The following is a 288,358-nucleotide window of genomic DNA, read 5'->3' as shown; positions in this document are numbered from 1 at the left end:
TTTCCTCCCTGTCATTTTTCTCCACTGTATTTAATTAAGTTCAGCCTCATTTTATAGCTTTATTTTGTAGTTTTTCAAAGCCAGTTCTTAACTTTCCATGCGGGTTGTTGTACATTCTCATGGTGCTAGCTGTGGGCCTGATCCTGAACCCAATGAAGTCAATGAGAGTTTGATCTTGGCTTTGGAAACAGCGGCTTTACATCCAGAAGCTGAACAAATGGTTTGATTTAAACCACAAAAATACTTCAGATCAGTCTTGAATTGATTTTGAGCCATATCCATGATCCAGCAAGGATTCTGCATGATTTTTTACAGTGGTTGCAAACCTCTGGAGATGTTTTTTTTCTCCGAGTATCAACAAATTTTATCTAGCTGCTGTTCCTAGTGTATTTCAGGTATGACCCTGATTCAGTTTTGGGATAGGTCATATAAAATGAGTGAAATGGTATTTTACCATTGCTTCTGATTGGCTGAATGATCTAGGCCACGTGATCAGAAAGGTCAGGATTAACCATTTTCACTTGGCTTTTTAGTGACAGCGGCTGCAGTTTAGTTAGAGCCAACTGGAAAAAATCAGCATTTGGTTCCTTCCAGCCCCAGCATCTTCTATTTCTAATTCTTTTCTGGGAGCAAGACAGAAGCACCTGTTAGGAAATGAGGAAAAACAAAGTGCCTGCTGCTGCCTGTGGTCCAGCTGAGATTGGCTCCAGATGAGTGCAAAATCTCTCTACAAGCATGAGGGAAATGGGGAGTGTAAGGATGATCGTGCCATTAAGACACTGGACTGGAGATCTGGGTTCACTGTTTAGCTCTGCTGCGGAGTGCCTGGGTGACCTTGGCATGCCACCAAATGGTAATAGGGAAGATGTGCTGCAGGGATATGCGTTGCATGCAGAGGAACTCTTAGCTATGGCAAACAGCACGGGTGCCTCTGGCTTGACTTGCTGGCGGTGTTCACTTACTGACCAGTTCAAGGATAAGCTGCAGGAATGTATTGTGTAGGTGCACAATGGGCCAAATACATCCCTGGTGGAGCTGCACTGAAGACAACAAAGCGGCAATAGACATTGATTTGGTCTAATGAGTCCAGCACCAGAGAAAGGGATCCAGTAAAGGGTTAATCTGCTCTAGAAGTTGGATCCTTGTGGCAGACACAACAGAGGACTCTGGGGGTGAATATCCCTTGACCTTGAACGTGTATTTTAAGCCTTCTTTTTGGAGGAGACTGAGGAGGCATAGCCCACCAGCTAAAGCCTATAATGGGAATTCTATTCCCTGCTCTCCCACTGGCTCGATGTTCGGCAGGCCACTCAAAGGTCTTCATTCCTCAGTTTCCCAATCTGAAAACTGCGATGATAATATTCTCCTACCTGCCAGGGATGCTTAATTAGTAGTTGGAAAATGCTTTGAGATTCATGGATAGAAATTACTAGAAATGGGCAAAATAGTTTTAATAACTGATATGCAAATGGGGAAACATTTGGATAGGACAATGAGACATTAGTGGCAAAACCACCACAAGACAACTGGAATGTGGCTGTAGTATATAAAAATGTGCCATGCGTAGAAGTGGGACTAATTCAGTCACTCTCTTCTTGCCACTCTAAAGGCCTAGAATAGAGTTGTTACTACTACAGCTCATTTGAATAATTCCCACATATATTCCAGATGCTGACCACCTGGCTGCCTTTTTAGAGCTAAAAAAAGAGGGGGTGGAGCAGGTCTCTCCTAAATATCCATATTTAATTTCTATGCAGACGTTTGTCGTTGCACAGAATAAATAAGCATAAATCAACCCTCCCCTCCCCAATACGTTATTTGATTCACATCCATGGAGCCTGCACAGAATGCAGTGGAGACAACTCAGCCACAGACTGATCTATATAATAAATGGCGGTGCACCCTTTCAAGAGGACAAGGAATTTTAAAATAACCCAACACTGTATTACTGATCAAAAATGCATACTTGTCTGCAGCTTATCTTTTCATTGCCACCCCTTTGACACACTGGATGTGACCCATGGCCATCCTATGCAATACAATCCTTTCCTTACTGCGCTGACAACAAAGACTGGCCATCTCAGATCAGGTTGAGAAAGTAGGTTTTTTTCACCATCCCCTTCATTGTGAGTTACCCATTTCACTGTATATTTCCATCTCTGCTTGATTCAAACACACAGCGCATGAAAGTGGCTTTCCTCCAAAGCTGCAGTACTGCTCCACAACCAGTAGAGGGTATGAAAGAATATGATAAAAGGAGCTTGACAGTGTTACCTCAAAAATTTTACTATTACTATTAAATATTTATATCAGGGTAACGCCCAAAGGACCTGTTGACTGAGGCTATTTTGTATCCCTCTTCTACATGCTATGAAGAGATATTTACAGATGGGAATCAAATTAGGTTCACTTCTGGAGAATGGAATTTAAGTTTTGTAGCGTGACTAATACATGGATTTCTCTTAGGCATAGACCAGACTCTTCATTTTTCCAGTATTATTAGCTGGGACTAGACAGTTTGGCCAAGGAAACCCCTCTATACTTACTAAAAGTACCAAGTGTTCTGTTTAGACAAGAGATTGATTTTTAAGGTCACAGCCACTCCTCCAGAAAACTCCATGATACTTGAGTCATCTACCTTGGAAAGACCAAGGTGATAATGCTGAAATCTGAATATGTCTTTCCAAGAAGCCTTGACTGGGCAAAACCTGAAGTGTCACTAAGCCACCCCTCTACTATCTTGCTACAGCTGGTAAATTATCTACACTAGTCCCTTAACTAAATGAAAACCTCATTCATCTTATCTGTGAGAGTTCATTTATTTCATATAGGATCAACCACAACTTCTCTAAAGAGATTCAAATAGGAGAAAACTTCAAAATATAACCAAGACCACAAATTTGTGTCATATCCTTTAAGAAATAAAGCTCACAAGTGCTGGTGATTTTTAAAGTATCTGAATCACACACCCGAGATCTTTCCATGAGTTACCATTGAAATGTGATGTGTGGTTGGGTAGATTAACTAAAACCAAACAGAACACTTTGGTAATTAGTGCACAAGTGTATGTTGGGTTTTTTTTAATGATAAGAAGGCTTTAAAAGGACATATTACAAGTCTTGAGTTAGAGTTCATATTTTGCAGCAAAAGGGGTCAAGAAAGGATTCCTCCTACACATGTAACGCTGCACATTTGGCTAGGTACATTATTATCAGGGATGGGGCGGGGAGACATGCCTTCCTCTGATTCTTCCGATATTGTCCTATGCTAGAGATAGGATATTGGACTTGATAGGCCAAAGTTTGATTCATTGTGGCAAATCCTGCACTACTACCACAGGGCAAGATACCACAGCGTTGGACCTTTTAGAAACGTTGATTTGATAGTGATGGATACTGTAATAGGGTGACTGTTCTTTTCAATGATGGTAGGGATTAAGGGTCTGTCAACCCCTGATCCATGGTGCATCCCTCTAAGTTTCTTAGGACTTTCTGAATGGACCCAGGCCTACAAAAGGGCAAAGACAGGTATTGGGAGAGAGGACAATGGTCCTGGAGGAATAGTTAATACTTGGGGAAGAATCAGGCTACTGTTTAAGGGCCAAGGACCAGGAATTTTGTGGTACAGGATGGGGCAAGGTTCCTCTCCTCCCAGCCAACTGGGATGAGCCCTGGGAAGGAGGGCAGCATATATGCTGCCTTCTCTTTCATAACAAGAGAGACACACTCAGAAGAAGGACCACTGCCTTCTGCCCTCTCCTCACCCAGGGAGCAAAAGGACTAAGAAAAGAGGGGCCAGCTAGGAGAAGCTGCATTAAAGACACTGCTGGCCTGAATTAGCAAGGTCCCAACAAGGAGGGCTGTGGGACTCCGGAGCCCAGGAGGAGAAGCGCTGGCCTTGGAGGGCTAAAGTCGTGTTGAGTACTCTGTAAAAGAGTCTGGGAGTCAATTATTGCAGAATACCCAGACAGAACTGATGGCAGAGTACCTCCATGGCCTCCCATAGGCCATGACGGGGAGCCTGGAGGTGGCAGCCATGTTCCTGCTACCACAGCATTGGCCATGAAGAAGAGCTCCATAGTGACTTCAATGGGGAATTCTGCTTAAAAAAAAAATCAGTGGTACATAGATTCTATCTTCTTGAGACTTTCCAGTTAGGTGCTGAAACCTCGTCACTAGTCTGAAATGCAGACTGGTCGGGATGAAAAAGAAAGTCAAACATCTTCCACCAAGAGGTTTTGGTACTTCTGTTTATCAGGAAGGTTCTTTACTACGGGCTCAGTATGTTGTTCACTTTCTGCACCCCAGCCCGCCTTGGGATTAGTGTTTATCTTTCCTAATACAGCAGCAGCAGTTCTGGATAAGATGACTCACAATGTATGGATCACTCTCGCTTGTGAATTTAGGCACAGCCTGGAGCAAAGTGTAAACTGCATTGTCGCAAGAGTACCTCCCAAAGCACTGGGCAACAGATCCACACCAGGAGGTCAGCCTAGACGATCATAATGGTCCCTTCTGACCTTAAAGTCTATGATTCTACCTCTGAGTCATAGTTCTTCCAGTTATTCCTTCTTGCTCCTGTGGGGTAGAAATTGATTGCTGAGCTGTACCCAACCACAAATGACAACATCCCCTCCCCATGCTGACTAGTGACCAGGATTGCAGACAGCGTGACACCCATTCTTTACCCTACGCACCCACCTACTCTGTGGAGGAATTAAAGAGTGATCCTTGACTCCCTCGTGCACAGAACCAAATGTGGAACGGGGGAGGGAGGGTGTTCTGAGAAGCTGCACTCATTTTAATGGGATTACTTGCAGAGTAAGGATGTTTTCAACCTGAGTAAGGGTGGCAAAACATGGGGTATAGTTTGTGATTGTGGAAAGGAATGACGTTGAAGATGCTCAGATACTATGGGGATGCGTGGCAGTATAAACCCATAATACAGAAAAAGTCTTAAAATAACTAGCATTATAACATTAAATCTCTCTGGATTCTATGCAAAGGTGCTCTAAACTGCCACTGGACATGACAAGACTTTCCCAATCAAAACAGAAGCCATGAAATCAACCAGGTCTTGGAGAAACGAAAGTTCTTGCTCTCACTTTTACTAGTTAAAATCCAGAGTCGCTCAATGAAAAATAAAGTGAACAGCTTCAATGGGACTAAGATCAGAATGTGGTCTTTTCGTCTCTACTGCCTACAAGTGCCTTGGGACTCAATTCAAGGGTTATTTATCTGGGGCTGAGTAGGAAAAGCTATCTTTCTGTGTCACTAAGGTGTCAATACACGAGCAGATGGCACAGACTCCACTTCTTTCAAAGTAATGAAGTGAGATTGTTTATGTGAATGTTTTCAAAGAGCTGAACCTGCAAGGTTCTGCTCGCAGATCAGGAAATAGCAGAACATAAATCTGTCCGAATCAGCCAAACTCACACAAAATTCAATGTTGGAACGCTGTGGCACCAGCAACTCTTCGTTCTTTCGGTGTAATGACTGTTGATGCTAGGATTTAGCAGGATTATGCCGATTTAGGAAAAAGAGGGGAATATTAATATACAAAATTGTTAAATGTCAAATAAAATCCCTTAATAACGTGTGTGTCTGGCTGAGCACGGGAGCGCTTCAAAAACTAGCTACAAACATTTCAGAAATCCATTTGGCAAGTTCAAACAAATAGCCCCATATCAATTATACAGACAGTATTCTTAAGGGGGTCCGTTTTCAGCATAGCATGCAGAGAATTAAGCCCGCAGCTCCCATTATTGTTAATGGGATTGGCACACCTAATTCCTCATACCCATGGCTGCAAGTTTAAAGCCAACAGATAAGAATATGTCCTCAAATTAAGAGGAATTTTTAATATTTTCTTAACATAATGACGCTACCTGCATAAGGTTGTTTTTTCTCTTGAGGAATATTTCAGTCTAACAGTTTGGGGCTCCATAGACTCACATATGCTTAGAGAAGAAAGCAGAACAGAAGAATGCAGAAACTATTTGAGAGTTATGCAAGGGCTTAAGTGGAGAGACTGGCTACTAGTCATATCTAGGGTTGGCCAGAAAAGAAGGATTCCGTTTTGCAAAAAATGTTGATTTTTTGTTTCTATTCTGATGCAGAAGGAAACAAGACCCTTTTTTTTTGGGGGGGGGGAGGGAGAACGGGGAGAAGAGAGAGAGAATTTACAACTGTGTGGTGCAGTAGACAGGGTTGTGGAGTGGGAGGCAGCAGACCTGAGTTCTAGTCCCAGCTCTGTCACTGTATGACCTTGAGAAAGGGCTTGCCTACCTACATAGGAAGTATAGACTAACCTAACTAAGCTCAACTGCACAAAGGCGCTTTTAGTGCGGAATAAGAGGGCGACGAAGGAGTGACAAGATTATGGTGATCAACAGATGGCTCAGGCATTGGTGTTATAAGGAGGACTTTGGGATGTACGGTCATTGGGAAGCGTTTACGGATAGACAACTGTTCACTCAGGATGGACTTCATCTAAGTAAAGAGGGAAATAGAATTCTAGGATGGAGGCTCGCCGACCTCATCAAGAGAGCTTTAAACTAGGAAGTTGGGGGAGATGGTTGGGAGATGTTCAGGAGATCTCCACGCCGGAATATAACCTGGAGAGGGAAGTAAACAAAGTGAGAGGGGATACCCTTGCGGACCAAAGAATTGATCCAAGGAGGAATAGTGGAGTAGAAACCAGAGTAACGGGTGATGCTGGTGGTAGAAGGTCTGTGCACGACGGGGGAAAGAATGTCACTGACGCCAAACGCCAAAAATTAAAATGTCTGTACACTAATGCGAGGAGCCTAGGTAACAAGATGGAGGAATTGGAGCTACTGGTGCAGGAAGTGAAACCGGATATTATAGGGATAACAGAAACCTGGTGGAATAGTACTCATGACTGGAGTACAGGTATTGAAGGCTATGTGCTGTTTAGAAAAGACAGGAAGAAAGGCAAAGGTGGTGGAGTAGCCTTGTACATCAATGATGAGATTAACTGTAATGAAATAAGAAGCGATGGAATGGATAAGACAGAGTCTGTCTGGGCAAAAATCACACTGGGTAAAAAAGCAGCTAGAGCTTCCCCTGAGATAGTGCTTGGGGTGTGCTATAGACCACCGGGATCTGATTTGGATATGGATAGAGACCTCTTTAATGTCTTTAATGAAGTAAACACAAAGGGGAAATGTGTGATTATGGGAGACTTCAACTTCCCGGATATAGACTGGAGGACGAGTGCTTGCAAGAATAATAGGGGTCAGATTTTTCTGGATGTGATAGTGGATGGATTTCTTCATCAAGTAGTTGAAGTACCTACGAGAGGGGATGCCATTTTAGATTTGGTTTTGGTGAGCAGTGAGGACCTCGTAGAAGAAATGGTGGTAGGGGACAACCTTGGTTCGAGTGATCATGAGTTGATTCAGTTCAAACTAGATGGAAGGATAAACAAATGTAGATCTGGGATTAGGGTTTTCGACTTCTCGAGGGCTAATTTTAAAGAGTTAAGGAAATTAGTTAGGGAAGTGGATTGGACGGAGGAACTTGTGGATTTAAATGCGAAGGAGCCCTGGAATTACTTTAAGTCGCAGCTGCGGAAATTGTCGGAAGCCTGCATCCCAAGAAAGGGGAAAAAAACCATGGGCAGGAGTTGTAGGCCAAGCTGGATGAGCAAGCAACTCAGAGAGGGGATTAGAAAAAAGCAGAAAGCTTACAGGGAGTGGAAGAAAGGCGGGATTAGCAAGGGAAGCTACCTTGGTGAGGTCAGAACATGTAGGGATAAAGTGAGGAAGGCTAAAAGCCGCATTGAACTGGACCTTGCAAAGGGAATCAAAACCAATAGTAAAAGGTTCTACAGCCACATAAATAAGAAGAAAACAAAGAAAGAAGTGGGGCTGCTAAACACTGAGGATGGAATGGAGGTTAAGGATAACCTAGGCATGGCCCAATATCTAAATAAGTACTTTGCCTCAGTTTTTAATAAGACTAGTGAGGAGTTTAGCGATGATGGAGGGATGATAAACGGGAATGTGGATATGGAGGTGGATATTACCGCAACTGAGGTAGAGGCCAAACTTGAACAGCTTAATGGGACAAAATCAGAGGGCCCGGACAATCTCCATCTGAGGATATTAAAGGAACTGGTGCATGAAATTGCGAGCCCGTTAGCAAGAATTTTTAAGCAATCGATAAACTCGGGGGTTGTGCCGTACGACTGGAGGATTGCTAACGTAGTTCCTATTTTTAAGAAAGGGAATAAAAGTGATCCGAGTAATTATAGGCCTGTTAGCTTGACGTCTGTAGTATGTAAGGTCTTGGAAAAAATTTTAAGGGAGAGAGTAGTTAAGGACATAGAGGTCAATGGTAATTGGGACGAATTGCAACATGGATTTACTAAAGGTAGATCGTGCCAAACCAATCTAATCTCCTTCTTTGAGAAGGTGACGGATTACTTAGATAAAGGAAATGTGGTAGATATAATTTACCTCGATTTCAGTAAGGCGTTTGACACGGTTCCACATGGGGAACTGTTAGTTAAATTGGAAAAGATGGGGATGAATATGAAAGTTGTAAGGTGGATAAGGAACTGGTTAAAGGGGAGACTCCAGCGGGTCGTATTGAAGGGTGAACTGTCAGGCTGGAAGGAGGTCACTAGTGGAGTCCCTCAAGGATTGGTTTTGGGACCGATCTTATTTAACCTTTTTATTACTGACCTTGGCACAAAGAGCGGGAATGTGCTAATAAAGTTTGCGGATGACACAACGCTGGGGGGTATTGCTAACACGGAGAAGGACAGGGATACTATTCAGGAAGATCTGGACCACCTTGTAAACTGGAGTAATAGTAATAGGATGAAATACAATAGTGAAAAGTGCAAGGTCATGCACTTAGGGATTAATAATAAGAATTTTAGATATACGTTGGGGACGCATCAGTTGGAAGCGACAGAGGAGGAGAAGGACCTTGGGGTATTGGTTGATAGCAGGATGACTATGAGCCGCCAATGCGATACAGCTGTTAAAAAAGCAAATGCGATTTTAGGATGCATCAGGCGAGGTATTTCCAGCAAGGATAAGGAGGTGTTAGTACCATTATATAAGGCGCTGGTGAGACCCCATCTGGAATATTGTGTGCAGTTCTGGTGTCCCATGTTCAAGAAGGATGAATTCAAACTGGAACAGGTCCAGAGACGGGCTACTAGGATGATCCAAGGAATGGAAAACCTGCCTTATGAAAGGAGACTCAAAGAGCTTGGCTTGTTTAGCCTGGCCAAAAGAAGGCTGCGGGGGGATATGCTTGCTCTATATAAATATATCAGGGGGGTTAACGTTAGGGAGGGAGAGGAATTTTTTAAGTTTAGTACTAATGTAAGCACGAGGACGAATGGGTACAAACTGGATATAAGGAAGTTTAGACTTGAAATTAGACGAAGGTTTCTAACCATTAGGGGAGTGAAGTTCTGGAACAGCCTTCCGAGGGAAGTAGTGGGGGCAAAAGACTTTTCTGGCTTTAAGACTAAGCTTGATAAGTATATGGAGGGGATGTTATGATAGGATAGTTTAATTTGGGCAATTGATCTTGGATTATCACCAGATAAGTCTGCTCAGTGGTCTGCGGGGAGATGTTGGATGGGATGGGAACTGAGCTACTGCAGAGAATTCCTTCTTGGGTGCTGGCTGGTGAGTCTTGCCTACATGCTCAGGGTTTAGCTGATCGCTATATTTGGGGTCGGGAGGGAATTTTCCTCCAGGGCGGATTGGCAGGGGCCCTGGAGGTTTTTTGCCTTCCCCTGCAGCATGGGGCATGGGTCGCTTGCTGGTGGATTCTCTGCAGCTTGAGGTCTTCAAACCAATTTTGAGGATTTCAATAACTCAGTCCTGGGTTAGGGGTTGTTATAGAAGTGGATGGGTAGGGTTCTGTGGCCTGCCTTGTGCAGGAGGTCAGACTAGATGATCATATTGGTCCCTTCTGACCTATGAGTCTATGAGTCTATATGAGGAATTAGTGTGTCATAGTTACTGCACTTGAAAATTCACACTCTAGCTTATTCTACACTAACTTCCCATGTAGACAAGCCCTTGGTCCCTTCTGTTTCGCTTCCCCTCCTTTCACAGGCTTGTCTATTTGAATTGTAATTTAAGACAGGTGCTCTCTCTTACTATGTGTTTGTTCATTGCATTGCACAAGGGGGCCTGGATCTCAGTTGGGCCCTTAGATACTAAAGCAGAGGTTGGCAAACTATAGTCCATGGGCCACAGCTGGCCCACAGGACTGTCCTGCCAAGCCCCTGAGCTCCCGGCCAGGGAGCCTAGTCCCCAGCCCCTCCCCCGCTGTCCTGCTTCCCCCACAGCCACACTGCGCTGGCCGTGCTCTGGCCTGCCGTTCCCACTGGTCAGCGTGGGGAGCGGAGCTGGCTCTGACCAAGTGTCGTGGCTGTGAGCTCCTGCTGCTGGTAAGGGGGCGGGCAGTGGGGGGGTTGGGTAAGGGAGCAGGGGTTCTGGGGGGTAGTCAGGGAGGAGGGGGAAGTTGGATGAGGCGGAGGTTCTGGGGGGGGCGGTCAAGGGATGGGGAACAGGGAGGGTTGGGAGTGGGAGTCCCGGGGGGCCAGTCAGGGGGCTGGGATGTGGTTAGGGGTTGGAAGGAAAGTCAGAAGACAGGGACCGGGGGGGTTGGCTAAGGGGGTGGGGTCCCAGAAGGGGGAGGTCAGGGGACAAGGAACGGGGAGGTTGGATGGGTTGAGGGCTTGGAGGGGGGCAGTCAGGGAGTGTGAAGTGGGAGGGGGCAGATAGGGGGCAGGGGCCAGGCTGTTTGGGGAGGCACAGCCTTCCCCACCTGGCCCTCCGTACAGTTGTGCAACTCCGATGTGGCCCTTGGGCCAAAAAGTTTGCCCACCCCTGCTCTAAAGTAATACTACAGCTACTACTAAGTGTAACTCCACAACTTCAGTGGAGTGTCAGCGAGTGGAGAATCAGGCCTCTCTGGGTATATCTACACTGAATTGGGAACCTGGGCTTGTGAACTTGAGATTTCTGAGCCCATGCCTGAGCATCGACATTGCATTGTAAAGCTGGGCTTACAGTTGCTGGAGCTGGGTCTCTCAGCCATACTAGCGCATCCATACTGTACTACACAGGCCCTCTGACTTGGGTCTGTGGCTTGACCTGTGTCCAACTTCAAAATGAGCTTGGACACGAGTCACAGCAGGAATTGGGCCCTGACCCCCACATCCGCAGTAGGATGGAAAATGGGCTTGGCCTCCAACCTGAGTCAGAGCTTTGCCTTGGTGTGCAGTGTAGACACACTGCATGATTTCTTTTATAAGAAGGAAATAGCTAAATTGTGACAGCATTGTTACTTTGATGGCACAAACCACTTCTCTTGAGGGTGATGTCTGACCCTCAAGTAATAAAATAAATTCATCAGAAAAGACAACATGACCTTGAGCTGAGAAGTTTGAGTTTGGATCCACTTCCAAACTCGCTCAGTGTCCCGGAGTGCTGGCCTCTTGGGCTTGGAGTTATTCAGGTTGTTCTGCATCCAGGGGTTTAGCTTAAGTCCAGATCCTCAGCTGGTGTAAATGAGCACTGATCCCTTGCCTTCAGTCTTGAGGATCTGGCCCATAAAGTTCTTATTTAGATGTAATCTTCACTAAATTGTAGGAAGTTGGCTGCGGATCTCAAAAGAATACCTGGAGAGTGGAGATAATGAAGTCTGCAGTCCACAAACACTGCCAACAAGATAAACTGTTTAGGCCACTTGAGTTTCAGCCAAACATTGACTAGTCATTGGAAAATGCTATACACGATTAACAAGAAGTTCAGTGCCTGTACAGGTAAATATTTGTTCTGCCAAGTCCTATGCGATGGTCACTCTATACATTTCCCTAAGGAGAGACATGTTAAAAGCTTTGGGCTAGATTCTCCTCTCACTGGGACTTAAAGAGAACTAGTTTACATCAGTGCGAGAGGAAAAAAAGGCACTTTAATGATGGCGTTCTAGGCAGAATTATCCCAATTTCCTCATAGAATTCTGCATAGACAACACAAAACTCACCAGGAAACAAAATATCCGACATGATCAGTGCAGTTTTTTACATAACAGTTTGACTGTAGCTTCAAGTGAAGATAACGAAGCTATTTAATCTGCATTACATTTACTTAGTGCTATATTCCGTACTAGCCATTTCCATAACGACTCTCTTGCAGATCATGTTCTGAATACATTAAAGATAACGAAGAATAGAATAGGTTCTATCTTAATCATTCTGAGGTAGCTTCACTGAATTCCAAGCAGCTTATTATATGGGCTTCATACAATTTTATGGAACCCTAGAAAATAGAGATCTTGTCTACTCTGAGACATTAAGGGCCAGATTTTCAAAAAGGGAAGAAAATGTGTAATTGTGCCCAAAATTTATATGCACAGTTAGCACAATGGTGCATACAAAAGGCTGAACCAGTGCCACTTACAGTAGATACCTATCTGGGTATACTCATATGCAAAGTCAAATGTACATATGCAGCTGTCAAGGTATTATTCCCACTTTGAACTTTAGCGTCCAGAAAGTGGGGACCTGCATGTACCCTTCTAAGCTTAATTCCTAGCTTAGATCTGATAACGCTGCCACCAACCAAAAATATAGTGTTTTGGTACACTTTCTGTCCCCCAAAACCTTCCCTGGGGAACCCAAGACCCAAATCCCTTGGGTCTTAAAACAGAGAGAAATAAACCATTCCCCCTCCTTTCCCCCTCCCAGACTTTCCCTGAGAGATCACTGATCCAAACTCCTTGGATCCTTAAACAGAGAGGAATTAACATTTACCCCCCTTCTCTCCCCCCACCACTCTCTGGTGAGTTCAGACTCAATTCCCTTGTCTTACACAAGGAAAAAATCAATCAGATTCTTAAAAAAGAAAGCTTTTAATTAAAGAAAGAAAAAAGTAAAAATTATCTCTGTAAAATCAAGATGGAAAATGTTTACAGGGTCTAAGCTTTACATAGACTAGAGGGACTCCCTCCCCCCTAGCTTAAGATACAAGTTACAGCAAACAGAGGTAAAATATCCTTCCAGCAAAATACACATTTGCAAATAAAGAAAACAAACATAAAGACTAATCCGCCTTCTATCTAGTACTTACTATTTTTGAACATGAGAGACTGTTTCAGAAAGATTGGAGAAATCTGATTGCATGTCTGGCCCCTCTTAACTCCAAGAGAGAACAAAGAACAACCCAAAAAGCACAAACAAAGACTTCCCTCCACCAAGATCTGAAAGTATCTTGTCCCCTGATTAGTCCTTTGGTCAAGTGTCAGCCAAGTTCACTGATCTTGTTAACCCTTTACAGGTAAAAGAGACATTAACCCTTAACTATCTGTTTATGACAGCAGCTGTGATAATATGGATGCACATTAGGCACAATTTCATACACCTCTTGGGCCATGTCATGAAGAAGCATAATCTGTGGATATTCTCTAGTTAGTTTAACAGGTTCACAAGGGGTATAGCTACACTGCAACAACACACCCACGGCTGGCTCTCGCATCAGCTGACTCAGGCTCAGGCTGCAGGGCTATAAAATTGCAGTGTAGATGTTGGCGCCAGAGCCCAGGTTCCAGCCTGAATCCAAATGTCCACATTGCCCCACAGCCCGAGCCTGTGAGAGCTGACATGAGTCAGACTCAAGTGTTTTATTGCAGTGTGGACATACACCCAGCATCTTTACAGTCAAGATGCTACGTATGGGGTCTCTGATTCAGGTTTAAGAATTCAGCTGTATTCCATACGGCTAACTCATACCACATGCATAGGTTTCAGGAATAGGTTATGCATGCATCAACCATTGCTGAACATGTATACCCTATTGCTGAATCAGCATTGACACCCATAGGACACCTATAAGTTATATCTGAGATGTTCTGAGATTGATTTTTTGTTGATCTTTAAAGATATGGTTGTTCTCCAAAAATTGCTTTGATAACCAAATCCTACAAGACATAAATTTCATAAGAAAATGCTTTTGATCTCCACTGACATTCATTAGACTTTCCATTCTAGACAATAAGTAGAACTGCTCTTTGGGGGAAAAAAGCAAATAGGTGTAATTAGACTAGTTGTTCCAGGCTTGCCCAGTTCTGCTAAAACAATTCAGTTTTCTAATTTTAAATATCATTTATAAATTGGTAGTACCTTTTCTTCTTAACAAGGAGCTTAACAAAATCTTTCCCTCTCCCATATAAAACTGGATGTGTTTAATGTAGCGTTGCCAATACCAAATGTTCAAAAATCATGAATCAGGCCTCAAAAATAATGAGATTTAAAAACCAAACCAATCAACCAATAAAAATCTTGAGGTGCTTTTCTTATGACTTCTGTATTTTGAGCCTTTAGGGTTTCCATTTTCAAGCTTTTCTCCTCAGCCATGAAGGAAAGAAACTGTTTTTTTTTAAAGGAAAGCTGTGATGCTAATTTATTCACAGGACTCCAGGACCTGGATCTTTAAAAATAAACACCAAGTATCATGAGAACTGGCAATATGGCAAATGGAAAAAAGGAGGGGATGAAAATGCATATGTATATACTAATGGCTGTCCTACTAAGAAGCATTTTTGGAAAACAAGACCAGATCCTGCAGCAGAGAGCAGAGGAGCCTTCTGAGTATGTATGCAGTGTTTCCAGGAGATGGCATGGCAAAGGGTAATGTTGTCTGGAAAGTGGAGGAGTGTCACATGTGAGGGGGATGGTGGTGACTTGGAAGGAAGCAGCATAGGCACTTACATGGGAAGGGAAGCTACAGAGGTGTGCAAGTGGAAAGCTGCAACAGCCCCAGAAACATTACAAAGACTTTCTTTCCCGTAGGTGGCCTGGTCCTAGATTCCTTGGGAATCCAAAACTGTGCCAGGAGACAAGGGAAGTTTTGGCTGCACAAGGAAAACAGAGTCAGGACCAACAAGGAAGTCGGATTTATTAATGCCATTTCTAATGTGGATTTTGGTGCATTAGTGGGCACGGGGTTTTAACCTCTGGTGATCCAAGTCCAAATCATTGTCATGCTCTAGTGTCTCTACACCTGGTGCTTCCGCTACCTCTTGACTTTAATAGTCCCCAAAGCAGGTGTGTGACTTTTTTGCATGGGAGTATCCCATTAAAGTCAATGGGATTATTCACATGCTTAAAGTTACAAATGTGATTAAGTGCTTTGCTGAAGCGGGGCCTGTCTAATGGGGAGGCATGATCCTTGCTTGCACTGAGGCCAGCTAAAAATCTCCCACTGACTTCTCAGGGAGTAGGATCAGCAAGGGTGACCAGAGAGCAAGTGTGAAAAATTGGGACGGGGTTAGGGATAAGAAAATATATAAGAAAAAGCCCCCAAAATCGGGACTGTCCCTATAAAATTGGGACATCTGGTCACCCTAGGATCGGGCCTTCACCTTTTAGAACTCTGGGATTATATTCTTACTCATCTGCACAGCACAATGCATGCCAGCAATGCTCCATAAATAATACTCAGAAAATCCCATTGAGATTCCAAGGGAAAATTCTTCCTGGCTTGCTCAGTGGCACGTGACCAAAAAACTCGCCACACAATGTGCCACAGTTTTTCACACGACTGCCAGTCTGTGTTTCAAGGAGCTGGGGTAAAAGAGGTCAAGGCTGAGATGCGCTGGCAGAGCCACGCCAGGAAGTTTGCATAAGACTTAGCCACACTGCGTCTGACTCTAGCCAGAGTTATTAATCACTCACTTTCATGAGTAGTAAATGCACTCATAAAATTTAATTTAAAAAATTCTGTAAATGCATTTTTAAATACGAGCGCCCATTAAAGGAGGGACATAAACACCCAGTCAGAGGTTTACTGGGCAGGAGAGGAGGGTTTTGTTGTTGTTCTATATCAAGCTTAAAATATCATGAAAAGAAATAAGCACCCAGTTGTATTGTTTGGAAGGAGTGAATTACACACCCTCTGAAAGACATCGCTGTCAGCCGTCTCAGTTTGTGAAACTGCATGTTCTATTGGACAGACTAAATACTGGGCACAACATAACTTTGTATCACCAGAGACCTCCCATATATTTGCCTCTGGGCTAACATTCTGAGGTGAATAATTAAGCCTTTTTCCTCTGCGTGTTAAATAATAATAATAATAACAACAACAGTCTAAAGAACAACTCAGCCTCAGATATTAAAACATCCCCTTTACCCTTTCCAAAGCCTAGGGTAGCAGTTTATAAACATCACCACACTCAGAAAAGGAGAACATTCCAGGGACTTAGTCACATTTTACACTGAGGCCTCTTTACACTGCTCTGATGGGGTAAAGGGCCTTATTTCCACCTGCTGCCAAAGCAGGGCAAAGGGCCCATGATGTAAACGAGAGACAGGCTCTAAAGGTAGGAGAGGCTCTTAACATTTTGGCTCACTTGCCTTCCCCCAAAAGAAAAAAAAATTGAACTTTGTATTGCTTGTTTGCACTGCTCCAGACATGTGCAAAATAAACTTTTTCATAGATGATTTATATGCAGGGCAGTTAAAAACAAATGGACTTGTCTCACCCATCAAATAGTCCAAGTTTGTGCTTGTCTCCCAGATTGCCCACTGCTGGGTTCTGAGTTTGCTCTATGTTATTCAGGAATATGCTTCTGTGTCTTTGGTCCTGCATTTAGAAAGAAATTTGAGGGAAATGGCAATGAGGGGGTTTTGCAAGATGTTAGGCCACTTAGCTGTTGGAGCCTCTGAGAAAAACCACCACCTAGTTTTCCCTTAAAAACAATGTTACATAAGTGCTTCTGTAACTTTTTCTGTTTCATAAGTAACCTGGCAAGTTGAGTAATTCACATTCTGGGTATCATTCTAAAGAAATATTTCTAATAATCCTCTCTGTGTACAAAGCGGTATTGCCTCATCCTGGCCTGGCATTTAATCTACTAGTTACTATTTTCAGAAAGGCTATTTCCTAATCCGAATAATAACAATCTTGCATTTATATAGCGCCTTTCATCTTGGAGGATTCCAAAGTGCTTTGCAGAATTAAAACAAAGAGAGACATGCTGGACACAGGGGTCATTCATCACAGAAATGCAGCCAGCTCTGGGGTGGTCAGTGTTTAACAGCACAGGCAAGAAGTGCAGAATATCAGCCTGATTCTCCTCTTCCTTACCCTAGTGTAATTCCATTGACTTCAGTGGAGTTACTCCTGATTTACACTGGTTTAAGTGAAAGAAAAACTAGACCCCTCCTGTCCAATTGAAAGTGCAGAGCACATGTAGGCAGGCAGAATGTAATTAACCTAGGCTCCAGCTCATCAACAAATAGCAGGTGCACACAGCTGTCTCAGTGGCACCCCCTGGATCACATGGAGGCCTCTCCAAGAGGTTCTGTCCTGGGGAGGGTGTGGAGATTAGACAGGCTGTTGAGTGGGCCAGAGGTGGATGCACATCATCTCCTTCTGCCCCACAGAAATTAGACAGAAAGAACAAGGCAGCCCCAGGCTGCCCTCTCTTCCCAGTGGAGTCTTTCCCTACCAGGGACAGATCCTGGTCAGAGGGATGCCCTGACAGAGAGCTGGGGCTGGTCTGATAATGCTCCCCCCACAGCTGCTGGGGAAGTAGAAGGCCTGCCACTTTGTCAATCTGTGAAGTTTGAGGTACTCCTCATAGCCACCCCTGTGGTACCCAATAGAGAGGCACTATGTGAGGAGATTCTCCCCAGTTCTCCATCCACAAGAGGGTAAAATCCAGACAGAGTTTGGGGAGGGTAAATACAGGTCTGATACATTCTAGTAGTTACTGGAGGGAGCCAGGCACCCCAGTTCTAGTGGCAACCACTGATAAGCAGAAGGGTAGTAGGCATTTCTCCCTCCCCGCCACCCGCAGCTTTATAAGGAGATCTTTTATGGACTTGTATTTTTCTGCTGCCACTCAGTGTCCCGGCATAACTCAGTCAGGCTGTACCAGGATCTTGAGCTAGCCATATTATAATCTCATTTAAAGATAGGAAGCATTGATCAGTGAACTCTGAATAGCCATTCTGTGTTCCGATGTATAATACACTCCTAGGTTAAAACAAATGCAGGGAAAAGGGTATAATCTTGGTGTCAGTGAAATGACTATATGTCTCTATCAACACCCTGCAGTATTTTTTTGCCTGCACAGTCCCAGCTGGTGGCAACAAAACTGCATATTAACCGCTTGCACTAAGTTGTGCCTTGATTATTATTATAAAAAAGAAAGCACAACCTTGTTAACCCTCTTACTGGGCTAATACCTTATTGCAAATCCTCTTGGTGGTAATGGATTTTTCTTTTTTTATATACTTTATGCAACAATGTATTAAAGTGGCTTTTTATAAAAATGGCAGATGAGGTTAATAGCCAGAGCCACAACTAGGGTTTTCTGTGCCCTAAATCTCCACAAAGACTCTTGTGTAAACACTTCTGTTCCAAAAATAAAAACAAAAAACAAAACAGGGAAATGTTGCATTACCCCTGAAAATATTAGGTTACTACTCATGGTAAACGAGGGCATGCTGTTAATAGGTGAACCTGAACTCCCTGTGAGCTGGAATCTACCTACCATTTGACAGAACTACAATACTACAGTTTATGGTCCCCGTTCAGGAAATCACTTGAGCACGTTTAAGTACATCACTATTCAAGACAATGGCATAAACAGGCGCTTAGAGTAAAGCACATGCTTAAGTTTCATTGACTTGGGAACCGAAGCACATGCTTAAGTGCTCTCCTGAAATGGGATGAGCTATGTCAGCCATTTGCTCGCACAAATACCATACACATTTATACACTGACACAGATACAGCTGTAAAAAAATACAGTGTTCACAGCAAATCTTTTATCCCCTAAATCTCCTACTACATGCAACTTTGACCACAGTTAAAACACTATCGATGTTAATCAGTGTGCCAGCAAATAAAATAAATAAAAATGACATCCTAATTGTTCTGCGTTACCATTTGTAATCAAAGACAGCATTTTGATAAAAACGTTCCTTGAAAAAATCAGGAAAAATTTGATATTCTGGTGGTAGATAGTATCTTCTCTTTCTAGAGCACTGTTCATCCTAGAGCAGTGACTCTCAGCCTTTCCAGACTACTGTACCCCTTTCTGGGGTCTGATTTGTCTTCTTACCCCAAGTTGTGCCTGACTTAAAAATGACTTGCTTATAAAATCAGACATAAAAATACAAGAAGTGTCACAGCCACACTGTTACTCAAAAATTGCTTCCTTGCTCATTTTTACCATATAGTTATAAAATAAGTTGATTGCAACATAAATACTGTACTTCCATTTCAGTGTATAGTATATAGAGCAGTATAAACAAGTCATTGTCTGTATGAAATTTTAGTTTGTACTGACTTTGCTAGCGCTTTTTATGTAGCCAGTTGTAAACCTAGGCAAATATCTAGATGAGTTGAGGTACCCCCTGGAAGATTTAGGCATACCCCTGGTTGAGAACCACTGTCCTAAAGGATCCCAAACAAGTGCATTCAACCCCACTAAAATGCAGCCACCTCTGGGATGGAGATCAGTGATCAAAGGGCACACAGTATTCCGCACTCTGGTAGTATGGAGAGGAACTTAGGGTAAGGACATGGGGAGACTCTTACAAAGAGTGCCATATAATGGCCACACAGAGATTTGTTGTTGAAAGTCTCATAGTTAACCCAGCCAGGATTTGCACCTGAGGCTGCAGTGAGCCTAACTATATAAAAGTGGATGCTTACACCATTAAGTTCACCTTAGATTTCGGATGCAGGAGGCATATTAAAAAGCAAAAAGCTGCTATGATTTCTTTGTGAGCGCTTCACCTACTAAACGTAGAGCACATACATTGCTTCTTTGCTCTCCCTCTCTAACACATTATATAAAGCCAACCCTAGATATTGGTAGCACAAGACTGAAAAACTCTTAAGTCACAATTCGACCTTTAGTACTACTGCCTAGTAACAGCTATAAGTAGTAGTTGAAAGAATAGCAGTGTGAGCAAGAAATAATTCTAGCAGTAGTAATACAATAAAGCCCTTATCTGGAGAGGTAGCAGACCAGTGGACTGGTAAACCTGGCTCTATCACTATTTCTGCCTCTGCCACTGACCTGCATGACCTTGGACAAGTTACTTCATCTTCCTGTGCCTGTTTTCCCTCTCACACTTTGTCTGCCTTGTCTTTTTGGACTGTAAGCTCTTCAGGGCAGGACTGTCTCTGAGCTAGACTCTGTATAAATATATAGTTAAAGGGGCCTCAATTTCAGTTGAGTTTTTCAGTTGCTACCAAATAAACACATGATGTGTCAAAAGGTGCCCTGCTTCAAACTTAAACCTCAATCTGATTTGCCTTACTCAGGACAATAGGTCCAGTGAATTCAGTGGGGTTGCTTGCATAAGGTGTCAGGAATCCTTCTTCCACTGATGTAGCTCTACCATTTACTTTGATGAGAACAGTATCAGGCCCTTACTGGGGTGGAAGAAACAAGTATGTTATGTTTGGGGGATGTTCTTATGACTCGGTGAGCCAGGGGCGCTTAACTGAGCAAAACTGTCATTGAAGTCAATTGTAATTGACAAGCAATTGAATTGTCAATACAACTATATAATCGTGGAGCTAACACTTGAAATATGGGGGAGCTTTCCTGAGGAAATACCTTCAGGCTTTGTTCTGCTAATGTTTAGTTTTTATAGATAGCAAAGATTTCATAGAGGTTAAGGCCAGAAAGGATAATCAGAATCTACTCGGACCACCTGCATAACACATGCCAAAGAATGGAATGCAGTGATTAGAAAGTCATCCTCTATAGTTGTAGAAACTTCCAGGATGTTTCACTATAGGCAATGTGAGACCTCTAACATATACCCCCAGGTTGATGTCCCCCTACAAAATATTCAGTTTATGGAAATTCGCTTGGGCAGTGTGTGCTCAGCTGCTCGCAGTAGTTGGAAAAACCTCTAATTAATGTAGTACTGTAAAGCCAGCTGCTGTAAACCAGTTGATCAGATACATCTCCTAATTTCTCATCCAACTAAGTTTACGCCAGATGCTCTTTGCTCTTGGCCTCCAGAAACTGTCTATTTTACTCAAAGATTGCACTGGAGCAGCTATTGTTCTCTATTTCCGAAATAGTTTCCTTGGATGAACTCTCTTTAGTTTGGATAATTTATGGGGTGGGGTGAGTTTTGCCTCTATTGCTTGTGAATCAGCTCAGAGTTATGCTATTTGTGCTGTAGTTTTAAACCTATGCAGATTGGAACCCTAGCCAAACACTTGTAAATAAAGACCATTGTTGTATTCCTCGAGTTCAATCAAGTGTTGAAGTTTTGTGAAGAATTCTGGCTAGGATCACTGGGTTTTTTCGCATTTGTCAAATGATGCGTTATCTCAGTTCAGTGCAATGAATGTATACATGTTCAATATATTTTGACTCACGGAAGGAGTGTGATCTAGCAGTAAGAGCGGGGGACTGGATTCTATACTTGGCTCAGCCACTGATGAACCGTGTGACCTTGGGAAAGTCATTTAATCTGTTGATGCCTCCATTGATTTATCTGTAAAATGTGACTAAAAATATTTATCTACTTGACAATGGAACTGTGGAAAATTAATTTGTAAAGTACCTGAAGATCCTCACGTGACAAGTGTGGTTGAAGAACAAAGATGACAAATTCTCTGGGGGTGTAAGGTCTCCCAGCAACCCGTTTTCATGTCTCTGCAACAAAATAAAAAAGGAACCGTGTGTCTCACACATTGATAATTGCTTTGCTTAGCATTTTATTATTTGTATTCCAGCAGCACTGGGAAGCCCCACATAAGATTAGGGGGCGCCCTACATAGTAAATTGCAGATTGCCATGAAGATTTTGTAATCTAAATAGACAAAAGGTAGGACTAGACAAAAGTGATTTCCCAAAACTCATGTCGAAAGTCTGTAGCAGAGTCAGGAACTGAATTTAGATCTCTTGGAGGTCCAAGCAGTGCTTTAACCGCAAGACCATCCGCCCTCCCAAACAGTAGCACATCTGAGGGCAGAGACCCAGCTGTAGCAAGAATGATTCTCATCACCCAATTGTTATTTTCAGTGAAAAAGACCATCTGGTCCTTCTCTCAGGTACCACGGGAAATAGGAAATCTTTTCACGGTGCTCATGGAACTTTCCACACACTGGAGTACAATATTCAATCTAGCTAGCTTTTATTCTATAATAAAAACTTTATGCATTTTCATAACAAGTTTAGCATTGCTCACTCATTCTTCCTGTTTTTTCGTTCATTTCTTTCTGTCAAGAAAATGAAAAGCAAAATAAAAAAAAATTTCCATTCAAAATGGAACATTTTATTTAATCCCATAAAGAACTAGCATAATTGATTCATCTATGCAACATATGGGAATGGAATCAATGCTTATTATAGTCAATACATACCAGGTCACTTCTTTGTGGTTGGTTTAAAACTGTTATGTTAAGCATAATGTGAAATGAAAATGCTTTAGTCTAAACATGAAAAAGTGATATTGTATTACATCGCCATGGTCCAGCATGACTTTGTTAGTATCTGATTTCAGGGCTCCAGATCGAAGACCCTCTATTGTTTTCTTTTTACCTTCCCTCTCGGGCAGGACAGAGAGTAAATAGCTGTTTTAATGTAAATATTCATTTAATCTGGAGTTGTGTTACTCTTTAAATATTTAAATGTCTGTATTTTTGTGTTCCGTTGAGTGGGAAAACTGAAAAATTGAATGTTAATAGGGCTTAATTATGGTAATAATGGGAGCTCTTTTCAGTCTCTCAATTTTTCTGTCTTTATACTTTTGCCTTTGGGGCTAATTGAAAAGCTGTAAGTGTTCTGCAGACATAGTCACTCCTTATATAACCACAGTTGTGTTCTTCTGACGGCACCAAACATTTCGACATGCCTAAAGTTTACAATTAAGCTACTAAACTTTTCAGCAGACATTGTTTCTAAGCTGCATAGTGTTTTATAGCTATTCTGTTGGCTTAAAACAAATCACATAAATCTCACTGTGGAACATTTAGCAGGTATATTTATTAGGAGCTGGATTCAATCAGCCAGACTTGAGAACCTTGAATTGAGCAGATTCCCATTTTGTTACTGCCGCTGTTTTGTCTTCATGTTGTGCCTTGCACTGCCATTGTTGAAACATACTGATCATGGCAAATAACCAATGCAAGCAGTGACAGTGTTCTGATGCACTTCATGGGGTATATAACTTAAAATTAATGGTGTCCTCTGCACTGGTAGGTTACATTCACTGGGCCAATTTTGCCCTCAGTTGAACAGGTGCAACTACAGCTGAAACAGGTGGGAATTGCACCATTGTAAGTGAACCAGAATTTGGGCCAGTATCTATGTCTGTGCATATACATATTATGGAGAGGGGACAAGATTTCAAAACTGACCAGCACTAGATTCCCTCAATAGTTGGTATCCCAGTTTGACACACCTTAAGGAGGCCAGATCTTCAGAAACTGCTGAGGACACGCCCTCTGAACATGTGTCCCATGTTGCGAACTCAAAAATTGAGGCTCTCAAAATCATTACTTTTAAAAATCATAGAATGATGCCAATGTTCATTGCCAGAATGCTGGACATCAATTCTCAAGTCATAAATAGCCTCAGACTGCTTTCTAAGTAATTTGAATGTGTTTCTCTTTAGAACTTGGAAACCTCATCACCTCTGGTCATGGCATACTCTGCATTTTGACATAAATTGAGCTTAATGAAGGGGGGAAAAGAAGAATCAAATTTTCAAAAGCTCATAAAATAGCTTGTATGAAAATCAATGGCTATGGATGGAAAAATATGCAACTGAACTGAGCCCGTAACTGGTTATTTAACTAAAACAAGGCCCTCTTAATAATAAACACTCCCATCATCAACTGCATTACAGATGCTAATGGAAAATCTTGGCATCTCTCATTGTATGGGAATATGAGGCACAACTGGTGAGGATGCATTCCCTACCATTCTCTTGCCAATTGTACATTCCATCTGACTGAGGATTACTGATAATTTTTGGCAACTTCATGGCTACAGAGGACTCTTCTGTACAACTGTTTATTTTCCAAGACTCCTGGAATTTATTTTTAACAGAACTTTTAAAAAAATGCTGTAAATATGAAATATGCTAATTGTACTAACAAAAGGGTTCCTAAACCAGCCTTCCTTGCTTGCTGTTAAAAACACAGTGCTGGACCAAAAGTCTCAGCCGGTGTAAATCAGCATAACTACACTGAATTCAGTGGATTGATGTCAATTTATACTAGCTAAAGAGCTGGCCTAGTGTGTCAAAATGCTCAATTGTAGGATCTCAAACCCCAAGAATCTCAGAGCAAGGACTATTTAGTTATACCTATATTCATTCATTAGTAGTAGCACTGGGAAATTCCCAGCTGAAATAGTGGCCCCATTTGTTTAGGCAGCATTCACACTTATAGTAAGAGAGCCACTATCACAAAGACCTTAAAATCTAAGCAGAAAAGACCATGACAGGAAGTATTATGCCCATTTTGAAGATGGGAAATTGAGGCACAAAGTGTAAATGACTTGTCACATGGAGTCTGTGACAAAGCCAAGAACTGAAGCCAATTCCAGTCCAGAATATTGATCACAAACCATCCTTCCTCCCATTCGGACATTTCCCTGAAGGTCTCAGCACTACAGCAAGTTGGCAAATTATGCTTTCTCCAACAAAAAATATTCAGTGACAACTTTTCTGATTTCAGCAGCTGAAAGCTTATTCCCCGCTCCCCCTGTTTTAAACTGTTTTGTTTTCCTTTCAGTTTTCGGAAGCTGAAAACCAACCACTGTTTGCTTTGGGGAATTTTCAACAAAAACCGGAACAAATTCAAAGAACATTTTTGACAAAAATGAAATAAAAAGCAAAACAAATCAAGTTTCTCTGCTGGGAAGCCAAAAATGGAAAATATTTGGTTTAAAACTGAAAAATTTTCCACAAAAAATGTTTTTGTCCCCACAAAATTATTTTCCTCATTTGTCTAAATTTTTTCAGTAGCTTTTATCTGAAAACTTTTTTTTTATGAAACAAAAAGTCATCTTCTTTTGAGGAAAAGTCAAAACTTTCCTTTAAAAATCTTGAGAAAAATGAAAAAGTGATTCTTTTTCATCAAACTCTTCACCACGCCCACAGCTGCACCGTTCCAGGAATACCTGAGGGAGGCGCCTTTACTCAGCTTTATCTTTCCGAGTATAATTGTTTCCTTCTTACTCTGATGAAGTGATGGTTTGTTGCTGGCCTACACCAGCAGATCACTTCTTACCCTGGGCTGACTCAGTTACCCTGGCCAGCAACTGAGGGGTTAGAATCACAGAATCATAGAAAAGTAGGGCTGGAAGGGACCTTGTAAGAACATAACATAAGAACGGTCATACTGAGTTAGACCAATAGTCCATCTAGCCCAGTATCCTGTCTTCCGACAGTGGTCAGTGCCAGGTACTTCAGAGGGAATGAATAGAGTAGGACAATTATCGAGTAGCCCATCCCCTCAAATGGTCATTTAGTCTGCCCTCTATTCTGAGGCTAACACTTACTCTTGCTACCCTTAAATAATGTGACCACCTTCTTCCAAGCATTGTAATTTTATGAGAAGGACTAAAAATGATGATGGATCAGATTCTTGCACCTTTACTGCTGTTGACAAGTACCTTAAGCCTGGAATAGCCCCACTGACTGGGAATAGGAGTAGCAGAATCAGTCCCTGCGCCAGGCTCACAATCAGTGTAAACTGGCATTGCTTCACTGCAGTTGATGGAATTGTACCGACTGACACTAGCTGAGGATTGGACCCACTGCAGGTAATGTTATGCCATCTGATTTGGGGCCTGTTTCATCAAGTTAAAAATCAACCAATCACCACGTTCCTAGACAGACTAGAGAAAAATAGATAAAGGATATACACTGAAGGCTATTTGTCCACAATTTCCATCAAATGTCTTATTTGCTTCTTTCTCTTTACTGCTTCTAGATTATTCTTGACCTGCAGAGCTGAGCTGTCTGGATCCATGGGGAGATGTAAGTTTCATACTTCAAAGTTAAATTGTTGCTGTAGTCTCTGACCCCACTTTTCAGCCAAGAGGGAACCTTGGGAATAATTGCAACTGAGTCACAATGCCTCGCTGGGGCTACCCCTGCAGTGGTGCACTTGTGGACTACCCCATACTCTCCTCTTTGTACAGAAAGCACAATCTAGTCCTATGTAGGTTAAGTGTGACCACATGACCTCACAGTATTTGTAGCTTTGGGTCCATTTTCTATCACGTGCCAAAGTGCTGCAACGGTGTGAATGAAACATATCAGAAGTGATGCAACATGCTAGATCACATTGCAAGCACAACCAAAGTGACATATGCTTGTCGGCTTCAGTAATTGCTCAAGTCTGTGGGACAGGACATTATTCCCTCTTCCCAATTCCCCCCTCAACATTCCTGAGTCAGATAGTTCAGGCATTTCTAGTTCTTTCAGACATAAATAATTTAAAACTGTCATCTGTTCGTAAAAATAACTATGCTATGGTTTTCATTTCTGAGAAAGGACTCACTTATGCCTACAACTATAAGTTGCTAGTGATTAAGAAACTCATATTTTCACACTCATTAAACGAAACACAGTGTGTCCACCTTTTTAAGAAAAGGCATCTTGTTTGTAATACTGTAATACATTGGGAACAGCTTCTAATTAGCTTCTACTGCTCCTTGCCAAAATTCAGACACGAGTTTGTTTATTTCCACAAGGGAAAAAAATAAAACATTGTATAATTAGTCAGCCTAAATTCAGCAACTCCAAGGTATGTGAAACTGACAAAACTTTTTAAGATTCCATTTTGGTTTATGAAATATCTCAATAGGTAACCCAGACTGCATCATAGCTATTGTAGCAATGTGCTGCTCAATGTGCTGCTTGTGTTGAGATGGAAAACTTTGACATGTTTGATTTTTATGCAAGTCAATTAACTTGTTTTTTAAAACTGTAAGGGCATGCTTTGTAAATAAGATTACTTACTATAAATTATGGGAACATAGGGCTCCATTCAGACAAAAATGTTACACGCCCCTTACACATGCATAAGTCTGTAGAATATAGTTCTGCACCCTGACAACCTATTCAGCGAGGGGTAGAAACTTATTTTGGTCTATTCCATAGGGGCTTCCTAAAAAGATACAAACAAAAGGGGATAGAGACTTAATTAGAATCTCTCTCTCTACCCTGCCTCCTGTTGCACCACCCAGTCAATTCCACCAGGCCAAAACCTCTCCTTATGTGGTGAGGGAAGTATTTCTTTTTTAAGTTAAGGCAGCCCACAGCAGAATTAGAAATGATAGGTCCCCTTAACCACAGTACAGACAGACATTTGACCATTCCCACCTGCGAGTTCTACTCTCAACACCCTCACTTAAATGTGCTTTCTTGACTGGCTTCAATCCTCCCCATCTGTTACCATCACATTTATTACGTTTGACCACAGCTCAGATCAGACTTGTGCACCCAGGCAGAGGTGTGAAGCCGTGTCTGGAAAACATGCCATTGGGAAGCAAAACTCAAGCAGTAACAGTGCAAATGAGGGTACTGGGAGTATTAAAGTCAACAAGAGTCTTTTGATTGACTTCAGTGGGCACCGGATCAAAACTTCAGTTTGTATACATTTCAGGATCCCAAGAAGTCAGGTTATTGGGAGCATTAGAGACCCAAGATGTCTAACTGGAGATTTAAAATGCATTGAAAGAAAGAAATACCCACATGTTGTGGGGGCGTGGAGGCAGCACCAAGAAATAAATGACGCAAATCGAGAGAGGCAAAGGATGTCAGGCACAAAAGCTCAAGATTGGTTCCAAGCCCCTTCAATTTTTGCACGTGCAGGAAGTCCTAACCTACACATGTAGTTCCATTGACTATGTATGTGAAGAAAGACTCATAAGTACAGATCAGAAAACCAGGCCCCTTATTTCAGAGCATGAAACAACATTCTTAGATGCCAATTCTTAGAGACAAAGTCCAAGACAATTTGTATTTGTTCATGTTGGTTCTAGCTGTTAGTTCAAGGCACAGGAGACCACAAGGGAGAGCCCTGTGGCATCCCAGCCAAATTCAGCCTGTGTAAAGAACTCACGCTTACTTGAGTTGATCTTAGGTTGTTGGTTCCAATTCAGAATCTGCAAAGGCAAATTAACACAACATAGATAGTCCATAAGGCACAGCTGTATGCATTTCCTTGGAACCAGTACTGTGGCTGTTTATGCATCTATCTATCCAGGTTCTTATATTGGCTTCCATCACCATAGTATCTGAGCAACATTCACTCCACTGGGGGCTCAGGACACTAAACACCTCTCAGGGGTTGCTTAGCACCCTGCAGAATCAGTCTTTTAGTATGGCTCAACATCTGCACTTAGGCACTGAGCAAAAACTTCAGGAGCTCCTACTCCACAGAAGCAGGAGGTCTCCAGAGCTTGGTAAGCAAGTGGACAATGCACCTGCAAGAAATGAATCAACAATTTATCTATTAAAAAACCTTCTGGCCCACCGTGCTGTGCACTTTCCTTTTCTGAAAGATCCCATAATCTAATTCAGGGGCCGGCAACCTTTCAGAAGTGCTGTGCCGAGCTTCATTTATTCACTCTCATTTAAGGTTTCGCGTGCCAGGAATACAATTTAACGTTTTTAGAAGGTCTCTTTCTATAAGTCTATAATATATAACTAAACTATTGTATATAAAATAAATAAGGTTTTAAAAATGTTTAAGAGGCTTCATTTAAAATTAAATAAAATGCAGAGCCCCCCGGACCGGTGGCCAGGACCCCGGCAGTGTGTGTCACTGAACATCAGCTCGTGTGCCACGTTCGGCACGCGTGTCATATGTTGCCTACCCCTGATCTAATTGCTGTAATTCCTGTCTGCTTCTCTGCCCACCTCTCCCTACTGCTTTATACCCATCTGATCCAAGGGTGGAATTAGATTGTAAGTGTCTTGAGGCAGATACCTTGTCTTTGGTATCTTTACGTTAAGGTGCCTAGCACGCTTTTGGATGTTCCTTTAGCACTTTGATTGTCCAGTGCCCCACTGATGTTTGGCAGGCTTCTTGCTTCTAATGTACTTAAAACAATTTGCTGTTAGTTTTTGTGTCTTTTGTTAGTTGCTCTTCAAAATCTTTTTTTCTCCCTGTCTAATTATGCTTTTACACTTGACTGGACAGAGTCTATGTTCCTTTCCATTTTCCTCAGTGGGATTTGACTTCCAATTTTTAAAAGAGGTCTTTTGGTCTCTAACCACCTCTTTTACTCTGTTGTTTAGCCAGGGTGGCATTTTTTCGGTCCTCTTACTGTTTGTTTATTGAATTTGGGGTATACATATAGTTTGAGCCTCTATTATAATGTTTTTTAAAAGTTTGCATGCAGTCTGTACGAATTTCGCTCTTGTGACTTTTTAATTTCCATTGGATTAGCCTCCTCCGTTTGCTGAAGTATTCTTTTCTGAAGTTAAATGCTACTGTGGTGGGTTTCTTTGAGGTTTCCCCTGTTACAAGGATGTTAAATTTAATTACATTACGGTCACTAGTACTTAGTGGCTCACTAAATTCACCTCTGGGACCAGATCCTGTGCACCACTTAGGACTAAATCAAGAATTGCCTCTCCCCTTGTGGGTTGTGGACAAGCTGCCCCAAGAAGCAGTCATTATTGGGGTCTAGAAATTATATTGCTGCATCTCATCCTGATGTGACATATTCCCAATCAATGTAGGGATAGTTGAAATCCCCCATTATTACTGAGTTTTCAGTTTGTATAGCCTCTCTAATCTCTCTGAGAATTTCACAGTCACCATGACCATCCTGGTCAGGGGGTTGGTAGTATATGCCTACGGCTATACTCGTATTATTCAAGCATGGAACTTCTATCCATAGAGATTCTATGGTATTGTTTGATTCATTTAAGATTTTTACTATATTTGACTCTATGCTTTCTTTCATGTATAGTGCCACTCCCCCACCAGGGTGGCCTACTCTGTCATTCCTATATAATTTGTACCCTGTTCGTGGGCGCCGACTCCGAGGGTGCTCTGAGGCTGGAGCACCCACAGGGAAAAATTAATGGGTGCTCCGCACCCACCAGCAGCCAAGCTCCCCCCACCCCTGCCCCCCTCCTCCCCCTCCTCAGCATGCTGTTTCCCTGCTACTCCCCCCCCGCCCAGCGACCTAACAGCTGTTTGGCGGCACTTAGGACTTTCCGGGAGGGAGGGGGAGGAGTGGGGATGCAGCACGCTCAGGGGAGGAGGCAGAGAAGAGGCTGGGCAGGGGCGGGGACTTGGGGGAAGGGGGTGGGGACTTTGGGGAAGGGGTGAAATGGGGGCGGGGTGAGGGTGGAGCGGGGGCAGGGCCAGGGGTTGGGAGGGATCGAGGACCCACTAGGCAGAGGGGAAGTTGGCACCTATGATCCTGTTATTAATTTGTCCCATTGATTATCATTGTTCCACCAAGTTTCTGTGATGCCTATTATATCAATCCCCTTATTTAATACCCAAGTTCACTCAACTTAGTATTTAGATTTCTTGCATTTGAATACAAGCACTTATAAAATTTGTCAATATTTAATTGTCCACTTTCACGTGAAGTAATTGAATGGGACTCTCTTTTGTTTGACTATTTCTCTTCAGTTCTTATTTCAGTTCCTGTTTCAAATTAGCTGCATATTGTTCGAGGTTATATTAACATCTGTCACCAACTGGAAAGTGGGAGGTTAGCATAACACACTTGCACAGTGTATATCATGTCCCTTTCTAACAGTTGGTGCAACCAGAAGATAGGAGCCTGCTACTGCTGCCAGCTAATGAAGTCATTTAGATCAGTGATCTCCAAACTTTTTTGATCAAGCACCCCTATCAGGAAACATTTTTTGAGCACACACCCTCAGCCGCACTGGCTCTACCATTTTTGCTCAAGTGAAAAAAAAAGTGCTCCTGCCGTGCACCCCCAAGGATCCTCTTCTGCACCCCACTTTGGAGACCACTGATTTAGATTAACAAGTAGTCTGTGGTAATGAAGATCCTGGATTCAAAACCTGCTTATGGTCAGTGGATAGGGTAGTCAAACTACCTAATGAAAATTTCTGGTCTGTCCATGAAAGCTGGCACAAAACCTTTTTCAATGGAGGCTGCAATAGGCCCAGTTTCAAAGCTTTAACTCAGATGAAGATCTGATGATTACAACAGGAGCATCACATGAGAGTCACATAGGGTCAGACCCTATTGTGTTTCATAGGGAAAAACTGGGCCGGTTAAAAAATGCCTGTTTTCCAGAGGAAATGTCCAAGGCAAATTTTTATATTTTTGGTTTTTGAAAGTAAGCTGGAAAATTTCAACCAAGAAAAATATTTTCAGAGAATTTTTTATCTGCCTCAAAATGCTATTTTTGTTCAAAATACTTCTATTAAAATATGTGAACCAGCCCTAGAAAATTTTTTTTAACAAAAATAGATAAAAATAATGTAACAACTGCTCATTCTTGTACCATCACTAACATCCCTTGCAGAAAGAAATAAAAGTACAGCTATACAGTTGGCATAAATTGGTGTATTGAAGCTTTATTGAAGTCAAGAAGTGTTGTACCCAACATGGGGGAATTCTGTGTTAGACATCTTTCTGGCAGATAAGGAGGAACTGCTCACAGGACTAAAAATTAATGATAGCTTAGGTACAAGTAATCATGACTTGAGCTGTATCCTCTGAAAGGAGGACTTTAATCAGAAAAATGTGAATGATAATTGGGAATTGTTTAAGAACACTTTACTAGATGTCCAAAAAGGCCACAATTAAGACAGGTGGGCATATTGGTTAAAAAACTGACTTGGTTTAGAGGGGAAGTGAAGGCATATTTTATGTGTGTGTGATAATATACATACATATATACACACACACACACACACACATATACACACACACACAACAAATGGAAGAAAGGAAAAGTTGACATTAATGAATTTAAATCAGAAGTAAGGAATTATAGAAAATTGATAAGGGAAGCAAAGGGGCACAAGGAGAAATCTATGGCCAGCAACATTAAGGACAATAAGGAGAAGTTTGTTAAGTATATTAGAAACAAAAAGAATCCTAAAAATGGTATTGGTCTATTACTAGATGGAATGGTGGAAATATCAATAAAAGTGAAGAAAAAGAAGTGTTCAATACATATTTCTGTTCTGTATTGTATGTGTGAGTGTGTGTGCGCGGAGACAGGGACAGATGATATAGTCATGTCATGAATGATAACACTATTTCCATTCCACTGGTATCTGAGGAGGATGTTAAGCAGCAACTACTAAAGTTAGATATTTTTAAAATCAATATGTCCAGATAACTCTGCATCCAAGAGTTTTAAAAGAGCTGGTTGAGGAGCTTGCTGTACTGTTAATGTTGATTTTGAATAAGTCTTGGAACACTGGGGAAGTTTCAGAAGTCTGGAAGAAAGTTAATGTTGTGCCAATATTTAAAAGGGGTAAATGTAAGTATAGGCTTGCCAGTCTGACATTGATCCCAGGAAAGATAATGGACCAGCTGATATGGGATTCAATTAAGAAAGAATTAAAGGAGGGTAATATAATGAATGCCAATCAACATGCGTTTATGGAAAATAGATCCTGTCAAACTAACTTGATATCTTTTTTGATGAGATTACAAGTTTGATTGCTAAAGTTAAGTATATATTTAGACATCTATAAGGCATTTGACTTGGTATTGCATGCCATTTTGATTAAAAAACTAGACATATGAAATGAACATGGCACATATTAAATGGATTAAAAATTGGCTAGCTGATAGATTCAAAATAGAATAATAAACAGGGAATCATTATTGAACAGATGTATTTCTAGTGAGGTCCCACAGGGATTGGTTCTTGTTCCTACTCTATTTAACATTTTTATCAATGACCTGGAAAAAAACAAAATCATCACTGATAAAGTTTGCAGATGACACAAAAATTGGAAGAGTGGTAAATAATGAAGACGACTGGCCACTGAAACAGAGCAACCTGGGTCACTTGGTAAGAAAAGCACAAGTAAACAATGTGGTTTTTAATATGGCTACATGTAAACATATACATCTAAAAACAAGGAATGTAGGCCATACTTACAGGTCAGATATGCTGTCCTGAGAAACAGTGACTCTGAAAAAGAATGGGGAGTCACGGTTGATAATCAGTTGAATATAGCTCCAAGTGTGACACTGTGGTGAAAAGGGCTAATATGATCATTGGGTGCATAAACAGAAGTATCTCGAGTAGGAATTGAGAGGATCTCTCTGCATTTGGCACTGGTGCAACTGCTGCTAGAAAACTGTGTCCCACAATTCAGGGAAGATATTGATCAACCAAAGAGATTCAGAGAAGAGCCATGAGAATGATTAAAGGATTAGAAACCATGCCTTACAGTGACAGATTCAAAGAACAAAATCTATTAACAAAGAGAAGTTAAGGGGTGACTTGATCACAGTTTATAAGTACCTACCCGGGAAACAAATATTTAATAGTGGGGTCTTCAGTCTAACAGGCGAAGGTATAAAATAACCCAATGGCTGGAAGTTGAAGTTTGACAATTTCAGACTGGAAATATAAGGCATACATTTTTAATGGGGAGGGCAATTAACCACTGGAACAATTTACCAAGAGCCATGATGCATTCCCACCACAGGCAATTCTTAAATCAAAATTGGACATTTTTCTAGGAAAATTTGCTCTAGGAATTATTTGGCGGGAAGATCTCTGGCCTGTATTATAGAGGAGGTCAGAGACTAGATCACAATGGTCCCATCTGACCTTGGAATCTATGAAAAAAAGTCAGCGGAGTTATGGCCATTTGCACTACCTGAAGATCTGGTGTAAAAAAAATTGAGATTACAAGTTTGATTGATAAAGTTAAGTATATATTTAGACATTTATAAGGCATTTGACTTGGTATTGCATGCCATTTTGATTAAAAAACTAGACATATGAAATGAACATGGCACATATTAAATGGATTAAAAATTGGCTAGCTGATAGATTCAAAATAGAATAATAAACAGGGAATCATTATTGAACAGATGTTCAACTAATTACGTTGATTTAGGTTTCATCTGTGAGAAAGTATGAGGCCCGAGAGGAAGTATGAGGTCTGCTCTTGATCTCATGACTTAGGTGAGGGCAGGATTGGGGGGCGCATTTTCTAATGCACCTAAGGGAGTTAGACTCCTAATCCCATTGGCTGTCAACAGGAAGTGGGCACCTATTTAGGTTCTGAACATCCTACCCTAGACTCTTAAGCCAAACTTTTTAAAATTTAGATTCCCACAGTTAGATGCCTACTCACATATTTAATCCCTGATACAGAAGTGGGCTGATTTTTAGAGGTGCTAAGCACCCACACTGATAACATGATCCCTTACTGGGAGCTGGGAACACTCAGTGTCTGAAATTCAGGCCTCTCTCCTGAACTCCCGTGGTACTTGAGAATGGAGTTAGATGACTAATTTTAGGCACCCCAGCTTGAAAACGTTGGCCTTAAAGTCTGCTGGCATCTCTCAAAAACTCAAAAGGTAAGAGGAACCAAGTCTGGCTGCTTGAAACTTGCATTTAGATTGTTTTAAATACATTGTGAATGATTACGGTCTGACCATTTGACTCCATGACACTTCATTAGACTGACGCTATTTTTTTGGTACCGTAGATGGAAAATTGAAATGATCTCTCTCAAATCTCTATATCTAATTTCCCATAAGGTATGAGCGAGATAACATGGCAAGTCTGGAGTAGCAAATTAGGATTGCTGCTTCTTTTGAAACAAAGCATAAAAGCCAACCTCGCAGTCATTTTTTTGCTGAAAGAACTTTGATAAGTTCTGAAGTAAGTGTTTCATTTACTGCCACATGCCATGCATACATGGCATATAGTTTTATATAAACCACAACACTCAGCTGTTCCGGCGTAGGTAAAACAGCCTTTTTCTGAGCACCCAAGCTGCTTTTGCTTCCCTCTGGAAAGGTCCTGCAAGATGCTGAGCACTGGCCTGATCCAAAGCACTGCTCATGTGCTTAAAGTGATTAGCTTCAATGGGACTATGCACATGGTGTAAGCTGTGGATGTGATTTAAATGATTGGCTGGATCAGGGCAAACTGCTCAGTGCCAGGAGCGCTGTCAGCTTTTTTGCTGCTCTAGGCGGCAGAAGGTCCCGCCCCCGAAATACCGCCCCTGACAGAGGCGGTGGAAGGTCACAGCCCTCCAAATGTTAGCGCCCTAGGCGACTGCCTAGGTCACCTAATGGGGTTGTGCCAGCTCTGCTCAGTGCCTTTCAACATCAAGCTCACAGGAAGCCTGGGCCGATGTCGAGCATCAATGCCCTCTTCTTGTGTTTCTAGTTTTTGTTTTGTTACTTTTCCACACTTGAATACTAATTATGAAACTGCTCTGATTTGTGGGTGCATGACAGAAAGTCGTGATCTCGCAGGCTGCTCCAGATAGATGGACTCCTTCCAACCCTGCCAAAGCCAACGGGGCTCTGTGCAGCTACCTGGAGATGCTCATGCCAAGTTTGCAGGATTCAGGCCTAAGAGCTCTGAAGGGCATGAAAGTAATTTCTTACGGTTTGAATGTAGGGCTTCATCTTACAGACCTCAGTCAGCTGAGTCTTACTCACATGAGCTGTTCAAATCAATGACCTAACTCTTGTGAGCAAGTATTATTCACATAAGCAAGACTTGCAGGATGTGACCTGTATCAATGGATGCTCTCTCATTCAAAGGGGACACCAGCAGCTTGAAATCCAGTCGATTTTGGAACAAGAGTTAAAAGTCCCCTTGTCAGTTCTTATGGTTTTACCGTGGCATTTAAATGTTTATCTCTGCCCTGTTGCTGCGTGAAAGAACCACAGAAACAATGGGGACAGCTGACTATGCAGAGGAAACATATGAAACTGACTAGACACAACGTGCTGCCAAGGGCACAAAGAAAACAAACTGAAAAGAAATAAGGGGAAATTAATTTCTATGTCTTTCGGTCACAGTTAATCTTATATTGGGTCCCATTGTAGACATCCATGTGATGTCTACATTGACCTTTTCAGAAATATACAACTGATTCTTCGATGTTCTTTTTAGTCTATAAAATTTTTGGCTTTCTTTACAAATTAATTCATATGATGTACTGCTGGAAAAAAAAAAGTGTTGGTTTACCATATAGGCTACCTCTCCATTCCAACTGAAGATGTAACTTGTGACTGCTATAGACAAACCCGGGGTAGCACTAGTTTAGCTTGCTCACTAAAATTAGCAGTGAGGATGCAGCTTCAGCACAGGCTAGCAATGTTAGTATCTACCCAGAGGGCCTGAGTGGGCATTCCTGTGCTGCCACAGCCTGACTCTTATATTTAGTGAGTGAGCTAGATTAAAGCTAGCGTGGGTATGTCTACATGACCTGTGAATTACACCTCTGATTGAAGTGTGGACATAGCCATAAACCGTTTGCTATTACGTGGAACTACGACAGAGGTGGAGGCAGGGCAAGTTTTTTCTGACTAGGGGCGTGTGGTGTATTGAAACCTGGGTTAAAATTGTGATCACTTTAAATTTTCAGGGGTTTTCCAGGTCCTGCTTGCAGCCCGGGGGCTCTGTGGGAAAGTCTGTGATCAGAGCCAGTTTGCAGGCAGCCTAGAGCAGTGGCTTTCAAACTTTGGTACTGGTGACCCCTTTCAAATAGCAAGCCTCTTAGTGTGACCCCCCACCTTATAAATTAAAAACACTTTTTTTATATATTTAACACCATTATAAATACTGGATGCAAAGCAGGGTTTGGGGTGGAGGCTGACAGCTGGCAACTCGCCATGTAATAAAACTTGTGACCTCCTGAGAGTCCCGACTTCCAGTTTGAGAATCCCTGGCCTAGAATAAGTTAGGGTGAGTTGTGCCTCTCTATTTTAGGGAGAAGCCTGCTTTCTCTTTCCCTTGGTTGGGGTTCTTGCGGGTTATCATTCTGAATTCTAAGCTATAAAGTAGTTTTATACTCTTCCAGAAAGATTAAAAAGAAGAAAATACTCTATCTCTGTGTACATGCCATGAACATAACAGGGCCCAACACATTCAGGCATGTGCTTGCCATTTGGAACACTCACTGAAGTTCTCTGCACAGATGGCTGCAGGATTGGGGCCCCTCAAGGGGCAAGCTCTGATCTAACCTCTAATCAGCACTAGAGGCTGTGCTGCTTTAACAACACCGGCATAGTTAAAGGGGTACACCACCCTGTGTGTGGATTCAGGTATATTAGTATGGAGGTGCTTGATAGTCCTCCGGAGCTTGGAATAGCTATTCCTATACGGGGCAACATGAGGAACCTTTGTACTGTTATAACCATGTCCACACTAGAGGTTACACTGGTATAACTATATTGCTACATCAACATCCCCCAAAATAACATATTTATACAAGGTATAACTTTCAAATGTTAACCACAGGCTTCTCTCCATGGGTTAGTTAGTGTGCAGTATGCCAGAGTGTGAATTTAAAGCACACTAACTCCCACATGGACACTCTTACTGTGCACGAAGAGTGCCCTCAGGCAGGTTAGCTTAGTACACTTCCACCATGGATTAAACGATGCACCTGAAGGCACACACGCTGCACAATAAGGGAGTCCACACAGGGACGTAGGATGGAGTATACAGTGTGCGCTAGCTAGTGTGCACCAACAACTCCCCTTGTAGACAAGCCCAATGCTAATTCCTCTTCATCATCCTTTTATCCTTGGCCTTTCTGCTAAAACGGCCAAAGCGGGTGTCATTTATGCGTTGGCTTCTGATACAGATGCCTGTGAGCACCTATACAGAGACCAGCATGTCCTCAAAGCAGGCCTCAGATGACCGTGGCTTTCAGTTACTATCTTTTCTAGATTGGAGCCAGCTCTTTATACCATGTCAATCCCCCAAATGACTAACTCCTTCCCCACGATCTATAGGTTTTAATGTTGTGCATTAGAAGACCTGTTCTGGTTCGTGTAATGGTCCTTGTGTCTGTAGTCCTGCCATATTCCTTTCATGGAAGGACAGAGAGGGAAAACCTATTTTAAAAATTCTGTTGGTGCTGGTGCTTCATGGAGAAGGCAGAAAGTGGAACAAAGAACTCCTGCAGAGCCCAAGATCTAAGGGGATGTTGGTTCCCAACGCTACAGAAACTGAAGCATCCACCTGAGGGGCTAGGTCCTCTGCACTGTTACCTGGTTTCTCCCCAAGCAGCATGGCTCCTGAGTGAATTCTGTTGTGTTGTCCTCGGCAGACCCCTGTAGCCATTTGGTACTGGCCCCCATCCCACTCCAGCAAAGCAAGGTGCCACACAGTGGGCAGTAATACTAGGATGACCCAAGTGGATTTCTGTCCCAGTAACCATCTAGGCTCCAGGAAAGCCTGCCAGGTCGAGCCGTCGCTTTCCCCACACTTCAGCACAGAAACCAGGATCCCTAACAGCAAGATGGGGTGCAAAAACTCCATAGGAGGGGGGTCTGCAAGCTGCAGATCCTGTGCCACCTCCTCCATGGTTTCCAGGCCCTTAATATCCAAGTCACTTGCTCTCAACCATCCCAACCTTTGTTTTCAAGTACACATATTTATTACCTTCTCTGTAACTACTGAAGCTTCTTGTCTGGTCTCTGAGTCAAGCAGAGAATGAAAGGGTCTCTTCAAATTCACTGTAGCTGCTCCCTTAAAGAGAGCATTGACACAAATTCTGCAGCAGTTGTGTGTACTAGCAAAACTCCCAATGGGCTTACATGCACATAAAGACTACAGGATCCTTGCGGGTATTCCAGGAAGTGTGTGGCCATTCTCCTCCCCAGTGAATGAGTTTATCGTATCTATTCCTAGCATGAATCTACCAGGTGGCAGCATTCCCCTGCCAACATACCTTTGGTTTGGCTTAGCTTGAAAGCTATGATGTTACATTTTATGATGATGTCATAATTTTTGTTTCAACTTTCAGTGAAGAGTCCTGGCAAGTCTCTGAGCTGGAATATCTTCTTTTTAAAAAGATCCAAGGCACAACCCAAGTAACATGAACTGCTGGGATTTCATTAATAGCTGTTGATGTTACTCAATTAAGGATATTTCTCTATAAAAAACTACAAAGAGGAAAACCCTCACCCAATACCTTTAAAAAGGCTATTACCCTTATTTCTATGTAGGATTATTCACCTGATTTTCCATCCTCACTCATACCTGCTGCTTGCAAACACATCCCAAAGCAGGAGATCCACAGCTCTTAACTAGGATGGCAGTGTGAACTAGAGGATAACGAACAAAGGTTTCCAGGATTATTTAAATTCAGGTGTGAGGACACCTTATATTAACACTTTGTGCTCTGTGCTTTCCCCAGTTTGTTTTTCCTGCATAGAGCTAGTGTTTTTTAGAAAGGTCTAATTTTGAGTTTTCATATCTCAAATCTTAGGGGAAATTTCCTCTGGGTTTTATTTTCACCCACACAGCATTTGTTTAATTTTTATTTTTTAAAATGGTGCAAACTACAATGCACCTTCCTTCAAAAACTGCATATTGATTCTGACAGGTATGACAACAAAGCCTCAGCAAACACAATGCAAGAAACAATCCTGCAGTGGCAAAAGTGATGGACTCAGTGTGCAATTCAGTAGCACCTAGAGGCCCCAAACAAAATCAGGCCCTCAGGTGCTAGACACTATACAAGCATATAGTGTGAGAGAGTCCTTGACCAGGAGAGTTAGTAAATTCTAGATAGACAAAGTGTGAGAGAAAGAAAGTATTCCCCGTTATCCCCATTTTACAGATGAGGAATTGAGGCACAGAGAGGCTTAGCCACTTGCCTCAGTGCCACACTAAAAGACTGTGACAGAGCTGGAAATGGAATTCAAATCTCTTGATAGTTAATAGCTATTGTACTTTAAAGATAGTAATAATGTGAGAGAAAAGTGAGGCATAACTTAAATTTCACTTGCTACCTTCTCCTTTTCTATTTATTTCCATTTTCTGCTTATAATAGTCTCTGTGAAGTCTCTCTTGTGGTACCACATATGAAGGATGCCATACAAATGAATTGATTTCAGTTTTGATTACAAAATGTTGTAAAATTGAATATCAAGAAAATATTTGCATAAAAGCATTAATCAGAAAGTTGCTTGTTTGTCCTGAAGTACCTATAAAACAAGTATTGCAACAGCAGGGCAGGAGAGCCAGACAGTGAAACTGACCTGAATCCAGAATGAAACTGACCGGCCTATTCCCCCTCTGCCTGCTGACAGAAGTAAAAACAGGTGGCAAGAGCATCAGATTTTTTTGTTCACATTTAATATTCTTTAACCAAGGGGATTATTAACAAAGCTATAACTGATTTCTGATTAAAGGGATACTGTCAGGTTAAAAATAACATTCAGACAGACAGACAGACACACACACACTTCCATCCCCTCACCATTTTAACCTTTAACCAAGCAGTCAGCTCAGATGCAGTTTCTAGAGATGATGTGTCTCTGTGCAGCAATTGCTCCAGTTAGAGACACGTGCATTACTTGGTGACTAGAGTAAGTAATGAATGGAACTGGAAATATTCCTTCGGGAAGGTTTGCTACTCGGGGGGGGGGGGGGGGAGGACCTTGCATTGTACTCCAGTGACATTTTCAACCTTTGGGGAACGTTTGTTGACATTCCCGAGTCCCTGGCTTCCATCCCAGCACGAAATAGTTTCTGTTCACAGAATTCTCCTGTTTACTAGTCATGAAATACCTACCTTTTGGCTTTTTTTTTTTTAAGAAATTTTTTTTTGCAAGTGAAACTCTGTCTAAAAAAATATTGGCCCCAGGCACAAGTTTTGCATAAATCCATGTGTGATGAATGGCTGATTTTAATGTTATTTGGGTATTTGTCAGAACCTAAAAAACATACATGGTAATGGTGGTTCAGAAACGTAAACATCTCAATATCCTCCTTTCTTCTAGAAATAAATTACGTTTGTTTGCCCTGCCTGGAGTCCTAAGGTAGCCGGCATTAGGAATATTTTAAATGTGATCATCCATCCAGCATGTCTTTCAGGCGCCACGAAGATTAAATGAAAGAATCATAAGATGAAGGTCTTTAACTTTTAATCCTTTTACAATGAACCCTTAGATACTCTTGGGGGCAGGGTGCCTTCTATTTGAGTAATAATGCTTCTGTTCCTCCTCCCTACGTTAATGAATACCCCCCAAATGTCCCAAGATCTGATTTTTTTTTTAAAAAAACCCAACACGATTGAAAGAAGCAGCAAAGAGGCTGATAGGGAAACGCACCGAATAACAGATAATATGCAAAAGCAGCAAAGAATCCTGTGGCACCTTATAGACTAACAGACTATAAGGTGACATGCAGCTGACGAAGTGGGTATTCACCCACGAAAGCTCACGCTCCAAAACGTCTGTTAGTCTATAAGGTGCCACAGGATTCTTTGCTGCTTTTACAGATTCAGACTAACACGGCTACCCCTCTGATACTAGATAATATGCACTGGAAGATGGCAAAGCTACAAAATTCCAGAAACCAGAGCTGAAAGAATTGGAAATAATTCGCGTGGATTCCCTGAGACTTAACGAAAACGGGGGGAGATAAAGAAGGAAAACGTTTTCTGCACTGTCAGAGGAGCAGGCGGGAGGTTTGTTTTTGCAGTTGGTATCTATGAGATGGGTCTTCCAGCACGTACAAGGCAAATAGTTGCGCGGAGAGAGCCCCACAGAGCCACCAAGGAAGTTTATTGAGCACGGAGGAACATATCTCCGCTCAAATACCACAGCGCGTCTTTCCTGCTTTAGACACGACTGAAGATGGCAAATTTTCATGGGTAATGGACGAGTCACTACCGCAAACAGAAGCGCAGCGGCTGGAAGGGAGACAGGCAGCGCCCTTCGGAAGCAAGAAGCGTTATAAAAAGTCGGGGGGGGGGGGGACGAGGCAATGTGCGGTAGTGATGTGAAAACTTTCCAAAACGTGCGTTTTCATGACCATTAAAATAAAACACGTCTGGGGGATCAAGTTACAATCTAAGGCGCCCCACGGGAAATGAGCAAAGCATGTCAATATCACGATACCTGGGAGGTAGCGCCTGAGAGAAAGAGAATACAACCGAAGGAGCAAACCTCTTTTCAGTGGGATCCCCATAGGAATATAAAAACAAAAGGTACCCCCACCCCCTGTACGCTAGCATCACGACTGGCGTTTCCTTCAGCGCTCTGTGATAATATAAGTCCTCATGCATAGCCCAGCAATTCTTCTGCAATAGGAAAGATAGGGGGAGGGACAATACACGCCTTTTGCTGCCCAGATTTAACCTTTTCAAAAGTCAGCCACAAGTGAAGTCAATTTTCAAGCAATGGCCATGCCACGGCGAGGGGAGGGGAAGGGGTCTTCCGATCCCCAGCTGTTGGAAATGGTCACCTGCAAAGTCACCAGGAGGCAGCCGGGGGGGGGGGGGGTGTCAAGAGCCCAAAGGGTTAATGCGGTTGATAGGTGGGATTGTTTCCCGTTCAGAAAAAGGAGCAGGCAAACAACTTGTCTGCTGCTTTCCAAACCCCAAAGCCCCCGGCTCCAGTTTCAGCCGCGTCCCACCACAATGGCAGGTGTGAAAGACACGTGGCCCGTTGTAAATGAAATGTCAAGCGGTTTAAAAAAGAGAGAGAGTCTGCCAGGGAGAGTTTGCCCTTCTGCAGGGAGCAGCCTTCGGGGTGTGGGCTAGAGGCTATGGGGAGAGGGGATAAGGTCTATGAACAAGCGGCGCTGGCACAGAGCCTGGCGATCCAAGGACACTAACACACAGGCAAAGTTAGACCCCCCCAGCGTCTCTTGTAACACACCCAGTGAGGAGCAGGGCCCGGGACCCCTCCCCTTCCCATAAAGGACCGTCCTGCTCGGAATACACAATCCAGAAACCGGCCAGACCAATAGAGAGGGAAACCAGCCTGGATTCTGCGTCCAAACCAAAAACCAGACAAAATCCACCCGGCTCGTGTTTTAGTGGTTGACTTTAATTCTGCGCTGCACGTTTACTACAGGGATATAAAGAATAAATAGCAGATACTCTTCATTGACATAGGATTAGGTCATTCAGATGTGTTCTCTCTATTTACAACAACCTTGTGCTCTAGGCGTTTATTCATGTTTAAACTCTGAAGTCCTTTAAACACACACACACACACACACACACACACACTTTCCGAAGAATGGAAAATAGCTTTAAAACGTCTTCTCAGCAAAAGTTTGGTTTGGTTTTAAAATCCTTTTATTTTTAAAAAAACAACAAAAAACCGCGCTTCGCCAAAGCGAAGCGATCTCTCTCTGTGTCCGGCATATAAATACAAGAAATAAAAAGATACATTAGCAACGACCAGAATAATAGTCTTAAAAATACAGTAGGCGCGGATTATTTCACGTATAATACTGACCTTTTAATAGTAAATTAAAACAGTGCCATATATACACACACATATACATTCTCCTACACGTTACAGTGCATTACAACGTTAACCAGAAAGCAATTGTCTTTTTTTTTAATGGATGGGTGGGTAGCAAAGTTCACCAGGGGAATCCGGTTTCGGGGGGCGGGAGGGGTTAAGTGCAAGTCCTAGCAGGAGCATTTGCACTCCGAAATGATGGGGTACTGAATGGGTATCCATGTGCACCTCTGCCCCCCCCGGCGCTGGCATCGCCACCTCAGGATCGTTAAATGCACCGACTTGGCAGGCTTGCAAACCATGCCTTCTGGGACCGAACAAGACCTTTTACTGTAGCAGCTGCCCACTTTGACATAGCGGGGCCAAAAGCGGCTGCCAAGGTCGGTCCACGTGTAGAGGACTGGGCAGAAGGTCTGGGACCACAGCCACATCTGCAGCTTCCTGCGTAGCTTTTTGCTCAGCCTGTGCTTTTTGCCCGGCTGCAGCCCCTCGTAAAACTCCAGCCCTTTGATGTCGCTGGGCATCGCCCCCGAGGGTCTCTGCCTGAGCAGCAAGTCCAGCTCGCCCAGGTCGTCCACCCCTAGCCGGTCCTCGGGCAAGGAGACAGCCATAAAGTTAGGGTCGAAGTGGCCGCCCATGAGGCTCCGCAGCAAGGTCTCGTTAAGATCCTTCTCCTTGGGGTCAAAGATAGGGTCCGGGTGCTCGATTAGATCCACCAAGGGCAAGTTGTCGCTGGGCGCCGGGCGGATGTGGAGGTAATGCTGGCCAGCGCCTTCCTCTATCCGGAGACCCAGCAGAACCACCAAGGCGTAAATAGTCACAAGGCACTGGGAATGATCCATCCTCGGGGAGCTCGGGGAGGGCGGGAGGGGGAGGGGGTTGGGTTCACCAGACAGCGGAGGAAGAAGGTGCAAGCAAATGCATCAGAAAAAAAAAAACAACAACTTGTACAGGCTTTATCCAAGCAGTTTGTCTTTCGGGGGAATCCGCCCCGGCCGCCCCCAAAGGCTGCACCCCAAGAAGCCAGGAGCAAAGCCCCCTCCCTAGGCAACTCCTCTCTCCAGCGGATTCTTCTCCTGGAGGAGCCTTGGCGAAATCCTCCTGCTGCTTTTCCTTCCCAGGGAGGGAGCGAGCCGTTTTTCGGGTGGCAAATGCTCCTTTCCGCTGCTGCTCCCCCTTTCCCAGAGCGTGCGGGCGGGAGACGGCTTGGGGGGGTTGGTGTGTGTGCAGATTCGTCCCCCAGTTCCTTTCCGCAGGCTCCTCGCTGCAGCTTGCAAAGCAGCCTGCTCCTCCTCAGCAGCAGCCGCCACGCACGTTGGCACCAGTTTGTCTGCTTTGCAAGGATCCAAAGCCTTTAAATTTCCTGCACTTTCAGCTCCATCACCATGGAAACCACCGACTCTCTCGCCTAACCCACCCCACCCCCCTTAAAAACACACACACGCACAACCCCCACCCCCCGCAAAAGTCCAGACGAGCTTGGCTCCCCCCCGCTACACCCCACCAGTTGCTGCGAGCACGGGCCACCGCTGCCTCTGCCTCGCCAAGCTGCCGCTCACATGCGTCCCGCGGCGCCTTGGGAGATGCTCCTCTCGGAGGTGGGGATGGAGCTCGCTCCCTCTCCCCTCCCCGCGGCTACACAGGAAAAGCAGCGACTCCAGGCACCAGCCAGGGGTCTTTTATGGAGGCCTCCCCCTAGGGCTGGGGGCTGCAGGGTGGTGAGCTTAGGAGGGACGGGGTGGGAGTGTGAACGGTGCCTTTATAGCTCGCCCTCCGGGCCAGAGCGCTGCAGCTCTCCGGGAGTCCCTTCGTGTGCACGGTGCTTCTCTCTCTGTCCCCCCGCCGCCCCCCAGCTACCTGGCTGCTGGGGGGTTATTTGCCCAGCTCCACACATGGGCCTGTGATGTAATTCCTATGAAGCGCTCACTCGTGCTGGCTTCTAGCCCGACAGGGGCTCTGCAGACACCTCTGCCTAAGTGCTGGAGCTGGGTCGCCTGGCTCCTGCTTGCTAATTAGCCGGGAGGAGCGAGCCCTCTGCTGGCTGCACGGAGCGATTGTGTCTCTAGGCAGGAGGCGAGCTCCGCCCTGGAGAGCGTGTGTGAGAGCGAAGGGGGTGCTGAGGGCTCTTCAGAAAGCGCTATCCGCGTGAAAAACAAACACACGGCATCACTGGAGTTGTAGATCCTTATCTTTCCATCATCCCCTTCCTTGTAACCCTCCAAACGTGATCTGGCTTTAAAGGACTTCAAAAAACTCCCTTTTGAAGAAGGCTTTTTTTGTAAATATAAATAGGAAAAAAAAAAAGAAAAGAAAGAAAAAGAAAAGGCCGGTAGAAACTAATGGGGATGAAACCCCTGGTTTCTATGGAGAGTGTTGTTAAAACGTTAGAGCTTAATAGAGAAGGAGATCCTCCTTTTTCAAACAAACGAACAAAAACATACTACAGGATTCCAAACGAGAGCTATAATTCCTTATTAAAGTTATTTGGGTGATTTTTAAAATAGCTCACAGAAAGGTTAGCATTTTCTGTTAAACTCTGTAGGACTTTTCCATAAGCGGGAAGGGGACTGATAGTTAGAGATCTTGTCAGTCCATTAGAAGAGAGAGAGAGAGAGAGAGGGGCTCAGTACTGGTCAGTGCCCCATCAGGATGTTATAAAGGTGAATGGTATTGTCTTCGGTTAAGATCTGGAGTAAAATTTCTAAAAGTGCCCAAGTGAATAAGAGCCAAAGTCCCATTTTCAAAAGTGGTTTAAGCACTTATGAGCCTACAACTCTTGGAATTTTGGTTCCTGGGTATCTAAGTCACTTCTGAAAATGGAACTTAGGCACTTTGGAAAATGTTACTCTGACTTTAGACTCTTGTGAAAGCATGCAGTATACAAGGGACTATTATCTATATGCCAAACTGTGATTTTTCCCCTAAAAAGTAACTATTTCTTTTTTTAAAGTGAAACAACCATTTTATAAACCCAACACCACATTCTAAGATGCGCTCACTGAATACCAGATACGCCCACATCAGGTTCTTTGAACCACTCAGTTTATTACACCCACACAACAAAGATGTATCACATCTTTATAAGGTATTCCACCAGAACTGTTCAGAGGGATGGGAGATTCAATACACCCCAAAAGTTAAAGTGTGAAAGAGATTCAGCAAAACACTTAACTTTAGGCACCTGCTTAAATCTCAGTGATTTAAGCATATGCTTAAATGCTTTGCTCATTGGAGCCTTAATTTCATCCAACAGGTACGTGTTGCTGACAGCCCCTCAGATTATTAAACTGAAATAGTTTTAAATGTCTGAATTACTTTTCACCGTTGATGCAGTTAGCTTTTTGCACCAGCTTCTGCCAACTGGTCAGCATTGCTTTTGTGCAGAGATAGGCCTGATTGAAAACCCTACAGCTGAACTTTAGGATAAGGATGTTATCGAATCCAGATGCAGATCTGACTCGTGCTTTATTTCTAAGTTGAAATGAAAAATACGGATCAGAACAACCTAAGTTACTTAACATGACTCCTATTACCACAGTACCTGAGTGCTTCACAACACCCCCAGGAGATACAGAAGCACTATTATCCCCAGAGAGGAACAGAGGCCAGAAAGGCTAACTGATTTGCCCAAGGTCACAGGAAGTCTGTGGTAGAGCAAGGACTTGAACCCATGTCTCCCCAGTTTGAGGTTAGTGCACTCACCAGTGGACCATCCTTTTGGTTTTGTTTATCAAGGGGTGAGGGTTTCAAAATCCTGATATGAACATCACCTGTGTATTTCAGGCCTCTCTCTACTTTTGTGTCCAGTCTGTTTTGCTCTCTGGTTCTTATGCACTAGCACAGCGATGCAATATTTGGGTTGCAAACCCTGCAGCAGAATCTTTAAAATGAAACAAAATAGCAGTTTTTTAATGTTGAAATGTTGTGAACACACTTTTATTAGTACTAGGCTTTGGTACAGTTCATTTGCAGCTAGTGTGGTTCCCTACACTTAGGGTTACCAGTAACTGACACCAGTTAAAGCAGCAAAGAATCCTGTGGCACCTTATAGACTAACAGACGTTTTGGAGCATGAGCTTTCGTGGGTGAATACCCACTTCGTCAGATGCAGATACTTGACACCAGTTAGTGAGCCCTTAACTCTTTCATTTTTCCTTTATCCACTTAGAGGTAGGCCCTGATCCAGAAAAGCAATTAAACACATGCTTAAGTCACATGGGACTATCCACATGCTTAAAGTTAAGCATACGCTTATGCATTTTGCTGGCTTAAGTCTCAGGCCTGGTCTACACTACAATTTTAGGTCGAATTTAGCAGCGTTACCTCGATATAAGCCTGGACCCATCCACACGACGAAGCCCTTTTTTTCCAACTTAAAGGGCTCTTTAAATCGATTTCTTTAGTCCACCTCCAACGAGGGGATTAGCGCTGAAATCCGCCTTGCCGGGTCGAATTTGGAGTAGTGTGGATGCAATTCAATGGTATTGGCCTCCGGGAGCTATCCCAGAGTGCTCCATTGTGACCACTCTGGACAGCGCTCTTAACTCAGATGCACTGGCCAGGTAGACAGGAAAAGGCCCGCAAACATTTGAATTTTATTTCCTGTTTGTACAGCGCGGTGAGCTGATCAGCATAGGTGACCGCAGAGCTCATCAGCATGGTGTGCAAATTGCCGGGTCAATTTCTTGTTTTGATCCATTCCATCTATCTTTTACATCTTAGGCTGGCAGCAGAGGGTGCAGTATGATTGCTAGCCATTGTCATCTCCTGGGTGCTTGGCAGAAGATTGGAATGACCTGGCTGAGTCACTCCCATGTCTGCCGAGGCGCCCCTGACCGATCTCACTGAGGTCAGCTAAAAGAGCACCCAGAAGTACAACAACAGTGGCTACCAATCATAATGCATTGTCTGCTGCCAAAAGGCAATGAGCTGCTGCTGTGTAGCCATGCAGTCCCATGTATGCTAGCACCCAGGAGACTTACAGGGATGATCAGCTGAGCAGGCTCCATTCTTGCTGTGGTATGGCGTCTGCACAGGTAACCCAGGAAAAAAAGCGCGAAATGATTGTCTGCCATTGCTTTCGCGGAGGGAGAGGGGGGCCTGACGACATGTACCTAGAACCACCCATAACACTGTTTTTGCCCCATCAGGCATTGGGATCTCAACCCAAAATTCCAATGGACAGCGGAGACTGCGGGAACTGTGGGATAGCTACCCACACTGTATTGCTCTGGAAGTCTACGCTAGCCTCGGTACTGTGGATGCAGTCCGCCGACTTAATGCACTTAGAGCATTTTGTGTGGGGACACAAACAATCGACTGTATAAAAACAATTTCTAAAAACCCGACTTCTATAAATTCACTCTAATTTTGTAGTGTAGCCATACCCTCAGACTGTAGGATCCTTCAGCAGGGACTTCGTTTCCGCTTGTGTTGTGACTGCTTGGAATGTTCTGTAAAATATACATAGTAATTCTAATAATCAATATTAAAGAGAGGGTGAAATTCAGCCTGGAGCTACACTGTAGAGAGGATCTTACAGTTATACCTGCTCCCACCATTACTATTGTGTGTCACATTTTTATTAGACAGCTTTTTTTCCTGGAAGTTTAGATCTCTTCCTTTACCCAGCCCCTGGGGGAAAAAAATATTGCTCATTGCTGGAACTTAGAATGCCAGATCTCAGCTCTCAGCAATTGCCCACATACAAAAGTCAGCTACCACTACAACTGTGTGAATCTTTTATAAAACTCTCAGTGAAACCCAGGGGGTCTGAACCTAACATGAACCCAAGACTGAATTTTGCTGAATCCCATGTGAACCAAAAGGGCCAAGATTTGCACAGTTCTAACCACTGCTCACAGGCACAAGCTACTTTTAAAAGAAGTCTCATAAAGATACTGGGCCAGATCCACAGCTGGCATAAATCAACATTGACTTTGATGGAACTATGCCAGTTTATGCCAGTGGAGCTTATGTCTCTGACTCTTAAATGGAGTCCCAATCCTGCATCTGACAAATTACCCACTGTAGTTAACCCCATAGCTGCTCTGAGCTGAGCAGGGTTTGCTCATCTTTCACCTATTACTACATACCCCCACTTTTCATGCAATTCAGGCAGAAGGTATGTGCCTGGACTCACCTCCATTGTGCCTGCTTGCAGAAAGGCTTAGCAGATGCTGATTGGCGAGTCTGATTTCCCTTTATCCACTGACAAAATGATTGCTTTAAGCAGTTCCCATACTTCTGATGGTGGTCCAAAGTCAAGGCTATACATTTACCTACATAAAGAGAACTATCCATCTAGCTAACTAGCTAGAGTTGGTAACCTGGCCTAGCTGATTTAAGTTTATGGTTTTTCATATAGTTCAGTATTGTGGCTTTTGTCTTTTTGGTTTTAGTAAATACAATGTGCATTGCACGTGATCCATGTAACTTTTGTATCTGTCTACCTATCCATGTCCAACACCATCCATAACTAATCACCAGGCACATTTTTAATGTATTATTTGCAATTATGCAAGCTCCCGTTAACTTGACGTAAACAATGCTTTGTGTCAGTGATCTCTCAACATATACTTGAGTCAACAATTCGACGTATATATGCACTTGTCCATGTGTACTCCTGGATAGATCAGCTACTTCACAACTGCTAACGCTCTTGAAGAGGCACAGCTCATATGAGCATTTTATAACACTTTCAGTTCCATGCAAAGGATTTCTACGAAGTCTCAGACATTAGGCGAGACCTTCGCCCATTGAAGTCAATGGCAAGACTGTATGCTTATGACAAGTCTCTTTTGTTGCATCATAATCACAGTGGAGGAAAACGTACTGGGCCATAAGTCAATATATATATTTTGTATTTATTTTTAAAGTCACCATGGTTTAAGAACAAGGAAGCTAACAAAAATACTAGGCTAAAAGAGCTCAGAAGTTTTGATGAGAAAAGTGACTGTGACTGAGTTACATCCCGATGATTCTTTTGCAGTGAGGGCAGTGTTGAGTTGACTCAGAAAAAAAACATTGTTCTCACACACACAAACTAATGGCCAGTGCTGTGTGCTCAACTTGGGGTCTGAAAACAAAGCCGTGTTCTGCAGTGCAGTTAAGATTCTTGATTCATAAATTAGGTCCCGATCCTGCAGCCACTCAAATACACGTTCAGTTTACTCATGTGAGTAAAAAGTTACACGTGATAAAGTGCTTGCAGGATCTGGGCTGTAAAAATGGGGCGACCTGGTCCTTCTGGCTAACGGGAAGACAGCTCTGTTCTGGGAGGAGGTCCTGCTGAGAACAGATTAAGGAATCAGATGATTGCCTGATGAGTGTCTGATTTATATAAAGGCAGAAAGAGCTCAGTTGAGGGAGGAGAGCTACAGGCTGGCTCTTGTGGCAGGCCTTGAAGCAGGGGACTCCCAGGCAGATGACCTCTAGGGGATATGATCTAGACTCCAATGTAGGCCCCGTGTTGGAACTCAGGGTCAGGCCTATCCCTCCTTCTGTCTACATACAAATCATGCTAACCCAGGACCCCATAGGGGTGGAGGGTCTGAACCTGAGTCAAGCTGGGAATGAGGGTTCAATCCCTATTGCTTTGCAGCGTATGCAGCCCAACTGGATTTGCGCTCTGGGAATCTGCCAAAAGTATCCCACAGGCTGACTTTGGTCCTCTGGACAGTCAAGTTTGGTAGTCAGTCAAATTTTCCCACCCTGCCAAGGAACAAAGGGCTAGAGAGGCCATATTTTGGGAGGGTGCTCGGAAGTCCGGGATGTGGGCGGTTGGATTTGGGCCCGCATAATGCAGCATCGCCCGGGGTTCAACAGTTCCGAACCTGTGATTACACATGAGTGTAGACACTCAAGCCTTAGGTTAACAAGCCCAGGGTCTGCTATATTGACTTCTGCTAACCCTGGGCTTGCATTGCTGTGTAGACATACCTAGGACGACTGAAGAGCTGCCAGAGGTGGGGAAACACCTGCAAGGAAGCCCCTGGACAGGAACAGTTAGCTGTTGGGTTTATGTTGAGCTGCATTCTTTTGGGGTTTGTTGAAGATTGTTGGTGAAACCAATACATGAAACCATAGCAAAAGGGCCAGATTCAGACTCAGGGCATAGTGCCAGTCCTCCCTGGGATGGGAAGACAGACCAGAAGCTGACAGGGGCCTTAGCTGGCAGTTCTGTTGGCAATGATGCATGAGGCAGAGGAGAACACAACTCCGGCCACCACAGCTTTATTGGCTCTGGAGTGCTGAGAGTAGTAAAACTGTGTTTTTTCAGTGAAAACAAAAACAAATACAACTAGCAAGACACACAGGGAGCCAATGGGAGGAGGATTAAGGTGCCATTTCTTTGTGGTCACATTTCGGATCAGGAAGCATTTACAACATGCACCATTCTGAATGTCTGAGGCACTGCATGGGAAATACATTACTCAAGGACCTGACTTAAATCTACAAAATCAAAAGACATTCAGATTTAATGCAACACTCCCATTTATTTTTTAAGCCACAATGCCCATCAAACCTATTTCCTTGTGCCAGTTTGGCAATGTATGCAGGACCCAATCTAATGTTTACTGAAATTTATTTAAACATGACTTCTGTTCCCTTTTCTACTTGCTAATTTATTATTACATCTATTTGCTAATTATATTGTGATTGTATGTTACTATATAAAAAGTGACAACACAATCCACAGCTCTGGGCACTGCAGGGGACCCAGTAATCCCTGAGTCCTATATTTGGCTCTCATTCTAATGTCTTCTGTGTCTTTGAACAATTCACTTTGCCTCCGTGCCTTAGTTTACCTATTTGGAAAATGGAAATAATACCTATCGATTTCACAGAAACATTGGGAAGTGTAATTAGATGATGCCTGTTAGTACTTTTAGTCTTTAAAGCACTTACAGGTGTAGTAAATATTATTCCTAGGTCTTATACAGTGCAAAGGTATAACTGTTAAAATAACTGTAATTATTTATATTCTTTTAGGTTCCAGATCTGCAGCCCATTGATGTCTCCCATTCAGATAGCCTCTGAGGCCGTCACAATTATTAGTGGAGTTTATCCTCATAATACCTAACACAACAGAGGGGAGTTATCCCTGTTTTACAGATAAGGAATTAAGGCAAAGGGTAGATTAAATGACTTTCCCAAGGTCATACAGGGAATTTGTGGTAGAGGGAGGAAATGAACCCACACTGCCCAAGTATCTATCCAATGTGCTATCACCGATACCATCCTTCCTAACCCTGGATTCAGTTTACAGGAAGCTCCTCCAATTTTCATGGTCAGTCCTTTAGGCTGAGCTTAACTGAAAATATTTAGCTGCACCTTTGAAAGATAGTGTGACGTCCTCAAAGTGCAGGAGCCCACGTGTTTTCTAGATTCAGACAGTTCTAGAAAACAGTATGGTCCATGTATTGGCTAGTAGGTGATCAGCTGGTATGAAAGAAAACAATCACCAATGTCCTATCTTTGAGAGTGAAAAATTCTTCCTTGGAATCCCAAGACAGATGGGTAGTTTGGGCAGAGAATCTGTATCTACCATGATAAATGGTCTATAAATATATTTTGTAGCTAAGTTCTGAAATGAATGTTTTATAGTTGAGTAAATCCTCAGATGACTGATGCTTTAAAGCAATGAAAATACAAAACAAGGGAGAGCCCGAAATCTAAAATATAAGTGACGGCTCAGGCCCCTCTAACAAGTGTTAAATTTAAAGGTTATAGAGCAAATCTCGCAAACACACACGTTGCCTTGCAAAAAAATACTGTAAAAGAAAAAGCTTGCAGGGTCCTTAAAGGATTGCTCTATTTTTCTCATTTAATTTCACCCCTGCTCTTAAAATGCCATGCCACCCAGATTCTCAACCCATTCTCCATTACCTCCAGCATTCTGCCTAAGGTATAGACTTTTGTCTTCGGAGCAGGGCTTGTGCATTCATCTGCTGATAAACTGTTTATCTTAGCTTTTATGAGGGCGCCTTGTTGCAAGCCAGCCAGAGACAGGATCCTGGGTGTTTGTCTTTTTTTTTTTTTTAAAGGGGGGGAAGGAGGGCATTTATACCTCCCCTTGGCTCTATATATCATGGGAGGCGGACTCCACCGTCTCTGTCTCTCTCAGCAGTGTCTTCTGCAGTAAATCTGAACCTCTCAGACTGGAGTTTTCTTGGCTACAGCCCCACTTGGCCATAAGGAGAAACTAAGGAGAGTTTTCTTATTCTATCCCGCCCGCCCTCCCTCCGCACTCTGTCTCTCTCTCTCTCTCACACACACACGGTCTGCAGCAGAGTAAACCAAAAGCTCTCCTATCCACCCCCCCTCCTGCTTTTCATGCCAAATATTAACATCTCAGCAATCAAGTGGAGAGAAATTTAAATGCCAGACCAAAGCTGGTTAAGTGCCTCACAGTTTGCAGACAGATTCATCATGGGAAGAGAGGCTCGTGGGGGGCCGGTGAGAGGATTGGCAAAGATGAAGCAGTAACCAGGAGATTTCTTTCTTTCTTTAGCCTAAAAATTATGACATTTATATTTACAAGCTGTGGCTCCTAACTGGGATCTGAATTTACATACAGGCAATCTAGTTTATTCACACAAACTCCCACCAGTAGTAGCATATATGTATTTGAAGGCTAGGAATTTATTTATTTTGCCAGCCATGTATTCAGATAGATGTTTATTGAGATAAACTAGTCTAGAGGGTCTTTGAGACTAAAGATAACAGAGCAACAGGCATCCAATAGAGTAAAGAAAATACAGCGATTTAAAACCCCCATCTAACCAAGTGCTCCTTGTGTGTGTGTGTGATTCATTGATGCCAGCTACTGAATAAACCTAATACATAACATTTCCCACCTCTGATATTTAAAAAGGCCCCTACGCCTAGTTAGCACCAATGGAGCCCTTGAAATGTTTTATTGCTGATTGTCTACTGCCAAATGATGGATTGCTGCTTGGCTAAAAATGACAACCCCGCTTTCTCTCAGCTACTTCATTTTCCTGGCTTCAGTGGGGGTGAAGAAAAAATCCGATTACATCATATTTAGCCTCCTGGTTTTAAACACAGGAGAAAAAAAATGAAGCTTTTAAAAGCACCTTTATCAAAGTTAGCTCAGCAAAACCCCGGGCTAGTCAGTTACTTCAGTGGGCTTTGCCTCAGGCCCCAGGGCAAGTTTCTGGAGAGATCTGACAGATTTAGTGGAAAGAAAATGCCCTGGTCTATACTACAGAGTTAGGCTGATGCAGGGCAGCGCATGTGGACCTAACTAGTGTCTTCACTAAAATTTTGCTCCTGCCAATGTAACCATCCTGCTACACCTTCACAAGAGGAGTAGAGTCAACCTAGTTAGGTCAATGCAGTGTTAGTGTAGACACTTGTGTTGCCTTCGTTGACTGTTGCTGGCTTTCAGGAGCTGCCCCACAATGCCCTACACTGACAGTTCAATCAATGCAAGTGCTCCTGCTGAGGACATGCACCATCAGTACAAGAAGCAAAGTGTAGACATGCACAAGCGACGTAATTACTACTGTGTGTCAACATAAATTAGGTCGACTTAATTTTGTAGGGTGGACATGGCCAATAACATCTCAGGCTGTGGGGTCTGTAATTCTGACCTCAGAGCGAGGCAGGGCCTGATTAAAAATACTGTATGTGCATAGCTCAAAAACAATGCACAAGACCAAATCCTGCTCAGGTGCAAATCTGGAATAATTCCAGTGGCCTCAATGGAGCTTCCCTGGATTTACATCGGTGTAACTAATAAGCAAAATTAGGACCAATGTATAAAAGAAATATGGGTTTTCTGTTTGGTTCATTGAGTAGAGACAGCAGATTCAGACCCATAGAGTTGGAATAGGAGATCAATAGACTTTTTTCTTTTTCTTTTTTTTTTAAATCAGTGAATGTCTTAGAGAATTTGAAAAGAAGGTGAAGTCTTAATAATTGGAAAGAGATTAACTTGCATCTCGCTTCTGGAGATTTTGTATTTATATTTTTTTCTGGTTGTTGCTCTTGGCCCCTCTAGGAAATCCAATCTTTTAAAAAAATAGTGGATTAAAATGGTCGTGGAGCACATTTTAAAAAAAAATAGCTGCACCCGTAGAGTTAACCTTGGCTCTACTTATTATGATCAAAGATAATAAAATGTCCCAGAATGTGAATTATCAAAGATCTGGTTGGCTTTAAAAAAACTTGTCTGTTCAAAGAGAATATTTCCCAGTAAATTTTGTATTTCATCTCAAAGTGGAATGATTCAGGCACTTCAGACAATAGGCAGACTGAAACAGACAGATGCATGGCGTTGATCTGATGGATTCAAGTATAGAAACAGACACAAAGGAGCCTGATCCAAAACCCACTAAGGTCCAGTGGAAGTCTCTCCACTGATTTCGATCAGAAATGGACGTTCTAACCGATTGGGAAATGCCACTTGAGTTTTAGAAGCTTGCTAGTTTCAAATCTTTCTCAACTACATGTGGAAGCAAAGGCAACCAGGCGAGGACATAGTGAAATCTGGAAAACAGAACGGGAGTGCTTGTGGCACCTTAGAGACTAACAAATTTATTTGAGCATAAGCTTTCATGGTAAGGTGCCACAAGTACTCCTGTTCTTTTTGCGGTTACAGACTAACACGGCTGCTACTCTGAAACCAGTGAAATCTGGGCTTCCCAGACATGGGTCTGACATTTGCGTTTGGTGTTTGAATGGGTTCAGGGATTAAATAGGCCATACAAGCCAGTTGGGTTCTCTCTTCTAGCAACCAGGTTGCTTATGGAAGTCCCGCCTTCCCCTCCCCTATAATGAAGCATGACTGTAGTAAAACAAGCCTTTTGATCGTGCCTCTTCTCATCACTTTCAAGACAAACAATGTCTCAGAAGCCCCCCAGCTGCTTTTATTTTTCTTATATCTAGAGTTACGTTTTGGGTATGTTTACTCATCTTCATTAAAAATGCTCCCCCTTTTTAATACCCTTCCTTTATTGCAGTTTACACAACACATCAATTACCAGACAAGCTCAAAATCTTTGAGAGCCCCTCTCAAGCAAAGCGAAGCATCACACATCCACACCCCACCAAAACAGTAACAGAAAACACTTCCCCAGCAAAGAAAACAATCACAAGCTACTGCTTTGTTCACTGCAAATCATCCCTCGTGCACGATCATCCCTTCCATAAACTCAGAACAGAAAACTCCTTTAAAAAATACTATTCCAGAGATTAGTCTCAGATCATCAACATTCCCCACAACGCTACACTATCGCTTAAACAGCATTTGGGAGATCACTTGTAAGGTATCCCAGGGATATATAATTAATAGTTTGGCCATGGCATCAGATTTGGGAATCAGACTGGGATAATTATGGCTTTGCTGCATTTATCTTGGCTTTAAGATGATTCACCTTAGTATGGCTGAGATTTAAATAATAGCATGCTCAAAATCCTGTCACTAAGATGCTATTTTAGCATGCTACGTTAAGTTGCACCACATCTTAAAGTAGAACCTATACAGCTAGGACTTATCCTTTCAAACGTGGGAAATATTTGTCTCCAATTGTATGATGTTTTTGAGCTAGTTCTATCTATAAACAATGACATATTTAAGCATAATATGGATATTTTCACCAGCACAAACATTCTGTATAGGACAATGTCGCCTTGGAACAAGGCACTGTGCAAAGTTAGAAACGCTATTGGTCTGCCACACTTGGGAAAGTGGTGAGAGCCCCTGCATGAGGTGAATAGCAGGGCTGAATCTCTCAAGCAAAAGGGCCACTTCACCTCCAAATTTTAGGGTGACCAGATGTCCTGATTTTATAGGGACAGTCCTGATATTTGGGGCTCTCTCTTATATAGGCGCCTATTATCCCCCACCCCCATCCTGATTTTTCACACTTGCTGTCTGGTCACCCTACCTCGAATATTATCTGATGGCTGGTTTAGAGAAGCAGAGCTGAGGATATTACCCGGAAAGGGGGGTGGGAGGGCGGAATAATACAAGCCATACATCAGAAAAGAGGACACAATCCTGCTTCAAGTGTCCCAGGAAAGTGATAGCTTCTTCCTGTTTCCCAGAAATTCTCCCTTCTCTGGTGAAAATCCCCACACCAAGCTCAGCTCCAGGTGTCATCTCCAGGAGAGGGGAGCAGCCTGTTCTCACTGCTTGGTACCTTCCAGGGCTCTCTAACAACACAGCAGCACCCAGGGCTCGGGTCACCCTGGCGAAGGGGTTGTTTGTCAATTACCCCTAAGCTCCCCTGGTCCTTGTTCCATTAAGGGCCTCTTGGCAGATCTGTCAGTGCCTAAGCCGGGCCGTTGTTTGTCTAGAAAGCGAAGCTGTTTGCTGCCCTAAGTAAACCAGGAGAGCGAAAGGGGGTTGGGATTGATTTGTAATTACAGCTCGGGATTTCTTGCCTGGACCCCACTGCTACTTTCATTCACATTCCCTGGCTGAAGCTGGCGCCAGGATCCCCGGCTGGCCCTGTGTTTATGTCATTGAGACTAGGACAATATTTCAGTGTGGAGCCAGACCGCGGGGATCCACTCTATAAAACCCTCACTAGAAATAGACAATCCCCCTCCCCGTCATCCCCAGGGTCGCCAACACCCTGCCTGGATGCGCAGCCAAACAAGCGTGCGAAATCGGCGCCCGGGGCCCTCCCCTCCCAGCTGCTTTCTAGTCCAGAGCAGGTTTAACTCGGAATGAAAGACGTCAATTAGCAGCCCCTGGAGCTGACAGCGCCGTGAAAGGCCCATTACGAGCAGCCCCGTCGGCGGGGGACCCAGCTCCCGGCCATGCCCGCCCGCCCCAGGCCAGCAGCGCCCTGGGATTCAGGGGTTGCGGGGGAGGGGGGGATCCAGCCCCACCAACCTGCCCCCGGATCCTGCGTGTGAGCAAAAATACCGCCCCCCGCCCCGCGGTAGAGGGTGGTGCTGGTTTTGCGATGCCCGTGTGGACGCTCGGGGAGCAGGGCGATCCGTGACAGGGTAAGAGATACCTGAAAATAGCAAAGGGCTTGGGACGTCTCAGTTCCCTCGCGGCTTTTCAATCCTGCCCGAGGGACCCCCCGCCCCCAGGACAAACCCGGGTCATGGCTTCACCCCTGCCTGATAAATTTTGTCTGGAGCAGAAGGAGCGGATACATTTGCAGCCGAGCGCTGTCAGTTTTATTCAGAGAGGCCCGCACCAGGGTCAATCATGTAGCCTTGGGCCTGATGTTCAAAAAGGAACCCCCCCCCAACACCCCCAGTTTGGAAGGATGAATATAAGCTTTTTCGTCGCGATGCAAAGTGTTGATTGACTAGTTCAGCATCCAGGTAGGGAACAGGCCCAGGACACCTCATGTAAAGATTTGCAAGCGAAGGGCCCAATCCTTCAGTCCATAGGCAAGCAACACTCCCAGTTGGCCTGAAGGCCGCTGAGCTCAATGGACAGACTCCCCTTGATTTCAAAGAGCTGCAGATCTGGCCCAGAGTGTTTATAAGGCAGCAGCTACAGACAAGTGGGATTCCCCATGCCTCCTGGTTTCTTTGGTTGTTGAAGATGCATCCCCATAGATATGCATAGATATCGCATATCCAGAGAGGGAATGGTGCTGTTAAAGAACCAGGAATGCCCACCCGACCCCCAAGAAGGCCAAGCTGGTTAGGAAAAATCTACATCCAGATATCAGTCCATGACTCTCCATATTTACCTGGGTCAGGTTTGCAAGCTCAGCAGGGACATATGGACCTAAACTTGGTGCTTTCCCGAATCTTATCCAAGCCTCATGGATCTGTACAACTGGTAGAGCCAGACACTGATAATGTAGAGATGAACAATGGCTGGAAGTGAAGTAGGAGGAGTGAAAAAAACAGCCAGCTTTTCAAACGCAAAGGCTGGAGTTTGGCCTGCTTGTTCAAGGAGTTATTTAGTTGGAATCAGCTCACTTTTACTGAATACCCAAAGACGGAGGGTCACCTGGTTTTGAGGGGAAGAAATCTTTGCTGAAGTTGCTCTGTTCCAGTATTTCAGTAGTGCCTGGAGTCCCCAGTCACCATCAGAGCCTGGGTGCGCTAGGTGCTGTACAAACACATCATAAGAATCAGTCCTGAAAAGCTCACCATCTAAATAGATGAGACAGACAAAGGAGAGGGGGAGGGGGTCACAGCATATAAGCAGAAGCCTGGGAACACAGGCATCACTGTGACTTGCATTTGGCCACCCAGTTTATGACAGCACTAGAAATTGAACCCAGATTTCCAAAGTCCCTGAGAGTGGCTTGTTTGTCAGAGGGTTATTTCAAGACCCTCCCTCCCCCCGAATGTTCCCGCACATGTACACAATAGCATGCAGGGATAGCTGTGGTCTGGTGGAGGCAGCTTGATCACAGACTTTGTGGGGGAGGGAGTACCAAAAGAACCCCATATGACCTGGTGCACATGTCAAAGTTTTTGGAGTCCGTGGCATGCCTGCCCACTTTTGCTCAGAGATTATGTCACTGAGTTCAGCTTCTCAGTGTCTTCTGGCTAGAGGTTGCTCTGCTTGCTCACCTAAATCTAGTAGTATTACTGTAGTGCTCTGATGAGATCAGGGCCCTGTTGTGAGAGACATTACATAACTACGCAGCAAAAGGCAGTCTCTGCCCAGAGGAGTTTACATCCTAAACAGGCAAGACTGACAAAGGGTGGAGGGGAAAGTGAGCTATAGAAGATGAAGGGACTTCCCCAAGGTCACTCAGCAGATCAGTGGCAGAGCTGGGACTCCTGCATCTCCAGATCCTTTAGCCCACACTGCCTCATACACAGATGGAACGTTTCCTTTCCTCTTAGCTCTAGAGACCTGTGGGGGAAATACTGTCAAAACTCAAAGATGTTTGGAGAAAAAAATCCACCCTAATGTTTCCTTTTAATGTTCTTTCTGCTCTGGAAAGGTGCTGGAGTTCCACAGCTTCCCCAGAGGTGCTTGGGTGCAGCCCCTAGCTGAGTGGGCTGTGCCTCAGGCTTACAAGGAGTATCCAGCAAGTTAGACGAGCGAAGTTAAGTAGTGTTAGTTCTTCAAGGGATTAACCCAGCTGTGCTACTTAGATGAGTGTCTCTGAATGAAAGACCAGGCAATTCTAGGTTCAGTGTAAAGCTAGGTCCCCTGGTGTTGAAACTTTCCCCCTTTCATTACTTCCCTCTCTGAAATGCTTTTCACCTCTCCAATTGACCTTGGAGTAATTTTCCAAGCTAATTCCATGTCAGTAGGAGTCGGGCGCCAGTTGGATTGTGGGGAACAGATCCTGGTCTCATGGAAGGCAGTGGCAAACCTCCCCATTGTCCTCAGTGGCACCAGGATCAGCTCCAAAAGCTAGAGAGTATGAGGGGACAGAGTGAGATCAAATGAGAAATCCTTTAGGGGCAGGAATAAGGGCAGTCTGAATATCCCTTTGCAGCTCACTGCTGGGTGGATTATCAGAACTTGGAGTGAAATCCCTGGAGCTTCCTGAATAGCCACACAGAGGAACCTTCACAGCATTAGATGAAGCAAACGAATCGACAGCAAGGTGCTGGTACCATTTTGTCTAAAAGCAGCCTCCTTAGTTTTCACCATTAATCATTATCTCTGTTGGACTTACTGTTTTGGTTGAATAATCCCTGGCTTTGGAGGGATGATCATGATACACAGAGAACCAGCAAGACTGGAGAAGCTGAGTTCCCTTGCCTTTCATTTTTGTATTCAAAGCATCACTTCCTAAAACACTTGCCTGTGGCCTGGTCCCACAGGCCTCTCTCAAACATGGCTCCTAGATAGTAGGACACAGTAGGGATCCGCGGTTGCTTCCCTGGCAAAAATCCACTCCAGCTCCTCCTAGTGTGCACCCGTACCCGGAGCATTATTGGAGACCTTGTTTTGTCCTTTGCATTTTTGTTATTCTGCTGTAGCGCTTTGATATTGTGCACCTGCTCTGTGGACTGCATTATCTTTTGACATCGGGTATGGTCTTATGTTCCCTTAAAGTCTAGATTGAAAATGTTTATTTTTGTCCTTTTAACTAATTAACTTTGCAGGACGGATTAGTTTTTCCTTCTACTTTAAACCTTTGATACCTCAATGAGATAAAATATTATAAATGTTTTAGCTGCCATTGCACAGTAATGTGGTAAATACCAATATGCATCTATTACATTTCTTCTGGAATCTCATCTCACTTACGCTGGTTTCACACTTGAACAATTCCATTTACTTCAGAGGATTTACTCCTGAATGTCTGAGAGAGAAATAAGACCAGAATGTCCATCTGACAACTTCTCTTAACAAGTAATACCATCACCTAGCTCTTAGATTGTGCTTTTCTTCACTGGATCTCAAAGCACTTTGGGTAAGCATCATTATCCCTATTTGACAGAAGGGGAAACTGAGGCACAGAGCAGTGAAGTGACTTGCCCAAGGTCACCTAGCAGACCAGTGACCAAGTGGGGAATAGATTCCAGGTCTCCTGAGCCTCAGTATCCTTTAATGAAGGCAGTAGGTTTTAATAGCTCAATGCTTTGAACCATTACTAAATCCAAAAGGACACAAGCAATACAACAGTGCTGGAGGGACAGTCTTCAAACTGTTGTGTGCATCACATTCTAGTGCAGTGGCTCAAACTTTTTTACTGGTGACCCTTTCACACAGCAAGCTTCTCAGTCCAACCCCTCCTTATAAATTAAAAATACTTTTTAAATATATATTTAACACCATTATAAATGCTGGAGGCAAAGCGGGGTTTGGTGTGGAGGTTTTGATCCCCCATGTAATAACTTCGTGACCCTCTGAGGGGTCCTGACCCCCACTTTGATAACCCCCATTTTCTAGAGCTAAAGAAAACCAGTGTATATTGTGTATATTGGAGAGCAGAATGGTGCTTTCAATTTTCCATAAAAAGTTAAACAAATTATCTCTTGGTTACTTATTTTTATTACAGTGGGTCCTAAAATTGCTCCTAATCAGAAAGCATGGCCCCATTGCATTAGAGAGACCATGCTTATGTTGTGAGGAGACAAACTGCACCCCTCAAACAGCTTACAGTCACTGGCCATGTCTACAATGCAAAGAAAAACCCATGGCACTGAGCCTCAGAGCCCAGGTCAATTGCTTTGGCTTGCAGGGCTAACAGCAGCAGCGCAGGCATTCCCGGGCAGGCTGGAGCTCAGGCTCTGAAACCCAGCCAAGGGGGAGGGTCTTGGAGCCAGGCTCCAGCCCAAGCGAGAACAGCAACACTGATATTTTTAGCCCTGCAGTCCAAGCCCCGCGTGCCCAGTCAGTTGATCTGGGCTCGCTGACTTGGTGCATGGGATTTTCTTTGCAGTGTAGACATGCCCACTGTGGCTTGCAAGGCAATCTGAAAGGCAAGCACATCATTTTAATTTTAGAACACCCTCCCGCCCCCAATTTAAAATTGTTCTGAGCCTGCAAAACTCAGAACCCTTCTCAAATGAAATGACTGAATTTGAGAATCCAGCAAGCAGCGACATACGATGCATCATTTCAGCACATTGTGGGACCAATCTATGGGCTGCCTTCAAAATGTTAATGGAAGGGTATTCTTTTAAATCTCTCTACCCAGCCTTTTCACGCGTTCTAGCGTACCCTTTTCAGAACATGAGTACATATGCTGTTCTCTCTTTTGCTTGGCACCTGGACAGCTCTTCTACTGTCACTGCCCTGTAGTCCTCAGCTGGCACAAGAATTCCAAAATAAATGAACATGTTGTAATCAGGAGAAAAATATTGTGTCCTTGTGGTGTTGATGTTGATTGCAGCTCAATTCCTCAATGGCCACCATCAGTTTAGCTGCATATTTCTGTACAAAAATACGCTCACCTTGGGGACTTGGCAGGCTGCTGACTGAATAGATACTTCAGCTACTTAAATGTTCATTGCCACTGACAAAGTGCTGTTGATGAACTTGCATTACGAGAGGAGACTAGTCTTAACAAACAGGACACAGTTTGCATCCAGTGGCCTGTGCAGCACAAACAGCTCTGCTGGGCATAAAGCTCCTCTGAGTTTTTGTAATACCTAAGTACTGATTATAAGAGACAAGGTTTTGGCAGAAGAGGACCTTAAAAGAAGCAGAGTGATTGGATAAAGATCTCCTGCGCCCAGACATGCTTCAGAAACCGCACTGGCAAAATGAACCTAGCAGGTAATTTACAAATATGCTCACAGGTAACTAAGAAAGAGCATCCTAGGAAAAGCACAAGCTGAGATTCAGGGACAAATAATGAAGTACTTATATATCTACTCACATAGCATAGAGTCAACATGGGGGAAGTTACTGCCCCAGAGAATGAAAGGGTCAGGGTGGAGTTTTCAAAAGTGCTCAGTGCTGGTTAACTCATTATCTTCTGCTGTTATGGGACTGTCAGATTCCAGCATTCTCCCCCTGTAGTTTTAGGTACTGTGCCTTCAAGGGCTAAGCTGCCCAGCCAGAGAGCAGAGCTCTTGCAAGCAGCATAAGCTCGGAGTGATGACTGAACGCCACACATGCCACCCAAGATTTAACGTTCTAGTCCAGGCCCATCGCTGGGGAAAGTGAACACTGTGTCCCAGATCTCTGTGCTGAATGCCCTAGACTAGTATTTCCCAAAGTGTAGGATGTGAAGGACTGACTGTGGGGATGGAAAAGTGTATGGGGGGAGGGATCCAGATCGCTCCATTGTTTTCCATATTCTCAGCTTTCATTTAAAAAATGTCACTGGGTGTTATGACTGCAAAGGAAACCTTCAAAATACAAAGGCAGTATAACCGATGCAGCAATATCTGCTGGAGTTTGCAGAGAGCCTGAAACAATAGCTCTGAAATGCCTGATTTATTTCAATGGGTGCTAAGTCAAATGTCAGTTATTATATGTTAGATGTCATCACTTCACTATTTTACTGCCCATCAGTGTATATAAGCAAAGAGAGGAAATTTGTTATGAAGATCTACCTCAAGGGAGGTGCAAAGGATGAGCTGGAGGTGCAGTGAAGATGTATACATTAAGAGGTGTAGGTCTTTAGCAAAACATGGTGGGTTGAGGGGAAGATGTTAGGATAGGGTTTCAGTTTCATGAAAGGAGTCTCAGCTTTAAAAAAATATTGGGAATTGCTGCTTTACACAGTTTGGTTAGAGGAGGCATTCAACAGATATTTCTGGATTTAAATTAAGGCCCAGTATTGCAGGTTTAACTCAAGCAAAGCTCTATTACCTGTACAGGGTCTGCACTATTGTTCCTCAGTTTTCCTCTGAAAAGCAGCCCTTCGGTTACCATTTGGACAGAGGTGTAACAAATCTGTATTCATTTTCCTTCCAGTGAATTCGTCTTTATCCAGCTCTTTACCTTCCCTGAAATAAGTGGGTATATGCATAATGCATGCCCAGGCCAAAGATACAGAGATTTCTGAGAGCAAGGTCATTGTAAAACTGTATGTAAGAATGCATGTTGCCTGGTGTATACGTTTATGTGGTGTGTATTAAGTATACTCTTAAATCTTATTATCAGTCTTTTAAATTTTTCCTTAATTAGCAAGAGGGAACAGATAATTGTTCTGGATGAAGCTTTTCACACCAGGCACGGATGCAGACTGGAGTACGAACGTAGGCCAGTGGAAGGGGCCCAGGACTGGGAGTCAGAAAACCTGGCCCACCCTAGCGCCGGCCCTTTTATGCTTCACGAAAGGGCAAGAGCAACACAAAGTATCCAGCTGGGGGAGAACATCCAGTATCCAAGTGAGGGACAAGCCCCTCCGCGAAGACGCATTTATAGACAGCTGTGAGGCTGCCGTCCCAGGATTTGATTGCAAGTCCCACTAGAAGAGGCTGGGGGCAGCAAGGGAGATTTGAGGTTGAGGCCACAAGATGCAGTGCTGCAGAGACTCTGGGCTGCCCTGGGGAGTCTGCAGGAATTTAGACAGGCCCCCAGGGCTACCTAAATTATACCAAGGGCCTCTCTAGCTCTACAGCAGCCCAGGTTTGGGAGGATGCAAAAATGGTTTACCTTAGCCCCTCCTCCACCTGGGTGTTATTTCTGCCACTGACTCTACACCTATCTGTCTTCCCCATCTAAAAAATAGGGACAATGATTCTTATCTGCTTTTGTAAAGGGCTTTTGAGCTGCTGCTAAAAAGTGTTATATAAGGGTTGTGATTACATTCTGCACATATGCACCAGCAATTCCTATTGAAGTCAATGGGAGTTACGTGCACATAGGACAAGATTCTCATCTCTGGTATCCTAGTGTAAACCCAGAGCAACTACTTACAACAGCATTAATCTGGAGTAGCTCCACTGAAGTCAGACAGAGCTGAATCTAGCCCATAATGATACTGGATGGCAAGGGTACCAATATAGGCCATGAAACTAAAAATATCTTAATAAATTACTCCCACCACTACTGATTAGGAGAAATAATTTTCTCTTCTTGATTGCCTTACAGAAGGAGGGCCCTCGTATTCGGTTGTGACCTGTCCTGATGAAGATTTATGCTGTTTGTTTTTTTTCTTTCCACAGGCCTTTGAAGATCTAATAGGGAGGTGATTTTTATGGCTGATTTATTAGCCCAACTGCTTCATTGGGTCTTTGCCTGCAGCAACTCCGGATAATTTCTGTGAGCTAATTGCGGCATAAATTCAAGCTTCACAAAAACGGAACTAGCCCTTTAAGTCTCTCTGTAAAACTGCTCAGTTCAGCCACACTTGTGCGTATTGGAGGCAATTCTGGAAGCACAGATGCATAGATTTTAAGGCCAAAACAGAACATCATGATCATTTAGTCTAATCTCCTGCATAAGGCAGTCCAAAAAACCTTACCCAGTAAACTCTGCATCAAGCCCATATCTCTGTTTGAGCTATAACGTTTTTTCTTTTAGAAAAACATCCGATTTGAAGACTTCAGGTGATGGAGAACCCATCACCTCCATCGGTAAGTTCGTTCCAAAGTTTAGTTACCTCATGGTTAAAACTCTGGACCTGATCTCTAGTTATTGAATGCCTCTAGTTTTAGCTTCCAACCACTGGATCTGATTATGCTTTTTCCTGCTAGAAAATTCCTCCTAGATTAGAGCTATCTGCTGTCAGAAATCTCTTCCACGGATAGGCACTTTTAGACGGCAATGGAGTCATCTCTTAACCCTCTCTTGGGCAAGGTAAATAGAATGAGTTTCTTAAAGTTTCCAGGCCTTGAATCATTCTTGTTGCTCTTTCCCGAACCCTGACTAGTCAACTTCCTTTTTTAAGTTTGAACTCCAGAACCGGACAGAGTATTCCAGTAATGGTCCCCCTATTGCAACGACAGAGAATGCTGTCCGGTTAATCTGATAGTGTATAAAGAGGACAAGTAACAAAAAGGATGGTGATTAAAAAGAAGTGTTATCTGGCTAGGGGGAAGAGGAAGCAGAAAACTGCCTACGGGAAAAAATGTAGCCACTTTAGGCACATTTTTTTAAAAAGGGGTGCCTAAAAATAGGCTCCAACATCCATATTTAGGCACATAAATAGATGGCCTAATTTTCAAAGAGGCAGAGAACTCTTCAGCTGTCATGACTCCAATGGCTGCTGCTGGGGGCTTAGCATATTTGAAAATCAGGTCACCTATTCAGGTGCCAGGGCTGAAAGGTTTTGCTTTACATCACTGGTTGAGCTGGTTTTTCTATGGAACTTAATTAGCAAATATTGTAGAACAAGTCAAAAGCAAGATCCTGGTGTTTCCAGGTTCCAAAAGCAACCTCTCTCTCACCAGCTGATTCAGTGATGGTCCCAACTGGGCTGATCTCATCCATCTTAAGCCCAGTCCCAAATGAGAAACATGCAAGCCATAAACTGGGCATCCTGGGCTGAATAAAGGCATTCTCTTCACCAATGGTCTAAATATGCCATTTGAAATATATATTTTATATATAAAATAGTTGTTAAAATTGAATTGAAAGGTTATTGCAGAAGCTGGGTGGAATGTGGTGGGTAGAAAAAATGCTGGAGGTAGTTTTTTCCAAGTTGCCATTTTTATTACAGATATTGTGGGAGCCCAGCAAAATACTTTAGTTAATAAGGTCTCCATACAAATTCCGGCTATGCACTGGTGGTTATATAAGAGCTTGTTTGTTTTAGGCCTTTTATTTTCAGTGCACCTGCATTCTTGCCCAAACCTTCCCTCACATGTTTCCACCGTGGCAAATAATATGAGAACTTTGGTCTTTGAATAAACCCTACATCAGTGGCTCTCAACCTTTTGCAGCCTATTGTACCCCTTTCAGGAGTCTGATTTGTCTTGTGTACCCATGTTTCACTTCACTTAAAAACTACTTGCTTACAAAATTAGACATAAAAATACAAGTGTCACACAGCACACTAGTACCGGAAAATTGCTTCCTTTCTCATTTTTGCCATATAATCATAAAATAAATCAATCGGAATATAAATACTGTACATTTATTTCAGTGTATAGTATATACAACAGTATAGACAAGTTGTTGTCTGTATGAAATTTTAGTTTATACTGACTTCGCTAGTGCTTTTTATGTAGCCTGTTGTAAAACTAGGCAAATAACTAGACGAGTTGATGTATCCCCTGGAAGACCTCTGTGTACCCCCCGAAGTACAGGTACCCCTGGTGAGAACCACTACCCTAAATTATACATTGCATTTTTTATCTTCTTATGTTTTAACAAACAATGGTCCAACACAATTGGGGTAACCTGACCCTTTGGGCATGAGTCTCTCTTTGGGTAGATATCACTCTAGTTTTCAGGATCCGCTTTAAGATCAACCATGCAAGAAGCAGTGTTTAAACTTAAATACAAGGGAAGGAGGAAAGCTCCTCTCTGTTTTTTTCCATGTGTGTTAAAATAATGTAAGGTGAAAGTCACTGGGGCCAAATTCATCCTTGGTGTCAACTCCTTTGTGGAGTTAAAGCATCAGTGATGAGTTTGGCCTGCTTTAACTACAGCTATTTAATTTAATTAATATTTACATTCCAAAGAATTCCATTTGCTAGTGCTAAGTGATACGGTAAATATGGAACAAATTATCAGCAACAGCAGGGGTGATTTAAAATATGCATCTTGAGTTTGAAGTAACTCAGAAGCCTGCGGTGATGCAATCATTCAAACAGAGTAATCTTTGTGCGTTCACCATTGCCAAGAATGCATGTACAAACCGTGTTACAGAGAGGTGTTTTATAGGGATGACACATAGGCTGCCCCTGATTGTCAATAAGCCGTGTACACACAAATCTAAACCCACTTGGTTTTGTGGGCCAGGTGTCTCCTAATGATGATGTAAGCCAGAGGTGCTGACTTCCCGAGTTCCCTGGAGGTGCTGGAGCCCCGTGCAGTCCCAGGCCCTGAGCTCACCTCTGCCTTTTCCCACTCCATTCTGCCCCTTCCCCTGCCTCTTCCTGCCCCCGCTCCTTCCCCTCCCCCAAGTGCCTCTTGGATGCTGCTGAACAGCTGATCAGTAGCAGGTGGGAGGCATGCGTGGGAGGGGGAGATGATCATTAGGGTCCACTGGCAGGCAGGAGATGCTCGGGGGAGGGGAAGGTGCTGATCAGTGGGGCTGCTGAGCACCCACTTTTTTTCCCGTGGGTGCGCCAGCCGTGGAGCACCCCCAGAGTCGGTGCCTATGGCATAAGCAGTGGGCTGCTGTGCTCGTGGGACCCAATCCCAAGTGTGCTGAAGTTAGTGGATAGACTTCCATTGACTGCAATGGGCCTTGCGTGCCAAACAACATTCAAGACAGATGACTAGATTGTGATGAGTCAATGATGTGTGATTCAGCAAAACTGCTAATACAAATGAACGCAGCCCTCTCAGAAGCAGCTATTTTAAATCTGGTATTTCAAACCTGCCCATGCCACAGGACTCCCACGCAGTGTGAAAGCTCCCTTTTTAGGGCTCACACCACTTGCTTTCCAAGAACTGACGCTAAGGACAACCAGGGCTGCCAGCATCCTGACGGCACCCAAAACGCTTTACAATAGAACCTACAGACCGATCCCCTCGTCCCTTCCCAAAATGCAGTTATGCTGGGGGATGAAATGTGGCGTCTGCTTGATAGCACTCAGCAACACTCCCCCAGGTAAGGTAGAGGACTGTGACGCAAATGCTATCCATGGGAGGAATTTTAGAGAGGCAGGGTGCAGTTCCCCACATGGGCACTGGCATACCCCAGGACAAGGATGTTAACCCTCCCCCTTTTACAAAAAGCACCAGAAGTTTCCTTAATGCCCACAGTCCACTCCCTAATGTGAAACCTCAAGGGTGTGTTTGAAAAGGAGAAACCAGCTGGAGGGTGCACAGGGCAGTACCAGCTTCCTCTAGTCTCCTTCCCTTACAGTACAGAAGACACTCTTACCTTGGGGTGGCTGGGGGACTCCCCTAGTGTTTTGGGTTTCTGCTGGCTCCCAGGCAGAAGGAAGCCATCTTGGAATCACCTGAGTGGGCCTAGCAATGCAGCTGCTTTATAGCCTCACACAGCACCGTGCAGTGGCATAAATGCAGTGGTGCAGCTTCCCAGGTGCCTGAATGAATAGTGAAGCTGCAAAATAATTAGTATTTAGATTGCAATGATGCCACACAAAGAGGCCAATCAAGAATGGGGCCCTATTGTGCCAGGCATTGAACATCCATACATGAAGAACAATTCTCAGCCCTGAAGCATTTACAGCCTAATATAAGATCTCCTAGGGACTAGAGACTGTATATAAAGCTGCTTTCCTGGAAGAGTTAATCATTATGAGAGCTGTTAACATGTAAGAGGAAGGGTGGTCCAGTGGTTAGGGCTCTAGCAGAGACTTGAGTTTAATTCTCTGCTCTGCCACAAACTGCTGGTGTAACCCATGGGCAAGTCACTTAGCTTCCCAGTTCCTCATCTACAAAATAGGGGTAACAGCACTTCCTTGCCTGACATGGTATGGTGAGGATAAACACAAATCAATCTGATTAAGATTGTGCAGGGTTTTGAAAAGCACTGTCTAAGAAATAGATATTCTTATTTGAGCTGAGTCAATCCAGTATTTTATAATGGAGCCTTACATAAAAATACATGGTTGTTGAGACATAATGATACCTTGATGTGGGCTCAGCCCTCCATCCCATCGTGTCCCCTGTGACAGAGAATAGACAGGATTTCTGTAGCAAACACAAAGGGGCTCTTTTACTGAGGCTCCGGGGCGGGCGGGGTGGGGAGGGCAGAAGGGTGAAGAACAGCTCCTTGCAGCTCTCTGGCTCTAGCCTGGACTGTGCAGTGTTACCACCAAGGGTCTGGCTAAATCCGGGCCCGGATTAAGTCATCATGAAATGAATTGCTGATCACACTACACTTGCCCTCACTGGCAGTCAGAATTAGTCCATGGTTCACACTTTGCAAATGACGTCTCATTTTGAGAGGAAAAGTGGATTTGTGAGCAAGGTACTAGTCTGGGGCTCAGGAGATTGCTCACCTGTACCTCAGAGTGCCTGTGTGACCTTGGACAAATCAATTAATCTGGGGTGTCAGCTGATCTGTAAAATGGGGAGAATGTTGCCTCTTTTGGCTGTTCAGAGGGCAAGCTGTTTGAGGCAGAGGCTCTTCAGACAGAGGGAACTGTACAGGTAAGTGGGTTAGTTTCCTATATACAAAGTCTGGGGAAAGGGTGCTGCAGAAGTCTCTGGTCTGTCGTACAGATGCAGTTGGAACTGATCCCTGAATAAAGAACTTCTCTTTCAAGCACCTGGTCCCAGAATAATTCCAACTTTTATTGTGTGTTTGTGCAGCACCTAGCACAACGGCGCCCTAACCTTGGCCATACAACTAGTTAACAATAATAATTGTCCTCTCAGCAATGAAAAACCTAATCTCAATAGTAGAGGCACTGTAGCAGCATTGGCAAATTCAGGACACTTTTAAAACAGCCGGTGATACCACTTGAAAATGCAGTAGTTCAAAAAAATCAATCTGTTTCAGAATCGTGCTTTGAGAATTCAGTAGTTGCAGTTCCATATTTCAGCTGTGCTATTGGTCAGCTAAGGGTGTGTCTACAGAGCAACTAGACACCCATGGCTGGCCCGTGCCAGCTGACTCAGACTCGTGGGGCTCGGGCTGTGGGCTGTTTTATTGCTGTGTAGGCTTGGGCTGGAGCCCAGGCTGATTTCTTGCGTTACACAGGCCAGAGAATTTCACCTAGTAATTCTTCAATCCAGTAGCCTATGGCTGAACTGGACCATATCTTTTAGGAGGACATTCCACTTTGCGTCACAAAATGAACTTTGCTCACAGGCATGGTCAGGAAAAGCGAATAAAAGGGGGTGAAAATGTGGACAAAGGGAAATTCTATTATGAAGTGGCCAAAATGTTTTAAAATAACACCAGTCACCGTTCAAAAACTCCTCATCACCATAGTACCTAAATGCTTTCCAGCAAAATACACTTGAAAACAATGGAATTAGTACTGATTAAAACCTGTGTAAATTAGAGGAGAATCTGGCTTTATCGCTTTCCTTGAATGACAAGCTTTCTTTTGGGAAGGCATTATTATTTCAAAGTGTATTAGACTACAATGATAGGAGAAATACACTGTTTCCTGAGAAAGATTTATATAAATAAAACAGGTGATTTTATTATTTAAAGGAGGTAAAAATGTAACCCATCAACCTCAGCGGTGTCCCTTTAATATCAGGTAAGTATGTGCCGGCATGACTATCTGTGCTTGCAATTAATATAGAACGCTTGGCAGTATATACCAGCGTGGGATGTGACTGTGGAATTGGGGCTGATCTAAAGCCTGCTGAAATTCATTGATTTAAATAGGCTTTAGATTGTGCTTCTGATGCATTAAATGCTCTCTTATAAGACAGTATCGGCCAAGGATATAATAAGCACGTCTGTAACATCCACCATTTTGGCTGGCCCGAAGGGTTGAACCAGAGGCTTCTGTGGGTATATCTACACAGCCTGTGGCAGTGAGCCTCCCAGCCTGGGTCAACTGCCCAGCATCTGAGCTCCGGCCTGAACCACAAGATCTACCCAGCTATTTTCAGTGTGGTAGCACTGGCCCAAGTTTGTTGGCCCACACTGGGAGGCTCGCTGCTGTGATCCGTGTAGACATACCCTACAATTGTAGCTAAATTGCTAGCCTCTGTCACTGGGGTCCGTAACAGACTTTCATCATATCATACTTGTTGAACAGTGGGTTATGTACTTCCTCTGCATGCAGCAAGCTCATCCCAAGCATCTAAGGAGATGTCTACACTGCCTTAAAAAAACCCAACTCCTTAGCACCAAGTCTTAGAGCCTGGGTCAATTGACTTGCACTCAGCTCACAGGGCTCAGGCTGAGTGGCTAAAAGTACCAGGGCAGACATTTGGGCTTGGGCTGGAGCCTGGGCTCTGAGACCCTCCCAGAGTCTGGGTTCCAGTCCAAGCCTGAACAGCTACTTTTTAGCCCCTCAGCCCAAACTCCATCAACCTGAGCCAGCTGACCTGGGCCAGCCGCGGGTCTTTTATTGCAGTGTAGAAGTACCTTGAGGCCCACAGAAGTCTGAATACAGGATAACACCCCAGTTACGTGACTATCACTGTTTTGAATGAGGCTTAGGTTTAAACCAGAGATCTTTCAACCAGGACTGTGTCTATATCTGAGCTAGATGGGCAAGGCTCTGTGAGTCAAGCACAGAGTGGACACAGGACACACCCACTGAAGTGTTGGTTGTACTATATACACCTGTCCAAGGAGATGAGGCATATCTTAAGATGGCACAGGAATCTATGCATCTCAACAAGGCAGAGTGGTGCCCCACCGCACCCCACCCCACCCCGCTGCCCAGGGCTGTTTTTAAAAGGTACCCAAAACTGCACTCTCCAGCTCAGCCTGTGGCACATGAATTTACAGCTGGTGCATCTTACACACATCTGGAGACAAGTAGTACAGAACGCTGCATGCTGGAACGGTGCCAGCGCTGAGTCCCCAGCCGTTGAAGAAGGATCCCTGGTAAAACTCATGATGGGAGGTCAGGCTCAATGAAAGAGCCCCCAGTAGTTTCAGAAGGAACACCAGCACCTCTCCTGATGGGAGGTCAGACTCAATGAACGCCCCCCCCGCCGCTCGCGCCGGCAGCTGAATTCCAGTCTTTGGCTGAACTCCAGAAGATTAAAATAGAGTCCTTAGAATGTCACCTCTGCAGCACTGCCAGCCAGAGGCCTGACAATCCTGGGGTTGTACTCCAACATGAGTCCCTCGGGAGGCTTTGCCCGAACAGCTGAGGCACAGAGTAGGGCTAAGCAGTCAGGGTTATTGCTCGCGTGACTCAGACTCAAGGAAAAGCAGGCTCAGGATGGAGCCAGGGGAGAGAGAAGGGGCTCAAAGCTAAACCACAGAGCATGAAGGGGGCTAACGCAAGTGTGACCCAGAAGAGTTTTTTTTTTAAACCCTTGTTTGGGGCCCAATTTAGAGCTGACATACATGGGTGTAATCATCAGCATCAATATAGTTACACCACATAGTCCAGGTCGCCATTTGCCCCTTTGTTTGTGATCATTTGGGGGAGAGAAGAACAAGGGACACAAATAAAAAGGCAACATTTATCCCACTCAGAGCAATATAAAAGGAACAATGAAATGTTCCTCTCTGTCCTGCTCAAGTTGGGATTGCTCCTCCCAGGGTGCAGAGGACATCTACTGAGCATGGTGTTGTGTTATTCATGATCCAATACGGGGAAGCAGGATGAGGGGAGTGGGTGCTGTAGAGCCACAATTTTTAAAATGTGTGTCTAAAATTAGGCACCCGAGTGCATATGTAGTTACCTAAATAAAATGACCCGATTTACAAAAATGAGGAATGCCCCCAAATACATTTGATTTCACAGGGAGCTGTAGAGGCTCCGCAGGTCTGGAAATGAGGCCACTTCTATCTAGTCACCTATATAGGGATTTAGGGACCTAATTTTAGGCACCCACATTTGAAAATTTGTGCCTCAGGGTGAGATTTTCAGAAGTGCCTAAGTCACTTAGGAGCACAAGTCCCACAGACTTCCAGGCTAAAGTTCTATGCGAAGGGTTATTCTGAAGACAATCAAATATTTATTGACCATTGGTTGAAAAGCTATAAGAAACCACATGCAGCATTAACAAAGTGTTTCTAATCTAACTGAATGTACCATCATTTAAAAAGAGAATTCCACATGGCGTTCCAGGAAGTGGCTGGTTTATTAATAAAGAGAGACGTTTGTTTGTGTTTGAAAAAAAATAACTTTTTATTTGAAGATAGAATTAAAAAATAAGGTAATAATTTGCTTGGAAAGATGATAGTTTACATAAGAAAAGACAATACAATTGGATAAGACAACAAAATGGTTACCTGTTGCTGTCAGAAGAGCAAGTCACAAACATGCCAATAAGAGTTTGTTGTTTTTTTTTCCAGTTGGTTCAAAAGCATTTCCGTAAAACAATGTACGACACAGAGGCAATTATAAAACAGCACTGTCCTTCCTCTTCAATAAACATGACAAACTTGCTGTAAAGTCTTATAAGAATTGTAATGCTCACCTGGATATCTTCTTATACAAAGAAGAAATTTAAAATCCTGGTTAGCAAAAATGTACAAACAATCATACTCTAAAAATGCATGGTACATGCAAAAATGCACCAAAGTCATTTAAACACAAGCAGACAAAAATATTCCTTCTTGCTAGTGGTGGTGTTTTTCTAGTAAATCTCCTTTGTATTATTGTTCGTGGTTTAATTACACATTTTCGTGTAGCTTAATACGTGTGATGAAATTGTTAATCCTCAGAAATTAAAATTTAAGGAAGGAGATATGATTGAGGATCATGTTTTACTTCACATGTTAAGAAGGTTTTTGGCCTGTTGTCTAACACCACTTTGGCTAGGTTTTGTTGAAATATTTTCTAATGCATGAAGGTGCCCTAGGGTTTTGAATGGGATGTGAATATTCTGAAGCTTACAATGAGTTCACCTGTCTTGGCTGAGCTGCAGGCACATGCCAAAGTTTATATTACCATATATACTTGTGCAGGAGCTATCCGGAAATGACAGATGACCCAGTAGTTAGGGTGCTTGCCAGAGAGCTGGGTTCAATTCACTGCTCTACCACAGACTTCCTATGTGACCCTGGACAATTCACTTATTCCTTCTATACAATGGGGATAATAGTACATAGAAGATTGTACAGTGCTCAGATATCATGGCATTTGGGGCCATCTGAATATCTACAATAAATATGCTGACCCCTCCATTGCAGAAGCAATGATGACATAAACAAGCACCAGTGTTCTATGTAGACATCAATCCCATTGTATTTCATTTCTAAAAATGACAGTGTTCTCCTTTTCTTGCTTAAATGTTGCAGGTTCAATCTTTATCCCCTTAAGTACTATTATATTGCTCTTATAGTGCTTTCCTGTGTCTTTTGAGGGGACATGTGAAGAGTAGGAGAAGTGGAGTTACAACAGAGGAGTGTGCTTCTCTTTGACAGAGCAATTCCCTAGGTAGGCAATGGCTGCCATCGCTCTTGACTACAATTGGATTATATGATACACTCACTGTGCCGGTTCTACTATATTTTCACAACATGCTTTAAAAGCCCAGATTCACACCAGAAACACACCCAGGTGCAGATTCTGTCTGTCATGTCACTGCATGTGAACACCTGTAAAACAATAAGGCCTATACGGCAGCCAGACTATCTGTCTGCCCTCCAGACAGGTTCTTATATTGTCAATTGGCTGGCAGTACTGGTGCCCGGATTTCAGCAGCCGCTAGTGCATCCCTGTCCTATAAATAGAACATATAGACTAAAACCACAATTTTCAAAGTGTGGCTCATACACTCATATTGGGCACGTAAATTTAAGTGATCTAATTTTCAAAGTTATACCGCATTTGCAGTTTCCCTTGACTTCAGTGGGAACTGTTTTTTCCCCCAGCACTCTAAAAATCAGACCACTTCTGTTTAGATGCCTGACTCTAGGGATATGAGCCAAATTGTGGCCACCCAGGTTTGAAAGTTTTGGCCTAAGAAGAAATTGCTTTCCTTATATACCCGATGATCACTGTCCACTGATTGTATGACCCACATATATGATGACCTGATAGAGGCCACTCAGCAGATCTGTGGGATGATATTTGAAGATTATACACAAGTATATATGGTAGTTATGGTAGTATGTATGTATGGTAACACCTTTTCATTTAAATTAGGGAAGAGTAAAGGCTCTGGAAATGTGATTTAAAACAGCCTATGTGAGTTGAAAGAATGCAACAGCACTTGCTTTCTAAAATTCAAAAAGAACTAGGTTTCCATGATGTCTGATCAGACAAAAATAATATTCCATGTAAAGAACATTTTGAGGACTATGATTCACTCGAATAGATCTAATATTTCTTATCTGACCAATTATTTTTCTAAAATAGTATTTAACACATTTGAAGTTATCAAAAATACCTGTAGTCTCGAAAATTATTTTCATTTTCTATTTTACTTAATATACATGCCTCTTCCAGTAGTATCCAAGAAGCATGAGTCTAAAGCATACTCATTTACTCTTGGCTCATGGCCATCCTCAACATATATTTTGATATTTTCAAATAGTTTATAGATACATATGCATGAAAATAGTGTAGTGTAAGGTCCCTTGATCACACTTAACAGAGCATATATTGTGCATCTGTATATTTACAAAGATTTAAAGCACACAAAATTGTGCATTATACTATACCAAAGTTTAAACTTTAACATACACTCAGTTGCATATATAGCAACGGGTTACAATAAAAATCTGAACAAAGACAACCAATAAACAGCCAAATTGCTATGTACAAACAAGGCAGGAAGCAATTAAACACTGCCTTGCTCATTTCACTTAAATTACTTTTTCTCTGGGGGAAAAAAAAAGCAGTCTTTAATTCTTTTTCAATTAAAAAAGCTGGGACCAAATTCTTCCCAGAGATAAGCCCATGCAACTCCCATTGCATTTAATGGAGGATGCATTTGTGTATCTTGGGAATAAAAGTTGTTCCTCTCTCTTTTTTAACGTCGTGTTTAATTATGAAATAGTTGCCTTTGTTATAGTACGCAGCGCAGCAGCACTGAAGGCTGCATCCTTCAGCCCTTTCCTCTGGCAAAACTCCCATTGACTTCAAGAAGGATTTTGCCTGAGACACGTGCCCTAGTTCTCCTCTGACTTGCACCAGCTTTACACAGTTATAACTCCACTGGCTTCATGGTGAATTCCCTGTGCCAGATCCTCAGCTGGTGTATCAGTGTAGCACCTTTGGAGTCAATGGAGCTATGCTCATTTATACCATTGAGGGCCTGGCCTAGCTTCAGTGGGACAACTCTTGATTTACACTGGTGTCAAAAAAAAGAGGGGAATTAGGCCCAAGAAGCATATGAGCGGGCCCAAACTGACCTTCATATAAATCAAAATGCAATGCACGAAATCTGTGCCCTTTAGCAAAAAATTTGCCACTAGGCTGCTGGTTAAATGACCACTGTTCACAGTTTGAAGGAAGAATAGCAGTAAATTAATCACATTCTTTTATTTCTAGATAAATTAAATATTAACTTTTATCCCCCAGAATTAATGAATAATAAAAACATAAGGCAATGATGACAAACAAAAACAAAACAATATCCCTTTTTCTTCCTAGCAAAATAGGAGATTTTCTGCAATCAAGTGATAAGAAAAAACTAATAACCGTACACTGTCCTGTCATAACATGACCAACTTGAAGGCTAAATCTTACCCCAGCTGCAGTCATGCATAAAAGGTTATAGGTGGGCTCTTCTTTCACTCAGGAAGTAGGGTGTGCTAGAAGACACAGGGCTGGTCTACACTTTGGGGGGGGGGGAATCGATCTAAGATACGCAACTTCAGCTATGCTATTCGGGTAGCTGAAGTCGAAGTACCTTAGTTCAACTTACCTGGCCGTCCTCAAGGCAGTGAGTCGACTGCCGTGGCTCCCCCATCGACGCTGCTTACTCCTCCTTCCAAGGTGGAGTACAGGTGTCGATTCACAGATCAATTTATCATGTCCAGATGAGACGCGATAAATTGATCCCCCATAGATCAATTACTACCTGCCGATCCAGTGGGTAGTATAGATATACCCACAGCCAGTTAACATAAGGGCTCATGTACATCAGTTTTGAGAGTCATGATCTGTGGGTTAGTAAGTGGCATAACTAGCTTCTAGCTACATCCTGGGCCTTATCCAAAGCCCATTAATGTCAATGGAAAGACTACCATGGTCATTGCAAGCACTAGCTGGCAGCAGGTATGGATGCCTTTGGTTCCTGTGTGGAGGAGCGGCACCAGAACACCTTTCCTGGATCACCTCAGGGAATCTTGCTCTGACTTTTTGTAGAGGATGTCACAGGCCTGCACCCCTACTTCCCCCCTCTGAGTCAATGAGGGCAGAATTTAGCCTTGTTAATCCTCCTCAGTGGAAGCAGAAGAGAAAAATATAGATATATACAGAGAGAGATACAGAAGTATTCTTACTACTTATGTGCTGCTGTAGTGGAAAAAATGGAGACCAAAACTTGATGAAATCGGCGTTGTATGAAAATTCAAGGCCCTTTTCTAAAAATACTTTTTGCTGATGGCAAAGTTCAACACCTCAGAGAAACTCTGAATCAAAAACTTAGAATAAGTTTCCAGACTGTACAGCATATTTTCAAATACACTACACCCTTGTTGTTTGTAAGGCTGCATTGAAATTTTACATAACAGTCATGAGCCATGTGTTTAAACATCTTAAAAGAGTTGACCAGCAACTTAATGCATTTCTTTATAACCCACTGAACGTAAAGATGCACCATCACTTTCCAAAACATTGCTCTTTAAATACTCCAAACATAAACGTTCAGGATAAAATATTCCATTCCCTCCTCCCCCGCTCACTGGCTCCATTTTAAAATATTTACACTACAGCAATGAAGTAATAATTTATAGCTTTCTGTGCGCGCACCCTTGCTGCATGGCAAATCCAGTCGTTAATTAGTGTGTAGAGGCTAATTCACAGAGCAAACACGCAAGCATAGGAGAGGAGACGCTTAGCCATAGGTCTTTTGAGACAACTTGTCAGTAGGCAGGCCGCCTTCTTGCAGATGCAATATCTTCCTAGTTATACAGTGAGTTACCTAATTGCCAGCACAAGCCAAGAAGTGAGACCTGTATCCAGGCAGACTTCGGCCCGCAATTCATTTGTGGGTGCTCAAGGTGCAGACACACTTTAGGTTTGCAAACAGGAAGGCGTATCCTCAGCCCAAGTGAAAATACACTCCTTCGCGGGCAAATCAGAATGAATGTGAATGATTTTAGAGCAACAATCCAGATATCTATCTGGATGTGTGTGTGAATCTTGAATGCCCATTTAAGGCTAGGTCTTCAGCTGGTGTAAGTGGGCACAGGCTTAGTGACTTTAATGGAGCTACCTATGCTCATTTACACCAGAGTAGGATGTGACCAATGAAATTCAACTGAATCGTAGGCACTGAAACTTGGCCTTTTATATATCTTAGAGAGGAAACTGAGTTCTATTGGGTGTGCTGTCTAATGGTTAGAACAAGGGACTGGGATTCATCATTAGGTTTTATTCTTGATTTTAAGGCTTTATTCTGGACTCTTATCATTTTGTGGCCTTGGAAAAGTCACTTAGCCTCCCTGTGCCTTGGTTTACCTACCTGTAAAGTGAGGTTAAGATTTACCTACTTCGCAGGGGTCTGTTTTGAATCATAATTGCTTGTGAAAGGATTTGAAAGATCCTGCCATGAAAGGTGCTATAGAAGTGCAACGTATTCTGATTATAACTGTATTTTGTTCTCTAATACGGAAAGGCACATTTTCCCTACTGTTTATTGCAGTGGGCATTCATTAGAATTCTTATAAGAGTCTCAATGACTCACTTGATGGCCGGGGATAGTGATTAGAAGGAAAGTTACTCCACCCAAATGATGCCCCCCAAAGTCTTACTATTGAAAATACTTATACCCAGTACCTATCGCTCACTGCTTCGACGGTTCAGCTGGTCTGTTTCAAAATGAAGTGCTGACATGTGGTTGTGCTTCTGAAAGTTAAAGTATGTGTGAGAACCTCGGCATGGAGGTAATGGGATGAAGGAACTGCGCATTGATTAATGTTATTTAAACAGTGTTACCTATAGCAACATTGGAAAGAAGATAGGGGGCTGAATCGTGAGCGGGACTGCAATCTTCAGGCCAAATTCTTTGCTGGTGTAAATAGGCCAAACTCCATTCAAGTTAACCCATTCACACCAGCAGAGAAATTGGCCCTGGGAATTTTATTAGAGAAAGGGCTGCTTCTGCAAAATCAAACAGCAAGGGCAGACAAACAAAAGCGGGCGGGGGGGGGCAGTTTTCCATCTATGTGTGACTAGCAGGGCACGGCCTGTTCTTTCTGATGTGGATCTTGGTACCTCCAGTCCTAAGGTTATCATATCCTTGAAGAGCCAGAGCAAGGTGAAGTGGTTTTGGATTTAGGAAAGCAGTTCTCTAGGAAGGCCCATGGAACATCTCTTTTTACCACATCACAGTCTGCAAAAAGCTTTGGGCCTAGTATTTTATTATTATGAAACATCATATGTGGCAGTAGCACCGAGAGGCCAAACAGGTCGCGGCCCCATTGGGCAGGCACTATATTTTGCACAGTTGCATGTTTTGCCTGCAATGCACAAGCACCAGGTTGTCCTGGTCCGTGCTGATAGGGGTATTATACCAGTGACCATAAATCAACATGACAAACTGGTACTGACTTTGCTGCCAGTAGACATCACCAATTTTTGGTTTTATGGTGCACTTTCTAGTTCCATCAGGATTTCCCCTCCAATGTGAGATAAAACCTAAAATTCATACAATTCCCACTGCAAATCGGCACCTAAATTCCTTGCCCCCTTCTCCCCACTGGAATTTTCACTGTGAGTCTGATCTAAAGCCACTGAACTCAATGGGAGACTTCCCATCCTCATTGAGCCTGATTGAATATGTTCCCGGTGTGATGCATCAGGAGTTACATATACAATTCCCACTTAGAATAAGAGGAATTACATACTACACACCAACCGAGTATAAAATGGCAAACAACTTCCATTTTTGAATTTATGGATTGGGTGCTAAGCATTAGGGGGATTTTAATAGCACTGGGGTTAAGAATGTGGTATTTTAACATGGCCCACAGATCATGGGGCAAATCCTTACCTTCATATTGAATTCAAATCTCTTAATTGGAGGCCTTACAACTTATCCATGTGGAATTTAAAACACTGAAAAGGAGAAGGCTGTGTGTACATGGAATGAAGGAATTTAACCTACAGAAAGGTGGCCTATAAAATTAAACTTCAAGAGCTGCGTAAGGAAAAATAGAAGTCAAATGCTTGTGCAACAGCTGGGGTGGAGGTGTCCCACCCCTTTCATTAATTTCTCCAAGTCTTAAAGATGTATGTAGTAACATGACCCAAGAGTTACACCTCTGATTAGTATGGATTTAGTTTTCTAGGACATCTTCTGGAGGGTGAGAGTACTGTGGGCCTTAATTAGCTGGAAGTGACAAATCAATGGTGGACTTTGATGTGTCCTTAAGAAAATGGGGCATTTCAAGTCATTAATGATATTGATATTTACATCGTGATCAGAGATGGGGACTGAACCAAAATCTTTGATGCAAACTGCCCCTCAATTTTTCCCTAATCGAGCTCAAACTCAGGATTAGTATAATGGTCGAAATCTAAAACCATTGATCCAAACCACCCTGAAGCTTGGAGAGGGTATTTGGAAAAAAAGAAAATGGTCTGGATATGAATTTTTTGGCTTAGATCCACCTCTGATGGCAATCTGAGATTGCCTATAACAAGATGAAATTCTTTCTCATGGTAATTCACCCCCATGGTAAAGAAAGTCCTGTGCCTAGGTATGATTCATTCACTAGTCAGGCCAACTACAGCAAACCCCACCAATACCCTCTGCTCTTCATCTATAAGGATTCTCTCTCATCCAGGGCTGCAGAATAAGTTGGTATTTATGTTCTTTTAAATCGAAGCCTTTGAAACAAAGCATTCAGTGCTAGCAATTGTACTGGGCTATGCCAATGTTTAGAGTTGGCACTGATTTTTTGTGACAGAGACACCAAAATGGCCAGGAGCTGTGGTACCTGTGGCATTTTCATTCACCAGAGCACTCAGCGCTTTACTTGTATACCAACCAAATCCACAAAAAGTGCATGTTGGGAAGTGGAAATATTTATAGCAAAAAAAAAAAAAAGTAATAAAAGCTTAGGACCACATTTCTAAAGTGACTTTAACCAGCTTCCCCCAAATTTTGCAGGCAAAATCATATGTGCCTGAAATTGCATGCCCAGACATTTGTGTGAGTAATTAAGCAAATTTCAATGCCTAACTACCCGATTTGCCACCATGCAGCATTAAGTTAGATGGTAAATGTTTATTATTTACATCTGCAAAATTGCACATGCAAGTGATTTGGCATGCGCTTTTGGGAATACCCATTTAAGGCCAGATCCTCAGCTGGTAAAGTAAGTGGAACGAGATGCCAGTTGAGGATCTGCATTTTAAAGGTTGTTTTGAAAATATGGTCCTAAATTCACAATGCTCACAATGTCATTTTGGGGGCGGTGCGAGGCAGTGCAGTGACCCAGCGCAAACTCCTAAAGTGTGCTACTGAATACTTCAGAGATGGGAGAATTTGATTGATCATCCAAACCCATTTCTTGTCCTGTGGTATCGTGCAAATCTCCATGTTCTACAGACTGCATGCTCAGCATCCAGGGCTTGCCCTCTTCGCCTAATAACGTGGTTTTGTAGGGCTCCACATAGATCCTACGGATATTCGGCTTCGATTCATGGTACTTGCCTTTCCCATCTTCTGGGAGGCTAGAAGCATGAGGTAAGAAAGTGCTCCGAGGACCATCAATGGGGATCCTTATTTGCTCGCTGGAGGTAGGCTCCTGTGATAATTCCGTGGCTCCTGTGAGATGCTGTGTGTACACACCCTCAGAAAGAGAGGCGGGCTGTGTCTCGCTGTGCACTCGCAGCCAGCGATGGTGCCGGCTGAAGTAGTTATAGTGCTGATGTTTCCCTAACTTTTTTTTTTTCCCCAAGAAACTCAACGGCTGCCTGGAGTTGGAAGTCTTGTCCAGGCTTTTTGACGTGAACCCTCCCATGGTCAGACTATTCATGTACTCCGTGCAGTATTCGGCACTGGCATCCAAGTCACTTCCCCCTTTCGGGTCTTCTTTCAAAGTCAGGTGAGGCTTCATATCATGGACCTGGAGGACGTCAGGTGCACTGCCACCCAGACCACCTGTTGCCTGTTGGGATATGTCATGTGAAGATGAATAAACCAAATCCAGTTCTCTGGGGCTCAATGCATCACTAGAATCATAGTCGCTGTCAGTTGGAAGAAATACTTCAGAGCAGCCTTCTTCGTCCGAGCAGGGCTGGGAATCTGAAAATAGAAGTCTCATTAAAACTGAATAACCACTATCATGACACACAGCCCCACTTAAAAGAACTGCTTAATACACTTAATATATTTTCTTAACTTGGGAGCAAAATAATTATCAGACGCGCTTCTGGCAACCTCTGTGTATTTCCACTGTGGAATTTTCCACGGGGCCAGGTGACAGTAGCAAAGAGGAGATGGTTGTGGTGGATTGATGGGCATGCTAGCGAGGAGATAATGTGACAGTAAGAAGCAGGAAGGGAAGAAACGACTAATGAAGTGATGGGAGGTGAGCAAAGGGGAAGAATTGGGGTTGAGATGAAATTTTAAAGTAATCTTGTTTTCTGAGTTTCCAACTGAATTTCATGGAGGCTGAAATTTTGGATATTGAGAAACTATAACCCAAATTCTGTTCTCTGTTAAGCAGTTAATTGATTTACACCTGTGTAATCGAGGGCAGGATGTGACCTTACAGGTCTTTAACAGGTGTGGATAAAAGATATACAGCTGCATGAGCAAAGTCTGACCTTTTGAAGGAATGTTTATCCAAGACCCAAACTGACAAATTGAATCCACATGTGAATTTATTTATCAAAGTTCAGACTGGCTCCTGCACTGATGTCATTGCCATTCTTTTGTCATGGGAGCATCAGGGCCAAGTTCTGCAGTAACGTAAAGAGCAGTGGATGTGACATCATGGGTCCAATTCTCTGCCGCCCTCTGTCGGGGTCATCAGTTACACCAGAACAAAGCAAGCACAGGGTCAGTATGAAATAGTACCCACTACTCACCTTGCTTTGGTGCACATGACCATACACAAAGTACAGGGCAATAATGAATCAGGTCCACCTAGGGGACACATTATGCTCTTAGATACATGGCGCTAATGCTAAGTATCTCCACCTAATCCAAGAGGATTATTCTGCATTTGCACCATGTTATTCAAAGGAGAATTTGGCCTAGAGAGAGCCCATGAAATCAAAGGAGAACATTAATATATAATGGATTAAATCAAAGTCAGAGACACAGGCTTCTATAAAGGCCACAGTTTCCACCCAAATTCTTTGGGCTTTTTTTTCGCTTTTACTCTAATAGGAGCAGATTTATTTGGTTTTCTTGACAGTAGGAAACTGCCATTTAGAAGTAAAAATAAATTATTATGACCAAAAAGGCCGTGGTGGTTGTTCCATGCAGCATCTGCAGCTTTTGTTTCTACCATGTCATTAACTCATTGCTTAATGACAGCTCAGCAGAACAGTGATTTATTTTTTTCCCCAAAGTCTTTATTCTATTAATGAATCAGGCACTGTCATTTAATTTGCTTCCTTTTTTCTGTGCTGCAATCCATTTATTTCATTGATTTAATTTTCCAGCTATTCAGAGCAGCAATAGCAGCCAAGGAAGTGGGTATAACATTTTACTAATTTGCTTCATTTTATACTCTTAAAGGGTCCATCTCAGCTCACTTGGGACACCGAGCCATCTGAAAACAACAATTAAACCCAATGGCTCAAAAAGTCAGCTGCTCTGTCAATACAAAACCAGATGAGCATAGGAAAGAAATAGTGCCAAAAGAGAGTAGTCAAAGGATGAGAGGAAAATATGATCCGAGATGAACATGTAACAATTGACCTCTGAAGTGTTCTTTGATGCCTCTGTGGAACCCTAAACCCTCAGACATGATAAGATACATCCTGGGCTCACTATTCCATGGCTGCTTGTTTTTCATATTTTGCAGTTCACAGGACTTGGTCATCATGGATGAAATTCACCCATGTGCAGCCCAGGCCAGGGATAACGCACCATGTATGTCCTCAGAGACGCAGAGGTCTTGCGTTGGCCATGTGCAAAAGGATGAATTTAATTCCGGAATACTTAGCGTTGATATGGTTGTATATATGTTTCATACGTTGTACAAACATTAATTATTCTTCACAAAAGCCCTATGGGATAGCTACTGTTGGATAATATCTTCACTTTACAGATGCAGAAACTGAGGCAGAGAGACAAAGTGGTTTGCCCACAACCACATAGCAAGTGGCAGAACAGAGAATAGAAACCAAAACTGCCAATGCTGCCATCCCCACAGGCCAGACTACCTCCCAAGCACAGCATCAAATACAGTAAAGTCCGAATATAATGCATGCAGTGGTGTTGGTGGCCTGATATGTACAGGAGGTCAGACTAGGTGAGCTAGTGAGCCTTTCTGGCCTTAAACTCAATGGCTAGGAATGTGGGGCAGCTCAGTGATTAGTATCGACCTGTACGCCAAGATGTGTTTTGCGTATTGGATTCCTGAACTGGAGGATTTGTATGTTGGAGAGGAGCAGACACTTTCAACGCACTCTTTCACACTCATGCACCAGTGACTGCAAGTCATTAATGGGTCTAAATGCCAAATAATGGAGCAACCCTTGCAGGGGCTTTCTCCTAGATGGCCTGGCTGACTGACTGGGCAAAACCAGTCTGAGGCCAAAGGAAATCTTCACAGCTAGGCCCTGCAACAAAAGATGTTGAACAATAAAATATAGAAACTGGGCTCAGGTGCACACAGGGAAGATGGAGCTTTGAGAAAAGGGAATTTCCCTGGTCTGATTTTATAGAGACAGTCCTGATTTTTGGGTCTTTTACTTATATAGGCTCCTATTACCCCCTCCCCATCCCGATTTTTCACACTTGCTGTCTTGTCACTCTATACATAACACAAGAACTAGGGTCACCCAATGAAATTAATAGGCAGCAGGTTTAAAACAAATACAGGAAGTACTTCTTCACACAACACACAGTCAACATGTGGAACTCTTTGGCAAGGCTCATGTTGTTAGGAAGGCATGAGAACTAGATAAGTTCATGGAGGATAGGTCCACCAGTGGCTATTAGCCAGGATGGGCAGGGATGTAACACTATGCTCTGAGTGTCCCTCTGTTCACTAGAAACTGGGAGTGGGTGACAGGGGATGGATCAGAACCCTTTGAAGCACCTGGCAGTGGCCACTGCTAGAAGACAGGATATTGGGCTTGATGGACCATTGGTCTGACTGAGTATGGCTGTTCTTATGAGTTGGGTCTGTTTTATTCCTGTAACTCAAGAAGCAAGCGAGCTTAATTCATCTTGGAATGAAGTATAATGTTAGATGAGACTAATTTTGTTTTTTTTTTTCTATTTGTTGTTTTGAAACCATTTTCTCTAATCCTTTGTTCCATTTACTAATAAACGTACTTGTTTTAAGAAGGCTGTTGGTTTCTATTTCACTGGTCACAGGCTCCTGAAGTGAAGAGATGGAGGTATCCAGTGGGTTTTGCATGAAATAAGCAGTTGGCTTAGACAGGGTGTTGTACCCAGATCCCAGTCGAAGAGTGGGAGAATTGTGAATTCCATCTCAAGACAGGTAAAGGCATGAGGCATGAGTGGGGTGGAGCACTGGTGGAGACTGTACAGGGGCCAGAGGTGCAAACAGGCCCATAACTGACATCAAATCATTTGGCTGCAAGAACAGAACATTGGCATGCTATAGGCCACACTCTGCCCTGTTATAGAAAAATCCCCTAAGTGGGCCAGGAAACTAAGGCTCATCTTGCAAAGTTTCCTTCTCAAGGATGAGGCATTTGAAGAGAGGACAGGTTGTGAGTAAAGCGGCCAGCCCAAACGCATGTAGATAAAAATCTTTGTACCAAACTGTTAGATACTCCAGCTGGGGTTTCAAAAGAAGCCCAAGAGACTGAGGTGCCTAAGTCCCATTAACTTTCTTAGGTCCCTTTGAAAATCCCTGCTTCTATATTGTAATGTGCGTGTGCACACGTGCGCATGTATTTATTGTTTTGTATTGTCTGGTTCACTTCTTGAGGGCACTGTAGAAAATGAGAGTGATAGTGGTTCATTGCGCCCTGAGGCCAAAGGGAGTCCTTCTGCTTACTTCACTGGGCATTGGGTCAGGTCCAAAGGCAGGAACTTGAATGCAGAGAAGGTGATGTCTAGGCTGCCAGCCTGGGGAAGGCATTCCATGTGTGGGGAGAGATGGGGTGTGTGTGTGAAAAAAGAGACCGAGGTGGGCAGGAAAAAAGGAGAAGACTCGGTACCATTGATGGTGAGGGGAAGGGAGAACTGGAGGGAATGATACTGCGGTGACTGGGGAGACTGAGCTAATAGATGGTTTTTCCATCTGTAATTTCTATAATTCTGAGATTATGCTGAGAGTGAACGTTCAAGAAACCCCCCCTAAAAGTAGGTATAGGAAGGCACTGTAATTTGATACCTCTTTCCCCTCAATCTATCTATTAAGCCTGTCAGCTTAAATAATAAATAATAAAGTTACAAATAAAAAAATTAAATCAAATAATTGTTAAAATACCTAAACAGGCATGGAAAAAATATCACAGCCTAGCTCCCAATGTAAATGGGAGATTGAGGGGCCGTCTTGATGATTTTCTACTCAGTTTCACCCAAGGGAATAAAAATCCCTCTCTTACCACTCAGGGCTTTTCTCCTCTGGCTCCTGGTCTCTGGTGAGGGTGGTGGTGATGGAAGACAATCTAGATGAGAGGATGTTGAATTTATTTTCTTCTGATTCTGCTCTTCTGACAGGTCCACAAGCTTTGTTATGAGCAAGCCAGCCACTGGCTGTTTGTACCTGGCATACTGCAGCGCCTCTGTGATCCATCTCATTTCACGCCAGATCTCGTCGATTTGCTTTGGAAGAAAGGAAAAAAGAAAAGACAAACAAAAGCAGTGGGAATTTGCAATCACTCAGTGCTGAAGGTATTGATTTTGGTTTTCTTTAAAAAATATAAAGAAATTACCAGTTCTTTTTACATATTTTTATTTTTTTATTTAATGTTAACCAAAAAGATGTATAGAGCCAGGGTATAAATTTACATAGCGCCATTGACAGAGCATAGAGCGATGGGCCCAAGCAAGGGAGTTCAAATCCAGACCAGCTTCAAGGGGTTTGAGTCCATGTTCAGGCCAGGACCGTGCTTAGGGCTGTCTTGAGGATGACAATTCTGTTTCATGGCAACTCTCAAGGTTTTTAAAGTTTGGTTTGGTTTTGCATTGGAATGAAAACAAGACTTTGGAACATTTTCAGGAAAAGGGAATTATATCAAAATGTCCATCTTTGGATCAACACCTGAGCTTTTCGATCCGGGACATAGACATGAGTGAGCGTGACCTGGTGGTTACAGCAGACGGAGATGTTAGAGACCTAATATAACTGCTGTGCCTGATTCAGAGCAGACTAGTTCATCCCAGGTCATTCTCAAATCAGATAGAGCAGGGACTTAAACGTGGGTCGCCTACATCCCAGGCCAGTGGCCTAACCACTAACTTACAGACAGTCACTCTCTCTCTCACTCCTTCCCCTAAATCAATACATATTGGGGGAGGCCGGAGTCAAGGCTCTGCACAATCTCCATCCATCTGTATGGCAGGGGAGTAGTGGCCTCATGGGGACCTCCACCTATGCAGTGACCTGCAATGTGGGTGGCCCTTGCAGGGGAACAAGAGGGCACATTGGGCAAAGTGTCAATCTTGCCCTCTTTTCAGTGTTGTAGCTGTGTCAGTCTCAGGATATTAGAGAGACAAGGTGGGGGAGGTAATAGTTTTTATTGGACCAACTTCTGTTGGGGAGAGAGACAAGCTTTCAAGTTACGCAGAACTCTGCTTCAGGTCTTGGCAATGCCCAGTAAAAGATATTACCTTACCCACCTTATCTCTCTAAGCTTGCCCTGAACATGGAAAGCCAAATTCCCACTGACTCTCGCCATTCTCAAGAACTCCAATGGGACTACACAGTATTCAAGCCAGCACAGAATCTGACCTATGCTGTTCCTTTATTGATATTACGTTTATGCCCAGAGGTCCTAATCCATCCAGACCAGGGCTCCATTGCGTTAGGCGCTGTACATATAAATATATATATATATAGGGAGACATGATTGCTCCTTGAGGAACATCAACAAGCAGGTGTGACAAATACTCTGCTGGGTTATGGGGATGGCAGCCAGGTTTTTAAAGAACAACACGGTGGTGTAGACTAGCCACCTGCATAATTGGATGAGATTTTTTGTAAAGATATAAATAAATTATAAATATTCATAACAGTAGTAAAGCCTGATGACCATCTTCCTAGCCATTAGCAACTGGCAGTTTCCTATAGGTAGAGCCCTGCATGGATACAAAAATTTGGATCCACCTCTGATCCACAAAAATTAACTTGTATCTGACCCACGAGCTGCACTCCACCTTTTATATGTATTTGCGTCTGCATCCACACTCGTACCAGCACCCTATCTCACTGTTAGAGCCCTGCGCAGATACAAAAATTTGGATCAGCATCCGATCTCTGATCCGCAAAGATGGTAAACAATGCAACTGCATCCGCAGATGCGGATTTCCACAGATATAAAGCAGATCTCCATGGATTTGCAGGGCTCTACCTGTAGGAATCACAGTGGACGTTCAGAAGAAAACTGAAGCATAGGGCAGGATATTGGATTTTCAGTTCCTACTCAAGTCAATGGGAGCTCTCTGGGTGCCTTCAAAGGTTAAATTTGTTCTTTTAACTCACATGACTATTACCAAAAGTTGTGATGTTTCACCAAAAATCTCTGGAGATCCTGTGCTCACATAGGAATTTTTTTTTGTTCCCTGTAGAACTTTTAAAGCACAGAGGGTGGAATCGAAAGCCCACAGAAGTCAAAGGAAAGAGCTCATTGGCTCAGGTCTGTGATCGGTAATGTTCCTCATCAGAGCTGGCAAACAGAGTGAAGTGACAGGTTTGTAAGTTAGATTCCTCTTTTAACAAGAGTGGATCTGCTTCAGCTCTAAGCTGCCTCAGTGTAATATCAGGGGACGGGGGAGAACTCCACAGAAATCAAGGGAGTTCTGCTGGTGAAAAGTAAAATCAAGCCTGCTGTTTCATAAACTCCTGGTGAGAATTTAGAGCACGTGAAAAGTGACAGGCTGGAGAATGAAGCCCTCCATCTATTTACTAAACAGGCACAACACAGATGATAGCCCTTTAACCTTCTCCATCTACTGGGCCGAAGGGCCTCAAAACTGGCCTGAAGGAACCACCTGTAGGGCCAGTTGAGGTGCAGTTCAGTTTCCTTACCCATTAGCTGAGTTCGCTGACAAGGGGCTAATTATTGTGGTGACTGTGTTAACGAAGACCACAGCTGTAGGCTGAGAACTGGACAGAATCCACTATTTCATCATGGCCACTGTTCAGATGTTAGATTTTATTTATTTTTTAATTTTGGTTTCAATAAAAGAAAATACCCATCTCAAAACCTCTAGCACACTGGTTCATTACGCATAGAGGGAAAGCATCTGCACTGGCTCAATACCCCAAAAGCCCCTATAAGCTTTTCTAGTTCGCACCCATTTCATTAATACCAATGGGAGCTGTGCCACAGTTCCATGCACTGAAATCCTCTTGAGGCAATAGGAGGCGTGTGGATAAATCGATAGCAAGATGTGACTTTAAGTGTCTACGCAGAGAGGAAAGTGGGCACCTTTTAATATGAAGAATGTCTTTTGACAGTGGAACTGAGTAGTTATTTTTAATTGATGTAAGTGCTTTGACAACTGAATAGGTGCTGCTGCAGCCATTTGAAGGGATGTAGCTATGGTGCTGGTGCAATATCCCTGTGATGCAGGTCCCTTTCCAGAGCTTCACGTGGACTGCCACATCTCTTCCAGTGCAGCCTACTTCACATAAAGCAGGACTGAGTCCTAAGGGATAGCACTCAAGCTGCTTAAATGGACATGCCTTGAAGCCCCACTAGCCAACTTTCTGCAGTGATGCCAAGAACAATGGGGGAGCTGGTCAGTGAAAGGGTCTGAATGATAAAATGAAGTAACTTGTGCTGAATTGGGAGTCGGTGAGTGGTACCTTCCATGCCGGGGGTATGGAATGGGGCTTCAGTGGAGAAATCAATTAATAGGAGGCTGCAAATGAAGATTGCTTAGGGCCTGCAATTCAACACATCCTCTCTTTTGGTTGCCCTTCTTGCTTAACCTCCAATTCTGCCCCGTTGTTGTGTAAGTGGCACACTGAGTGCCACAACAGTGCAAATTGCACCCATCGGGCCTAATTCTCCATTGCCCTGCCCCTTGTGCTGTCATCGCCACCAACACAACGTGAGGGCACAGAGTGTACAATGCTACCCTAGGATTTTGCCGATGTTTGGCATTGGTGCAAATGGCAACACAAGGCACCTGGCGATGGAGAATTAGGCCCATTGTGTTACTTGCATCACTCTCTATGGCACCCCAGAATTCTACCCTGAGCCCTTTGTGCCAGGCCCATTCTCTTACACCAGATCAGGATTGTTTCCCAAGTTGCAGAGAAGCAGCAAGCAGTACATACAATAAGAATAAAGGGCATATTCTGGCTCCACTGAAGTCAATGATTGTTTTGCCACTGACTTCAATGGGACTGGAATGTCACCCCAAGTGTAACGAGAGGTGGTTCAGAGGATTCTTCAGAAGTGGATCTTTTCACCTATTTTACCTCAAACTGTGGAGAAATAAAGGGACTTGACAAGATAATCGCATCTCATTTCAAGGTCTCAGTGTAACTCCAAAAGGTCGATGTGATTGGTCGATAAGCTAGCACACTCTTCACCCGTTTGGCTTGGAGGAATCTAGATTTCCATTCCATAACTCATCTCCTAGCTGCATGCAGGAGAGAGAATATTTCAACTAAAACATAAAGCCAATCGGTTTTCTCCCCAATACCATTATAAGGTTTCTCCAGGGATACTTGGCCAATCATTTTTAACGAGCTATGCTTCTTATACAGTTTGAGAGTACTTGAAGCATTTCAGTATATAAATTATAACTTAATTGCAATTTCAGCTTCATTGCTGGAGAATATGCCTCCACATTTCTTCTTACTAACATGCTGGTTTAGACTCCAAGTACCTTATCTGCTATTTTTTATTTTTCTTCTTGGCTGCCCTCTGACTCCTTTTCAGAGCTGCGTTTATATAGACTCCTTTGCTCTTTACAATGTTTGGTTTGTGTAGTAACTTCAACACTGTCTTAGATCTGGGATCACACAAATGCTCTTGCGGTTTTGTGGTCGCCACTGAAGATTGCAGTATGTGGTGGGCTGAGATGTTTTCGCCAAAAGGTGGAATACAGCTGGTTTTCATTTGAGAGGAAAACTGACAAGGCTAATACGTTTTCACAATAATTCAGTACAAAACACGGAGGTTTAAAGTACTCTCCTGATTTTTCTGAGGAATATATATGTGAACTGAGACACCCTAGAGGACCAGGGACAGTTTCTGCATCTATAGCTCTCCCTGCAATTTTATACATACACAGTGGTCTCTTTGGAGATGCTTTGGAACTTAGTTTTACTGCACATGGGGTGGCACGTCTCACTTTGCTGCCACTTGGCAACTGCTTCTCCCCCCGCCGCACCCAAATCCCTTGCCACGCCCATGCTCAGAAAAGCCAAATTGGTCCTAATGCTTGAGACCTGCTAGTGCTCCTGGGTGAATTTCACCCTTCATGTAAAAGACATACATTCCCCCAGCAGCTCCAGAAGGTTTCATGCACTAGGACCAATTTGTAAAAGCAGCAAAGAGTCCTGTGGCACCTTTTAGACTAACAGAAGTTTTGGAGCATGAGCTTTCGTGGGTGAATACCCACTTCATCGGATGCATCACCCACGAAAGCTCATGCTCCAGAACGTCTGTTAGTCTATAAGGTGCCACAGGATTCTTTGCTGCTTTTACAGATCCAGACTAACACAGCTACCCCTCTGATACTTGGGACCAATTTGGCTCTTCTAAGTGTGAGAGTGTGGAAGGACTTGGGGAGAAAGCAGTTTTACAGTGGGAGCACAATGAGATATGCCACCATGTATGAAGTACCACTAAGCTCCAAGGCAGCTCCAAAGAGGCTACTGCAAAGGTGGATTTGACTGCACGACAAGGATCAGCAGAGACATGGTCAGCTGATCCATAATTATGTAGATTTAAGTGGCCACAAATCTGTACAGAGGGGGTGAACAGTTTTGTTGGCCCATATTCCAACTGGAGAAGGCTTGAGTTGCAGAAGAGTAAGGGCTGTACAGCTGATCTGTGCCCTGTTCTGTAGATGGACCGCATCCATAAATGCTTTGTGGAAGAGTCATAAGTTTCAACTAAGGAGTATTAGTTACCAAAATGGTTTACAAGAGTCACCCTGGTGTAAAGGGCCCCTATCACACAGATAACCCTCGTCTCACTGGTTCTTTGTGTTGTTACTGCATCACATTGTCTTCAGATCATTTTTATTGACAATGATCTATTCCTATAGCATGTGCCCTCAAGATAACTTTCATTTTTTTTCTTTGTAACCTGCCAATGAGAAATAAATGTGTGTCCCTGAATAAGAGAGAAGATATGAGCCAGACTAATGCCCTGTGCTTGTCACTGGCTTCCCTCACATGGAGGGGAGTCAGTTCTATAACTCAAACGGAGACATTTCTTTGTAACATTCTAGTGTAACTGTCATTTGATTTTGTCCATACAAAAAATCTCTTTTACATAAGCAACCATCAGAGAACTTGTGCTCTGGGTTTGGAATTCCATAAAAATCAAAACGTTGACACCACTGGTCTTTTTACGATGTCTACAAATAATTCTCCTTTTAGATTCCAAATTATAGACCTTAAACATCTCTTTGGCCTACTCAGAAACAGACGGTTACCTGTATATAGTCTAAAACTTGCTGGTGTCTTTGTTTGGCAGCAGCAACTTCCCCGTCTGAAATTGCTTCCCTTAGGGACTGCTGAGTTTTCAGAGAGTCCAGCTCTATGACAGCAGAAAGGCGGCAATACAGACTAAAAAATTTCTCCTTGTAACAGCAAAAATGAACTGTGAAAATGACAGAGAAAAAAAAAATTAGTGTTACATTCTGCTCCTGAAATCCTTACCTTCTTGAACACACATTTTAATTAGACAATTATTAAAATTCTTGATGGAACATGTTCAACCAGAAATAAATAATAAAGACCTGATTCTCTTCTCACTTGATGTCTGGGTTTCAAAGATGTTTGTTCTGGTGTAACTGATTTTGAGCCCTACCTGACCTGCTATTTTTGCCAGGTTGTCTATCCTTGTAGCTTTCCAGAGGTGTCGCTTAACAGCGCAATATCACCAGCAACGTCTCGGTCTTCCAGGCATTTGCCAGGTACCCATGCTGTACCATTGTCTGTTTGGCTAATATGCTTCATTATCCAGCCTACGGCTATGCCAAACAACAATGGAGAGAAAATGCAGCCCTGTTTTACACCAGCGTCCACAAAGAACTGCTCAATAGTCAGAAATCAGGACCTGCAGCTCAGCCAGACTCTGGGCAACCTAATGAATGTGGTGACACTATCTGATTGGTTGGAAGAGTCGGCAAACCTGCTCTTAGGCCTAGCCGCAGCAATGGTTAGGTGGCTGCTCAAAGCATTTGCCCACAGCTGTGATAGCTCCTGTGTCTGCTTGTTCCCAGCCCTGCTCCTGCCTTGCCTCACTTTGGGTAACTCAGCCTTGACCTGCAGCTCTGGTTTCTGACTTTGGCTCTGGCGCCTGGCCTACGACGCCTGACTCCTGCTCTAACCACTGGGCATGGCCGCCCACATCCTGATCACTGACAGTTATTCACCCTTGCAGAGAATGTCACGTCTCTATCTGTGGCCTTGATGATGTTGATGACTTTAACTTTAGTCCTCCAATGCCTTCCCACAATTCTCCTCATCTGCCCAAAAAGGACATACAAATTCACCCACAATTTACTGAGAGAGAATTCGGAGAGCTTACTGCAGTGCAAAGAACCATGGGCGATGTCCCTACGAGTCCCAGTGCCATGCAGGAGTGAGTGTGGACACAGCAGTTTGAGCAGGCCAGTTCGAGCAACGCTAACCTGAGGGCAGTAATTAAAGTGTCTATCACGGCAGTTACATACCCTGTATTTCAGGAAATGCCACAATTTGGGCAGAACAATTATGCTTTTCTGAGGTCTTTCTCACAATCCATCCCCTGAAAACTCAGGCATAGGGAGAAAGAAGGGAACCCAGAATATAACCTCTTGCTTACTGGGAACCTGGTACTGCCCCTACAAATTGTTAGAGGACATCAAGTTTCCTTGGTACTTTACTAAACTCGGTCATAGAGCACATACCTTGGAATGGCAGTGAGGTACTTTTTGTCTTGTTACGGAATGGTTTGTTAATTATTTGGCAGGGGGCTTGTTGTGCCTGTAGGGGTAGTTGTGCCTGTATTCCAATCAAAAATAGAAATGAAAAAATCCCACCCCATATCTTTCTCTCTTTTGCACACCATATGACAGAACAAATAGGAAATCAAACTACGACAACTTTGTTCATCGAACAATAGAGGTCTAATCTGAACCCAAGAACCCCAGAAAATGGAGAGTCAAAGACAGAATTCTCCGCTCTGCTGTGTCCCCTCATTGTGCCTAGATATTGCCAAGATCTAGTCCGAACAGTGTGTGGTCTTACAGCATATATGCCGTATGTGCTGCCCTCTTGAGTGAATTACAGCCGTGGTTTCAGCTTCAGTGCTGAAGTTTCTAGCCTTTGTGGTTTTAAGGCAGAGCCTTTAATGTTACTTTAACAAATGTTACTTCAACATAGTCTTTTGTGGTTTTGCAATTATATATTTGGTAGCCACCAGCTAATGGGGAATGGAAGCTTCTAATATTTTCGATGTGAAACACAGCCATTTTATAGAATGTTGGGGAGACGTATGTAATAAATCAGAGAGAACGTGTCATCTGCTTTCGGCCACAGGATTCGTTACTTTTTTATTCAAAGAGTAAAATTTAGCATTCATTGTTATTCTCTCCACTGTATTACACATGCTTATCACCGGAGCCTCGCTAGGCAGCGAGGAGTGGGCCCAGAACACCACAGGAATGATCACCATTTCCCTACTGCAGGCAGCAAGCTGTCCCAGCTACGCTGCCTCACTCTGGTCTATGACTAACCTATGGTGTGCGCAAGGGGCAAGATTCATTCCTGACCAGGACTTATGCACCACACAGTGAGGTTTAAATGGTGCACAGGCCCTCTGCCCAGGGGGGAATTTCAGCCAACGTGAATGCACTTATGCAAATCGAGTTCATTTCTCCCCTCTCATATGGGCAACATGATCTGTACCCAGAGCCTGACTGTACATCCTGAGTTACCCTCCCCTTACCTGTCTAATCTGTTATTTTACCACAACATTGACTCCAATGGCATTTTAGAATACTGCCTAGGAAATAACACAGCTGTGCATCCCCCTGGAAAAGAACACAGCTCCACCCTAGTCAAAACAGCAGTGAGTAGGCCACTCTGCATCTGAACTGACTCAGCTTTAGCAAAGGCAGAACTGAATCCACGAGGAAGAATGGTCCAGTAGTTAGAGCCCTAGCCTAGCACTGGGGAGACTTCCTATGTGACCCTGGGCAAGCTAATTAGCCTAGCTTGGCCTCAGTTTCCATCTGCAAAATGGGGCTAAAATTTCTTGTCTAGTGAGGATAAATATATTAACGATTGTGAGGTGCTGGGATAAGAACCCAAAACAGATTTAATTGAGGATTCAACTGAATTACAGAGGATAACACACCTGTGACTTGAAAACTTGATTTCTTTATTTCAGAATCACAAGTAGCATAAAGTGTAATCCCAGGACATCCTGCCCTCTTATAGTTCAATCAGTTGCATTCTCACACTTGTTGCCTTCTGCTGCTTTCTTACAAGACCCTTGTCTGTACAGGACTAGACTCAAAAGCATGACCCTATTCACACCCACTATATATTTGAATGAAAACAGAGAAATTGAACCTGGGATATTTGTTTCATGACTATATTCTATCTTGCAGCTAATGGTGTGTTCATAAATCTCTACCTTCAAACTTGCCAATGTGTGGCTCGAACCACTAAGAAATGGGACAAATGACCAAAATGTGGAACATGCGTGATTTGTTGTGTGTTGCACCGTAAGCAACATTCATGTTTTTTGATGTATAAATTTTCACCACTAAATCAGTTCTGTGGCCTGGTAGAAGTTCAGTGAGGGGAAGGAGGCCTGTTACAGAGTGAAATCTGGTTTACTTGACTCACTCAGGGGGAAAACGTCCTTTAAAACAATTTTATATTTAAAAATGGGTCTCTGTTTCTGGGCCAAACAGGCAACAACGTTCAGGGGTTCCAACGTTTGGAACCAGTGTTCTTACCCCAGCTCCTGGGAGGTTTGGGAGAAAGAGTCCCTGCCTGGGTTTCTCATGGGATACCAGGTTCAGAAAGGGCTATGGAGGAAGGGGAGGTCTCTGTGCAATTACCCCCCAAACAGACCATGCTTCAGGCTTAGCTTTTCGTGTACCTGGGATTCCCTTTTCCAAACCTCCCATAGCCTCCTGCTATCCAGTTTCTTCTTCCCTATCACACTCAGTTCATGCTGCCTCCCCACCTGCCCCATACACAATTCCTAATGCAGCCCCCCCTTCCCAGTTAATACCAGCTCCCCGTCCCCCTGCACACACAACTGATCTAGCCCCTATTGATCAGTGAATGCAGCCTGAAGGACACACAATTATGAAGCCTTTCTACCCCCACCACCATGAATGCGCTTTCCTGCCCTTCCCTATCTTGGGGTGGCAGCTTTTGCTGGGGTTCAGGGAATGCCCATTGCTGCTCCTTTCTCCCTTTCCCCTCCAGGGAGATTGAGCAGAAGGAGGAAACAGAAAGAGGTTTCCCCCCTGTCTTTCCTCCAGCAAATGTATCAGGCTCAGTAGCTGCCTCTCTTATCCCCGCTCTGAAATCTACAGTGAGATCCTCTGGGCTGCTCCCATCCTCGGCCCCTCTCCGCTCCATGGAGGGAACTGAGAGAAAGGTGTGTCAGGAACATCTTTTCCTTCCCCGTCAGTCAGCCAGGAGACCCCACTCTGTGGAATGCCACCCCAGCATGCACTGCAGTGGGACAGGGAGGTTGAACTGGCTGTGATGCAGGATTCTTCGTCTCCTCACCATGGGGATTTTGCTGCATTCCTACACTAGCATTGGGACCTTTGGTGTTTCAGGATGAAAAGCAAAGAGATGGGCCTGACGTGTGAAATCTAGCTCTGAACATCTTTAAAGCACTGGGGTCTCAGGCCCTGAGTAGGATCATCTATAGCAATAATTCTGCACTATAAAACTGCTAGATCTGTCCATTGACCTAGTTCTTCTCCACGATGATGCCAACCTCACTTCAGAATAAAGACATTTTTGTGGCTGCCCTCAGAATATCAGCTTTGGCATCTTACGAGCAGTATAACCCCCCGCCCCTGCATCCTCCTCCTCCTCCATAATAGACCAGGGCTTATGCTTGATAACTGTGGGCTTTTGCTCTATGCTTTGCATTTTAATAATGACGGCTACAGTATATACTCCAGCCGCTATGCTCCTTCTATAACTTGTACACAGTTATAGGTAGTGTTGTTGCCAAAGCCATCATGTGATTTATTCACTCTCCACTGGGACAAGGGGGAAAACAGATACAACTTTGTGATTTTATTATAAGGAGTCTGGGTTAATATTTCTAGGTGAAACAAGCTACTATACCGAGTTCAAACATCTGAAGAGGGAGGTTAAGAAATCCTGAATGTGGGGTGTAAGGATTATTCTGTCCTGGGGCAGTGCAGACGTCGTCTGAGGCGGGGAGCAGGAGAAGAAAGGAGACATTGTGACCCAGTTCCAACACCTCCTGTGTATACAGACGGAAGTGCTTAGCCTGCAGAGGGACACGTGCGGGAAAAGAAGTGGGAGAGAGTTACAACATGGCACTTATATAAACAACACCCCAAATGATATAAAACTTTAAAGCAAACGTGCACAACATCAAGCTCGGAATTTTTATAAAACATAAATATTAGGGGGACATAAACACGGGTTAATGTCGCTACATAAAATCAGGCTTTAAAGCTGTAATGTTTCACATTAAAAAAAACTCCCCACACAAACAACCCCCCTGAAAACAACATTTATGTTTCTTATTAGGCAGAAAATGGTCACATGCCCTATGCTTTTCAAGATTATGATTGTATAATTATGTGAAAACATGAAAATGGATTCAATTAAAAACCTTTAAGATTCAATTTAGGACTAGTTAAGAGAAATATGCGACTACTCCCCCACCCCTACCCGACACAGGACTGAAAAGATTTAGCAAGTGCTGTATGAAGGGAAATCGGCACAAATAGTAGTTGGATGAAGGCTGTTGTGTAGCTGCCGTGTAAAACGCTGTCTTTGTGTTTGGTATTCGTACAGCGCCTGCTACAAGGGACTCCTGGGCCACGACTGGATCTCCTAGGTGCTACCACAATACAAATAAATTAAATTCCTTAATCCACAATTACGGTCCTGATTCAGCCAAGTATTTAAACACATGATTTAAGGATATGTTTAAGTGCTTCATTGATTGGTGATGGAGCTCAGCATGTGCTGAAGTGTGTGGTTGAATTGGGGCCTAAGGAACAAATTGCATTCTGACTGAGGCCACGTCCAGACTAGGGGAGGAAAATCGATCTTAGATACGCAACTTCAGCTACGTGAATAACGTAGCTGAAGTCAAATTTCTAAGATCGAGTTACTCACCCGTCCAGACGGCACGGGATCGATATCCGCGGCTCTCCGTGTCGATTCCGGAACTCTGTTCGGGTTGATGGAGTTCCGGAATCGATGTAAGCGCGCTCGGGGATCGATACATCGCGTCCAGACTAGACGTGATATATCGATCCCCGAGCAATCGATTTTAACCAGCCGATACAGCGGGTTAGTCTGGACGTGGGCTGACACTCTGCCCAGTCCCCACTGCCTTCAGCAGAACTCCATTAGTTTTTAGAAGACATGAATAATTTGGCATGAGCACTCCAGTCCTGCCTGGGGACCCCCTAGCACAGAGCTCTGGATAGGCTTCTGAAATTGGATGGAGTGGCCGCAAATCTGCAGCACGAGGCACGGCTCACTTGCAGGTTTAAACTAGTGTAAATGGTGAATTCCCTGTAACTTGAAGTCTTTAAACCATGATTTGAGGACTTCAGTAACTCAGCCAGAGGTCAGGGGTCTAATACAGGAGTGGGTAGGTGAGGTTCTGTGCGCAATGTGCAGGAGGTAAGACTAGTTGATCATGATGGTCCCTTCTGACCTTAAAGTCTGCGAGAAAATCTTAATTTTGGATGTACTTAGGTCTTATTGGGATTTTGCATGGGCACAGGGTCTGAGTAGGGCCTAAACCCAGCCCTTCAGTATTAAGAAAAAGTTTCATTGAAAAATTGGACTTGATTCATTAACACTAAGGCCACTTTACACCTCTCTGAAGTGTAAAGAGACCTTAAAATGAGTATACCAATAATATAGTTCCACCGCAAGGCCTCTTTTACATTGCCGGAACAGGTAAAGTGACCTTCCTGCGAATAAGAATTAGGCTCACGGTTTTTAATTTTTTTCTTGCATTACAGCCACAGCTTGGCTTCTCTCTTAATCTTTTCTATCCTTCCTCCAGCAAATTCTTTACCTGTTCAGATTTGTTTTATTCTGCAGTTTGCCATAGAGCCAGATTCTGATACCCTCACTCACCATGAGTAGGATAGTGCTAGACAAGTAGCCTCACTAAAGTCAGGGCGAATTCTTGTGTGAGCAACTGCTCACAAGTGTAAGTAAAGGGTAGGCAGTCTGGTCCATAGTAACTGTGCATCTGCTGCTATCTTGGTCAATTTACCAGGGATTGAATTGGAGACCTAAAGGAACGAGCAACTATAGCCTAAGTTAAAGATCCAGAGTCTCTCGCAGGGGCTGTACCAGACACATATCTCCTATGACTTGGGCGCAATTGGATAAATGTCTTTTGTTGTATAACCACAGCAAATTCCTACTTCATGCAGCGATGTGTGAGTGAAACATAAATTATAAACACACTATAGGCTTGTTTAATGGCCTATGTGAAATACATTTGCGTGGGGACTCAGTCCAGTTCCAGCTGGACAGGTCTCCACTACTACAGCCCTAATGGGCATTTTTAATGGCAGCATCAGCAGAGGCCAAGGATTGAATGGGCAACGAAGACTCACCTATGCTCTCACCTCAACTGGTGATAGCTCAGTTGAGACACTGTGTGAAATCCTGGCCCCAGTGAAGTCAATGGCAGTAGAAGGGGTGAGGAACAGCTCAGTGGTTTGAGCATTGGTCTGCTAAACTCAGGATTGTGAGGTCAATCCTTGAGGGGGCTACTTAGGGATCTGGGGCAAAATCAGTACTTGTCCCTGCCTAGTGAAGGCAGGGGGCTGGACTCAATGACCTTTTGGGGTCCCTTCCAGTTCTATGAGATAGGTATATCGCCATATATTTAGGGAAGCTTGCACTGCTCCTGCCTATGATATCCCTGTCTATGATATCAGTCTCCAGAGCAGTCTATCTGGAAGACTGAAGCTACATTTTCAGAAGCACCAAATTTCCATGGGATGTCAAAGAATTTACTCAACAGTACACTTGGGGCCAAATTTTCAACTGATCTTCTTATAAGTGCTTACAATATCTGCATGTGCACCTACAGGAATTTGCAAATTCCCCATGGCCACAGGCAAATACATATTTGCCTTTGCAAGTTGGATAAAGGCACACCTTACTGCTTGATGTGTGTGCAAAAGTGCCTGTTTGACCATGCACGCAGTTGCACAAATACAAAGGCATGCACCTGCAAATGCAAATGAGGAAGACTACTGAAAAATTGGCCCTGTTGATTGAGTGTTTTAGTTCCATATATTCATAGACTCCAGGAAAGCACACTATCCTAAAGGTGATTTTTACCAGTTGATATTGCCAACACACTTAAAATAATCCTAGTTAAACTCTTTCTGATTGCTTTGCTTTTGCAACTCTAATATGTAATCACCAGTAGAAATATATACAGTTTTTAGATTTCATTCATGTTCCCAAGAACCAGGTGAAAAAAAAAATAAAGGTGATAAATACCACAAAGTTTAATACCTGTCGCAGAGGTAGATTGATCTGTTTGAGGAGAGCTTTCACTGCCATCTGGAGCTCATAGAAGAACAACCAAGTAGGGCAGTCTGAAGCATGATCCACACTTTCCACCGATTCCAAGCCAGAAAGCATTTGGAGCCATTCCCACTCATCTCTGTATGTTGAGTTAAAATTAGAAATATAACAAAAGGTTCAGTGCACAAGGAAGAATTTACAGTATGTGCATTTGGGATCTGTTGAGGGTTTAATCCTAAAATAGTCAAATGTTCTAAAATGATGCAGTCCTGCTTGTTTGTGGTTAAAAAAACAACCTAAAAAGGTTTCCTGTTTAATTTTTCTAGCACATGTACATCATGCTGACCATTTCTTGCTAACATCTGAAAATCAACTGCCTTCAAAATATTTCAGCAAGGTTTTTTCTTTGACAAGAACTCCATTCCATGTCTTTTAAAATGTATGTTGGTCTATAACTGCTTTTACTAGTGAGTTCTACATCTTATCTGCTGCAGACATCTCCGGTACTGAATGCAGCCAATGAACTGGATTCAGCTCTAGAGCAGATAAGCATAGGAATGGCACTACTGGATCAAACCCATAGTCCATCTAGTCCAGTATCCTATCTCTGATAGCGACCAGCATTGGATGCTTCAGGAGAAGGTGCAGGAAACCCCACAATAATGGGGTAATCTGGCCCCATACGAAGGTCTGAGCCTAATTCCTAATAGTAGAGATTGATTTAAACCCTGAGGCATGAGGTTTTGTATCCCTTCCAAACTACTGTTAAGAGATCCAAGAATACACCAACCAGCAGCCCATCTCCACAAGAATCAGAAGGAAGCACTGGACATATTTGGTACATGTACTCTGGATGCCAACACAGTCTCCCACATGAAGCTGTCAAGTGCAAACCATCTGGTGTGAGGAAACGAGAATGCCCAAGAGATAATTTAAGAAGAATCCTTAGAATTGGGCAGAACAGTCAAGCTCCATAGCACAGAGCAGATGGAAGCAACAGCAAATGACAGCGGGGAATAGAGGAGAATAGTTTCTGCCCTGTTTACTAGGGGAAGGATGTAATGTAATGTAAAATTGTTGTTAGTATTAACTGTTATAACACTGGATAGTCTTGTTATCCATATAAATGTCCAGCCCATATTTGAATCTTGCCAAGTTCTTGGCTGGTTGATGGAACCACGTGGGCTAACAAAGAAACAAAACAAACAGAGGAAGAAAGAAAATGCACTGATGCACTGCCCCAGGGGTGGGGAGTGTGGAGAAAGAACCAGGAAGAATGTGCTGACCCAACACAGAGAGCACCCAGAGCTGACAGCATCTGAATAAATGTGTTTTTTCAGTCATCATCTATTTTATTGTTTAGGGGCAGGAGGAGGTTAGAAACTAGGTATCAGACTATATTTTAAAGTGACTTAACGCCCTCTTAGGCCCTGATCCATCCCCCACTGAAGGTCAATGAGAAGACTCCCATTGGATCAGGCCTTTAGGTCCTGCTCCTACCATCAGAGTCATACTGACCCAGACAGAGCCCCAGGATTGGGGTCTTTGGGCCTGAGCCATATCCCAGTGAAACTGATGGGATTTTCAACCAGTATGGGCTTTGGATCAGGCCCTCTGTATACCAGATAGATGGACGTAAGCATGTGCACATTTGAGGTCAATATGGAGCTCTATGGTACACAGCTTGTGCCAAACATAGTTGACAATTATACCTGCGCAACCAACAATACATTTAATGCGGTTATGACTGAGAGTAGAATTTAGCTCTAAATGTTAACAAGTAACGTGATGGATGGTCGATAAGGGGCATACAGTAGAATTCATAAACTAAATAAATATTATACTCCATGGGCTCTGCAAGGTGGTGAGTGCTCTGGTCCTGAACCAGCAAAGCACTTAAGCACATGCTTAACTTTAGGCGGGTGTGCAGTCCCCTGACTTCAATGCCTCAGTGCTTGAATTCTTTGTTATCTTAGGGCCAGAGTGCTCAATGCTTTGTAGGTTGCAAATCTCTGAGTTCACTTTACTTCTCTTTATTCAATGTTATGCAATTACTGACAGCACTTTTGTGACCATAAGCATTAATCATTAGTTATCTGCCTCTTCTGTTTCTGTTTATAAAGTAGATTTCATATTTGGTGCCCACATAAACTGAGCATATTTTCACACACTTGGCACTTGAGTTATTCAAGTTTGATCAACTGTCTAAAACGAACGAGTATTTAAAAAAAATCACTTACTTGGAAACATTGCTGTTGTCTCGAATTTTAACATGACACAGAATGTTGGGCAGTTTTTGCAGTACAAGGACTTTGATTTGATCTACGGAGCTGCAGAGTTTCAGGTAACCCAGATACAAGCCAGGAGGGAGGCGCTGCTGGCTTCTTCTGTGATAGGAAAGCGTGTCCTGTTCGAACAGAAACATTCCTACATATAAATGCCTATTTTCCCCCAGATAAGAAGAGAGGTCGGATAATGGTTTTTTAGCAAGTCTTTTGCTTTAAAGGTGTCCTGAACCCAGTAATACATGTAAGCATATGCTCAACTCTAGGCACATCAGCAATCCTCTTGCAGTTAGGAATGTTCAGCTTCAGGGCCGCCCAGAGGATTCAGGGGGCCTGGGTTCTTCAGCAGTGGGGGGCCCCCCGCTTCTGCGGTAATTCGGTGGCGAGGGAGCCTTCTGCTCCGGGACCCGCTGCTGAAGTGCCCTGAAGACCCGTGGCGGGGACTCCCCCTCGCCGAATTACCGCCAAAGACCCGGCACTTCGGCGACTGGTCCTGCTTTGGCGGTAATTCGGTGATGGGGGAGACTTCCGCTCTGGAACCCTCCACCGAAGTGCCCCGAAGACCCGTGGCGGGGGCCCTCCACCGCCAAATTACCGCCAAAGACCCGGCACTTCGGCGATGGGTCCCGCTTTGGTGGTAATTCGGCAGTGGGGGGGTGGAAGGACCCCCGCCGCCGAAGACCCAGAGCAGAAGAAGCTCCAGCGACCCAGACCCCGCTAGAGTTTTCCGGGGCCCCCAGAGCGAGTGAAGGACCCTGCTCCAGGGGCCCAGAAAAACTCTTGTGGGGGCCCCTGCAGGGCCTGGGGCAAATTGCCCCACTTGCCCCCCCCCAGGCGGCCCTGTTCAGCTTGATGCACTGAGGCTACTTGTGCTTAAAGTTAAGCATGTGCTTAAATGTTTTGGTGGATCAGGTGCTCAGAGTGCTCAGCACCTTGTAGGAGTCAGCTGTAAAACAGTAACTATGCAAAAGTAAGAAGCATGTTGCAGTCCTAAAGCAAAATTCTCCTCTCTGATCTGTGCTCAGGGCTTTTTAATGCGCAGCGTAAGTCTCCAGTGAACTCCTTCTACAGCTACTAACATCAATGGGGACTTTTCTGCATGCACCAGGTTGTCAAGTATAGTACCAAAGTAAAATTTATTGTCAAATGAATCACTATATTTTCAACACAATGAACATTATCGTCAAAAAGAGCTTGGAAAGGACTGGCACCAATGTTCTATTTGCTGTAGTTAGCAGACATTAACAGGGCTATGTATAGCATTCTCCAAAGACTACCTTAATAAATGAAGTTGACTGTCATCCTGAGTAATGTGTCCCTCTGCAATGAGTAAGGATTAGGCCACCTGGCCCTCTGCCTTCACCCTTGGAACCATCACATTGTCTGCCAGTGCTATGCTTGGCTCTAACTAGTGCAATTAGATCTTCATTTTCATGAGCACTTCATGAACAAAATACCCACATGATGATTCAACATGTAATACAAGAAAGGGAGGGCATTACACAGGAATGTGCAAACCATTAGGGGGAAATTTTTCCACTAGGATCTCTGTGGAAACCTGATCGGACCTGTATTTTGCGTTTCCTGATATAAAAACTTTTGCCCAGATTGGGCTTTTTTTGTACTGTATATAATACAGTACGTCGAGCACAGATCAAGTATGTTTTATTGTCGTTTGGAAATCTTTTAATTTACCCCAAACCTTGCAATGTGTATGTATGATTACCCGTCAGCTTCTGGTGTGCAAAAGCACAGTCACCACCCAAGAAAATGACCATAAATCACAATTAGCCACAGTAGTCAATATCGAGCGGAAGTGACTGAAGACAGAGCTAAGATAATAACTTGTCTGGCAGTATTTCCAATGAGGAAGTGATCCCTTAGGTTTAGGGATAAGAGATATTGATAAATCATTCTGTAGGATATATCCTGCTATCACCTACACACAACGTCTCTTGACTTTGATATGAGTTATGCGCATGAGACAATAGAAGGAGGTGACTTTAATAGACATAGTTCTGCAAAGTGCTGAGCACCCACAACTCACAGATGTTAAATGGGAGCTGGGGGTGCTCTTCACCTTACAGGATCACTCCAATATCTTGGCATCATTCCACCACTGAAGTCCACTGGGAATTTGACGTAAAAAGGGATGGGAGGATACGGTCTGTAGATAATTCAATTGGAGCTGATTTCATTGGGAGTTGAGGGCCCTCAACACCTCCCAGAATCTTGTCTGGTTTCAAAAATAAAACCTGGTTTTAGTGATCAACTTCTGATGGAAAAATCATACAGACTATAATAGAAAATGGTAGCTTCTCTATAGACGTTCAGAGCCATCCTACAGAATTTAAGAGAGAATTACATCCCTCTCTATACAATTCTATAGTATGGTTCAAAAACCTACAGAAAATGTATCAGTCTCCTCTATAGTCTACAGGTCTTTAAAGTCATTTCTATAGAACCCTGTTACATTATTATAGAACCTTATTAGTTATATCCATATTAAGAGCTCAATCCAATGCCCACTGAAGGCAATGGAAGAATTTACTCTAAATGGGAGTGTTTCCATGAATTGTAATGGGCATTGGATCAGGGCCTAAAACCTATACGACTTTTCCATAAAGCATGCTCACAGTCACAGGCTTTTTAAGATTAAAAACATAAAGTAAGCGAAGCAAAATGCTACCTGGATCGTTATGAGCAAGATGTCTAATGCCGTTGGCTCCTCGGGAGTTGAAAGGGATTTTCTCTGGCTTTGTAGCTTGGATATTTGCATCCATTTGCCATTAAAAAAGGAATAGAGAGTCTCTACTTCTCTTATTGTAACTATAAGGATATTGCCATGTCTGTCCTTGATCGGCTCGTAATAAACTCTGCCTAAGTTGTGAGTTCCCAGCAAGTTCTAGAAAGTAAACAGATTGTAAAGGACAATATTAGCCACTACACATCAGGAGGATGGCATTTTCAGCACAGGCCTAGTTCTGTTCCCACTGAACTCAATGAGGGTTTTGCCACTGACCTCAGCAGGAGCTAGTTAGGCCAATGCAAAGCACTTCTGCTATTTCAACCCTATGTCTAGCATCACTCAGCGCAATCAGAGAAAAATTCTGCCCTGGTTTGTATGTGTGAGAATTGCAGTGTGGAATTTGGGGGCAATTCCTCAGCTGGTGTAGACAGAGGTTACTGGCAAATATCAAACTGATCATTATGACAAAAGGTCTTTTTAAAAGACCAAATTGCAATGTGATTCACATACACAACCCAGGGCAGAATTTTTGTCCTAGTTGCATCAAGTTATGTGACTACAGGGTGGGATTTTCAAAAGCACTCAGGGTGGGCCTAACTTTGCTATCATTGACTTCAATGGAATCAAGCTGAGTTATACTGATTGAAGATCTGCATACATGTTCCACCCTATCAAGGTCGGATTGTGGGATGCAATGGGTGTCAAAGAGGCCATATAAGGGATCCAAAAATGACTGATTCTTGAAACTTGAAATGCTGTTGAATTCCCTCCTTTAGGGTCAGTCACTTTCTATAAATTCAGGTTCATTATTTTTTCTGATGTAAATTATTTCCAGCTGTAAAAGTGAGGGGACACCAAATATGTGCAGAATGCAGGTCAGGTAAATCTGGGACTAAAATAAGAGCTGTCTCTTGACAAAAGGGACTTTTGAGAGGTATTTATCCGCCCCTTTTACTTTGAATACCAAAAATGTGCTAGACAAAAACAGCAGAGACCCTAACAATCTGCCAGGGCCAAAAAGTTTCTGGCAAAATATCTGAAGATTAAAGAAATTTATTTAAAAAGAACAAAACTAACCTCCATCAAAATCCCTTTCCCCACATAGGAAGCATCATCTTGTTGATGTGAGCACACTGACTTCAGTGACCAGCCACTGAAGAGATTCCCAGATGTCTTAAAGAAAAATGCCTAACATTTAAAATATGCTCATTACTGTTGGAGTTTTCAAGAGATTTACAGTAAGCTGGTGAGGGGTGGGGATTGTTTAAAAGGAAAAACTGAATTGACAATGTAGCACATTGTACATATAGGAACGTATGTAGCTGTACTTTAACTTAATGACATTCTGTACTGATAGATTATCCTGAGTTGATTTATCTGCACTTAGCAGGCACTATTTACTTATAATCTGTATTATTAAATTGTTTATAAACTAAGCACTCAAGATAGTCAGTACAGTGGCTGTCATTTCTAAGTGGCTTTAAGTAGCTATTTGAGTTTTATGTATCCCTCTCCAGGGCATACTGTAGAAGGCTATATTGCCACATGTTCTTCTATTTTGCTGCCTGTAAAGATTAGCCTCCTAACCTGAGCAGCATGGCACAGGGTAGATTTTGCAGTACGTAGTGGCATATGTGTTCAGTAAGGGGATGGGAGACAGTACGCTAGCCAGAAGCTGGTCATATATTTGCCATTTTTAATTAAAACAGTTGAAATGGGATTATTGACAGCACTAGATTCTGAACTGAATCCCAGCAGACAGAATGGAAGAGCCTATGATGACTCAAGAACATATTGCTAGGACACAGGCAAAAACCATTTTTGAGTCCCCCTGGCATGGCATTCTATCACATGTTTGATTTGCTTTAGCTGTCTAATGGTAGCAGCAGGTAAAATTACAATCCCCAGTCTCTTTGAGTCCACCGATTCAGTCCCATACCAGCTGTGTTGTCACTGATCTCTCCCACTGTGTCCTAAGTTCCTATGGAGTCAGTCTGTTAAACAGCCTCAATAAAGTTTATTCAACTGTATAAACTTTATTGAGACCCTTCATGGGTGGATTCCATTAGACCACATACTGCTAAAGGTCGGCAGATTGGTGACAGTCCTGTGTTCATCAGGGGACCAAAGTGACAGAACAAATGTTTAGGATGACAAATTTGCCACAAAACCACCAGAGCAGTATACCACGGGGAGAAACACACTATCTTTCTATGTTTCCAGCTCTTCTCTTATAACTGCTGCTGGCAAATCGAATGCAACGTGCACAGTATCTTGGGTATCTCAAAATGCAGTCTCTGCACATTCACAGCGAGTATTAACAACAATGAGCTGTTAAAGACACTCCGTGCAGGCAAACTGCAACTCAGCTCAGCATAGGAATGTGCACCCCAGAAACCAAGCTAGCCACCGTACGTGGAGGCATTCAGCAATACGGTGAAATCTGTCAAGTGACCACTCAAAGCGCTGACAAGCATCTATTGTTTAAAATAGGTGGCCCTCTAATAAGGGTTATGTCTACACTTCAAGCTGTGGAGGGAGGGGGTGTCCTAGCTCGAGGAGACATACTCATGCTAGCTCTCATCAACCTAGCATGGTAGCTGTGGGGTCATGAGCTGCAGAACAGGCTGGCTGTCCTGAGTACATGCCTAGGATCACAAACAGGTATGGACCTGGCGTGGCAAGCCCATCCCACCACTCACATTGCCACGGCTAGTTTTTACCACAGTAGCTTGGTGAGAGCGCCTGCAAGTTTTCAACTTGAGCTGGGACTCACATCTCCTTCTTGATTGGTGCAAACACACCCGAAGATGGATACTCCAGACATTTGTAGATATTTTGGGGGCTGCCTCCCAGGACAGCTGGCTGCCTGGGAAGGCTGGTCTCTTGTACAGCTTTCGTTGTAGATAAATATAAAACTAATATAAAGATATTCTTAATCATGCCCACTCAGGGCTAGTTTGTCACCAGGTGCCAGAATGTCCCAGATGCCATAAACTCAGTTCTTGCAGTGACCTAGAATAGGAAGAAGAACGGTCTTGTGGTTACACACCAGCTGGGACTCAGGCGAGCTGGGTTCCCTCCATGACTCCGCTCTAGATTTTCTGTGTAACTTTAAGCAAGTCACTTAAAAACCCTCCCCCTCCGTGCCTTAGTTTCCCTATCTGTAAAATACACTAAATACATTAAAGTTTGTGAGATACTCAGATGCGCCGGTGATTGGGATGGGGGTGGGACATAGAAATACTTAGATAGATTGACAGCTCTAGTATATCCCAGGTAAGTCATTTATTTCATCATGCAGTTTCCTGAGATCTAGAATTATTATCATTATCGACAATTGTTTACATCTAAAGACCTCATTGTGTTAAGCACCCTATGTATCCATGACACTCCACCCTCCCCAGAGAGTTTACAGTCTACGTACACAAATCACACAAAAGGTGGGAAAAAGGAAGTGTATTGATGTGGCTGATCAATTTTTTTTGACAATCTCTATTCAGTTCTGTAAGCCTATGGCCAGGAAGGATGTGTGACAGGTTGTATCACAGAAACCCCCTTGGGGCTGCCAGCTGATGTGCCAAGACTACTTCTGCCCCTACTTTCCCTGCCTTCCCAGCTTGGGACTTCAGTGCTCTTCCTGGTTTGAGCCAGACCCTCTAGCCTGCTGCAAACCCAGACCCAGGTCTGAACCAGGTCCCCTAACAGCTGTAGGTTTCATTGAAAGCAGGTTAAAAAGTGTTCCTGTCTTTAACACTCAGATGCCCAACTCCCAATGGGATCCAAACCTCAAATAAATCTGTTTTACCATGTATAAAGCTTATACAGGGTAAACTCATAAATTGTTTGCCCGCTATAACATTGATAGAGAGATATGCACGGCTGTTTGCCTCGCGCCACCCCAGGTATTAATATATATTCTGGGTTAATTAGTAAGTAAAAAGTGTTTTTATTAAATACAGAAAGTAGGATTTAAGTGGTTCGAAGTAGTAACAGACAGAACAAAGTGAATTACTAAGTAAAATAAAATAAGCCTAATACAGTAATAAAAATGAATACAGATAAAATCTCACCCTCAGAGATGCTTCAATAAGTTTCTTTCACAGACTGGACACCTTCCTAGTCCGGTCAAAATCCTTTCCACTGGTACAGCCCTCATTCCAGCTCAGGGAGTAGCTAGGGGATTTCTCACGATGGCTGCCTCTTTTGTTCTGTTCCACCCACTTATATATTTTTTGCATAAGGCGGGAATCCTTTGTCTCTCTCTGGGTTCCCACCCTTCCTTCTCAATGGAAAAGCAGCAGGTTAAAGATGGATTCCAGTTCAGGTGACATGATCACATGTCACTGTAAGACTTCATTGCCCACTTGCCAGCACACACATATGCAGGAAGACTTACAACTAAAACAGAACCATGTACAGACAATTGTCCTGGTTGATGGGAGCCATCAAGATTCCAAACCACCATTAATGGCCCACACTTGGCATAATTACAATAGGTCCTCAGAGCTTTTTTTCATATTTCTAGTTTCTGATGGAAGAGTGATACATTTATACAAAAAAGCTTTGTAATGATACTTTACAAGAGACCTTTCGCATGAAGCATATTTTAGTTACATTATTTCACGCTCATCAGCATACTTTCATAAAATCATATAGAGTGCAACATCACAGGATGGTCTTGTGGTTACACCACTGACCTGTGACTCTGGAGAGCTAAATTCAATTTCTACCACAGACTTCACATGTAACCTTGGGCTTCCATTGACCTGTGATGGGATTTGGTGATCTAACTCCCTCAGGCTCCTGGGAAGATCCAAGCCTTAATGTTTCTGTAAAATGGGTATAATAATGCTCCCAAACTTTTGTCTGACATGTCATTTTTGCCCACAAGTTCTTTGGGGCAGGGGCTGTCTCTTCCAGTCTGTGTGCCCAGCACCTTCCACAAAGGGGCTCTAATCTTGATTGAGGCCTATAGGTGCTACAGTAATACAAATAATGGTAGTAAAAACGTCTTTTCCATATGAGGCATCTCAGCTTTTAAGTAACGTATCTCAGAGTTATGACTGCTGCTCTCTTTTGGTGTGTCCCCGACCTGCAAAATCTTAGACTTATTTGGAATCTTTATTTGCTGCATTATGTTTGTTTCTTCTTCTGTCATTGTTTCTCCTTCCCCTTCTTTTCCTAGGGTTTAGTTTTTACATGATCACTCTTTTTCCAGCAGGAGATATAGGTGCAGCAGCTCACTTCACAGCAGGTGTTAACACTACTCCCAAGGATGAGCCATTGGGGAGTGCTAAGGCAGAGAACAGCTGGAAGCACCTTCCCTCAGAGACCATGAATTAAATTAACGACTGAAAACGTGCAATGCAACTAACCTGTAACTGTGCAGTTGCCGAAACCATCTTTTGCCTGGCTTGAAGTGCTGTTGATGAGGACATGGATATGGACATATTCTGCCTCAGCCATCTGATATCATCCCACATACAAGACAGCTGCAAAATATATGTCACAGTTCAATCCCCTTTGTTTTCAGTGCTTGAAAAGCCGGCAGCAAAAATAAAAGCATATTTGGCTTTGGAAAAATCAGTAGCTATTGTTCATTTTGAGTTTCTGTGGGTAGTACCAAAGTGGATAGTTATTGATTGGAGAGAAAGAGGGAGCGAGAAAGATATCATATCTAGCTACAGAAAGAGAGCATTTCATAAACAGCATGCACCTATCTCAGTCCATCTGTGGATTTTCATGTAAGATTGATTCAGTGTCCACTTGGATTCAAAAATAATCTGAAGATGTGGGCAATCAAAACCCCAGTCCTTGAAACTTCTGGCCAGTGGTTAATATTCTTTAACTCCTTCCTTCTTTCCCCAGAAGCTCTTAAATAACAGTAACTGGAAATAGGGTCATGTGGGATTAGACATCTCAGTGAATGAATTCTGCTTTGGCCAGTTCCCTCCATGTCCGTCAATGGGTTAGATGGGATATATCCCTTTAAAAATGCTAGAAGGAAAAATAACTAGCCCAAGCAAAAAGTACTGTGCTTTATCACTTAGTTTCTTCACTGCTGTTATGTTTTGTTCTGGAAATATACTAAGGTTGGAGCAATTTCTGGTATAGACAATTTATTGAGAGACAGTATATGAAATTAGGTGCCAGTTACCTTTGTGAACCACAGAAAATCTTGCATAATGGAACTGGTGTGTGAGTCATCAATTTCCACAATTGGGATTTGATCTTCATTGGTTACTAACAAGTTGTCTTTGTAATAAAATATGACAGCTATGTAGAGTCCACTGAAAGGAAGAAAGACAAACTAGAAAGCGAGCAATCAGAGTCTCAATAGCTATCAAAATCAGCACCAAGTGTCCTGGATAGGCAAAGACACATAGATCCACAGATTTTAAGGGCAGAAAGGACATTTTTGATAATCTAGTGTGAACCTCTTGCATAACGCAATCCAGTGATTCCTGCAAAATGTGCATAGGAAATGTATTGCTCCGAATAAAGGAAATTACCACAATGTACTTATCTATAACGCTAATCAGCACAGCTTGCAGAGAGATACCTCAGTGGTTTGAGCATTAGCCTGCTAAACCCAGGGTAGTTGCAAGTTCAATCCTTGAGAGGGCCACTTAGGGATCTGGGGCAAAAATCAGTGCTTGGTCCTATTAGTGAAGGCAGGGGACTGGACCTGATGACCTTTCAAGATCCTTTCCAGTTCTAAGAGATAGGTATATCTTCTATTTGTTTTTGAAGTAAAACAACCCACTGACTTCCATTTCAGTGGGAATTTTGCCTGAGTAAATAGTGCATGATTGGGGTCATGATATTTTTGAAATCAATGTGCATGTTAGTATTTTGTACCAATAATGGGCCAAGTTCTGCTCTCATCTACCCCAGTGTAAATCTGGAGTAACTCACTGAAATCAACAGAGTTATTATGGATTTACATAAATGTTCCAGGGTATAGTTTGGCCAGCATATCTGCAAAACTCTTCATAGAAATCATTCCTTTCAATATTTACTCTTGCAATTAGTTACATACATTAATCAGTCGCTTTAGGGAATGTAAAGACCTCAGAGAGCACTTTTGGAAGAATCAAAACTCTTATCAAAATACAAAGAAGAAAAAGCAAACGGAATGCTTTTGATGATGAAAGAAGAAGTAATCCAGTGTGGGCAACTTTCATTTACTGAAACCAAACCATCAAGGCTCAGTGCTGCCTGGGTCACCAAGGTCGCAGAACTAGCTAAAAATATTAGGGACCTCTCAGGTGGGTTGCTTGCTGGTGAAGGGGTATTATAAATGTATGCAAGCAGGCTGTCTACGCCCTACATTTTATGTCATAAACAAATGAAATTCCATTATTGAGCAGCAACAGAACCAGCATGTCAAAAACATGTAAATAACAGTGTTGTGGTTTTGCGTACAAGGTTCCATAATGTTATAAGTCCACAGCCAGCAAGACAATGGAAAGATTCCCATTGACTTCAGTGGGTGCTGGGCTCAGGCTCCATGAGCCTCATTTTCCACTCAGCCACCCCAGTTTTTTATACCTTCATGGACTTCACCACAGTTATGTCTGATTTACTGCAATTTAAGCCATAGGAGAACATGTCCATAGCTATGTCTGAGTTGCGATCTTTTTGGTATCTAAGCTCTCATCTGTAGCTAAATTGGCATTCTGGGGAAATGAAATATAGGACAAACCGTTTCAGAGTCTTCACAAACTTGTTTGAAGAATGGAAAAGATGCTTCAGGCTCCTGGAGACTGATTGCTTGCGACCAGCATTATGTAGTTTAGAACTTTCTAAAATGGAAAATAAAAACCAACAAAAAAAAAATTCAGAGTGCGAACTTCAGGGTTACAGTAAAATATAAAGAATATTTGTCTCTTCCCATCTCATTACTTTCAGTATGTTTATGCCTATCCACAGACAAGCATTTCAGAAATGCATCCCCTTTCCTTATGTATTCATGCTGTCGGTGATAAGGAAGATTAAAATGACCTCCTAGTGCCAATGAAATCTGGAAAAAAATCTTGTTAGTTTGCTCCCAAGCAAGGATGGGCCTGAACCAGTGCCATGGATCTTGAGCTTTAGGCCATTCAAAATCTGGTTCTGAATTTTGCAAATGGTCCCTATAATTATAATGGGTGGAAACAGCTCCAGATCTGAACCTCCTTGAATTTTATGAGGCTTGAAATCACGTTTCAAATTTTGTGACTTGAGCCCATCTCTACTCTCAAGCTCCTAGTAGTGGAATGATTGACCTCCTTGTTTCGGTTTTAAACTCTTAGAAAGGAGGGATGAGACTTACAAAAGCAATGCCAGACAGTAACAATTTGGTGACATCAATAAAAGATTAAATAAGACAACGTAAGTGTCTACATGAATACTTAGTTTGTGGCAAGTTGAGGTGTAAATCTACCCTACTGTGAGTCTGACTGTAAAAGAGTGATGGGTGGAACAGGTCTGATAACAGAAGAAATCACCCTTTTCGGAGGTTCTAAAATATTTGGTTAATGTTATTGGTTAAATCGCTTATAGTTTTCTTGAGTCTTTGCTAAAATAGTGGTCTGAGGGCCTGATCTGATATCTTTTGAAATCAATAAAAAGACTCCCAATGGGAGTTGGGAGGAACTGTTATGGAAGTGCTCTACAAAAGATATATGTAAATAGTTTTTAGAGGCTATGCCAGTAAATAGCACTCAGGAACTTGCAGCATTGTGCACAGGTTTTGTACAACCAGTAAAAGTTGCTGTTGTGCTTTGCATATTGCTTTTGGTGTATAGCTTTTTCCATGCAGCTCTCAAGAGGAGCAGGTTTTCAAACCTGTTTTTACACTGACAAAACTCCATTTACTTCAATGGAGTCACTTCTATTTAACACTGGTGTTAGAGAGAGGAGAATCAGTCCCAGAGAGACAAGTCTCATGGTATTTCTGGCTGATCTGGAAAGAAAGAAGGGCAGAAAATGGTAATTGTGCGAAATTACAGTTCAGTTTTAAAGGGACAAGATGTTCTGATTGATTAGATGAAGTTTGGATAAACATCTGGACTGAACTCCAATACACTTATAGATTAAACTTTCTGTGTCAGAAAAGCCTATTATCCTGCCAACTTTTTGCAGAAAACTGTTTGTTGCATGTTGCTAATCGGTCTCCTTGGATATTCTCAGAGTAACATATTTTCCTCGTGCCTCTAATGCTAAATAGGAGGTGTCTGACTGTGTCTTCTTAACAAGTTCTAAGTCTGAACATTTAAATTTGTTCTTGTCAAAACTCCATCTGTGGAAGTGTTCAACATATTTTAAAATGATGAATAAATTTGCACCATAATTAGCACATTGAAGACCACTGAAAGAAGGTACATTGTTAGCATAATTATTGTTCTGCCGAACAGCAAATGCAAAGAGAACAAGTGAGGTGAATTTATTATGCAATGCTACAGTTCAGAGATGGGAAAAACTTATTAGGTCATCAAATCCATACTCTTTCCAGTGCAAAACTCTTCTCAATAGTATTGTCTCCAGTGCTTTGTCTGGTCCAGTTTTAGATGTCTCAAGCCAAGTTCTTCTCTTGGAAGATTATTCCTTTTATCATTATTTATTCTTTGCTAATTGTATTTTATTAGTGCATAAAGACCCCAACCAAATCATGCTTCCACTGGACCACGCTCTGCAAAGACACAGAGCCAGATACTATCCCCGTTACTTATGCTGAGTAGCTGATTACTGCACAAGTATTCTCATTGACTCGAATGGGACTACATGGGTAGTAAGCTGCTACTCACCATGAATACAGGTAGTGAAATCTGTCCCATACTGTAAAACAATCTCGTCTCCAAAGAATTTATGGATAGGATTTTCAAAAATAGTCAGTATCAGGGTTGGCTGGAAAACAAGAATTTCGTTTTGTGAAAAAAATTGAGGTTGTTGCTCTTTCTTCTGCCTGGTTTTGAGCAGGAATTTGAACCTGAGACTCCCACATCCCAGCTAAGTCCCTAACCACTGAGTTAATGGCTATTCAAGGGTAGGGGTTGTTCAGCCCCCACTCTCTCCTTCTGCCCCCAACGCCTTCTTCTCACTATCCCATTTTGACCAGAAATTCCAACATGGGCCCGAGAAAACATTCTGACAATTTTTTTCATCAACACCTAGAAGTTTCTGCAAAAAGTTTCAATTTTGGCAAATTTGGCATTTTCTGATGAGAAAAACAACACATTCCTGAAAATTTCCCAACCGACTCTATTCAGCATTAGTGTAACGCTGCTGCCATTGAAATCAGGGACAGCACAGTTAGGCCAAAATTAAGTGCTTTCAAACATCTCAGCCTACGGTCAGAGACAAGATGCAGGAGGTGGAGGGAAGCCAGGAGAAGAGTAATCTGAGCAATCATTTCACAGCTAGGTCTCCCATTAAGTAATGTTTTCTTATTCTTTGTATTGCAGTAGCAGCTAGATGCCCTAACCTGCTAGGCACTGCAACAAGAGTTGGTTCTAGCCCCAAAGAGTCTACAATCTAAATAGTCAAGAGAAAGGAAAGATTATTACCCCTGTTTTACCAAGAATGAGAAACTGAGGCAGAGAGAGATTAAATGAGCGGCTTGAGGAAAGCCAGGCGTTGAAGCCTGTCTCCCGAGCCAGTGCCTTAACTAGGGTTATTCCTTCTCTCATGCCCTCTCCAGATCCTTTCTCCCACATTCATCTTCAATTTACTTTTCCTTAATTTTACCCTCTTACTCCAAGTAACACCCCTGACACCCTCTTCAGTGTTTACATCCTTCCAATACGGGTTTTGCCGGCTCTCCCAGAGAAAGACAATACTTGGAAAACAGTCTCATGGATCATTATTACTTCCTTGTGAGTGTATTTCAGTGTATCTCCATAACGTAAACCAAACACTGGGTGAAAGCTCATGGATCATGCTTCCTCTCCTCCCTGAGTAAAAACCGTTTAGTAATACCATTGCCATCCTAATTATGTAAATTAGATTCTCTCCGGTATATGGGGGAGCTGAGTTGCTACAGGCAAAGCAACATAACTCCACATAAAAAGTCCAGCAGAGATTATAGCACTGAAATAATAGGGAACATTTAAAGTGAGGGTACGTGCTATTGGGCTATTCAGTGGTTTGGATGCAGTCCACAGCTTCTTAGATGCCAACAGCAAAAGAAATAATGTAAAAATATATAAAAGACTGTAAACTTTCCCACATTGTTGTTCGCTTTTGTTTTACAACCTTCTGTAAGTTGAAGCCAGCAATGTGGAGCTGGGATTAGAGGATAATTTGAATCCAGAGGAAATGGAATTTTAATAGTCTGTTATTTAATTAACTAATAAATAACACGGAGTGCCGCTAATAGTAAAATATCAGTAGCAGCAGAGCAAGTCTACATTAATAAATGATAAGACAACCATGCTATGAGCTCACTTAACAAAAGCCTTTGCACAAATGTTTACTGGCAGAAATTAGGGAATTGCTAGTGATTAGAGTGAGATCAGAAACATTGAAATTTGGATCATGCTAAGCAATGAACTATCAACATAAATTGATAACATGGGCAGTTTTTCTTTCTTTAGGCAGGATGTCGAAATGTTTCTTTGTTGTCCACCAAATAATGGGAAATGCAACTGATATTTAAAAAAGCAACATACATAGATTTGTGGAGGCATAAGAGCAAAATTGCACCCAGGCTTCCAGTGTACGATAATGGCACCAGTCTCTAAAGGAATCTCTGTTACTTGCTCTGTTCTGTTTTCCTGACAAGGAAGAACATTTGGATGGAAAGGGTCTGCTCATTGATTGTCCCATCACTGCAGAAGCAAGTACCTCTCTCCCAACTGGTGGAAATGAGAAGTAACTCCTTTGATGCTGATGGAATTACACCAGTGTCAGAGTGTTATCAAGGATCCTCCAACCCAATGAGGCCAGGGGTTTCCATAAAATTTAGATTCATTTAGAGTGAAATTCAACCATGCAGAGGGTCAGCACAAGTCCTATTCAGTACTCAGATCCCACTTACCCCTATTTGAGGGCATAAGCAGTGCAGAGCCCTTGTAGTGACTTGGCACATGAGGCTCATATTCACCCGGTGTGAAAATAGATCCAGTGGTTGGAAGCTGAAGCTAGACAAATTCAGACTAGAAAAAAAGGTGTACATATTTAACAGTGAGCGCAATTAACCATTGGAACAACTTGCCTACGAATGTGGTGGATTCTCCATCACCTCAAGTCTTTGTATCAAGACTGGATGTCTTTCTAAAAGAGATGCTCTAGCTCAAAGAGAAGTTATGGGCTTGGTGCAGAAATGACTGAGTGCATTTCTCTGGCCTTAGTTATACCAGCAGTCAGACTGGATGGTCGTAATGGTCTCTTCTGGCTTTATAAACTATGGATAGCCTTGTGTGTTGTTCTCTACCCATGGCATTGTGAAAGCCCCCTCAGGCCTATTATTTCATATTCACGCTAAGCCTTTAGTCCAAGCTAAAAACTTTAAAAATATGATGCACTATGAAATCAGAGCCTCCTCCCACCACTTTGCTAAATGAAGAAAAATGGGTTCTACCGCTTATGAAACAAAGTACTACTAAAATATTTTTAAAAACTAACCTCTGACTTGTCCAGTAAAATATATTTACAACTAGGTCCCAGAAAGAAAATATTTGGAAAGCATTTCAGTGAAGACAGGGGTCTCTCTTGTAACAAAACACCACACAATTACTTCTCCCTGCACAGAATTTGTTTGGAATCAATGATCTTACATTAAAAAAAAAAGCACTTAAAAATACAACTGAAGTGTTGCCAGGACATATGTAATTGTAGTAACTTGGTTATGCTATTCTGTAGCATGGTATTATGAAGACAAATGGATGACTTTGTTGTTTGTAATCATCAGGATTTTCCAGAAGATTAAACATATGAAAGAAAAGCTTCCTGAGCAATTCCCTAAGAGATTTCATCATATCACAGAGCAGGTTCAAAAGCAACAGCTGATCTAATTCCAAAAGCTCTTAAACTCACTGTACATTCCAGTGTATTCTCCCTGGTGCTTTTGTGAGCTTTTCTACACACCAGGCCAAATTCCAGACTTCCGTGCAAAGCCTGACAACCAGGCTTTGTGCAGAGCTCTTTATGGAGTCTGGGGAATTTACTCCTCCTCTGTCATGCTGGGTCACTAATGCAGCTGCTGCCTTTAGAGCTCCCCTTATATAGGGAGGTTTTGGTCAGTGGGATCTACACAATCATGGATCTATTACTCATGCTCACTCACCAAGGCAGCATGGGCTAGTGAATTGAGCACAAGGCTGGAGGCCTGTGTTCTAATCTTACTTCTACTACTGTCTAGTCTTAATTTCCACTAAACACTGGGCCTGATTCTGCTCTCACTTAAACTAATGGAGTTACACGGGTAAAAATGTCTGAGAGCAAATTCTGTCCTATTCTTTAGCTGTGCCACGGAAACAGACTCAGAAGGCAGTGACGTAAATCAGCAAAGCTCTGTTGAAGTCAATATACCTATGCTGATTTACACTGGCTGAGATGCTTATCCTCATATTTAAACGGCTAACCTGAGAAGCGCAGTGTCACCTAGTGGATTTGACATAGGATTGAGCATCAGGAGACCAGGCTTGTGACACTAAGTCATAGCCACTTTACCTCTGAGCCTCAGTCTCTTCCTCTGTATAATGGGGTCATGACATTTACTTACACTCAACAATGGGCCGGCTTCTCAGTTGGTGTAAATGAGTGTGGCTCCACTGAGATCAGTGGAGCTGTGCTGATTTACTCCAGTTGAGGGGCTGGCTCAGTCTTTGCCAAGTGTTAGATTGATGAAAACTACTATGAAAGCCAGTTCTCAGTGGACAGGACTCATGAGGTCCTTCTTTCCTTCCAGCTTGTGATCCACCCACTAGACAATTCTTCTCCTGCCACAAACCTGGCTTTCCGTTCAGCTCGACAACTCCCTGCTGCAAATTTCAGAGCAAAAGTGACCTTGCAGTTCCCTCCCCCCACTGTACTTCAATGCAAACAGTTTCCAGGTGCCTCTAATTTCATAAAAAATATTGAAATGGAAGGTGCTGACACCAGTTACACTGTTTAGGCAAGTTTCCAAAGGCCCTTTTATCATGTTACTATTCTCATTCATCCAACATGTGATGCTTTGCTACAACACAAGCCATTGAGAATTTTTATATGATCCAAAGTAAGAATGTTGTCAAGGCAGGTGCTGCCAGATGGTACTGTTCCAGAGAGTCTTCCAAATTCTTTTTCTTAGCATGCAAGAAAATGCTCAGTCCTGGGAAAACTCACTGTACGATTGTTAGTTTTGCTAGGCAAGGAACAGAAATGGGAGTTGTGAAAGCGGCAGCTGAGTTTGCTTTCTGCCTTGGTCTCCAGTTGGAGTCAATTCTTGAGGCGGAGGGGTTCCCTAGGAACTTGGCATTGGCTTAGGGCTGAGATTCCTGAAAGAATGTCTTGCCCTGCATGCAGTTTGTGACCACTTCTGCTCCAGGACTGGTGTGTGCAAATAAAACAAGTTCCACTTAGACTATATCCAGACTCTGTATCATTTGTTTCTCCTCCACTGAGAAGTTGACCTGAAAGACCCTGGACATCTGCTACCATTCAGAGAAGGGAGACTGTCCCATGCAAAACAGCTCCTCTCATAGTCAGATATGAAGCCAGCTATTTAAGAGTCAGAATACGCAGTCTGCAGCTTCACGTCCAAAATCCTCTACAAATCATGGTGTTTTTGTGAATCTTCATTAGAGAAACATTCTATTTTCTTGCAATATCTCTTTTCCATTTCCAAGCAACACTGCTGAATTAAGTTGCCATAGCTACAATAGGACTGTGGCAGACCCTTGATCATCATGATTATGGCATATTTGCACTCAGAGAACTAAGGCTGCATCTTTCATTTTCAGTCTTAAGCACTTCTGTGAATGTGAATCGTTTGAGGCAGCTTGGAATATGATAAGTAAAACAGCAGGGGAAAATGACAACTTCGCGGCAGTTTGATTTCTTCAGTTGAAACCAAATTCCAAGCATTATTCCCGTTAGGAATCGAATTTAAAAAATAAATAGTAACATTTCAACAGTCGATATAGAACAGAGGCTTTTAAACAGCTTTAAAAAGTATCCCAGCCTGCTGCTTTGACTCTCGAGCTATCAAAGGCACAGTCTGTTTCCCATGAATGAAGAGTGCAGAACTGGCTGAGATTCGAACTCTCTCTCCGTTTTGGGTTGTTACGTTAAAAAAAAATGTAGTAGTCTTGCCTTCGCACTGGTTAGTGCAACAATTTTTCATTCCATTGGCACCACCTCTGCTAGAATACATAGCGTCTCTCATTCGGAGGTGGCCAAGTCCTCTCTGTTGATCCAAAATAGTTTTTAAAATAAATTATTGGGAGGGAGGGAGGGGAAGAAAGAGAGATCCTTGAAGCTTTTTCATGGATTCCTGTGCGAAAACGATTTGCAGGGAGAACAATTAAACGAGAGCCGGGGGCACACGCTTGCCTTCACATGTTTGCATATGACTTATTGCAAGGGTTAAGAGCAAGATAGTACGCTCAAGTGATTCCAGATGGGCCAATATTAATATCTTTCTTTTCCTGATGAATGAGAAGGTCTGACCCAGTTAGGAAACTGCTAAAATTACAGGCGCCACGGAGGCTTCGACTGGTTCCCTACCACAGGTTTTTTTTCTCCTTACCTCGGCAACTATAATGCTGATGAGCCGCTCGAACCTGCTGAAGGAGACGTTCCAGGGCTTCAGTACGTCCCCAGTGCCTAGGTTCTCTGCCATCGCAGTCTTTCCAGTCTGGTGAACAAAAGAAATAAACAAATGGAAATGGAAAAGAGCAGAAAAAGGCTTAAAAATGTTTTCTTGCTTCTCATTTTTCCTGGCTGTTGTGGGGTTGGGAGGGGGAGGGGAGATTTGCATATAGGCACATGGGATGGGATGGCACTGCCTACACCTTAAGCTTCCTCTCCCACTGCAAAATACATAATATAATAACAACAAGGTAGGGCTAGTGTTTCAAAAGAAATCAGCTCCCAGCAGCTTCTGTTGTGACAATTATTGCCAGAAACATCTAGCTTAGGTACCTATATGGCCCCTCACTGTAGTAGCTGGTCAGAAAATGGGGTTTACCATAGCAACTGAATGTCTCACAATCGTTAATATATTTATCCTAACAACCCTTTATTCCATTTTTCAGATGAGGTGCTGAGATACAGAGAGAGACTAAGTGACGTGCCCAAGGTCACACAGGAACTCTGTTGTGGAGCAGCGAATTGAACCCAGGTGATGGTACCCAATCCATTGGAACATCCTTGCTAGCTGGACTTAGTAGTTTTGAAAACCTGATCCTGGTTGTGGCTGCTGAGCCCTGAACATTCCAGCCAGACATGGTACTGACAAAGCAAGAAGCCCTGGTTTCTGCCCCAAATGCCCTCAGTGCAAAGAACGTTTGCTAGCTAAAAATCTCAGCCTTACTAAAACCTTCTATCACAAGCTCCCAAATTCATAGTCATGGATGTGAGAAAATCAACCGAGTTCATGGAATCCTGGCGAGCCATGATGTCAGATCATTTTAAATTTTATATTCATACTTCTTTTATTTACAAAAATAAAATGAAAAAAAAATGAAAAAAAAAACCCACCCACCCTCATTTCACAAATAAAAGCGTGCCCTTGGTGTGTCAGTGCATCAACAGATTCCTTCTTCTCTTCTTAGCTGGCACAGAAGACAGGTGCCACCAACTAACTGCTCACTTGCTAAACATACAGTACTAATTTAAGCTGAGAGTGACTTCTTCCTTTTCAGCTACTCAACCTGCCAGAGACCTAAATGTGCTTTGTCCTTGACTTGCTACTAAGATAACAAGACCCAAATATGGGTGGATGTAGTGAACAGTGGCTACTCCTATAGTCTGTGGGCTATTGCAACAGCTGTAGAGATATGTTAGATATTCTGGGGGACACCAAAAGTGATAACTTTTGGGAGGTCAATTCTCAGCTATATTCAGTATCTATAGGGTACAGGTGTGTGGGGAGACACATAGGAGTCATTTGCAGCTTATGGATCCAGGGGCTGGCTGGAGGCTGGTTCTACAGGCTGGTGTCATTTAGACCAGATCAGCTTGGTATGGCCCTCAGAGGGGCATCTGGCAGCTGGGGATCACCAGAGCAAAGCAGCATTCTGGCTACACCCTTTTATTGCCCAAGTTTGCCTCAGGTTCATTCACTGGACCTGGGGGTGGGGAAGGGGTTAGAAGCCAGTACTCAAAGAGTCCCCCATGCCAGGGGAATCTCCAGCCAGGAAGATTAATTGACTTTTCAATCCCTTGGTGCCTTGGGCCTGGAGTGGGATTCAAGCTTGAACCCTGGATCTTTAATTCCACTACCACAGTGATTCTTAGCGACCGGTCCATGGACTGGTGCCAGTCCCTGAGATCTCCCTGGCACAGGCAGCAAGCCGGTCTCTGGGATCAAAAAGACTGAGAAACACTGCACTAGCATATTTTTCTGGTGGTCCTTATAGACCGTTTTATAGAGTGTTAAAGAGTCTAACTTTAGTGGATAGCTTAGGGCCGAATTCTGCTCGGTTACACCAGTGTCATTCCAGAGGCACACTGCTCTTGCTGAGCACTTGCTTGGTTTGTTTTCAAAGGCAGTGGTAAAGGCAGTCCCCTGGATAAAGACCTTTACGCTAGAATAAGTTCTGCAGACTGTGGCTGGACCAATGAATGCTGCATTTCAAGCTGAAATTCTGATGCTAACGTTACCTGATAAAAAGAGTTTAAACTTAGGCTATAAGAGTCTCACTTGAGCTTGAGCGAGTGTCATTGACTGGTCCCTTTCTACTGTTGCCATGCCTGTCTCTTCTAAAAATCCCACTGCAGCCTGCCATGAGTTCCCCAAGTGCAGCTGTGGCACCGTTGTCATGGAAGGTGTAGCCTAGGAGGAGGCAGAGGAAAAGTGGCTTTACTTCACCTGGATTCTCAGCTGTTGTGGGGACAAAGTGGCCTTAATTCTTACTTACCTGGGGCTGCCTATGGCTGCTCTGCAACTCTGTGTCCCTGCAGCACCAAGATCTATGAGCACTTCCTTTCCCACTCGTGATCCTCCAGAGCAACAGGGTCCACAAGGAAGACCACTGTACATTTGCTTATATCAACCCTAGGCTGCTCCTAAACTAGGGACATTCTCTCTCAGGCCTCTGTAGCACCATAATGTTGCCAAAGAAGCATAGGCAGGCTACAGGGTTTTGGTTAGCGTTGGTCAAAAATTGTCCATCAAAACGTCTTTCGACAGAAAACTGGGTTTTTTTGACAAAAGGCAAGGTTTTGTGGAATGTGCCTGCTCCCCTTGAAAATGTTTGTTTGTTGGAAAACTGAAAAAGCCAATCACAAAAATGTTCACTTGAAAACCAATTTTTTTGTGGGGGAGGAAAGTTTTCAGTAAAAAAATAAATTCAGTTTCTTTTAGATGCAAAGTCTTAACTTTCTGCAGGAAAATAAACCCCATTTTCTGACCAGCTCTTGTTTGGGTTCAGTAGTGCCTGATGAAAAGCCCACTGAAGTCTGTGACAAGACTTTGTTTGACTTCAGTGGGCTTTGGATCGGGCCCTTCTTGAAGAGTATTTTTAAAAGGTTGAACAAGAATACAAAGAAAGAGGCACTGTCAATACAATATTCACAGGATAATACCTCAATCCAATACAGGGCTGCGGTATAAAATGCCACGTATTTTGTCAGGGGTCTCCTGCTCTGCAGGGCGTATTCTGTCAACTGGCACTGAAGGCCTGTCAATACTTACCAGTGGATCCATGCTGCAGCGATCAATCCACCAGGGGTCAATTTAGTGGGTCTGGTGAAGTCACTCTCCCATTGACTCTGGTACTCCACCGGAACGAGAAGCATAAGGTAAATCGACGGGAGAGTTTCTCCCATCGACCCAGTACGGTGTAGACGCTGCTATAAGTTGACCTAAGGTACGTTGACTCCAGCTTCGTGAATAACGTAGCTGGAGTTGCATTAACTTAGGTCAACCTAAACCTGTAGTGTAGACCTGCCCTAAGTTCCTGGAAAAGAGACAATCCCCTTCTTTAGGGGGCATGGAATGCTAAGGCTTCAGGAACCAAATTCTGCTCTGTTATGCTAGTGTAATTCAGAGTAAGTTAGCAGAATCACTTCAATGTAAAAGTGAGCAGAAGTTTGTCTCAGGATTGTACTACACCAAACAGAGAGGATTTTGTTAGAGTAACTCTGGATTTATATTGGTGTAAGTGAGAGCAGAATTTGGTCCAGGATACGACAGTAGTACTGTAACAGCCTCAATTACCCAAACTCCACTTCCCACAACTCTCAGATAGGTAGTGTCAGTCCGGCTTCCTTTATGTTCTCACATTACCATTCAAGCTTATTAACTGGTTACATTAGCCTAATAAAAGAAAGTGCGAATGCAATAAAACGAAAACCTTCCCCACACTAATCAATACAAGGGAAGCTGTAATGTGCCTAGCCAATTCAGCAGTGAGTACTAATCCAGGAAAAGTGACTAACAATAGGATGCAATTAGGATAAATTAAAAAATTGCAAAAGTCAAATTATGGTCCCAGTGGAGTTTCAGCAAACCCACCATGATTTTTAAAAGGAAAGAGGGTTTCAGTCATGTGGAACATTTTAACTACTACTTAACTACTGCTGTGAACATGCGTGCACATAAGTATCTCTACTTATATGAGCAGTCCATTGACTTCAATGAGAATTAACACTCCTCAGAATCTTAAAGGACTGGACCCACAATGTTTGCAATGCAGAGGGCAGAATTGTCTGCGCTATCAATGTTTTCCTGATGGTAGTTCAGATTCAGACTATGATCTGCTCTTTTCCTTACATTAGAGAAAGTTCAATACGACAGAAGCCTATTAACGGACATAAGGATCAAAATCCTACCCCTTGTGCATATATGTGTGCAGGATCAGGGCCTAAATAGACAATGTGCTGACAAAGAACTGGAAAAAGTGTGGAAGTGGTAACAGTGCAGGACAATTAAAATATATATAAATTCTTTCCAGGTTTTTTTTGTTTGAAGTTATATTTTATTTATTTCATGCCTGGGTGACTTGCTCATTTTAGTATTTGACCCCAATGGGTCAAATTCACTTTAAAAACAAAAAAACAAAGTAGCTTTAATAAATCAATCATGGAGATCTCAACCTACTAGAAGGAGAAGCACAGGCAGGAGTGGTAGTCTGTGAAGGTCCCCATCCCTTCATGTTGTATGCTGACACACGAGCATAATAACTTTGGCCCTGCAAATGCATTGAAATGGAAACAGAAGGGTATTAAATATTTCATTTAAAAATATTAACAATAATACTCTGCACTTTGCTTCTTCAATGCCTCATACAAACATCAACTAATGAACCCTTATCATAGCGACTTTTAAAATTACTTATAGCCAGTTCTACTCATGCCCTAACTCATACCTAATAGGGCCACTGAACTCAATAATTGGTGGAGAGATGTTAAATTACTTGCCAAGGGTTATACAGTGAGTTAGTGGCAAAGTGGTGAAATCAGTGAGATTAGTATGTACATACTGCTCACTCCAAAGGTTGTAGAATCAGGGCCTATGAAAACCTATAATGAAGAAATGATTACAGTTTTAGGGGTTTTTTTTGTTTGTTTGTTTGTCTCCTAGCAGTAGAGTAATCTCTATGACTGGGATCAATAGAAATCTGCTTTGTTTAAATACTAAAAAGTTTACGCAAAGCTTATCTAACTGTCCATCCTCTTTGGTCTAAAAACTGGGCTGGAGTTGTCATGAGAACAGGTGTTTTTGCTAGATTTACAGCACTTCCCATTGGTTGGAAAAACTGTAGAAATAGCCTCCCTTCGTGGTATTTTGGTCCTTCTCCTCTGGTCCTGGAGGAACTCAGGAAGCACTGAGGCTGGCAAAGGTGAAACACAAACAAACTAAATCTTAAAAACTTTTCTGAAGTTGAAAATAGGTTCTGGTTCAGTTCAAAGATGACTGATTCCTTACTAATCCAATCTATTTCGCCCATTGCTTGTCTACATGGCACCATAATCTGGACTAGGGGGATGTGAACTGTACAGTGCTCTAACACATTGTGCTGTAACAGCTCCATGTAGACCTTGCTGGCACAAAATTAAAAGATGCCTAGCTCACACTGATGTACAGTAGAACCTCAGAGTTACAAACACCAGAGTTACGAACTGACTGGTCAACCACAAACCTCATTTGGAACCAAGAGTATGCAATCAGGCAGCAGTAGAGACAAACAAACAAATACAGTACAGTATTTTGTTAAATGTAAACAACTAAAAAAAATAAAGAGAAAGCAGCATTTTTCTTCTGCAGAGTAAAGTTTGAAAGCTGTTTTAAGTCAAGGTTCAGTTGTAAACTTCTAAAAGAACAACCATAACGTTTTGTTCAAAGTTCTGAACATTTCAGAGTTAAGGACAACCTCCATTCCTGAGGTGTTCATAACTTTGAGATTCTACTGTAGTCCTGTTTCTAACAGGATTACCTGAATGTGTACTAGGTACCTTTTAGTTCACACTGGCAGGGTCAACCTGGAACAGTTAGACCATGACACGTTAGAGTGCTCTACAATTCATACATCTGTAGTCCAGACTCCGGTGATGTGTAGACAAACCCTACGAATAGAACTAAGGGTGAGGTTCTGATATCCTTGCTCACACTGGAGAGTACCTCATTTCACAAGGAATCCCTAGGGGCCTGATTCTCATTTGCATGAAGTTGTCCTTACGCCGCTCTGGCAGTGGTAACAGGTCTCAGTGTAAAAGAGAATCAGGCCCGCTGACTTAAGTAGGTGCATAAGGGTGGCAGACTCCAGTCCTTAGGACCCAGTCCTGCGCATCGCGTTTAGTCCCACTAAAGCCACAGTAGTAACAGCTACTTCCAGCACTATGTGTTGGCAGGACCAGGACCTTAACTCACTTGTAAGCTTGTGTGCAGATCCACCAGCCACAGAAGGAAACTACAGGCTGCTTTGCTCTGTCTCAGATACGTACATGGTCAATTTACTGTAGTATCCGAGTGCCTCGCAAGCTTCTCACAACACCCCTGTGAAGTAGAGAAGTCCTAGTGGGGGCAGAGAGGGTAAGTGACTAGCCCAAGATCATGCAGGGAGTCTGTAGCAGTGCAGGGATTTGAAGCCAGGTCTCCCCACTCCTACATGAGTGCCCTAGTCACTGGGCCAGCTTTCCTCTGCACCTCACAGCCATTTCCTCAGGACTTGTTTTGTTTCCAAAATTCAAAACTAGACCAGATAAACTCAAGTTACCGAATTATAAGTGCCTCAGGCATTTCCAGCCTCCCCAACTGGGAGAGAGGATACCCCCTTTGTGGCAGCCTCCTTTGCACCAGCTTCCTCTTTCCTTTTCTAACTCTGCCAGGATCAGCCATGCGATAGGCAGGAACCTGGTAACTCCCTACATGCTCGAGTGTCTTTACACCTTGTCACACCACCAGAGCGAGGATACTCAGAACTAGGACTGGTGCTCACTCCTTAATTGATTCCATTGTAGCTAGGTATTACAGCTGAGTACTTAAACAGCTCAGCTACAAAGCATCAGATAAGGAAGGCAGGAGAAGGAATGTACAGTGATTGAGTGTGTGGCAGATTGCAATTTACTACTCTTTGACAACTACAGTCTCAGCTGAAATGGATTGTCTCTTGACTGAGACTGTGTAGTGCAAATAAGTGATACGTTGCACTTATAAAACACCTTTAAATTTAGGACATCAAGCACTTTTCAATCCTCCAAATATGAAGTAGCAGATATTACGTCTGGTTCCCCCATGGAGAAACTGAGGTTAAGGCCCAGATCCACAAAATCAATGGAAGTTAGGGGCTTAAATTCCTTTGTGGATCCTGGGCCCAAGTCGCATAAAAATTCAGTCACAGAGCTGGGAACAGAACCAGCAATTGATGCCCAGGCCTGTGTTCTAATCACTAGACAACGTTCCCACTCCCAGAGTCACCTTCTTCCAAACCTACTACGCACGGTGCTTTGACCAGAATATCATGAGAGATTGGAAGACATAGTTCAATAATCTTCCCCAAATCCCAGTACGGGTGGATCCCTGAGTTAATGGACCACAATGGGTCCAAAAGAGACATTACAATCTATCAATGATAGCATAGGGATACCCTTGACATTAATGGACAGCTCCACAGTCATGCATCACAGCCTGCGTGCCAATGCAGACAGAAGTCTCAAGACACCTAACGCTGCTCCCACTGAAGTCAGCTGGAGCTTTATCATTGATCTGAATGAGACTAGAGATAGGCCAGTGACGAGCGCTTTTCAAAAATCCTGCCCTTCACTTAAAGGTACGGCATCCTTGGCAGGGAGTGGGAGTGTAGACAGTGTACAATCGGCTCTGCTGTTAACACGTGCCCCTGAAAGTCACTATGCAAGCTGTGGTGTTTTATGTTTAATAAAGGTACTTTGGATTGCTAGTGACATAGCCCAAATGCATGAAATATATACTATGGCCCGGCAGCCTCGAAAAGTTTCAAATCAAAGCTCTTCGGACTCAAAAAATGCCTGTTCTATTCTGGCTGGGAGGGTTTTATATTGTGCCCAACACTTTACTCTTTGCCATGTCTACACTACAATCAGATGTGTGACTGCTGCAGGGGCGGACACACCTGAGCTAGCTTTGACCTAGCTAGTGTGAGTAACAACAGCAGCGAAGCTACAGCAGCTAGCTACCTAAGTAAGTGCCCGGGGGGGCTTGTACAGCCTGGGTTGAAGCCTGTGGTGCTGCAGCCTCAGTGCAAGCTTAGGGTACGTCCACACTAAGCGCCAGATTGGCAGGTAGTGATCAATCTGTCGATCCCCGAACGCACTCCCGTCGACTCCGGAACTCCACCAGTGCGAGAGGCAGAAGCGGAGTCGACGGGGAGCTGCGGCCGTCGATCCCGCTCCGTGAGGACAGGAGGTCAGTCGAAATAAGATACATTGACTTCGGCTACACTCTTTCCGTAGCTGAAGTTGCGTATCTTACATTGACCCCCTCCCCCAGTGTAGACCAGCCCTTAGAGTTAGCTCGGGTGTGCCTACATGGACTGCAATCATACCTCCAACTGCAGGGTAGACGTATTCCCAGACATACACAACTGAGAATTTTAACCCAAGCAGACAGGCAGATCTCTAACACCTACGCTTCAGGGCACTGGCCAGGGGTTTTTGGAATAAACTTGCTTTTCTCCCTGCTGTTATTTTGTCTTAAGGGCCTGATTCAATCTCTAGTGAAGACTCTCATTGACTTCAGTGTGTGCTGGATCCAGCCCCACGTGAATGGTTCCATCGTAAATATTTGTGTGAATTTTGAACAAGGTTTGTTCCCTGCAAGCATTTGCAAAACACAAAATTTGCTTGCACAAATGTTCACAAAAAGCCTGCAGAGAAGGGTTACAAACATATGGTTTAAGTTAGCTTGCTTAAAAATCCAAGTGAATATTCATGAGAGATTTTCTCCGTCATTGACCCAGTTCTTATCTGTATGAAAATACACGTCTTCTTAAAAGACTGCATGCAGTGACTTTGTTCCTGAATGAGGAAGAGGACAGAGAATTGTTATTTTAACCATCAGACATGGAGTCAGGATTGGAGCTCTCAGGAGCCTTTGATCTGCACTAATATTATCCTGTGATCCAGAGAGCAGCGGTTTTCATTCCAATCTTTTCTGATCTCCCCATAACATGACAATTTACAAAACAGTTCCTGCTGTCTGTCTATTCCTTTGTGACTTTCAGATTATGGATACCAGACATATTATGCTTAATAACTGGCAGTTGTTGTCAGAGGAATGGCACTCTGCTGTTCTTGCCAAGAGGCCCGGATGCAAATGTCACAGCCCGTGTACCATTTGGGGAGTTTAAGATCTAAATTAATGATTTGGCATTTACCATTCTGAGGCCTGTGATGGTGCATCTCAAAGACTGAAGATTGTCCATGATTATTTCCCCAGTCAACGGAGAAAAGTCTTCAGAACAGCTCCATTCCACTAGAAAATAAACAACAAGGGGGAAATGTAATCAGATTTCAGCGTCAGGTAAAGAAATAGAGGCAGTTTAGCACCTTGGAAATTAACTAGTCTTCTTTTTCTCTCCCTCCCCTACCTCCCACTTCCCTATTAGCTCTTCCGTCAGGCTATAGCGAGACAAAATAATGATGTTTCACAACACTGTGAACAGCAATTGACTGTGGTTTGTGTGTCTCTCAATAACAAAAAATAGCTCAAAAGCTTTTCATAAAAGTACGTTTAAAATGTTTTGGCATGCAAGTTATATTCGGTTAGCATTTGCTCTCATTTAAGCAACTTCCTTTTAAAGAAAAAGCAGCAGCAGGAAAAAGATATTGGGTGCAGGACTTTGGTCTGCAAACACAATGAAGCAAACCTATAAATCAAAATCAGTATAAAGCCCCTGATCCTGCAGATGGATTTGCATGGGTGGACCCTTGCGCCTATGCAGAGCCCCAGGGAATCAATGAAGTTTCACACGAGTGCCAAGTTCTGATCATAGATTCCAAAGCCAGAAGGGATCATTGTGATCTAGTCTGACATCCTTTGTAGCACAGGCCACAGAACTTGCCCAAAATAATTCCTAGTGTAGATCTTTTATAAAAAACATCCAATCTTGATTTAAAAAAATGGGCAGTGATGGAGTATCCATTCTGATCCTTGGTAAATTGTTCCAATGGTTAATTACCTTCACTATTAAAATTTTACATGTTATTTACAGTTTCAGTTTTTCTAGCTTCAGTTTCCAACTAACGGATTGTGTTATACCTTTGCGTGCTGGATTGAAGAGTCCATTATGAAGTATTTGTTCCCCAGATAGGTATGTATAAACTGTGATCAAGTCACCCTTAACCATCTCTTCGGTAAGATAAACAGGTTGAGCTCTTTGAGTCTATCTCAGGGGTCCTCAATCTTTTCTCATTTGTGGACCACTAAAAAATTTCAAATGGAGGTGCCAACCCCTTTGGAAATGTTGAATGGAGGCGCAGACCCCTTTGGAAATCTATTGTCTGTATATATATGAATTTTGACCAGTCAGTTTTCAGTCTAAATCTTTTGTGGACCGCTTAGACATAGTTCACGGACCCCAAGGAGTCAGCAGATCACCACAGGTTGAGAACCACAATAAGCCACGTTTTCCAACACTTTAATTATTCTTGTGGCTCTTCTCTGGATCCTCTCCAATTTATCAACATCCTTCTTGAATTGCCAATCCCAGAACCGGATTGTATTCCAGCAGCAGTGAGACTGGTGTCAAATACTCTACTCCAAGAATCCTATTATCCCTTTTGGCTATAGCATCCCACCAGGAGCTCATGTTCAGCTCCAAGTATTTATTCAGTCATTGCATCCCAGGATAGAGTAAATATGGCCTACTTATTATAATACATCATGTAGCTCTTATTGCAGGAGCCAGCCCACAGAAGATTGTTACCCCTCTTTTGGCCCAAAAGTTGGCCTGAGTGGCTAATAAAACTTTGGGTTCTTGCAGGTTGTTCCAGTTAGGAGGAGAAATGGGATGGGGCCAGATACCTCTGACGCAATCTTGTTTCTTTACAAAGAATGCACAAAGTCCTGTTTCCCTGAACACAGGAGGAATCAAAGAGGAGATAGCTTCTTGACGTATAGCCCCAGAACTCTTTTAGTCAGCACCAGACTGTGCTTGTTTATGCTATGTGCGTAGCTTTCTTCTCTCTCTCTCTCTCTCTCTCTCTCTCTCTCTCTCCCCCACCAGCCCACCCAAAACAATATCCAGTGAAATCTTCTGTACATGTAGTACTAATTCCTGGGTCGATTTGCAAACATATTTATTTTAGGAATGGGCTTTTATAAAGGAGCATCGACTATCTTAAAAGATGGGTTGGAGTTGCAACCACCAGCTTGATTGATGTTTTTCCCAACCCACAACAGAATGATCCTCTCTGGGCCTGATCCAGAGCTCACTGAAGTCAATAGGAATCTTTCTATTGACTTCAGAAGACATAGGACCAGATCTCTATTCCATATCAGATTGTGTTACATAATCACAAAAGTCACACCGAGCCATGAGGAATTACTAAGTAGCAGCCCATTACGAAAGTGAATCAAACGATGCTGTGTTGACAAATACTTTGCAATTGAAGGGGCTTATCCTGCAGGCTCAAGCAGATGCCGGGGTATCTTTACTCATGTAAGTGTTCCCATTAACTTATAAGAAGTACTCACAAGGGAAAGATTTCCAGGATCAGTCCCACTGCCATCACTCTCCCCCCTCCATTCCTTGCAAAAATGAATGAGAACATAAAAATAATATAAAATAGAGTGATGAAGACAAGTTAAATCATTTTTAAAATGAGCACAAGCAAGTAGGGAAGTGTGACTGCTGACAGGAAAATAGCGTATTTTTAAAAAAAATTATACTCTAGCAATGGCAGGTACCAGGGATATAGTTAAGGGCCAGTTACTCCTGGAGACTCACACATCTGGGATTTAATAGCTGTCCACTTCAAAAACGCATCAGACTCAAACTTGTGGACAAGCTGTCCTCCTGGACATCTATTTCAACAGAATCTCACGATCTGATTAAAGGTTAGAGATCAGCTTCTTCTCTCAGTTATGCTGATGTAAGTGTCGCGAAACACCATTTGTTTTCTGCATTTACACCAATGTAACTGAGAGAAGAAGTTGGTCCAAAGACTTCTGCATGTTAGACCCTCAAAATTCCCCAGAGCGGTTGCTATTTTCAGAGGTTTAATTGTTATCAGCTTTAGTTTTTAAGATCAAGCACTGGATACCAGTCTATTTAGAGCATGCGATTCTCATACAGATCACTGGTAAAGCAGAGTCTGCCCTATTTGGAAAAAAGAAAACAATATTTCACAATATTTTCTGCTCAGCAATTAATTTCCATTTTTCTGCAGGATTGCCAGAACAAGAGGCTCATGCCACCTTTCTCTTCTCTTCTCATTCCATCCCCTATGCTCAGCACTCCCTCTCTTTCTGACAGTGCCTTGTGATCTCAGACATTATATGCTAGGTTCTGAAACACTTTAACATTCACTGCTAAGTAAACACTGTTGTTCTTGATTTTGTCCATTTGCCTCTGGCTTTTTTCAGGACACATTTCCCTAGAGTTCCATGGAGTTTTAACTACCTATCTACCGCCGGCTTAAATGGGAGTTATGGGGCTACCTCCATCCACCTCTATGAACATGTAGAGATTGTTACTGTAAGATGTTGTAGGGTTTTTGGTGTGTGAAGGGTTTAATTATAGCAGTGCCTGTAAGTGCCATTATACGATGGCCTGTTAGAGTTTCCATTGTAAACCATGATTTTCAGGGTTTTATAACTCAGCTGTATTAAATCACTTGGAACTGAAGTCTGGTATGCATGCTGCTTGCATGGACATGTTCCCTTACTGCAGTAGAGTACACTGGAGAAGCCAGTCCTAAGCTGCTGTGCATCTAACAAACGGGCTTTCCGTCATTTCAGATGCCTTTTTTCTTCAGGTAAAACAAGATGGTGTCATTTAGGGCCAGACTCTGTGGAACAGCACTTTGCTGCACTCAGAGCAATGGGACTAGAGGCAGAGTAAGGTACTTCTCAGCATGAGAAATGGTGTGTGTCCTGTGTCTGTAAGACAATGCTCAAAGCTGTGAGAGAGCTGACACTAGGGGGCTTTAAGCCACCTTTGGGCCTTTCCAATCCTAGGCTGTTTTGGGGATTGGAGAGGCTCTGGGCATAAATTACACAACCCCAAGAGGACCATCTAAACTATGGCAGCCGCTGCAGGAAGCCCCAAGGGCTGTAACGCTACCAGAAATCTCTGCCTTGCTGCATGCTGCAGCCCTGTCCTAGCACGCCCCTCCTACTCCAGCACATTCCCCGCTTCAGGGCTTACAGGGGAGTCCTTGGAAGGCAGCATTACGTCTATCTTCACCAGTGCTTCGGCCAAGGGAATCCTCCTTCAGTGGGAACCAGGGCTTTTAGGGTCCCTTTACACTGCTCTGCCCGGTTTAACCAGCATGCAGGATTTGGAGCAGGGGTGAAGATCTCAACTAGCTTCAGAACCTAGTCCTTAATACAGTGAAAGCCCTCCAAGTAAGGAGAGTGGCCCAATTTTCATTGACTCTAAGGCTCCTTGACACCATTCTGTAATTTGTGCCCCTTTTAAGGCCCCTTAAAAAATGTCAGCGAGGTGTAAAAAGGCCTTCGTTCAAATGAGAATCAGCTCCTGTGTCTTTGTATGTATTCGGAGAGCAGCTAACATAATGGTGCCCCATTTCTGCTTGAGACCTCTGGATGCTAATAAGGTCATATAATAACAACAATGGCTAATGGCTTGTAGAAGGCTACCTCAAAAAAGAGACAGAGAGCCTCATTATGAGTGCACAAGAGTAGACCTTAAGGACTAATTACATTCAAAACAAAACTGACCAAACAGAACTGCTCCCCGAACTGCAGAATGTGTTCAGAAAAGGAAGCGACGGTGGAGCATCTGTTGAGCAAGCACTCCACACATGCTCCAGAGTCTCTTCCTTTTCAGAAGAGCCTGGGTCGGAGGCAATATGTGAACAGACACAATGAGGTCGCCCAGTCTGTACTGGAGCCTCTGTGGCAAGTACGGACTTAAACGCACTCTGTGGTATTATGACCACCAAATCAAAAGCACTCTAGAGAATGAAGAGGTGAAGATTTTATGGGATCTGGCAATCGTCACAGACCGAAGCGTGCATGCAAACAGGCTGGATATAGTTGTTGCAGAAAAGATGACAAATAAGACCATGTCAACTGAGATTGCCATACCAGCAGACAGAAACACAAAAAAGAAACACGAAGAGAAGATGGTGAAGTCTGAAGAACTCTGCTATGTAGTGGAACAGTTATGGACAACAAGAACAAAGATGATCCAGTGATTACTGGAGCACTTGGAGCAACCCAGAAGGGTCTGAATGAGCTGCTCAAAGACATGTTAGGAGTGCAAGATATCACCATCAGTGACCTCCTGCAGACAGTGCTCTTAGGCACTGGAAGAATTTAAAGGAAAGTCAAAGGAGAATGAGTGCATCTGAGCACCCAAAATGCAGGAATTCTGCAGAGGAGTTAACAAAACTCCCAACTACCGAATCGTACAGAGTAGGGCTGTCAAGAGATTAAAAAAAATAATCACGATTAATCACGCTGTTAATAATAGAATACCATTTATTTAAATATTTGTGGATGTTTTCTACATTTTCAAATGTATTGATTTCAGTTACAACACAGAATACAAAGTGTACAGTGCTCCCTTTATATTTATTTTTGATTGCAAATATTTGCACTGTAAAAAAATATGATGTTTCAATTCACCTAATACAAGTACTGTAGTGCAATCTCTTTATCATGAAAGTTGAACTTCCAAATGTAGAATTAAGTACAAAAATCCCTGCATTCAAAAATAAAACAATGTAAAACTTTAGAGCCTACAAGTCCAATCAGTCCTATTTTTTGTTCAGCCAATCGCTCAGACACCCAGTTTGTTTACATTTGCAGAAGATAATGCTGCCTGCTTCTTGTTTACAATGTCACCTGAAACTGAGAACAGGCTTTCACATGGCACAGCTGTAGCCTGAGTCACAAGATATTTACGTGCCAGATGTGCTAAAGATTCATATGTCCCTTCATGCTTCAACCACCATTCCAGAGGACATGAGTCCATACTGATGATGGGTTCTGCTCGGTAATGATCCAAAGCAGTGTAGACTGATGCATGTGAATTTTCATCATGAGTCAGATGCCATCAGCAGAAGGTTGATTTTCTTTTTTGGTGATTCAGGCTCTGTAGTTTCTGTATCAGAGTGTTGCTCTTTTAAGACTTCTGAAAGCATGCTCCACACCTCATCCCTGTCAAATTTTTGAAGGCACTTCAGATTCTTAAACCCTGGGTTGAGTGCTGTAGTTATCTTTAGAAATTTCACAGTGGTACCTTCTTTGCATTTTGTCAAATTTGCAGTAAAAGTATTCTTAAAACAACCAACATGTGCTGGGTCATCATCTGAGACTGTTATAACATGAAATACATGGCAGAATGTGGGTAAAACAGAGCAGGAGATATACAATTCTACCTAAGAAGCTTAGTCATAAATTTAATTAACACATTGTTCTTTTAACGAGTGTCATCAGCATGGAAGCATGTCCTCTGTAATGGTAGCTGAAGTATGAAAAGGCATATAAATCTTTAGCGCATCTGGCACACAAATATATTGTGACGCCGGCTACAACAGTGCCATGCAAATGCCTGTTCTCACTTTCAGGTGACATTGTAATTAAGAAGTGGGCAGCTTTATCTCCCCTAAATGTAAACAAATTTGTTTCTTTTAGCGATTGGCTGAACAAGAAGTAGGACTGAGTAGACTTGTAGGCTCTCAAGTTTTACATTTTTTGTTTTTGAGTGCAGTTAAGTAACATTTGTAAGTTTCACTTTCATGATAAAGAGATTGCACTACAGGACTTGTATGAAGTGAACTGAAAAATCTTATTTCTTTTGTTTATCATTTGTACAGTGCAAATATTTGTAACAAAAATAATATAAAGTGAGCACGGTACACTTTGTATTCTGTGTTGTAATTCAAATCAATATATCTGAAAATGTAGAAAAACATCTAAAATATTTATTAAATTTCAATTGGTAGTCTATTGTTTAACAGTGCGATTAAACTGTAATTAATCACAATTAATTTTTTGAGTTAATCCCAAGAGTTAATTGGGATTAATTGACAGCCCTAGTACAGAGTCATGGTCAGGATTTGTTGGTGACCTATGGAATAAATTTTAGACAGTAACTGTCCCTTTTATGTTTAAAGATCTTCTTTGTTATGAAGGCTATTTGTTTAAAAAAATCAACAAAACATCCCCATGATGTGGTACTGAAGGATAATAATTTATTAAATAAAGTAATAAAAATAATAATTCATTTCCCCAAATATTCAGAGATCACAGAACTCAAAGAAAGAAACTGGGTAAGAAAAGGGCGTGCATTTTATGAACAGCAAGAAAAGGCTGAGTTCCCCTCCCTTCACAGTCATCACTGTACCCATCAAAACAAAAGAGGAGGTTTTCAAAATAATAAAACAAAAGTGTATTGCAAACAGGTGAAAGCAGTTCTAACAGCTCTGAGCAAACTGATGTCCTGGGTCTCACACAGATAGCTGGGGGCATGAGATAAGGGCATGTGATTCTTTCTAAAACACTCACTCGGCATCTGGCCAACATTTTCATCTAGCACTCCCTGAGCGATTGGCAGGTGCCTACCTATTGTGTCCAGGGAAAAGTAGCTGCCACTCTGGGGGTGTGACTAGGGGTATGTCTATACTTAGAGCCTGTTTAAGCTTAGATTTTGCTTAAATAAACTGCAGTGAATTGCAAGTTAAAATGATATTACTGCATAGTAAACCTTGTTCTATGGTTGATTTATTCACACAATAGTATTTTTACATAGAATAGTCACAGTGAAAAGACATAGTCTTCACAGTCTCTGTAATAATTTATAACTGCAGGACTGCATCCATTGACTTCAATTGACATTTGACGAGGCCCACAATACAGAAAAATACTTCAGGGTAAGGATAATGTGCTTATTGGTGCATCTTCTCAGAGTGCGCTGAGAGCAATTTTGGCAGAAGTTTCATTGCATATAATTTTTTTTTTACTACGTGTTAGCTTACCTGCAAAGCTTAATTGAAAGGAATAAATTTCCGGCACCACTGATTTGAATACATCTTTTTTTTTTAGTGTTGTATGAATAAAAGGCAGTGGTATGTTGCAGAAATGCACTTCCTGGTAAGAATACTAGTTGCTGGGATGGTAATATTCTGAGCAGGAGGATGCTTAAAAGGACATGGAATTTTAATGATGCATCACAGTGTCATCCACAATCTGACACATACATGGAAATTAAGAGACTAATGCTCCATTGTTTTATGGCCTCTTTATATCATTTCAGTGGCGCAAACAGGCGATAAGCCAGATGGAGTTGCTTGTCAAAGAATTCCTCTAGTGTACTGGGCATAGCTGGAATGTAGCCAGAATGCCTATTCACTTTGGCTTCCAAGTAGCTGGAATTTGGACACAGACTGTTCAGCCTGAGAATAGGGGACACACAAAAATCACTCAAAACCACCTTCCGCCAAGCCCCATTCCTGCACTGAGTACAGCTTGGTAGGACCAGGGAATCATGGGCGTCATTTGGGGCTTGATCCTGCATCCGCTCAGGTTAATGGCCAAACTCCCATAGACTTCAGAGGGAAGCAGGGTCTGTTCCTTACTTGTTAGAGAAAGAGACCGGGAATTAATATTTTTGGGTCTCATTTGAGACTTCGATTCCAAATAGTTTCCCCAGGCTCTTCCCCACCATTGTACTCCAAGCTCTACCCCATTCCTGTTCAGTTCAGTTCCCCTGACTCACTTTGTATGCAAAACAAACAAAAAAAAATATGTTCTTAACTTGGGTTAACAACTCAGGTTCAATTCACAGTCAAGACAGGGCAGCTTGGCTTTTAATTCAGGTTAGCAGCTCTGGTGAAATTCTGTAGGAGTGCTGAGGCAGAACTTGGGCTGTTAACCCGAGTTGCCATGTCTTCACTGCTATTTTAATGCGAGTTAGCTAACCTAAGTTAAGACCACTCTTCCCCCCTCCCCAGTGTAGTCATACAGTCTGGGCCTTAATTCACCATTGATTGCCCTGCACTTGATGCGGCTTTTCACATCAGTGCAAAGGAAGGGCAAAACATCACCAGATCAGAAGTTCAGCACTTTGCATTCACTTTGTACTGGGATGCAGGGCAATGGTGAATCAGATGCTTGGAGACAACTTGGATGATGGAGCACATCGGGCCTGGGCTATGGTGAACCAAGGCAAAAGAGCAAGTTCCAGAGCTGAGGACCACCTACTGAGAATGCCCATCCTGACTAAATCAAGAGACTGTTAGCTGGAATGCCTCAGACGGCCTTGTCTGTATTTGAGAAACTTTCACTGATGTAACTTGCAAACCCCTCACATTGACATGCTGCCTAGTGAAAGGTGGGGCCTATACTGGTAAGGCTTGGACCAAGAGCTCTGGACTATGGAGGTCTGACATGGCTTTACTGCTAAAGGACTTTCCTGGATTCAATTTGCAACTGATATTGCAACTCACATGGAGCAATGAGAGAGAGAAGCCAGTGTTATAGGATACCATCCAGTCTGAGCTGCAATATAGGGCAGTAACAATACTGTTAATAATCCTGCAATTCCTAATGAGGCCAAGCTAAGTGGCTCTGTCTGTGGAAGTGTCCCATGCAGGTGATCCCGTTGTTTTGCTGAAGTGAGGCTGACCGTTACATGGCTAATAGCCTCTAACTCTTCACTGTTTCTTGTTCCCTTCTTCAAACGTAGAATAAAAGTTACTTTCCTACGAATTTTGTCTCTTTTTCCATTTCACAAATATTTGTTTCTTCTCTTTCTGTTTCATGGTTTAGATTGTTAGGCACAACCATTTTCAAAGATGGCTGCACAGACTTGGGGTATGCACTGTGTTGCTTAAAAATATACCCACAGAAGCAGTGAGAGGGCACTAAATATTGCTTTTAAGTAGGTCCTACATAAACAATGGCCATTGACAAGTTGTTTTTTTTAATGTTGATTATGGAGGGGTAGATTGAAAACATAAAATAAAATACAAGATGGCAACATTTTTAAGATTGGTAAAATTAAAGCTCTAAACAACATGATGATGGGACTTTAAGAAAGAACAAAAGACCGCCTACCCTCAGCATTTTAAAAATGTGATGGGTCTGACTTGAACCCACAAAAGCAGAAGCATAAATATCTATGGATGAAGAGGGTCCTTTATAAGAGCTCAAGAACAAGAGCTGGTCTTATAGACTGTAGCAGCTGAGTTGTAGGATACTTTAGTGCTGCTGGGTGAATTAAGGATGGAGCATGCTCCAGCCCTGTTCTCAGCACCCGAAAGGCCTGCTTTGTCTTGAACACTGAATGTCCTTGCTGTTGCGGGTTTCTATCTGACTCTTAACATTATGTCAGAGCAGGGTTTTTTTGTATCTAATATATTGGTGACTATGTGTTTTTAATGAAGGTGCCCTGTATTCCGGAGCTAGCAAATGCACGGTGTGTAGCTGCGGTTGCCAAGATAAGTAGTAATTTTTAAATAAACAGCAGTATAAACAGTTACATAAAACTCATGTAAATTGCTGGCACATAATTTTAGACTGGCTTATGTTATGTAACCTACTTTTAGCCAAGATTTTTTTTCTTTTTTTTAAAAATACCCAAATTCATGCACTTTACATTTTAGAACAAGGGATAGGCTTCTTGTCACCTGTTTCTTTCCCACCACTCCCTGTTTTGGGGGCAATGCGCAGAGTACAGGGCAGCTCACCAGAGGGATGGACAGACAAGAAATACAGTGAAGGTAATAAAACATCTCGCCCACCCCAATCATTGATTTATTCAGGAAAGGGGCAGCTTTTCCTGAATAAACAGAAAGCACAAGCCACAGCAGAATTGGTCACTTCTGTTGGCATCTGTTTCCTCATTCACACTTAAATTACTCACCAAGTTGCTCTGTGGTTTAATTAGATCCAAAGATTTGATTTATGTTGGGACCAAAGTATTGCAGCCCTGGGGGACTAAACTATTGTGTGCCACAGCCAGAGAATAGAAGGGAGCAATGTGCTTCAATGCCAGAGGTCTAATGCAACAGCATGGCGTTGATTAAGTGAGAAATACCCAGATGATCCAAGCAAGTGACCCATGCCCCATGCTGCAGAGAAAGAAGGCCTCCCAACCCCCCACCATAAACATCTCCTGATCTGGGAGGAAATTCCTTCCTGACCCCAGATCTGATGATCAGATTAACTTTGAGCATGTGAACAAGACTCATCAGCCAGGCATCTAAGAGAGAGGTTTCTCTGTACCACTTCACAGCACTAGTCTACTCCATCCGGTGTCCTTTCTACAGCTGCGGCCAATCTTTGTTGCTTTAGTTTCTTCAGACTTAGGCACAATTTTCACTTTCCCCAACAAACACTTGGCATCTTTGTCCAAATTCTCTAAAGAGCATGGGGTGGGGAGAGAGGGGCATCTTTTCACATGCAATTTACTAGGGGCCTTAGTGTAAGTGTGATTCTAGCCCAAAGGCAACATATCTTAGAAAAGCATAACTGCTTCAGGCCCCAATCTTACAACCCCTGTTCACAGGGAATAGTTTTGACTCAAGCAAGCAGTGCACCAAAGCCATGGGGATGGTGCACACGAGTAAGGAGTATGCACATGACTAAAGCATGCATTGTCTGCCTCAGGCTCTTTCTGAACCATCCTACATTCAAAAATCCAACTAAAAAATGAACAGTTGTAAAGATGCAATCATAGAAAAAAGGTCACTTCGCTCACATGTGCCCAGCATTCAGGTATCAGAACGTTTTTAACGGCAACCAAACAAAAGAAAATACACCAACACCCATCAAGTGATATTGTTTGATGCCAGCATTGTTCTTTTAATGCTGCAGTGTTAGAAACATTAAATTAAAAAACAAAGTCTTATTTGCCGAGAGCATTAATCGCTTATGTTTAGGGGTTTTATTTTTTCTAAGTTAATCCCTAAATTCTTTTAAAAATGCCATTAGATAGTGGTTAGAGATCAAAGAAATTCTCTGCTCAGCATGGGGGCTGCCTAAGCTGTGAAATTTTACTTTCACCAACAAAAGTACCAGCCTTGAGGTGAAGAAAGAGGATCAGGAGCATTAGAGACAGAAGCAGAGCACTCAGTGAAGATAAAGCAAACACAAACACAGGTCTACTCGCCCAACGTGTCCCTTGCTGCTTCCTGTACTTGCATGACTTTGAGCATGGGATTCTTCTTCATACAGGAAACATGAGCCAGGCACCAGGATAGGAAAGAACACAAGTGTAGTAGGACATGCAAATGGGGTAGTTCAATGTAATTTGTCAGTTGGCAGGACTATGTGAGACCCCCAATATTAGTACAGTAAGGTCCTGGATTCTGCAAACTGAGTTTTTTTGGATGTTGCAAGGTCCACAGAGATGAGCTTGACTGTACAGTACATTCTTAAAATATTGGAAACTGCAGCCAGGCAAGGAGCTGGTACCAGATTTAGGGGCCTGATGCCAAACACATTGAAATCAATGGAAAGACTCCCATAGATGATTGTGGGCTTTAGATGAGGTGACTAAAATGTTGTCAGACTGTGACATATTTCTAACTTGATAGGGAAGTAGATTTCACACTATTTTTCAGGTCCCATGCATTTGGCTCAAATCACCCTCTGTTCTGGCACAGTGAGACCTGCAAGAGAAAGGCAGGGAATCTCCATGAGATTCCCCTTCAGAGCTTCCTGCTAAACATCTTCCAGCAGTGGGAGGCGTTCTGGTTCCTGTAAAATTTGCAGGGGGTGATCCAAGGTTTTGGGAGCCCTCACCAGAGCGGCAGAGGCAGGATCCATCCTACAGAGACATTCCTTTGCCACCGGAAAGGCAGGGTGCCCTGATGGAATGAAGATGAGGCTATGACTAAGGAGGGCTTGAGTTCTAATCCTGGTTCTGCCATTGACTTACTGTGTAATTTTGGGCATGTCACTTTAGCTTTTTATCTCAGTTTCCCATTTCCAAAGTAGGGATAATACTTATTCACCAAGACTAAGGGGTGATGGGAGCGTTATTGAGCTAATATCTGAAGAGTTCTTTCAACATGCAAAATACTTATTATTTATTATTAGGGATGTCCATTTTTAAGGTTATTTTTAAAGGTTTTTAAGGTCAGGCTTGAAGGTTAGTCCTGCTTTGAGCAGGGGGATGGACTAGACCTCCTGAGGTCTCTTCCAACTCTAATATTCTATGTTTCTAAGATTAATCACACATAACTCACATGATTAACTAAAAAATATTAATCCTGATTAAAAAAAATTAATCAAGATGAATTGCAATTTTAATCACACTGTTAAGCAATAGAATGGCAATTGAAATTTAGTAAATATTTTTGGATGTTTTTCAATATTTTGAAATATATTGATTTCTATTACAACAGAATACAAAGTGTACAGTGCTCACTTTATATTTTTATTTCTGATTACTAATATGTGCACTCTAAAAACGATAAACAAAAGAAATAGTATTTTTAAATTCACCTCATACAAGTACTGTAGTGCAATTTCTTTATTGTAAAAGTGCAACTTACAAATGTAGATTTTTTTTTGTTACATAACTGCACTCAAAAACAAAACAATATAAAACTTTAGAGCTTACAAGTCCATTCAGTCCTACTTCTTGTTCAGCCAAACAAGTTTGTTTACATTTATGGGACATAATGCTGCCCACTTATTATTTACAATGTCCCCTGAAAGTGAGAACAGGCATGCACTCTTTTGCTAAACATTCGTATACCCGTTCATGCTTCGGTCACCATTCAAGAGGACACGCTTCCATGCTGATGACGCTTGTTAAAAAAATAACTTGTTAAATAAATTTGTGACTGAACTCTTTGGGGAAGAATTGTATGGCTCTGGCTCTGTTTTAACTGTATTCTGCCATATATTTCATGTTATAGCAGTCTCAGATGATGACCCAGCACATGTTGGTTGTTTTAAGAACACTCTCACTGCAGATTTGACAAAACTCAAAGAAGGTACCAATATGGGATTTCTAAAGATAGCTACAGCACTCGACCCAAGGTTTAAGAATCTGAAGTGCCTTCAAAAATTTGAGAGGGATGAGGTGTGGAGCACGCTTTCAGAAGTCTTAAAAAAGCAACACTCTGATGCAGAAACTACAGAACCTGAATCACCAAAAAAGAAAAGCAACCTTCTGCTGGTGACATATGACTCAGATGATGAAAATGAACCTGTGTTAGTCCACACTGCTTCGGATCATTATCGAGCAGAAACTGTCATTAGCTTGGACTCATGCCCTCTGGAATGGTGGTTAAAGCATGAAGGGCCATATTAATCTTTAAGGAATTTGGTAGGTAAATATCTTGTGATGCTGGCTACAATAGTGCCATGTGAATGCCTGTTCTCACTTTCAGGTGACACTGTAAACAAGTCGGCAGCATTATCTCCTGCAAATGTAAATAATTTGTTTGTCTGAACAATTGGCTGAACAAGAAATAGGACTGAGTGGACTTGTAGGCTCTAAAGTTTTACACTGTTTTATTTTTGACTGCAGTTCTTTTGCACACAATTCTACATTTGTAAATTCAACTTTCATGATAAAGAGATTGCACTACAGTACTTGCAATGGGGGAAATTAAAAAATACTATTTCTTTTGTTTATTACAGTGCAAATAAATAAAATAAATAAAAACTAAGCACTGTACATTTTGTATTCTGTTGTAATTGAAATCAATATATTTGAAAACATAGAAAACATCCAAAAATATTTAAATAAATTATATTCTATTATTGTTCAACAGCACGATTAATCACAATTAATGTTTTTAATTGCACGATTAGTTATTTTAATTGCTTGACAGCCCTAACTATTAACAATAATAATAAAAATAATAATAATAATTAAGTCAAAGCAAATGTAAAAGGTAAACCAACATCTCCTAAAACCCATCCATTTAAAGGTATGATCCTGTATTCTTTGTTTACTCAAAATAAGGACAGGATCAGCCCCTAAGTCTCTGGGTTTCTCATTGCAATTCACTTTGACTGGCTGCTCAAAATGCTCATGAAACACAAAGCAGAAGATCAGAATAATTGATGTGAGTAGTGTTTGGCTGATCAATTACATTAGTTAATTATACCTTCATTTAATATTTAACCCTAGCTGGTGGATATTGTCCCAGTTTAGGGCAACAGCCGCTATACTCCACCTCCTGGTCCTGCAAGGGCACCCAACCCTCAGATGTCACCACTCTTGGTTGGAGACTTATATCTTTCTCAATCCTGACTGGGGTTTTTCCAGGCTGTCCGTCTCTCTGTCTACACTGTGAGTTTCCCAGCGAGTCAGACTCACTAAGCAGGCCTGCTTTGCCTTTTCCTCAGAGGTTAAGAATAGCGTAATTGCCAAAGTTCTTAGGTACCACACAGTTTTTCCTAAGCAAGCACATTAATTCTTAAGGTGAAAGCACTATACAGAAAACATATACAAACCAATGAAAGGACCCTACAGACATGCTAATATGCTTTCCAGCCACCCTCAACTCCAACCAGGGCTTTGGTAGGAGTCTGTTCAAAACCTACCCAGGGAATTTTTTTGGTCAATTTCATAACACCCTTTTACTCAGAACAAGCTGACCTATGTGCAGATTAGCCTTTCCTTTACGCAGCCTGGGTCTTTGATCTGTAGAGATCATGAAGAGGTAATCAGCCAGACAAAGACCTCCTCCTCCACAGAGAGAAACTCCCAAAGACTGAATCTTGGCATAGCTAAAGGGGGTACATTGCATCTCCCCCTCCCCCCTTACCGATTTCCTGCAAAACCCACTTACTTAAAATTTCATTCTTGTCTGGCCCATTGTCTCAAATAGTCCTTTGATGCTCATAACACTCCCAGGGTTTACATTAGTCCTGTCTCCCCCCAGTTACGTTACATACAATCCCACAACACCACATTTTATTTTTACAGTAGTTCATTTACGGTATTTTGGCAATAACATCGGTTTTTGCATTTTTACTACAATGAACTCCAGACATACTTAAACTTAATTCAGTAAGGCTGTCCAGAATATTGCAGGAAATTGCCATATCTGTCTTTGGTATCTTTAAACTAGTCCCAAAGTTTAAGAGTACAAATGCTGAGAGGACTTGGAAATAGAAAGGTTTGTTTTAACATGTACGCATTTCTGTACTTGCTGGGCATAAAAATAGAAATCAAGTTGCACAGTCTTGTTAGCTACCGAAATGTAATGTGCAAATAAAATGCCCATGAGACCTAATAAAATGCCATAAATGAACTACTGTAAAAATAAAATACCAGACCACACCTATTCTGCAGCATAAACTTGAATATGTTACAAAGAAATGTATTCTCTTTCATTTTTAATGCAGAAAAGAACTGATTTGGGGATAGAAGGAAAAAGAAAGCTTAAAAACATACAGAAATACTTTGAATGGTTGGTAAACATGGCATAAAGACCAATTTGGATATATGGTGCCATGAAGCTGTGGGTAGACTCAAGTTGGGATGGAGCATTCGCTGCAGCACTTTATAAAAGATTCATTAGAACGTAATGTTACAGCATCACAATTCTTGGTAAGGGCTCGATCCTATGGGCATGTCTACACTGCAGCTGGGAGCAAGTGCTCAACCTGGGAAGTTAGAGGTTTAGACTAGCACGCTAAAAATAGCAGCGTGGACATCGCAGCTTGGATGGGAGCTCAGTCTCTCAAGCCGTCCCAGTTCCCTGGGCCTGAGCTCGGGTGTCTAGCCCGAATCTCCACTAAAGGCGCAATGTCCACACTGCTATTTTTGGCATGGTAGCTTGAGCCCTGCTAGTGAGAGTCTGGTCCTGGGCTGGGAGGCTGGCTTCTAGCTGCAGTGTAAACATACCCTAGGAGTTTATGTCAGCATCCTCAGCTCCCACCCACTGAAGTCAAAAGGAGCTGAAGAATGTGTCTGACTGACTCCTGAGTGACAACGTTTAATGGGAATGGCTTCATTAGAGAGAGATGTGGAAAAAAGCTGTATGTGTCATATGTAAAAGAAAAAAAGAGCACACATGCAAATTCTACTGATAGACAAATTAAATACAGCTTTACAAAAATTGTTTGCATATGTGCGCTGGATTACCTGCACAGATATACCTACTTTATATTATATATATATATATATAAAAAGAGAAAGAACAAGAGGGAGGTTGTGTGTGTGTGTAGACCCAGAGAAGTCAATGAGAACATGGATTATTCACAGGAATAAAATATGATGGATCAGGAAAACTCCCTGTGTTCTTTTTACAATCTTAAACTGTGATTTTTCAAGTAAAGATTTTCAAGGGAAGACTCCTAGGCTAGGGTGTGTCTACACTGGACATTAAGCCCAGGCTCTGACTCAGTTTGAGCCCAAACCACGCTTCTGTCCACACACAAATCAATCTGATGGGGTTAGCAAGCACTCAGGACCCAGGTCCTAGGACCCTGCTTGGGGAATAGGTCAGAGGAAAGTCCCAGTGTGAGTCAGGTCAAACCCTGTCATTTTGCAGTGTGGATGGAGCCGAGTCCGAACGTCTATGTAGTGTATAAAATGCACAGGTGTGGGCTTGGTCCCACAGACCCAGATTTACAATGCAGTGTAGACATACCCCCAACTGACCTCAATGGGCTCTGGATCATTCCCTTAGTGCTTGTAAAGAGTAACTGATTGAGAGCCTGGGTCAATGAAGCTCTATTTATCTATACAACATGTACAATGCAAGCCAATCTGTGCAAGCTTCCCCATTCTGCCACGCTGGGGGTCCCAAACTCTGACTTTCAAAGGGTTTCTCCTCTAAGTATGAAATGGCTTTTTAGTCTTCAAGATCCATTCAGTTCTCTATGCTGAGACTTCCAACAATGGTGCCAAATTGCATCGATTGTGCTGGTAATAGCAACATCCGTTTCTCTGGGAGCAGAGCTGAGCCCAGTAAACTCACTTCACACAGGATACCAAGCCAGCCATTAGATGGTAACAAGTTTTGGCCACTTCACTTCTGACCTGGGCTGAACCAGTGACTTAGAGGTAATTAAAGAAAATTATACTAATGCAAAAAATGTTTGAGGTGAACCACAAATTGCCCTGGAGGAAAGGAGGTATGGAATAATTTTTTGGTCAAAAATTGAGCAAGCAATAGATGCTTTCTTCCTCCTCCACCTCGTCTTGATCTAACATGACTGCTTGACTTTTTCTTTAAGGCTACAAAATTGACATAAAAGAAAAACATACTTTCCAACCAGGCAGAAATCCTAGGAGGGAGTGGAGAAAGATTGACAAACAAAAATGTGTAAAATGATTAACCAAAAAATGAATAAAAAGAAAATAGTAACAGGAGATCAGGTGGCCTAAACAAATCATCATCCCCCCAACTCGATGTCAGCTACTTCAAAACCCACCAAGAGAACCTCGTAAGACCTTGTTAAAGGCAAATACTGCTACTGGAAAAACAGCTTGTGAAGCTTGTCATGTGGGCCTTGGGATCTACGTTCACGCAGATGGTAGAGCAGCTCAAATTGCTCAATTAAAGGGTGACTCAGAATCTCTTTCTGTTTCCTACTACAACTTCAGACTTGAATTTTTCAGGTCCGTTAGCTAAATAACTCAACTCAGAAACATAAGCTGCTTCACATTTTTCACCAAAATAAAATGTATTTGTCTAACATATGTTTGCTTAAAAATTAATAAGATATACGAAACTCAGAGGTATACACTGAGACTATATTTCATGGTAATTTTTCATTGGTGGTTCATTCAGTGGTTATCTTCTGATATTGTACATGCTCTTGTTTATCTTGATGCCTGGGGATTTTCAAGTACTTCTGACAGGAGATACGCATAAAGTAACACTGTGCAATAAGCGGAGATTATGTAGGCCCGAAATTACATCTATGTAGGGGGAAAACAACCACCACCACCACCACCACCAAAAAACAGGCTTAAAACAAAAATAAACGAACAAGGAGAAGTAGCATTTTTTCAAGACTGGCAATACTTTTCCTCCAGTGCAGTTTTTGAATTTCACATTAATCTTTACAATTACCTTTGGTTAAAGACGTTGAAAAGTGATTTTCATTGAACTAAATTGATGTGTGCGTGTGAGTGTGTGTAAGAGAGAGAGGTGACACCCATTAAAAGGATTACTTCTTGAAGACAACAGTTCTTGAATGTCCTACTTCCAGGCTCCAATGGGACAACAGTGAGGAATAAAGTCTTGTCTATGTTGGTGTTATGGTTTTGTGGGGTTTATTTTGCAACAGTATTGTTATGCCAATGTAGCCCTGCTGGTACAAACATGCAGTGTAGGCTGGAACTGGTCAGGAATTTTTCAGTCAAACCTTTTACTTATTGAAATATGCTGAATTGCTGAAGTGGAAACTTTTAAAGGGTCGGGTTCGATGAATTTTTTTACTCAAAGTATATTTTTGAAAAAAATGTTTTGACATTTTCTAAAATAAAAATTCCAGTTTTCTGGTTCAAAAAATGTTTGTTTCCAAATTTAAGGTAATTAGAATTAAAAAAATGAAATGACTGAGCAATGTAAATGAAACATTTCAATTGACCTGGAACAAGATTTTTTTTTTTCCCCCAGATTTTTTGTTGGTGAAAATTTTCAAGATTTTGACATTTTCATCCTGATTTGGAGTGGGAAAATATTTTTATATCTGGAAAATCTTTGTTGCATGGGAAAACTGTTTCCCATCCAGCTCCAGTGTAGACACATTGCCTCAGTGTCAAAATAACTGACCCGAACGTGAGTCACCCCAGTTTCAAGCTGGAAGAAGCTGTGCTGTTGCAATTCACTTTTTAACACCAGCTCAGCACATTTACATTAGGAGTTTTTACTGGTGCAAAGTGGTTTATACAGTGTAGGCAAGTCCAAATGTTTTCAGGTTCAGGTGCAAAGTTTGTCCTCAGGGCATGATTAGTCAATCCGAGATTTTTCCTGATGAGTTAATGTAATCCTTAATATCCTTTTGCTGGGGCGGGGTCTTTCTGGAACTGATACAAATATTTCTCTGTAGCTTGGAGATGATTATTACAATTATTATTATTATTATTGATTTATGTCATGCCTGTCTCAAGACTCAAAACACTTTATTGAATTACTACATACACAGGAATCATTTCACTTCAGACACTGACATAAGGCAGCCTTCTCTGAAGGGAAACTAAAGGAGCCATTAGGATGGTGGCAGTAACATTAAACGGCAGTCCAGGGTAGGAAGTAAAGAATACCTCAGCTCCTTATAGAAATGGCTTGGCAGAATGCAGTCACAGAACTGGAACCTAGCTGGCACCCCAAGCTTAACACCCAGCTATCTTGTGTGCTTAAATTAAATCTCTTAAAGGAAGTAAATTGGTTTTATGGATTAAAGAGACTACAAAACGTTATCGTCCTTTTATTATTTAGAAGTCATATAATTAACAAGGAAAACCCTGCACACAGGATTCAGATAATGTTCTGATACATGTGTCTGAATCACTTTGAACAAATAGGCACATGGGAAAAAATTATTCCACAATGCAGGTTCAAGCCACATATCAAACATTTAAACAGAAATGACATGAAAAGGGCATTGGCAGCTTGTCAAAATGCCAAGTACCTGAAGCAACTTTAATCTTGATACTTATCCAAAATAATCCATAGATCCATTGAAAAGATCATTATTAGAGTTTGGTAGTGAGGAGGAGAAAGACTACTCTCTCTCCTAACAGTAGTGTATTATTTATGGCCCTGAATCAGGAAAGCACTTAAGTATGTGCTTAGGTGGTTTGCTGAATTTGGGCTCATACTTTTGGCTAAAAGATCCTCAGTTAATATTATCAAACTATCTGTATGGGAACAGTAACTCTTACCTGGTTCTAATCACGAGTGCTCTTTTGAAAGGTTCATTTTAACACAAAGAATTTTGCTCTGCGGTGTAATAAACAATTCCATATATTGTGCTTAATTAATCCCCACAAGTCACCAATAGAAACCATTAATGCTCTTTCTTTTCATCTAACCTTAAATATGCAAGTTTCCTGGGATAAAGGGTTTAAAATGAACATCCTGGGAGAATTCATGGTCATTCTGACCAAGCGTAAAACAGGCAGCAGTATGGATTACTCAAAGCATGAAGGCACTAGGGTGTGAACTAGTCAGATTTAGGAAAGTTATGTCAAGTTGGGTAACATTTTTTCCTGTATTCATACCTGTCGAACACAGGATAGAGGTTATAAAACAAATTCAAACTAAACAACTAGGCATGGGGAAAATATCACACAACCTTTGGAAAGTAAGTATTTAAAAAAATAATCAATTGTACTTGGGAATTTTTGTTATTGTTAAGTTATGACTTGTACAAGATTCATTGGCCCCCTGCATGTTACATATATTTGAGTTTTGTCCTACTGAGTTACATTTTCAAACGCACCTAAGTGATTTAGGTTCCTGTCTCATTTTCAAGTGAATTAGGCACCTAGGTGCCTAGGAGACTAACTACCAGTGGAAGTCATTCAAAGGCTCCTAAGTCACTTTTGAAAAAGGGCTCTGGGCTCGTAAATCACTACATCGCATTTGCACAGTTAGCTAGCTGAAATATGGGTGATTTAACTCTCCTCTAATACCATCAGGTATAAGGCCACTTTGGGTGTCTGGACAGAATGCTGACAACGAATTTTGAAGTTGATGTGAGCCATGGTTACTTAGCGCCTTTGAAAACCAGGCTACTTATTTAGGTGTTAAATATGAATGTAGATACCTAACTTTAAGCACTCAAGTTTGAAAGCGTTGGTCTTAGCCTCTCTCCACTTCATTTTAACCAATTTCCAAACCATTATAAACCTGTCAGAAAGGTGAAGATTGTTGTGTTCAATGTATGATATGATAAGGACTTGGACAGGAGTTTTGGTAGAGTGGGCAGAGATAAATGACTGGATTTTGGAGATGTCATAAAGGAAGAAGCTGCAAGGCTGAACGTGTGGGCCAGGCTTAATTAATGGAGGCTTAATTGTTTACACATAGCTTTTAGATCCTCTAATGAAAAGTCCCATGGAATTGTAGAGTATTATCTCTACTAGTGTGATTAGTGTAAGTGTACAGGACTAATCTGGTTAGGAACAAGAATGGGCTTCACTTGAAATATTCCAGCGAAGGAAAAATGAGCCTTTTCCTTTCTAAAATTCCTCAGGATGAAGCTTAATACAGCCCACCTGAACACACCGATGGCTTTAAAAATAGATTAGCTTTGCTTAAAAAAAGAAGTCTTAAATACTTACCTCTACGCAACCCCGTGAACTGTATTTAATATTCATCACAACAATGCAGATGAGCTACATATGCTCGGAGTGTTTAGCAGGACTGTTCAGAGAAAGGTATTCGCTCTGCTCATTCCACTTTAAAGACTGTAACCGGTGCCACCCCTAATGTGATACTCTTCCAGGAATTATGTGGCGGCACTGGAACTGCTAATTAGCTGGGCTGTGTGAAGCCACACCCAGCATCTTCAGCTTCCAGAGGCATTCCTTTAAGGGATGGCAGTGTGGCTTTGGCACGGGCAAGGATACACAGGGTTGTTAAGAAGCCCACAGGCCCCATAGGCTAGCTGATGTTTTCAAGCTGGCTCATCCCATGTTCTAACCACAATGAGTCAAGCAAACTTCAAGGCACCATGGATAATGGTCTGGGTGAACTGTCTTTTTGTCTTACTGTCTCATTAGGGAATCCCATCCAAAACATTCTCATGTACACACAGATAACCAATGAAATATTTCTATCCAAATGAGGCTTTTAGAGAAAAATATTTTCTGCAAGTAAACAGCTCTTGATTGAGCCCTAACGTTTCTGTGCACTCTTAAGAAAGGTAAATGAAATATGTCCAAATCCAGTACCTTTATATTTGGTCACTACAGCCGAGTTGACGCTAAGAGGTTCTTGGAAGGTGACAGTGAGTGATGTGCTGCTTGTTACCATGAAACAGACATTGGTTGGCGCCTCAGGGGCTCCTGGGAGAGAAGAAAAAACATCAGGTCCATAGCACAACAAATCCTATTCAAACAACGTTTGTGTGTCTTCAAAGAACCAACTGAAAACCACCCGGCAATTGTGAGCTTTGGTTCGTAAGTGTTTGTGTTCCCTGCCTTTTGAACATTTTAATTAGTACCCCAACTAACAATATCCTGCAGACACCATTTGTTTCTATCGTGGTTTTCAGCTCCTTTGGGTTAGAAGTATCTTCCTGTACCCATGTAACCCAATAAAACAGGATAATATTAATTATATCAATGAAAAACCCCTGTAAATCTTTTGGGGTGGGTGGGAGGAAAGGAAGGGAACAAAAACTACCTTAAAGAGCTAATTAAATCATCAAGATTTCACTCACAGATTCAAATGTATCACAAGACACAAAAACATTTGTACATTATTCTGGTTTAGAAATCACCCAGGTTGTAACAGCTACTTTGTATATGTTTCACTATGGTCATTCTAAAACTTATTGTGGCATGAACTCTCTTTAAAGCATATAAATCAGTTCAAAGAGTAATTCAGTCCAGAAATCAAATTAATTATCTATTGTTTGTAAGAATAACTGGCAATCCCTTTGAACATGCAAATGATTCTGAGGTCATGCTGGGTGTGGATGAAGATCATATAGTCATGCAACTTTTTACATCTGATTTAGGATAAGGGCATTAAGCAAACTCTTGTCATATAACATAACATGCTGGCTGATGGGCCAGATCCTCAGCTGGTTACTGGTTATAGCAGTGTAACACCGCTGAATTAAATAAAGATACCCTGACTGACACCACTTATGGGTGTGGCCTAAATATTTACAATTTTGTCATTGCAAGTAATGAACATTACATTTGTAGTATTCCTCATATCCTAACTCAGAGAACACCATAAATACATTACAGGAGTATTCTTGGTGTGCAAAACCCTTTAGATAAAGTTAATTATTTGCAAACAGATTTTTGGAAAAGTGGTTCTAAAAATGTTAATGGTAATGATTGTTTGTCACTGAATGTATTACAGCCAAAAGATCTAAATGCTTATACAAACAGAAACTTCAATTTCTAGTCTACTCCTCTCTAAGGGCCACAGTATGCCTTTCTGCACAGAATCACATTTAGAGTGGCTTAAAAAGTTCCACATTTTTTAAATTGGCTCATTTTGTCGATGCCAACATGTAGGATTAACTTCTCACAATTTTCTGTGTGAAAACTTCATTCTAGGGTTTCACCACCCACAGAATTGTTCACATTTTTTTCTCAAATTATGATAGAAAGGTTGAATTTCCCCCCATTTTCCCTCAAATGTCCCTATTTTACAACTATCTTTAATCACATTAAATGAAACCTGGAAGGAAGGAAAATGTAAAGGGAAGGAGACAGGGGAAAGGGAAAAGGAGTGTGGCTTAATGATGCAAGAATTAGACATTGTACTAGGGATTTTTGGGTCTGATTATCTGAACAGTTTTGAGCATACAACTCCCATTCTGTAGAAGCTGCACTCATGCAATTGTCAGAATAACTGGGCCTCTCAAATTCTAACATCAACTCCCTTTCCACTTTTGGACAGGTCACTTACTTTCTGTGCCTCAGTTTCCCCACCTATAACCTTCATTGCTTCCCAGAAGCGTCAGGAGGACTGATTAGAGCATTTTTATAGAAAAAAAAATTGCTCTACAAATGCAAATTATTTTTATTTAAAGCATATTCCTTTTAGGTGTATAACCCCACCTTGGTACTACTTACTGGCATGCTCATAGCCTGCTTTCATGCGCTTGTATAGCCTGTATCTCCACTCCCACGCTTTTAGTTGCTTCTCTTTGTCTGTGTTGTCCATATTAAGACTTTCACTCATCACTTGTGCAGACAGCTCACTCACTCGCTGCTGGGCTTCCTGGACCAAGGTGCTCAGATGCATTGACCTGCTTTCCATATTAACAACTGCCAAGAAAAGGGCAATGCAAGTGACTGCTTGATGGAATGATAAAGTTCTGCCCTCACTTACACTAGCACAACCCATTTAAAGCCAAATCCTCTCCATCCTTCGAGTAGCCCTACTGAAATGAAATGATGCTCATCTGGTGTAAACTGGCATTGCTCCATTAAAGTCAATGGATCTATGTCAATTTCTACCAGCTGAGGATCTGTCCTGTTTAAATGAGACTAACCACATGAGTAAGATGAGGAAGTTTAAGCTCATGGTATTTATCATATGCTTGAAAGTGTTTTGAGCAAACCAAAATTACCCTATATCCTTTTCTTTTACGTTGACAGATTATTACAAAAGATTAATAGCCAAAATTAAAGCTTTTCAGTTTTCACCCGGTTTTCAGTTTTACTTGGTCATAAAAACTCATATGCTTCTAATGAACAAAAAGCTGTGGTCGACTATGGACAAAACATAAAATTCACAAATATCTACAGGTCAAAAGAAACAGCTGTTGGAAGCCCAGGAAGGATGGCTTTGTGGTTAAGGTACTGTTGTAAAACTCAGGAGATCGGTATTCAGTTCTATGCTCTGCTACAGACTTCAAGTATCACCTTTGGCAATTCACTTAGTCTCCCTATGTCTGAACTCCCCATTTGTAAAAGAAGGGTAATAATAATTCATTTGCATGCCTTGTCTTGTAAGCAAGGACTGTCTCTGAACGTGTGTGTGTGCAGTGTCTAGTACTATTATTATTTTACATTTATATAGCAGAAGTGCTGACAGCCCAACCAGGTCTGGGCCGCATAAGTGCTGTATAAACATACAGAAAATGACAGCTACAGAGGTTAAATCTAAAATGGGTCCTAACCTCAGTTGGGGTCTTGGAGCACTACTGTAATGCAAACTACCACCACGAGTGCCTAGTGAATTTGAGTGGAGCAAAGTGTTTTAGAATTGCTCTTGTTCTGAAAGATTTAGGGTAGTTTGATCAAATTATTTGCAATTTAGAAAATATTATTTGCAAAGCTGTTTAATTTAAACATGGGAGGAAAAGTGGCAAATCCAGGTGGTGATCAAAATTCAGCACATAGCCTAAAGGAGGACTCCTGAAATCACCAAAAATAGTCCTGCTGCGGTTTGCAGTAACTTTCCACAAGAGCTGTCTGATTTTAACATCAGAGCCTTAATTGCCTTGGACCAAAAAAAAGGGGCCCTATTCATCTGAAATAATTTACCACGACAAGCCACAGCTCTTAGTAATGCTGGGGCTGGGGAAGGTGAGGCTTAGGGGCATAGCCAGGCTACTGGCTCTTCTATGTCTTTTATGGGACCTGAACCAACCTTGCCAAAGAGCAAGTTGCAATGACCATTTAAAAAGGGACCAAGTCATCTCTGAGAACGCAAACTTATGTCATATGGGGACAGGACTCTAATCTGCTGTGACATTAAAAGCACCCACATAAGAGCAAAAGTGACCAGATCTGGGTTTTAAGTGATGCCTTCGATAGCTACTCCACTATATTAAAAAAACAGTCCAACAGCTCAGGATACTGCATCAGGAAAAAAGCAGAGTGACACTCTGATGTGTATACATAGATGTGTACATGTTTTCAATTCAGATCTTAGTATCATGACTGGAGCTTAGCCAGGAGTCCAAGGATAATCCCACTTACTAATGTGAAAAGTGCCATCAGGTATTTAACAACCACAAGGGGAAGAGTAAAGAATTACTCCACACCTCTGACATCCTAAAGGTTTTTGAAGAAATGTCATTTCTGGGGCTCTGCTTTCAGAAGCTGGCTTGCAGCCTCTCTCCTCCAATTATGATCATTCTTCATGTGGACATCTTGGGACACATAGCCATGCTTACCACAATCAGCTGACATCTTCAGAATTCACTACCTTCTGTGAAACCAGCAAAGGGTGACAGACCTTCCTGGATCCATGCAAATAGTAAGTGTTGCCATATCTGATAGCATACCAGGACTGAGAGGGAAGGTTCTATGGGTCAGGTTCTCAGCTGGTGTAAACTGGCATTGCTCCAAGGTCCAGAGGATGATCTGATCTTATCTCCCTCATCAAGATTCAACTCTACAGTTGTCAGGCCTTGGCAAGGTGTAGAATGTTTGCAGGCAACAACCACTGGGCATTTTAATTTTATTTCTACTTAGTTTTGCACAAATGTCAAATAAAATCAGTGTAGGAGAGAGAGATGGTTACACAGCACAAAGTGGACTCTGAGATCAGGGAAAGTAGAGCAACCTGCTTTACATTTTTAATGTAAATGTTCTAGGGGCTGCAATATATCCTTCTGCCTATTTGGTATTTAAGGGAAGAATGAGCTTGTGCTGGGGTTTCCATGGACTGGGCTCCATGTGGATCTGGTAGTGGGAGTTGTTGCTCTCTGTTTTGCTTTTGGATTTCCACACAGAAATCCAAGTAATGCAGCTGGGAGCTATGTCACCTGTGTCCTCTCTAAAGCTAGGGAAGTGTAGCTACAACAGGACCCAGCTAATGGTAGTGTGATTCCTGCTGGACCCCTGCTGCTAGTGTGGGGAGGGAGGAAGGGGACAGGAGGAGCAAGAGCTATTCTTGGAGCAGGGCTGCTGTCTTCCCTTGGAATTGGGGGTCGAGGCTCCTTTCACTCTGAATCACAGAGGTCTGTGAGGGTTGGTAGGCGGCGTGCTCTCCGCAATCCAGAGCTCCCGGACTCCTTCCGCTAGAGGGGTGGTGCAAGGAAAGCTCTGCAAGAGGGACCTCAGGGAGATTTCCACACCAGGACCCACTCCTGTGTGTTTTGCTGGGGCGGGCGAGGAAGAAAGAGATTTCCCTTGTTCCATACTCAGGGAATGCTCCCACTGATGAAACTGAGGGAGGGTGTGGCCCAGTGTGAAGGCCAGTGGAAGGCCACATTACCCCGGAGAGGAAACAAAGGATTCTGAGCCTCACATGTAACAGTCATATGACAGGAATGGGCGATGGCATGACGGCCAGGGGCTGTGCTGGGTGGAGATACTGGGGAGAGTTGCCAGGCACAGGTACCTCGAACCACAGAAAGGCTCTGAAATGAGGCAGCCAGCGAGAGGTCAAGTTTATACACGTTTAGCTGCCCAAGGGGCAGGTGGGAGTTCTACCTCTAGATCCCTCTGCCCATTGAAGTCAATGGGAGTCTTTCCATTGGGTGTTGGGTCAGGCCTCCAGAGCATAAATGCCATGCAGGTGGAGGGGATTTCACTCTAACAGGGAAGGCTAAATATAGGAAGGAATGTGGAGGGGCTGTGAAGTGTGGCAAGGGTGCAGAATTGGGTAAAAGCGATTACTGTCAGCTTCCAACAATGGAGACAAATACAGAGGCGCTGAAAGCCTTTCCATGGGACCTTGAATGCAACACTTTGTTTTCACTTTCAAGCAGTGACTGTAGATCCTCGGGGACAAAAACTCAATGATTTGGTTTTTTTTTAATCAAGAAAGCCTTCACCATTACTTCAATCAGAAAAACTGAAAATCAAGATAAGTGAAGTGGAAATTTGGTGGGCATATTTTGAAATGGAAATGAGGTGGTTATATATTCATATTCTCTGTGTTCATAGGCATGTTTGCATTAATTACAGGAAATGAATACTAATTTATGATTGCCCCTGCTTGCCATCAGACTGCATTTATTTACAGATGAGGTCAATGAAAAATTAGTTTAGTCTTTTTTTTTTTTTTTTAACTGCTGTTTAGAACACTCAAGACTGTGTTTTCCTCTAGATTTGTCATGGTTAATGAATGTTGCTTCAGCAGTCAATCATGCACTCTAAATGCTGTCACACTTTTTTTTAAAGCCTCAGTCATGAACCATGACAGAAAAATAAACAAATAAATATAAAGCAAAAAAAAAAAAAAAAAAATCCAAACTCTCTCTTTTCACTGAGCAGCTACACTATGCAAAAATCTCATGGGAAGGCTAAAGGAGGCCAGAATAAATGATAATATAAGTGCTGTGGACATAGAAAAGCAATAAAGGTGTACCAACACTGAGGGTCTGGCAAAAAATCCCAACACACACACCCCCATACACACGCACACACATACACTCTCCAGTGAAAAAAAATTGGCAATGTGAGTAGCCTCAAGGTGCAATTTCCTGGAGCACTGAGATTGACATGCCAGTCCTAAATGTTGTTAATTTAACTAACTTCAAATTAATGACACAGTCTGCAGTGGCTGAACCCTTCAAACACAGTCTCATTATAGCCTTGCTGGGAATGTCCTAAATATAGGCATTGACACTTAAAAACCAATTCGTATATATTTGTGTATTTTCAGCCAAAAGTAAGGCGTCAAGAGTTTGTGTCATGGTTTAAGGTTGATTAATTGACTTGGTAAGTTCCTTCCCCCCGCACTCCTCAAACTATGCAGAAAAAGTCCCATGAAGGAAGACAAAGGATAGTTTTATAACCACAATAAGTGCTATTTGTGTTCCCATGCAGTGAGGAGGTATAATCTGAGCTGAGTTTTCATTGGTACAGTTGCCATATATTTACTGATGCCATCCTGCCAGTTCATTGCTGCTGTCATTCTCTCATTGATCCAAAGCCCATCAAAGTGAATAGAAAGACTCCCATTGACTCCACTGCACCTTTAGGCCCTAAAATTGCGGTAATCTGATTTTAATGGGACTGTTAGCTCAACAGAAGAGTGGGAATTAATGTCTGAAGTATTGGAAGTGGCTCGACTATCCATTCAGTGATATACCTCTATACTCCTTGCTACCTCGTTGGGACACCATGGCATGGACTAGAATAATCATCCCATTACTCCATAGACATAAGAGTCTATTATCCTGTTTCATATACTCAATGCCATTAGGGACCTGTGATCTCTGTATTACTGACTCAGTCCCTATCTACTTATTTTCTAAAGATTTTCCACTATTGCTAACATCAGTTCAGCTCCACCAGTCTTAATTATGTTAAACAGCCCTAGCTTGGGTGGGGTGCTGGCAGAGGCAATCATTTTTAACATTGTTATTTAGCTTTGGTAACCCTGCCAGTAGCTGGTAGCCCATCTTACACATTCATAAGGCTGGGTTAACACTGAGGCCCTTTTATACTGGCTGAATGGCATAAATAGGCCATGCTCTAAATAGGAATTAGGAACCAAATTTTTAAAGGTATTTAAAGGTAGGTGCCCAGTGGAATCACTAAGCTCTTTTGAAAATCCCACTGGCAACTATCTACATCAGTAGGTTCCTAAATAGCTATAAAAATCTGGCCCTAAATCTATAGATTTTAAGGCCAGACCCACTGATCTAGTCTGACCTCCTGCATAACCCTGACCCAGGAAACTGAACATGAGTCCAGTAATTTATAGTTATGGCTTCTGTTTCTCAGGGTGTATCAGTTTCATTGTTTGCAGTTCATTGTTTAGCAATTTGCTTTCTGTGATGATATGCAAAAATCAGAGGTTTTCTCTTTTTATATACTATAATGAGAAGATTTGGGGGGGAGTACATTCCAAAATTCTTGTTTAAATAGGATCAACTTTAATTTTTATTATATGTATAAAACTGACTTACATGTTAGTTTCAGCTTTGTATATTTGTTACGGATCCCTGGCTTAGCATGTAGTGCATTTCATATACCTCTCCTAGGTACTAGGCTGACATTTTTTATAACGCATATTTACCATCAAAAGAAGCTGATATTTAATAAAAAAATAAAATACAAATACGCTTACCATTATCTAGAGAGATTGTGTCCTTTCCCATCACATTAATATCCCAATGTAGTCAAAAAGTACAATGTTTATGATGTCAAGAATAGTAATTTCCATCTTCAAGCAAAATGGATTTTTAAAATTGTTAGTAATTTTTTAAATTGCATCCACAATTTGTAATACAGAAGTGTAAATTCTGTGTGCGTGTACAGTCCTCCTTTCTATGGAGTGTCCATTGGAATGTAGGATTGGCTGCACTCAGTAGCTGAAGCAGATTTAAAGTACTTAGCATGAATTAATGTTAGATATAAGCCAGGGAGCAGGGACACTGACTACAGGGAAAGCAGGGTAGTCAACCTGAATTGAATAACCATTTCTAGGGGTTTTTTTTGTCTCTTCATAGGATAAACACTATTTTTTTTTGTATTTGGGGTGTTTTATAGGTGTTTTTTACTTAAAACCTAAAATCAGAAGCCCTACCTATAGTTGAAGTACAGCATATGCTTTAGAAAAACATCTTGTCTCTACTGAGAGACAGTAAATGGCTAATTTTCCACTTGTCTTGGTACATTTATGCTAGGGCTCGCAATGTTGCTAACACTAGTGGATGTGAACCAGTTTTAGCAGCAATGGGACCTTTGTAGACAATGTACCTACAGCAGACAGTCCATAGAGCTGTTTGACTCAGAGAGGGGATGCAGTCAATTAATAGATTTTGCTTTCTGCTATGCACCTTTCATCCCAAAGAACTTTAAAATGAAGGGTTAAACAAGCCTCAAAACATAAAACTAATAATTAGAATGGAGATTACTGCAAATACCATGGTAACTTCAGCTGCTATAATTGGTAATTGTCAAGTATTTAATGATGTCTAATCGTATAGCATCATATAACCTACCACCATCTACGCTATCTGCACTGGAGGGGTGTAAATTCTAGTGTGCAGTAGGGTGTCTCACACTAACTACTATCATAACAATAACTTTGATAAATATGGATCCTGTGCCTACATGGAAAACATATGTCTTCATGTGCCTACATAGCTATACCTATACAGACTCGTGTGACACACTGAACCAGCGAAAGTGAGCAGCTATGTCTGGACATTATTGAAGCCATTCCCATGTGACTTTGGTGTGTTCTCTCTTGACGGGACAAGGCAAACAGCTAACTTTATCCCCAGAGCCACTTATGGCAAGTCTTCAGGTTGGGATTTGCTGGGTTGGTAGGTTGCAAGCAGTTGCTGACACGAGACAGGAACGACCTGCTGAGCTTGTGCTCAGGAAGCAAATACTACTGCAACTATCTCCAGTTGTCCTGATGCCATTGCTGCTTGCATTCCTCTTACAAACAAAAGCAGACAGATTTTTCTCTTTTATGTAATTTAATTAAGCCTCCGAGAGCAAGAGGAAGCCCTTAGTATGGATTATTTGGAGCAACACAATTTGTGTTCTGCTATACTTACAGTGTGGGCTTTCTTTTGCGCCAATCCTCAGAAGGATCCTAGCGATAGGCACGTTGTTTGTCAGGATGGCAATATCCAAGGGAGTTAATCCCTCACTGTTCGGCGTGTTTAGATCCAGCTCCTCTGGTGTATATTGATAGAGGAGAATCTGAACAGCGTCCAAATCCTGCTGTTCCACCGCCTCAAACATAGCTTCGTTGCATTGGAAATTCTGTACATCAGCAACAGCAGAAATTAGTTACAATTCTTCCTATGGCAGCCACAAGTTTTACTTTGTATCCTATTCGAGGGACCACTGGCCCAATCCTATAGCCCAAGCGTAAAGACTAAAGGAAGGGCCCTACCAGTACGTTAGCTTCCCCTGGAGATGTGCAAATTGTTTTCAACAAAGCCCATCTCCCCTTGCTTCAGGTTTCATTATACCCTTGAACTCAGTTCAGGTTTGTTGGAAGGTTCAATGAGGTTCACAACCCTCCCAAAGCAAATCTGAACCGATTTACAGGTTTGTCCTGAAACCAAGCCACAGAAGTGATCTTTTAAGATTTACATGTGAAACTGGGTGAAAGTTTGTGGATTTGACAGAGGTCTTGACTCTGAGGTTGTTCAACCCCCAAAACTCAAAGCAAAAACCTGGGGGATGTAACCCAAGGTAATCAACATCCAACTAAAACAAAGCCAGACTCAGAAATTGTCTTGCAGCTTTATCATGAGCTGGTACCAGGCACTGGCTCTGAAATTGCTCATAAATTCTGAACTCTTCAGGGCTTATTATTATTATGATATTTTTCCATAGCACCAAGAATTCCTAGTCGAGAAGCGGGACACCTCTGAGCTAGGTTCTGTACAAAAACAGAACAAAAAGATTGTCCCTGACCTAAGGGGCTTCCAATCTAATTATAAGACAAGAGACAACAGATGGATATAGATCGACGGGGGAGTAGCAGTAAAAATAAATAAATAAATAAATAAATAAATAAATAATATTTGTCAGCATGATAGGCAGTGTGGTCTCTGCATGCTAGCAGCATATCTGGCTTCTCTTCACTGCTGTAACAGTTTGGAGTTATAACTCGAGTTTTGCTCATAACCTGACTCCCGTTCCCACAAAAAAACCTCTAGCTCAAGTTAAATGGTCTGTCTGTGCTGTAATACTAGCGCGTGCATGCATTGTTGCCCACATCCCTCTACCATAAAACCCTCAAGCATGTGCTTATTTGTGCTTTGAACCTGTGCTTGCTTCAACAGCTGGGGGTATGGGTGAAAGCTCAGGCTGGAATCCCCCCACTCTGCAATGAGGACTCAAGCAAGATCACATAAGTCCTGATGGTCCTCCAACACCCTTCCCACAATTCCCCCCCAAGGGACAGACAAGTTCTCCCACAACTGACAGAATTGACTGCGAAAAAATCCTAGTCTGTCTCAGCACAAAGAACCCTGGGATATACCCCCAGAGACACACGAGTGACAGCAGAAGCAGGGAGGATATAGTAATGCAGGTAAGGCTTTGAAGGGGGAAATGCTCACATACTGGCCAGGCTAACCCACATGCCGATCACCTGGAATAACTTTGCAGTATAGACAATACCCACAACTACTGCTCATCCAGTCACTCTGTGCAACTTGACTATTGCTGTGCCACGTAGTCAATCTCACTCAAGCTAGGGTAGGTTAGCTCGACTGCAATAACTTGAGTGTACCGCTTCAAGGTAACTGTTGCAGTGAAGACAAGCTCTCGGCCATTTTTAAGTACCCTAATAATTTCACATCCAGCTTCCAGAGAAAAACGCTGACTAGGAGAGGCCTTGAAACTCAGTTGGAGCTTGTCATCATTACGTAAGAATAGGGGATGGGACTGAAGTAGATTAACTGTCTGGGTACCTCCAAAATATTGGCAAGTAACCAAATATGTGTATCTGTGTGGTACTCGGAAAAATGTAGATTGAGTGGGTGAGCACCTGAAAAATAGGACCCAAGGATATACCATGTATTAGCATCTTCTCTGATATTCTAGGCTAGAAAAGAACAGTGAGGCCCCTTTACCCTCAACAAAGATATAAGAACTAAGAGAAATGATAAAGGAAAAGTGGTAGAATGCAAAGAAACATATCATTCCTTAATTGAGCTGGAAAGAAGCAGGTGCACGAAGCTAACATGGCCTGCAGGGTTTTTGTTTATGAAAACATCCTTCTAGTGCTCTACAGTGGTGACGTGTTATTTGCCAAGTTACTTTAAACTCCCTTTCAATGTCCCTTTGTGATAATTACCCAACAGCTTTCTTCTTTTAAAAGTGAATTATTAGAAGCAACTGGCCCAGCTGTGCAAAGAGAGCTCAGCATGATGCCATGCAAGGGAGCTACGGTTTGGGTGGATGTACTGTGTTGAGGGGAGCATTAAAGAAATACTTGGATATGAGCGAGAGAGAGATTCAGGACTGAAGCTTGGCTCTCTCTCACTGCTGGAAGCGGAAATGTTACAGCGGCAGCCTGCTCAGCACACTCACTAGCACTCCCATTTGGTCTGTTGAAGGATAAGCATTGCTGAACTCTGTGTCCAGGCCCTCATTGCTGCAGGAAGAGGCCTGGTAGAGCGTGGGAGAGTAAAAAGGGGATAAATGAAGGGATTATGGAAACTCCAAGAAGGCATCTGTGGACCTCTAGAAGAAAATAATCATTGCCTGTGAAAGGGAAGCTCTGATAACATGGAACTCAGCTGGAGCTGTGGGTGATTTGCACCTCTGAAAATCAGGCTCAAGATGTCTCGAGTTGGGCACCCAAAAATTAATGGATACTTTGGTGGATATAGGCCTATACTAGCTTTTCAAGACAGTTCTGCTAGTATATCTTTAATACCTGTCAAGGGAATTGTTGTATTAATACTCTGCTAGTTGTTCCACATTGTGTGGTGGGCTCTGTGATGTACGCTATGTACCAGGATGAGATCCCCAACCTCAGTGCAATAGATATGAGCTCTGAAGCAGATCAAAGACCAAAAAACCCCCAACCAACCAAAAAAAAAAAACCAACAAAATTTTCAAAATTTGTTTGTCTTGGGTCAATTGAAATGTTTCGTTCCCATTTCAACTTTAAAAAAATATTATAATTTATAATATACATTTTGAAATGAAAAATCAAAATGTTCCTAATGTTTTGACCTTATCGAAAAACACTTTGTTTCAAAGTTTTGTCTTTTTTAAAAACAAACCTTTGTTGAAACCTTCTCTTTCCAGCACAAAGTTTAGTTTTCAACAAAATGGCATTTTCTGATGGAAGAACTTCATTAGAAATGTTTGACCTGCTCTAGCTATAATGTTCTAAACAAGCAAACCACTACCTCAATCCATATACAATAACTTTATTAAAAAGAATGTAACAGTACAGCGCTCCTTCTGGTTAGAGAAAACATGGACATTGCTCAACATGGGAAACACAAGAAATATTGCAACTACTGAGATAATGTTATCTAAAAGTTTAAAAGGACAGCTACTGTAAGTGGTACTACTGTGATACAGTAGATATGGTGGCCAACCATAATAGAGATTAGCAGTATTTAAAACTGTCTGCACTCAAACTTTTCACCTGTTTCATTTCACCTCAGCTACCACAAATAAAACACATTTGTTTTAAGCTTTTCAATCCTTTCTAAGGAGGTTGTATAATAGATCACACTTGTTGCTTTCAAAATAGGTCTTTTTGTATGTTTTATCTTGAGAGCCCAAGATACAAAACTGAGATGTAAACATTTTTCTCTGACAATTTCCAAGCAACTCCATTTCATAAATATTACTCAGGAAAGACACTCAAGGTAACTAATTAATTCTCCTTGTATTTAATATGAGGAATTCTATTAGCCAGATTTCATATACCCACTCAGTGCTTTGATGTTAGTGGGAGGGGTGCAAGAGAAAAATCCTCAAATGATAGATGAATGAATGGCAGATGGATAGAGATTATCCTCTAGTTATCTAAATCATAATTAGAACAGTTTTAAAGGCAAACTTTCACTGGTGAGGGTAGGTCTAAAATAAATGTAAGAAAAGATCCTGTCATGTATTTCTCAATTGTAAGGCAAAGCCTAAAAGGAGAGGAATTTTTACTGCAATGCAGCAGTTGCCTTGCACTACACAGCAGCTCCACACATCTGTTCCCTGCTTTTCTAATGCTTGATTTGGATCATTCTGAAATGAGAACTCAGCACTTTCTTCATGTGTTTGTGAGGTTCCCCTCCCATCTGAGATGATGAAACTCTTTGCTCAGACAAGACAAAACCTATTCATTAGTGGCATGGATCCTGAAACACATGGAGCGTCTTCAACTCTAATTGGAGTCAATGGGAATTAGATATTATTACATGTATTTAATAGCTGGCCATCACTCTGCTGTCTAGGCACATTTAACATGTTTTAAATTGGGTCATTAACATTTCAGATAAGAAGAACAAAAGGGTTACACTCCTTTTCTCCCTGCAGCTTTAAGGCCAAGGATTGTGAACAATGAACTATAACCTACCAAAACCACCTTTATATTAAAAATTAGGGTTGGCAAATAATGTCACTTTTTGTTTCTCCAGGCATATTTGTTTGGACTTTACAATAAATTCATTTCAGTCAAGTAGGTATCCCTTTCAAGTTAATTTCCTGTGAATATTTGAGTTGTCTATTTTACTGTCACATACATTAAGAGAAAGAAAAATTCAAAATGAATTTTGGAATATACGTCAGAAGCACCTGCGTGTTCATCCAATTTGAAAAGAGAAACAATACCAGTGCAATGAAGATTATCTGACTAGTGTTTATGGAGCACTATTTAAGGACCAAATATTATCAACTTACTTTGTCTTCATATTACATTCAAAGCTCAAAATCAGTCTTACAGACATTACATCATATAGGGGCAATCCTTGCATTAGGAATAAGCAGAAAAAATAATAGAGCTTTATAATTTGGAGCCAAATTGTGCAGTGTGAGTTGTGTAGCTGAACTGAAGTCAGGGGTGTGACTCTGGATTTCTAGCCTATAACTGGGAGCAGAATTTGGCCCTTTCTTATTCAAACATGTAATCTTTTTATATGTACGATACCAGACAGCAGGCTTGGTGCTATACAGCTGCTGTACCTAAAACAAGTTCTGGGTGAATACTGCAAATATTATTGGGGAACTTTGATTTTTTTTTTAAATTCAGCCTCAATAAACCCTTAATTCAGCAAACCATCCCTATTCCTCCATGCATTTAAGCATGTGCTTAAATCTAAGTGAATGTCTAAGTCCTGTTGATGTTCATGGGACTTAAATAAATGCATAAAATTAAGCAAAGGCTAACAGGTCAGATTTTCAAAGATATTTAGGTACCTAAAGATGCCAATAAATGCCCAGTGAGATTTATATAGACATTGCTCAAAAAATCATATCAGGCTCCTATCTATATCTTTAGTTGCCTAAATACCTTTGAAAATGTGGCCCTAAATGCTTTACTGAACAGGGATGCACCTAAACACATGCTTAAGTGCTTTGCTGAATTGGGGCCTAAATTAGTTCAACCCAAAATGCAAATACGAAAGTTCATAGTCACACTGAAAATCTGATGCAGAGTTGCTTTCATCTAGACAAAGAAAAGAGCATGCATTGGAACCTACTCGCTGCATCCAATCAAAACAGCAAAGGCCAAATTGCAAATATCCTGAATGAACAAGTCAGAAGCAACCAATAGGCCGAAAAGTATTTGCATGAAATAATTGTCCAGTAGTTTTGAACACTGAGAAAAATAGTAATGGAAATTGTGATCTATTCTATCTACCTAGGTACTTATATGGCCCTCATCATCATATCTGAGCATCTTACAATGATTAATGGGTTTTATTCTCATAGTACAATTGTGTGAGAGCAAAATATCGCCTCTTATTTTAGAAAGTGGAAAGGATAGATTAAGTAACTTGCCCCAGGTTGCACTTGATGTCTGCAGCTGAGGTCGGACTCAAACCCAAGCCCCAGTCAAGTGCTGTAGCCACTAGACCATCCTTCCTGTGAGTTTTGCAATTTGCAAACAAGAAATATCTTTACCTTCTATATCAGTTAATGCAAATACTGCACCAAACTCTTATTTAAAACATCCCTTAGTCTTTGCTATACCATTCAGTCACCTGCAGCTCCCGGGGATGGAATTCAAATGGGGGAAAGGAGCACTGTGATCTCATCAGACCGACATGTTCAGCTTCAGACCAGCTGGTACCATCAAAATGATTCAAAAGCGCCTTCTGACTTCATCTGCACCCACTAGAGCACAGGATATTTCTCCACTGTGAAAACATGACTGGGAGCAAACAGTATCTGATGACCCAGCTACAAACAATCAAATGCAGTTTAGGGACAATTCTCAAGTTTTTCCTCCCTTAACAGTTGCACGACAAGATTAATTTATGGAGGGTGTTACACAGATGCAAAAATGTACACACTGAAAAGAACCACCGTGCTGCTTTGCGGTAAGCAGGAGCTATGTTCCAGTGAAGTGATTTAGTGCTGAGTGTTTAAAAATGCAGTCGTGTGTAGCTATTTGCTTTGGGTTAGCTAGGAAAGTCCATGTCTGGTCCTAGAGTTGGAAACAAAATATTGGACTAGTTCCAGCAAGGAAGTGCTTTGACAAACATGAGAGTGAGAATAAAGCAGTTCTGGGAGGTGGCTATGTCTCTGGCAGGACAATAAATGTTTTGAATGGAAAGTGTTGCATAGAAAAAACGAAGAGAAAACTGTTCATTAGTGGAAGGTGAGGGAAGAGTCTAAAAATCCTGTTCTCTCATCTGGAAAATTGATTTTAATTAATGTTCTTTCAATTGAGGTTTAGAATTAAAAAAACATATCAGCTAACGCCTTGATCCCTGATATTTTTACGCCTTACTTGTGGTTTCCTGATTATTTTCCACAGTGAACACTGAAAAGAATAGATAGTTGGTTGATTGGCTTGCTCAGCAGGGACCTGATCCAAAGCCCACAGAGGTCAGTGGGAATCTTGTCACTGACTTTTATAGGTGTTGGCTCAGGCTCTGAATTACTGATGGGATATAGAAATGTTCACCTCTAGCGTTTGGCCTACGGCAGGGCAGTCGTGACAAAAAGCCATTACACTTTTATGGTTGCATAATGGATTGGAGGACATAAAAGTAGTGAGTCTCGATCTATTTCCCATTATACAACTGTCCACATCATACCTGGCCATAGAGTTTTGTCAGTAAGGCCAAGAACTGAAACAAATACTTCCATGCCTAGAGAGGGTCCTGATAGGTCAGATCTGAGAAGGATGGTGGGCAGTAAGTGAGCAAGCCAGCAGCTCACTAGGTGACACAGGAGCCCAGTCTCCACAGCTGTCATGTGCTCCTCAGCCTTTTGGCTAAGAACAGATTTACCCATGTGATCTTACCAGTTTAAGATCTGACGTGTTCCCTGTCTGGGACTGCATAATAAGTGGATTTTTGGAACAGGGAGTTGGGCTAGGACCTTGTTCCATCCACTCCATGCCTCAGCCTGGTATTGCAGTGCCTTTGCAAGCACAATAATCATACAAAAGATAGGATTAAAAAAACTTGGTAAGAAAAAAAAGGTGGGGGCAGGGGATGGGGTGGAAATCATGACACAGTAGGCTTTTCCCACAGCTAACTCCTATACCTTGGCCTGTAGCAAACCCTCCTAAATTCAAATGTGCCCCAAAGTGGATCCAGATGCAAATCCAAACTTCATTGTACATTATACCCCTCTCCATGGACTAGATAGTGCCATTTACGTGCAGCTCCTGTTAAGGGGAGGGGTGCAGCTGCTCTGACCCAATGGCAGCCTCAGGTGGTGCTGTGCCTCAAAGAAGAAATTCCTGAAGCATACAGGCTGTGTTCCCATTACCAAGCCCATGCACAGCTGCTTACCTCTCCCACAGCCAGGCAGCTCCTCATGCCAGTGCATGGAAGACAGGAGGGGTTGTGGAGACAGCCAGTGCCCTGTACCCACCACAGGAACAGGGACAGAGCCTTCCTGTCATGTCCAGCGCACAGGGGCTGCAGTTCTGTCTAGCTCTTCTGCAGACCATGTAAGAGAACAGCAGTCTGCTAATGCCCTCTCTACTGCCATGCCCTGCTAACAGGGCCAGGCTGAATCTAGCCCTGTAACTTCCTGAAAGAAACATCTAGCCTGATCTACAGGCTGTGATTGTTTTGAATTAACTCTCCTAGGGCTTCAGCACTTGTATTGCTGCATGCAATTTTTCTTACCTATAAGGCAGATTTGCACGTGTTAAGGAAATCTAAGCCATACATCTTTTTCCGGCCAGTCATACGGTTCCCATTAGCAATATGGGCCTTAGGTAGTGCGGTCCTGCAAGGTGCTGAGCACGCTAGCCCTGATCCAGCACAGCACCTAACTTTAAGCCTAGGCGTCGTTACCGTGCCGGCTGGGTGAGCGGGTGTTTCCTGGCACATCCACAGGCATCCCCTCAAGGTTGCTGCTCCTCCTTCCCTCAGGAAGCAATTCAGAGTAGAAATCCAAGGACGTGTCCTTCCTGCCTCCAGAGGGGAGGAAACCTGTTTTGTTTCAGCAACACCAGCAGCAGGAGGGCAGCTGCCTCGGCACCTCCCTCCAGTAATAAATAGATGAGGTTGTGTTGCTTACTGAGCCTATGCCTGTGTCGTTCTACGGAGGTCTCTGCCTGTTTGTCCAAGCCTGCCAGAACGCAGTGCATGAGGCTGTGTCACGGTAGTCCCATTGAAGTCAATGGGAGTAGTCATGGGCTTGGTTAAGCAAGTGCCTATGTGCTGGGCTCAGTATCTTGTACAATCAAGGCCATAGACGGGCTTTGCGACCACAGGAGAGTGCCAAAAGCTTTGACACATGGGGGTCCTTGGCTCTCTGTCTAGGTTCTGATCTGGTGCTCACCATCCTAGCCTGTGACCCTGGCACTTAATAGTTACTTATTCGACTGTTACTTCCTTGGCTGTTGAGAGACATTGGTGCATACGTCAAACTTCTAGAGAAAATGATCGTTTCTTATATTTCCAAGGCGGGCTAGACATTTTTCTTATCTATAGGGCCAGATTCTGCCACATTTACTCATGCTGTGTAGAACCTTACTCCTTAAAAGTGGACTTCTCATGGAATAAAGAACTGATACTGTAAGGGTGCCCCAGAATCTGGCCCACAAGAAAAAAAATCAATATCTGCTCTGCAGAGCAAACGTTGTCAAGCATAGTGCTTATTAGCACATGCTTCACATCAGTGGGATTCCTCTGACATAAGCTCAGGAATAGGTGTGTAGAGCAGGCCCATGAACAGACAAAATGCAGATGAAGAAGGATGAAGAAAGGTATACAACAGAGAAGCAAGGTCAAGGTGAAATTAGCTAACATGACAGTTGATTAAAAATGAAGTAATTACCACAGAAGTCTTTCGGAGACTGAGTCGATCTGATCTGGCCCTGAAATACGCCTCATCAAAAGATGCGTGACTCCCCTTCAGCTTCTCGGAGAGGTTGCGATACAGTCGTTTAGCAGCATTCGGAGAAGACGGCCCACTGTTCTTTTTTGGCTGCGAAAGGTGCAAGTTCTGCATTTGCTGTGTCATTTTCACGTGGCGGTTCCTAGAGAGAAGGCAATGCAGCCGTTGGATACGGGTTTGCTACACGAACTTCATCCGGTCAAAACGCATCCTTGTAACATACACAGCAAGACTTGTGCAGCAACAGACTTTCATTAAGGTAGGCCAGCCCCACACCAAGAACAGGAAGGGCCATATTTTAGAGCCTTTCCATTGGCGAGTTGTTGCTCACAGAGATAGTCCCATTGACATCAATGGGCGGGAGGGGGTATGATGTGGACACCGATGGTACTACCTCTATGAGTGCCAGCCAATGGGAGGAATAAGAGCTCCAAAATGTGGGATTTTAATACCCAGGGAACATTGTGGGAAAAACAACAATTCTGGTAAAAAAATTCTGGTAAAAAAAAAATTTAAGGGGAGGGGGAGAGTTTGGATTAAAAGAGAATTGGGAAGAGGGATGTGTATGTAAAGTGATGCTGATATTCCCTAAATTCGACCAGAACAAGCAGGATTGCAGAATCAGGACCTAACAATTTGGCCCTACCATTTATTGTCATAAAAGCTTTTCTGCTAAACACTTTCTTGTCCTGTAATTGCTGCTCTTTGGCTTTAATTTGCTTCTAAGATTTAAAGCTCAACGCCAACTTTCCAAGGCCTTTAAGTCTTCCATTCCCGTTGGTGAATGGTGGCAAAGCAGACATTCTGAACACAAAAGTGTCCATTTACAAATAATCTCACACATTTCCCAGGCTAACGAGGTACTACAAACAGACAAGGTCTCTGAATGATGAACATATGACCAGAGACTCGAGATAATTGGGACATGTGACAAGGAGACTTCCTCGTTAAATCAGCACACCCATGTGTGCAAACAAGAACAGAGCTCTGTGTGAGTAGCATCCCTGCAACTAATGAGCAAAAAAAAAATAATAATAATAATGGATGCAAGGCAAAGCAGGCCTTCTGAGATCTCCAGAATCATCTTTCATTGAGCATGATGACCATGGAGTATAGGTGCAGTGAGACTGCACACAATAGAAGTTATCTTGCTTTTTCGTTATTATTAATTTGCATTATAGTAGAACTCAGTGGCCTGAACTGAAATTATGGCCCCCGTGCACTAAGCACTTGCACAAAACACAGAGTAAGACAGTTCTTGTCCCGAAGAGCTAGTCAAAACAGATGAGACAGACAAAGGGTGGCAGAGGAAACAGAGACACAGTCAGTGCCTTTGCCTAGATCACACAGCAGATCAATAGCAGAGGTAGGAACAGAATCCGGGTCTCTTGAATTACAGTCCAGTGTTCCATGCACTGGACCAAGGAACCTTGTAATATTATAGAGGTTACAATAAAAATAAAATCTACATTTACCTGAAATTCTGGAATTATTTTTCCTATTTTCAGTAGAGGGAAATAGAGCTAAATGATCCTCCTCTTTTCTCCCCTCTCCCTGCAAAGTAACACACAGGAGAGGCCCGGTCTAGTGGAAGGGGGTTTCTGTAGGGGCAGCAGGAAGCAGGGTTGGAAGGACCCCTCCGTCCCATCCAGCTGTGGAGCAGCAGTGGAATCGCTCTGCGTGGTGCTGCAGTCGTCCCCTACTGGGGCAATATCCAGTGGATCCATATATTGGAAGATTTCCCCCTAGTCCTAGTTCCCCATACCTTGCTACATGGGGGTATGAAGAGAGCCGCCCAAAATTTGGTTTCTATGGCACACAGGGGACGTGAACACTCAGCATGGGTGTCACAAATCCTTTTTTCTCCACCTATATGGTGGAATCACATTGGTTACATCTGAAGCAGCATGCATGGATCTGCCCCCGATACTCCATGAACCAGATGTGGAAACTGTCAGTAAGTGCTGATTTTAACGGCAAACACAGGACAAATGCAAAAAGCATTCTGCTTTACTGATGCAGTAAGCGGATCAATCAGGAGTTTTAACTGAAAACATGAGCAAACGTTCAGTCAGTGAAATAAAACGATTTAAAAAAATGGCTGTTAAGGGTGTGCTGGCATTAACCCCCTATTTAGAATCTTGCCATTAGTTCAATGAGTTTCTAATGAACGTCTGAAGATATGTTTAAAGAGGTGGTTGGATTTGGTGTGTTGTCCCCAGAGATCTTCAGATCCCACAGTCTCATGTTATTAATATTTAAAGGTGACTCAGCACCTTACCAAAGTTCCTTTGATTCTCAGTCGCTCAGAGTGATGACACAGATCCCCTCATGATGACCTCCTTCCCTATATTCCACAGCACAGCAAACTGAAACAGAAAGGGCATCTGCGCTCACATCCACTTTACCCTGCACTGACTTCAATATATGGCTTCTCCTGTACAGCAGCATGTGGGAAGAATCAGCCCCAAATGTACCAGTGACACAAAGGGTCTTGCAAACACTCACAAAATAGTTCAATTCACTCTGCTCCTGTTTAAAAGTTCCAGGCATCCAGTCATGGAGCAGAGGCTACCCCATGTGAGAAAAGTGAGCAGTCATGTACTGCAAATAGTAAAAGTGGAGTTTCATGAATAGTCCAGGGCTGGAAATAGTTTGTCGAAGTGGCTGAGCAGGTATTTGTGAATAGTGTACACAGGGGAGATGTTCAGAGGTCCAGGGAACCAGGAAGCACCCAACTTTCACCAAAAGTCAAAGGAACTTGGGCACCTAACTCCCACCTGCGCCTCTGAAAATCTCCCCTTGCATTTGCAGAGATGATGAATGGTTTGCAAAAGCCTTGAGAACAACAAGAGAAAAGGGCTAGGTTCATTCATAACGAACAAGTCAAGCAGTTCTACTTGGTACTGAATGGGACTTCTCAAGCCTAGAAATGCCATCACGCTACAATTAAGAACAAGCAATGGTGGCATTAGATACTTGCTACTTGTGGCTGATCCCATTAAATCATTAAAGAACTAAGAACTAAAGAACACCCATATCAAGACTGAAAAAACACCTGTTCCCCCCACCGACATAAGATTCACTGACAAAAGCACCGGTATCGACAGCACTACGCCGGCAGGAGATGCACTCCATAGCTACCGCCGCCTGTTGGGGGTGGTTTAATTATGCCGGCGGGAGAGCTCTTTTCCATTGGCAGAGAGTGGCTACATGGTACAGCAGTGCTGCTGTAAGGTTATGTCTACACTACAGACCTAATTCCCACTGATATAAACTGGAGTTAGGCACCTGGACATCTTTGAGAACCTAGGCCCGTGTAACTAAATAGGCTGCCTTCCCATCTAGAGCCAGACGAAACAATCTCCGTACTGGCCTGTCAATGCCATTCTAAGGGCTGACCTACACGGTGCATTATCCACACCAGGGGGTGTAAATGCAAGTGCACACTAGCGTGTCATACAATAACTGGCCCCGGTGGACCCTGCCACCACCCTCACTTCTTCTATAAGAAGCGGAATTCAGCCTCAGCTGGTGGCAGAGCCTGAACAAATCTTCTCTAAATGTCAGCAGTCTTGATTTTCCATCAGTTCTGACTGCTGGGTGATGCTCTGTTAAAGGAGATCCCAGTCCCTCATGTGCTAGGGATGGACAGCTGGACCATTGTGTTGCACATAGGCAATCCATCTGGGAAGCTGTGATATGCAGGAGGTCAGATGAGATAATCATCATGGTTACTTTGGCCCTTAAAAATCTATGTCACAGCTCCATTGACTTCAACCATTACAGCATTGTGCAGCTGGAGTTTCGCAGTGGAGAATGAGGCCTGCTACATATACATGAGAAAGATACTAGTGTAACCTCAGGGTCAAAATAACTTTAGGTACCAAACATTTGAACAGCACCCTTCCAAGGACCATTGTAGTAGGATTACTGTTCTATCCATGGATGTATGCAGTGTTGTTGTAGCCGTGTTGGTCCCAGGATATTAGCGAGACAAGGTGGTGTGACAAAGTTCCTCCTCTACTTTGGTGGGTCCTGCGCTTATTGGTGGATTTGCTTGCCTCAGAGATTCACATGTGGGTCAGGAAACAGCCCAGAGACCTTCCCCTCTGGTAGAAGCCACAGTCCAGGTCAATTCCTCCTGTGTCTGATCAGGAGTTGGGAGGTCTGGGGGGAACCCGGGCCTGCCCTCTATTCTGGGTTCCAGCCCAGGGCCCTGCGGACTGCAGCTGTCTATAGTGCCTCCTGGTACAGCTGCACGACAGCTACAACTCCCTGGGCTACTTCCCCGTGGCCTCCTCCCAACACCTTCTTTATCCTCACCACAGGACCTTTCTCCTGGTGTCTGACAATGCTTGTACTCCTCAGTCTTCCAGCAATATGTCTTCACACTCTCAGCTCCTAATGCCTCTTGCTCCCAGTTCCTCACATGCACACTACAAACTGAAGTGAGGTCCTTTTTAACTCTTAATTGGCTCCTGGTGTCCTAATTAGCCGGCCTGCCTTAGTTGGTTCCAGCAAGTTCCTGCTTGTTCTGGAACTGCCCCTGTTACTTACCCAGGGAAAAGGGATCTACTTAATCTGGGACTAATATATCTGCCTTTTAACACTTTCCTGTAGCCATTTGGTCTGATCCTGTCACAGTGGGTAAGGCAATCTTTTATTAGAAGAACTTCTGTTGGTGAGAGAGACAAGCTTTCAAGCTGCACAGAGCTCTCTTCAGGTCTGGGAAAGGTACTCCAAATGTCACAGCTAAATAAAAGATCGAACATATAGTTTAGCATAAATAGTTAGCACTTATTCTAAAGGGCCATTCCAGGGGAAAGGGGACCATTAGCATCCCTGCAGTCACAGGACAAAAAGTGGGGATCACTTTTACATGTTACAGATTGTTTACATGTTACAGATTTACAAGTTACAGATTGTTGTAATAAGCCATAAATTCAGTGTCTTTATTAAGGGCATGGTTTTTAGTGTCTAGCAAAGTTATGAATTTAAGCTCCCAGGCTTGTCTTTTGAAAGTGTTGTGCAGGTTTCCTTTGAGGATGAGGACTGATACATCACATATAGAGTGATCGCTTTGTGAAAAAAAATGTTCACCCACAGGTGATGTGATGTTTTTGTCTTTTATCATTTTCCTGTGTATGCTCATTTGAGAGTATAGTGATTGTCTGGTCTCAACCCACATAGTTGTTATTGGAACATTTAGTTCACGGGATGAAGTACATCACATGTTGTGATAGGCATGTGTAGGAGCCATGGATCTTGAAAGGTGTGTTGTGGGGGATGTTGACCATTGTAAAATGGAGATGTGTGTGCAGGTTTTGCATCTGTTGTACTGGCAGGGTCTGATGCCACTTTCAGCTGATGTGGCTTAGTGTGTGGTCTTGCTTCTGATGCTGAGCTTGGAGAGGTTGATGGGTTACAGGCCACATCACCTTGAATGATCCTTTAGTTTAGCATTAGTAGTTAGTACATATTCTATCTGTTCGATCTTGTATTTAGCTGTAACACTCTTAGTATCTTTCCCAGAGCTGAAGAAAAGCTCTGTGTAGTTTGAAAGCTTGTCTCATCACCAACAGAAGTCGGTCCAGTAAAAGAGATTATCTCACCCATCTTGTCTCTTTAATTACCCATGGGTTGTTTTTATATGAGTTAGCCATAGCTGATCTTTAAAATCAATATGCAGGTACAAAGACAGTATTTCCCAATGGCTAGAACATTAGATGGGGTGTCAGGAGACCTAGGCTCTATTTCCTGCTCTGCCACTGTCCTTCAGGGTGACGCTGGGTAAGTTACTTTAACTGCTCCGTGCCTCAGTTTCCCCATCAGTACAATAAGGATAACAATATCTGGCTCATTTGTAAAGAACTTTGAGATCTGCTGATGAAAAGTGCTATACAAGAGCTACCTATAATTATTTTATTTATGATATATGATAAATATACATCTTTATGACCATATGTCATGGGTGTTTCTCTTTACCCAAGGAGAGAGAGGTCAAGAGGAGGTTGAGTAAACATAGCTGTAAAACCTGCAGTGGTTCAGTGACACCATTTTTCTATGTGGCAATAGCACCATATCCACACTAATTCCATATCAGGTCATCAATGACCTTAAAAATGTTCAATGGACTATTTTTTATATACTAACAGAAGTACATAAAACATTGCATGAACAAAACACACAACAGCCAAGTAATAGTTGGAAATAATGTAATGCAAATTCAGTGGAGTCCTGGTCAGCATGTTCATACAATGTTTGTGAAATGCAAAATATTGCCGAGGATTACTGTATTTAGGACAGCACAACGGGGTAAGTAATAAGCAGTTATTAGATGCAAAAAAAGGAAAGGGAAAATGTATGCTTGCATATCACAGAAAACTTTCTAGTACTGTGATCTTATAAAGCTGGAGAGCTGTCTCCCAAGGGAATTAATGGAAACTAGACTCAGTAAATCACAGAATAATCCTGCATTGGGAAGGCGATAGATTTGATCATCTACAGGGTCTTTTCCAGCTCTAACTCACATGATTCAAAACTGCTCCAAATGCAGGGATATTTAAATTGGCTGGTAGCAGTTTTATAACATCGAAGTAATTTTATAGGAACATCTTTAGTCTTCTTTTATAAGAAATTCAGGTTAGCTTTCATAGCCATGTCAGATGATATAGCAAAACATACATCATTCTCTCTGAAGTTACACATTAGACATGTCTTCATGTTTTTAACATATGGACAATTGAAGATGTGCTACGACAAAGGATGGATGATTGCTAGAGTTAAACTGTTAGCAGAGGATTATAAAAAACAAACCCTGTGGGTGCTAGGTGTTGCACTGGGTTCATATATTCAAGACTTTCACCTCTGGGAACCTCAGCACATATCTAGCTTAGGTCACAAATTTAAACGTGTTAGGCAATCTCAGTGTTGTTCTGAATAGATCTTTGTGCACATCAAAATAACCGTCACAATATTTGACCTAACTGGCTAACGCTTGTCACAGGCAATCAAGAAACTGACGAGAAATGTGCAGCAGGTTTGGGGGGTGCAGGTAGAGCTCTGCAGAGTAGCATGCAGAGCAGCTGCTCACATTGTAACTGGGCATAACCAATACTGTCAGTAGCCCGCTTTTTTAAGAATTAAAAATCACAACAAAAATGGTTCCAGTAATGAATATCTGAATCACTGGGCAAACAGTCTACTGCAGACATTTTACACTAGCCATTGCATGCAGACTCCGATTCTCATCATCACTCTCATTTAGCATGCACCAACTAAGAGAGGGAAGGCGCCCGACACGTTTCATACTGTACACAATGTAATCTAATCTTTGTGATCAGGCTACTGATCACACATCCCAGGCACTACTGAAGTAACCTTTCCGGACAGGCATGGGTTTTAAAAGTGGAGATTTTAGATAAAATCCATTGAAATAACCTACCCTTGAAAGTAGCTTATTTCATCTTGGGGGACTGATCAAATATTCATGCACAGTTTCTAAAATCACATTGTAAAAGGGAAACAAATCCCTGAATTACATAGTGGTGTGTGTCGATTAGACACATATGAGCATAGAGCATACATAGGCACACTGTATAAATACAGCCTAGATGTAGAAGTGTTAACTCTGGAAGATTTGATAAAAACATACACATACAATAGATAATAATAAACCCCCCCACACTTATTTTTTAAATGATTTCATTCACCAACACATAGCTAGAGAACATGAGTTAGAGAATTAAATTTGACTTACCAGCTTAGGCTGTATAATTCAGACTGGGAACAAGTTGGTCGTAATTGTCCACTATCTTCATTCAATATTTCACATTGGCTTTGCTTTCTTTTCTGGTTCAGCCTCTGGTTCAGCCTCTTTCCTACACTGTATGAATGATCAAAAACGAAAGAGCTTACTACAAGCAATTACTGAAGTCCAAGACCACTGATTAAATCTCAGTGCAAAAACCAAAGATAGAAGCAAATTATGAAACATCTGAAGTAAAATATCTGATGCCTTAACACTACTGTGCTCTTAGTACTGCAGCTATAGTAATGACTGGTATCTAATGCTCTTGTTTCTGTAGTCAAAGATGCCATGACTTCTGCATGCTTTTAGCCTGTTGTATCTCTAAGAATTGATCAGCACAGCACGCAAGTAGAACAAGTAATCACTGCCCAGAGTAAACAAAACGGGAATTGTAGTCCATTGTCACTCAGTATGAACAAAAAGATATTAATGCAGTCATCTTAAAACAATTAGTTCTAAGTTAAATCAATAAGAGAAAAATAATCCTAGCCCTACACTTTGTCCAGGAATTCATGATTGCATATGATGTACTGTTCCTTCTTTCGCCAAGCTACCAATACAGCTGTCTGCAATCATAGCAACAAAAGCAGCAACCATATCCATAGCTCTGGGACATCTGCAAGATCATTTCAAAGCTCCCAGCATGAACAGGTTATCTTTAAAAGGTTATTAAACCAGCTAACCCCCACCACCAGCACATACAACTTTAATGATGCTTAAATTTTAATTACAACAGGTCCCCAGGAATTAATTTTTAAATGCTTTTGACAATACAGCCTGGTACAAAAACAGTGACATTTTTAAACAAGAGGTGGTTTTTTAAAATGTCTACTAGAAAATGTAAAACCTAGATCCCACTGGACCCAGCAATATGTTACAAAGTCAGAATATGCAAAAAGTTTGCCAAACCTCAGAATGCTAAAAATACAGATATGTGTTGGACTGAAGATAAACAAGGATGATCAAGTAAAGCACGTTATGTTTTTGGATCACCTTCCTGGTTACATTCAAACAACCATAAAAGTTAAGCACTTACCAACAGAGTAAAATGAAAAGACTCTTTTAGATGCTCATTTGGGGATGTGTGATCATGAGTTGTCTATAATAGTGATTTGACTATTATTATTATTTGTATTCTCATAGCACCCAGGAGCCCCAGTCATGGGCAAGGATCCCACTGTGCTAGGTCCTGTACACACATCGACGAGACAGCCCTTGCCCCAAGGAGCTTACAGTCTAAGTATAAAACAACAGGTGGATACAAACAGATCAACCAGGGGGTACAAGGGACCAATGAAACAGTAGTGGTCAGCGTGATAGGCAGGGACCTCAGCATACGAGTAGCCTGCTCACAGTTCAGTTCAGTTTTTTGAAGGCATCATAAAGGCACTGTGGGTTTAAGAGTGAGCCTGGAGTAGCCTCTCTGATTCAGTGGAGTTACTCAGATATGATTCTGGAAAACGCTGAGCATCCTCTGGGAGATGGTGGCCATACTTGATTCTCACCCACTTCAAAGGAGTGTTGAGGGTACTCAGCTTCTTTCAGGGTGGTGTCCTGCTTATGGCAGTGCAGCTGAGAGCAGAATGTCCCTATGCCCCTGCATGACATGGGGTCTGTTCTTACACAGCATGCAGCAGAACTGGCTGGACAGCTGAGTATAACTCTGACTTCTGTGCTGAATGGTAAGTGCCCTCGCAGTGGCAAACACTACATTGAAGTTGGTCAAATCATGTTCTCTTAGTGACATAGAATTTATAAAGATTAAGTCTGGGCCTGCAGCAAACCCTCACATCCAAACGTCCTAAACTTTGGGGAGTTTGAAATGTGGATCTAGGCACCCTGCAGCGTGAGCCCATCTCAGGTTATTAGTCAAAACAATGATCCTTAGTTTGGGGCCAATTAACAGTGATCATAGCCTTCAACTAACTACAGCGTCATCAATCTGTTAGGCATAAGATGCATAGTATGGATTAAGAACTCCAATCTGTCTTCTGAAACTTGGTGTCAGACTTTAGTAAACCTGGTGAAGCTGGATTGATGAAGGCTAGCACTGGAATTATTTTTAGCAAGTACAGGTTTGCTGCTTAGATATGTTAGCTGCTTGTGTTTAACTGGTCAGAGCAGTACAAAGTGTTCCTTGCAAAACCTTGGCACTCCACAGAACTCACCTGGTTTTGGATTTTGTTCTAAACTGGAAACCCAGCCTAGGTTTTGTAACAAGATTTGCCAGCCCATGCCTAAGATTTGACGTTGAAATGGGTTTGAATCAGAATTGGTTGAAACTTGGTGGTAGTTTTGCTTTGAGGTTTTCTGATTCATTCAAGCTCAAGACTCAGTAAAAACCTTCTGGGATGCAAATAAATCACATATGAATTGCAACTGCAGAAAATCTTTGCGTTACGGCTTGGGCCCATTTGAGCACCATTTTGTCAACGGTGGAGGATGAACTATTTGGCAAAGGAGTTCCATCAGAATGGGTATTGTACAAAAGCAAATCAGCAGGGAGACGTAAGGCTAAACAAGGCCCAGTGTAATGGAGGTGCCAATCTTGCTCACATATTCTCATGAGAAAAAGGGTGGTTTGTAGGGATCAGATATTAGAGGCATCTTTGAGGGGCAGGAATACATTGAAAAAAATGTGTTGTTTATGTAATTAAAGGACTGCTGAATAATTATGAGAGCTTCCGATTTCTCCCAAGTTTTTAATTTAAGTTTCAAATATAAAACTTAAGAGCCAAATCCTCAGCTGGTGTAAATCAAAATAAATGTAGCTACCCTCATTTATACCAGCTGGGGGCATTTAGTGTGGTTTGTGAGAGCTTGAAAGCCTCTCAAAGTCCTTTCAAGGCAACAGAGGTGTAGATGTTAAAAAGCAAGGACAAGAGCCTTAGTTTCAGTTCAGCTCAGGATTCTTTTCCATCTGGCAGGTTGAACAGCACCTTGCAGGTCTCTTTATCAAAGTCAATCGCAGCTGGTTTCAGATGTGAGTTGAGCTCTATGAAGTATAACTTGGTCTGATAATGAATCAGTTCCTGAAGTTATCTTAGAATTTCAGAAAGCACTTTGGGAGCCAGTAGTTCAAAAATGCTGACAAATAGAAGGAACCAATCATTTCTTGTTCCAGTTTTAAATTGCTTACAATTATTTCAGAGTGGCTTGTCCAATGTCACACAGAAAATTAGTGGCTGAGCTGGGTTTGGTCTCATTCAGTCTAGTAACCTATCCATGTGGATATATGGTAGGGCCTATTGGTAACTATTTTGCTTCATGAGCAATTTTGAGTTTTCAAAATATGCTTCCATTTAAGAAGACCAGGATGGGAAGGGAAGGGAAGGGACGGGATGTGGGGTAGGGAGCGAGGAGCAGAAGACCCAGATCAAGTCCCGCTCTTCCTGATTCAGGGAACAGAGAAAATACAATGGCCAACACAACTCAGATTTAAAGTACCACACTTTGAACATTCAGAGTAAATTGTTTGTGATCTGTCCATAGAGTGAGGGAGAAGGGGAAATGTCACAAGAATGCTCATGAGTAAATTCTAACACACACATCTGAGGAAGTTGAGATCTGCTCAGTTATTCTGACAAGCAGAAAAAGTGCCCAGACTCATCCAGCAAATTATTCAGTACCAATTATTTGTTCAGCTGTAGACATTAGCACAGCGACTTGGCCTTTATCTCTGCTAGGATTTTAATTTGCTCTTGCTGCCTATTTTTCAGCTAAGATCCTGATACTCCTTGTTACACCACAGTAGTTTCTACAGCTGCCCATTGTAAATGACGATGACAAGAATCTCATTCCCATGAAGATTACAGATGAGAGGAATTATAAGAAACATTATTATTTAGCAAAGCACTTAAGCATCTGCCTAATTCTACTCAAGGCAAATGGGTTTTAGGCACATGCTTAAAGTTAAGTACATGCTTAAGTGCCTTTCTGAAATGGGGCCTTAGTACAACCCAGTATGTATTTGGTCCCAGAGCAATGTGGAGCCAGTGAGGGGGGGATGATATACATTCCTCTGGCCCCACCCACTCTTCCTCCATCTCTCTCCCCACTGGTGGAATCCTGTTAGCAGACATCACTGCGTCAGTTACACTCAGGTCATGTTTCCAAGCTTTTTCTTTGCAGCTACGAGGATTAGAAACTTATTTTTTAAAGTGATTTTCTTCTCTTCTGCGGAGTCTCATCCTGCCCCATGGGCCAGCTGAATATATCAAAAGGACCAGATGAAGTCTGATGCATAGCTTAGAGGAAAATCTGAGCAATGACCATTAATTTAACTTGCCCACACTGTGAGCACCAAATCGACAGAAGCAAATAAAGCCACCTTGAGGGGTTCTTGTATCCCCATTGGAATAAAGACATAAATGTTTGATTTGGCTTCAATCAGCACTAGTCTAGGGACAGGTCTGCCTATATCTAGGTTCTTTAACTGTGGAACTCTCCTATGGATGAGAGCTCTCTCTGACTGCTTTAGAGCAAACAGAGTGTGAGGACAATTTAATACAACTGGTCTGTTCATGACCATTTCCTGGTGGTTCCTCCTCTGGTGCCAATATTTCCTATCCCTTCTGCTTTCATCTTACTAGGTGGGAACTGATCATTTTGAAGGTTGGCTATTGGATTCGACCTAGTATGGTGTCTAGTATTTCTCCATATCTTTCAGTGCAAACTTTAGTTGGTGGAACATGAAACAAAGACTTTTCTCTTGTCCAGGCTACAACTTTAAAAAAATTTTGCTAACATTAACTGAAATTAATGCATTGAAAACCCTTCCTGCCACATGGGTTTAAGTTCATTGATCACAAGTTCAGAAATGAAAGGACATAAAATAACATTTAATAAAGTAAGAATAAGGATGTTCAGGTGGGAACGTCTCATAAAGGATAAGAAACATGGAATAAATGATCAGGAAAGGTGACTGAATAAGAGAGTATAAATGAGTTCCAGAAAGACCACCACTGATTTCTGAAGACGAAGAGAAGATTGAGAGGCAAAGAGAGAATAAGAATTTGGGATTAAGATAAAACAAACAGTCCGACAGGTTGGTCTGATCTGGTGCAGGAACTCTCATGTTCTTAGACTTTGGCGATTCAGACTTATATTCCATTGGTTGACCTATACACACGTCAGCTATTTAATATTTCAGCTGCCCATATTTCATACTTATTTGAGCTGAATAGTTCAACTACTCTGTTTCCACAAACTGTACTAGTGAAGTGACACGTTGCAGTGGGGACATTTTCATATCCTTCTTTCAATCACCTTACAAGGCGAGCTGCAGCCAGCATATCACTAACTGAGCCACTTTGCATTCCAGCGGCTAATTTATTTTCCTGTAGATGTGAGTTTTGCGGTACGTTTTGCTGGATTCCAATTCCATTGATCAGATTTGTACTTATTTCTTATGCAAAGTGATAACATACGTAGCATTTTGCCTACCTGACTGGGAATGCTCAGAGGGCGTGTTCCATCTCAAGGTAGCTGGGCAACACTAAATTTTTATTTAATCAAACAATAGGTGGCAGCATTCACCCAGTTCTTCACAGGCAAGATAATGGACCCTGGAACAGCAGGAACGCACATATACTGCGCTGTCCCAATCACACCATGTCCAACTCTTAACTACCAGGCAAATTTGCATAAGATATTTCAGTAGGAATCATTTGTATATTATAGGCCAGATCCTCCCTGTGTGTCAGCTACTTTAGCTCTACCGTAGTCAATGGAGCTAAACCAGTGCTTAATTTGTAATGAAAGAGATGCTGAGACTCAAGCAATTAGGTGCCAAAGCTCAAGCAATTTTTTTACATTCATAACTGACGTGACAAGCGTGGCAAGTGCCAGGGCTATGAACTGCCAAGCCGAGAGGGGCTAGGGCTCACCCCTGGCAAGCCCTGGCACAAACTAAGCACTGAGCTGAACTGATTTACACCGTCTAAGAGTCCGGCCCTATGCACATAGAGAGGATACAAAATGCTCAAAAGAACAGTGGGGTTTGGAAACTGGAAGTGAAGTTTGGGGTTAAGAAGCCTAACTAATCATGTCAGGATTTTACAAAAAACTTCATATGGGGCTTGGTCTTACTCCCAGTTCAGTCAATGGAAAAATTGTCCTTGACTCCAATGGGACAGGCTTAGGCATTTTCTGTGGTTAGAAAACAAACAATCTGGTCACTTGGGGTTTGAATTCTCTCACACAAGTGTAAATGAAGAACGTCTCCATTGAGATCCATGAAGACACTTCATTGTAACATTAGTGTAAGAGAGAACACAAGCAGGCCCATGAAGACTATAATCATTATGAATCAAAAAGCAGCTGCTAACACCACCCATGACACATACATAGATCAGAACTTATCACTAATGTTTCCTGCTGGAGCTTCTGCCCTATGGTAAAACAGTGAGTGCCCCAATGTTGTTAGCTAATGGTTGCAGTAATTGTTTTCCATTCCAGGGCAAAGCTAAACATGAGGGAGCACATTCATTTTCAAAAAGCTTGCAAAATTACATTCAGGCCATTAGACGTATCAGGAGATATTGCAGTTCCTCAGAAATGAATTACCCAGTTGAACACCACAGGAATAATGAAGCTGTCAACAGCCAAAGTGCAGCTGTGATATTTTGTCAATCTCATGTTGTTTATGCCATCTAGTTAGCCGCTCCTCATGGAGATAATTTATGTCACATATTGATTGGTTGGGACTATTCCCAGCAGCGATGCAACAGTGTTTACATCCAAGTAATAGGAGCACATTTTACAAAGAGAAATTAACAAGCTTTTCATAACTGGCAATTTCTAGATTAGGAAGAAGGGGAAAAAAGCTGCCATTGATCAAAACTTGTGTGAAAAGAGAACAAATTGAGGCAGAAACAGTTTTCGGAAAGATTCCAGAGATATATAAAGAAAGTTAATCATTTACTCATTAGCTATAAGGTGACAGCATCTTTAATATTGGAAAGTGGGACAATTTCAGCCATGTTTTGTAAGAGTGTGACACCCTTGTCACACAAATGATAAGTGTGCTTGAAGAACAAATGTCTGCAGGCAGGTGTCACTACTTCCAGCTTCTGATTAAGCAGCAATATGGGATGTTTCTGGGAGTGGAGCATTTCCCTCCCCCGTAACCTAGCATCTGAACAAGTCTATCATGAAACGCTGAATAGTGTGATTGCTTGACTTCCTCCTTCACCTCAAACATTGTTCATTACACCAAACATTTGTTCACAGGACTGTCTGTTCCTGGTAACCACAGCAGTGTCTACTCAGGGCAGTGATAAGTCTTGAACAAACATGCTCTAGGGATAAAAAAAAATATATCAAATATTGTGATTACTAAAAAGAAACATCAGGACTATCCCAGTAAAACCGTGACATAGGGTCATTTTAATAACATAAGAACATGACCATTTGGGGGCTTGCTAGTTCTGCATAGACTAAAACTGGTAGATACTTGAATCAGCTGGGCAGATCTGACTCTTCATTTATTTATTAGTTAAAGTGAAAATTGCTGTAAGTGATTCCTCAGCTGGAAACCCCAGTCTCATAGGAGCAGTACAGAAACCTAGCCAGAAGAGAAATGATCACTTTGAAGCAACTCCAAGCTTTCCAGTGCAATTTTATTCTACATTTAGTGAAGACCCCGTCTAAACAGCCAGTACTGCTCGTCTCTTAAGGTGAATTTCACACCGCTAAGCACCCAACTGAGATCAGGGACTCATTGTGCTAGGCACTGTACGTATTCCCAGCGAGAGACAGTCCCTGCCTCACACTGCTTACATTCTAAATAGACAAAGAAAGTGCTATTATCCACATTGTACAGAAGGGGAACTGAGGCACAGAGAGACTAGGTGACTTGGCCAAGGTCACAAAGGAAGTCAGTGACAGAGCTGAGAATTGACGTGATCTCCTGATTCCCACTCCAGTGCCTTAATCACAACTTCCTTTCTTCATCTGAGGCAAAAAAAAATGCCTATTTTTTTCTATAAATGGAAAGTTAAAAGGCCTGACTCATTCACATAGGGAACTGAACCAAACTTGAGGTTAACTTTTCCATGTAGAGTATAAGAGATCTATACCGGAGCTCCCAGCATGTTGTCAAAACACATTACTTCCCATTTGAGAACAGATTTTTAATATGGTTAAGTAACTAGAACAATAATTTCAAAGGGTAGCCTCTTTCATCTCCTCCCTCAAGCCGCAAAGATAATGCATCTGTGTTTTCAAATATAGCTAAGTTAGCCCCGCAGTAGTAATCAACATCCTTACAATTTCCTGTTTAGTCACCGCTGGTATCACAACTTCTCTACCGCAATTCAAAGTGTAATAGAAGGCAATCCCGGTTCTTTGATGGTGACAGGTTTCAGAGAGGTAGCCATGCTAGTCTGTATCAGCAAAACGAGAAGTCCTGAAAGCACATGTAAGACAACTCCCATCTTTTCATGTGCTGTATATTTATACCTGCATACTTTTTTTTCACCCCGTGAATCTCATGAAGTGGGCTGCAGCCCATGAAAGCTTGTGCTCAAATACATTTGTTAGTCTCTAAGGTGCCACAAGGACTCCTCGTTGTTTTTCCTGTTCTTTAATGAGCCTGATCATGTACCTTTAATTGTACCATGCTTAGAGCTTCTCTTTTCATTCTGACACCACCAACATGTCCTGAGTGATGTATCAATTAACACCACATGGGTGGGGGAAGGACAAGGATTCTGAATTGATTTCCTACTTTTCGCTTTTCAACTTCTCAGAGCAGAGTTCAGCAGTTCATTTACCTCTGTTTCCCGCCTGAGGAGGATCTAAGCAGAGATAAGAAGATTCCTAGTATGGGTTTCCACATTTAAGCCCATTTCAGCAAGGTACTTAAGCATGTGCCACATGTTCAGCACACAGATAGTCCCAGTCACTTCAGTTTGAGAGAAGACAGGGCAGCAACCAAGAGATAGGAGGTGGCTGGTTACAGCTAATACCGAAAGGCAGGAATATTGGGCACAATCCTGACCTGCTGCCTTGGCCCCCTTTGCTCTTTCATTGCCCTAACAGGACAGCTGGCGACCTTCCTTCTTTATGCCCAAAGTGTAGAGAGTGATTCTGGGCAAGCTTGAGTGATCCCTGGGTGACAGATGTTCTCTGGTGTCAGTGTAATTTAGAACAGCCCTTGGGCTGCTCTAAGTTATACTGTGGGTCAGCTCTGCCTCCAGTCATGCCCCGGGTCACAGAAGTGTCCTTTATCTTTCAAATTGCTGCTAAGATAATTCTTGGTCCCAGCTGGAGAATCACTGTTTGAAATATTCCTTCTTACACCAAACTCACGTAATCCATGTGTTTAAGATGCCAGACATGCCTGGTTACAAAATGACCCTCTTGTATGTTAGTGGAATCCAGTTTTAGAAGGAATGTAGACTAAGTCAGTCCCAACTCAACTTCCCCATCTAGCAATTTTTAAAAAGAAAAATCATTAAAAATAAGTTTTTCAAAAAGCTGTAAAAAATGTAACAAGCTGCTACAAGTATCTGCTAAATATATTTTTTTAAAAAAGAAAACACTTAGAAAATGTTTGCACTTCACCACCCTAATATTAATTTAGTCTAAGGTGTCACAGGAAACAGATGGGCAGAATAATTTGCAGTTATGTTAAGCGATTGAATATCAGTTTGCAAACTAGGCCACGTGGTCCAATGAAGCGCATATTCACTTGAACTAGAAGTGCTAATTTGAGTTCATCTGAACTGAGTTAAGAAGTGTTTGCAAGAGCAGGTGGTTTAGGTGGCTTAATTAAGCAAACACTTGCTTTTTGCCTTTAGGAACTCATTTCCTCCCAGGTCAGAGTTTGGCGATCTTACAGCTATCCCACAAACTTCTACACAACTTGGAATGATTAATAGTCCCTGTTCAGAAAAATTATGAGGTGCGATAGAAGGAAAAATTAATTGAATTCACAGAATGCTAAAAAATCTGACTATCTTTTCGCTTATATTATTTTTTGTAAGTCCAAAGGTACGTTACTTCTGCTTCTATTTCTTTATGTGTGTGTTTTTTATATATATATATATATAAATAAACATAGACATACACACATATACACATGCAGATGATATATGTACACATACAGGCCCTGGTCCTACAATGAGATGCATGCAAGCACCCATGTGTCCAGCTAGAGTCCTGTTGAAACCATATATTGGACTGGTGAAACTGCCATTTCATATACCACTGAACAATGAAACGATAAAACACTTGAGTTTTGGTACAGTATAAACTGTGTTGGTTTAAATGTCAATGCAATATAACAAGGGATAGGAAACCCTTTTAGAGTTCAAGGTTTGGCAAATCTCACTATTTTAGAGGTTTGCAGAAGTTTGTGAAAACGACTGATTTCCTAGTAAAGTTACATGATATGGCCCCTGAATGGTTAAGTTCAGATCTGAATCCAGAGCCACATTTTATCAAGGATTATTCAGAGGCAGGGTTTGGATCCATTTAAAATATAGGTTGGCTTTTGAATAATGTTTTAATAAAGATGCCATTGGATTTTTCTCCAGCATTATAGACTATAGAGAAATGTAAATGCTAGAAAGGAACCATCCAGCCTGTGCTGCCATTGGAGGGCTAAATAATTTCTATGCTATGGTCGTTATGCCATCAGCCAAAAGAATGAATCTTGCCTCTGTGAGGCATCAAAGATCTGTGCTGTCTTATAGGGCGCTATTCATGAAAAACAAGCTTCCTAGTTTAGTATAAAAAATTGTCAGAGTTCATATAGTTGGAAATTGGATTTTGTTTCACCTGAAGTAGTAGGTCTTTAAAAGAAGAAATACCAGCAAGTGAACAAGATTTGGACATGCATAGAATTACAGCGTTGCTAACACTCGCGATTTTATCCTGAGTCTTGGAACATTTGATATTTTTCTCGAAGCACTTAGATGCCTGTATCTACAAGAGAACCTCAGCTTTCATTTAAAAAAAAAATTCTCGCCCTCATAGTAGGAAAGAAAATATGGAAAATGTGACCCAAATGCTCCCAATGGATTCAAAAGCCAGAAGGCAAATAAGAAGAACCCACATTTTGTTAAATCTCATGATTTTTGAGACCTTACTCCTGACCTTTGAAGACTTGGTGATGGCAATACCGCAGTCATCAACTGAAACCAAGAAAACAACACAGGGAACCAGCCTCTTTTTACTATCAAAAGGAGAGATGACAGATTCCCATCTTGAGTCCCCACTTACTCTTTTTAATTAAACTCAGTTGAATTGAGATGTAAGGAGGCCCAGCCTCTCTGGCATGAAAAGGTATCTATGAAACACCTGTAGAACACTGGACTGGGACTCAAGAGACCAGCATTCTATTCATGGCTCTGACATTGGCCTGCTTGGTGACCTTGGGTCAGTCCCGTCACAACTCCGTGACTCAGTTTCCCCATCTGTAAAATGGGGATAATGATACTGACCTCCTATGTAAAGTGCTTTGAGATCTATGGCTGAAAAGTGCTATGCAAGAACTAGGTAATATTATGTATTCCCTTCCCCAGCTTTTGTAACCCTAAGCCACTCCTCTTTCTGTGAGCCTCACTTTTGTTTTCCCTTAAATACTTTTTTTTCATATAAATGGAAGAAGTAATGATTCTTATATACAAAAATTCAGATAATGATTACACTCCCCTTGCCAGCAGGAAACACATGGGTGCTGCCATCATCACCAGCCCAGCAAGGACCCATTAAAACCACACCTTCCCAAAAGTACTGGTGAGGACAAGTAGGATTTTTGGGGGAGCTTGTTTTTCTGTCTCACTTTCTAGATGATTTAAAGGGCTAGTCCCACCTGACTGGGTCAGCTGGAATTTCATCACAATTGACACGTTTCAGCAAAACATTTCAATTCTGACAAAAGAGCATTTTCCAACAGAAAACCATTCTAGTTCCTGGTATATTGACCACAGATGCTGCCGAAGCAGACTGAGTACTTATGAATTTAAAAATGGAATGAGGAAGACAGTGCTACTTGCAAAGAAGGTTCACGTTTTCATGTCAACAATTGCTAGGGAGGGCAGCAGCTTTTCAAGGGAATGACCTGTTCCTTTAAGGGGAGGAAAAGGATGGTCTGAGGGCTAACAAACAGGCTTGGGATTCAGGAGACCTAGATTACGATGCCAGTTGATGTGCAACCTGAGGCAAGTCACTGTGGGCCACATTTTTAAAGGTGCCTAATTCCCATTGATTTCAATGGGAATTAGATGCCTAAATACCTTTAAAAATCTAGCCCTTTCGCTCTCTGTGCCTCAGTGTCTGAACTGTAAAATAACTACCTGACAGAGGTGTAGTGAAGCTTAAGTCATTAATGTTTGTAAAGTGCCCAGAGATTCCCAGCTGGAGGACAGATTTATTACATAGAGTCCACTAACGTAAGAGCTAACGCTCTAACAGTGCATTTCTTTGCGATGTTTTCCAGGGTTTGCATTTTACAACACCACATTATTTTTAATTAAGACCCCAATGAGAGTTTTAGGATTATCCACTCTCCCTGAACAAATAGAACTTTACTCAGTAGGCATTTTGCCTTCATCTTCCAATCAACAGGGCATTTTGCCTTTATCTTCATCTTAAATAAACGGGGATCATAATACTCAATTTTTATCTTCCAAATCCTTGAGAGTTTGCAAACTTTCTTTCTTATCTGTCCCAATTGGCAGGAACTCAGCCAGGAAACAGCTCCCTCCTTCTGAAATAAATGAACTTCACTACACAACAAAAAGACGAGTGGATAGTCCCAGCTGTGTGTAGTGAAAAGCAATATTTTAAAGTATTATCAATGTAGGATATGTTCTCAGAATCAATGGTGCAGCTGGTTATAGTGCTCACCATACACTATGAATAAGATTAATTTCATTCGAGGCAAACATTAGGCTACAAGGGGGAACGGGGAATCAAGCTGAGAAGAACCACTGCTCCCTTGGACGTGGACTCGTAATTTGTTGAGGCTAAAGCTATACACTGAAACAAATCAACACTTTTTTTTTCAGTTGTCGACGTAGTAGAAATCACTTAATATAGGGAAATCACTTGAAGTAAAAGCAGAGGAGACTCACCCAGTAAAATCATAGATTGTTATAGACCACTTTAAGCTAAAAACAAGGGAGTACAAAGACAGGAATTATCTGCTTTGTGTTAGGACAGCCTGATACTCCTTGTCTACTCATTCCAAAAAAGAAATATTAAAAAACCCCCAAAAAACAGACAGGGACATTTCGTGATCTCAGGCTCACAGACTGGTGTAAATGAATCACTCCATGGAATCAATGGATTTACACTGTTGCTACTATTAGTACTAGCAGCAATAAAGTAGCAGCTACAGGCCTTAGTGGAGATCATAGCCCCACTGTGCTAGGTGCTGTATAGGTGAGAGGGAAACAAAGGTTCAGAGAGGTAAAATGACTTGACCAAGGTCATTCAGTAGATCAGTAGCAGAGCTAGGAATAGACCCAAGGTCTATCCATGCCCTATTCATTAGGCTGTGAGGCCTACTCAAACTGTATCCACACTGCCTTCTTGAGAGCAGAACCTTGCCCAAGGTTAGCTAACCTCTGGTTTTCTCTTTTAAAATTCGATCACAGAACCACTACTCTTTTTGCAATTGAATTTCAAGCCACTCACATACTAAGGTGATAATTGCAATATGAAAACATAGATTAGATTAGGTAAAATTAGATTAATCTAGACACAGGTTTAGTGGCCAAAGTACTGGTGATGTATCTTGTTACCATTTCCCCAAGCCATCACTGGTTTTGAAGTGAGGTTTATAAAGAATATCTTAACTGAAAATATACAGTGTAGATGCACATGCTAAAGACGCGATGGAGACTTCTGGAGAAGTAATTCTGCAGATTGATGAAAACATTATTACAGCAAAATGTCACGGTTTGACTATATCTTCCTGTCACCTGAAAGATTCCCAGGGAAGCTTGAAAGAATCATAGACTATTAGGGTTGGAAGGGACCTCAGGAGGTCATCTAGTCCAACCCCCTGCTCCAAGCAGGACCAATCCCCAAATTTTTACCCCCGTTCCCTTAATGGCCCCCTCAGGGATTGAACTCACAACCCTGGGTTTAGTAGGCCAATGCTCAAACCCCTGAGCTATCCCTCCCCCCACTAGCCACTAATGATTACACTCCCCTTGCCACTAGAACCACTAGCCATTAATAAAGTTCAGCTCTTGAAACTTCATTCCTGAGAAAGACAGTGTAAAAAAAGTCAGAAAGGAAACAAGAATGTGACTAGCAACCTAAAAGAACATTGACAATGTCAAGGGTGTCTAAAAATAGAATGTTCTTACGTATCAGACACAAAGTACACTGGGAGAATGTTGTATTTGGGGACACATGTTGACAAGAGCAAGGAAATGATCAGTTAAAGAGGAAATATAGCATGTTCTCCAATACTTGAGCTCAAAGAGGTCCCCAACTCAATAGCTCCTTATGTACCTTGCTGTGTTGTGTGATTAGTGGAGGATATACAGTAAAGATTGTCCTTGTGGGTTTAGATAAGAAGCTTAACATTTCTAATGTAAACCAGTAACAATAAGAGTATCCTATATTTCATACAGTTCAAGTGCTTGTGATGCGTGTCTGGTACATTTTATATTTTGGAACTCAGAAATGTTTTAAGGTTTGTAAGAGAAGAACACAGTATAAATCACTATTAAAAAAAGGAAGAGGGGGTAGGGAAGGGATGCTTCCATGTAAACTATGATTATAGTTCATGAGTATCTCCCAAATGTAGAAATTCATTTCAAATTTAACACCATTAATTTGGGCTTCAATAGGGACTGGGAGTGGCTGGCTCACTGCAAAAGCAGCTTTGCCTCTCCTGGAATTGACGCCTCCTCATCAATTATTGGGAGTGGACTACATCCACCCTGATCGAATTGGCCCTGTCAACACTGGTTCTTTACTTGTGAGGTAACTCCCTTTCCTCATGTGTCAGTATATAATGCCTGCATCTGTAATTTTCACTCCATGCGTCTGAAGAAGTAGGTTTTTTACCCACAAAAGCTTATGCCCAAATAAATGTAAGTCTTTAAGGTGCACCGGACTCCTTGTTGTTTTTGCAGAAAACAAAGTGGTCTTCTGGCCAGTGACTCAATGTAATTAGTTTTAGTCTGAAAGGGTTTTCCCTTTTCTCCCAGGCAATTACACACTCCTAAAGAAAGGAGCTTTTAATCGGCGTTCTCACAATGTCTTATCTGTGTTATGTGAACTATAGGATGAGATTTCTTTATCCTACCCAGGTGGCAAGGGTGGCATGTATTTGATTGCTACATCTAGGAATGATAATGGATGCCAAACCATATTTAGGGCACTCAGACATCAAGATGAGTCTCTACATGACATAGATAAATAAGGGCGGACAGCTCCTAGCACAATGGGGTCCTGGTTTTTGATTGGGGCTACTAAGTGCTACCATAATACAAATAAAAAATGTCCAAATACATTAAGAATCATAGAATATCAGGGTTGGAAGAGACCTCAGGAGGTCATCTAGTCTAACCCCCTGCTGAAAGCTGGACCAATCCCCAACTAAATCATTACTTAGACACTGGTTTGAAATGTTTCTTCCGCCTTTCCCATCCCTGTGTGTCTGTGACTATCTGGAGCAGGGATCTGGAATTGTTTCTAGGCTACATTTCAATGGGTAGTGCTAAGCCTAGAGGGAGCTGGTGGCAGTACACAAGACCATGGGGTAGCTGTAGATAAGGTGGACAGTGGGAGCTTTACCTTCCCATCCCAACTCGGGGCCATGAGGGTTGGCACCCATGTAAAAGGTTGTCAGGGTAGCATGAGCATGTGGATGTTTGTTCCTTCCCCCAATGATATCTCCCCTTCCAATTTGGGTTCATCATCTCCAGCAGGTGATGGAGCTCATCAGCAGTTTCCGGGATGGCTGTTGGGAGGGTCAGTGCTCCTGTTCCTCTCAGGAAGGAGAGGGCATTCCTTGTAGTGGAATTTTACTGTCCATTTCCCCAATCATGTGATTTCTCACAGCTTGGATGCAGCATCAACCTTTGAGTTTTACTTTTTGTCCCACAGCCCTTTCTAGCCAGCGTTCAGCTCAAACAGCAAATTAAAATGATAAATTTAACCCCAAACAAAAATATGTTTGAGAACATAAATAAAAAATGTCAAGGGAAGAAGACTTTTACATTTAGTCAAAAACCCAGTTATTCATCAAAAATGCTTAGGACTTGTGCTTGCCCTCTGTCCAGAGGTGAATTTCACTAAGAAAGCACAGTTTTATGTTTAAAAACAAGAGGATCCACACCAGAAACCTGACACTAATCTTTTGGCTCATCTGCCAAGGAACAGAATCATACCATGTGACCTATCCATTGAATCAAAATGAATGCACCCGGTTAAAATTTAGAATATCAAGCAATCACGATGACTGACAATGCTGGTGCATGATCAGTAGATACAGAATTTTTCACCAAAACTAGCTGGTGAATCATTTTGAATAAGTAAAACGTTTGAAAAAAAATTGTATTTCTGCTTGCAGAGAAATGAACAGAAAGAGAGGCAAAGGCCATTTGCTGCCAATCACATGCCTAGCTTTAATAACCATCTAGTATTTTTCAGTGTAGCATAAGTATCACTAACACAATTGGAAAACGATGCATAGGTGGGCATGAAGTGAAAATTAAGCTTGCTAGTAAAAATGTTAAGATCACTGATGTATGAAAGTAATTATAATGGAATTTTTACATCTATTGGTTCCTTATATAAAGATGTTAACTGATTTTCACCTCTGATCCCAGCACACACTGACATAATACAATTTCACAAATTTCAGGTAACGAAGAGTTTTGCTCTGTTATTAATCCAGAAGCAAATGAGGAGAGAGAGAGAGAGAGAGAGAAAAGAAAACCTTAGCTAACCTTGTCACATTGTGATGAAGAAAATAATCAGTGGCATTTATATTATCTGTGCAGACAGCAAAACTAATAAATGACAGAATCACATATCAACATATTTGATCTAAGAGTCAGTGATACCTTAAAAAAGGAGAATCTTTCCGTTAACTTAAGTGGGTTTCAATGGGTTCTTTAAGAGTTGCATTTGCAACCCGTTCTTTGACCCAGAAACATGTTTTGCCTGGGTCATTGCTACACCAAACCAGGCACATCATAGGTTAAAGCCATTTCTAGAATATCTGGTCATTTTACAAGTTGTCCATATCAACCAAAGTTCAATTGTCAAGTTTTTATAGTGGCATCTATCATTCTATTACAATGCCAGATCCTAAGAGGTGCTGAGCATCTCCATCGCTCACTAACTTCAGTAAGACTGTCAATGAAAAGGCCTCATGAATCTCAAGTGTTAATGTGCCCCTCACCTTATTATCTTGGATACCATTATGGTTTGGAGACAAAGATTAAACAACATGAGAAGTTGTCCCACTGCTATCCATCACAGCAAGAACAATTGTATTTACAGAAAAGTGGTTGAAAGACTTCATTGACAATTACTGAAATGTATCCCATCCATACAAGGGCCAATTTACATCTAGCGCACATGCATGCCGTAAGAACAGAGGCATTTTTCCTTATTGTGTGTCAGTTAATGCTTAAAATCACAATGTGCACCATACAGTGTGACTTTTTTCCCCTAGAGCTGGCCAGGCATTTTCCAGCTAAACGTTTTTTTATTGGAAAATGTCGATTAGCTGAAACCAAAACTCTGCGAGAAAGGGTTGTTTTAAAGAATTTCCCAATTTTAAAAACAGTTCCAATACTGTCAAAATACCCCATTTCCATATTTTTGTTAAAATGACAAGTTTCTTTTTTTGATTCAAAATGACTTTTCAAGTCAAAATTAGTTAATTTACACTAATAATAGTTAAAACGTTAAAAAGTCAAAATCAAACTGAAACATTTTGAAATTGTTGAAACTAAATGTTTTGATTGACTCCATCTAATTTTTTTTTTTTTTTTGCATTATGGGCTCATGAAAATGTTCAAAATGTTGGCTTTTTGTCATGGTTCAGGAGAGGAGAGATGTTTGAAATCTTAAACTCTTGTGGGATGAGAAAATCATATCCCACTCATCTCTAGTTTTATCTATTCTCCATGTGATGCTGTGCGATAGTATTGCACTGCTATATACACGAAATAGGTTTGGAAGAGAAATTACCTCAGACCCTTGGGATAATGCAGGCAAGTAGTGCATAAATATTACCCAGTATGTTTCTGAGACAGGATTGTCAGATCACTCATCCTCAAATAACAGCCTTTGGATGGTCTATGAAATGGCATAATTCATGTCCCAGAAGAAAGCGCCTTCCTCAGACTCTCTTCTCAATGCCTAGAAAGGAGGAGAAGATAGTACAATAGTGTATTGCACTATTGGCAGAATGGGAAGCCAGATATCATCCACCAAAATGAGATAGGAGCTCCCAGCATCCCACTTGCCAGGAAGTCTTATTAACTGGTCTCTGTTCATTGCAATACTCTTCCTTCACAGTCATTTTCTGAATGCTGAATACCGTTGGCGATGTTATTGATGATAGCATAGCGTATTGCATGCTTCAGGGATCCAAAGAGGATTTCCCTTGTGGTTAGATGGTTTTGATTTAAACTGAACTGGTTAACTGATAGTTGGTTCCCAGGTTAGGGTCAGAGTCACTTGCAATGAAAATAACTGGTAATAAAACAAAAACACAACAGACTCCCTCACCTCACACACCAGAACTGCTTAAGCCCATTGTCCTTTATCCTATCAGAAACCTAAAGGAAGAGTTGTGTGGTCAAGGGGTGACCTCAGTTGGGAGATGACAGATTTGTACTGATTAGGAGCTATGGAGTGTTTGTTCTGCAAGGCCAGAGGCTAAAAATCAGTAGCACAAATGGTTTGAGGGAAGGCACTGAATCCACCTAAACCATTGTAAAGTACTTTGAATCTTTAGAGAGGAATCCCAGGTGAAACTAGTGATGAACAATCTGGTGAAGGAGGATAAAGAAAGGCACCTCGGCAAAGTTGTGTTGTTGAATTTCAGGTTTGCATGCTAGACAGAATTTATCTAACTAAGTAACTGGATGGCCCTTGTCACCTTAGCATGTATGAGCCTTGACATTTTGTGGGCTCAGCAATCTAAAGTAATTTTTATATTGCATTTGCAGACATCAAGCATAAACCTAGTAGAATAGAATTCTTTGAAGACAGGGAGACTGAGGTGGAAGGCCAGCTTTTCAAAGGTATTTAGGTACCTAAAAGTGCAGCTAGGCACCTCGTGGGATTTCCAAAGCTCCTAACCAGGTTAGGTGCCTAACTCACATGGACATTAACTGGTTAATTTCAGTCAATAGGAGTTAGATGCCTAACCTGCATAGGGTCTTTTGAAAATCCCACTTGGTGTCTATCTACACTTTTAGGTACCTAAATACCGTTGACATTTTGGCTCAGAGTACTTAAATGCTCCCAGTCAAGGGTGAATTTGTAGCAGTGCCTGGGATAGAAACCAAACATCCTGACTTCTGTTTTCATGTTTTAATTCTTCTCCATCTCCTGTTCCATGCATAACAACAGTTCAGAAAACACTAAAAAGAAAAAAAAAAGATTAAAAAAGCTTGTCCTATGCCACTAAGTACACTGTGTAACAGGCATATAATCCCTTGTCCTTCCCTAAAAATAAGTGAATCACAGTCACAAGGACTTGAAAGGATAATGAAAGCCACTTTCCTTTTTAAATCTGTGATTTGAGATTGTAATTTGACAATTGTAGGCTCCCCTAGAATTTATATGTCTGGCCATTCCATCTCGGTAGGAAGGCCATAAAAAAATTGGAGTCATTTACCACTCTGATGAAGTGCTATTCTGTGGAAGATAAGAACATAAGAATGGACATACAGGGTCAGCCCAGTGGTCCATCTAGCCCAGTATCCTGTCCTCTGACAGTGGGCAGCTGCTTCAGAAGGAATGAAGAAAACAGGGCAACTATTGAGCATTCCACCCCATCATCTAGTCTTAGCTTCAGAGAATGATAAAAGATGATGACAAAAGAAATACCAGTTCCTTGAAAAGATGGACAAGTAAGCACTGAGATATATACGGCAGAATAGCTGTCGGGTAGAAAAATTATAAGACACAAATTATAACGCACATGCAATTGTCCAAGCTGCAATTTTCCACTGCCATTTAGCAGGCATTTATTACAGCCTAGCTATGCTCCAGTTACGGCAGCTCAGTTGTCAGGGTGAAAGATAATGGAACAGGGGCTCCGATTTTCAAAAGCAGCATAAGCGCTACTACAGCAAACCTTTGGGTAACTGTTAGATTGTCTCACTCTAAAAAATCAGGCTCTCTGTTCACTATGTTGATGATCACCTTATGGAATCATCATCACACCTTCCGAGTGGGATTGGAGCTAAACTGCTCTGTCACCTCTTGCTTTCATGCTTTACACTGGAGGTGAGACTAGGTTAGGACATGCTGTGTTCAGTGAAAACTGTCACCATCTTCTCATGCAAACTATCCCCACTAAACTGTAATCAATGATAAACGCCATTCTGAAAAATAGTCTTCTGTCATTCACCTAGCCAGCAACTTAAAGAAAACACATTGCACCCTGAAAGCAGTTCTGAATAAAGAAACTGTTTCCTTATAATCATGATGATGTCAAAACACTTCTAGAGATAACACTTTCCCATTACTTTTCACATGGATACAGATATGTCTTTTTGGTTCCATTATGATGTTATTTCTTCACATCATTTTAAGGCACATTATTAACATTTTCGATTGAATAGCTTTAAGCTTTACAACAAGCAAATTATCATAGTAGTAACCATCCACCCCTCTTTCCTACAGTTTATGATTGAAAGCTTTGGGCTATATTCATACGTGATGTAAAAATGGGTGTAAGTTAAGGATTACTAATAAGTCAGGGCTGGCATGCTTTATCTGACACCTCCATTACACCTTGGATAGTTTTCATATTTTGAGCCCCATCCTTCCATCCCTTCTGCAGATAAGTTACCCCAATTACTATTCACGTTCTGAGATGTAATACACACACTGATTCACATGACCCCTGAATTTGCCTCTATCACTCGCTGATCTGTAATATTATCAATTCATAGATGGTATCATTTTATTGGTTCTCTGAGTAGGCCCACTCCTTGAGATCACTCTTCCGAGATGGTGGTATAAAATAAGGAATATTTTGGAGGCACAACTGGGTATGCACCTACCAGGTACTACTGCCCCTGCACACTGGTCCTGTGCAAAAATCTTTCCATCTAGCTATCTATCTTAGGTCCTTATACAGCCCACATTACCGCAATACCTGAGCACCTCAATTTGCAACCTGTTTATCCTTGCAACAGCTCTGAGAAGTAGGGAAATCTATTATCCCCATTTTACAGGTGGGGAAAAAAGCACAGAAAACTAAGGCCTTGGCCATAGGTGTGGCGTGATTCTTGCATTTGGGGAGGCTAGGGGTGAGCACTGGAAGCTCCCTAGAAGTGGGGGGCCCACCGGCACCTGGACTGTGGTCCCGCCTCCTACTCCGCCCCAAGGGCCCACCCATCGTTCGGGTGCTGGTGACCCCCCACTTCAAAGGCGGTGGGCTGGCACGTCTCCAAAGGGACATGTGCTGCATCTGGCATTTCTTGCCTCGTTTGGGGCGGCTTAGCCTCGGTGTGTAGAGTACAGGCCCCATGCGTGTAGCAACACACCACAGCAAAAAAATAGCTACATGCCACAGTGAAAGGTTTGCCAGAGTCTTCCCCAGCTGCCGCACAGCCTTTCCCTGGGGTGAGGAAAGGCTTTGGCACAGGGGAAGCAGCGATGTAGGTACTGCTTGGGTCTCCAGAGCGTCATCAAGGGTATATACGCTAGGGTTCAGGCATGTAAGCCACTCTACTTGCCTAAGTCATGCCTCACCATCTACACTGCCATTATACCCATGCTAGCTAGGTGTGCCATGTCTGTACTCTACACAGTGCTGTAAATGTAGACATACATTAAGTGACTTGCCCAAGGTTACATAAGAAATTTGTTGCAGAGCAGGAAACAAACTGAATCTTTCAATTCCCAGGTAGGTGCCTTAGCCATTGGATCACCCTTCACCCCTGCTATTATTTTTGTCTATAATTTCCAGATCCCAATAACATTTCCACAGTAAGATCCATTTGCACTATGAATTCCTTAAAATATAAGGGCGAAAATACTTTGTCTTATTGGTGTCCCTAAATTGTTTGCTAATGTTAACACTATAACAACATGTAACTTGCATCTGCAAATGTGCCTTTGAAATATTAATACCCAAGAGCAAACTGAAGTCAGATGAAAATAATATTTTAAATGTCATTCATTCTTCCTTTGTTAAAAAACATTTGCTGTAAAGCTTATTATTTAACTTGCATTTTATTGGTAAGAACAAATATGTAAAAGCTTACGCAACAATGAAAACACTTTCTAAATTTAAAAAAAACAAAACATAACCAAACAAAAAATGGATTTTCATCTAAATTAGGAGCCAGATCTTGCGCAGACTGAGAAATCAGTGGTGAATACCCCATTGGCTTTAACAGCTACAGGATTGGGCCCTTATTGAGCAATTTCTTAGGCAAAAATAAAATCACTTTTTACTGGCCTGCTTAGTTCTATTTTATTATAAAAATCTGCACAATAACTAAGTGTAAAATATTCAAAACTAGATCAATTCCTTCCCCGCAGCCCTCACCTCACGGGAAAGGCATCACATGCACTAAACCCATTCTCCATCCTTTACATAAAAGAAAGACGTAAGATCCACATGCACATTGAAGTAGGTAAAAATCAGTGGAAAAGAGAGGTACAGTTTAATAGCATCCTAATGCAACCTGCTGGAAAGCCTCTTGAATATCTAACTGTTTGGTGTGTTATTACTTCAAAGGCTGCGTAATTGAAAGTACCTTCACAAAGCACTGATTTACATAAGAAAACAAGCTTTCATACACTTTTAAGCATATTTGTTCGACTTCTTAAAGCATGAATTTAATTATTGACAAATACCCCGTTTCAATTTTCCTTAATTTACCTGAGTTGATTTCCAAGCAAGGAAATTAAACATCAGAGAATTTATTCTGAATCTATATTGTTCTGGACTCCTTTAAAATAAATCGTAATATTCCACAAAGAGGATTAACATTTTTAACCTTATTGTGGAATCCAAGGAGTCAAATATCATTCTACTAACCAAATTAGTGGATGTAATAGCCCCTGGGACCACACAAAGGCATTAGACTAAGGGCTTGTCTACACTGTCTTGCAGCTCAGACTACAGGGGTGTCAATTATGATGTGTACCAGAGTGCTGCACTGTGTAGACACAGCGAGCAAAAACTAAAAGGTTCCTATTTCACATTTACATTGTCAAAGTCAAACAGAACTACATAAATGCGAAACAGGAACCTTTTAGTTCATGTCTGCAGGGTCCACATGGAAGAGTTACAGTGCAGCACTTTGACGTGTATGTAATTTACACCCTGGTAGACTAAACAGGGGCAGAGGAGACAGCTTAACTTCTGAACTGGTGTGAATCTGGACTAATTCCACTGAAGTGAATAGGGCAACATACATATCAAGAAGACAATATATATATTGTCATTCAGCAATGTTCCTGTAATATTTATTTAATGTCGGTACAATGTAGGCCCTGATCCCACAAGCGGTTAGGCACGTGCTTAACTTAATGCATGACTAAACTTGTTGCATAATTTTTGGTAGGAGGAGGTCCTTAAGAATACATTGTGGCCACCCTCACTCAGCCATAGAGGAAAGTCAGAGAGAGTAAGGCCCTGCTCAGACCATGAACAGAGTAGGGGCTATTTGCTGCTCACTGAGAGTGAGTGGGCAGGGAAAGGGCAGAGGGAAGAGGGGAGTGGAAACAGCCATACTGGCTCAGACCTATGGTCCATCTGGTCCACTATCTGGTCTCCAGTGGTGGCCACAAGAAAGTGCAAAAAACCCAGTATCAGGCAGATGTGGGATAATTTACCCCTCATGAAGGTCTTGTGCTGACTTCTTAGCAGTCAAAGACTAGTTTAGATCCTGAAGTGTGAAGTTATTCCTCCCAAAATGTGTCAACTATTATAACTTTGGCTATTCTTGTTATCCACAAAAATGCCCATTCTCTCCTTGACTCTTGCTGAATTCTTGGCCTCAACAACTTCCTGTGGAAAGGAGTTCCACAGCCTGACTACTCATTATGTGAAAAAGTGTTTCCTTGTATGAGCTCTGAATTGGCCACCTTTCAGTTTCACTGAATTTATGGTTATTAATTATTCTTTGTGTTATTGTAGAACTAGAATTCTATTGCTAGAATTCCCAGATACGGACAAGACGCCCACGGTTCTAGGTGCTGTACAAAACAGAACAAAAGGACAGTCGCTGCTGCAGGGGGCTTCAAATCTAAGAATAAGGCAACAGATGGATACAGAATGACTGACGGGGGAGCACAAGAAAACAATGAGACAATACAGGTCACTACTACAGGCTGTGGTGTCAGCACACTAGCACCTTAGCCATTGTCAAGTCCCCTTGTTCTTGTGGTATGAGACAGGGAGAATTAGACTTCCTGGAATTACTGATCGCCCTCTACACTTCTTCACCAGCCAGATGCTCATTAGGGAGAAAGCTACTCTCTGAAAAAGAGAGTGATATAACTTATTCCAAGCCAAGAACAAGAGGGAGTCAAGATAGGAATCAGGGCTCTGAAAGCTTGTCTTCACTACAGGGGTAAGTCGACCTAAGTTATGCTACTCCAGCTACGTGAATAACTGGAGCTGGAGTCAATGTAGCTTAGGTTGACTTACCCTGGTGTCTTCAGCGCCCTGCGTCAATGGGAGATGCTCTCCTATCAATTTAAGTTAATCTTCTCAGAGAGGTTGGGTTCTGGGGTTGACTGGTGAGCACTCTGCCACAGTGTCGCTCTCCCCGTAGTGAAGACCAGCCTGGAGTCACACATAGTTCTTTAGGCCACTGTTTCTCAACCTTTTTGATACCAGGGACTGGCTTGCTGCCTTCCTAAACTGGGTCAGGGAGATCTCAGGGACCATCACTGAGAAACACTGCTCTAGACTGCTCTTGCTCTGCACTAGAACTGGCTGGGACTTTTCTATGGACGGTTTTTGGCCAAAATTGTCACCCAATGCTCAAATGCACTGCACCATACTCAGGGCAAATTGTGAAGTTTCTTACAGTCTAGCCCTTGGTTGCATGTTAGTTTACAAACATGTAAGATGACAAGGCCCCTGCCTTATGGTCCTTTCCACCTAAGCCAGACAGGAAAACAAACTGTTTAGTCTTCAGGAATAAAATCTTTTGTTTTCCAAATTTCTCCCCTCATCTGAATATATTTCTTTTCCCATAAAATGGCTTTTCGACATAACACATTTTTGCAACCCTCCCCCCACCAAATGGTCAGCTTTAAACTAAAACGCAGTGTCAGTTGCTGAAAACTGACAGAATGTTTGGCTTTTATAGGTTTGGGTTTTCAATGAAAATGCTAAAATTTTCAAAGAAAAACGCTGATGAAAACTTTAAAATACTGGTTTGTCTGTCAATTTTTTCTTTAATTGGGAAAAATGGATCATTTTCTGACCTGCTCTAATTTAGGGTTATTTCTGCCCAGATCTATTAATTTCTTATGGAATCATATCAAACGTTTCCTACAAGAGTGAAGGTAAGGAGTCAAAATAGGATCCCCAACAACATACTAATTAACAGGCCAGTGTCAGAAACCAGGACACAGGAGAGCCAGGCCTAGTGCAGGAGTCAGCAGCGGGAATAGGAGCCCAGGATCAGAGCTTAAGGCATAGGCCAGAGGTCAGGAATTGGAGCTGAGGGTCAGAGCCAGGTTACCTGGAGTGAGGCAAGGCTGGGACCAACACAAGAGCAGGACTGGAACAAGGTGGGAGCAAGGCTAGGAACAAGCAGGCACAGGGAGTAATCACAGCTGTAGGAAAATGCTTTGAACAGCCACTGAACTACTGCTGCGGCTGAGTTTAAGAGCTGGTCTGCTGATTCTTCCCATCCGTCAGGCAATGTAGCCAGTCAGGCAGCCCACTACCAGCCAGCTGTGCTTGTCGGGTTGCTCAGAGACCGGCATTGCTGCAGACCCCGATTCCTGGCATGTAGGCAAATATAAAAATTGAATAGAACGTTTCACAATTCCAGCTAAAAACGTGGGCACAGAGGCTCCAAAGGAGAAAGGCAGAAAAAAACCCTAAATCATTTCAGGTGACTGCAAAAATGTGCCTGTGGGACTTCCCATTGATCCTGTCTCGGCGGTTTACAGCTCAGTTGTGCCTAGGTTCTGAGGTTCATTGTATTTGTCACTTCCATCTCCGACCCTAGGGAAGGAGGGAAATGTCATCTACAAAGGTCTTCGCTCTTCCTCCCACGGCAGTCACCAACCAGCCTCCTTCTCCATCAGATAGCATCCCACAAAGCTCCTCCATTTCAGCCATTTCCCATCTGCCACTGCTTGGCTGGCTCCTACTAAAATATCCAGGGGTCTGACAAACAAGGAATGACTATGGCTCCCATGCAGCAAAGCACAGATGTTCCTGTACACCTTTAAGAACCTAGGTGACTCCACTGAGCCCTGTGAGACTAGTCATATGCTTAAAGTTAGGTACGTGCTCACATGCTTTGTTGAATCGGAGCCTGATATAGTCTCATTGGCGTCAATGGAACTCCTCACCTGCCTGCTGAATCTGGTCCCATTACAGCACACACAAGAGCGCAACCCTAAGCTACAGGCCCACAAGCAGGCCTGGGACCAGAATGTGCTTGTGAAGAACCCTGGATGCCCAGAGTGTGAACTTCGCTCTACGAAACCAAATTCTATCCGGACACAAACACAGCAGATATACGAAGTGCTCCCTGACCTTGGTAGTTCTGCTGCTGAATGTTGGTACATAAGGCAAAACTTGCTCCTTAACAATTTCTTCAGTGTGATAGACATAAATGGGCCTTTCTTCAGTGCCACCTTTGGTTGTTTTGTTCCCTCCTCCCCAAGATACATTCCTCCCTCCCCCAAACAGCGATATTTATGGTAGTTATTTAAATAAAACTTACAGCCAGTACTTATGGTGACTAAATAGAAATTCAGCACCCCGCTGAATGCAGGAGACCCTTTTATGTGCCTCCTCATAAACTCAGGGCTGTGCTGTACAGATGTCATTTTAAGATGTCTCTCTTCTACTCTCTGTCAAGGTTCCACTGCCCTGGAGCACCTGGCATTAATGAGCAACCTCCTAGCACATAGTATTAGCTCTTTGGGCATATCAACATCGATTTTCCTCACCTTGGCAGTTAAAGAACACGTCTCTGGTGTTGGTACCTAAAGCAGTGTTTTCCAACCACATGCACTGCTAGCCCTGAGACTTAAAGCTTTGTGACTGGCACGCTGGGATCCCCCTGCCTAGCTTAGGGCCAGATGCAAGTCCAGCTACACTCAATGGGAGTCTTTCAGCTGAATTTAACTGGAATATCAGGCCCTAAGTTTGAAATAAGTTACATTAAGTGTAGGCCTGCAGAGGGCAGCTTCTTCCTTTGAGCCTCATGGATATTCAAAGGTTGAGGTGGGAAAGAAACGCGTGTGTCGATTAACGTTGGAAAGTATGGGCACAATGGGTGCCTTGGAAAAGTGGCCTAGGTTCTGTTTGAAAGAGGAACAATTGTCATCGGTAGCATATAGAGCTAGCTCAGAGAACGTTTGGGTGAACCCAAACCAGACCCTTAGAACCTTTTGCAGTTCCCATACAAAAGCTCCCAAAACTAGAGGAAATACTTCCCAAATGCTCTACTGAGGCATGAATGCCAGTGCTATATCACTGCAATACAATTGGTAAGAAATATAAATAACTCTCCCCCCGTCTTGCTAGAGAAGAATTGTGGGCTTGATTTAATGAGTAAGGCTGCATGAACTTATCCATGCCCCTGTTGAGCAGACAGCTTGGGAAAGTGAGTGTTTTATCTGAACAATACACAGTGTAGCATGTGCATTATTGACAGATCTTGTTTTCCTCTGCCGACCTGTGGTTACCTGCAGCTTCTTAAACCACTAATTTCTTTAGCTACACAATCCCAACAAAGAAAAAAAAATCTTTAAGCTGCAAAACAGTTGAATTTTACACACTGTTTTTTTGCAGCTTTGTGGTTATTCCCCACTCTGTCCAGATCCTTCTCTAAGCCCTGAGGTGAGGATTTTTAAGCTAGATGTCCGAATCTAGAGCTGGGCATCTAATTCCCTTAGGCTCTTTTTAATGTCTCAGCCTGGGTCTACAACAGAGCAATTTTTGTTCTGTGCACCTTTGATCTTTACAAAACACAAACACCATTACAGTGAATAAAGTCATGGCCTATAGGGTCAATCCTCCACTGTTTACCTCCCTCCCCCTCTGAAAGGTCTGGAAGTCTAGGAATACTAAACTCCGTTGGTTAAGTTGGGTTAAGATTCAGCAGCAGGTATCTGAGCACTGTGACGAATGAGCATGTGTGTCACGGGAGACTGTTTAAACAAACAGTTGGATGCTTGGGAAGGCAGACTGAAGACCTAAGATCTTTTTCTCCTCCCCTCCCCTTCAAAACAGAAGATTAAGTTTGCTGTGAACATGAGCTGATGAAAAGAATTCACATCGTGCTTTGAATGGTGCCACTGGGAGCGCCACAGGAGAATTACAAATTGCTGTCAGAGACACCAGTCTCCCTTTACAGAAAGTTAACATAAAAGTACACATATCTTCTTTCTATAAGGCACTAACTTGTAAATTAACCTTTAATGGAGTATAAATGATGTCCTGAAAGAACTGCTTATGTAGCTATATTTATGATCTAGAAAATTGCAAATATTTACAAGATTATAGGTGTTAATGGTCTGTCAAAAATGTTTGTATATTGTACATACATTAAAGCCCAGTTTAAGACCACCCGGGTATAAAGACCACCGCCTTTCTAGTCCCATATAGGATTTCACTTTGATTCCATATATGCTGATCCCTAACATAGACCAAGACCATTTTATACAAGGAACTTGCTCTACAGATTTCATTTATTTTAAAGCTAGTGCCCAGACAGTCTGTGTGAACTGTCTACTAAATGATTCTGTCTGTAACATTAATCTTGACTAAACAGATCTAAGGTTATATTGTATAGCTCGTGGCATACTCTGAAAAGAAAGGCGAGCTGGGAAGACTATTCAGGAACAGAGGCACTTGCCTCGGAAACTGAACAGAACCCTCAACCCAGCATCAGATCACGTCTCTGCCTCAGTTTCCCCACTCAGCAGGCCAACTCACCAGCTATCTTCAGCAACGAATCGTCCCTCAGTAATACTGTTTCCTTCCCTTTCCCCAGGGATGCATTTATCATTCAAACACAAACACATTTCAACATGAATAAAACCAGGTAAACCTGGTCCTGCTGCCTGGCTCTCCTAAGGTCTCTGTCTCCCAAGGCTTGGGCTTTTGCTTACAGAGGTCATAGCTGATGTGGCAAGACCCATTCCAGGCCCTTTTCCTGATCCAGAGTCTCCTGCCTCCCTGCAGCTCTCTTGATGGAGCTGCTATTTGGTCTTTTATCTCACTGCCCAGAGGGTAGCTAGTTAGTCATGGGTGAGGTTAGGTCCAACTCCCCTGAAGGGGCTGTCCCATTCTGTGATGCAATAAAATTGAAACAGTCATAGTTACATCTCCTGGTGCACGTTAACTTCTATTGGCTGGACTCTCCTGCCTGTTCAGAGCTGTCTTTGGATCCTTATCGTGCCCTGAAACCATTTTGTTCACGGGCTCGCTAAGTGTCCAGCCACTTACTCAATAAAAGGGGCATGTCTCCCAATCACACTGAAGGGCCCATCCACCTCTCCAGACTCAATCCAATGCCCATTGAAGTCAATGGAAAAACTCCCATTAACTTCGAAGGCAACTGAACCAAGCCCAGTATCATACAGCTGTGGTACTGTTAGTCACCTGAACATAACGCAAACCTATTCTGCTTGGCAGCAATGTTCATTTAAAATTAATCATGATTGGAGCTGGTAGAACAATACATAATTAATTACTTGAAAAATGCACCTGTCACCATGCAAATTGCTGTGAGATCATAATTTTCTTGAGTTTATTGTTTATTCAAAATTATCATATATAATTTCTCAGATGATTCTCAGATTGCAGCTTGAGTAAGAGCTTTTCATATTCAAAATTGGAGCTGCTTTGACTAGAGCAATATTTCATTTCATATGGTACATTTCTGTTTCCTCATGAGATGAGTAAGGATAACTTTTCACACCAGAAATGTGATTCTAACCTATGAAACAATTTCCAGTAGAAGCAGTTGAAATTTTCCAAAGTTTTACATGTCAATTAAATTGAAAAAATAATTTTTGAATTTCAAAACAAGAAAAAGAAAACGATTGTGAAAAAAAATGATGAATGCTTTCCATATTTTGTACCAGCTCCATTTTTTAGTAATTGTGCTGTTTCTGCAAACATTTCTTTCAGTAAGTTCATTCACTGGAATATTTACAGGAAACAAACAAAAAATAAAAAAAGAAGCACGAATACAATTTAAATGAAATCTAAACCAATATTTGAGGAATAAATATTTGGGGTATGTGCAGGACCGGCGCTAGTGTTTCTAGCGCCCTGCACGGCCATTTCGCCGCCCCGCACGCTGTTCCCGCAGCTTCGGTGGAGCTGTCGCAGCTGTGCCTACAGGACATCCACTGGAGCCACGGGAGCAGCGGACCGTCCGCAGAAATGCCTGCGGCAGCACTGGAGCCGCAGGACCAGGGGACCCTCCGCAGGCACCACTGCGGCAGGTCCACTGGAGCCGCCTGCCGCCCCCCCCCAGTAAAATGCCACCCCCCCAATAATCCTGGCGCCCTAGGCGATTGCCTAGGCCGCCTAAATGGAAGCGCCGGCCCTGGGTATGTGGCCAGGTTTAGTTACAATGTGTTATTTCTTTGGTGACATTTCATTCATTCTGCACTATCTTGCTATGTGACTGAATAAAAAAGCAGTTTTTCTTTTAGGTAAAGAGCCATAGGAAATGGTGAAAGAGCTTGTGCACATTTTCATTAATATCAAACTGTTTCTATTTTGTTTCCTTGTCATTTTCATTTTTATACTTAGCAGGTCGGAGCCTCAGCGGGTGTGAAGTGGCATAGTTCCATTTTGTTTCAATGATGCTGCACCACATTTACACAAGCTAAGGATCTGGCTCTATTTATCGGTGACTTTTTTAGTATCCAATAAATTAGTTTGAAGGCAATTTATTTTTTAACTTTGGAAAAAGAACTGGCGTTAATGTAACCATAGAGAAACATTTGAACTGAAATCCTATTGCGAAATGTTAACTTTAAAAAATTTGTAGATGGATCTTCAAATAATCTAATTATAATTTTTGCCATAAAGCATGTCAGGGGAATAATAAAAGTTAAGCTTCCCACAAATTATGAAACATTTAATTTTCTTTAAAATACAATAAATGCTTGGTTGGTGCCGTGAAATGATGCTATTGAAATTTCAGTGAAGCTGTTACATGGAATGAACTGACTGATCTCAGGTTAGCAGCTAATAAATGGCAGAGGACATAACAAAGCTTACATATTGGCCCCATTTCACAAAAACAATATTTGCCCTGTTTCTTTGGGCAGACAGACTGCCCGATGCATGGTATTCTCTCATTACTACCGGGTGCATAGTTTTAATAAGCCCTCTACTGGGCTGATGTTGGTCAGCCAAGATGGCCTTGTGGGAAAGGGAATGGACAGAGATCTGGATTCGATTTTTAGATACAAGTAGGTCACCTTCAGGGCTTTGCACACCCAGCCAGTAGGTCAGAGACACTTTCCCCTTCCAAACAAATGCAGCAGTAATAGGTCCTGGGAGAGACTGGACTTGTCAAAAGTATTTTCTATGATCAGCATGATGTATAAACCCAGTAGTTATAAATCCTGGTTATGAAACAACCAAAACTTTCAGATAATCATTGGGCTGACCCAGCAAACTTTGAAATTTATACTCTGGTCCCCCAGTCATGGGAAAAATGTAAAGGCCTGCTGATTGCCTCTTCCCAAGATTGAGACTCATGAACTTACCCTAGACCAGCAAAGCAGCATGCTCTGCATTCCCAGCTCCCCACTGCTGGTAGCAGGGGATACCATGGTGTCATTTGGGGAACCCAGAGAACAGTGAAGAGGTGTGGGCTGGTTAATCTCTTCAGCCAGCCTCGAGAGCTACCTCAGAGAAACTGAGGGGAAGCTTTTCACGTGAAGTGAACCCTGAGTGGAGAGAAGAGGAAAGCACAACCCTGGGAGATCTCACCATTTCAGTTAGGCTGGGTTCAGTTACACTGAGTGTTAGTGTCTGTTTCCCAGCCTTTAAAGGTGATCGCTTACCATTTTCGTTTGTTCTAAACCAGTCCTTTCTGGAAGCATGAAAAGGTGGGAGACTTTTAAGCCACACCATCATGTCAGATTTAATTTTATTGGCACCAAAACAGACAATGAAAAATATATAACCCTGCCATTTTCAGCTAGGACTGGCTGCCTACCTATTCCTGGCAGCAGCTACCCCCACAAATGTGCTACTACAATCCACTGAAGCAGCAAACAACAATTAGCTCTTCACACTTCTGCTCTTATCCAAGAACACCTCTGCAACTGCCTCCCAGGGAACCCACTCTCGGGGTAAAGTGATCATGCACTCAATTTATAAACATTCCTCCTTTTTGCACTGGAAATTTGTTGTGCAGGGATGGAGTGCGACTGGGAGTCTTATAAGTGCCTCTATGGATAGATAAGGGTGCCTTGTTTGGGGAAAACTATTGGTATTGTATATCCACTAGAGCCCTTGAAGTTGGTCATTTTTTCAGCTCTGTTATATTCACATTTGAAACCCTCACACAGCCCAGCTAAAACTTGCATGTGATTAACCAGACTTGGATAAAGACATATTAATTTAAACACAATGAAAAGAGCACAACCCAACTCTTTAACGTTTTGTTTTTAAATCATTACTAGGACACACATTGGGTGTATTTTCTTCAAGGCTTTTGTGTAACTCATCACAAACCTGAGAGGTTCTCCATGCATGCAACATAAATGGTCACTGACTTACAGGACAATCTACCCAGTACTTGTATCTATTTGTAGAGTGAGGCAAAGGGCATTATTTTCAGAGATGCTAATCATCTGCATGTCCAGTGGAGACTGATAGGGCCCATGGGAGCTCAGCACAGCTGAAAACAAGATCCTGAATTACTTCACCTCATTCTCTGCTGTTCCTTCAGACCAGAATCAAAAGTAGATCAAGTAGCAGAGTAACATGGGGGAACTTGTAAGTAGCTTAGAGATAAATAATGCCTGAGGCATCATTCCAAAGTCAACATTTACCAGCATAGCGGTATCTGAGATAGGGAAATTATCATATTCCACTCTGTGGTCACCACTCATAGAAGTTGACTTGGAAATGTTGACCTTTATAGGGCTGCAGTTTCTATCACTGCTGGTGTCTATTTTTCAGGGAGACAAATAATTATATTAAAACTACTAACAACAACTTTGCTATGGGCCTCGCCCACCTTGTGCGATTCCACATTCCCATCACAAGCTCGTCTCGCTAGCCTCACGCAGGGTACAGCAACATTGCAAAGAAAGAAAAAAGCTGTATCAATGAGTCTCAGAGCCCAGGTCAACTGACTTGGGCTCTCACTCTGCAGCTAAAAATAGCAGCATTGATGTTCCTGCTTGGGCTGGAGTGTGGGTTCTGGAATCAGCGAAGGGGGTCGGTGTCTTCTGCTTATGGTGAGGGCACTGGAAAGAGATGTATGTTCAGTTCCCAGTGCTGCCATAGACTTCCTGGGTAACCTTGGGCAAGTCACTTAGTCTCCCTGTGCCTCAGTTCTCCACCTGTAAAATGAAGCTACTTGAAATGGTCAGATCTCTCAGGGTTGTGATTTCCTCTTCCCTCCACTCTTTGTCTGTCTTTTCTATTTCAATTGTAGTCTCTTCAGGGCAGGGACTCTCTCTTACTGTGTGTACGTTTCATGCCTGGCACAAATTGGGCCCTGGTCTCAGTTGAGTGTTGCTGTAATACAAAATTATTATATAGTAGATATTACAGAGTATAAAATATGTCTCTTTGGCTAAAGGTGCAGTAAAAGAATTTTGGTTGTTCTGTAGGTCATCAAAGTTCTTAAAAATTCATATGTCAGGTATTGCCATCTGAACCAAATTAGTTTTGTGGAACTAAGATTTTACGGCAAATAAAAATACTATATCACCTTAATAAAAGCATCATGTGGAAGAGGAAAATAAAGGCAAAAAAGATATAATTTTATAGGACTTGCACAGGTCTTCTTACTCTGAACTGAAATTCAAAACTACCAAAAGAAGCAGCCATCAGCAGCCACATAATCAATCTGCTACAAAACTGGTGCTGGTTTCTAACTTATTTGGTACAAAGGCCAGTGGAAAATAATAGGAAAGTTTGCAGGCCCGTAGTAAATAACCCTAATGCTTTGAAATGGAAAGGGGGAGCAGCCTACAGAAAGTGTTTATCAAAGTCATATTGGAAGAAAGAAATGTCACCAAACAGAACGTTGCAAGCCATATGCCTAGAGATGAAATGGGGTCAAAGATGCAATTGTAATTTTCATAACATCCTCCTAAAAACATACAGGAAACTGCTTGCTGAAGCCCCTGCAAGGCAAAATGGATATACAATGTGGGATTATATTAAATAAAATCAGAATTAGAGACGAAGAGGGGTGGAATAGTCTGTTCATTAAATAAAACTAAATCCCAAAAATCAATATAGAACTATCGCTAAAAGTAGCTGCCTGGTTATGTCTAGACTTGTGAGATCAGATTTACATCTTTCAATTTGCACTTGTGTGTTTTGCTGCTGGTTCAGATTGGAATCAGACCTTCCTTTAACCCCTTCAGTGCAGATTTTGGATTTACTGTATGTCATGTAGCCAGTGAGCTTTTCCGAACTGCAGGTTTCCTCCTTTTCACTTGTTTCCTCACTTCAAACAGATGCCCTTCAATATAGACCTACAGCTACTTCCAAACACACTGTTGCTGCACAGTTATTATTGTAAGTCATCTATATCAGAAATGTCAGAGAACAGAATATCTAGATTCCAATGCTACTGTTAGAAGCTAGTTGAAAAATAAGGAGAAAATGTTAGGAAATAGTCATTGTTTTTGCTCCTTTTTTATACTGAAATTTGAATGAAAAAAGTTCATCAACATTTTTAATTTTAAATTTTGTTCTTACATGCTCCACAGTTGGCTGAAAAATGGAGAAAAAAATGAAAAATTTGCAAAAAAAAGTTTCTCTATTTTTTTACCCATCAAAATTTCAAATTTTGAAGTATATTGAGCAGCTCAGGTTATATTGTTCCTGAATCTCATTGGAACGTTGCCAGGTTAGGAACTAAAAAGTGTATATTGCACTTTATGCTTCACTTCCTTTCTTTAAATCCCCAAACCTGCCTAACCATACCACTAAAAATAACTATATCTTACAGGTGGCTCAGTGAAATGATGTCCATTTCCCCACGCTTTTTGAAGTGTCTTCGACTGTACAACCAGTAGCAGATGATGCAGCTGCTCATGTCTGTTTCCTACTGGGACTGGGAAACGTGTGGTTCAGAGTTTTGACAATGGGTTAGTGAGAATGTTACCTCTACATTAGTCCTGCCTCAAAACCAGAGCCAGTTGGTGGTGCCCAAATGTCACTACTAATTGATAGGTCTTCAGCAAAGAGTTAAGGGTGCTGGTCAAGTTCATACATGATATTTAGCCATGAGACCACAAAACTGCTGTTGCAACATGTACTTATTGGTATTGTCAATGGCAGGCTCATCAGAGAGGACAAGGGTTGAATGGGACATGGACACTGCATTTTCTTCGTATCCCTAAAGATAAGTGACTTCAACTAAAGCTCAGCTGGGAAACATGTGGGTGAAGTGTGCACTGCCAACACTACACTTGTTCTGTGGGTAGGTAAAGGCCCTGATCCAAAGCCCATTGAAGATAATAGAAAAGGCTCCCAAATGTCTTCCGTGGGTTTTGGATCTAGCTCTAAGAGAGGTCTTCATTCTCCATGGTGATCAGTTTGGCACATTTTATGAGCATTATAGCTGTAACCACCCCGGTGCAGAAGACCAATACAAGGCCGGTGTGCCACTTAAATTCTACATAAACCCTCAGACCAGTAAATCGAGGCTGAGATTTTCAGTCATTTGCAGGATGTGAGCACCCAATTCCCACTAGAAATTAATGGGATTTGGGTGTCGAAATCTCCAAGGTGGTATTGCAAATCTAACCTCATTCAAAAAACTTGTAAAACAGCAGGTTGGGATTTTCTAAACACTCAGCACTGACCTCTCTCTTCTCCCTATAAGTCAGTGGGGAAATCTGTATTGACTCCAATGGGAGCAGAGTTAGGCCAATGCACAAACCACTAAAAGGCATTTAATTATTGGCAAAACCATAGGGAAAAGAAAAATGAAAATTTAACAAATTAGTGGAAACTTTTATTTTAACCTCTTCCCTTTGGTTTCCATCCATTTCAGTTGCCTCCTGCTGACTTGCAAAAGAACCACAGTATAATTAATTTGCTTTAGTGGACAATAAAAGAATGTGGAAAGTAGATATGGGAGCCATAGCTTTGGCATATTTTAGCTGACAGTTTAAGTGGTAATTATTATCTGCCAAGTGTTCGCACGAAAATGTAGTTTCTAATGCAAATGAATTCTCAGAAAAGTAGACAATGAGGTTTTAAACAATGAGAAAAGAAATAACAGTGGCGTCTAAACAAATCCATACTGTTCTTGAAAATACAAAATGTAACAAGTTAATATATTTGCAGTGCATGTACTATAAACAAATTATGTACATTTAGTGGCAACACAATGCAATTTATTTCCATTAGCAAGCAACATCACCTACTGTATGTATAAATTACAGAATCTAATTCAGGGACAAAATAATTCCATATCTTAAAAGATGAAGTTTGCAATGAAAATTCAACCAAAGCCAGACATGACATTTTCTCCTATATATTCACCTACACATGTTGTGTTACTTTGATGAATTGGAATGGGAGACACGTTGCTACAACATCACACAACGCTGAAAAAAGGATATTAGATCAATTTACAGATACCTATGATAGAAGGGTGGGGAGTATTTATTAACATGAGTAATCCCATTACTATAGTATTTGAGTGGCTCACACTCTTTAATGTATTTATCCTCACAACACCCCCATGAGGTAGGGTAGTATTGGTATTTCCATTTTTCAGATGGAGAACAGAGCCACAGAGAGGATAAATGTGTTGTCCCAGGTCACATAGGAAATTTGGCAGAGAAAGGAATTGAATCCGTCTCTCCCAGGTTTAGGTTAGTGCCCTAACTGTTTCAGAGGAAGGACCTTAAACGTCCACCCTCCCCTAGCATTAGATTACACCTATATTATGTAAATAGAATTACAGCATTTACCAAGTGCTTAAATGATTGTTGTTAGATTAATGACTATTTGGAAAGATTTTGCAAGGTACCAGAGAAGGACAAAGTTTTATTACACTTAAGGCTGAACAGGATGTCTACTATAAACTCTTTTCACTGTTTGAAAAATTCTTTGAGTTACATATAACTCAGCCTTCGAGTCCTTTTTTCTCTTTCTTCTTTAATAAATTCTTAGTTTGAAGACTCATGCCCTTCTTGGTGTTTGTGGGCAAATGATGCAACTGATTGGAATGTTGATGGATGTCAATAACGTCTAGTCTGGCACGTATGCACAGTGAGTGGGCTGAAGATTCACGTGCTATTGGGATTGTGAAATAATTCATGTACATACAACAGTGCCAGTGTTTGTCACCACATTGGATACTTTTCTTCCCTCTCTGCTAGTATTTGGATGGCTCTTAACCGCAGGCCAATTGTAATATAAGTGGGACCCTCCAACTCAGACTCCCTGACCTGCTTCTCATGTGTAGGAATACTAACGGGATGTTCAGTTGGCAATGTTTCATTGTCTGCAGCGGATTGCACAACAATATAATTGACTTCTTCTCCGTCCAAAAAAAAATAATCAAAAAACCCCCAAAACCCTAGCTCGAGTGAATAAAAAATAAGCTCCCACAAGAACAAGAACACAACATGCTCAAGATAGATTTTATGCCTTAAACTTAGAAGTTGGTAGAACACAATCTTTATTTTCTCACTGTTAAAATGGCTCACCAAGAAATTTAAGCATCTTTGACAGAGACCACTATATCTACAAACATGGCTACTAGAGTTTATAGGCCCACTATCCTTCCTGAATATTTCCATACACATTTTTGCCTGAATGACAACTGGGAATGCCAGGCTGAACTCACTGCATGTACAGAGTAACCAGAATTTTAGCCAAACCTATCTCTTGGACCAATTTCTTCTTGTCTTTTTATCTTAATATTAAATTCTGATTGGAACAGTGTTCTTCACAGATATGAAAGATGACAAAGCAAAGGCCTAACCTTGCAAATCTGCCTATTTAAAATGTTTGTGTTGTTATTCTTGGACCCAGGACAGATGGGACATGCCTCTCTTTCAGGTCATCCATGCTTGGACACCATCCACGCTGGTACTTAAGAAATAGCTAAAGATACATTATAACAGATTGAAAAGTAACTATACTTGAATAAAAAAACTTCAGAAACAGACTTCAAAGAGAAACAGCAGAACTAAAATTCATTTGCAAATTTAACACCATTAATTTGGGCTTCAATAGGGACTGAGAGTGGCTGGCTCATTACACAAGCATCTTTGCCTCTCCTGGAATCGACACCTCCTCATCTATTATTGGGAGTGGACTACATCCACCCTGATCGAACTGGCCCTTTCAACACTGGTTGTCTACTTGTGAGGTAACTCCCTTCTCTTCATGGGTCATTATATAATGCCTGCATCTGTAATTTTCACTCTGTGCAACTGAAAAAGTGGGTTTTTTACTCACAAAAGCTTATGCCCAAATAAATCTGTTAGTCTTTAAGGAGCCACCAGACTCCTTGTTGTTTCTGTGAATGCAGACTAACATGGCTAACCCCTAATAAGAGGCAGTGTAGACTAGTGGTTGGGACACAAGACTGGGAGGTAGAGGGCCTGGAATCTATTCTCAGCACTGCCCTGACCTGCTATGTGATCTTGGGTAAATCACTTGATCTCTCTGTTCCTCTGTTCCCACTCCCATCCTTGTCTGTTATCTATTTAGATTGTAAGCTCTCTGGATGGGTCTCTCTCACTTAACACACAGGGCCCTGATCTCCAGTCAGGCCTCGAAGTGCTACTGTAATACAAATAATAATAATTAGAGAATACTTTCTGCCTACGTGCATTTCAGACAAATTCCGTCCACGCTCATCAATCAAGAGAGGGCACCATTTATCCATAAAACTCATATAATTTATTACTATCCTAATCCCCAGGGACAAAACATTTATATATCACAAACATGTGAATCATTAATGGGGCCAAAGCATTATTGGCTTGTTTCCTTCATGCAAACTGTGTAAAACTAATGAAAAGACATACGATATATTTTCAAGAGCAAATGAAAATATATTATCTTATTTCACTAAAGAGTGCAGTGAAAAATCTTGTGGTATATTAAGGTCTCTGAGAATTTGTCTGTCTACCTTGTTGTGCTACTACTAATCATTTTGAGGTTTGTTTTTTTTAATAAACAACAGTTTCATATGGTATAAATGTTGTTCCTTTATCTAACAAAGGCTTCAATTTCAACAAGGTCAACCTTCTAAAAGGCCTTTGGGAATGAATTGTTGATTCTTTAGTATTCAATTTTCTCAAACAACTTGTAGCAAAACCAAAAAAAAAAATACGTCCAACAAGATGCAAGAAAAAAAGAGAAAAATGTGCACAAAGCAACATGAATAAAGACTCAAGGGCTGAATATAATGAGGCCGTTTTCTAAAAAACTGGCACACAGGAGAAAAAAAAGGAGAAAGGGAAAAACAACAACATGAAATGTTAATTGAACTTTTATTCCATTTGTCAGTGAAGTGAACAAACCAAAAATATTCCACTTATTCCTCCATCTAGCCATGCAGAAAGCAATGTAACTGAGGGCCATCACGCAGCCATACATGAGCAATATGCCAGCTGTGATCAAACCAGAAAACTTTGTGGTGAACAGCTGTCACAGGTAACAAACTTCCCTTAAGTTTGTTACTTAACTTAAGTTCATACTGTGAATGTAGTCAAGTATCAGAGGGGTAGCCGTGTTAGTCTGGATCTGTAAAAGCAGCAAAGAGTCCTGTGGCACCTTATAGACTAACAGACGTTTTGGAGCATGAGCTTTCGTGGGTGAATACCCACTTCGTCAGATGCATGACATGTATTCACCCACGAAAGCTCATGCTCCAAAACGTCTGTTCGTCTATAAGGTGCCACAGGACTCTTTCCTGCTTTTACTGTGAATGTAGTCAAGCACATAGGGCTTGATCTTGAAAGGTGCTGAGCACTGTGGCCCTTATCTAGCAATCTAAGTACATGCCTAACTTTAAGCACATGACTTCAATGGGGCTACTCAAATGCTTAAAATTAAGCATGTACTTAAGTAGATTGCTAGATAAGGGCCCCAGTGCTCAGCACCTTGCAGGCTTGAGCTTCCAGGTTCATAGATTCCAAGGGACCACTCTGATCATCTAGTCCAACTTCCTGTATAACACAGGCCATAGAACTTCTCCACAATAATATTTGCAGCATCTCTTATACATAAACTTCCAGTCTTCATTTAAAAAGTGTCAGTGATGGAGGACCCAGCACGGATCCTATGGTTAGTTACTCTTAAATTTACACCTCATATTGCATCACTTTCGTTTGTCTGGAATACAGCTCACCTTAGTGCAGTGTTCGATACAATGAAATCTACAGCTTAGTGTATAGCAGTAGTCAAAAATCCCACAAAGGAAAAGAGAGGTACTGAAAGGAAAATGGGGAAATTCCCAACACTTGATTAGACATATAAACGACGAGTGGGGCCAAACTTGGTGCATAGTTCTGGTTTCCTTAGTATTACAGAAATGCACCATAAAAAGGTCCAACTGATATGTTGTATAAAATTCCCAGAGAAATTAGATATCACAAGGACACTTCACTGAAGTACTGTATAAAGCAGGGTTTCTCAAACAGGGGCTGCCACTTGTGTAGGGAAAGCCCCTGGCAGGCTGGGCTGGTGTGTTTACCTGCCCCGTCCGCAGGTCCAGCAGATCGTGACTCCCACTGGCCGCGATTTGCTGCTCCAGGCCAATGGGAGCTGCTGGAAGTGGAGCGAGCTGAGGGACTTACTGGCCGCCACTTCCAGTAATGCCCATTGGCCCGGAGCAGTGATCTGCGGCCAGTGGGAGCAGCGATTGGCTGGATCTGCGGACCGGGCAGATAAACACACAGCTTGAGGGAAAAAAATCTTTAATTGGGAGGAGCATTCCTCCAAGAAAAGTTGGAACACAAACACGTTTGTAGATTTATTTTATTGAGGTAGGGGGAAAGGGTAAACTGCGGCAAAATTGTGGTCCTGCAGTGACTTTCAAATCTATGTGGCTAGGAAACAAACTTAGAATGTTGACTTGTCACCTCCATAGAGAAAGATCTAATAGAGGTTCAGAAAGAGTGTGTTCCTTCAGCCATGAAAGAACAAAGAAAGCTGCCTGTCTGTCTGCAATGTCAGCTTTTCAGCCATAAAAAAGGTTTCCATGATTTCCCTGAAAGCTAAGCTATTTATGGCTGCCATATTATTGATAACTGTTAAGTCTCTGAGAAGCTTTCTTAGCGAGAGCTGTGGTACATCATGACAGCTGCTAGTCACTTGGGCTTAGGTTGTACCCATGCCCAAGCAATGCAATAAGCCCCCCAAATCCACCGCTCCGCTCAGTGAAGATCCTATCCAGATTCTGGGTTTGGTGCAGAATACCAAGTGCAATGCTGCTTTGCGTAGATTGTCACTGCATGGGCAGGGAGCAAGGGAGGGAGCAGAGATGGACAGAGAGTGGGGGGAACTTTGGCTTGATCTCCAAGTCCCCCACACCACCTCATTCATCAGCAGATGATGCTGTATACTTTGAGGAGCTGCAGTAATTTACTTACTTCCACCTAGAAGCAGGACAAGAGATTATAAACTCTTTGGGGGAAGGGACAGTATTTTTGGTCTGTGTTTGTACTATGCCTAGCACAATGAAGATTTCATCCCAGGCAGGACCCCTTCGGTGCTACTGCAAAGAAAATAAATAATAATTATGAATAATAATTGTGCCTGAGGGGGGATACTTCAGAGGCATATTCAGATTCTGTGACACCAAACTATTTCACAAATTCAATCCAGACCTGAGGGAGAGTTCTGTATAAGTTCAAAAGCGTGTATCTCTCGCCAACAGAAGTTGGCCCAATAAAAGATATTACCTCACCCACCTGGTCTCACAAATTAATGTCAGTTTTGCTGAATTGTTCATTTGGGGGGCAGAGTGGGAGGGAAAAATGTCAAAAAAAGGACAGAAAAATATCAAAAAAAATTGACATTTTAAAAAAATTTTGATTTTTCAGTTGAAATGACATTCACTTCAACATTTCCTTTAATTTTATTTTAAATCCAAAAATGTTGAAAAATGGTTGAAATCAAAACAAGATATTTCACTTTTGTTGAAACCATTTTTTGTTTTCGGTCTGACGCAAAAGGATTTTTTCAACTTTTCAAAATGGTCAGTTTACTAAAAAAAAACATTATTCTCCCATCTCTGCTCAGGGCTGTGTCTAACGACACAATGTAGCCTTTTAAGTGTGTGCTCTTAAATAAGCAAAGACATTAAACATGCACAAGCAGGATGAGAGCAAAGATAAAAATCAGAGGTTACAAATATCACGTAGAGCAAAACAATTACTAAAGGTGAAATTGTTTTCAGCTCATTTTCCCTCACTCTTAAAAGATACAGGGGACTCAGTGTCACAGCTAACATCAAATGCAATCCCCTTGACTGTGTGAGAAATCTTCAGAAGGAGATTCCCCTTAATGATAGGGCACATGCAGTTCTTTGGAGAAATGCCAGCTGTCATTTATGCAAATACAAGATCTCTGAAAGAGTATTCCCTTCAGGGCTGTCTACATGGTGAGTTAATGGCATGCCAGGATATGAATCTATAGTTCACCAGCTTGTACTGCATTAATGTCCCACGTGGGAGGTCCTGAAGTGCGCACTCTGTGATGTTCGCTGTGCTGTAGCAGTGGCCAAATGGACATTAGTGAACCACAAGCTGGTGAGCTGTAGATTCACTTCCTAGATTGCCATGCACTAACTCACCATGTAGAATAGCTTTGTTCTATGGATTTCCCTAGGAACACAATCGCTGAATGTAAGAGACCTCAGGAAATATCTGATCTGATCTTCCCACCATCACATGCTAATATTGAGTTTTTGAAGTCATATTCATCACCTCGAGTCATGAAGACATTTTTCCTCTGTGGTATATTATCACAGAATTAATTATACTACAGGGGAGAGTTCAGGATTAGCTAGTGTCAGACAGGACACCGGATTACATAAACCAAATAGTCTGTTCTAGTATAGCAATATGAAGAGGCCAGTAGATCTACTTCTGCATCTCATCTCTGATAGCAGAAAAAGCTGGATACTTCAAAAGCAAATAACACAAAAACTCCCCCTGGGTTTGGCTCTGAACTAGAACCATAAATCACAGAGGCAAGCTGAAATTCAGCAGTTTGAAACTGGCACTCCCTGAAACTCAAAGGAGTTCAGATTCAGAAACCAGCTTTTATTTAGTTGCCAGATGGCTCATTTGCTTGAAATATCTTCAGAGGACCTCTCCAAAGATTGATGATCTTCAGCGGCTCTCCTGAAGAACTGTACCTCCACAGTAGTCATTGGCAGCATTGTCACTAGACTTAACATTTTGGTAGGGTTCTCAGTTTCCAACACCATGGTTAATTGTAAGGAATGGAATATGTATAAATAATATAGGTTCAGGAAAACAATCTAAAAAATCTCCCACAAAAGGCTGGCAAAAGAGACAATTCAGATCTGATGGAAGGGGCCTTATGTGCTCCACTATTTGTAACTGGTGAAAGAATCCTATGGGATTGAATTAGTGCAATCAGTATGTGACGAACTGGGAAAGTTCTTAATGTTTTCTCTGAGTACTGTGTTGGTGCCTCAGTGTCCCCATGGCAGTTCTTAAGTATCTGGCAGAGCAAAGGGCCAGTGCACCTAAATGCCTGACACTCTGTCTCCTAGCAACTGATGGCCTGGGCCCCTCCTCTGCAAAGGTGCCAGCTGAAGTTGTTGGAGACAAAGGGATCAGGTGACCTCCTGGCCCAGGAAAGGGGCCGAGGAGAGAGCAGGGGCTGGGAGGGGTGGTTAGTCTGGAGCTGGCTGGGGTCAAGGGTGGAGGGCAGACCTGGGGGTCTGGCTCACTGCCCCCCAGAATGGACCCAGCCGAGGGGTCCGGTTCGCAGTATCTACAAGCTCTGGTTTAGACCCTGTTCCTGTCATCGAATAAACTTCTGTTTTACTGGCTGGCTGAGAGTCACGTCTGACTGCAAAGTGGGGGTGCAGAACCCGGTGGCTTCCTCAGGACCCCGCTGGGGTGGACTCGCTGTGGGAAGCGCACGGAGGGGCAGAGGATGCTGAATGCTCCAAGGAGAGACCCAGGAGGTGAAGACGTGTGAGCTTCTTGCCCTGAACAAGTCTGCTCCAAGGGAGAGGAGGCTCCCCAAAGTCCTGACTGGCTTGGTGGGGAGCAGTTCCAGAGCATCGCCCGGTGACTCCGTGACACAGTATCCATCAGCAAAGACACTCCATGAAAATAATGCAACAGAATGAGGAAACCGGCCATGAAAAATTTAGAGATAGCCATCCAATTTGCAAGGAAAAAAATTCCAACATTCATGGTAGATGAAATATAAATGCATTGTCAAACATCTATTTCTCAATATATAAAAACACTAAATATTTTAGCTCATTGGCAATTCACTATTCATTCAAGCGCTGGATGTTTTGGACTAATGGGCTACAAACAGCCGTGAAAAGAACAGAGATGGGAAAATCTGCAAGCAGATGATCTGTAAATAAATATTTGCGTCAACCTTCATAAATATTTTGAAGAGCCGAATACTTCCAATTAGCTTCTTTTAATTGGTTCTCACAGGGAATCTTGACAATTGAACTCCACCAGTTAACGAGCTTCTGTACATGGGTAGACATCTTTCCCCTTGTATGTAGTTTTATATAATATCACAAAGCTGCTAGTGTTTTTTTATAATGTTTTGGTGGGGAGCCAAGGGATTTATGCTATATAGCAGAATGTAAAGGAACAGATGTCCTTGCTTAGATATGCCACTGCACTGCACAGATTTCCAAGCTCTGCCACTGATGCTAGCAACTCCTGTCTGCCTGTTGATAATTTTTGTTAGCAGATTGTCCCTTGGACAGGACTCTTAACTTTACTTAAAGCCAGGGATGCTGCTTCTTCAGTAGAAGCAACGGGATAGCCCTCTTTGCCCTCCCTCTAACTCAACCTTCATGTGATTGGGCAGCACACACCCTTTTCTCAACCAATCAGTATTAATACAGCCTTTGGATGGGTTTCCCTTACTTAATATAAGTGCAAATCTTATATCAAAAGCCCCTAGATCTAGACTTGTGCTCTGAAGCTAAATGAGTCACAAGCTTGATTGTCACATACAGAATGTAATAACTAAGTACTAGGTTGGATGTGTAAACTGAATTTAATGGAATTTAAGAATATTATTTTTAATGATAGGCAGGGAGTCTGGTTTAGCAGACTCTTTCCTCACCACACTTCACTTCTGTCCCCTAGGAAGCCCACTTCCATCTTGCCTCCTGACCCCTCTCTCCAACATGCCTCCTTTCCACCCTCTTCCCACTTTACGCCAGGAGGAGCATCTCCACGAGAAAAAGCAGTGATGCCATATGGGAGAACTGCTTCTGCCAGCTCTATGTTGGCTGGAGATTCCTAGTACAGAAAGAAAATTCTCCAAGTGCTTTCTACAGCCAACGTACATTCATTTAACAAGTTCACAAAGTGAACTGAAGCAGATCAGAGAATCTGGTCCTTTATCTTTTGTACTGAAGCATTGTCATAAACAGATGGTTAAGGGTTAATGCCTGTTTTACCTGTAAAGGGTTATGAAGTTCACCTAGCCTAGCTGGCACCTGACCAGAGGAACCAATGGAGGAACAGGATGTTTCAAAAGGAAGGAGGGAAGTTCCCTTTGTCTTAGTCAGTTTAAGTTTGTGACGGAGGGAAAAGATCCAGGAATCAATCTCTTAGTGAAGAAATTCTCCCTGGTTCATAATTCCCAGGATCACTTTCTTAAAGATAAATACCACATTTGCTATCCTCCAGATTTCCATTATAGAGGCTGATTTTAATGAGATTGCATACTTTTATTAGTCACTTTATTTTTTTGTCAGCCACTTTATTTTTAAACTCCTTTTGAACTCACAGATGAATATAATCTATTATATATATGTCCTCATAACACACTATTCACAGTAGAGTCTGACCTCCTTCCAGTAATGCCTTGAGCAATGTGATTGACATCTATCATATTTGTTCTCTCATCTCTCCCCAAGGGGAAAAGCGTGTGCAGTGAAATGTTTTGGTTTAGGAATTTTTAAAAATATAATTTTACACAGAGACACGTTGTTTTCATTACAGAAGGTAAGATCAAAAAATTGCACCTTACACTTGGAGCAGAAGGTCTTGGGGACTCACTGGTCTTAAACATATCAGTTTGTTCCAGCACCTCCTCATTTGATCTCTCAACCACAAGTGTTCAGGATTTGGCTTTTATGTCTCATCCTAATATAACAGCACAGAGCAATCACTACCATGCTAAGGAATTAGGTTGGTTCACAGTTGGAAGGAAGATGGCCATGTAGTGAATCACCACCACCGTTTTCTGTACAACCCTTTATTTACTTCGGAGTTCTTCCATCCAAATAATAATTTAACTCAACTATGTTTAATTTGTGAGATCTTTTGATATACCCCAAGGCGGTACAGCTGTATGATAACACGAAAAAACCCAACAATATTCTGAGGTGAGCTAAAGTGGCAAAATTAATTCCTGATCCAACTCCATTGAAGTTAATGGAGGTTCATGTAAGATCACATTCCTCCATGATGTTTCAGTGCTTTTCCTGGGAATCCTTTCCTGAGTACACTAAACACAAGTAACCAGCCTTCTGAAAATTCACTATCACTGTTACTGCTGTTAAAAAGGCACAGCGGATCAGCTTGCATGGATGACTTTTCCTAACAACACTAACAAGATCATGCTAGCGCAGAGGACTGAATGTGAGCTTGGAACATCAGACAGTGAATGGGAATTTTCATCAGAAGACACAAGCATCTGTTCTGATTAAGCAACCCCTGTCTCTCCTCATTGACAATTATCTTATGCCTTGGTGTCACAGAATGTTAACAGTTAGGGTGACCAGATAGCAAGAATGAAAAATCGGGACAGAGTGTGGGGGGTAATAGGCACCTATATAAGAAAAATCCCCAAATATCAGGACTGTCCCTATAAAAGCAGGACTTTTGGTCACCCTATTAACAGTCAACAGAAAAACATTAACTAGTTACATTTTATGCTGGCTCTTTTTCCACGGGTGTCCCCACTAGCATCAACTGGCAAATACAGCTATTTCTGGCAAATATAATTATTTATAGCTAGTTCTGCATAGTCAAGTATTTGGAACTTACATTGTGGATTTGACAAATTAGCAGCTACTGTGTGGTTTGGAAAATCTCCCAATATTTGCAGTAGGGTGATAGCCAGGAGGACAGCGTCCACACTGGGATATTTCAGATGTCAGAACAGCTATGTAAGCACTAAAAGTAACAGGCCTGGCTTGGTTTTGGTCTTTGTTCAAATCAGGAAGGAGATATAAGCATATTTTACTGTAGAAACCTGTGTGGCTTACAAAAATGTCATTTAATGCAATCTTAGAAGCCTAGGGTAGAGCTGAAGGGAGTCATCAGGGATATATTTCTGCTAACACCATGTGATATGATGCATTCCAAAGACCAATATTTGCTCTCCTGAATGATATGGTTACACTGTGGTCTTATTCTGCAGCCTCTATCTCCTAAAGATTTTTGCCACAAAATGGGAGAAAACATGGGTAGAAAGCTGCATGCTATAGGCCTCATTTGAGGTCTTCATTGCCAAAGAAAGATGCATTTTTACTTTTCTTTGGCAATGACGACCTTAAATAGCTAATGAGTGTTTGCTATCTCACTGTGAAATCCTTGTGATGACCAGGCTGTGTAGTTTTTACCATGGTGTAGGTAGTCCAGGTGAACTACGGGTGGAGGGTTTAGTGTTGACCCTGCCTAGCTACATCACAGTAAGCATTGTCAGCACCTTCTCTCCACTAGGATTTCACAACAAGATAACTATTGCATGTGACTTACCTCACTGTTGCCACCACCTTCCTTTTTTGGCACGAAGACAGCCTCCAAGGGGACTGATTGCCTATACTCCCATTAATCTCCCTTGGAGTTGTGGATTTTCAGCACCTCTGAAGATCAGATCCTACAGGAGCAGGCTATGGCTTTGCCTGCTTTGTTGGCAAAAAGGCTGGACTCAGTCAAGCTGTCAATGATCATAATTATTTGTCTCCCTTCAGTGGCCTTGGAAGCAAATCAGGTGTAACGTCAGTGAAGTCAGCTGAATTCTGAGGGGGCAAAGCTCTGTGGGATCAATATGAAGCCCAGTTTGTCCATTTATTTGCCGAATGTTCCCTCTTTGCCATTATTTTGACATCCAGGAGCAAGTTCTGATCATTTTGCAAATAGCAGAAAAATAGGCTGATAGACAAAAGACTAAATCACGTGGCAACCACCTCTCCCTCCACAGTTTCTCCCTCTGTAACTCTCAACAAAATTTCTATTTTACCAGGATAAACTTTATTTTTGGTAGACTCAATAGCTGACTGTGCCTTCACTTTATCTTGGCTTGGGTATACACATAGTGCAAGCCATTAAAATGTTTTAAAGAAAAAACGAATTAATCTTTTGCGATACAGTAAGTGACTCGAGCCCTTTTAAAGCTATTTCTGCTCTTCTCCATGTAGTGTTTGGCTGTGGAATAAAAGTGACGCTCCTTTAGGCACTCAAAGAATTCATGCAAAGCATATTGCAAAGGAAATGTTCACTTTCCAACTTAAAATTAGTACTTTTAGTTCAGTCACTGGTACAGAAATTGTACACCTAGTTTGCTGGGGAATGAAACACAGAAGGCATCAGAGTTAATAAAATATCCAGCAAATTCTCCTATCTGGATGCAGCAATGCTGTCACGGCAGTATAGAAAATCCACTCCTGAGAAAACTGGAAATAAAGGCTACGAGGGGAGGGAGGGAGGGAGGAAAGAGAATGAAATGTTGCTAATGCAGTGTTCAAGTCCTCACCACAGAGATAATACTAATGTTAGAGACCCATGAACCTCTTGAGAAAGATGGTCTTGGCTGTGGGACTCTAAGAGATCAGGTTGGTTTCCTGGCTACACCGCTGATTTCTTGAGTGAACTTGGTCAAATCTCTGGAGGCTTGATAAAAGCACATTGAAATCAAAACGTCTTTCCATTGACTTCAATAGGCTTTGTGTCAGGCCCTAAGGTCCTAGGTCTACAAATACATATGCATTTGCTTAACTTTAAGCATACAAGTAGCCCACTGAGGTCTATTTTTCAGTAAGTTAAGCCATTGAAGTCCAGGGGACTACTTTAGTACTCACAGGCGCCGACTTTCCAAAGCGCCGGGGGGTGCCTGATCTCCAGTTACGTCCCAGGCCCTGCCCCCACTCCACCACTTCCCTCACGGCTGCACCCTGTCTCTCCCCCCGCTAGTTCTGCCCCCTCCCCCTGAATATACTACTTCCTCATTCCTCCCTCTTCCTCCCAACCTCCTGCATGCCGCAAAACAGCTGTTCACGGCGGGCTGTAGGCTGTGGGAGGGAGAGAGGAGGCTCTGATTCAGGGATCCTGCTGGCAGGTGGGAGGTGCTGGGAGGACCTGATAGGGGAGCTGCCAGTGGGTGTTCAGCACCCATCATTTTTTCCCTGGAGGTGCTCCAGCCCGGAAGCACCCACAGAGTCGGCGCCTATGTTAGTACTGATGTACTAAACAGAAATTTCCATGAAATCACCAAAATGAAAGCTTCAAATGTGTTCTGCTTAGAAAAGAGACGACTAGAATCATGAATGGTGTGGGGAAAGTGCATAGAGAAGTGTTATTTACTCCTTCACATAACACAAGAACCAAGAGTCACTCAGTAAAATTATAGGCAAACTTAAGGAAGTACTTCTTCACCCAATGCACGGTCAGACTGTGAAACTTGTTGCCAGAAGTGTTGTGAAGGCCAACGGTATAACTGGGGTCAAAAAAGAATTAGATAAGTTAATGAAGGATAGGCCCATCAATGGCTATTAGCCAAGATGGTCAGAGACACAACCCCATGCTCTGGGTGTCCCTAAACCGCTGACTGCCAGAAGCTGGGACTGGATAACAGGGGATGGATCACTCCATAATTGCCTCTTTTTGTTCATTCCCTATGAAATATCTGGCATTGGCTACTGTCAGAAAACAGGATACTGGGCTAGATGGGACATTGGTCTGACCTAATATGGCTGTTCCTATGTTCTCATGAACATATTCAAATACTATAATAAAAAACTGCATGTTTAGGATGCAGACTCTGCTACCCAAGGAATGCATATGAATTCTTGTTTTTAGCTAAGTATCCAGCAGTTGCAGTTTGATAGAAGACTTAGTCAAAAATGGATTCTTGGAGGTATAGCCCTAAAGGTACCAAAAAGGAATCTTCTCCAAACCTATACACTCACTGATATAATGAAGTCATATGCAGCTGCTACTCCTTCTCTAAGTTGTAAAATATTAAATTATTTACTTCTTAGAGACACAACAAGAATAAAACCCAGAAACAACCTATCAAATGTCTTATTAGGAGCATAGGAATTGCTAGACTGGATCAGACCCAAGATCTGTTTTGTCTGGTATCCTGTCTCTGACAGTGGCTTCAGAGGAAGTTGTCAAAACACCACAGCAGGCATATGTGGCATAACTTGCTCCCCATATCATCCTTATCTTTAATAGTTAGAGGTTGGCTCAAACCCAGAAGCACAAGGTTTAATATCACTTCCAAAATGTGTTGGCATTAATCATGGTAACTCTGGATGCCTTGATACCCATCTCATTATTCATCCACAGGCACCATAAACAGAACCAATGGTGACTACTTAGTTATGATAGTACATCTGGAAGTGATAACAACATGAAGCTCTACTTCTGGGAAGGACATCAGAATAGGAGACAGTTGAGAGGGTCTTCTTTGTGGCTGGTATGTTTGATGATGATTACATTCAAAATTGTGTCATATGGAGGTTTGGTAGGATTCATAGATTCTAAGGCCAGAATGGATCATCACTGGGCATCTAATCTGACCTTCTGTGTAGCATAGGCCATAGAACTTCCTCAAAATAATTACTGTTTGAAACATAGCAGATCTTTTAAAAAAATAATCTAAATTTGATGCAAAGGTACAGCAACTTTTATTCTTCACACTCCATGAATACACTGTGATGTGAACCCACAGCCACCAGCATTAGCAGCAGGCTCCATGCCCCATGCCACCAGGAATCTATAAATGTAGTACCATAGCTGACCTACCAGTTACTTTCACACACCAGTCAAGGTAGTACATATATTCACAAACAGCACCCTAGTATCTGCAGTGCCAAAGGTAAATCAAACACAGTGACCCAAGTAATATTCAGTAACTGCTCTTCTCGGGGGGTCCTTTAGTAGTACAGGGAAAAGAAACATCAATTAATTAAAAAGAATCAGAAATTAATAAAGTTCATGCAGCTTTTCATTTGTTTCTTGTGTACTCCTAATGTGTGATTGATACATAGCACGACCTTGTTCCATTGTACAGGTCTAAATGAATTCCTATTTTCCCCACCAATGTTCTTATGTTATGAGTATCACGAAACATTAATTCTTGAAACTGATGAGACAACTTGATATCAAGGGTATTTCAAAATGGAAATTCCAGTCCAATGTCAAATAGCTCAAGCTAAGGAATCAGGTAATCATCAAACACTGTGAAATGCTCATGAGAAAGAGAGAGAAAAGAGCTAAAGGATTTAACAGTAAGATGACTATTTTCTTTCCCGTTGAATGCGAACCCTCAGATGTCATAGCAAAAAGTCCACCTTAAAGAGCTGCAAAAGCTACTTTTCTCTGTTTTTAAACAAGCATAAATTTGATAGTGCTACAATGTTTCCTTAGCTTAATCGCTTGAAAGTTAAGAGTGCAATTTTAAAGGTTTTGGCCAAGAGTCTGGCTCTCAGAAAACATGTTAAACATTCATACCATTCATGGTTTTCTAGCTGATAACACTCAGGCAGGCATCTCTGGAGGAATTTTACACACTGTGCAGAACTTGGTGGTTTCAATTATAGCTGGACATCATCCAAAGCCTTGAATCCAAACACACTCAGACTCTGGGGAGTTTGGCTCAGTAGCCATATTTCACCGCTCAGCTTCACTTTTACTTTTCGTGAATTATCATCAAGTACAAATTCCAGAAATTCAATGTGAAAATCAGATGAAATAGGGAATAGAACTAATCTAGGGAATAGATCCCAGGTCTCCTGACTCCCAGTAAGTGAACGTTTATAAAATGTCACAATAACCTATAACAACAAATGTTGATGGAAAAAGGTACAAAAAGGAGACAGAAAGTCTGAATTAGTCCAAACATAAGGCCGACTGACATAACTCAAAGACTGTGTTAAGATCATGTGTTAAACAAGAGGAGTTGAAGACTGAAAATTAATAAACCAAAATTGGCGTGTAAGATATTAGGCCTAAGTGGCGAACAAAATAATGAGGGGATGGGCTATTCCACCCATCACTCCCCCTTTTGGAAAGAAAGAAACTTTGGTGAGAAAAATTGGCTACTGGAGCAAGCTTCACCGCTCCCATTGTCTCCTGGTCCCAAGGCTTTCGTCATCCTGGGTGTGAAAGATGTCCTGACTAGACTAGGCCAGAGAGAGAAGCCAGATAACATCAACACATCTACTGGCTCCAGCTGAAACCCACCCACCACCTGGGGTGAAACAGAGTCAGACTTTAACTACAGCAGCAATAACAACAGCTCCAGCCCATCTCAACCTCCTTCTCCATTTCCCCACAAGGACGGCTATTACCATCTTTGATACCATTTAAAAGACTGTCAAACAAGGTTTATCCCCCCAGTGTCTCTCATCTCCCACTCTCTGGCCCAATGGCTGTTCTACTGTGGATAAAAACTTAAATCATCACTGGGCGAGAGAGAGTGCACTTGAAAATCTGGCCCTGAGCTTTTTTTTTTTTTAAATTTAGCCCCAAAGCCTTATTCTGACCTTGCTTACACCAGTGTAATGCAGTGTTAGTGAGATCCAAATCAGGCTATTAATCTTCTCCCACCGTCACCCAAAAAACCCTCATGTACACAGGCAATGCATAAGAAATAAAATGAGATTAGAATGCTTTAGAGGCAGCCAGGACTTCTGGGGCTTTCCTGGCTCTGCCACTGACTTGTTTTGTGATCCTGATCGAGGCATCTAGCCTCTCGGTGCTTCCATTCCTCCCTCTGTAAAATAGTGATATTCACCTACCACACAGGATGTCATGGGGCTTATTTAATTAGGGCCTGATTCTGCAACCCTTATGTTGAGGAATTTGGGCACATGAACTGTCCCACTGACTTCAATGGGAGTAAGTATGGCTTGTAGTGAGAAAGCATACAGAATCAGGCTCATAATGTTTGTAAAGAACAAGGTGTACAGATTAGCAGAACAAGGACAACCGCAATATAAAATTGTTAGCAAAGAAACATTAAATAAACCTTTTGTGTTAATGGCCATCACCTTAGCTTCCTTTTGTCTCCTCTCCATCCCTCAGTAAATCTTGGCAACACATTGAAATGCTCCCAGAGAGGAAACAAAAGCTTCGAACAGGTGTCAGGCAGAGAAACCTCACAGCAGCCTCTTCACGTAGCGACAGTAGAGGGCTAACTACAAGGCCATGCCTTGGATTTTCTAACTGCAAACACAATAGCAATTTTGTTGAATATCTGTGCTGAAATACAGGACAAAAATGTTTTTCCAAATTAGGCTCATTATCTTTGATACTTTTATGGTCCTCACCAACGCAGCCCCTCAGTCTTTTAATGCCTTTATCTTCTCAACTCCCCTGTGAAGTAGGGCAGTGCTGTTATCCATATATTACAGATGAGGAATTGACGCACAGAGTCGAGGTGACTTGCCCAAGGTTCTACAGGGGTACATATCAACCCCGTTTCTCCCAGGGCCTAGGGTTCGCGCCCTAATCAGGGGCCATCCCTTCTTTTTTATTTAGCTGACTCCAGTGGGCTGCATAGGCATAATGGAGGGCAGACTTTGGCATTATGGAAGGGATCCACAAAATTAATTAGGTGCCTAAATCCTTGACTTAGTCTATAAGAGGCCACCATAGCTAAACAACAGAGTAATGGACGCAAAAGGCCTCATTTAAAATTTGGAAGTCAGATCCTCATAAGGATAATAGGATGGAGCACAAACTCTGGCAGGTTAAGTGTAAAAGTATAAGAAGGCTGGCCAAGAAAGAATTTGAGAAGCAACTTGCTAAAGATGCAAAAACAAACAATAAGATTTTTTAAGTACATCAGAAGCAGGAAGCCTGACAAACAGGTAGTGGAGCCACTAAATGATGAAGATACCAAAGGAGCACTCAAGGAAGAGAAGGCCATTGCATAGAAGCTAAATGATTTCTTTGCATCAGTCTTTACTGCAGAGGTGTTTCTCTCTGCTTAAAATCCCCTAGCAGAGAAAAGGAAAATAATATTTCTCCTGGCTTCTGGATTCTTCTATCTATCCACACTGCTGTGCCACCACGTCATAACAATTTTCCCAGATCTGGACCTTAGCGTCCAAAATATGGGTGTTAGCATGAAAACCTCCAAGCTTAGTTACCAGCTTGGACCTGGTAAAGCTGCCATCAGCCAGGAATTATACAGTGCCTAGCTCACTGTGGTCTCCCCAAAACCTTCCCTGGGGGACCCCAAGACTCAGATTCCTTGAGTCTCACAACAAAGAGGAATAAACCATCTCCTTTCCCCCTCCTCCCCTCCAGGTGTTCCCTCCCTGGGTTCCTGGAGAGATATATAGAAGCAAGCTCCGTGAATCTAAACAGAGGGACTCCACCCTCCCTGTTTCCAGTCCTGGAAAACACAAGTACCGAGATAGAGCTAATCTCTCCTCTTCCTCCCTCACCCAGAGGGTACGCAAAGTCAGGCTAGTAAATCTAACACAAGGAGATTTGCCCCCTGACTTCTTCCTCCCACCAATTCCCCGGTGAGCTGCAGACTCAATTCCCTGGAGTCTCCACTAAAGAAAAACTCCAACAGGTCTTAAAAAGAAAGCTTTATATAAAAAGAAAGAAAAGGACATAAAAATGGTCTCTCTTTATTAAGGTGACAAATACAGGGTCATTTGCTTAAAAGAAAAAAATGAATAAACAGCCTTATCCAAAAAGAATACAATTTAACACATTCCAGCAACTATACACATGTAAATACAAAAGAAAACAATATAAACTTTATTGTCTTACTATCTTTGTACTTACAACTTGGAAACAGAAGATTAGAAAGCTGGAGATAGAAAAATCACTCTCATAGCCGAGAAGGTACAGACACAAGACAAAGAACAAGGAATCACACCCAAAACTTCCCTCCACCTAGATTTGAAAAAGTCTTGTTTCCTGATTAGTCCTCTGGTCAGGTGTTTCAGGTTACTCCTTTCCAGGTGAAAGAGACATTAACCCTTAGCTATCTGTTTATGACAGTACCAAAGGAGCACTCAAGGAAGAGAAGGCCATTGCATAGAAGCTAAATGATTTCTTTGCATCAGTCTTCACTGCAGAGGATGTGGGGGACATATCCCCATCAGAGCTATCCTTTTTTGGGTAACAGTGAAGTAAGCAGTGAAGAGTGAGTGGTGAAGTGGCAAAATTTGCCAGGGATACAAAATTATTCAAGATAGTTCAGTCCAAAACAGACTACAAGGAATTATAGAAGGATCTCATAAAACTGGGTGACTGGGCAACAAAATGGCAGATGAAATTCAACCTTGATAAGTGCAAAATAATATACATTGGGAAAAAAATCCAAAACCACATATAAAATGATGGGTTGTAAATTAGCTATTACCACTCAAGAGATAGATCTTGGAGAGTCTAAGGATAGTACTCTGAAAACTTCATCTCAATGTGCAGCTGTGGTCAAAAAGCTAATAGTATTTTAGGAATTATTAGGAAAGAGAAAATAAGACTGAAAATATCATAATGCCACTATATACATCCAGGTGCGCCCACATCTTGAATACTGTGTCCAATTCTGGTCACCCCATTTCAAAAAGGATATAGTAGAATGGGAAAAGGCTCAGAGAAGGGCAACAAAGATGATCAATGATATGGAACAACTTCCAGAAGAGAAGAGACTGGAAAGATTAGGACTGTTCTGCTTAGAAAAGAGGTCATTTATGGGGGGATATGATACAATACAAAAACCAGAGGCCACCTGATGAAATTAATGGGCAGCAGGTTGACTACAAACAAGAGCAGGTTTTTTTTTTCTCCACACAATTAACCTGTCGAACTCATTGCCGTGGGATGTTGTGAAGGCCAAAAGTACAAGTGGGTTCAAAAAAGAACTAGATAATTTCATGGAGGATAGGTCCTTCAGTGGCTATTAGCCAATATTATCAGGGACAAAACCCCATGCTCAAGGTGACCCAAACCCTCTAAGCTACCAAAAGCTGGGAGGGACAGACAGGGATGGATCACCCATCTGCCCCTTTCTATATACTATCCCTGAAGCTCTGGAATGAGACAGGGAAGTGGGCAAGATGGACCATTGGTCTGACCCACTGTGGCAGTTATTGTGTTCTTAAAAGACGCATTATGGAGACAAAGCAATTTTGATGGCATAAGTTAGACCAACACAAAACCCCTTGGACCACCTCACATTCCTCTTACTTCCCAAATCCCATCAGAATCATTGGGAGTTTTGCGTGCACAAAGACAGCAGGATCTATCCTGAATATTTATTATTTACATGGCACCATTGTGCCTGGCGTTTTAGAATGTGCCTTGTTCTGGGTGAAAAGCCAAGCTAAACTAACCAAATAAAACTACTAACTAGTATTACTCAAAGATGTAGGAGAAAATGGGGTCAACATCCTTAATATCAAATGCTCCCAATAATTTCTTAAGTGTTTTAAGCCCACATTATGCTGACAATATAAATATTTGGTGCATTCTGATGGCCTGTAAAGCAAAGGTTTGCTATAGAAACTCGCAGTACCTTTTATGTTACTATTTATATGTGATGCATTAAGTACATAATTACATCATGATGCACTAAGTGCATAATTGCACCAGGGAATCTGATCATGCAAAAGTACAAACTGTAACCATTTCTAAAAAAAAAAAAAAAAAAGTACTGAAAAACAATAGTGGGTGATTCAAACCAATGGAGTCTAGCATTTCATTCCACTGTTTGTGGTTTCCCACATAGGATTTTACAACTGAGTTGAACAATGACCAAGTCTTAGCTTGGTTATCCCTGCTTTTATTCTTCCATCTGTGAAGTTTTTCCTGCTAAGTGATCTAAATTATGAATTACTTCAGAAGTGAAATGTCACTAGAACTTTCATAAGCAATAGTTAATTTAAATTGTGCTTCTGCCTGTAGATCAGGGGTAGGCAACCTATGGCACATGTGCCGAAGGCGGCAGACGAGCTGATTGTCAGTGGCACTCACACTGCCTGGGTCCTGGCCACGAGTCCGGGGGGCTCTACATTTTAATTTAATTTTAAATGAAGCTTCTTAAACATTTTAGAATCTTTATTTACTTTGCATACAACAATAGTTTAGTTATATATTATAGACTTATAGAAAGAGACCTTCTAAAACTGTTAAAATGTATTACTGGCACAGGAAACCTTAAATTAGAGTGAATAAATGAAGACTCGGCACACCACTTCTGAAAGGTTACCGACCCCTGTGTAGATTGTCCATGAACAAATTGTGATTTTATTGAAATTTGTTTATTTGAAATTATTCACCAAATAGTTATTGGTCCATAGCTCATTCAAAAACAGTTCATGGCAGTTACTGATATTCAGAATTGAAGATGTCTGTTTATTGAACATATGGGTCACACAGTATTCTTTTTTTCCCATTCTGATTAGTTTTTTGACCTTTAGAATGAAGCTTCCTGATTTTACAGTTGCACATTTTCCTAAACACATCCCTGAGGCACTCTCCCAGACTATCAATATAGGTATTTGTGGTTTCCATCATTTTAGCATTGCCATGCCAATAACCTTCTCCTCCAGGACTTGGGACTATGCCTCTTACCTTTGATATCATATTGGTGTTTGACCTTCTCTCTGGTCCAACAGCTTCTGAGGTTGGATGGTCCCTATGGGATCTTTCATGAGGACCCAGGAGGTAGCCTTTTGACTCCTCTTCCCTCTTGTGGGTCATAGCCACTCCATGAGCCCTGTGAGCAGTAGTAACCAGGGAAATCAGCACCCCTAAAATCAGCAGATGGAGGTGTAGTGAGGCTGCATGCTGTCCTGGTTATTAAATGATACGTTCACCTTCTGAACAGTCCCCTGCCTGGCTCTGCCTGCCATTGCCTGAGATGCTGGGAAAATGGAATACATTGGATGCAATGACCCATGTCAGAGCACACAGAAATACATGCAAAAGCATGTATACACAGAACCATGCATGGACACACAGAAATATACAGCTCTAAATATGCACCTATAAAGGCAAGGACGTGAGTCCAGATCTTCCAGGTCTGGGGTTGTAGTTTGGTTCCAGTTCGAACAGACACATACACGAGACTAGGCGATGCTTTTAGAGCTGGATTGTGTTACTCAAAATTGGGCCAGCTAGTAAGCTTAGAGAGGACTAGTGATCCACCAGAGTTTGGCAGAAAGCAGCACGTTTATTATACTGATAACTAAGCTCAAAAGAAGAGGGGGAGTCCATACTCACACTCACATACTCACGCTCCCAGGAAAAGCACGGCACTGGAGATGTCAGGATCCCTGAAGGTAAGTGTCCCACAACACAGCGATGGACGGTGTGATGAAGGTAAGTCTTCCCAAGGCACGATGGAATGCAACGCAGCAAACCACTGGCCAGGTGGTCTGGGTGAAGGGCCTTCACAGGAGGTACAGTGCACTCCTGAGCACATGGCCCCTTCCCCTTTTAAGGACCTGCTCCTCATGGCCTGTGACTAGACATAACTTGGCTGCGTCTGGTTGGTCACACTCCACCTCAGACAGTGTCCCTGCAGTGTCCATGAATTGGGTGTGTGAGGGCCGCATAATTAGAGTCCCAGACCCCTTGTCTACCTGGGAGCTCTTCTGATCTTCCAGCTGTTCAACCAGCCCATTCATCCCACAAGCATTCCAGGAGGGAGGGGTGGGGAAAAGCCACTTCACAGGTATTAAAAGAGGGAGAGGAGACGGAGAGGTGGGGGTGTAACAGACCTTTTGAGCATACAGGTTATACAGAGCATTCAGATCACTGCTGCTCCTACAACACATTGTGCCAGTCCAGAAATAGCTCCAGATGGCATTGTGAGTCAGACAGTGCTCGGAGGCACAATTCCTCCCTGCTTCCTTCTTGCTCTGGGAGGAAAGTTACTGAAGCCCTTGAAAGAGTGTAACTCTTTATCCCTCTTGGACTTGGGCAGCTTCTTTGAGCCAGAGCCAAAGCTCCTCCCACTTACGGTTACCAGATATCCAGATTTTATAGGGACAGTCCTGATTTTGGTCTTTTTTGTATATAGGCTCCTATTACCCCCCACTCCCTGCCCTGATTTTTCACAGATTTGCTGTCTGGTTACCCTACTCCCACTCCCTGTTCACATGGGGCAGAATATGGAGAACTGGAGCTGTTCTCCACACTAGACCCAGACCCATGCTCTTGGCAGGTCTTACACAGCTACACAGGGAGATTTTACTCCCTTGCTCAAAAATATAATACAAGACCTCAGTTTAGACCAGGGATGGGCAAACGTTTTGGCCTGAGGGCCACATCTGGGTATGGAAATTGTATGGCAGGCTATGAATGGTCATGAAACTGGGGGTTGGGATGCGGGAGGGGTGAGGGCTCCGGCTGGGGCTGCAGGCTGTTGGGTAGGGCTAGGGCTGAGGGGTTGGGGGTGCAGAAGGGTGGTTCAGACAGGGCCCAGGGGGTTCGGAGGGTGGGAGAGGAATCAGGGCTGGGGCAGAGGGTTGGGCACGGGAGGGGATCAGACTTTGGGAGGTACTTACCTCAAGCAGCTCCCAGAAACAGCGGCAAGTCCCCACTCCGGCTCCTATGCGGAGGCGAGGCCAGGTGGCTCTGTGCGCTGCCCTGTCCGCAGGCGCCGCCCCGTCCGCAGGTGCCACCCCTGCAGCTCCCATTTGCTGCAGTTCCCAGCCAATGGGAGCTTCGAGGGTGTCTCTTGGGGTCAAGGCAGCGTGCTGAGCCGCCTGGCTGCCCCTACACATAAGAGCCAGAGGTGGGATGAGCCACTGCTTCCAGGAGCTGTGCAGAGTGGGGAAAGACCCCGACCCCGCTCCCCATCTGGAGCGCTGGAGTGGGGCAAGCTCCAGACCTCTCTTCCCAGCAGGAGCTCAAGGGCCGGATTAAAACATCTGGAAGGCCAGATGTGGCCCCCGGGTCCTAGTTTGCCCACCTCTGATCTAGACTATGGAAATTAATGCATATATTTTAATTCTTTTAAAGAAAATCAGGAAAATTTTAAACATAAAAATATTAATATGAAGAAAATACACCTGAGAAAGAGACAGTCATCTAATTCATACCCATTAAGCCAGGCGCTAAACTTTAACTCCAGTGATTATGTCTAAAATGTTTAAATGGATTTAAGCTCAGCAGATGTATTTTCCTAATAATAAGCCATTAATTCCTGCAGTTTCAAACTGTCTGAAGCTAGGTGTGTAAACTGTGACTGCATCAATCAGTACTGTGTGTCTGGCTATTTCAGGCATTCCCCATTGGTGTAAAGAAAGACCAGCTTGTCCACCAAGCACAACTACAGCTGAGATTCCCGTTGATTGATAACTAAATGTGCCGTACTGAAAATATATTCAGATAGAGGAGGAGTGGTTGGCACAGCAAAGATGGAATGGGGGGTGGGGAGAAGGAGAGATTAAATTGGCCACAACAGGAAATTCCTTCTCATAAGTCTTCCAACTAGATGACAAGATAGATTTCATTCCTGTAGGTAAGAGTGCTTCTGTATTTCCTCTTCAACAATGTCTATAACCATACCACTTCTTTACATGGCTATTCTGCACATGAAGGTGAACTTGCTTAGTGCAAAATTCTCCTGTTCCACAAAGTGCATCTCTATTGCACGTTTTGTGCTATAACACATGTGGCGTGTCCGTTAAGGTCAATGGAAGCTGTATGCAAAGCAGGAGCACAAGTTATGATGATAATTTGCAATGTTGACTGGAGAACTGTATCCACAGTTAATTGCTTTCTTCTCGCTCAGTTGAATGGAATGAGAAGTGTTGAGAGTTTCTTGAATCCAGAGTGATCTAACTAATGATTTACGATGGTGTCTATTACCATAGGGGCAAATGTTTTGCTGTGGGAAATTGGCACACCTACACTGATTTCAGGGCCCATAGTAGCTAAACTGACAAACCCTGCTTTCAAGATAGCTTTAGCTGGGAAATGAGTATTTTCTTTTGTATTTCTGACATTTTCAATATTATAAATACTAGCAAAGGAATTAGAATAGAGTTGACAGTTTGCTGAAGCTTCCAAATATTTGGATTTTTAGACATAGGCCTATTCAAATTTATCAGAGCTTTGACAATATGGAAATCAAGCTAGAAACTTCATGAGTAGAGGTATTCTTTGTAGATATCCAGTATTTACTGAATTTGCCTGAACCGTAAAAATTGCTAGAAAAGCTAGTTTCATGATATTTCTGCTTTCAGTCTTGGCCTAAACCCAGGAAGGGCAGAAGCATTAATAATAATTCCTAAATATTGCCCAAATCTCAAAAAAAGTTCAGGTTCAGCTGAGGTCAAGTTAGTTCAGTCTGAGTTTTGCACCAATATTTTGGATGGTTCTTTTGTTAACACAGCTGTTTCTCCCATCACTGACTCCAACCCATTGAAGAATTCTTTGGAATGCTTGAAGTCTGCAGCTATAAAAGCTCCATATCTCACTGGGGTGAGGCGAGGATACATCTATTAATATTTGTGAAGCTTTCGGACACTACAGAGATGGAAGCCATGGAGATTCGTAGACAGAAGCAAGAATTCTGGAAAGCTTTCTGCTTTTTTTAAAGCTTCAATACTCTTCGTTGATTACATTATAAGGAAAACATAGATATGGGAAAAAAATGCAACTATCAAGCCGTGTGCCCATCAACCCCCTAAGACCTTTGCTTGTCTATTACACTCTTTTCTCCCACCTTTCCATGTTCCCTTTCTCTGCCACTAGTCTTTTTAGATTGTAAACTCTTCAGGGCTGAGATTGAGTTCCTAGGAGTCTGTACGTCATCTACAAGAACTGGGCTCAGATCCTAGCAGAGTAGATGGGCATTACCATAGTAATTAGTAACACCATGTTAGAATTCCTTACACTAGTAATCTTTTGAAACATTTCAATCAGAAGCATCATTATGGACATTCTGCTTTCTTGTCTATGCCTCCAATCCAGCACAACATTTAAGCATGTGCTTAACTTGATTTCAATGGGATTACTCATATGCTTGAAGCTAAGCATGAGTTTAAGTGGATTGGGGCCTACAGCAATTCTATCAGGATCTGATCCAATTAACATTGAAATGGATGGGAAGACTCCTGTTGGCTCCAATGGGTTTGGAATCAGCCCCTTAAAGAAATTCTCTCTTTTTGCATTTCAGATGCCTGATAATCCTTCAAATGGGGGAGAAAAATAACCAACCAACCAAAAAAATAATAGTGAGGCAAGTAACCTTGAGCATTTACATGATGGCTTTTGACAACCACCAGGCTGTCAAAATAAACCAGTCTATTCTTTCCTAATCCAAAAGGCCAGTGGCTGAACATCTTGTAAGAACAGTTGGTGGATTATTACTCTGATTATAATTTATTTTATGGCACTGACTAGTGACCTAGCTGAGATCAGAGTCTATGCACTGTGCAAATGCATAGAGACAGGGACTGACTTTCACTAAGAGCTGGATACATACTTCACATCTGTGTCTGAAGGGACCTCAAGAGGTCATCTAGTCCAGTGCCCTGAAAAGGTAGTTTGTGTGTGTGATGCAGCTGGTATTTAACGTCTGGCATGCTGCAGGTTGCTCGTGGAAGAAATGCAAAAAAGTTACTGATTGCAAATATTCATTGGGTTACATCAGTACAAGTTATTGGTTATTAAGGCTTTGATCCAGCAAACCAGTACTTCTTAATGTTAAGCAGTTGCGAATGTATGTAGAGGGCGAGATCTCTTTCCAGTCCCTTGGAGTTTTGGAAGAGCTGGGGCACTTCCCCAGTTTCAGATTGGCAATGGAACCGATGCAGATTAATCATAAAAAATGGGGAACTTGGACTCAGTTCAGCAAGATACTTAAGCACATGTCTACCTTTGACCATGTTAGTTGTGTATTTAAAAGTTAAGTAAGGTATTTAAGATCATGCCTATTTGGGACCTGGATTGGGAAAACCTGTTAGATAAAATACTTGGGATCCTAATTCAGATTGGATTTGGGGAAACTGGTGGATTTTCAGCGCAGTTTTGCAAAGGGAACACTTTGGCAATGCCACAGTATTTGAGCACTGAAAAGGAAAAAGGACAATAGGGATGTTTCTTTTCAATAGAGGGCATTTCCACATGACTGCCCAGGTTTCACCCATATCCTGGCTCTGTGGTTTTCTCATTTTTCTTTTGAATTGCCTAACAGTAGCTTCCCTAATCACTTGTAAAAAAAGTGATGTGGCAGAGCTTTATGTTTTCTGAGAAACCAGCCTCCGAGAGTGATTTCTAAATTAAGAAACGTTCCCCCCCCTTGTAATTTCCATATTAAACCAGAAAAAGACACCATATTTCCTCCCGTCCCCGACCCTCAACCCACATTGTTCCTGGAAAACAAGCCACACAATTCATTTACACACCAAAGAAGAAACCTTCTCTGGAGAAAATAAGAAATGAAAGCGGATTGACGTTTATATCATTGTGAGCTGTTGTGTGACACGGTGCAGGGGTACTACCCCGTGTCTGGTGAACAAGGGGTAAATGCCAGCTCAGGTCCCCCTACTCCTCCATAAGTTCTTAGCTGACTAGGGGGAGGAGAAGAGGGGAAGAGAGAGAGATGAGAATGCTTTCGCAAAGGTTGAACTCTACATTCAGGGTCTGAAGATTTTATTCTTTATTTGCATTATGGTAACACCTAGGAACCCTCGTCATGGACCAGGCTCCTGTTGTGTTAGGAGCTAGACCAAAGTGAAACAAAAAGATGGGCCCTGCCCCAATCTAAACCCCAGCTGAGGAGCTCTCTTGATTCCTTGCTTTAAATGTTTGTTTCTTCAGTATTGAAAAGACTTCCCAACTGCAACGATGGTTGTTTGTTCTACTCTCTCTTTCAACGAGGGTCAGATCTTCAGATGGTGTAAACTGGCATAGCTCCATTGACTTCACTGCAACTGAGCCAGCTGAGGATGTGGCTCATAACGCTCTATTACAGGGTAATATGGTGAATTAATAATGATGGACAAGTCCCTTCCCAGAATCAGAATCAATGAGGCAGCAAGCCAGTCTTTTCTAAAAGGGATAGAAAGCCTGCCTCATTTTTTATTTCCCTATTGGTCAGGAAGCTTGAAAGGGATTCTTTCAGGTCCCTGCTAACTAGAACTTCCCCAAGGAGTTCTCAAACAGCATCAGAGAAGGACTATGGCCTAATTATTGATAGGCAAAGGTATGCTAGTATTAACAAGGTTCTGAATGCAAAAGTTGTACTAACACAAGCTCTCCTGCTGCACGGACAATTCACTCCTGCCTATCTGTCGACATTATTGATGGTGTGTCATTCATCAGAACAAACACTGTGCATTTTATTGTATAGCCAAAATGCATAATATAAATACATACACATTTTATACACATAGAAACATGCACCCACAGAGCCAGTATGACACAGACATGCGAACCCATGCACATTGTTTGGACTGTTGAGGATACAAACAATCTGATTAATTTAGCTCAAAGGCGCACATTTGCTGCAATGTTGCTGTATGTAACAGCTGAAAATGCACCATCCATGAAATAATTCCACATAACTCTGCATGTGTTGGCGGGGAACTGCTGCATGGGGGAAGACAGGGTGCACGTGTTTTGCAGCAATAAGCAATAATGCCCACAGCATCTGAAATGTCCTGCAAAATGAAGACCAAGTGGGGTTAACTCCACTGAGCAGGTCATTAATCTGCAGGAAATGACAGATATACCTCGATGTAAATGCTCAAGTCCCACTGAAAGTCAATAGGAGTTGGCCACCTAACTTTCTGCCCCTCTGAGAATCCCAATCTAAACAATATTTGATCCCAATAACATTTCAAATATACAACAGCCAAAGTGAAAGAAACTATTTCAGCCATAGTGAGATGTACCACCAAACCCAGACAACGGTCAGCTGTTTAAACAGTCAACTTAAAGACACAGGTAGGTTCCACCTATGCTAAGGTTTTAACGATGCATGTTGTTGTCATCAGGTTATTTCATTTCAGCACATCCTTCTAGCAGGGAATGTGAAGCCATTACCTATACTATCAGATGGACTAAGAGAAAAGTCAGTAAAAACAGCAAAACACTTGATAGAACAATAGACACAAATTGGGGCAGTTCCATCTGGTATCACTGATGGCCACAGGGACCACAAGATACAAGCATGGAGCGGGTGACATTCATTCTGTCTGTGGGCTTATGTCCATCCATGTTTGGCCATGTCTTCCCTGGGATTGCATAGCTACCCTGCTTGGACGGATATTGGTTCACTTCCAGTCTCATGGCATTACTTGTGCTTTCACTTTTGCATTTGGGAATTGCAGGACCAGAGTGGCAGGTTCCTCTCGTGAGCTGGGTTCTTGGCCACAGCGTCACACACAGGGCTCATGAATGGGTGGCTAAACACCAACAGGGAAAACAGTGCTGTGAACGATTTTGGACCTGGGCACACTATTACAGATCAGGACTCAGTAGCAAGATTTGCTGCTGGGGGACACCAGTGAAACAAAAGGCTAGTGGTGGGGCTGCCCTAAGGAGGAGTTAGAGACCCATCCGTGGGGTGGTGCAGCTGGGTCTCCCACTCCTAAAGTGGCCAGGACAATGTGGGAATGAGTCAACGATTTTTCCTTGGAAAGAGGTATCAACCCACTCTCTGTGCAGAAGGGGGATGGAATCACAGGGATGCCTGTGTTCTCATGATGAGACAGAGTTTCTCTGTACAGTAGCCTTCCTGGATCTATAAGTCATGACTATGGTATTGGCCCATCAGCATTTTGGGATTAAGTGAGCTGATTAGGTCTTGGATAACTAGATTGGTCTGGATTTAGGCATCAAAAAGGGGAAGGCTGTGGGCTGACACTAGCTGCCCTCTTTTCACTGTTCAGTACTTTCAGGCCAGCTTACCTTTGGCAGGCATGGGAAGGTAACCCTCTGTTGTTTGTTTTAATAAAGTTCTGGCCAGTTGGTCACATCCTCTTTAGCCCCTACCATGCACAACTATTACTCTTGATGTATTAAAAGATTGCTCAATTGCTCTGTTCTGTGGCCTGCATGAAACAGATTAACAGTCTCGGGTGGGATTTTGACTTCAATGGGAACAGAGTTAGGAAAATGCCGAGTGCTTATGACAGTCTCACCCTTCAGTTCTTGATGGGCTGGCGTCAATATCACCATTGCAAATGGCTCTAATTGATTCCCTCTGGTAGCCCCAGTCTGCAGTCATTACTTCCCCACCGAGAATTCAGACATCTATGTCGTTTGCTGATTCCAGGCAGTTTTCTGTCACAAAAAAATCCACCAACTAATTTGGCAATCTCATCAAGGAGAAATGAATGGTGCAGGAGACTAAATTCTCCCCTAATCCTTACAGTAAATTTCACCTTTCAAGTCAGGATTAGGGCTTATTTCTAGAATTGGTCAAAAACGGTGAGCATTTTTCACAAATTGGTGAAGTTTCAATTTTCTATTCATTGCAGGGGGATTAGCTCTGTTTCTGCCTATTCCATACTTCAGTTGCATTTTAGTAAACTTTATATAAACATTTCAAACAGCATCTAAGTGACAAGGAGTTTAAATCTCCTGACTTTCATTTAGACTTAAGCTCCTAAGTGCTTATGTTAGTTTTGAAAATGGGATTTAGGAGCCTGAGTCACCTGGGCAGTCTTGAAAATTTTACCTAAGTGGCTTTTGAAAATGGGACTCCAAAAACTTGCTGTTCCTCTGTGTTGAATTATATATAGCTGAGCTAAACACCTTAAGAGAGAGGAGAGAATTTCTACAGAATGGCATAGTACAGCCCCATTTATAAAATCCAAATGAATCAGTCCTGAATGATGAATGTGATGCCAATGAAAGCCAAAAGGAATTGATGATTGGCCTCCAAATGCAGAAAGACAAATGCCATCCAAAAAAGTGAATAAGCTTTCTGTAAACACTCACAGCCATGAAAAAAGCTTGAAAATATTCTGTAGCAAAAGCTGCAGGACCATTGGCAACTGATACTCTGCCAAATTTAATGCACGGGAGTCTGAAACAAATACTGTTATTTTACTATATTATGAATTTGCTGTAGTAATTTCATTCTCGGGGGAGAAGGGCCACTTGTTACAATAGACTAGGATGAAATAGCAATTTATATTCTTTGCCCTGAGTGTATTTCTATCTGCATCAAAGTGTGTGTTTGGAGCTTCCCCGATTGTTACCCAAATGACTGCAAAACAAGACTAGGCAGTTCTATCCAGGCTACAGAAATACTACATGTATCACTTTGGTTTGCTGCTGCTGTGCGCTAATATTGCACATTTACCTCCAGCTTTAAAACATTGCAAGCGGCATCTGAATAGAAATAGAAAGTGAAGTACTTGAGAAAGATCCTAATTCAGAAAAGCATTTAAGCACATGTTTAACCTTAAGTATGTGCTTAAGTGCCCTCCCCGAATAGGGTTGCTTTCTTGAACTGCAACTAAAGTGCCAATGTGGATATTAGTAATGCATCATCTCATATGGCAGGTGCACTGCACTGATCATATTTGATACTCAAAGCCCATGGTGAGTTCCTTTGCTCACATAAAATCCACACTGCCTGCAATATGTGTTGTAGGTAACACAAGTATTAGCACTTGCATCAAAATGTAGCTGCATCCATGTGCAGAGGACTGGCCAGTCGGAAGGGTGGCCAGAAGTGTGGCCAGTTCAGACGTTGGGAGGGAGTGGGAGCAAATTCTGGTTCCCGCTTATCTCCTGCCACTTCCTGGTCCCTGCTCACCCACAACCCATGCCTTTTCTTCCCCGCTCCTCTTGGGTCTCTGTCGGCTGGGGAATGTCCCCTCTCTCTGACCCACACAAAGCAGAAGCCAGAGCCACCAGGAGTCAAGTTCTGGACAGACTCCCCTATGTTCCACTGCACAGAAATAGATTCCCCCTCAGGGGTTCTGGAACAATTTGTATAGTGGGGGTGCTCAGAGCCACTGAACCAAATTGTAAACCCTGTATACGATGGAAACCACTTCAAGCCAAGAGGGGCAGATGCAGCACCCTGAGCTCTAGCACCTATGCTCCCCATGTGCCAGCTCGCAACACCGTTTGGTTATGAAAGCAAGACAAACTCCTTAGACCACTCACTGCCCTTTGCACACTGTATGCTCCAAGGGTTCATTGCCTGGTGTTTTTATGTTAGAAGCCACAGTCAATGAGTGTGGAACTTTCAGTTGCTATCAGAGTACTTCTGATTTAAAGATTTCATAGTCTTTAGTTAATGACTGTAATTCTCCGTAGAGGATTATCTACAAATTCCTCAGTTTATCCATATTTGTTCATCATCTTCCAAAACAACTTCAAACTATGCATTGAACATTTTACTATCCTCAAGAAATTTCCCAAGTAATACTGAGGAAAGAGGCCTTTCTGCACCTAATGGTGTACCAAATCCTGCACCACCAGAGTTCCAAAGGGACAGAATACTGGCACAGGTAACAGGCCTAAAATACACCCAGCTAGACCTCGACATTCATGAAGCTAAGTCTTTCAGTGTGAATGCAAGAGAATGAGCTCGAGCAACCAGCTAATCATTCACAAAGTGGATCATATTATTTAAAAGGCAAATACACTTATTACTGTTGGACTTGCAGTAAACCAAGCATACACCCCTCTCGGACACACACGGTGCTTTATATTTCATAACAGTGCTTGATGAAAAAGGTTGCCCTCAAAACTGGGTTCTACTAACGTGTTCATCCTCCAAATGAAGAATAGTGTCTTAAATCATGAACTATGCTATTGCACATTTATTTTTATTTTATTTTGCAACAAATGGCCTACAAATTGAAATTGGAAGTGTTGCAGCAAGCACTCACATAGGGAGAATTAATCCTAAAAAAGTTATCCTGTAATGTGGAAACTGACAGAAAACAAGTGAGAAGTTGACCAGGGCAAAGCCTGAAGTAGAATCCCAGAAGAACACAAGATTCACTATGGATATTTGTTTCAAGATTATAAATTCTATGCCACTGCCTGGGCAGTTCAGATGGTTTCACGGTCACAAACACACATCTGGTTATTATCTTTCACCAAGGTGTGCATTTATTCTTTTCTTACATAGTAACACAGTGTAATGGAGGCTTTCAGCAAGGATGGGCTTCCCTCAGCCCAGATTTACTCTCTGAGTCTCCTTCTGAGCTACCCCTGTATGATGTTCTTCAATCTTCTTCCCTCCATCCTTGGTCATAGGGGTCAGGAGCGGCGCCAGGGTTTTTGGCGCCCTAGGCAGGGGTCCTTCTGCACTCCCGGTCGGCAGCGGCAATTCTGCGGGGGGAGGGGGCCTTCCGTGCTCCTGGTCTTTGGGGCACTTCAGGGGCAGGTCCCGGAGTGAGTGAAGGACCCACCGCAGAATTGCCGCCAAAGACCCGGAGCACGGAAGGACCCCCTGCCGAAGAATTGCCTCCAAGAGTGGCAAAATGCCGCCCCCTGCAAATCCTGGTGCCCTAGGTGACCGCCTAGGTCACCTAAATGGAAGCACCGGCCCTGATAGGGGTATGGAGCTCTTTCAATGGAAAGTCCACCTCCACATATTTCTCGGTTAATTTAGCATCATATCTAATCATTCTGCGGGTGCCTCTGAACCCGACTCTTATAGTCTCAGGGTTGGGGCCTCAATGTCCTGCCTATCTAGTAGCAACCACTGAGTTGCTCAGTCTGACAATTTCTGTACAAAGGCCCTGGGACATATCCCACCATTCCAGCTGGCTGACCTGAATGTTTGGCAGTATTTCTCAGCTGGCAGGCCAACTCTGTCCAAAATAGCAGCCTTTAGTGTATCATAGTCTTTGGCCTGGCATTTCCTCAGGGCTGTATAAGCTGCCTGAGCCTTGTTGACCAGATAAGGAGCTAGTCAAAGTGCCCAGGCACCCTAGCCCTGGCTGGTGCTAGTAGCCACCAGCTCAAAGGTTAGTAAAAAGGCATCAGGGTCATCCCCTGGGGCCATTTTACCTAGTCCCAGGCCTATCATTTGATTTCCAGCCCCCTCACTGGAACTCACCAGTCTCTGCGGGAGCTGTTGCTGTACTGGGCCTGCTCCTTCATGAACTCTTGTAACATTCACTGCTGTTCCACCTGCCAGCTCAGAAGCGCTTGCCTCTCCACCTGCTGCATCCCCTTTGGTTGTTTCATTAGCCAGCCCAGCATCTTGCCCAGATCTCCTTCCTTCACACAGGTTCCCCTTCAGTCTCCTCTTAGCTTGAGAGAGTTAATGCTCCTGGAAAAAGCCCCCATGTGTTGCAGGGCACCTCTGTTGCTACCTGCTGAACTGCACTGTCTGGCCAGTTCAGGAGGAATCAGAGTCACAAACACACATCGCGTTGTTATCTTTCACCAAGGTGTGCATTTATTCTTTTGTTGCATAAATAATGCAAGCTTACTGCAAGGGTTGGCTTCCCTGCAGCCCTCACACTCATCCTCTGAGCTGCCCCTTGCTTCTTGTTCCTTCCACTTACATTCTCCCAATTACCTCATTAGCCCAGTGATTACTACCCAGGTGCTCACAATCCCCCAGCAGAAAGTGCATAATTGGCTCCAGCTGGGCCTGCAGCCTTCTTCAGGCTGTAGCAATGGCAGTAATCCGGGTGCTGCTGATAGTGCATGTCTTTCTAAAACAAAACCCACTTTCTTGAGCAATACACAGCCACTGGAAATGGTCTTATACAGGTATCTGTAACACGTGTGTTACATTTCACTGCTTAGAAAAATACACAGGTTGGTGATTGGCAATTTGTTCTATCAAGGACAAGTTAATAACTTTGGTTGAAAAAAATAGTAAATGCTTAAGGTAAAGCATTACAACTGATGTGACACATTTCTGAAGCTTTTGAAATGATCACCACTTTGTTCAATTAAAAACCTCTAAGGTGATTATTACAGACTTTTATTATTATGTATTTGTATTACAGTAGCATCTAGAGACCTTAACTGAGACTGGGGCCTTATTGTGAAAGGCACTGTGAAATCACATGTTAAGAGACAATCCATGGCCCAAATTGCTCACAATCTAAGTAAATAAGACAAATAGAAATAGGAAGGTGAAGTGACTTCAGCCAAGGTTACACAGCAGTTTAGTGGCTCTGGTAGGATTTGAATTCAGGTCTCCTGGCTTCCAGAGCAGTACCTGACCACTCTGCTTTCCTGGATGCCCAGATTATTGTCCGCTCTGAGATAAGTAAAGTAAGCATTACTGCCCCCATTTTATAGACAGGCGTTTGAGGAGAATGAACTAGTTAATATTTTTAAAGTACTTTGAAGATGAAAATTGTTATGTGAGGCTGACCCAAAGCTCGCTGAAAGGATTAGAAAGACTCCCATTGACTTTAGTGAGCTTCAGCTAGTGAGAAAGGGCCCAGTTAACATAAAATAAATAATTTTTCATTCATCAGCACCTGAAAATCCTATCAACCCTAGATCCTAACCCTGCAAAGGGAACTGTGTGAGTAGGCCCAATGTGGAATCCCACTGAAGTAAACAGGGCTCTGGGCAGGAAGGATCGGGGCTACTGGGATTCGTATTCTATTACTAACATAGGCAAATCAACCATCGTCCTGAAAGCAGCATCCTTCGTTAGCTAAATAATAATTTAAGCCACAAAGGCCTGATTCTATAAACACTTACGCACAGAAGTAACTGAATTCCATGGGACTACACAGGTGAGTAAGTGTTTGCTGGATCAGGACTGGAGCATACCATGTATTGAGCATTTGCTGCTTTCATAAGTAAGTAATACTTCCATTGCCAGAAATTAAATAGGAGATGTAAAACTTCACTTAGTTTTCAGCAGCAAATACTAAGCTGAGCTCAAGTCTTTAGGGAAAAATAGCATGTAATAATGATCACACTTCTTCTGTACATACAGGTTCCTAGTACCCAGTTTGTGCTTTACCATCATTAGCCTTTCTCCTCACTACCAGTTCCCGCAGAGGAGTTCCTTTTTTGATTCATTTTGAAAGTTTACCATCAATCAACCTCTTAAAGAGCTTACCAGAAACTTGGATAGAGGCTCATAATAAAACAGCGGAGACAGAGAACTAACTGATTTCTATAAATAATGTTCAGCTGTAAAGATATGAAAGGTGGTTAGGACCACATGCATTTAATCTTCCTTTTAGCCATCTGTGTCTGCAAAGGCACATTATACACTGTGACAAAGTAATCCCACTAGTTTGCACTGCAAATATAGTGGGACATTAATATCATACTTTTCTCTCCTTTAGAGTCTCTAATTACCCCCCAAATTTATATGCTGCAATTTTTGAACTTTATTTCCATTACCATCTCTACTATGACAGCATGTAGAAAATGACCCTGTTTTTTTCCCCCCTTTCCTGGAGGATGAATGTAAGTTTAATCTAAATTCTAAGTCTGAACTCATTCTAACCATGCTGTAACGACTGACAACGTTCAATGTAAACACATACCACCTTCAAAATAATACTACTGTATGTCTTGGAAGAAAATGATTAATGCAACAGAAAGCATTAAGCCGGCATGAATTCCATTGCAATCCCATTTTGCTGCCTTTAAACAGACAATATACAGGAATTGCTACTGCTTGGCCTCATAAATTATGTTATCCACGTGAAATGACATTATTTTTTATGCAACGTTATGAGGGGCAAAGACTTAGCTGGTATAAATTGTCGTAGGCCTACTGAAGTCAATAGCAGTGGACCTATGACATTGCACACTGGCTAAGGATCTACCCCTAAATGTAAAAAGCACGTAGCCAAAAGATAGGCTTTCTGCCCCAAATATAAATGAATGGGGATGATTGCTTTATGCTCATTTGACAAAGACAATGGAGGAAGAAACATACTTAATTTAGGGATCTTCAAATGCTGGGGAATACTGTCAACTACAGTCACATCTGTCTTAAGTGATGTCAGAAGGAGCCAGCAGAAATCAGTCTAGCAGAGACGATCTAACTAAAGGTCAAACAAATCATTCTGGACACATTCTGGACATTGAGGAACCTTTAAAATGGTCCATATTAAGGCAGGAGGCTGGACTTGGCATTTAATGCAGGTTTAACTGTATATTACATCTAAATAAAAAGCAAAGGGATTACAGAGAAAGTCTTGTGCAGAGGATGTCACATTTAAAATTATGAATATTAGGCTATTATATATGCAATGATTTATACAGGCAATGTCAGCCTATTTAGCCCTAACAAACTTTTTCAACCAATCACTGGATTTAACATCTAATGCAAAAACAAAACAAAATGCTATGTTGAGGTTGTTTTTTTTTTTTTTTAAGGATAACTTTCTGGCTGTCTACTAAATAAAAGCTGAATGATTACCTTCACTTGTGAGCCAGAAAAAAGTGTCAGACCAGACAGAATTCAAAAAAATGGCCGGTTCTTTTCCAGACCTTTTTTGCAATGGCTGTACATAGATTTTTCCATACATAAAATACCTAGTGATTTAGAAAATATAAAAGAAGCACAAATGGCTAAATTGATTTAAATAAGGCAATTCTAGCTCAGCACTGACTTCTGAATACATTCAACACACAGTATTATAATTGGCTTTGAAATATGGTCATAATTTTAAATATTTTTACAGAAACCCTCTCAAACTACCATCCAATCATGTGGCTTTTACGCAGAGTCAAGTATTTCACAATGCCTTTAACTTTATTGTTCAAAAACACACTGAGCTCCATAAGTCAACTTTCATGAACTATTATTTTAACCATTACAATGTCTGGTTTCGATTTGAAATCCCTATCCATTTTAAAATCCAGTCAGAATAGTCGAGGCCTGGATTCAGATACAAAGAACATTTTAGTGTCAAGTTAAATAAAGTTAACCCTTCCTCCTCCTCCCTCCCCCCCAAAAATAATTCAGTACTCCTTGAGAATGCATTCAGCCATTGTGTATTCCCATATTGTCCAACAAGGTGCTAAAGAATCTGACCATTTTTGAACAAAGATTTATGGAACAAAGATCTAACTAACTGGTTATCATAACTGCCCACATGAAAAGAATATTTGCGAGGGACCTGTTACCATATGATTTGTACTAGGGATGGGTCTGAACAAGATCTGAAGTAACCTTGTACTTTGAGGAAGTTTAGATCCAGGTACAACTTTTCAGTTTTGGCCCATTTCTGTTTTAAACCCAAAGATTATGTATCTGAGCATTGTCAGTATGTGAATGAAAAAAGTGATATGAGCCTTGGAAAGTTTTAGAACAATGGTGTTTAGGATATTTGATCAACCCTAGAAAGCTCTGTCCTTAGCCTTCTCTCTAGGTGAGCTCATCAACTCTCCTGCTGCCTTTGCTGATGACTTACAAATCTACCTTTCCACTTTGAACAGCCTCTTCCCATCCAATGCTGTGTCTCTGCCTGTCCCTGTGACATCTCCTCCTGGATGTCTTAATTTCAATGTCAACTTAGCCCAGTTGAAGCTGGGCTCCTGGTTTTTCCTCCAGAACTCTCCCTGTTCTCTGTCACTGTTGACCATGACTGGGTAGAAGAGTATAGCTGATATTTCCTTTAAAAAATTATATATATATGAATCTGACTCGCCTTTATACTAAAGCCGCAGGAAATCAGTGGCAGAATCAGGGATAGAATCCAGACCTCGTGTTTCTAGCCAATACTGTAACCACAAGATCACCCTCCCTCTCTAGTCACTGCTGATCCTCCTATGTTGGCTAGAAAGCCAGGAAAATTCATAAGGTGTAGCCAAGCTTGAGCTTTCCAAATAAGGTGTGGAGGAAACACAATCAAGGAATTTAATTTGCCTTGTGATCCCCTGGCGCTAGAATCACGTGATCCCACAGGGCGGGGATTGAGGATGTCTCTGATTTGTTGGGTACTAGAGGTATGTGCAGGTGGTGATGGACCCCTCTTAAGATGGCTAAAGGTTAATATTTTACCTCTATAGAAATGCATCACTAGGTCTAGAGATGATGACAAAGAGAAGATGAGACTGTGAAGTGATAAAACATACATACTTTCTCTTGAGAATGCTTCCTCTGATTTTGCTTTCTGTTGCCCCAGGCATCGATCTGGAGTCTAAAGTAAGAGTCCCTAGGTTCAGTCAGTGACAATTCATAGCAGCTACCCTACAGCAAACACACATACACTTTTAATGACAAGAGAGCTGAGAAAAATATATAGGCAATGCTTCTCTTTTCATGGGACGGTACTGTAATGGAGAGGAGTAGGAAAAGGCAACATCCACAAAATGGAACTGATGCAGAAGAAAAATCATCGTGTTAATAAAAATGGGGGGGGCAAAGGAAGTTTGACAAAGAATATGACTGAAGAATTAATAGAAATAGAAATGTCCATCTCATCATCAATAAAAGAATAAATCAGTTGTACCATTCAGGAGAGGACTAGTCCATTAAAAGCCCCAAGCTAGCATTCACATAGAGACAAGAAATATAAACCTGCCAGCATACAGGACATTTGTTGCTTTTGGAAAGGAGTTTGTATTAAAAATGCCAAATCTTAGTAAAAAATTGTACTTAGCACCAAAAAAAACCCAAAACAAACAAAAAGACCGTTTATCTGCCCAAAGTTTGAAATAGTGACAGAAAAGGGAATGGGAGACAAATTATCTTCCCTATGCTCTTGTCAGCTTTATTTTAGAATTGTTATATATAGCCCAGAAAGTCTATAAGGAAGAGGTCAACCAGATTTTCTCTCCCCCCTCCCTACACTTATAATAACCTCAGAGACAGGGATTGCTCTTCCAAGCATCTGTTGAATCCTTTAAGGTTTGCAGCCCCTTCCTCCTGCAATGCCCACAAGGAGTTAGCATAAATAATTAGCATTATATTTTTATCATGCTAGGTCATCTGGGTTGTCCAGTGTACCTGGCCCTCTCTATGTCCACTGAATTTAAGATCTTTGGAGTATGGGACACTTTCAATTTGTGTCTCTTGTACGTATGAACAAAGGAAGTTGGGATTTTCAGAAGGGTCTAAGGGACCTAGGTGACCAACTACCATAGACTTTCATTGGGATTTGTGCACTTCAGTCTCTTAAGGCACCTTTGAAAACCCCAGCATAACAGCTTAGATTGTGATGGGTTGCATGGGAGCCACTCACAATAGCAGCCCCTATGCTCCCGAGCTGTCCAGAAAGGACTATGATGAACATTGGGCAGGGAGGCATGAGGTCTTGGCCTGCTCCTACCCTGCATTTGCCTGCAGTGCCTAATGGATCAAGCAGATTGCCCACCCACAGTGCACCTTGGGCAGTATGACTCCAGACCACCACCTCTTCTAGGCTAGGGTGACCAGACAGCAAGTGTGAAAAAGTGGGACAGGGGGTGGGGGGTAATAGGAGCCTATATAAGAAAAAGACCCCAAATTGGGTCTGTCCCTAAAAATCGGGACATCTGCTCACCCTACTCTAGGCTGTGATATAAAAGCCAGGATCTAGGTCACAATAAATGGCGAATAGCTACACTTTTTGGCTACAGGTATTCTGGAAGAGCTGTGCCTTCTAATTTTTAGACAAGAAATCAACCTGGATAGAAAATGATTTCAAACACATAAATCCTGCCTTTCTTCAGCAGTGACAATCCCATGATGTACAAGTGATAAACTCAAGAAAATGGTGTGATTATCTTTCCTGCTAGAGCATGAAAGTTTCTCCGACTCCTTGACATCCCGCCACCTAACAAAGCTTCTCTTAACTGTTCTTGTTGGTCAGTTATAATTTATTTCTCTTGGTCTTTGCAACAAAACACAAAACAAACCCCCCTAACACTTCTCTTCAAATCAGCCTCAGATTATGTATGGGCAGCTCAAGAAGTGTGGTATACGTGAAGCACCGAGAATTCGAGATAGGTGCTGGTACATCATCGTTTAATAAGGACAGAATATATTTCACCATTTTGGTGCTGCAATGTGTTGCCACATAGAGCTCCTGAACTTGAGAACAACTTCAAGACTACTCCTTCCTGAACCAGTGGATATAGGTGGCAAGAGGGAAGCATTACTGAGATGATCTGGATTCTGGTAATGATGCAAGCCAGGTAGTGTCAGCAGCTATACCCTGGCCTTTGGGCAGTGATCCCATCAAATCTCACAGGTCCTGCAAGAATGAGCTGTGTGAATGCTTGGAGCAATCTCCAAGGAGCATCTATCTGCTGTGGGTAGCAGTGAGTTATCAATTCCCCTTTGAGTCAATAATGACACAGTGCCCTCAAAGTACCTGCGAGGGGATACTGTTCTGATAGAGGTGTCTTTCAGAGGAGATAGAGAAGTCAATGCTTTGACATTTATAGCCATTAAAGATCCCACCATGGCACTTTGTATAACAATAGGACAGTAATATTGGTGTCCTGGAAGTACCCCAAAGCAGCCAACTCTCCTCTGTTAGGCTCCGCACAAACATCTAGTAAATGATATTTCCACAGGATGTTCCCCCAGACTCACAAGTAATAATCAAAGCAACAATAATGTACACCATTGACATGATCTGCAGGCAGCATATGCCTGTAACTGCATCTAATTTGCAAGTGCAGTTACCATGATTGCCTGCAATAATTGGCTATATTAGTAAGTGCACTCATTATGACTGTCCATGCAGAATGCTACCCAATTGCAGATTGGAACCATCAGAAAGACGATGCAAAAATGACCAACATATACTATTACTCTGCAATGGTTTGTTTCCACACACACAAAAGTCTTATATGACCAAAAACTTAAATTATATTTAGAAAGCACGATGCTGTGTTCTGAAGAAGGATGCTGCAATGGTTTGGGCCCTAGCCTAGGATTTAAGAGACCTGGATTGAATTTCCTGCTCTGCCACAGATTTCCTATGTGACTGGGCAAGCCAATGAGAGGCTGTGTGTAAAATGGGGATAATATTCCCCTCCTTTCACATTAAAGCCTGGGAAGTGCTTTGAGATCCACTGATGAAACCCCTATGTGAGAGCCTGTGGAATGTACATATTGACTTGCTCAAATAAAATTGGGATTGCAAACATTTTGATAATAAATAAAACTGCAGTGAGAGCATAAAAATGACATACTTTAATGGTTTGGCACGTAATAAGATTAAAACCACTGTGTTATTATACATTCAATTTCACCACAATACAACATGATTTTCACTTAACCAGATCCATGGCTTATTTCAGGTAAAGTGCACACACACATATATACATACCTATGTATATGTGTATATACACGTGTGTGTATACACACTTACACACACACACACACACACTATAATATATATTATACACTTGCTAAGATTCATAAGTACTGTACTGGAGGGAAAAAATATGTAGCTAAACCTGCAGGAAAAATAAATGGTGTTGAAGCTATAATGAAAATTAGGAACTGCTTGACAAAACTATACTTGCTCTTGAAGCTAATACTAATGTGTGTAAAATCTCAGAGATAATGGTACATTAATATAGGACTCTACATATTCAATCCTCACAATGTGCTGTGTTCTTATAGCTCCATTTTGCAGATGAGGAAACTGAGGTACAAAGCGTTGAAGTGGCTTGCCCAAGGTCACATAGCAAGCCAGCAGCAGAGCCAGAATCAGAACCCAGGTCTTCTAACTCCTACTCACAGCAGTAAACCCACTGATCTAGAGATATGAGCATGTTAATAAAAGATGCAAATATCACATCACTGTGTCTATTACAAAAACACATACTATTAGAAAGCATTGAGCAGTTCAGTCTCTTAGCCTGTTAAACTTCCTCCCCACCAACACATCACCAACTTGGGATGCTTGCCAGTTCACTTACCCATGATTATCATATTTTCTGTCTGATGCATGAGGAATAATTGCTTTTTGAATGCCGGTTCTGTAGAGCCAGAAGAGTTGTTTGCCGCTAGCCCGGTTGTCGGAGTCTCCACCTGAGATGCTGTGCAAAATGCTAACTTGAAAGAAAACATGAGTAGGGGGGGAAGAGAGCTCTCTGAGAACCTCCACATGGTTCCTGTTGCTAGGGGAACCACTCCCTTTGTCTGCATAGGTTAAGAATGGCTGCCTCATTTGGAGCCGGGCTCTTGAGTAGTGCAAACAGCATAGCAGTGTCAGGGGGGAAAAGGATTAGAAGCTTCAAATGTTTTATAACCCCCTTCTCCCCACACACAAAAAGGGTGATTTGGAATTTTTAAAAGAAAAGTAACCATTAACAGATTGGGGGGGGGGAGGGTGACATTGAAGATACTGCAGGGTCTCTTTCATGGCATCTGATGGGATGGAACTCAGGTGCACTACATTAGACTCAGATATAGTACTCACTGGTGGTTCCAGACTAAACAGGGTGCAGATCCAATCCACCCAAAGCCAAGGGCTCAGCGGTATGACACAGTTAAGGCATGCCAGTTTCATAGCCAACAGCACACCAGAGAGTGAAGTGGCTATCTGGGCCCCAAGGGAGTAAAGTACATCTGACCACCTTTAACTACCCTCACCTCGTGGATTAGCTACCCATTTTGCAGCTGGGTAAATTGGAAATAGCCTTTCAGGGCAAGACTGAGCAAGACTCAAACCCACAACCTTCAGGAGTCTAGTTGAGCACTTTAATCACTTCAGGACTGCACCGTATATTCACCCAAACAGTCCACAATAAACAAAAGGGCTCTATCACAACAAACAAAAGCCTCTCCACTCTTTCAAAAATGCTCATACTAGGTGGGATTTTCAAAGGTGCCATGTAGAGTGAGGAATTTCAAAACCAATTGAAATCCAATGGAATTTGGGGGCCCTAACGCCTTCCTTTGAATATTTTGCCCAGAATTCCTTGCTCCCTTCCCTGCCACTGCTGTCCCCTGCCCCCCTGCTCCCCATCCTCTGCTGGGCCCCAGCCCCCAGCATTGCTCTGGAAGTGCACCATTACCCCATAGATTCTAGGAACACTTTAAGTTCAGAGTCAATATCTGTCAGTCCTTAGTTTCTGCAATAATCCATCACCAGTTACAAAATGAACATGCCAGTGTGTGTTTCTGGATAAGAATTGTTGAAGTGTATGTCAGAGGCTTTATACTGCTAACAACTAATGTAGATTCTCCTTTAGGCCAAGTGCAGCAGTCTGTCCATAGGGAGCAAAAGAATCTGAGTTCTGTCCTTGCTTTGAAGTTATGTTGTGAAGTGCTGGACATAGCACACTCCTCATCACATCCCCCTCTAGCTTAGAAATGGAACCAAAAAATAGTCCATCCACCTTTAACATTTAAAGCTAGACCGTTTCTCTAGAGTGAGTTGCACTGAGACGCAAACACTTGGATATTTGTAGGGATGAGGGTAGAAGTAGTCAAAATTTGGAGCCAGACCCAAATTTTTACACCTCAGGCCAGTCTTAACCTTCATACAAACCCATACACTATCCTGCCTCTGACACATACACAGAGCTATCGGGAAATCTTGCAACATTTAATCTCAATGTGGAGACGAAGGCTAAGATGATGCACTGCAGGTGTGAAACCAGATTTTTTCTCATTTCATCAGGGAGCAGCTGCTGGTGTCTGCAGCAGTGAAAGTCCCAGCCTCCTACTGAACAGAGATGAACTTTGCTTTGTAAAGGCTGGACGCTTTTGTTCTTCTTTTTTTTTTTTTTTTTTTTTTTTTTGCAGTCAGGTTTTTGCTATGAGAGAACACAAGGCAGAGAGCATTGGACCTCGATGTCTAAAGCTTGAGTCCAGCAATTACCCATCAACAAAAAGGTTCACAGGATGCAGTCATTACTTTATTGCACACATTAAATTTTACTCAGAGACATGGTAGGAGCTTTAAACTTTTTGTTCCTTCCAGCAGTGTTATCTGAAATGTAGCAACGAAGGCAGTTTGATCAGCAGCCCTCAGCTCTCCCTGGAAAAAGATCAGAAGATGTTTGGAGATTATCAATGACGGCTTAGGGTGTGCTTTCCAAGGTCACTGAACCAATGGTTCATGTGCAGATTTCAATCAGATCATTCTTTGAAACAGGGAGCAGCTTGTGAGGAAGAAATCAACTCAAATTTCCCTTGTTTTCACTTTTAACATCGATTTCCTTTCACCAAGTAAACTCCAGCTTCTACATTCACTTTTATTTATAAATTAATTTAGCACAGGCCACCCTATTTAAATCCAAGGATTGTGAGAAGAGCCTATCAGAACAACAAAAGGAGTGCCCCTCAGATAAGGGAGCAGCTACAGAATCCAGAATCTAATGGATTACAGGGAACAAGGACAGGGATGTAGTTTGGAACATTAGAATGAGGGACCCAGAATAGGACATCGAGCGGAGAATTCAGGACAGCGGATGCCACCCAGAGGAACTCAGCCTGGATGCATGCCCAGAAGAGGGAGTGAAAAAACACCCCACAGTTGCAGAGATCCACCCCATCCAGGTTCCTCCTCCTGGACTGACGGATGGCTGTCTTGGCCAACGCTAGGAAGAGATTGAGGAGGAGGACTTGAAACTTTGTGGAGCCACAGAAGGGAGAGCAGCAGCTCTCAAGAATGAAGTGTTCCAGTTGCAGTCAGCACAGGTGCAAGCTTCTGCCAATGTGCTTCAGCTCCTGGCTTGAAGCAAGCCCCTCTAGTTTTTGGCTTCTCTGCTGAGACTGCCACTAACAGAGTCAACAGGTGTCAGCTGTGGTGGTAACTCCCTCAGTGCTCTGTGTTCCAGTTATATGCGTAAAACACCCAACATGGAGACAGCATGTAGCTGATTTCCTATCACTTGGTTAATGTTATCAAAAATCAGCTGGTCTTTATTTTTGCTTATTTCCATCAATAATATTCTGCACTTACAATAGCACATTTTATCTAAGAACTTTACAAGCATAGATACTATCCCTACTTAACTGATGGGAAACAAAGGACAGAGAAGTGAATTGGTTTACACATGGTCAATATGGTTAGAAAGCCAAGAAAAGAAGCGCTCTCTGCCAAATTCCAGTCTTGCGTGCTAACCATTAGACCCTCCAAAGACAGAGAAGCTGCAGTTTCTCCCATATTTTGTTGAGAAGGGGGTTTATTACATTCTACTTAATTTTAAAAGAGATTCACTGGAACTTGGACTATTCAGCACCCTCTGTAGAGGGATCTCTCTCATTCCCTTTCTAATCTATTGCTTGAAGGATATAATGAGATCAAATAATACTGAAGTCCCATTTTTCATTAGGTTTGTGCTATCTCAGGAATTAATTTGATGAATGAACCTCTCCCATCTCGCTCTCATGTTTATACACTTTTCTTAATTAGCAAACTGTAAAAATCACTTTATGGCTTGTTGGGTGAATCTCTAGAGGAAATGTGATATTGTAAACCCTCCTGAAGATTTTAAGATCTCATCTTTTTGTTTTGCAGCGAAGACCCAGCCTTACGTTGAGTAGTTTGCTATTATTTGAAATACAGCCTGTGTCCTATCCAGAGGTACCACCTCATTAGCACAAAGGAGGATTCCACCAAAGATCACTTTCAAGAAGTTAAATCGTGTGTTCAATATAATACATAGCTCTTATATAGGGCTTTTCTTCTGTAGATCTAAAAGCCCTTTACAGAGCGGGTACGCATTGTTATTGAAGGACAAATGGTTCAGTGGTTAGCACACTAGTGTGGGACATGGGAGACCTACCACAGACTTCCTATGAGACTCTGGGCATGTCACTTAGCCCCAGTCCCAAGGTGCCAAACTCTCATTGATTTCAAAGGGGTGTTGTAAACATTATGAGGGTTTTGAGATGCTCAGATACTGTGATAACAGGGGGCACTAATTTTATTGCTGGGGTAGGTGATGCACAGAGGGGTAAAGTGGCTAGTCCAAGATCACTTAGCAAACCACTGGCAGGGCTGGGAACAGAATCCAGGTCTCCTTAGATCTAATCTAGTGCTTGGATCCCCAGGCCGCCCCAGGCCAAACAACTCTAAACAGAGTCTTTGTGGTGAGGAGGGCAATGTTTAGTTTCTCAGTGCTGCTGCTACCATATGCTGTGGAACAGTGCACTTCGTATCAGCAAAAACTAGTGAGCTGGCAATGCCACCTCTGAATGCCAATCTTCAGCCAGTTATCAGGAAGAAACCACTCCCTCTTCTTCTAATGGAGCAGCATGAGAGAGTAAAAACTTGACCTACCACTAAATCCCAGCTCCTCCACAGATCAATTAAAAAGAGAAATTAACCATTTGTAGGTCTTGACATCCTAAAGGATTAGTCTAAAAATGAGATCCAAGGTATTGAAAATTATCAGAAGAGAGAGATCCAGGCAGTTGAGTTATACCATAATTAATGCTTCTTTCTCATCTCTCAGTACACACACACACACACACACACACACACACACACACACACACGCGCGCGCGCGCGCGCGCGCGCGCGCGCAAGCGGAGAGGGTTAGAAATCACCTAACTGTGTGACTGAGGTTTATTTATTTACTTTCTTTAAAACAAGTAGCTGAGCAGTTTGTAATCTGTAAAATGAGGCTATGGAAAAGTACAAGAGTACTGCTGCTGTTTTAGGGACCTGTCAGTCAGTGTTTTCATTATATATGCCTATTTTCTGTTTATTATTCAGCCAAAACATTGAAAAGAAAAAAAAAAGGCCTGTGTCAACAGGCTGAATTTTTAGCCATTGAGACGGAATTTTTTTTACTCTGTTTAAGGTGTCTAGGAGCAATTTTTTAAAGTGAATACTTGCAGCACTCTAAAAATATACCACCCTAGCTGTATTAAAGTTGACAGGGCACAAAAATATTTAAAAAATAAAGCTTAACTGCTGCAAACATAACTCCCAGTCTCGCAATAAGATTCATGCGGGTAGAATTCTGTGGAGTCCCATTGACTTTAATGGTGCAGGGTGGAAATGGCTGGGAATTAGAATTTCCCTTGCATGGAAAGTTATCATATTTCTGGAAAAATTTTCTTCTGAATCTGAACAAAAACGTGGATATGCAAAATTTTCCATGGAAGGGACATTTTTTTAAAAATTTCAATTTTGGAATGACTGAAATGGAAGTTCTCAAAAATGTCTGGCCCCACCTCTCAGGCTCCCCACAGTCTGCCAGATGGGCCACAGAGCAAAGTAGCCCAGGTAGCCCTGGCTTCCCAGCAGCCTACCACATGGGCTGCTGGAAAATTGGGAGACTAGGAGCTGGGTTGCTGAGGAGTCAAGGAAGCCAGGTGAGTTAGCAAAAGACAAAACAACACCCCCAACACCCCAACTACCACAAAGTAGGTAGTTTGTTGTTAAAAGTTTTGTTGAAATTGGCACATTCTCTCAAAACGTTTACATACACTTGCATGCAAATAAGTATTTAGACCATGAACAGTCATAATCTGCATGCTTGTTATGCATTGTGAACAAGACTTGGGACACAATTCTCAACGTTAATAGGATTGTTTGGTTGAATCTCAGGCTGCTCAAATTTAGGGGTTATGAATGCTATTCTAAAAAATGGTATATTTTCAGTTCTATACATACCATGGGCAAGATTTTAAAAAGTGACCAGTGATTTTGGGTGCCCAGTATGATAGACTAAAATCTTCAAAGAGTTTCTGAAAATCAGCTCCCTTTGAGATGGACATTCAAAAATTGAGGTAGTCAGAAAATCTACAGTCATTTTAAAAAATCTTGATCAATGTTCTCAGGCTCTTTGCTTTGTATAGAACTTCCAATGATGTTGTAGTGGGACCGTCTCCTTTTGAGAATCATCTGTTTGCTACTTGATCTGCATAAATCTACCTCGGATATAGAACAGGCCCCAAACATTACAATTTTCATTCCCTCTCAGAAAAATCCACATTCATTATTTTTGTGTGAGCCACTCACTTTGCCCCATTTCAAAACTTCATTCATGTTCAGCAGACCAATTGTATACCAGTAACCGTCTATGAGATCTCTTCAGGAAATATATTGTCAGATGTCTCTGTTGCTTCAAGACACACGATGCATTCTGTATTACAAGATCTCAAAAAGACTACACTGCTTCAACATACTGCAGGAATTGGAACAGCAGCTTGGTGCCAACATAACTGGTGCACAATAAAATTAGTAACATCATCTGCTGCTAATCTGGCCAGTGAAGTTTTCATGCCTGATAACCAAGACACGATCATTACTGGAATTAGTGATCTCTGAAAAATAGCGTCTGGACATTACTCCGAATTCCAAAGAACAGTTTGGTTTAACCATGACAGTGCCCCTTTTCATTTGCTCTTCACGAACATTTGCATAAATAGCTTTTTGCTCCCACTGCTGTTGGGGAACGGCTGCTCTTTGTGCCTTACGTGCATTTGGGTACAAACAAGAGTATTTTTTCTATTCTGTATAAGAAGTTTCAGTCATCCAACCAGATAGCAGAAAAAGCAAAGGGGAGGTTGCAAATGCTGAATGTGGCTCTGTATTATATCATGTTCTCCTCTCTATAGCTACTGCTTTATGTTTCTTCCATGCAATTGATTTCGTAGGTTGCAGAGAGATTCAAGCAGTTAACCTGGCACATACTTTAAGGGCCAAATTCTGATACCCTTATACTCATTATTGCCAAGTTGCACTATTGAAATCAGTAGGACCATTCATGGAGCAAGGTGCTTCTCCATATGAATAAGAATCTGACCCTTAATGAGGTTAACAACATACAATACCATAAAAGTTCTGATTAATTAATCCAATTTTTATTCTGAGTCACTACTTGAGATAACCTTCAGAGCTGACTGTCAAGCTTGACCCTAATTCAGTTTTGTCACTGAGGGTTGCTGAAATCAGACAGTCTCTGAAAACCTGGCTTTTGGATCTCCCCCTCAGACCGATTATTCACATTAAGCCCCACTCAGGAAGTGATCTCGCTGGAAAATCTGAGAAAACAGTAGCACAGAACTTCCAGACTCTCAAAAAGCCAAAGAATGTTCTCTCTCTTTAAAAAAAAAAAAAAAAAAAGAATTTAGTGCTTGTGAAAGGAACCAGATTGACAGCCCCGAAGACTGAAGGTTTCTGTGTATTCACAAAACCAGATCCATTATCAGGTTCCTGACTGCACATCAACATGCCTTGATGGTGAGCTACCATTTGCCATCAACAGAAATTGAGCTGGGGACTCCAGGACTAAAGCGTAAGTATCTCTAGCACTCTATCCTTTAGCTTTTAGTTCCAAAGAACTCTTATCCTCAGAATTAGACACGGAAGGGGGAAGGTTAACAGACACTGAATAGTGGTTTCCATAAAAACACCTCTGGGGGTGATAGGGTACTTCAATGTTCATGGTCATTCAGCCTTTTGGCCTCCCTAGTGCCAAATGTAGTGGTGGTTTTTGTGTTGAGGATGTAGGTCAACTACGAACTGGACTGAAACTACCATATGATTTATCAGGAATCAAATAGTAACAATTTTCTATTACTCCTGACCTGGGCTGCATTTGAGAACTGATGGCCTGCAGGTGAAAAGCTTTTTCTTCTCTCTTCTGTTGTTGAAAGAACAAATGGGGTTATAGCAGAGTATGTGAAATTCATTTCAGCTGAGATGTGAACCCAATTTACCAAGGGAGATAAATGAATGTATTAAGTCACTGTCTGAACTTCAAAATTTTCAGTACTCTCATTCCAAAATGAACTTGTGCAACAGAAAAGACTGAATGACCTACAGGCAGTGAGGTTGTGTTTTTTTTGGGGGGGGGGGGGTTGGAAGGGAGGGCGGGGAAGGTTAAAAGCATTACTGCATTATTATTAATTAATTGTATTGTAGCAGTGCCTATGAGCCATTGGGGCCCCCTTGTGATACGCACTGTACAATACAAGTCAGGGGCTGCAGAAAACCATTTAAAGTGTGTGTGGAGGTATAGATTCCCTTCACCCCCCCCATACCTGATTGTCCTCTACCCCTCCCAGGTATCCAACCCCACCAGCAGCCTGAGTCCCCTGGTCCATGAACCCCTACACCCACTTCCTCCAAATCTGTGTGAGAGGCATTGTAGCCTGGCACACAGAGTTGCAATGTCACATGGGGGAGGGGGGGGTGATGACCAAGCCAAGAGCTCGAGCAGAAGCCAAAAGGAAACAGCTCCAAACTCCAGCTCCCCGTGTTCTATCTAATGGGCCAAATTCTGACCTTAGTTACACAGGAGCAGCCTGTGGGCTTTGCACCAGTGGTATAGAGCAGAATCAGATCAACTTTACGTAATATAGCACAAGTCCCCAGATTTGGTATCAGGATTTTTCTAATCTATTTTTAAGGTTAGTTGGGCCTAAAGTTCAGAAGTGGGGAACTTCTCCATCTCCAATGGAAGTCAATGACACTCTTCGGCAGGGGATATTCCTGAGCAGGCTGTATGGCTGGTGAAAAGTGGTTGCAGTGCTAGGGTCAATTCTTCCTTTAATCTTTAAACTCTCAGTATTTTCATGTTGATTTCAGAAGACTGCAAGCTGTTTTGACCAGGGTGTGGGCAGTCTGACCTAGAGTCAAAGGAGGAATTGGGAGTCAGGCCAGGTCAGATACTGGGAGTTCAGAGTCCGAGGTAAGCCAGAGGCGAGATAGATGGCAGGCAGGGTCAGGTTACCAGGAGATCAGTAAGAGCAGGTATTGCTGGGGAAGCAGTCCTAATCAGCCAGAACCCAGTTGCATGGACAACTTCTTGGTCCTGTGATTGGGTTAAATAGAAGCTGGGGACCAATCAGGACCCCCCACTGTTCCACCAATCAGATCACAGGACTGGAGTCCTCTGTTCAGCTGCTATTCTGGTGGCTGTTAGCAGGTCACTGGGCAGCAAGTTGGGACTGCCTAGCTCAGGGGTTGGCAACCTTTCACAAGCGGTGTGCCGAGTCTTCATTTATTCACTCTAATTTAAGGTTTCACGTGCCGGTAATACATTTTAACATTTTTTAGAAGGTCTCTCTATAAGTCTATATATTATATAACTAAACTATTGTTGTATGTAAAGTAAACAAGGTTTTCAAAATGTTTAAGAAGCTTCATTTAAAATTAAATTAAAATGCTGATCTTACACTGCCAGCTCACTGCCGGCCTGGGGTTCCATTCACCTAGGCCGGCAGCGGGCTGAGCAGGGCCTGCGGCTGGGACGCCAGCTGGCAAGGGGCCGGCAGCCAGAACCCCAGACTGGCAGTGGGCTGAGCTCGGTATGGGGTTCCATCTGCTGGCTCCTGCCAGCTGGGATCCCAGCAGCCAGACCCACTACGCCTGCTGCCGGTCTTTGGTCCCGGCGCTGCCCACATAGAGTGGGTACCTACCTTCTCCCTGGTTCTGGCCCATTCTCTTCCTCTCTCTGCACTGAGCTGAGGGTGGGAGTGCACTGAGCACAGGGCTGGAAGTGATGGGTCTGGCCAGGAGCTAGAATGAGGGAGGGGGCTCAGAGTTGGGGCAGGAGGTTTGGGTGTGGAGCGCTTACCTGGGCAGCTCCAATTTGGTGTGAGGGGTTCAGGTGAGAATGTGGTGTGTGTGTGCGCGCAGGAGTTTCCATTTGGTGCTCAGGGTGGGAGTGGGGATGTGGGGAGTGCAAGAGTCAGGGCATGGGGTCGGGGGGCTGGGTATGTGTCGGGGGTGCAGGAGTCAGGGAAGAGGACTGGGGTGTGGGCTGGAGTTGTGGGGATGCTCCCAGCCCCCTGCCCTGAGCGGCTCATGGCAGGGGGCTGGAGGGGATATGCCCTGATTCCACCCTCCTTCCCCAGGGCCCCGTCCCTGCCTCTTCTCTGGAGCAGGGAGCACACTGTGTCTGCGGTTCCAGCTCCACTTCTCCCTCTACCTCTCCAGGGCCATCAGCTGTTTGGCCGCAGAGTGGGAGAGGCGGAGGGGCAGGAAACCAGTACGCTGGGGGAAGAGGTGGGAGAGGAGGGAGTTTGACTGCTGGTGGAGGCTGCCCTGCCGCAGCAGCAGGCAGGACCAAGCTTCTGCCCCCTGCCCCTGCAGGAGAGAGTGGTGGGTGGGGACAGACAAGAGCAGGCTGGGCCGGGCAGGATTTTTAATGGCATGCTGCTGCCTGTCGGGGTCCCAGCCGCCGGCCTCGCCCAGCCCACTGCCAGCCCGGGTTCAGCAGCGGGCTGAGTGGGGCAGGCGGTCGGATCCCTGGCAGGCAGCAGAGTGCCATTAAAAATCGGCTTGTGTGCCGTCTTTGGCTCGCATGCCATAGGTTGCTGACCCCTGGCCTAGCTCCTAAGAGCCCTGCGGACCAGCATTCCAGATCCATGGTTCCTGACATGGACTCTCAAGGCCTTTGGTTAGCCTATCATCCAAACGGTCTCTTCCACCTCCTCCCATGACTACAGATTTCAGAAAACATCCAATTCAATCTCTTGCAGTGATGAAAGAGGTTATTGTTTGTGTTTCTTCCAAGAGAGAGAGTGGCCCTGATTTTTGGCTGCAGCTGCAGAGTGCATGGTGAATATCAAGGAGGGAAAGTGTCAAGGGGGGTGTTCTCCAATATTGGCTCATTCCCAGTTCCCTGACATAGCTCAGTTATGTTGTCTTACAAAGGCCAATGCCCTAAAAAATAATTGCCTTAGCCAGGGACTGTGGAGAAGTCCTGGCCTTGCCCGCTTTCCCCCGGCCATGTCTTGTAAAGTGGCAGTCGGGATGTGTGATGCTCCCAAAGTAGCTTTTAGGGATGCTTCACAATGAAGAGGTGCAAAGCATCTGGAATGCAGCAGGCCATCAGGACCAATTATGTTCAACTGATGTTGACATATGAAGCTAAGGGATGTATCCAAAACCTGCTGAAGATGATGGGGATCTTTCCATCAACTTTGGATCAAGGATTTTAGCACATCTTGGTCATCATGTAGAGGCATATGTTAAATTGCATGAGCCAAATTCTGTGCTAAGTTATAGCCCATTTTAAAGCTAGAGTAACTCCCCAACTCCAGATTTACCTCAGCCCACAACAGACCAGACTTAAACCTCTTTCTAGTTCTACAGCAATGAGGCTGGCTGCCAGCCTTTTGCCTGGAGTGAATTTAAACAGCCAAGTAACAGCAATACAGTTTTAATGATAGTGACATGAATGCAATCCTCTCTCTTCCAGTCCCACAGCACAATTTTAGATCAAATGACTGGCTATATGTAGATGGGTTCTCTCATTATTTATAAGTCAAATCTCTATTCAGACTTCCCACTCCTTTCCTGATTTTTCCTCACTATGTCTGCTTATCAGTGTGAACATTTGCAATGAACATCGAGGTGCTCCGACAGCTCTGGATATACATAATCAGTTCATTTCCCTCTATAAAACTGAATAATAAATTCTGTTGCCTTTGGCTTAGAGACGAATTTTGATTCGCCCTCACCCCTTTTGTGGAAACAGAAGTAAACTCTGCAGCGGCTAAGACTTTCAATGGAGCGGGTTTTAAAAAATGTGCTCCCTTATATCTCTATACACAAGATAGCTGATCCCAGCATTCTGCTTAAGTCCATAATTTACTGTGGCTGGTGGTTATTTTTTGGTAAAGATATCCACACAGCTTTGGTGGTCTCGTCTCTTGCAGCAATAAAAAAGAGCAAAATAAATCAAGTTTCACTAAGTTTGATTCTAAGATTCTGACAAATTGCTTGCAAGGAAAAGTTTGCAAGAAGCAAACTTTTTGCTATGGTTCCCATCGTCAAATATCTGCAGCCAACACTCCTCCTTTCTTTGCCTCATAAAGGCAAAAGAGCTCCTAGAACTGAATCTCGCCCAGGCTAATCAAAATGTCACTCGACAGCTGACTGAAATATACTTCAGTCAAATCAGAGGGAGAGCTTTTAATGGCAGCCCAAATGGATGTCAAATTAAATAAGAAACAAAACTAGCATGCCTAGCTACTGATACATTATAAATATTTATGAGGAAAAAAAGATGCTGTAATTTCAAATGATACCACAGCCCTATTTTGTATAAACAGTTAAAACAGTTATACATGCAATGCTGTATTTTGCAATTTTTTTTTCCATTTCACATCACCATAATCACCTAATAAATATTTAAATGGACCCATTTGCTGTAACTATAAAAGAACCGTGTAAACTTGTTGTCATCTAGACACATAAGCCGCAGTGGAGTCAATGAATTTCAACAGTCACTTAATATTGCAAGCCACAAGCTACCTTAAACCTGCCAGCAACTGTCTGCCAGGAAGCTACTGTAGCACCACGGCTACCTCCTCCAACCCAGGACACGAGATTCATTATGAATGCTAGCATTGCTACTCTAATTAGGCCTGGGAGAGGTTTAACAACCATGCTACAGTCTTGCTGCTGACAAATATAAAAATAAAGCCTTGTTCAAATTAGCAATGTGAAGTGAGAAGGCCTAGAAGCAGCAACTGTCTGACCAGTAGTGAAACAGTTCGAATCTATAGTGAGGTTATTTTGCTTCATAAACTGCTAGTATGTTACCTGCAGGAGGTCTCCCTGTAAAATGAATTATAGTAAGCTATATGTGATAATTAACCGTGCATTAGCAAATATCTTGAAACAGGGGGGCTCTGTTTTCTCTGTATTTTGACTAATAAAAGCATGAATTTGTTCAACAAATGATCATTTAGGTTGTGGAATGCTAAGCATATTGGACGAACACAGTAAGCAATAGAACATTGTAGGTGGACTAACAGTGTCCTTACAAAAACAGGCTGTTTAATAGGCTGGCTCCATACTACGGTATTCACAGTACTAAAAACCACAGTGTTGGGAAGACAAATACAATATACATTTAAAATAATATAAACCTTATACTCCTATTTACTTGAAAAATGCCACGTATGTGACAATTAACTACAAGCAAAAGTTTATTTCAGAAATTTTTTTTAAAATCCCGATTAAATCTCTCTATAATTTTTACAGATAATGGAGCAACTTCTATGGTCTTCCTCAGCAGCAAGATTTTTTTTAAAGCCGGTGTGGGTTTAAAATAGTCTACATCATCTAATGCGTAACGAGGCTAAAGATCACATTATTAAAAATATCTGTTTCACGCGTATCCGGATTGTCACAATAAAAGTAGAGCGTCACTGTAATCCATTTTAGCTTTAGTTTATACAGCAAATGAAAACTTATCTTCCGTTGCTGCACAAAAAATGGATTGCGAGTCTATGAGCCAGCTGCTCAGGTGTAAATCAGTGTCACTCTATGGAAGAAACTGGAGTCATGCCAATTTACACCAGCCGGGGATCTAACTCACCGTGTTCGTACTGTTGAGCCCAATCCTGCAAACACCACCATCCATGGTCAGGGGTGCTGGAACAATTTGTATAGTAGGGGTGCTGAGAGCCATTGAACCCAACTGTAATCAGGGGTGTAGCCACAAGGGGGCCTGGGTGGGCCATGGCCCACCCACTTAGCATCCAGGCCCACCCCCCAATCTCAGCTCTGCTCCTGCCCCAGTGCTTGCCTCATTCCGCCTGCCCGACGCTCCAGCTTGCAAGCCCCTGCCCCCTGACCTTGCTCCTTGGCAGGAGTGCAGGGCAGGCGGAGTGGGGCAAGCCCCCACTTCCCAACCCTGCTCCCCAGCTGGAGTGCTCGGTGGGCGGAGTGGGGCAACCCCCGACAGCCGGGCCACCCACCCGAAGTCAGGGCCCACCCACCTGTCCCGTCCTGGCTATGCCACTGCTGTAAATCCTGTATATGATGGAAACCACTTCAAGCCCCGGGGTGCAGCAGCACCCCCAGCATCCCTAGTCCCAGCACCTACGTCTATACTACTTGTGACCACAAGTAGTCCATTGATTTCAACCAGACTACTTGTGGTAGTAAGCATTTGCAGGGTTTGGCCCTATTATACGAAATTGTACAGAGTTGGTTTTACAAGGAGGAGTTGCAAATTGTAATTAACATAAAGACCTGAGGAATAGCAACTAATGAACAGTAATTATTTTTAAATTCATAGATAACTGCATTTGGAAGTCTCTGGGAACTTAAACACTAGAAACTTTTAAAAATCTGAAACGAGGATAAATGTTTAAATAGAACCATAATTAGGAGCAATGCAACCTCACCATCCCACCACAAACATATATCTGACCAGTCCTATAACACTGATCCTGAAACTAAAAGCACAAACAAAAGACTATCTCTTCCACTTCACTGGAAAGTACACTGATTTACACCAGCTGACAATCTGGCCCTTTAAAGTATTGATCTGAGTGGGGAAAGATGCCCGAAATACGAATGTGCAGCCAACAAGCATTCAACAGTCACGAACTATCAAAAAAAAAAAATTAAGTTACTTGATATGCAGAAGGTGGAATTGAACAGAAACTCTTGAGTAAAATGTATCAGTGTCCAGTTTAAGACAATTTTATTGTGATGGAGCTTGGATTGTCTGAGTGATGGATATATGTTTTAAATACTTTGCATATTAATTTTTTTAATTGATGATTATTTGGGAAAATTGCTTTGTTTTGGTTTGGTTGGATTTTTTACCTGATCTATGTGGCCCAATTCTGATCTCACACAACTGGAAATCCAGGGTAACTCCACTGACATCAATGGAGTTATACTGGAATAAAATGGGTGAGATCTGAATCATGTATTAAATTCCCACTGTAGAAAAAAACAAAACAGAACTAACAAGCATTGTGTCGGCACAGCCAACATTGGTTTCTGAGGTGACCCAGAAAAGATTTTTCTTTGCAAGTTACAAGAACTTTGGCAATATGTCTCCTTCTACATGCATGTGGTGGTTTGGAATCATACCGGTCATAGTTTGCATTCCCAGCTGGAATTTGTTTGGCAAGAGTTATATGCATTGGGTTAGATTATGTGATCTGAACCATAGTCCCTGTCACCTTCTCCTCAATGGACATCAAACTGATTCCACCAAAGCTCCCGCTTAAAGTCAAGACAACTTGAAAAGTGAGCTTCATCCAGACTGCTAGCATGGATGCCATCTGCATCATCACCTCCTCTTGCTCTTTCTAGCATCACTGTGGTAAAGCCAGGGAAGTGGATTTCAATATGCAGGATCTCTGCACTAAACTGTTAGGTACAACTAACCCATTATCCAGTCCCCATTGGAATTCCAGGTGAAACACCCTTCCAGATTGTTTGATATTGGCTTGACAGTTCTCTCTGGGATGACATTCCTTAATGAACTCTACAGTTAGCCAGCCTGTATACCTATATTTCTGATCTAGAATCCTTGCTGGACTGACAGTGGTATTTAACTGCAACAAGGTTATGAATGTAACAAAGACTATTGAGATAATTACCTTGTGGTGTATATAGCTATTAATAGGTAGCATGTTTTCATAACAGATATATTATATACATAACTTATTTATTACAAAAGAATGGCTAACATGTATTCTTTGGAGAGTTCATTTAAAAGAATACAACTATATTTCTACCATGTACTCTATAGAAATAAGAACAAAATGCCAATTTGAACTGATTTGGCAATAAATTACATCCCTCAAGAAAGCATACATATTTTTGACTCACATATTTGACTTATACACTTTTCAATTAGCTGGAAAAGTGGTGAGCAGTTTGGGATTCCATTTTCCTCTTAATCTTCATCATAAATGTGTTTGATTTATGCCCAAAAGCAATTAAAAAGTGTATGTAGTTTGACATTTTTATGGTTCTCTCCATCAGCAATGACTGTTCTCTTCAGCTACAGAATTTGATAACCTTAACCATAATCATCCTAAGTGAGGTGTGACCATGTTCTTATTCTTATTATTGTGGCTAATAAGAAAACAATAACCTCCAGTATCTCACATTTCTAAAATGTCAGTCTTTAAAAGAAATAAGCATTTTTATCACTAATGTACTAGTGTTAATCTTTAATATTACCAAAGTAATACAAGAACTTAATACGCTTTTCACATCAGAACAATATTAGAGACCTGTGCTGCATTTTCTCAGTTGGATCATATTTTGGACAGAGGGTAAGAGTGCCCCCTTTTGGAATTTTGAAGTCTAACAGCTCAAAGCGAAGAATTAGGTGCAAAACATTTCCAAATCTCTATTCAAGATGTGCATCTCATCAAGGATTATTTGTGTTTCATACTGTTGTGCTCTCCTGTTATTTTGTATCTGGCGTCACATTCCTTAATAAAGTAATAGACATGAAAGAATTTAATAGCCCTTCCCAGCAACCACAAAGGGACACACAGTCTAAAGTCAGTTAAAGGTAAACATATGGAACCCTCCAAGGAATGCAGAAAAAAAAATGGAACATATGATTTAGACCTTCCCCCCCACCCTGTAGGTTAATCGTATTAAAAAGTCACTTCACAGACATTAATCTACAATCAATCTACCATAAACTGATGTTCCCTACTAAACACTCAAAAGAATCCTACAAGAAATGTTTAACATTTCAAACTAAGCTACTGAAATTCTTTAGAAAAATCCCCCCCTCCAAAAAATCCAAGGACAATTCTTTTTATTCCAGATTTAATTTAATAGCTAAAACACCCCCGCAATACTGACTGTGGTATATGATATTTTTATGTTGACAACTTTAATACCAGAACACTAGTCCTCAAGAACGTAATTTCATTAGATGTACTATAACTAGACATTAGATGTTCATGGACGTGGTTAAAAGAGAGAGAGAGAGAGAGACACACACACACACACACACACACACACACACACACACACACACACACACACACACAAACTAGGAGCCTAGATTGAAATCAACATTTCCATGGCAAGGTTATATTTTATTTTTCCTGATTGAAGTGCCATAATGCCAGGCATAAGAAAAGGAATGTTTTTATTAATGAAAGCAATGCATTTTGCTCCATATTAAATGAGTATGCATTGAAAATATTGTGCTAATAAAATATGATCAGCGTGTTGCTTCACAAGTATCCTCTTGTGACATCTAACTTTAAAAAACTGATCTCTTCTAATAGCACTAAATAGCACTTTCCTACTTTTGCTTCAGAATCGAAGACATGTTTGCGTGGTGTATTAATAACCCTTGTTTCAATTCAGAGTTTGTTCCTCTGGTTTTAGCATAGTATGCCCTACACAGTAGCAATGCAGAGCATTTGCAGCTAGAGCCATCATCGCGAAATAGTGCATCAGCTTATTCTGCTTTAAGTGTCTACAGAAATAGCTCCACAGCCCGGCATCACAGCCAGTAGGCAACAAGTTACAACAGATCCTATTAAATCACTTTTTCAGTTTCAATGGACATGCTCCCTGGTTAATTGAAAAGCATCCCAGTTCATTTAGCAGATTGCTTTTCCTCGTGTTAAACGCTCTATTCGTTTTGGTAGCAATTCGAAATCATTGCCACATGAGAGCTGTGTAGTGGCTAGTCAACCCTCTGTGGGATCCAGAAGTATTGTTATCGCCATTTAGCAGATTGGGAAACTGAGGCAGATAAGTTAGTTTCATGGACTAAGGATACAGAGGGAGTTAATGTCAGAATCAGGCTTGGAAAAACAGAGTAGCTAGCTGTCAATCTCGAGCTTGCTCAGACCATTAGTTCACACTCTTATGCTTATTTGCTATCCCTCCTTGCATGGACTGATCAGCAGGGCAGCTAGTTCAGGTGCAAGAATCCATCCCACGCAGGAGGAGCACCAGGTGATACACTGCATCAAGAAGGACACTCTTCCAGGGCTGCTCAATGCACATGGAAAGTTGCTCCCCATGGCTTGCTGATACCTATCTACAGGTTGATCTGGAGAAAGAAGCAGATCTGCAGCTCTGCCTACTACCCAGCTTTTTTGGATGTGATTCACCCCCTGGGTCCCTGTAACAAACAAGGACCAAATCCTAGCTCCCTGGGGCTGCTTTCATGCTTGGCCCTTTGCACAGGATTTGCAAGTCTCGTGGTGGAAACTTCTTGTGTTTCCCATCTCTGCCCATCCAAGCACAGGCAGACGGCAACACAACCCCTCGATTGGGCTCCTGGGTCTCTCCCTGGAAGACCTGGACTACTTGTTTGAACAAGTGCTCACCAACCTAAGTGAAGGTTGCACAACTAGGAGTTGGCTCTGTATTAATACATGGTAGAGTGGAGATTGTAGATGCATTTTAATGGATTTATCATTAGTTACACTGAGGAAAATGAATGGTGTTCGGATTTTGTATTTATTCTTTAAAATATTATTTGCAATTTTATAGCTTTTGAACCCAATTCTCTTGGAAGGCTGCTCCCCATCTCCTGTCAAACCTTTGGCTGCCTCAGATCCCAACAGTCATCACTATTAACTATTTGCTTATTTTTCTTTGCTGGGATTCCTCTCGCCTGATTGTTCTTATCCACCTTCACTTCACCCTTCTAGACAGAGATGTAAAGGTTCAGGTGGGCAAATCTACCCTGTCTAAAATTTGATGTGATTTCCCCTTTAGTTAGATTAATAAAGGCAACATTTAAGAAGCATCTTAGGCCCACTTGGTGACCCAAACACCTAGGCAAGTGCTTAAGAGAAGGCTCATGAAGTCACAGTGATGTCATCGTCTGCAGTTTAAAAAGAAAAACAACCACCAAAAGAAGACTAAAGGTGGGATTTTTCAAAGCAATTTGGATACCCAATTTTGGTTAATTTTAATGGGAACCTGGCAACTTAATCCCTGAGGCAACCTTGAAAATCTTCCCCTATACCTTGTGAAAACCAAAGAAACCTAATTAAAAGCAGCTTAGGGAACACGTGTGTCTTCAAATGGGGGAATCTCGCAGGTGACTTAAACCACACCCATGTTATAACAGGGCACAAGTTGAGATGCCCAAATGGAGACAGGTGAATATCTATGGGTTGGCATTACCACAAGTAAAGCAGAAAACAGAGGATCTTGGCTGGGACCACTTCTATTTATCACACCACACTTGAAACATGCTTCTTTCAGCTAGACTCAGAAAGGCAGACAGTCAATAACACATATCAAGTGCACGGAAAATGCAGAAGTTTTCAGGTTGCACAACTCTGCCGAAAATTTGGTCACCTGCAGGTCTGCTTATTGCATGAAACAACAGCATGCAATCTATTCCAGCACGCACGTTCCAGGAACTGCAGCATTTGGTCTCCTGCCTTAATGCGATCACAGCTGTGTCACCTATGGCTACCATCTCCTTATAAGCTAGATAGGGTTGAGCCAGCTGATGCATGACCAAATAGCAGGACTGGTGATTCAGTAAGTAAGTGGCACACTTGAATCTCAGTCAGTACTGATCCAGTCCCCCAGCACCATGCTAGGGAACAGTGCTCCTTTTGAAGCAACATCTTTTAGGTATCAGTGAGATAAGCATTAGGGTGAAAGATTTCAAAGCACTATTTAGATGAGTTGGGATATTAACTCCAGAGTCGTTTCCCACATTTTAGTTTTAGTAATTACAATATATATTATTAACACATTTCCTCTTTTCCACTTGGCATTCTTCAGTTCATTCCTGTGCATCCACCGTCACTTTGCATTAGCAAATGCGGTGACAGTCATCCTTAGCGTTTACAGAGTGCTTTATCTTTCCTTCACAATGAATACATCGAATAAGCTTCACATTATCTCTGCATTAGACAATTATATTCATTAAGAAATTGAGGTTTTAACTTTATCCCTAGTCTGGGGCCACCAATAGGCAGCCACCCTAATCAGAGCCCAAGGACACAAGTGGCTTCAACACTAACCCTAGCCCTCTAGGAACCCCAAGCCATATGGCCATTTGCAGCTGCAACCCTAACCCTAGCTCTGGCCACTTACATGCCCTAACTCTATCCAGGTGCCATTTACATGCCTTAACCCTAAACCTAGACTGGATACGGTTCCTCATATGATTCTCCAGTCCTAATCATAGCGTAGGGTGCCTCAGAGGCCCCAATTTAAACTCTATTTTAGGACTCCCAACCATGTCCATTAAACCTAACCTAGCTCTGTCCCCAAATCTAACACTTGCCCAGGGTCTCTGAAAGTCCCCAGCCACTCTAGCGCATGGCCAACAGGCCCCAGTTCTAACTCAGGCCCAGAGCCTCCAACTAGTCCCAATCTTAATTCTACCCTGGGACTAACTGCAGGCCCCAGCCCTAACTGTAACCCAAGGCTGTGATCCAGCTTTAAGCCTAAACCTAGCCAGAGACTACAATCCCACTCTAACCCTGGCCCCAACCCTACTGTTAGCTCAGCATCACTTACAGGCTTCAACCCAAACCCTACCTCAGAACAATCTACAGGCCCCCAACCCAAACGCTTTCCTGTGGCCACCTATGGGATCCAATGATAACCCTAGCCTGGGGCCATCAACTAGGCCCAGCTCTAATCTTTGCATAAGCCATCAATTGGGGTTCAATCCCAAACCCTAACTTTAGGCCACCTATGGCCCTTACCCAAAACCTAGCCTCGGAACACAATCCAGCCCCAACTCTAACTCAGAGCCTCACAAGAGCTCCAACTGCAACTATAACTGTGGGTGTGTGTCTTGCTGAAGTTCATGTAGTGTCACATCTAGCTTGAGTCTCCAGTTCTCCCGTCATCTGTACAGCCAGAAAACCACACTGCCTTTCTGCTCTCATTGCCAATATTAATGTCATAAATACTATTCAAATGCTGTACAGACTATACGAATTCCATAAAAGGGAATGGAGAACCATGCTGACTTTTTATAGTTTAAAAGACCTAGTCCTCTATGGCCAAACACATTTTCCATGACCAAAACTATGCTCTAGATTAGACTGAACCGCATGCCACATCCTGCCTCATTTCTGTGTCAACTCTTCTTATAAGCAAAATACACACTGTTCCATCTTTGCAATTAAAATGCACCCTTCGATTTGATGCATGAATATCCCTTTTTTGAATGAAATCCTATAAGCCTAATATGGACTTTTGACATCTAATACATTTGCATCTATTGCAATTTTGATGAGTGTTTAAAAGTCAAAGGGACCAACTCATCAGCTGGTGTAAACTGACACATCCCCTTTGCTTTCAGTGCTACCCCCTCAATTCACACCATCAGATGCTCAATCCCATTGTTTTCAGGGCTAAATTGCTAACACTGATGGAGTAAGGATGCTGGTTCATTTTTAAGCCGTCATGTATATCCATTGTCTTAGCCCATTTCACCTGGCCTGATCTTCTATCTGTTGTGCTTCAGTGGCATGCCTTCTTACAGAGTTCCCACTGATATTAATGGGAAGTCCGTGTGCAGAATAAGAAATGGCAGCCACTGTCTGGATGTGAGAGATTTTTGCCCTTTAGTTGGTCTTAGCTATTTGCTATGCATTCAAGCCTTCAAGATGTCTCGGTGCTGCATTATTTTACTGCTAAGCATGAGACTTAGGTTCTGAACATGAAAAAGCTGTCTGCCACCACATTCCAACATTCAGGTGAAAAGTCACATTTTCTGCTCCCTACAAAATTTCTGGACACGATTGTCCACTGGTTGTTCTAGCAGAGTGTTTCCCCTCTCCCCCAGCCCAAACACTCTTGAAAAAAGGGTCTCGTGGTTAAGGCACTGGACTAGAATTAAGGAGCTCTACGTTCAATTCTCAAGTCTACCACTGACTTCCTTTGTGACATTGGGCGAGTCCTATAACCTCTATGTACCTCTGTTCCTCATCTGTAAAATGGGAATAATAATATTTCCTGTCTCCCATTTCTTCTCTGCCATGTTGATTTAGACTGCAAGCTCTTCATGGCAAAGACAGTCTCTTATGTGTCTAGAACAATGTGGCCCTGATCTTGGTTGCAGCCTTTAAAGACTAGTGTAATACAAACAACATATGAGGTATAGGGTAAGGTTTCAAAAGGGCACAAGTGACTTAGGCACCTAAGCCTCACTGACTTTTAATGAGACTAGACTCCTAAAGTCACTTAAACCCAAAAAAAATTACCCGTAAGCTTTTACACTGAATATCTAAAATTTTTCACCCACAGTACTACTGGAAAATTTCCCAAAGCCAAGCCTAGAAGTTTTGACAAGCTTTAATCAGGATTAAGCTGCAGACTCACTTCATAATCACTGACAAGCCTTGTTATTTTGATTTTTGCTGAAGTGTAAGAACCCGTTCAGCAGATTTTCATAAATAATTTGCAAAGACGTTTCTGAGTCCTATCACACAAAGGCTTCTAATAATAATGAAACAACCATCAATAACAAAAAAAGAAGAGTTCACAGTTGCACTTTACCAGAGAATCACTAGAATTACATATAACTTTGACAGACCACTTAACATTTTGTTATTGTCGCACTGTTTAATCATGTCCTTACAAACTACTTTGTCCTCAGTACTTAATCATGCAGTAATTTTGCTGTGATTTTTAAGAAGAATCATTAGAGGGATTATGTGGACACTTTTTTTTTTGAGCAGTTGGATGGTTATGTAAAAATGTTAAAGTAGCATCTGAAACAGTGATAGTTAAACAAACTTTTCTGTTCCGTATTGGTTTTTATATTGTGCTCATCACTGCAATAACTGAGCACCTCTTCTGTGTGTTGGGTGAACAAAGCAACGTTTGGAATCATTACTTCTTTCTACAATGCACCAAGATTTTCAAGCTGTTGACTGGGCTGAAACCAGATGTTCGTAGTTTCTTTTGACATTGACAAAGCATCTGATTGAATTGAAAATTTGTTGGTGTTGTACAATATTATTATTGTCTAATGGGTCCATTAAGCTCTGATCCGGCATCACTAAAATCAGTGGAGACAAGGTCAGGCCCTAAATAGATAAGTTTTCCAATTGCCCACATGCCTCTTTCTGAAACTTACATCAGAAACATCTCCACTTAGACAGAAAAACCCATCTTCTGCACTGTCGTCATTTGCTGCACCCCGGCTCAAACATTCCAAGACCATATTCAAAAATGCATGGAAACAATAAAATTATGGTGCAATAGGTTAGTTACATAACTGTGGTGGTTTATGGGAGATGTAGTCTGGCCAGGAAGCCTGATTCAGTGAGACAGAAGGCACTCCAAATACAACTCCCATCAGGCACTCTGGGCAGATGCAGTCTGATGTTGAACTAACTCGAAATATTTCAATTCAATTCAACAAATGGAAATGTTTCAATCTAGGAACATTGGAATGTCTCATTCTATTAGAAAATGTTAAAACCTTTCTGAATTGAAATTATTTCAAACTATTTGTTCTGTGAAAATTTTTTGATTTTTAAATTTTTTGTCCAATTCAGGAGGAAAATAAATGTCAATGTCTGAGAATTCCCCAAGGGTTGAAACTTCCCATTTTTGCTCAGCTTTAAGTTTAAACCAAAATAAGAGAGTGCCAAGGCAGCCTCTTACACTAGTTAAAAAATCAAACTTCGGACTAACTCAGTGCAACTCTGCATGCAAACAAGTCCTCGGAATTTCTTCTCCTGCTGTTTCAGCATAGAAAATAATGCCAGAGTAGTGATTCTAGCCAGGCTTTGTACATTTATTAGCGCTGGAAATATATTTGAAAGGAGGTGTTTTATGCAATCATTGGGTAGATTTTCACTCCATAATAATCTGATCCACAAATTCAACACTTCGGCTGAAAGATCATTTTATGTTTCCTATAATCCCTAGCTTTGTAATGAATAACGTTAGGAAAAATGAATTTCTAATTGTGCATAGACTTTGATTTCCAATTATCACAATGTGTTTTTAAAAAGGCTCACGTTGGAATAGAGTCTCAGACAAAGTCCAGGAAGATTGGAAACATTCTTTATCTCCAACTGTATTGATTTCTATTATTGTGAATTATAAAGTGGTTCTCTCTCCTCCCACCCCCCATTAGTAGTATCCATTATTTTCCTTACCAGTCAAAGAACAAATGTTCTTTGTTTGCAATAAATCTAATCACCTAACAGAAATTCATAGTCCTTTTTTTTCTCATCTTGCAGCACTATTTAGCCTTTTAGAAAGATGTTTGCAGAGTGTTTGGACCCTGTATAATTTAAGGAGCTTCTGACCAAGAGATGAATTTAATATTATGCATATGAATAATACGCATATTCATACATTGGACTGCCATAGCACCCTCCGTCAAAGGATCTCAAAGAACATTACCAACCTTGATTGAGCCTCACAACACTCGGGTATGGTAGAAATGTGTTATCTCCATTTTACAGTTGGGAACATGAGACTCCCAGGATAAGTGACTTGTCCATGATAACAGAGCAAGTCTAGGACTGGTATTAAAATGTCAGCGTGACATTCTTTCAGGACTGAAAAGATGTTTGTGACTGTTATGGATTTCTCTTTCAAGTAAGCTAGAAATCTATAAAGTCTCCAAACCTAGGCAGATGACCGGATAATTGAAGGGGTAGGAAAGCACAGAGTCTTGTCTGCAAAAGTTCTTCAAATAAATCTTACATAAATACCCTTACATATCAGCATATTAGAGCAGGTTGAGGACTGCTCTAATTTATGCCAACTGCTTATGGTCTTTATGAAACCGTGGTTAAGGACCAGGGTAGAGTGAGCACACTCTGCCCCACCACCTCAAATCTCCAACACACCCCCTTTGCCCCTTAAGTCAGGATGTGTGGGGGCAGCTGGTGTCGGAGCCATCCACACCACTGTACACCATCTCAGAGCTCCCATATGCGGGTGGGATTCTCAGCTGGCCACTTAGGACCATATTCTACCACTACTTGCCTTCTGTACAGCACAGAGAGGCCGGAACAGAATCTTGGTCACACTTACTGACTTGCACACCCTGGAGGAGTACCTATTCCAATGCATGGTTGAGTCACACAATGAGAAATACACCGGAGCTTTATTTCTGCTACCCTTCTTTTAGTTTCCTTGTCCAACAACTCAACAGGAGTCTTGCACTGATTACAGCGAGCTTTAGATCAGACTCTTGGACTCCGCTAAAAGACTTCTATTTCCACTGCCATCGCTCAGGCACTTTTCATGAGCACTACATTAATTTTAGATTTTAAAAGGGAGAAGGGAGGAAAGCCCAATGTATGAATTGTGTCCTTCAGGCTTTATTTTATCCTGGCTAATTTCAATATTGGTTAACACCATCACGAAACACTTGCTAGAGTACAATGTACCAGAGCTCCATGCTGCTGCACACTGCCTTTTAATGTGAAACAGACTCTGAACTGCAATGGCTAAGTTACCCTTTTCAAAGATACTCTCATGACTAATGAGTCTTTGATCAGTTTTTACTGTTTGACAGCTCTGAATATAAGAGTGCTCCACAGATTGAATAATGAATATCTATTCGATCTCAGTTCAAGCAATGGTTAAACCTTTCCCTGTCTTGGAGATTCATAATAATGACAAGCATAATAATATCTCCACACTTAGGAACTATATTCTCATATGGTAGACACTCATTTTGGGGGATCCTTCATAACAACAGGACTTGCTAATGTTTATCTCTCTCTCTCTAGTATTTTATTTCACCCTTCTTGGTTTTGCAAGGAGCAAAAGCCTGATATTTTGCTAATTACAGGTTTGGTTTCATCAGCGGAGATCATTTTAGTTTAAAATCACCATGAAGGCAGAAATTTAATGTGTTCTAATTAGAGCTGAGCGAATAATTGATTTTTTGGGGTTGGGAGCTGAACCAAATAATTTGAAAAAAAAATTGCTTTGTTTCAAAGAGAAACTGATTTTTTTGTTTGTTTTTCCTTGATAAAATGGAAATGGGAAAATTTTTCTTCGGATATAAAAAAAAACTGTTGTTTTAACTTGACATTTTCGAAACATTTCATTTTGACATTTCTGACAAGTTTGGTTTTAGGTTTTTTTTGGCTGAAACTATTCACCAAATTCGACCTGAATTCATAAACAGTTTTGGCTACCTGAAAACTAAATTTTTCAGCAAATTTACTGTTTGCCCCCAAATTTTCACCCAATTCTAGTTCTAATATTACTTCAACAGCTCACTGTTTCTCCTTTAAGATAAAAATATAGTCAGAAACAGTTAAGAGCTAAAGTCCTGAAACGTTGCTGCTACATTCCTGGCGAAACAACCAATATTGGAATGTTCCTTTGTTTTTCCCTATGGTCCTGCCCATAGTAGGACATGATTCTGAGAACAGTTCAAGCTGTATTTGTGGGCCAGGATAAAAATATTCAGCAATGGTCCAGAAACCATTGTCAATATCTGCGCATAGGTACAGAGCCTAATTCCATCTCATTAGCAGGACCGGCGCAACCCATTAGGGGACCTAGGTGGTCACCTAGGGTGCTAAAATTTGGGAGGCGGAGACTGCAGCAGCCGGATCTTCGATCGCCCTGGTCGTTGTCAGTATTTCAGGGGTGGGACCTTCCGCCGCCTCTGTTGGGGGCGCCATTTCGGAGGCGGAACCTTCT

At 42.3% G+C, this 288,358-nt stretch overlaps 2 protein-coding genes and 1 non-coding gene across 3 annotated transcripts; 1 reads left to right on the top strand and 2 right to left on the bottom strand.

The window, feature by feature from the left end:
• Positions 1-43,451: 43,451 nt before the first annotated feature.
• NOG (noggin) lies at positions 43,452-44,872 on the bottom strand. The gene has a single exon (XM_050920138.1). The coding sequence runs from the start codon at positions 44,322-44,324 to the stop codon at positions 43,653-43,655; it is 672 nt and encodes a 223-aa protein (XP_050776095.1). The 5' UTR covers positions 44,325-44,872; the 3' UTR covers positions 43,452-43,652.
• A 38,265-nt stretch (positions 44,873-83,137) lies between these two features.
• On the bottom strand, positions 83,138-262,049 carry ANKFN1 (ankyrin repeat and fibronectin type III domain containing 1). Its single transcript, XM_050920155.1, has 19 exons — positions 261,972-262,049; positions 182,091-182,216; positions 174,269-174,470; positions 164,869-165,079; positions 157,517-157,711; positions 155,648-155,761; positions 132,992-133,089; positions 128,239-128,329; positions 123,721-123,828; positions 115,714-115,813; positions 114,163-114,295; positions 113,381-113,497; positions 107,943-108,158; positions 105,209-105,375; positions 102,957-103,107; positions 99,537-99,705; positions 94,649-94,815; positions 88,405-88,624; positions 83,138-83,941 (listed from the first exon to the last, which is right to left on the bottom strand). The coding sequence occupies exons 3-19, from the start codon at positions 174,452-174,454 to the stop codon at positions 83,142-83,144; spliced, it is 3,243 nt and encodes a 1,080-aa protein (XP_050776112.1). The 5' UTR covers positions 174,455-174,470; positions 182,091-182,216; positions 261,972-262,049; the 3' UTR covers positions 83,138-83,141.
• LOC127033445 (U2 spliceosomal RNA) lies at positions 172,222-172,407 on the top strand. Its single transcript, XR_007769125.1, has one exon. It is a non-coding gene; the product is annotated as a U2 spliceosomal RNA (small nuclear RNA).
• Positions 262,050-288,358: the final 26,309 nt, after the last annotated feature.

This window comes from Gopherus flavomarginatus, chromosome 12, assembly GCF_025201925.1.
Source record: "Gopherus flavomarginatus isolate rGopFla2 chromosome 12, rGopFla2.mat.asm, whole genome shotgun sequence".
Lineage (NCBI taxonomy): Eukaryota > Metazoa > Chordata > Testudines > Testudinidae > Gopherus > Gopherus flavomarginatus.
The sequence above is the reverse complement of the archived record's forward strand: the minus strand, read 5'-3'. Positions and strand labels throughout refer to the sequence as shown.

Bases quoted from the DNA above. Each gene is read 5' to 3' on its own strand.
- NOG (XM_050920138.1), bottom strand. From the start codon at position 44,324: ATGGATCATTCCCAGTGCCTTGTGACTATTTACGCCTTGGTGGTTCTG.
- ANKFN1 (XM_050920155.1), bottom strand. From the start codon at position 174,454: ATGACACAGCAAATGCAGAACTTGCACCTTTCGCAGCCAAAAAAGAAC. The intron at 123,829-128,238 runs GTAGGTTGAGAT...TTTGTTCACCAG, and splicing joins TGCCTGTGCTTCTCCTTCTA to ACTGGAAAGACTGCGATGGC. The intron at 108,159-113,380 runs GTTAGTTGCATT...TTTACTTTCTAG, and splicing joins CGGCAACTGCACAGTTACAG to AACTTGCTGGGAACTCACAA.